Source organism: Mixophyes fleayi, chromosome 2, assembly GCF_038048845.1.
Source record: "Mixophyes fleayi isolate aMixFle1 chromosome 2, aMixFle1.hap1, whole genome shotgun sequence".
Taxonomy (NCBI): domain Eukaryota; kingdom Metazoa; phylum Chordata; class Amphibia; order Anura; family Limnodynastidae; genus Mixophyes; species Mixophyes fleayi.
Window position 1 is genome coordinate 321,633,532 of NC_134403.1, and position 243,793 is coordinate 321,877,324.

The window sequence follows — 243,793 nt, forward strand, 5'->3', positions numbered from 1 at the left end:
GAAACTGCATCATAAAAGACAGACTAAACTCTATCTGTACTACATAAGTAGAGTTTTCTGAAATGCCTCTATTCTTGTATAATATCATTCAAACCTCATAGATTGTTATTAGAACAGGAGCTTGCAGACTTTTGTCGGTTGTATTCAAGTTTTCATCTAACAGGCCTGTGTCGCCAAGATTCGACACGTGCACCATCACAAGAATATAAAATGTACAGTTTTTATATTTATATTTATTTATATATCAAACTGTGCTTATTGCCATATATGAATTGAATATTGTTATTTAATAATTTAATTATTTCATTAATTGTGATGTTTTTAGCCTTAATTTATTATCCTGCATAAGAGTTCAGCTTATCAATTAATTCACAGGCATTTTTAAAAATTAAATTATTAGGATATTTAATTTATTCACTTACATATTTATCAAAAAGTTAATTCATTATATTATATAGATTCTGTGACTCCTGGTAAAGTCATAGAGCCGTTAGCCTATATTTATATATTTATCTTTTTGGGGGTGTCTAAAAAAAAAAGTTTGGTTGCCTAAAAGTGAGTTAAAACAAAATCACATTCTTGGGCTCAATTGCTCTTCTGGAATCTGTTTGCATTTAAGTCTGTGTACTGCTTGGGGTATCTTTGCCTCTCTGTCAAGGTTTGGGCTTTTGCAGGGTTGGTGAGTCAAGTTTGAGCAAGGGAGAGGAAAACCGGAACAAGAACTCTAGACCCTCTGAGCCCACTCATCACCCCAGGGCATTACATTTGGTTACTTGATTAAGATCTTTAACATGAATATAACAGTACAGATACTTTGATTTGTCTTCCCTTCCCTCTTTTTTCCCTAATGGTGCTTAATGGATTTTATACAGCATAGCACAATAAATGTAAGAAAGCGATATATAGTGAATTACTTCCTTTATCATTTAAAAATATCTCATAAATACAAATAGTAAAAAAATCACCAACTAGGGTAAGATCATCTTTTCTACCAGAGTGAGTTAGATGTCATAAACAAGAGCAGATTCTTTTACCCCTGGTTCTCAGCTCACAAAGGCCCTGAGTCATTAAGGAGAGCAAAGCAAAAAAAAGGAGTACATTTGCTCCTTGGCAAAACCATGTTGCATTGGAGGGGGAAGTAAAATTACAATGAGGTGACGGGTAGATGCACTTTAAATTTCAGTGTAAAAATAAAGCTATCAAGTATTTGTGCTACATGAAAAAGCAGCCAGTATTTTTCTTACCTGCGACATTATAAACTAATTAGTACCCCTTGCATTGTAACATGGTTTGTCCAGGATCAAATGTACTCCTTTTTTTGCTTTGCTCCCTTTAATGCCAAAATGTTTAAATCCACTAGTGGGCAGAAGGTCATCACTGTAATCCTCCTCCAACTTGTTTTAACCGCCTTGCGGTTTTTCTCAAGGAAGTGGCGGGTGGCGATCACTTTCTCATATTTATACACCATAAAATTAGCATAAATACATATATAAAAATCGTTCTGAACATAACAAGACCTTAAGCGCTGTGATGAAACAAGATATTAATATCCCCTCAACCAGTCTGCATCTCGTCTCTCACACGTGGACTATAAAAACATATCCTTTTTCTAGCTCTGTGGTTCCCCATATTTGTCAGTCATATTTAAAGTTATATATATTGTATTTTTAAGTGGTAATATGTCTGGCTGCAGGCCAGGCGCTTCCATTAGGCAACCTTAGGCAGTTGCCTAGGGCACTGGGACCTGCAGAATGCCGCTGACTAGGTTTTCTAAACTAGTCAGCGGTTTGCGGCAGAAGTTCAGCGGCGGCGTGGCGCCTGTTGTTTTATAGTGCCTCGGTTCTTCCTCTTAAGATGCGCCCGGGTCGCCGCTGACTGTCAGTGATCATGTGATCTGACTATTCAGCGGCGCCTCCGTCCACCATTGTGCCAGCCCCCTGTTAGGAACAGCAGGTAACTGCTGTTTTCTTTTTGGCTGCTGCAGTGTTGTTTTCAGCTTGGGTGTCATCACTGAACTCCTCTCACCTGCAGCTCTTTCTGACACCTATGCTGATTGGTTACTACTGGTTTAAATACCTGTCAGCTTCACCCTGCCTTTGCCGTTCACATGCTTGTTTCTCCGTGCTCCTGGTTCTGTGAATAGTCTGCCTGTTTTTCCTGATTGATACCCGTAGGGATCTCTGCCTGGATACGAACCTTGCTTGTTTGCTCGTGACCCTGACCTCTGCCTGAATTATAACCTTGCTTGTTTGTTCGTGGCCCTGATCTCTGCCTGGATTCCGACTCTGCCTTTTCACCTGAGAGATCTCCTCCCTGCCACAGGATCGTGGTGTCAGCTATTTCGCTCTATCAGACTCACCTGTGTCAGCAGCGTTTCACAGTACAGATTTACTGCTCAATCTTGCTCCAGCATTTTCCCTGACACTCTGCTGCTCTCTAGCTCCATCTCACACAGGTCACAGCTGGTACTACACCATCCTCTACTCCACACTGCCAATCTGTTATACTGGTGGAGGTTGGTAGTGCATCCTGCTGCTAACTCAGTGTTCATGCTTTATCTGGTCCAGGAGTATCTCTGCTAGGCATCCCACTGTCAAGTCGTCTGTAGTCCCTACCTACCGGAATTGAGTTATCACTACTTGAGAATAAGGCCTTGGGACAACCGAGTACCGGCGAACATATCTGGTTCTATGGGAAAGGTGTTGCTATAGGTGAAGCTCTCGTCAACAACAGGTTCTGATAACTCAACTCGTAGAGTGTTTCGTGACACCCCCCCATGTTCTCACACTGTCTGTCAGTGATAGTGTGTATAAAGTTATTTCCCGACGCCCCCTCCCCTTCCAGCTTGCACCGCTCTGCTCCACCCCCCCTCCTCGCTGTGAAGAATCCGAGTAGCATTTGGGCAGCCATTGGAGAAGAGACAGGATGTTTGAAGAGCCCCCTGCATCTGCTAACTAGTTTTCAGGAGGAAAAAAGAGTGAGTAAATACAATATAATTATTAAAAATAAAAAAATAAGGGTGCCCAAAGCCCAATCAAAGGGAAGTGGGGAACTAAAAAATATGGGGGGGGGATTATTATTTGTCACCTCATGCTCTATATTTGACTGGCAAACTATGGGGGAGAAAAATAATTACTTTTTGCCACATCATGCTTTATATTTGACTGGCAAGCTAAGGGGAAGAAAAATGTCTATTTGCCACCTCAAGCTCTATATTTGATTTGCAAACTATGTGGGAGAAAATGACTATTATTTGTCACCTCATGCTCTATATTTGACTTGCCAAGTATGGGGGACAAAAAGAACTATTTTTTTGGCACCTCATGTTTTATATTTGACTGGCAAACTATGGGGGAGAAAAATTACTATTATTTGCCACCTCATGCTCTATATGACTGGCAAACTATGTGGGAGAAAAATGTATATTATGTCAGCAAGCAATAATAAATCAATTACTGCTGTTACTTCAGTTACTTGCCAAAGCGTAGAAGTGAAGCTTGGAAAGTGTTGAAAGCATCAGTGCATCTGGACTGCATCCTTGCCAGCCAGGAGAAGGTAAGGGTTGTTCTTTTTATTTTACACTCCATCTTGAACCAAAGTGATCACTGATTGGCTGTGGGCTGGGACCCTTACAAATCATAATATTGTATGTATGCTGTAAGGGGTTACTTACTGAGACACCTTGAGTGTGTGACAGCCTCTGAAAAAAAAGTAGACAACACTTATTTATATATTGTTTTGTTTTCACAGAAACTGTCTGAGTACACTTGTTGCTACATAGACTAGTGTCTTGGTCTGTTATGCACAAAATCTCCTATATATATATATATATGTGTATATATATATATATATATATATATATATATACAATATGTTGGCACATATTGATTGTTTTAGATCACCGGATTGTCTTCAGTTTTGATGTCATATATATTATAATGATTTTAAGGGCGTGAATGGCATGCATAGTAAATGTAATTATGTTTTGAAACTATAGAGTTTTTATGTTGTGGTATGTGATGTCATATGGTCCTTGTGGGGTGGCAGAGCGGTAACTTTGGTTCTCTTATTGAGGATTCTCATTTTGAATCCTCAATTACTTTTATTTATCTAAAAAATATAGAAACATAGAATTTGACGGCAGTTAAGAACCACTTAGCCCATCTAAGCTGTCCATTTTTTAAAGTATGGTAATTTCAAGCCCTAGTTGATCCTTAGTTCTTTGTAAGGATATCCTTATGTCTATCCCAAGCATGTTTAAATTGCTCTACTGTATTAGTCTATACCACCTCTGATGGGAGGCTATTCCACTTATCCACTACCCTTTCTGTGAAGTAATTTTTCCTCAAATTTCCTCTGAACCTACTTCAGTCCATGTATTGCCAAGTACCTGGTGTTGAATATTATTCCATTCTGATCCACTCTTCTGATAAGAGTCCTCGTGTTCTAGTACTTCTCTTCCTTTGAAGAATATTTCCCTCCTGCACCCTATTAAGACCCTTGATATATTTGAAGGTTTGTTTCATGTCCCCCTACCATGCACCATTGTATTTGCTCTTCTTTGTACAGTCTCTTATGTATTTATGTCCTTCTGGATATATGGCCTCCAGACCTGAACACAGTATTCTAGATGAGGCCGCACCAGTGACCAATATGCCCAGTGGCATTATTACTTTTCTTTCTTTCTTTCTTTCTGCTAATGATTCCTCTCCCTATGCAACCAAGCATCTAACTTGCCTTTTTTTATTACTTTGTTACTTTGCTTAACTGCCTTTAAGTCACCTGAAATAGTGACTCATAAAATAAGCTTCTGAAATAAAATATTTTCTATTATTCCAGTGGTAAGAGCCATTGTGGTCTCTCCAGAGATTTTTCACTAGCTTTACTAAAACATTAGCCCACTTTGGGTTAATACTTTGTTCATCCAGTATTGGTCTTCACCATATTCTCCTTGCAGCAAGAGCTGCCATTGCGCCAGCCTTGAGCATGCATGTTACCCCTTTTCCTGATAGCATCATTGCTGAAATACAGGACTATGATCTCTTATCATTGCTGACTCAGCTACCTTGTGCTTCCTCGCTTCTTTTCCATGTGGCCTATTCAGATGTATCCTTAGGTATACACATTGCAACCAAAAAAAAACATTTTTTTTTTAGTTGGATCTTCATTATGGCAGAGAAAAAAAAGAAAATGTCTGGATCATACTATCGTAAACGGAAGGTTGAAATGGAAAGGAACAAGCCAAGCAAGAAGGTTACTTTCTGAAGTATCTACAGAAACCAGATGATGAAGGTTGTTCAACCTCAAAGGATCAATCAGGGATTGAAGCAGAGTCAACATATTTGCCTGCAGTCTCACAAGTAGAAGCAGGATTAGAAGAATCTAATCCAGATTTAGAAGAGAAACCAAATGAAGATCACCAGGATCAAGATTTGAGTAAAAGTGAAAGTAGCACCAGTTTCAGCTACAGTGACCCTGCTACTTGGGTAAACTGTGATGATATTATGCGACAAATGTTGGTGGAACACGGGCCAGAACAGGTCCAGTGGTTCAAATTCCCTAAAGATGGCAATGGAAGAAGATTTGTAACAAATCATTACAAACGGAAACTTGCCAATGAAGAAATAATGCACCGCTGGTGGCTACAGTATTCCATATCAACAGACTCTGTGTTTTACTTTTGTTGCAAGCTGCTTAGTTGGAACACAAGCCCAACGTCATCTCTCTCCGATAAGGATACAAAAGACTGCAAAAAAACATCAATGCACTTCTATCAATGCACGAGAGAAGTAATGCTCATTTGGCCAATTTTCACACTTGGAAGGAGCTTGATTTAAAAGAAAAAAAACATTTGATGAAGAAAATGTGCGCCTCATTAAAGAAAAGGAAAAGTATTAGCAGCAAATCTTAGAACGACTGATTGCTTTAGTGAGAGTTCTTGGCCTTTCGAGGAACACATGAAAAACTACACACTGCTGGCAATGGGAATTTCCTGAAATTTATAAAATATCTTGCGTTGTTTGACCCAGTAATGGGTAAACATATTCGCAAAATAAGAGATAAGGATGAACTGATTCAGCTTTTATCCAACACTATAAAAGAAAACATTCTGAAATCAGCTCGTCTTGCCAAGTACTTTTCAATAATTATAGATTGTGCTCCAGATGTAAGCCAGGTTGAACAAATGAGCATGACCATTCGCTTTGTGGACAGAGCTTCAGGAACTGATGATTGTGAGTCTGTACACATCAGGGAACATTTCTGCCACTAAAGGAAGCAAGTGGTGCTGGTATGACGGACATTATCCTTCACCAGTTAGAAGAGATGTCATTGCCTATTGAAAACCTACGTGGTCAAGGCTATGATAATGGGAGTGATACGAAAGGTAAACAAAGAGGTGTGCAATAAAGAATTTTGGATGTTAACCCACAAGCGTTGTTTGTTCCTTGCAGTGCACATTCTTTGAATTTGGTTGTAAATGATGCTGCCAAGTGTTGTTTGGAGGTCACATCTTTCTTTCACCTATAACAACATGTGAATGTGTACTTCTCTGCATCAATACGTCGTTGGGAAGTTCTAATGTGCAATGTGTCTACTCTTACCGTGAAACTATTGAGTGACACAAGATGGGAAAGTCGAATTGATGCCTTGAAACCTCTTCGCTTTTACTTAGGTGATATATATGATGCCCTAATTGATCTCTGAGGACACTACCCTAACAGGAGTGTCTGGCAATACCTCATGAGTAGAGGCACAGGGTCTTTCAAAAGGCATTTATACTTTCAAGTTTGTGGTTTCTATTGTCCTTTGGTATAACATGTTGTATGAGGTCAATATGATTAGCAAACAGCTTCAGTCAAAGGAATTCAGATGAGTGGTAGGCAAAACAGAAATTTCACTATTTTGTTGGCTCCATGTTGGAGAGTACTGATGGGGCAGCACGGCAGCTTAGTGGTTAACACTTCTGCCTTACAGCACTGGGGTCATGAGTTCAATTCCCGACCATGGCCTTATCTGTGAGAAGTTTGTATGTTCTTCCTGTGTTTGCGTGGGTTTCCTCCGGGTACTCCGGTTTCCTCCCACACTCCAAAAATATACTGGTAGGTTAATTGGCTGCTAACAAATTTTGAATCCACTGTGCTACACTATGTTTATATTCTCTTTTATATATGTGTATACACAGATTGAGTGGATTTCCTGGAAAGACATAGGGGTATAGTTACTAAACTGTGGGTTTGAAAAAGTGGAGATGTTGCCTATAGCAACCAATACAATTCTAGATGTCATTTTGTAGAATGTACTAAATAAATGATAATTATAATCTGATTGGTTGCTATTGGCAACATCCCCACTTTTTTGAAACCCCCATACACTTAACGTCGCATTAAGAAATCATCCTCATCAGCAACATTTATTTATATAGCGCCAGCAAATTCCTTAGCGCTTTACAATTGGGAACAAACAGTAATAAAACAATACTGGGTAATGCAGACAGAGAGGTAAGAGATATTGGGACTGCACAAAAAATTTGGATTTCTATTTCATACCTTGATGATTTAACTGAAGAAAAGTGAGAACTTTTTATTAGACAATTGATATATTGTGTTTGTACCACCATATATGTATTCTTTATTGTTTGTATCTTGGTCTACGTTGAGGTGACACGGTTTGTTTATGTGAGGCAGCAATCATTTAGGATTTTTATATTTCTTTTTATTTTATTGCATATGCAGTGTTTAGTGCAGATCGGCTTAAAGTGCCAGCGGTTCATTGACCCATTTGTTTTATTGGGCACTTCATGTTACTAATCAAATACAAAGTGATGGACATGATTTTAAAGCACATCCATTATATAGATTCCTCATGTGGTATATGTATAACCTTGAAGGTTTCATGTATCATGGAGTTATGGTCATCAAAGCTTCATCTATCTAAGCTTCACAATTCCACCAAGTTTCTCTACCATTTCAAGTTTTCCATATAAAACCTAATCCTCTACATTTCATTAAGTGAGGAATATTTTGCTTAATATATTTTTGTGGCCCATATTTATCCTATTACAACTATCTATGTAAAGTTCCTGGGACTTATTTCTGGTCCTTATGTGTATGATATTTGGTTGATGTGGTCTCATTTTGTCATTTAAACTTTGGTACAGGTTTGATGTCTTTGTTCATAACTCTTTTATTCCGTATTTTTTTTATAAAATGTGTATTAATTATTTATAACTGCACTATTTTTTATATGGTTCTTTGATATACACTCAGCCTTTCTAATTCTGCTTTCTTATATAAGAGACAGTGTTTGATTTATGATGACAACAGTCAACTTGTTTTCTTAGAAATAAAAGCTCTCACTGCGGATGCACCAAGAAGAGATTCAGTCACAGGCGGGGGATCCAAGCAGTAAGGCAGATGAAAAATGATTCATCGATTTGTGAATGCTGTGGTTTTGTCATGCTGACTGGTCATACCAGCTCCTCAGTGCATGACTGATTTCAAAGTGTAGAGCAAAAATAAATTGAAACTTTCCAATCCCCACTAACATTCCTGTAATTTTGTTTCTTCAATTCAATTTTATTTATTTACCAACCGAGAGCCTGACAAATGAAGATACCCTTGTGCAGTGCAATACCTTGAAAAGAGCATTATTTTTAATACGTAGCATAAACAATGGGATGATGCATTCGTTTATGAAGCATAAAAGCAACAATGAACAGGCTAATTGAATGGCATGATTTAATAAAACAGACATGTATTTGTTTAGAAAGATAAAGAATGTTTGATTGGAGTAAGAACAAAACAAATCATAGCAAATGGTTTGACACCCATCCTTTCATGTCACAGTCCATTATGCAGTATAAACAAAAAGTACCCTAAGACTTGGATCTGAGGGAATTATCTGGGCGCTCAAATCTAACAATCACTTTATATTCATATACAAGTTAACTCGTGCATGATACTCATGCATTCTAGTCAAATCAAGCTACTTAAGGTGTTAAAAAGGTTCTTGTCATGCATTTGGGCCATAGCCCAGTCCTCAACCACCAACCACTCCCCACTGTCACCCCCGGCAACCACCAACCACTCCCAACTGTCACTTCTGCTTCAAGAAATATATATATATATTTTTTTAAATCTTTATAAACACTTTTAACAACTAACAAATTAAACTAACAAATTAAAAACATCTTAGTATACCAAATTTCAGGCCTTTCTGAATTTTTTCCCCCACACACACTAAGAATTTAGTAGGTCAGTGTATAACTCCGCCCAGCAGGTGGCGCTGCAGCTTGGTTTTATTTTTTCCACACACCGACAGACTAACACACGCCACTAGACATTTATATTATAGATTGAATCAATCAAAAACCCCTAAACTTCTTTTAACCATTTAAAAAATATATATATATATATATATATATATATATATATATATATATATCTTTAGTATCACATTCAATACCAATTCGCAATAGATAAAGAAAAAACGCAGCCCCTTTTTAGGATTGGTGTCTACTAAACCAATGCCAAGAAAAACAAAACAAAAAGAAAAAGAGGGGCGTATTTTCTATCTTATATTATTTACCACCATCCAGCTTATAATTAAAAGCATGTTTTTATTATTTTTATTCTAATATAAAATTAACAAAATGAATCATAAAAAATATAGCCCCATTTAAAAACCATATAAAAACATAAAAATATTTTATAATTCCACCTTGTTAAAGAAATAGTGTTTTCCTGCTTAGGAGTCAAAATCCGTACCATAGACGGATTATGGATAACAGCTGGTTTATCGTATTCATGTATCTTCCTGGATATGGGGGTTAATAATGTCATATTTGGTATCAGTTTATTGAATGGTGAATTTTGTGTCTGTGATGCATCAGAGAAATGATATGGCATGTATAGGGATGTTGGACTATATCAGAACAGACTGTTTCACACACCAGTATGAATTTCTTCCCCATAGTAGCACATACACTGCCCCACTAAGTGACCGACTAGAGGAACATGGTTAAAAAAAAACCTGTTTGCTATGGAAAACTGTCAGATGACTTAATTCAATTGAGAAGCTTATTATGAAAGTGTTATGTTTATGTACATTTAATCCTATTTTTTTCTGTTATTGTATTTATTTTGTATGCCATTTATTATATTTTTTTTATTGTTTTTAATGTCGCTTTTATATTAAATCTAAAATTTAATAAGCTCGGTCTGGTTACTCTAGCAAATCCTCTTAAGAATTAAATATTGCTTGGTTATATTACCTCTTTGATTGCCTTACTATGTTAACCCTTTGATTACTTGGCTATGTCAATCCTTTCATTGAATACTAGGGTATGAACTAGCAAAGAGAATAGTGTGCCTGAGTGTATATTTTTGTACTCTCTGTAAGTTTGAGGTCATATTGCCTTGATGCAATAGGTGGTGGTATTGATTAAGTGAGCATGGATTTGAGAGAACTGTTTAGGGGTGATACAGCTAGATCTATAAACGGTGTGATAGGTGAGTGTGAGACTGAGTGCTGAAATCCTGTTTAACCTCCTGTAACATCCAAATCACAGACGTGATGAGCCCTATTGCGACAAACATGTTTTTACATCTGCTTGTTTGCTACTGGAGCATTACCCTGGACAGAGCATCTTAATGCTGCTTGTCAGAAACAGATATCTTAAGGATCATTGATCCCTATGACAATCACTCTAGTTTATTCAGTGCAGTATGAGCAGGATCCAGAATAACAATCTAGCTGAAGTTTAATACAAAAAATGCATACATATATACTGAGCATTACAGAGATGCAGCCAATGTCCGTTTCCGTCAGAAGTGCTAACTTTCATGAGGGGCTTATATATATATGGGAATAAGTGTGCATAGGTGTGGGCTGTCAGAGGTGGGCAGCCATTGTAGGCCCTAACACCATTTGTGCACATGAAGCCCACCACTATATATATGTATAACATTATTTATATAGCACTACTAGGTACACAGCACTTTACAGATTGTCAAGAATACCGTACAAAGAGTAAGAAACAAAAAGGCAAATAAATATGGTTTTGACAAGGTGCAAGTGTACTCCTTTTTGTGCTTTTCTTTCCTTAATTAATCAGGCTTAGTGGGAGATTAATGCTAGTGGCTCACAATCTGTAAAAACCTTAGATAATAGAAGTAGGTTTTTGATTTGGAGCCAGCAGAGAGATTAGAGGTAAGGGCTGCCAAATATGGCATGAAGGATGAACTTTTAAATCATGAGGCTACATTAGACTTCAGTGCCTAGAGCTGAGGAGACCAGTAGGAAGATAGTTTTGGTAATTCAGTCAGGAAAGTATAAGTGTCTGAATGAGTAGTAAAGACACCTAGAACATATTGGGCTTCATTTAGAGTTACGAGTAAAGCCAACAAGAATGTGCAATTGTGCACGCTGGCAAAACCATGATGCACTGCAGGGGGGCAGGAAATTTAAATTCTGGGAAGGACCATTTCCTAGTTCCACTCTCAATTGCAGTGTTAAATTAAAGCTAACCACTATTTGTGTGCTACAGTAAAGCAGTCAGAATTTCCACTGCATGCAGAAATATATTGCATCTGCACCCCTTGCATAGCAACATGATTTCTCCAGCTGCAAATTTGCACTCTTTAACTGGATTTTTCCCTAACACTAAATGAGGCCCAAAGGACATGTCATGATTTTGCTGTTGTGTGTATGTGCAATAATAGCCCAAATAGTTTGTGGCATGTTTAATTTCAGACACATTTATACCATTCATACCGAAATAGGGGAGAGGCAGGACGATCCCTGTAATTGATCTGAGGGAGAAAGGGCTAGTATGGCAGGAACAGTTCTGTATCATTTGCTTAAAGATGATATTTTAACCGAAAATAAGTGCATAGTGTAGATGGAGAAGAGGAGAGCTCCTAAGGCAGAACCTCGTGGCATGTCCCCAAATAGACTAGCGGATAACGACAAAGAATTAGAAACAGAAACATTGAAGACACACTGGTAGAGATAAGATGGTGAACCAAGGGTGTCATTTCCCTCTGAGAATCTTTGCAGCCATCTCCTCTGTAGTTTGTAATGAGGTACTGAATTCTAAAATAATGGTCTTAACTCTGAGTGTTAAAGTTTACTATGTTTGCTATGCACACATAGCAAATCAAAACAGTAAGGACTCAATAGGCCAAATATTATAATCTCTAGTGCCTAACTACTTGTCATAGAGTCATATTCAATTTCCCACTGAGTGCCTCCGGATGGTCGCAAAGGCACTCCACGGCAATTTATTTTCACCCTCCAAGGAGGTGCAAGGGGAAAACCGCGATTTTGAGATATCGTAGTACCCGTAAATGGGTACAGCTGCAAACATCACGGCTAATTGAATATGCCCCATAGAGTCCTCTATGGATATTGTTTAAGGTGTTACATTGAAAAAATACTATTTATAGACGTTATGTTTAAATTCACAATTGTAAGGCGCTATGGAATTTGCTGATGCTATATAAATAAATGATGATGATGATAATGATGAATGAATTTAATTGGCATGAAATGCCTTCATCAGTGCTACAGTTACCACTGGGAGAACACGGTGAAGCGCAGGTTGCTGCTTAACTCCTGATTGTACAAGCCTCTATAGAATCTTGCTTTGTATAATATTGATATAAGTATGTTGCTTCAGTTTGCTCTGATATTAAAGTGAAACAACATATTTTAGCGACACCAAAATCTTTTTGTACTTTTATCGTCTTCCATATTTGTTCTAAGAATTAGCTGTGCCTGATAGAGATTCTACAACAGGAAACTGTTCCTTTCTTTCATTTTAACAGATTTAGTCATTTATGATTCTGCATAAGCACAAAATTTAAAATTCATATTAGCGGCGCATCTTGCAATTCACTTAAAAAAAACTGCAACTGCGTCTTTTTTTTTTTTGACAGCTACATGAACAATGCTCAGTGATCAATGTATATCATACATGTACCCTGCCTCTCGGCATATGTCTCCCATCTGCTTTATGAAAAGGGAGGGGGGAGTGAAAGTCCTTATAAAGCATCATCTAGAGCATCAAAGACAAAAGCCTGTGTACTTGCACATGAAAAGAATGCTGAGCTTCAAAGAACTACACAAATACAAATGCTACCTGCGCATACATTTACATATCAGATTTTACAGTATAAAATGTGATGCTTCTTTGTTTGCAGTGTGGACTCTTCTCATTCATAAAATTCTAAAGTGGTTTTGATGCAGGTCAAAGAGCCCTTTCATGTTGATTGGAGACATGTACAGAGCTGCTTCGATGTGGTATCACTCATTAGTATAATTATATCTCATTTTGCATTAGCAGTAATATATGCAAAAGTAGAATTAATGATTTATTTTACCCATTTAAATCTATATTTTAAAAATTAGACAATCAGGGCAGATTGTTTTCAGCATATATAGTACAATACCACCCACATTGTAAAGGTCACCATGGCAGCTTGCAATCAGCGAAGGCAGAGATTTTAGATCAGTATTTATTACACTGGTCAACACTCATTTTATTGCCAATCAATACAGTGATTTTTGGGGTGACTTTCTAGTGCTGATTCTGATAATGACATCGGTTTTGCTAGATTGGCTCTACATTTTTAGATAATTGGTAGCACATTGAAAAACATAAAAATGCAATAAATGTAATGGTCAGGCATAGTCTAAATACAGATCGCATTGAAATTGTCAGAAACCATACAAAAGTAAACACATGAAATCCATAATGGCATTTTATTCGGTGTAATAACAGATAAACATAGTAAGCTGATTGGGATAATTACAATTAAGGCATAGTAAAACGTTGTTTGTACGATTTTCTTTTATGTGAGTTATCAGGACAGTCACGTTGGAGGCTCCAGCAATAGTCAGCCATCCTGTGCCTGTCCTATCCGCCTAGATACCTTTCCTCCATCACCTTTATATCTTGATAAAACTTCTCCCCTTTTTACTCACAAAAATCACTAAGATTATCTAAAATCTGTGTAAGTGGCTATGGAGAATGTGTACCTTTATGCTAATATTAGTAGCCACATTTTTAAACTTTGTGAGCATGTTTTGCACCAGTTCTTCATAATTGTCTGCTTTGTGGTTACCCAAAACGTTCTTGACAACCGAGACGTAACTATACCAGACAGAAGCTTCAACACCATTCAGAAATTTGAATCCTTGATAAGTTTGAGGACCATAAAAGATTCCAGCTTTTAGTTTCTCCATACTTAGTCCAGGGACCAATCTACAAATGTATTAGAAGCAATCGGCATCTTTGTCCAAGGCCTTAACAAATTGTTTTCTCTTGAAGGCCATGTCACTTTCTTCCAATGATCTTGCTTCTCCCTACTATCCCATAAGCAGGAGATACTATCATATGAATCTATAATACTATCCCCCTACCAACTGTCAATTGACTGCTGGTTGGGTGACCGATGACTTATATGCTAGGCTGTGTTATTTATTTGTCAGTGCGAAAAAGTATCAGTTTCAAAACTATGCCAAGAGTTCTTGTAAGGTCTAGGGACATTCCCAGTATGATCAGCACTAGTAATATGTTCAGCCATATCACCAGTAATAGAAATATGAGCAGCAATATCCTCAGGAGCAGCAACACGGATATTATTACACCCATCATCAGAAATATGTACAGCAATATGTCTGTAAAAGTGATATGACCATCACCAGAAAGATGTCCAATGATATGCCTATCAGTAGAGTAATATACCTATCTGCAGTTTTATGTCCTGTTATATGCCCACCAGCAGTTTACTGCTTGGTAACATGCACAGATGCAGTTGTATGCCCAGTAATATGTCTATCAACAGTTTTTATGCTCATACTGCCACCACCTGCTCATCCATCTCTGCCTTGTATCTGCATACAACTCATCTTACCAGTTGTAGCACTTTCCTAGTGGCACTCAGTGTTCAATATTTTACAGGTGATAAAGGAGAAGCAAATCATTGTTTCCTATGAAAATGCACACAGCTCATGCATACAGGTTTTTCTTTTAAAACAAAGTTTTTATTGAAGAAGTTGAGACGTTTACAGAATGGAATTAACCCAAATGCGAATAAAAAGGGTTGCAAGTGATAAGATAATACATGTACCTCATTGTATTTCACAATTGTAAAGTTTTAAATGTGACAATGTTCAGTAACTCATTACGTTCTAAAGTTAGCAGTCGGAACCAACAATCATGAGTATTGTAAGTATAACATAATATGTAACACTTATGCGTGATTCATGTGATTCTTATGGGAGATATACAGCGCTGGATTATATCTTACTCATTTTATATATTAAAGATCAATTACAACCATCAATAGATACTTTTCCTAATAAAATAACTTAGTAGCTATCACCTTCAAAATAAATAATATGATGCCATATTATGCAATACTATGGAAAGCTATACAGATATCAATTTGTGAATGTTAAGTTTCAAATTTAGGCTTATTGGCCCTTAAAATTTGTCCGTCTCTTTTTATACCATCAACAAAAACAATATCTACAAAAATACAATAAAAATAAAATCCCAATTTTCCTCTGGAGATGTCTGTCATATGTAATTATTATAATGGCTTTGACATAGAGGTTTTTGAGCAATCAAGGAAAGAACATATTTACTGAGCATAATAAAGAGCTGAAAAGCAATGATTGCATATATCTGAGATCTGAATATACCATATCTTTTGTTAAACATTCAAGCCCCATTCTGAATATAAATATTTTGGATACAGCGCACAGTGGGAATCACTGCATAAAAAAATGATTTCCTAAACTTGCAATTACTGGAAAAAGCTAAGGAATTACGGGGGTTCATTGTGATTTTTTTTTTTATTATTACTTATTTTATGTCATTTTCCATTTGCTGAGAAATTGTGTGAGTTGTTCTGCTATTTATGTTGATTGCCTGTTCTGCACCAGGAGTTTGCAGTTTAAATATTTTGCTTGTATAAATAATATTGAAAACCTCTGCATTAAACTCCTCTCTCTCTGTGTTGCATACACTTTGAGTACTTATGCTTGAGAGGTAATAAACGAAACACAACGGAGAACAGGTGTAAAAATGCAGTTCTGCTAAAATTATGTTAAAGTTAATTTAAAGCTACGTAGCCCTTTTTATAAATTTGGCCCACAAAAATAAGACCAGATTGGGACTGATGGGAGGGGGGGTTAATAAAATACAGTTAGATTAGTAAAAAAAAATTAAGACTATTACAAATTTGATGTGGTCCTATGACTCACCTCTATTTTATGATCCACTTTCATATATGACCCCCCTACCCCCAAATATGTTAATTATGTGAGTTGTGTCCACTTCCCCAGGTAAAAAGAGACTAGTGTTCCCAACGCACATACATTAAAGTTGTTTTCTAACCTATCTACTTGTATGCAAATTTCATTTGACATGTATCAAGTTAATTTTTAAAGAAAACATTGTGAGTTCTCACACCCCCTTCCTTTCCCATACACTACCACAGAACCCTTTTGCTTTCTGTATGCATACTAAATATTAATATTTATCATTTATAGCTTTTGTTCTCATCTGGAGTTAGGTATATGTTTTACGGCACAATCCATTTGTTGTCACAACAGCTCAGTTTACTTAAAATGTATTTTATATGGGTATGGAATTGCCTGTTTATTGCATGTAGCCAATTGTATTGGTGAGATTACTAAATGTATGGAAAGCCACCTGCCACTCCACGGTGCTTCTGCTAATAGAGCAGTGATGTGGCGAGTGGCTTTCCATACATTTGCAAATGTGTTCAACTGAGACTTCTGCATTTTTATGTACAAGTAGAAATGGCAGCTCCTTTGCTGGCTATAGCAGTGTGCTGGGGGATTTTTCTCTGTGTTTGTTCCTTTCAGGATAACCCCACCCTTTCAAGCACCTGCTATGGACCTATAAATTGATTGAGCAACTTCCACTTCTGTATTTTTTGCTTGAGAGGCATGCTGGTATCATTAGCTGATGGGGAGTGCTGGTGCTGTATTGTCATTTTAAAAGGGACCACCCTATCAGCAGAAGCGCCATGGAATGGCGAGTAACTTTCCATACATTTGCAAATGTGTGCAACTGAGACTTCTGCATTTTTATGCACAAGTAAAAATGGCAGCTTCTTTGCTGGATATAACAGTGTGCTAGGGGATTTTCTCTGTAATAATAAAAGTATGTAATTTTTTTTATCATCACCATTATGAAGTCATAATACTGAGATTTCTTTATTTAGCCATAATTTTACACAAAAACAATTGCTAACAAATATTCACCTTAGCTCCCACTCACATTTGCCACACCAAAGATATACCAAGATGGCTCTGCGAGTGAAGTATGCAAGTAACTTCATGTAGGTAGCAACATTTTAATTAAGTATTTGACAAATCTATTTACAGGATTACAATTTTTATCATCCAAATCATTCACAAATCAAATTTTGGGCAATTTGTTCATCTATAACTGTAAACAGAATGCAAAGAAAACTGCATAGGAAACATGCATAATATTAGAGCCAACAGCCAATGGAGACATCCGCACCCAAGTAAATATAGTGACATTTATAAAGGGGAGTAAAGAAAATCTGGAGTGAAAGTGGTACTTGAGAATTTCATAATCATGGTTATTGGATTCTCAATTGACTCCACTTTGAATCCAGTTTTTCTTTACTCCACTTTCATAAATGTCCTCCAATCGATTACCACACTTGATTAGCATTAAACAAGCTTTATCTTGAGTTGGACTTTATGAGATTTTGCTCCACACTCATTAGGCCTTCCTTTGCTTACTTTGACCCTTACAGTCCATTACCATAGTTCTAGAAGTGTGTGTTTATTTCACACACCTACATATGTGTTTGCTGGATTGTTTTTATGCATTTTCTTCTTTCCAGAACTTGTATATCTTGTTTACAAATAAATACCATATACCCTATTCACTCCTTTCATCTAGCGCCAAGGATTTTCCTTTACTAAGCTTAAATAAGCCTTAAAATCTAGAACCATTGTTTTGCAGCACATTTTACTCAACCAAATAGATTGTCTATACATATTGGGAAGTATTTAATAAAAAAGTATAATGTAGCACATAGAAGCTCATTTAAATTTGATTGATTGGTTGGTTATGGCTTACTCAATATTTGCACTTTGTGAGTAAATATCCCCTGTGTCACGGGCACTAGGAGTCTTTGCCCAGGAAATCACCAGATGTTGGCTTACCAGAGTAATATAGATGGTAATAGGTACTCTGGTAGCAGGGTGACAACGGAACTGGAGGAACAGCAGATGGTGAGAGAATGCTTGAGGAAAGTTTATGACTAGCAGCACTGGTAGTGAGTATATAATTGAACACGAGGAACAGGATGGACAAGGAAACGTGAGGGTAGTCAGTGGTCTGCGTATAGCAAGTTGTACCACTGCTATAGTGAGGAGGAATGTCCAGAGGTAGCGAGGAGGTAGTGAGAGTCAGCGGTCTGCGTATAGCAAGTTGTACCGCTGTCTAGGTAAAGGAATGGAATCCAGGTGAAGGTAGATAACAGGGAAGTCAGTGGTCTGCGTATAGCAAGTTGTACCACTGCTATGTGAGAGGATACTAGAAACTGGTGTCACAGGGAACTGGAATCAGCGGTCTGCATATAGCAAGTTGTACCACTGCAATATATATGTGAGGAGGGCACGAGGAGATGAATGCTATGCAGAATATACACGGGCACACAGAACTTGATCCCACGATGATATCACAATACAATGATAACAGGGCAGCACTGCTAAAGTATACAAAGTCACAATAACAATCCAGGCAAATAGGAGACAAAGTCAATGGTAGCGATAGTCTCAGTGGATAGAGGACTCCGGAGGAGAACACAACTCAGTCCAGCTAGATATGCAATACACAAGCAAAGTCAATGAGAAGTATGCATACCGCGGTTCAGGAGAGCAGGCTGTCAGAGAGGCGTGCAGAGATACCTGAATGGCTGAAGGCCGGCAGGAGGAGAGATCACTGGAAGGTGGAAGCGGTAATCAAGTTGGTGCAGCGCACGGCAGGTAAACCATCATGAACGAGGCAATACTCTGGAAGCAGTAGTAAATGGAACTGGAACTTGAAGAACACGGGAGAGTTGAGGCGGTCTGAACTCCAGTAGCAGAGATGGAAGCAGCGGAGCGCTGACCCGATGAACACAGGAGAGTTGAGATGAGCTGGAACTCTGTAGAAGCAATGGAGGCAGCGGATAGGAATCAGCTGGCTGCAGACACGATGAACACCGGGGAGTTGAGGTGAGCAGGAACTCTGTAGAAGCAGCGGAGGCAGCGGATAGGAATCAGCTGGCTGCAGACACGATGAACACCGGGGAGTTGAGGTGAGCAGGAACTCTGTAGAAGCAACGGAGGCAGCGGATAGGAATCAGCTGGTGCAGACATGATGAACACAGGAGAGTTGAAGTGAGTAGGAACTCTGTAGAAACAACGGAAGCAGCGGATAGGAATCAGCTGGTGTAGACACGATGAACACAGGAGAGTTGAAGTGGTCTGGAAACCACAATAGAAATAACAGGAATCAGCAGGAGCTGAATACACGAGGAAACACAGGAACACCTTCAGAGGCTCATGGGAATGAGACTCCAAGATCAGGCAACGAGGTATTGACCACAGGTGCTTTAAATAGGGAGTGTTGCCTGATCAGCCAATTAATGAAAAGTAACAGATACTGAAGGCTTGAAAGGGCTGCACATGCGCAGACCCTCAGGATGGCGGATGGCCACGGTTCCTAAACACACGAGAAGTAGCACTCACAGTCCGGTGAGTGACACCCTGTGGGGAAACGAGGTAACTGCGGACTATAAAAAACATATAATTTTTCTAGCCCTTTGGTTCCCCATATTTGTCAGTCATATTTAAGCTTGTATATATTCTATTTTGAAAGTAGTTAAAATGTCTGCCAGCACGTATTGTCATCTTGCAGACTAGTCCATTGTTTCAGTCTAGGCAAAAGGATTATTGTCCACCAGTCCTGTATGAATATACATCACACTAGGAGGTCTCATGTATTAAGATAGGGAAAAGGCCCACAGACAGAGCTCTATGTTTAATTACAGATGACTGCATTGTGTATTTAAATGTAAATGTGTCTGGATTGTGATCTCTCCTGTTTAAACAAACTCTGCTGTATAGCCACAGAACAATACCTGTTCCTAATTAAATCAGGACCGACTCAACTGTTATCTCTTTGTCTGTATGTTTACCTGTGACAAGGTAAACACAGAAAAGAACCAATCAGGCAGGTCTTGAAATTGCTGATGAGGTCATTTTTGGGCTTAAAAGAGAGCTTCAGAGAAGCAAATTGGCATTCACTACCAGGTGATAGCTGAAGTCAGGCTGGCGCTGAGATATAGGTCTCTGCCCCTGAGAGGTATGGGGCATTTGGTCCCTTGAGTACTGCCGTTGCCCTGATCTATCTTGGGGAGCTGTGTGTCTGCCCGAAAGCTGAGTGACAGTGACTTAGGGCCGCTACATTTGCTGGTAGTCTTAAAGGAGAGAGGGGGATAAGCTTGGATTGATAGACAGCAGTCCCTGAAATGACAAGGATACTGTTGAGGTGTTTTCATTATTCCCTGTATGTTGTCTGTGCCAGACTGTAGTGTTATTTGTTGCAAGTTATAATTTAAATATGTTTATTGCAGTTTGGTTCTACCATTTTGTTAAATAAACTTAATTGTTTTATTTCGGATATTTGCCTGGGTGATTTTGAACCTTGGATAGGTACCGGGTAGCCCAGCTGTGTGGTGCAGAAGGTTACTTTAAACCCGGTATCCTCACATCCCCCATAGTTGTTTTTCTCTACTATATACTCAATTAGGATTTGTTTTAACAACAACTGATGACATGTTTTGTAATTTCATTGAAGGCACTAAAAATAGCTTTTCGAAATGAAATAATCTCTTGCAGATCTGCATTAGTCCGAATTATCTCTATAAATAATTCTAGAACAGAAAATAAAAATGTTCTAAAAATAATTTTGAAACATTTTCTTTTAGAGTCAGTAGTCGAAGAGCAAATGTAGAAGTGGCGGTATAAAAAATGTAGAAGTGGCGGTATAGAAATGTAAATGTGGCAGCATAGAAATGTAGAAGTGGCGGTTTGGAAAATGTAACGGGAATGTTAGTCAATAGTATTTGATTATTTTGCAATCAAAGTAGTAGGAGTATTAAGTGGTGCAATGACATACCACCACGAGCTGGAATAAGGCTCTGGGGGGCCCTGGACACTTAAGATAGGGGGTCATTATGATGTAACATGGTTATCATTTTAGTCAAATTTTAGACCAATACACAGGAAATACTGTGTGCACTACTGTTAAGTGCACGCAGCTCTGCCTTAACGAGCAGTGTAGTTTGAAGCTGGACATATCTCCCAACTGTCCTTGAAGTCGGACCAAACCCTGACTAAGCGAGACAGTCACGCAAATTCGGGACTGCCCCACCTGATTCAGCACAATTGACAGACTGTCCTATTCTCTCCTAACTGTTCTTGCCACTTTCACTCCCTGTGGCTGTTGGTGTCTTTAGTTACTGCTTGTCTAGATCCTGGAATGTTGGTGCCCTATTTGGAAAAAAATGGGTATATGAAATACAGAAAACTCCCTACAGTCCTGGCATTATACTTATTTCCCTTCGTCCAAAAAGTCCCTGCAATAAATATATAGCATTTACGTCTAATAAATTTAACCATTTCCCACAACCATCCCCAGCATTAAATAATTCATATTCACATTTAATAAATAGACCCCATTCTCCCCAAACAGCCCCACATTAAACTAATAGCTTTGAAATCATCACAGCATTAAATTAAAGGTCCCATCACCCCATCTTAAATCAATAGGCCCCTGTTTTAAATTAAATAGCTCCACTTAAAAATTAAATTGCCTCACCATCACCCCACAAATACTATATCACCCACTAAATAATTAGCCCCCTCATACACTCCCCTGTTAAATTAATAGCCTACCTCCCACTCCAATTAAATTAAAACCCCCACTTACTTCCATCACACATTATATTAAGACCCTACTGCCTTCACTAACATCTACCACACTGCCCCTTCCCCCCGTTAGCACTTGTCCGGGGTGGCCCATGATAGAGTAATAGAGGTGGGCCCCTGTGCCCACCCCCTTAATCCAGGCTCTGATACCACCCTATACACCCCCACTTTGAAAAGTGATTAGAGGAATATATAATAAGACAAATAGGTTATATCATTTCTTTAGAAATAGTCAAAACTGCTTTACAACAAATAAAGTCCAATTCATGCACCTAATGGGGATTTGGACAGGAATGTTTTTGTATTTTATTATGTATTAGTCCCAATTCTCATCTAAGCTGATTTCTGATAAGGTCCTGCATAGTATTGCAATTACAAATAAAGAATTGACGGTGTGGCAGGAAATCAATTCAAGCACTTAGGTTTAATTAAAGCACAATGACAGGCAGTATGAAAGAGCCAGAGGGAAGAAAACAATTGTAATTGACACAAAGCAGAATACCTGCATTGTTTTGCATTAGGCAGCTGTTGCATAATTAACATCAGTAATTTTCAATTGAAGTGTCAGGGTTTTCTAAATTTTGCTCTTATTAAACTTTGTATTCATACAATTCCACCTATAAACATTATTTGTGTCACATGTGCTGAGCCTCTGGATTGCTGCAAAATACTGCAATAGAAAAACTTCCATATTACCCAATATTAATATATAGATTCCTATGTAGCTTGCATAATAAATTTTGTTTTGCAGAAAATTACATTCTTTCATGAAAAGTGTCAAATATGAATAGTGAGGGGCTCATGTTGAGTTGAACGCAAATTGTGTTTTTGGTGTATAATACGCTTTTTTACTTTCGGGCAAGCGCACAAAGCATTAGTTCCAAAACTACAACAACTCAACATATGTCCCTAAATCTCCAGTTTGCAGATGACGATTACTAATAAATGTATGCGCTAAGATTTACGTTGAGTTGTTACATTGATAGTAGATCTTGTTTGTTAATCACACACATGAGACTTTGTTTTCAGATCTTTGTTAATGTCAGTTTAAGAAAGTGTAAAACACTTTTAGACAGCACAGCCATCGATTTCACTGACAATTTTGTGACATTGTCTGCCATAAGCCACTGAATTGTGATAGTCACATCAGCAGCAGACTATAAGTAAGGGGGAAAAGCATGTGTCTCAACAAAAGATCTTTCATAGTCTTAACAAAGACATTCTAAATCAGAACCGAAATAAGACTATAATTGTGCTTCCTCTGAGTTGCTTGCATGTACAATGCCCTCATCAGAAAGTAAAATCTCATTTGCATTTAGATAAAGACTTATTTGGAAAAGACAAGAACAAAGGAAGACACCAAAAGTCTTCAGCTATCACCCAGTTTTCTGAGCAGCCGCAGCAATTTACATTTCTTATCAAGACATTCGCCCGCTAAAACAAGGGTTGACAGCAGCCAATTAACCCTAATACTCAGAAAGCCACATGGGGCATCGTTTTCACCACCAGGAAATAATTTTTCCTGAGAGTCTATGACATTCATTTTCTGATCTTTGTTCATGCATATTTATGATGACAGAGAGCGGGGACTGAGAATATTTTCTTTTTTTTATACCACAATTTAATTATCTAGTTAAAAATTATCAGAAGCTTCACCTGACTAATAAATTAGGGCTATTATTTTTAAATAATGTGTAGTTTCTCCCGCTAGTCATGTTTTTAAGATACGCAGTTGCAAACTTTTGAATTCTATTCTTCTGCAATGAACAGTTCACGACACTGGGGGGCAGTGGTTAGCACTGTCGTTTCAGAGCACTGGAGCCAATGGTTGTTTTCCAACCAGGCTACTATCTGTGTAAACTCTACACTATACAGTAGAGTATGTATGTTCTCCCTGTGTTTGCATTGTCCATCTCTGGTTTCCTTCTCAGTCCAAAAACACAATAAAGGTTAATTGGCTTCTGATGAAATTAACCTAATGTATACGTATATATATATATATATATATATATATATATATATATATATATATATATATATATATATAATTGTGTGTTACAGCACATAAGCTGGGGCAGGCACTCGGTGCTTAGGCATTCTCTATCGCTGTATAACATATTGACACAATATAAATCAACAATGTTACTAATAATATTTCAGGCTTTGCACCCATTTTCAGAGGTACCACTTTTTTTCAGGTATAAGGCTAGATTTACTAAGCTGCGGGTTTGAAAAAGTGGGGATGTTGCCTCTAGCAACCAATCAGATTCTAGCTTTCTTTTTGTAGAAGGTACTAAATAAATGAAAGCCAGAATCTGATTGGTTGCTATAGGCAACATCCCCACTTTTTCAAACCCGCAGCTTAGTAAATCTAGCCCATAGTCTTTATATGTATTAAGACAACAGCATCCCTTCTACATTACAATTTCTTTCTTAGTTCTGTGGGCCATCAAGGCACCAGTAATGCATAGTCTGTGTAAATATGCATATTTAGTGAAAGTATGGCAAATGAAAATGAAAATATTTTTCACTTGAAATAAAGGCAGCCCAGATGTTCCCTTACTTTCTGTAGTTATATAAAACACACATGAAGGTCATACAAAAATGGATAAACAAATTGTAGGGGTGACATTTACACGTTTACAAGATATACAGTATATAGTTCAATTACACTGTTAAAACTACAATGATTGTGTCACTATTGTGGACACACATACCTCACAACTGTCCCTAATTAGATGGGACATCCTGATTAGTGGGCAGCAAAAAGTGTGGGGCTTAACAAAAACTGGATGGAGTTTTACCCAAATATGGTTATTTGTGGGCATTGTTTGTGTGGATCAGGGGCGAGCTTATTTTGTCTCACTTTCAGGATCCTAAGGGATAAATGCATGAAGCTCCGGTTTCTGCAAGTTGCCGAAAATCGGCCACTTTGCAGGGGAAATTTAAAGCAGCGATGGCTTGTAAAGGTTTGCCTTTACAAGCTATCAGAGAAATCGGAGCTTCATACATTTACCCCTAAGTGTTGGAAGATATGGACACAGATGCCTGGGAACCCATGTGTTTCTTTGTTTGTTTGTTAGTGTCATAAGGGACCCACCTTCTAAGCACAGAAGGTCACCTCCCGGGACTTAAGGAGCCCTAGGCCCTGTTCTTAAATGTAACCTCTAAGACTGCCTATTGCTACACTGGCACTAAGCCAGTTTTATTGGAAGACAAAGTGGACATTTTTCTTGAATTCCACAAGTAGGTTGTAAGGACCACGATTTTCCAAGGTTCCAGTACATCATTCTATTTATTATTTTTGCTGAGATATCTATTTCTCAATTATTTTACTTCGTGTTTAAGTGATAGGTTTTTTTTGAAAGGTGGCATTTTTGTTTAAGTGCTCCAGTTTTTTCCTGATTTGGGTTGTCTAATTTCAGAACCAGACCTACTGTATGCTTATTCAAATTGTCAGAATTATGACGTCCTGTTTTCCACAATATACAAATAAATGTTCTGAGGGTTAATTTATCTCAAAACGACAATGTTCTTGCTATGCAAATTATGTTATGACAAACAAAAGTCTAGACACTTTTTTTGTCAGCTTATATGCAAACATCATGGCATCTGAGCTGTAGGGCAAGTGGCAAAAGCTGCCTAGAATAAACGTACATTACTTTTTATTTGTATGAGATGACAAAAACACCTCATTAATCTATAAAAAAGCAAAAGTTGTTTTTACAAGCAGATGAAAAAGTAATAGTATTGTAGTGTATTTACATTCTGAAGCTGTTATATGTGGTTATTGATGGGTCGTGCTAATAGTTGTGCCACACCCTCTAATATAGAGCACCAGCATCGCAATTAGGTAATTTATACGGCGTGATCGCCTTGATAGTTGATTGTCAAATAGTTAAGTTAGTTACCTCATTTTACTAGAGGTATGGTGTAATAATGACTAGCAAAAAGACTTCAAGTGTACCCCTCGCCTACACTCAATGAGGGCCAGTGTTGAGACCTAGCACCCCTATATTGATGAATGCCCCAATGTGCAGTATAATGTCTCAATGGCACAAACGCAATGTGCAGTATAATAGCCCAGTCAGAGCATGAGCACTACACTATAAATTACAAATGTAAAAGACAATGAAAGAAAGTCAATATAAACCACATATATGTGTGAGGAGGATGTTAAACATGTGTTTTAAACACATTATATCTATTTAATCCATTTTATTATCTCTTCTTGTCACACTAAGTTTAGTATTAACTCTTTTTTCCTTGTTCCCTGACCTATATGGCCCTTCAGTAAAGGTATATGACAGCTTACAATACTTCTGTATTCAACAGGTGTCTGCCACAGCCATTATTAGGAAACGTCATAGAGACACTAATGTCATGTGATATACTAGAATTTCATGAACATGCTGAACAGAGAAACACTGTCAGCTATTATCCTCCATATTTATCAGATACAGGGACTAATGGTGGCCAAATATAGCAAGCACCATTTAGCGATTGCTTACCATGAGCACTAGTTGAAGTTTATTCAATTACCTCTAATTGTAACCCCTTTAATGACTCCAACGGCTCCTGTTTTGTCAACTCCAGAAGGAAAATGACACCCTCAGCTACACCAGATCATGCTTTAGTAGGGTAAAAATTAAGGAATCTTTGTATGTCCTAGGGCAATCTAGGTTCCAGGTATTAGCAATGATGACATACTGTATATCAACAATATAGTCTCAGGTATAGTCACCATATTCAGCAGAACTCCAATGCAAAAACTAGTATCTTCCCAACAGGAACTTTCAGAAGCTCACATCAGTTCATTGTAGGCATATACTATGTAGCTTGTCTCCAAATTGTAGTGTTATTACAGTATGTTAGTCTTCATCCCCAGGGGTAGAACACTACAGCACTGAGGATTGTAGCAAAATTTGGGGGGATAGGGCCTGGCAATGCTGGTCCATCCGCTAACTGCCCCGACTTTTACTTTCTGATAGAATATGGTAGTGGATGCAGGCAGTGGCAGAACTACCCATCTCAGGCAAAAACACCCATGAAAGTGTTTGTGAAGGAGCGTTTTGTCACACAATCTCCCATGCAATGACGTTAACGAAGGACATGGACTTTACAACCTGCAGCTATGCGAGAATCCCTTGGGACCCTGAGCATGGGTCCAGTATTCGGTGCAATGTGCAGGGTTGAACAGTCAGCATTTGGCCTCCACTGTGTGTGTGTCGATGTAAGTCACCACAAACACAATGGAGATAGATGGCCAAGAGTGATGACGTCTTCACACCTGGCCAAATAGCCCTTTGTTCACATGTGTGCAATGATGTCATCGCACACACATGGGCACTAGGAATGTACTAGGAACGTGCTAAAAAGATGCTAAGGGCAAGTGGGATTTATATCTCTCTTCAACCTGCAAAGTGGACAGCAATAGTATTTCTGTTTTCTTACATCCAACCTTCCCCTTACTCCTCTTTCATTTCCCTTCTTCCCCACAATGGCAATGTTAATCCTAAGGATACAATGGGGACACTAACGATACCATGAGTACAATAGGGATACTATAGGGGACATGGGGAGACCACTAAGTACACTATAGGGACAGTCATATAGGGGTCATGACGGGTGAAGCATATTGAGTACATGCAGAGACTATGCATAATATTTGAATTGAAGAATTTGTGATATAGTTATGATACTATGATGCTAATGTGATATACTATATTCTCATGAGATATACACAAAGGAGTCATTGACAGATACATATGGGATTTGTGATTGATACATATGGAGTAATGGTGTTTGCTGTGCATATATGGTTGTAATGGTGTTTATGATGCATACATGAGTCTATAGATGTTTTTTGCAATACATATAGATATATTTAGAGACTGTGATAAATACTATTGAGTTTGTGAGATACATACAGGCGCATATGAAGTTTGTAATTGATGCATTGTACTGGCACTGTGTGTTTGTATTTAGCGTAATTATAGTGGCACTGTGCATTTGTACATGGAGCATATAGTTTGTGTTGTGATGCATATGAAGCATGCAGTTTGTGATATATATGGATTATATGGAGTTTGCAGTTCTATGGAAGCATATGGGCTAATTACTACGATTAGTGTGGCAGAATAAAGTTGTAGTTACTACTGTGAATAATAAAGAGAGTTGTAGTACATGTTCATAATGAGAGTTGTAGTTTGTATTGTGTGTAAGAATAACAATTGTAGATTGTATTGTGTGTAAGAATGGCAGTTGTAGGTTGTATTGTGTGTAAGAATGGCAGTTGTAGATTGTATTGTGTGTAAGAATGGCAGTTGTAGATTGTATTGTGTATGAGAATGGCAGTTGTTCATACTGTGCATAGGAAGGGACGTAACAGAATCTGGGATGCACATACATGTATACATGTTTAGCCAGACAGGTAGGTGCACTTGGGCACATAAAGTAGCATTGTGTGCTCTCAGATTTTGCAGTTTGTAAATGAACTTTTTAATTTTGTTTTTGCATAGCACAAAATAGCTGCTCACGCTAAGGTTAATAAATGTAAATATGCTGAAACAAATATTTCTCTGTGTCAAATATATTTTTATTAGATGTCTGTAGACTTGTAACGTAATATGCTGAAACAAACACCATGTTCTCTTTACACATTCACATTATATTGATGCCTCGTGTATTTTTGTGTCTTCTTACTCTTCTTAGAACTAATTGTACAGGGAGTGTTCTTGAAACATTCTTAGTTCCCTCAGTATTCCATAGAGATTTACTTTATTTACTTATTGCAGCTAATACTGAGCTGATCTTGCCAGTTCTTTTCTCTGTACTTGTGGATCATTTCTTCACATGGGGGATTCTCGGTAAAAGGTTGCCTCTGAACAGAGCAGCTTGGATAGGGTATGTTAAATACCACATGTCTTCTAACTCTTGGATCAATCTCCACATACTCCCTTTTCATCAGCTTGACAAAGTGCCTGTACAGTGCCACATTCATCATGCATTATGCTAAACCACATTTTTATGGAATGTTAAAATTGCTAATGAGACTTGTCGCTTATAATTGCCCAAGAACCATGAATCTGTTAAAAAGCTTTTCTAGGCTTAATTTCTTTACTGACTTTATAGCCTTATTGGATTATCCCTCTTTTGTCTGCCTCCCACCTGGGTTTTCATGTTAATTGTACACAATGAAATACACCTTCCTTTTAGAAGACCCCGTTTTTTTTGTTTTTTTTTAAATAGTGTATAAGTATTAACCATCTCTCTGTCATAAAAAAATGTTATCACAATGAAAGCACTCGAGATCACACTCCATTGTTTTGGAAAAGTTTTCAAAGAATTCTTAATCGACTTAGCATTATGGAAGGTTGCTAGTTATAACAGAGTGCCTGATATGTAAAGAAGTTACATTCTTTATTTTGCAAAAAACAAGATTGTTTTAAACATGATGTTTATAACCATTAAAATGATGTAAAGCAGACAATGAAAATGAATGCCCTTACAGAGCCATTTAAAGGAGAACCATTACAAGATGAAATTTTAATATGTTTGTATTTTATTAATTGTTGTGCACAGGGTGTAACTATTGTGGGTGCAGGGCAGGCGCGGGCTGAGAGAGGGATGGCCGGGGGGCACACAGATGGCCGCATGTCATGAAACGGGATGCGGCCGCATCATTGATGACGCGGTCGCATCCCCTGTCATGCGATGCGGCCGCCTGTGCGCTGACGTGGCCGCCGGAGAAAATGTGCTACATTGCACCCGGGGGGCGGCCGGCCGGCCTACCCCCCGGCCCTAATAGCGGTCTGACCGAGCGGCCCGGGGGGGGCGCTGCCCCCCTGCCCAGCCCGCCCCTGGTGCAGGGGATGCTGCAACTGGGTCCGGAGACAAGGGGATCCCGGGAATGCCAGTTCATCCCTTCTTCCATGCCTCCGCTCTTCAATGACACCTCCACTCTCCATTGATGCCCCAACTATGCTCTGCAAGGAGCAGAGCAGAAGCCTCTGCTGTTAATCTGTCAGTTCAGCGCATGCACTGGACCATGCATGCTTAGAAGAGACTTCTGCTCAGTATTGAGAGAAAAGAGGTGGGCCTGGGAGTCTAAAGCAGCATCACCAGGCCGCTACTTAAATTTTGCTATTAGGCCTGGAGATGCTCTGTGTCGCCCCTGTCTTAATGTTACGAAGCCCCCATTCACCATCTGATAACTCCTATACAGAACCTATGGTTCAAAATGTTTTACACCATTAGCAGCCGCCTTTCCCAGAACCGCGCTGTTCACTGATCCTCAGATACTCTTTGGACTGGATCCCAGTAGTGTATAGGTGTTAACAGTTGTGAGTATGATAGAGTCAGAGAGACTTGCAGCTATGCAGAAACATGCAGACAAAACAAGACAAACACGATACAAAAAAAAAATAGTCAATAAACAGGCCAAGAGTTCAAGGGCAGGCAGAGATCCAATAGCAAGGTCCAGTGAACAAAGCCAAGGTCAAACACAGAAATCCAGCAGCAGATTATATACCAATCTATACAGGATAAAGACTAACCTAAGTAGACCTAACACCAGCAAGGCAATAATGGCAATGAGTATATTTATGTAGGTCCTGGCCAATCAGCTGCTAGATAGAAATCATGTGAGCAGAAAGTGCAACTGATCAGCTGCTGCGCAGCATTCATGTGCGCAGAGAGCGCTGATTGTTCAGCTGCTAGGTAGTGAGCAGTAATGAGCCTAGCAAGAGCTGGTAATCAGCTGCAATGTGAAATCCTCATTAGCAGCTCAGGAAGCAGGGTGAGTAAGGTTGCTCAGCAACAGACGCACAACAACCCTGGAATGGATTTTCGAGACAACAAAGGAGCAAAAAACACAGAGCAGCAAAACATAACACTTTGCACAATGTGACAATGTGCTGTTTCCCACATATTTTCCAATTGAAATAACCTGGGCTAAATTAATTACCCAGTCTTATCCTTTTCAGGATTTTCAAAATACATCACCATCCAGTCACAGACTTCACTGCTGCATAGCCTTTAAGTGTATTCACTCTGTCAAAAGGAGAAATACTCTCACTAGAATTTAATAAATTAATTTAAAATTAACTTATGGGGCAAAATTAACTCATCAAAAGTTAAGAGGGAAATATTATCTCATAATTAAATTAAAGGGGCAATATTACTTGATTACTATTGGGACAATAGTAATCTTTTTCTTTTTTATAGTGCAAAATGTATTATTTCCTGATGGGGACACCATTTAAAGTGCATACTTCTTGAACTACAAGTGCTAGCATGCACTTTTGCCCGTGTGCATGCTGCCACTTGTAGTGTCACATTTATCCTCCTTAATTGGTGTTCCCATCAGGAAATAAAAAGTGTTGCCACGTCATAAAAAATGTTATTGCCTCATTGGTAGTCAAATTGTATGCCCCAATAATATAATGAAAAAAAAATATTGCCTCTTAAATACATAAACTTTGAGCCCCTAATATATTAATAAAATAATTTTGCCCCCATAAGATAATTAATTATTATTTTTGTACATCAAATCAAGAAATAATGATTTCCTTCATAATTAATAATGGTATTGGGCCTCCTGTAATGTTATGAATGGCCAGATAGATCAAAACACAGGCAATTTTAGCTATCCCGCCCCTCAGAACCACCTCTTTGTTTCTAGCGATTTTGTGGGTGATTTACCATTGATTAGCAATACTGCTGCTTCATAGAGTTCATGTTTTGTATTATTATCATGGCTAAAAGTTGGAGCTGCAATTTGCAATGTGATGCTTTTGAAAATGGTTTTCTACCAATTTTCCCCTTTAACCTTAATTCATGCACTCATCATCTCCCGCATCGACTATTGTAATTCCCTCCTTACTGGTCTTCCCAAAATTAGACTTGAAGCCCTACAATCTATTTTGCATGCAGCAACTAGATTGATTTTCCTTGCAAATCGTTATTCCTCTGCTGAGTCACTCTGTCAGTCTTTGCATTGGTGTCACGAGCCGCGGTGGTTCCCCTAGCCACCATGACTGTCCCAGGCTGTCTGTGCCCTGGCCATCTCAATGACGACCAGAAGGGCACTTAAGGAAGTCGTCAAAGCAACGGCTGGGACGCCAAGCTGTCAAATCGCTGCGTCCCAGCAGTAGGGACAGCTGGGCGCGTGCGCAAAGGCAGTCAAGTTAATTATTACCTCCTGAGTCTGTGCCTTCCACTCTCTGATTGGTCCTGCCATGTATTTAAGACAGGGAGGGCTGAGCCTCCCTGCCAGTTATAGCGTTCAATTCCTGGTTGCTGACCTGCTCCTGTCCGGTTGTACTGATTCCTGGACTGTTTTCAATTCATGACCTTTGGCTTGTTTCCTGCACTTCTGATTGTTTGCATGTGACCCTGAACTTTGCTTGTGACTCGGATACCATTGTTTGCTGCCGGCACTGATCTTTGCCAAAACCTGACTACGCTGATTTCTTCTGCCCTTGGACCCTGGCTTGTTCCTGACCATCATTATCTTCTGTCATCACCTCCTATTTCCATGTTGCAGTGTTACTCATAAGCTTGCACAACATTGGGTTTAAGACCTGGGGGCATCTGAGTACCTGTGAGCATATCAAGCTCTACAGGAAAGGCTGCTGCTATAGGTGAATACCTCTGCTACTAGTTCTGTAAGATTATGATAATAGCTGGTAGTAGTGACATTATTACTGGCCAGTGAAGTTGTTAGAGAGAATTATTATGGATGACAGTGGAACAAATCCTTCTCCAGCCCACGTTTTGGTGGGACAGATCCAAAACTTGTCACAGATGGTTCAATGATTTTCACACTGGTTGTCTACACAAGTAGAAACCTCTACTACCTTGCAATCCCAGCAAGCTTCTTCAGGCCTCATAGCGGAGCCCATATTGAATTAATGAGGATCATTTCTCTGGTGATAGAGTCTTATTCCGCAACTTTATAGAGATTTGTAAGCTCTATTTTCGCTTAAGACCATGTTCTTCTGGTTCAGAGCAGCAAAGAGTTGGCAGCATAATCTCTCTTCTCCAAGGTGATCCTCAGTCCTGGGCATTCAGTCTACCTCCTACAAGCCCCTCTCTGCAGTAAGTTGACACATTCGTTAATGCCTTGGGGCTACTCTATGATGAACCGGACAGGGTAGCCTCAGCAGAGTCCCGTCTCAGGGCCCTAAAGCATGGCCGACGCACCATTGAAGAATATTGTGCGGAGTGATGTTCCACTGACAGTGAGTGGAATGACTTGGCACTTCGGAGTCAATTCCGTCTAGGCCTCTCTGAACAAATCAAAGATTCTTTGGTGCAGTACCCTATACCAACTTCCCTGGAGAACATGATGCAGTTGGTAATTAAGATTGATCGTAGGATCAAGGAAAGGAAAGCGGAGAAAAATACAACCATCTCCTCCAGCTCTCTACCAACCTCTTACTCTGAATCGTTAGACATTTCTGAGCCCATGCAGTTAGGCGCCTACCGTCTCTCTTCGGAAGAACACTCCAGACAACACTCACAAGGCCTTTGCATGTATTGTGGCAACCAGGGTTACCTGTTTCGAGCTTGTCCTAACAAGCCGGGAAAAGACCAGGCCTAGGTGTTTGTGAAGAGGTGCACCAGGTCACCAGATAGTCTCTTCAAAAAATTCTGTTTTGGTTCCAGCTCGGCTCACCCATGGTGCTCAGTCCTTTGATGTTTAAGCTTTTCTTGATAGCGGTGCACCTGGTAACTTCCTTGACCTTGAGTAGGTTCCGACATTTGGAATTCCATCCATTAATTTGGAGTCTAGCATTACTGTCTGTAGTTTGGATGATAACCCCTGGTCGGTGCAGAATTTTGGCCAGGACTCCACATTTACAATTGTTCTTGGGTATCCTCCATCATGAGGCCCTCTCATTTCATCTGATCTCGTGCCCTTTTGCTCCTTTGACTTTGGGGCATCCTTGGCTTCAAAGTCATAATCCTCTCATCGATTGGAAGAAAGGGAAGATCATTCGGTGGAGTCCTGAGTTTTCCTCCTCCTGCTTGACTTTGCCTCTCCAAGCTCTGTGGCCCACTCTGGAACTTCTTCCTGCTCCATATCAAGACTTTCATGATGTATTTTCTAAGAAAAGAGTGGACACTCCCCTTCATCTGGAATATGACTGTGCAATTGACCGTATTTCTGTGTCTGTTGTGTAAAGAATATCTATATGCCATTCCTGAGACTCAAGCATTGGAGCAGTATGTGGAAGAGAATCTCCTGAAGGGGTTCATATGACTGTCTAAATCCCCTGTAGGAGCTGGATGCTTCTTTGTAGCCAAGAAGGATGGCAGTTTGAGACCATGCATTGACTTTCGTGGTTTGAACAAAATTACGGTCAATAACACGTATCCACTTCCCGTTATCTCTGTACTTTTCGATCAACTCAGATCAGCCATTGTTTTCTCCAAAATTGATCTGCAGGGTGCCTATAATTTAACAGTCAGTTAAATACTGACTGTTTTTTCATGTGTAGGTGTGGATTTGGGTGCATGGGGAAAACATGAGGTAAGGTGAGGCTGAAGTAAAGGAGATTGTGGTCAAAGAGTGGGAATGCTAAGTTGGTAAAACTAGAGATAGCGCAGTAGTGGGAAAAGACAAGGTCAAGGGAGTGTCCATCACAGTGGGTGGGCGATGAGATCCAATGGGAGAGACCAAAGGAGGAAGTAAGTGAAACAAATTTAGTGGCACAAGAGACAGTGGGATTATCAATGGGAATGTTGAAATCTCCTAGTCTGAGAGTAAGCAGGTCAAAGGATAGGAAATAAGTAAACAAGGCTGCAATGTTGTCAATGAATTAGTAAACTGAACCTGGGGATGATAAATGACAATAACACGGAGGTGGAGAGGATAAAATAGACAGATAGTGTGGTCTTCAAAGGAAGAGAATGAGAGTGAGGGTTCAGCGTGTGTGACTTGGAAGGTGCAACTTGGAGAAAGTAGAATGACTACTCCAATACAATGTGTGTTTCTGGCTCTGGGGTTATGGCTGAGGGATAGTCCCCCATTGGAGACCACTGCAGGGGATGTAGTGTCAAAGGAGGTGAGCCAAGTGTCTGTAATGGTAAGGAGGTTGAGGGATTTATAAATGATTAGATCATGAATGGATGCAAGTTTGTTACAAACAGATCTGGGGGTAAATGTATCAAGCTGAGAGTTTTCTGCCGGGTTTGAAAAACCAATCAGATTCTAGCTATCATTTATTTAGTACATTCTACAAAATGACAGGTAGAATCTGATTGGTTGCTATAGGCAACATCTCCACTTTTCAAACCCGCCGGAAAACTCTCAGCTTGATACATTTACCCCCTGGTGTTCCATAATGCATAGGATAAGGAAAGAGAGGGTAGTGGAGATATGTGGATAAGGTTGGCGGGATTGAATGGAAAGGTTTGGGATGGAGCGAGAAGCATGAGCAGAGAACGGGGATTGTACAGGGATTCAGGGTTAGGTGAGATGTCACCAGCAAACATGAGAAGGAGCAGAGTTACATATTACAGCCTATGATTTTGGGGAGTGAACGAGACAGGGAAGGGGGTTTTGCCGTAAACAATGTACAGTAAGGACGTGCCACACTCAAGCACATGAACCAATGTCCAAATCAAGCGCTGGGCATCTCTCAGGTACTTGTTTTTCTGCCGCATCTCTTGTTCCAGTTACAAGGCTAGTCTAAGTCCTAAGTACTAGTACAGTCTTGTATGCATGCTAGAATATGTGTTTGCAATCAGAAGCAACTGTAAATATGTATTTTATGTTCAGTAGACATTAAGAACAGTGTCTTGCACAGCAGACCTACACCCAAATTAATCAGTGCACATATCTTTATATCCATTCTTTATTGATTTCAGAAGCACGCAGAGCTGATTTACGTACGTTTTTGAACAAACACACATTGCGCTCAGAATGCGTGCCTTGATGAATCAGACCCAATGTGTAGAAAGATCTGTGAACATGTCACAAAACTTGCAAACAGGCAAGTGGTCAAGGTAGATTACTTTCCAAGTGCCCATACTATTTACTTTTCATATTGTCATTGGTTTGGCTAAAGGCACCCCCTGCACAAAATTCCACCTAAACCCCCCTCACATCCCATTAGTTCCTTTTCTGCATCCCATTTTCTCCCGTCCTCCCATCTCTACCCTACCACCCCATTGTTTCTTGTCTATACTCTCTTGCCTGTACCATATTATCTACTCCTACCTACCTTTACCTTTTATTGCTTGAGCTCCCAGTTGCCTGCCACATGTTATTAGAAGTGTCTCTTCTCTGTACACCACTGGTTATCCACCCCATATTGCCTGTCTTCTTCATCTGACCACTTGTTGTTCATTCCCTGTCACCAAATATTTCTAGCCCCCAGCATATCCTCTTTACATCAATGTTCTAAAGCATGATGAAGTTCCACTCACCTATTGTCTTCATCTTTCCTTGAGAATGCAACCACACAAAATGAGCTTGTTAGGCTGTTATTAGATCACTGAATCCTTCCTAATTCAGGAAAGATATGCTATGATACCACTGCACAGAGCTCTTAAACAACAAAGGCTACTACAGATTGAGCACATTTTACTGAATCTTATCACGTGACTCTCGGAAGGCCTGCATTCTGCTCAGCTAGTTACAAGCTGTGTTTTTCCTAACATTTGCAATTTCTGCTTGCAACCAATTGGATTCTCTACAATATGTATCTTGGAGACAGAGAAAACAACACATTACTACTACTACTTTAGGATAAGGTCCTTAATATATTTATTTGAAGATTCTGCTTTAGCCTCATTTCTGTATTAAATAAATAATGAATGTGAGTGGACTATTACCAGGGCCGTCTTTCCCATTGGGCACAATGGGCAGGTGCCCGGGGGCCCTGCAGCCCAGGGGGGCCCGTCGGAGGCAGCAAAAAAAAAAAAAAAAAACCTGCAAAAAAAAAAGACAATACTTACCTTGCGATCAGCTGGCGATCCGGCTCCCTCCAATGTCTCCTCCTCTGTGCGGTGCTCGCAGTGCATGTCGGGCGTGACGTCATCACGCCTGCTCGACATCCATTGCGGAGTGCGACGGAGGAGGAGACCATGGAGGGAGCCGGACCGCCAGCTGATCGCAAGGTAAGTATTGTCTTTTTTTTCCAGGTTTTTTTTTTGTGCTGCCTCCGACGGGCCCCCCTGGGCTGCAGGGCCCATATATATAATCATTTATATATATATATATATATATATATATATATATATATGTATATATAGTGCCCCGGTGCACTGCTTTGCCCGGGGGCCCAAAATGTTGTAAAGATGGCCCTGACTATTACATTGGTCGAATTTGCCTAGAAATGCACTTTTAGAGCTGGAAGATTCAAAGGGCATCATAGTGTAATTATAGAGATAACACACAATTTTGGAAACTTAAGGTGATGCAGAATTCAAGTCTTTTTCAATTAAAAAATTGGCATGTGACCTCTCAAAGCAGGGAACCCCCCTGTAAATGCACCTTATCCACCTATTTAGCCCATTTAAATAATTCCATTCAACAAAATGAAATTTCCATCACTTAACTACAAAAGTAAGTGCAACTAAGTCCGTAATCTACAATTAATAGTGAACGTTTTTTATTTACCCCATGGCCTGGCACAGACATTTGCACCTATGCAGACACCATCATCTTGTCCTAGAATTAAAACACTTCTTCTGATCCAGCTATATCACACGACTATGTACTCCAATGTGTGGCCAGTTTTATGGGCTACTAAACAAAAAGAGGGGCCCTTACTGGATGCAAGTATATTTTAGAGTGAGATCCTTCCTAGTAACTGTAATACTGATAATTTACTTGTTTTTGCCCTCTACCCTACAGCATGATTATGAAGCTAGCATGCAAGAGGATTGAATATCTGCAGCCTGTATTCCATCCAATAAGTGGGGAAAATTAATACTTACATGGGGGTTTAAAGACATAGTTTTAATGCTAATACACACTATACAATGCATTTTCTCTGTCACCAAGTTTTAAAAGTAAAGCATTTTAAAGCACTATAGTGGCTTCTACACAAGTTAAAATAATAGGTGCTACTTTCTACTTATAAGGGAATATATAATCTCAAAATAATGAGCACTGTTTATTACAGCAATAAATACATTTCAAATGGTCTTCAATATTGATCCGAATATTACATTTTGTGTAGTGTCCTTATTTATTCATCTGTGTAGAGACTTTTCTCCTTCAAATTTCCAAATGGATCACCAATTAATGACATGAAAAGTAAAGAAAAACATATAATATAGTGTAGTATTTCTGAAAACCAATAGAATCACCACTTGTCGTTATTAGAGTTCCAAAACCGTAAAATCAATCATACACCTAAGATTAATCATACTACTAAATCCAACAAAAGAAAGTGCCCAATCAAATCAACTTCATTTCCAAGAAAAACGCGACTATCTCACATCTCACCTTATGGGGGGAATTCAATTCCCCCCGAAGTACCGCCACGTTAAACGTATTACTGTTATTACGGTAATATTAAATAACGGTATTTACGCGCACTATTACCGTTATTACGATAATAGTGCGCGACCAATTGAATTTCTTCTTGTATATGCATTTACATTATCACAATGATATTCACATGATCAAGATTTTCTCTCAATTCTTCATTGAATTAAATCCTTCTCTTCATGCATACATTCCATGGCTTTGTTACATGATTTGTCAAAGAGGAAAAACAAAGTAGCCAGTACAGGCATATTACTCTTAAACACAATAGTTTTAATTTTTCTAAATGTTGACTCATTTACTCACTGCCCATTCATTTACCACATTACATCTGGTTACATACTTGAATATACTATATGTGGTGAATCCCCATGTTAAAAGCATAAATATGAAGTTTTATGTCACTGACACCTGAGACACAGTTTGAACCAGGTAGGATTCTCTTTGAATGAAACTTCTGATACACAGTTTATTGAAATTGCTGCTACTTGGGCTTTACCTCTAAGCTTCCTAAGTAATTGTCCTGGATAAATAATATTGAAGACTTACACAGTCTATTTATGCACACTTGCACCTACTTTTAAAGGACAGATCATGCATATATACATGATTAAGCCAGGTCAAAGTCCACCCGTGTGATACTCTACTACAAAATATTTATTGAGCATGTAACCAGTCTGCTTCCTGAGGTGGACGTTGAATATTAACACAAAGGCAAAGTGGTTAGCATTGCTGCCTCTTAGAACTGGGGACATCTGTTTGATTCCAACAAGTGGTTGTCATATGGATAAACCAAATCAAAGTATATCTGCCATTTTAGTTATTAGTTGAAGGGAACTGCACCTTACATACCCATGCCCACACGTGTACTGTGAGCCAATCTATAAGCAGAATGTTGAAAAGCCTCATTCACTTGCAAACATGCATTCAGCAAGCTTTTCATGGGCAGAGCTCCGGGCCCTAATCAATGTAATAGACCATATTTTGGTAAACAACCGCTGCTCCTTGCGGACATTAGGAGGGACATTGCCATACCTAAGTCCACTATTACAAATAAATACATGTAGTTCACTATTACAAATAAACTACATATCTGACACATGTAATTTTATCCCACTGTAGATGAGAATTATTCTAGATAGTAATATGACTTGTAATAGCCTTCATAGTACAATGTACAAGACCTGCTATGTAATACTGATATGTCAGTATAATAGTTACATGTTTGATTACAGTCATTTTGGGATATGTCATTTCTTTAAAAACCTCCTAGGTCAAGTCCATCTGCAAGTGGTGTAGAGGTGTTTGTAATTGGGCAATGGTGGAGTAATTATCCATGTGTGGTGTTTAATAGTTATCTTGAAAAAAAATTATATCTATGTATCTATGTAAACATCTATCTAGGAGAGAGAGTTAATATTTATTAGGATTAATGTGTGCCATATTGTTTCACACAAAATGCGCCATTGCAGCTGCCAACAGGAGCAGAAGGAGGAGGCCCTGGAGGAACCCCGGAGGCCCAGCTGGGGAAGACAGAAGCCCATCCCAGGCCCCTTAAGCACAATGTAAATATCCTGATTTAATACAACAGTAGTATATTTTAATGTGTTGTTTCTGCAGAGAAGTATAAGCCTCAGAAATCATTTCTTTGCTAAATCTGTATTTGCCTAGGCAAAGATTGCTATTATACAGGTGTATGAGTGAATGGACCTAATAAGTGTCTACCCTTGAGTAAAGCAACCACCTACAATGCATCTGTGTGTGCCTTCAAAATGCAGTTATCTGGCTATTACTGTGTTAACATTAAGATGAATCTTTAGGATAATTTATATTAAGGTAGCACCTCTGAACTCAGCAAAGCTCGAAAAACATTGGACAAATTTACACTCATACAGCAAAGATATGTTTGTAACAGGTAATAATGTTGTGGTGTTTAAATATAGTAATTTTTTTATTTTTCTATCTTTTGCAGATGCAGCACCCCTTTATCCCCCGCCCATTTTTATTTAAAAAAAAAGCAAATTAAATTAATAAATATTTCAAGATGATCCAAATATACTATTTTTTACATTTGTTACATATTGCAAATTTTATTTTGCTTTATAAAAGTTATATGTTCTTCAAAAAATGTGTGTGTTTTATTTTTGAAATGCAGATGTACAATAATGAGATATATTTGATTGTAAAGGATGTGATAATGGGCTTATTGTTAGCATGAAATAGTGTAGGTTATTGAGGTAATGCAATGAAAGGGTTAATGTTACTTCATTTTCAAGAAACATCAGTATTTTAGAACTGATAAGGGCAATTAAGAAAAGGCACGCATGTGCATGCAAATGTGAATTAGGAGTAAATACATATGTAGGGAAAAAGGGCATTTGCTCCAAACACAATACCATAGAAAACTTGCTTACAGGCAATTTACATGTAGTAAGTGATTTGCTACAATATTCACATAAAAATGTATCATAGATAACATCTGAATATAGGTGCACATACACACAAGTTACGTGTTGTTTTTAAATACGCAACTTATGTACAAGTTATGTTAAATCAGGCCCTTAGTGTTTAATCTGCTTTTGAAAATGTGGTTTTTGAAGGTTTCCAAAAGTGCTGTTAATATCTGATTTAGCCAAACATGATGAAATGTCAGTAATTTAGTATGAATGGTTTTTTATATATATTTTTTTGTAATATATATTGTTGCATATCTGTGTTTTCAATTTCTATTTATTTATTGTTTGGCTTCTAATTTTCAGTAGCCCTATTTTTTGAGATCTGCAGATTTGCAAAGGCACCAATTTTTAGATAAAACATTTATCAATTCTTTATTATTCTTTATTATTAGTGCCTGTTTATACATATTTTTCTTTGATGCTGGCACTTTTAGTTATAATTGTATTGTATATTAATACGCCATACAGAGCAAACTTCATATTTTTTGCTCTAAACAACAAGAACATCTCCCCACATGCATTGGAATTGACATGAACACCACATTCCAAACACATTTTTTGTCTTGTGTTTCTCACCAATGAGTTTGAAAAAGGAACTAACTGGGTCCCAGTTACTCACCCACATTTTGAAATTATAGTTCACCTCTGATTATCCTAACAGTACAGATGTATTGGTAAAAACAAAAAATAATTGAAGTATCAACACAACAGTACACCAATAGGAAACCCCTTAACTAGCCAGTGTGCAGCCATTGAAGGATATAATTAGGGAAGGTATAAATTTGCTGTTCTGTCTTTTGAATTGGCTTCAGTACATGTATAAATAAATAAACTAGGAATGTCTTTAATTTTCTTAAGTATTCATAGAATACTCAAGTATTCTATGTCAATATACTGTATCGAAGTTGGAAAAGGGATTGTAAAGAGCTGTACGCTTCCTAATTTACCCCCTACAATGTACAAGACATAAGCTGGAGACCTCGGGTGTAAAGAGCTCAGGGGGTAGTAGTACACTCCCGTGAAATAAAGTAATCTTTGTACCAGCTGCTCAGTAAATGACTCTTCCAGAAGTATGCTCCAATGTGTTTCTGCTGAATCTCAACTTGCATTTCAGATATTGATGAGCCCAAGTCATAAATATAGAAAAACTGTAATTAAGAGACAACGCAATAAAGATAATTTCACCAAGCAGAAACATAAAAGCAGCAGCAACTGTGACTGAAGCACTTCTCTCACTACGCCTTCACATCAGCAATCAGGAGCTGCAAAGCTCACAACATGATTTGCAATTAAGTCACTTCACTAGGGATAACTAGCAACACTATGTAGAGCTGGAGACAACCCCCCACCTGTAGAAAACGCAAACATGACAAATTGATTTTAAAAACAAAATATTGTTTATCTTCATGTTGTGACACCACATGAAGTCTTAGACCTCTGACCTTATATCAAAAGAGTATGTCTGTCTACCACCCTGGTGTCGGTGCCTGGAGATCCTCATACCCAACACCCAGGACTAGCTCAGTCCTTTTTATACAAGGCACAGTGGGTAGTTCACCCAGCAAATGTATGTTTAATTGCAAACTAAGGTTGTGCAGATGTGGAGCTGACATAGGCATGGTAGCGTAGTACAATCACAGTTAGTTAAATGGGCCCCAGCCTCTGCTATATAAATAGGGTACTGGTATGTATGTTCTAGCTCTGAATAAAGAATTTAAACTGAAAAGTGGGATGTAGCAGTCACTCTTAAAGTATTAACACAAAGACAGAGTTTAGATCTAAGCATCTAGGGTGTATTAGCTAAAATGCAAAAGTTTTTTTATTTCCCCCCCCAAACAGAATAGGTGACATTTAAATGATTGCATTCCCCCTTCTATACACTAAACCACTAAGATTGGTGTTCCCATTTGTGCATCGAAAAGCGGCGTTACAAGTAAAAAAACAACACACATAACGCTAAAATAAGGTTTATTTGCCTCACAAACACCCCAAACCCTTATTCATCACTTCATTAAGTGTGAAAAAAAGTGTTCTTTTTACTTGATCCATCATAGTCCAAAATAAAAATAAAATATCTATTTCTGCCGTCTTCAAAAAACAACCCACCTTACACTTTGAGCATCTGACATGAAATAATCATAGCTGAAATTCCTGGGACTCTCCTTTCCTTCCAGCCAGAACCACCACATGTGCGTGGGTCAACACAAGAGAGTTTAGGATTGGTTGGATTGATAAGTGGAAGACTGCTCTCCTCTTCCCACTTGCCTCATACAAAGGCTTACTCCCACCCCTGCCCTCCCATCTCACAACTGCATCCCAACACCCTTTTTCCATCCTCGGGGTGCAGCCCATGAGGACATAATTGTTAAAACAAGAATCAGGCTTGAGGCTGTCTTCTAAGTATGTGCGTCAGTGCAGACTCACCCCCATAGCTATGCCCTGTGCACCATGTTTTCCTGCCACACGAGGTCCAAAACCCTAACCTGGTGTGACCATAATACCTCAGTGCAAAGCATTGTTGCATAAATCCAAGCTCATTGCTGACAAGTAGGCACAATGGCTCCTATAGTGTACGTTGAATACTGCACCTGCTGCAGGAGGCAGTGAGCTTGTTAATGGCCACAGTATCCCTCTTCCTTCCTTCCTTCCCTCTCAATGCCTGTTCTCCTGTTTGCATCCCCCACCTGAAACCCCCCGCCAACCCCCCCCCCTTCCCCGCTAAGCAAACGTAAGCAAAACAACAAAAAGTGGCACCATCTGTGTAACATGATACAGTTAGTGTATCCTCCTGTAGTGCTTGTAGTTAAAGGACCATCCACTGATGGTTGTATTCCTAGTAGGAAGGGTAGCACTGATGGTTTTAGCTGCTTGGGGAAGTGCGAGTGCTTGTGTGATACTGCCTATGCATTCATTGTTTTTGGTGTGAGCTATACAGTGGTTGGTGCTGGCTGCAAAACGTTCCTCCCCCTTCCCCCCCCCTCCACTCTCCATCCTGCTGGCAACGTTGTCTAGGAGGGAATTTATAGTCTACGGCAGGGCAGCAGGTGTGAAATGTGAGACAATAGGGGTGCCTGCATTATGTATGGAGCTGACCTTAAGCATGCCTAAAATCATGCAGGGTATGTGTGCTATTAAGTACCCATGGTACGTCTATGTGTCCATGTGGTTGATGATGCAAGGTAGTGAGAGATAGGAAGAATTTCGCAAACTGGATGTTCCTCAGGCGTGTACTGCAGTGATGGCTTGAGACAATGCTCTAATTTTCAAATTTCATTAACAAATTAGCTAAAGGATCCATTCATATATAGCTATCAACCTTAAAAAAAATCAATAATTTATACTTAGCAGCAATAACTTTATAATAAAGCAGCAATGAATTGCATATATTTATACCAAATCAGCAGCATAAGCTTATGTATGACTTATAATTATTAATTTTGCTTTCATCTTATTTTTACTGATTTTTAAGAGTAACAGTATTATGCTTATTTATATTTACATTTGTATCCCATACTATAAATTAACCATGGTTACCTTATATTTTTCTAGGCCTTGAAATTAAGGATACACAAAATTTATAATTAGGATTCAGCCAAATACTGAATTATGTTCTGCCAAAAACACTAACTTGCATGTACAAATTCTGCAGTAGGAAAATCAGGAAATGGATTTAGTTTTATGAATCCTAAGCATTTGGTTAAACTTGAATCTTCTTAACAACCCTTATGATTCAGCCAAATTCAGAATTTGGTGCATCCCTAATTGAACTGGAAGCATCTGTTTGCTGCATAATTTTTTGTGTATTTTCAGATGTTTTACATTATTTTACCATCTCAGGTAGTGTATGTTTCGATATTGCTTCAAAATCAGACACTATGCTTAAAAGTATATTCAGATATTTTTGTTTGAATTCAGCTCCTCCAATTCATCATAAGATGATTTCCAAACATATTTATTCATTTTCTGCTCTATTGTAATCTTGTATTTAAATGACTTGAACATACAATATCTCCCTTTTTCTTTAAGTTATCCACATCACAACATAAAGATAGTGGAGCATACTGTACATCATAAAAAGACTGCAAAGATCATAGCATTCTATATGTGCTGTGTAATATATCGGTGCTTTGTAAACAAAATGGATAATAATAATTGGTCTAATCTAATCAACTGCCATTTTGATCAAACCTGCTCTCCAAAATATTCACTTATATTTGCTTTTTCAAAGCCAAGAGTTGAAACCCCTGCCCTTTTTTTCATGGAATCCAAAGAACAACCCTTTAGAATTTAAAATGTAATCAATATATATGTTATATATGTTATGACACCAGATGAATCCCTAGAACCAAAACCGTAATAATAATGTCTTCACTTTTAGTAGCCATTTTTCTCGTAGAGTGCGCTATACTCACAGATACTTAGATGTCCCCTGGACTTAAACTCAGTGTAATAGGGACTTATTTGAATGGTGGCTAGCAACATGGTATGGAGACTCAGAATAGTTGAACTAACTAGGAAGGTAATAGCAGGAAAATCTGATGAAACAAACCAAAAAGGTTGGATGTCAGGACAAGCAGCGATCAAGGAGATTCAAAAACAAGCCAATGGTCGAAACATGCAAGGGACAGTGGAATCCAAACAACAGGCAAAGGGTCAGCAACAGGCAATCAAATAAAAAAAGGAGCTATACAGCAGCTACACAAAAAGGAACAGCTAATGCTATCACCGGCAGGGAGGCTAAGCACTCCCTGCCATTTAAACTACTAGTAGTCAAAGTGCTCCATTTGCAAGTTCCCATATAATTATTATTATTATTATCATTTATTTGTTAGGCGCCACAAGGTTTCCACAGCGCCGTACACAGTACAAACAGTAGACCATAGAGGGTGACATAGTACAGAACAATAAACACAAAGTACCAATACTTCAGAAACTCCAGGAAAATGTATGGAGTAGAGACAGAGCAGAAGAACAGGTATGGAGACAGGAGGGGAGAGGGGTCCTGCTCATACGAGCTTACATCCTAAGGGATGGTGAACAAAACAGGCACAAAAGGGAGCCATCGAAGTAAGGGGGGAAGAAAAGATGGGCCAGGGGAGAGAGGGGAGAATGAGCGGAGGAGGTTAGGGTTAAGTGGATGGTTGGTAGACTTTGAGGAGCAGGTGAGTTTTAAGTGCCCATTTGAAGGAGCACAGACTGAGAGAGAGACGTATGGAGCAAGGGAGGTCATTCCAGTGCAGGGGGGCTGCTCGGGAGAAGTCTTGGATTCTGGAGTGGGAAGAGATAATCAGAGTGGAGGAGAGGCGACGGTCATTGCCTGAGCGCAGGGAGCGGGCAGGAATGTGAATGGTGAGGAGGTTAGAGATATAGGGGGCAGTAGACTGGAAGAGAGCTGTGTAAGTGGTGGTAAGGAGTTTGAAAAGGATCCTGTAGGGGAAGGGGAGCCAGTGTAAGGCAAGACAGAGATGGGAGGCAGAGGAGGAGCGGCGTGAGAGAAAGATGAGTCAGGCAGCCGCGTTGAAAACAGAGCGGAGGGGAGCGAGGTGGAAGAGGGGGAGGCCAGTGAGGAGAAGGTTGCAGTAGTCGAGGCGGGAGATGATGAGTGCATGGATGATTCCCATAGCCTACTGGATTCCCATAGCCTACTGCTGCAATTGTAGTCATGTTACTGTCCATAACAGGAAGAAGCGTTCCGGGTGTCTTCTGGGATTGAACTATTCAGTGCAAGTAACAACATCAAATACAGAATTTAGCAAGTGGGATGGAGCCGTTGCAGTAAAATATTTTGTACACTTTCCTATAGATTTAATTTCTGGAATAGATGCGTATGCATAGAAATTGACTCCTTTGTGAATGATTGTGACTATTTTTTTTTTGGTGGTTCAAGGAGAAGTTCACTATTACAAGAAAAAAAACAGTAAAAAAAAGTAAGAAAGTAGACATAAAAGTTGAAGTTGTGAGAGTCAATAACATTCACAACATTAAACTCTTTTTCAAGTCCCAGAGAAACCTCATGCTTACATTAATACACAAGTGAAGCGAGTCCCCCCCGTCTGACATAGCAGATGGAAGATAATGGTACTGAGCGTTGTGAATTGCTATCACCATGCTTAAGTGCTTCTTTAAATGCTGGAGTTAACAAATGATTAAATGCCCAGCATATTTTGTCTTTAATAACAGTCATTGTGGTGTGGGGGTGGGGGGTTGTTATCTTGCTGCAAGGTAATTTGATCTTGGCTGCAAAATGTAGGGGAATAAAGAAAGTTATGACAGGAGGCAACTGAAAGATGTAGTTATGTGTATTCATCAAATCAGAATAAATCCTAAAGCAAGCATATTTTGTTGCATTCATTACAATATTTTGCTAATCTTCCAAAATATCTAACAAATATGCCTCCATTTTGTTTCTGTAAATCTGGAGAAAAAAATTACAGCAATTTTAGCACAGAGGCTGCTTACTTTTTGTTTTTTTGTTTTTATTGTTATTTAATTTTGAATTTATTATTTATATGTTTTTATTAATAAAAAAGATATCTCCATTCTTACTACTCTGTCACACAACTGTTCTGGTTTAAAGATCTCTGCATTCTCCTACAAGAACACCATATACCATATAGATCTCCAAACGGCAAAAGGTAACCTGAGATTTACAACCTGTCTGACTGCTTGTGTTCTCAGCAGATAGATCATATCCAGGCAGGTGCGGATCCAGAAAAGTATGACAGGGAGGCCACCATAATACAAATCTATTGCTACCAAAGGACCAATTACCAATACAGTATAATGATAATTATATCATTATATCAAAGAAGGATAGATAGGCTGCAATATTAGCTCAGCCCATAAAGTGGCTGCATTCAAAATATGTAGCTGATGGGTGCACTGTATTACAAGATCATTTGTATTGCCACTAAAGGTTATGATCACAGACTACAGTAGATATTAACATGTCATCATGATCTTAATTCAGCACCTTATTTTGTAAGAATAATTTAATTTTGTTAAAGAGGTACAATCTACAAAACTGTTCCTCTCCGTCATAACACTGCCCCTTCCTTCAACACACTGCTCCCCTCCTCCGTCACAATGCTCTCCCTTCTCCATCACACTGCTCTCCCTCCTCTGTTACACTGCTCCCCTCCTTCATCACACTGTTCCCCTTCTTCATCACACTGCTTCCTTTGTCATCAGCACAATGTGGCCCCTTCTCATCACACTGTGACCCCATCTTCTTCAACACACTGCTCCCCTCCTCCGTCACAATGCTCTCCCTCCTCCATCACACTGCTCTCCCTCCTCTGTTACACTGCTCCCCTCCTTCATCACACTGTTCCCCTTCTTCATCACACTGCTTCCTTTGTCATCAGCACAATGTGGCCCCTTCTCATCACACTGTGACCCCATTTTCTTCAACACACTGCTCCCCTCCTCCGTCACACTGCTCTCCCTCCTTCATCACACTGCTTCCTTTGTCATCAGCACAATGTGGCCCCTTCTCATCAGACTGTGACCCCATCTTCTTCACCACACTGCGCCCCTGTCACAATTTGCCTCAGGCTGCAGTTCAGTATCTCACCTCTAGATGTTGCACTGCCTTTGTCTGATCCTGCCCGCTAGGGATTAAGCCTTCATCATTACTCCTGAATCTTAATTACCTCTGCCTAGCCTTTAAGAGGCTGTTTTTCACAGCAATCTGGCCCAGTTAGTCAATTGTCCCTGCTGCTCGTCTCCATGTGCAGATACCTGTGATTTGATAATGACTTCCTCCCTGGTACTTGACTCCTGTTTGCTTCTACGTTTTGCGCCTCTTACAGTGGAACGCACGCCACCGCCGCGCTGGACAAGCTGCTCCCTCGTACACTGCTCACCACCACTGTCTCATCCCATTATCGGAATTATCAAAGAGGACTTCAGCATCTTATATCGCAAGTATATCAATGGACAGTGCGTCCAGCTCCTTGGATTTTATATTCATTTGTGACCTTTGCTGTTAATAGTGGAAATATCGCATTTGCACTTTTTGTAACCTAAGCTTATTGGTCAGTTGGAATATGTGTTAAGCACTTATTTTAAATTTGTACTTTAGAATAAATTGTGTTGTTCCCTTTCACTCTTTGTTTTAATAGGTATTATCAGGGCTGCCAAGAGGAATTCAGGGCCCGGGTACAACAAATTCATGGGGCCCCCCTCATAGTCGAGTAAGCGCCAAAAAATTCGGGGGTGTGGTCATACATTTAGGGGCGTGTCAATGCGCCGTTGGGGCGTGGCTAGCCTAACGACGGCGCAAAATTTTTCGGAGGTGTGTTCAAGCATTTGGGGGCGTGGTAAATGCGCCATTGGGGCGTGGCTAACATCAAAATCACTAGGCTCTCAATTCGCTGGAGCGTCACATATGTCCAAGCACTCCTGACTTTCAGGACATCTGGCACCACAGTGTAGTATACAAAGAATGCAGTGTGTACAGAAACAGTTCAGTCTTGGCCTGCACCTTACATTGGGCACAACACTCACCAAAAATTGGTATTGTCCCTACTAGAATCATAGCATTTCACACACTGTGCTGCTCTCTCCTACCTGTTCTTCTCACTTTCTCCACCTGTGGCTGCAGGTTTCTTTTGTTGCGGCTTGTCCGGATCCTGCAATGTTGAAGGGTCTATTTGGAAAAAAATGGCTACATTTAGAAAATTACAGCCAGCCCCGGCGTTAAATCAATAGCACCCACAATTGATAATTAGGCCTTCCTCCAGCCCCAACATTAAAATAATAGTATTCACATTTAATAAATAAACCTATTCCCCTTCCTGCAAACAGCCCCAGCAATACCTATTTCCCGCAAGCATCACTGCCATTAAATAATTCATAGTCACATTTAATAAATAGACCTCATTCTCCCCAAAATCACCCCAACATTCAATAGCCCCCAAACCTCCCCATCTTAAATTAATAGTCCCCACTATTAAATTGCCTCACCATCACCCTACAAACAAAATAGCACCTATTAATTAGCCACCACCTACCTCACACACACTACATTGCAAAAAGCCCCCCTGTGCCATTACACACACATTATTGTGCCCCTTCTTCACAACTACACTGTGCCCCCTTATGCTCACACTGCGCCCTCCATGCTGCTCTCCCCCCTTCTTTTTCCCTCTGCGCCTCTCTCCCCCTATTATTTTCCTCTGTGCCTCTCTTTCCCTTTTATTTTCCTTTGTGCCTCACTGCCCCTTTTATTTTCCTTTGTGCCTCTCTTCCCATTTTATTTTTCTCTGTGCCTCTCTTCCCATTTTATTTTCCTTTGTGCCTCTCTTCCCCTTTTATTTTCCTTTGTGCCTCTCTTCCCATTTTATTTTTCTCTGTGCCTCTCTTCCCATTTTATTTTTCTCTGTGCCTCTCTTCCCATTTTATTTTTCTCTGTGCCTCTCTTCCCATTTTATTTTCCTTTGTGCCTCTCTTCCCATTTTATTTTTCTCTGTGCCTCTCTTCCCATTTTATTTTTCTCTGTGCCTCTGTTCCCATTTTATTTTCCTTTGTGCCTCTCTTCCCATTTTATTTTTCTCTGTGCCTCTCTTCCCATTTTATTTTCCTTTGTGCCTCTCTTCCCCTTTTATTTTCCTTTGTGGCTCTCTTCCCATTTTATTTTCCTTTGTGCCTCTCTTCCCATTTTATTTTCCTCTGTGCCTCTCTTCCCCTTCTTTATAGTACTGTCCCTTTCTGTTCTTTCCTCCTCTTGCCTCTCCATTTCTTTGCTTACCTTTGTCAGCTTCTTTCTTTTCTTCTCTTCTCTTCTGTCTTCATGCTGGCTGCGGCGCTCCTCACTGACTGACGGGCGTGACTTGATGACATCACGCCCGACAGTCAGTGTGAATGGTGCAGAGAAGAACGAGGAGGGACGCGGCGCCGATCACGTGAGTATTAATTTTTTTTTGTTTGTTTTTTTTTGTCCCAGCTCCCCCCACCAACGATCTTGCCGGACCGACCCCCGCCCCCCCCCCCCCCTCCCCCTCCCCCTCCCCCTCCCGCGGAAAAAAAAAATTTAAAATGAAAAGACGGAAGATGAAAAAAAAACCCAACAAAAAAAACCAAACAAATTTGCATCTAAGGCCCGGCCCGGGCCCCCTGGCAAGCCCGGGCCCGGGTAAAATGTACCCGCTCCCCCCCCCTCTCGGCGGCCCTGGGTATTATTACCATAAATAAATGGTGATGATGATTATCATTAATTTGTTAGCATTGTCTTCATGCATATAGATATTATTTATTTGCTTGTTGCCACTTCTAATATGTTAATTTGCCCATTTTAGCCATTTAGGACATATCGTCATTCTCTTTTTTTCCCAACACTCTATGAGCCATCAATCTGTGTTTAGCGGTGTTTTTTCACTTTATTTATGTTATGTTATTTGGGCAGGTTAGAATCACCTTGCCATTTTACCTAGCTGCTTCATAGATACCAGTAATCGGTTAGTGCGCAGTTCTTTCTTGTTTTAAAATTCAGCGGCGGAGTGGCGCCTGTTGTTTTGCAGTGGCCGTTCTGTTCTTAATTCGATGCGCCCAGGCCACCAGCCTCACTCACACATGATCACTGACATCAGTGATCAGGTGCAGAAGGGGGTGCAGTGGTGTGATGAAGGAACATATGTCTGATTAAGGGACATGTTAGGGCCGTCCATTGCCTTTAACAAGTGCATAATTCATAGGCTTATTGTGTCAAGTTTTTGTTCCGAAATCTAACACCTGGATACCTCCCCTCTAGAAATCCTGTGTCTGCAGTGGAGTCTGGACAGCGTTCTGCATCAAACATCACTGCATCTGGACCGCTGGTGGAGGTAAGGTTTATCTTTTTATTTGGTGTGCTTGCAAGGGGGGGGCGGTATTTTGACATTTTGACTAGGGCGCTGAGAACCCTTGCATCGGCCCTGTGTAAATATATATATATAATATATAATCAATTGGGGCCTGTCGTAAGATCTGAAATTATCAGACTTCTATTTCTCAATCTGCATGGTCATTTCATAATTTAAACCAAATATGGTAGCTTCCCTGTGACTCATATTCCGCCACAGACACAAACATCTTAGTAAAACACTTTCTGAAAATAGATATAAACTGGAAACAAGAAAAAAAAATGCCCATCCTTGCAGTAGTGGACCCAATCTCACATGACATACACACTTATATTCACTTCCTCACTAAAGTGCATAAGCCTTTCTACAAGCAATCTGATGTAGGTAACTTTAGTATCAGGTGCAAAGCTTGCCTTGATCACAGTGCAATACTTCATTGCAACTCCAGAGAGAATGTCAAATGAATAGCGGAACTTTATACTCCAACACGCATATCTGTCCCAATCTGTTGAATTAAAATTTTTAAATTAAACTAGCCTCATTGTACCAGTTTTCATCTTAGCTTTTCTATAATAGTTCAGAGCCTGGCCAACTGTGAGTCTAATCCCTCAAACCCTAAAATGTAAACAGATGCACCAAACCAGACAAGTGCTGTTTTACCGAAGCAGACACAGGTTAGAGAACAGGTTTCCCAAATAACTAGAGCCACAACCCTAAACACTCCTAGTCATTTGTGTAAACACCCACCTGAGCTACCCATCTATGCCACTCCTTCCATACTGTACCCCATGGTGCCCATGTGCTGCCTGCCAGTGAGCATATTACCTCTGATTATTTTTCGCAAGACATCTGCCAGAGAAACCCCAAGTACTTACAGCCATGATCGTCTCCCTCTGGCACCAGCACATTGAATTTGTTCATTTGGAATTAATATAAAGCATCAAAGATCCCACTATTTGACCCTGCTACCCTGGAACATATTTTGCATAAAAGACCCTGGCAAATATTATTACAATAAAAGCGTACTTTTACTACATAGTTCCACTGCCAACACTTTTAGGAACAGTTCAAGCTGTGCTATTTACTTATTAATCCTGCATCATTTTATCCCTCTGGCGCTGTACCATTACACCATTTATTTTGAAAGTATGCCCGAATCCCACTGTTCCTGCTGCGTCCGGGAAAAGGTACAGTTCCCCGTTATAAACCATCTCTGTTTGCCTTATTGACCTCCCATTATAACTGCATATAAATTAGTCATATTTCCTCAAATCCTTTCCCATCTCCTCATTTATCCTAATAAAATTCTATGTATTTTTTGCCTTCTTGTGGTTAAAAATCTGTCCCACAAGTAAGATCCTGGTTGCAAAATTTACCATACCCAGAAATGGTGTAAGATAACCTTATGCACTGTAAGTATATTGTCAACCAAGGTCATAAAGGCCATTAATTTGTCCTGTTGCAGCCTATATTCCATTCTGTATTAACTCAAACCATGTTTGAATTACGGTGTTCGGTCTTATACTTATCCTAAAATCTCCACGTATTCATAGCACACATAATCTCCCTCTCTGAATCTGATAATTCCCCAGGTTTCTCTTCTGGGTCCCTAGTCCCCCACTTCCTGATATCCTGAAGCTCACTTATTTTTTCTCTTCGCCCAATCGCCCAGATCTTTCCACTGTGTCCCTACTTGGCCAATATCATGTCTCAACTGGGGCCGTTTGTGGCCTGACCTCACTTGGGATGGGCTATTTTCTGGCACTCAGATGTAGAATTTCCACTTGATTACCCTCTGAGATCTGCTTCACCACACACTCTCTGAACACACTTACTCACTATATGAGCATATATTCATTCTCCCTTGCACACATCATTCCTCTCTCACGTGTATAGGATAAATGCCCCCCTCAAATGCAACATGGTTTTGCCAAGGTGCAAAGTTACACCTTTTTTTGCTTTCCTTTACTGAATGAAGTCTTTTGTGAGCAACATGTTTTCTCCATATAGAACAGTGGAACTCAGCCTGTAGAAGTGTCCAGAACGGTAGTCTTCCAAAGCCAAAATGGTCAAGAGCCAAAAGGGTAGTAGTACACAGCCAAGGGTCAAAACTCAGGTTCCCAGAAGCTGGTTGACAGAGAGAAACTCAATAAACTGGAAATGTGTGGTTCTGAGGAAGCTGTTTATGTAGGCCTGAAACAAGCCTCAAGTGCTGGGAACTAATTACTAGTAGCAGATTATTAGGCCATTCACTGATACAGATGAAAAGGAAAAAGTGTGCTGTTTTTAACTGAGATTTTGGCTCACTGTGTCAAAGCTGTACTGCTGCAACCTGGAGTTCATGGTGCATGTCCTGTAGTATCAGATTCATCCTGTGCATTGATGGTTTCAGGTGGCATAAGAAACTTTGTGTCTGTGTCGCAATAAACTAACAATGGCATTTTGGCAAAATATTGTGACTTCAATCTGCAGCCCATGCATGCAGAGAAAGCAGCTTTGATGGCAGATAAGACATCTATTAAGAGCTTTGTGAAACCTTTAGAAAAGGACTGATTTAATAATGTCCCTGACACAATGACCTTCTAGCTGATTAAATATTTGGATACATTTCTGGAACTTAGTAAAACATGATAATAATGTGCTGAAGCCCTAGCTACCCCAAGCAAAACAATATAACATTAATATGTGAAAATGTCGAAAATGTCAAAATTGTGCCGATCATTGCAGCGCAACCCATCACCCCTGGCAATGAATTAGTAGCCAGACATTTAAAAAAAAATGTTGATTTACTTGCAATATTATTTTTATTATTTCTTAGTGAATGTTAAACTATTTTTTTATTATTTTATACATGTTTTCTGTGGTAGCATGTAGTTATAAATATCTTCTAATTTAATTTAAATAGAAAAATCATCTAATTTTAAACATTTAAGCCAACATTTACAAAGCTACTGAGTTATAGTTGCAGTAAGTTTCAAAGTTAGATAGGAAGAGGGAATGTATTAACACAAGTTGGACGTCTAGTACCATTTATGTCATTTGGAAGAATTTACAACATAATATTATTATTCTAGGAATGTTGTAAGGAGACTAACACCACGTTCACACTGCCACCCCAGCAATATCCCGGGTTTTTGAACCTGGGATATTGCTGTGTCACAGAGCATTCCAGCTCATCAGACCCCGTTCACACTGCACCTTGGACCCAGGAATTTCCCGGGTCGACCCCCTTCATACTGAACCCGGTTCTGCCTTGGCAATAAGCGTGACTCATTACAAGAGGAGCTTTGATTGGTTGAACCTCCCCGGGTTGAAAAAACGGGTCACACCTGTCACACAGGCGGCTACCTGGGATGGACCCGGGAATAACCCTGCAAAAGTTCCGGGTCGAATTACTGGTTCATCAGACCAGGATAGATGCAAGGTCCCCCGTTCACACTGAGCCACGACCTGGGTCTTATTGCCTCGCCTCTGCAATATCCCAGGTTTTTAGGTCAGTGTGAAAGTGGTATAAGCAGTAAGAATTTCTTAGGCTTATATTTATTGTACTTTGTTTTGCATTTATTTATTCCATTTTTAACTTTTTTAATTGTATTAAGGGGAGAAACAATGACAGACACCAATATAAATCCCATATTGCAGTCAGTCAGTTATGATTATGCAAGAAAAACTATGGTAATCCATGGAAAGAGTGGATTTCACATCTTTATATTGCTGTTAGGGCTCTTTGAGTCATCTATATTATGATTACAGTTTAACTATTAATATTCTTTTTTTCCCTTACCCCCTCACCCCTCACCCTCCCTGGAATAATTCACAGTTGGGTTTAAAGTAAATGTTTCATTACACCATTAAATAGGTGAGCGGAACAAACATATTGAAATATACACAGTGAAATATACAGTGAGTACTATTTCTGGCTCAAAATTTTGAACAGCTCATCAAACCTATTAAGAAATTTCAGTGATCTTTACAGCACAGTGCTCACTCTAAATCAGTGAGTGTAAAATTCTACACATTAAAAAACACTGAAACTTAATTTTTACAGTACACACTATATTAATTATTTATTTTAATGGAGCCCATCTGCGCCAGAGTGTTCAATCCTCAAGTTATCAGTTAGGATGCCACAATGCTACCAGACAACACTGCTATTGCCATTGCATTCTATAAATACTTTACAGTATTTAACCAACATTTAGAGGTCCTGTTTAAGCACACTAATACAACACCTCCCTCACAAAACTTTAATCACAAATTCACTTTTACTGCAGTATGTGAAGAGGAAGTTGAGCACAAGGTTACAACCAACTTGGTTTTGACCAGTTGGAGTCAAAGTTCCTATGCCTTAATGTCCTGGTCATTGCTAAACCTTTTACCTTAATTTTAAATTATATTTTGTTATTTGATCAAATTTCCAAGGAATGGGAAATGACTATAGTCAACCGAACTACAAAAGTGGTGACAGAAGAATTATTTCAAATTTATCTACTTGTTTCTCTGCTGCCTATATTGTCCAAATACATGGAATAATGTGTTAATTCCCAAATCTGCAACTTTTCAAAATAACAAATATCCTGAGTCCATTTTAATCTGGCTTACTACAATCATGTAACTATAAAACACACCATTGTACTATGCTATCAGATCTAGACTGGCTGTCACTGGAGTCTAGAAGTAGAGTTCACTTTGCCTGTGTGTCCTTCAAATACTTTATGGACAAGTTACCCAGTTACCACAGTAGACTTCTTACACCTCCTGTACCACAGCACTTACCACTTAAGATCTACCTCCAGAAGCCCAAGAATGGTTCCTAAACTTAATAAGGAATCAAGATGTTATGCCTTCTACTACCAGCCCCCAATCCCATTTTTGAAACAATCTACTTGAGTGACAATAAATATGCCACCTATCTCTCACATCCTCTGTTATTTGGTTCTACTGTATAAACATGTATGTAATTGTAATACTTAATGGCTTTTCTGTATAATTAGGTCACAACTGTATATGATGTATCGAGGACATACTTGAAAACGAGAGGTGATTCTCATGAATTCATTCTGGTAAAAAAAAAAAGTAAAATTCAATACATTTCAAATCCCGACCCCCGTTTAACAAATGCAATATATACAAATGCAAATAAATACAAAACTAAGTCAACTCCCCAAAGCCTAGTCTGAAATGTGAGGTCTGCAGGATACAGAGAGTAAAAGTGCTACAGTTTAGAAATGTAGCAGAGTACATTCAAAACAGTCACAACGGAAGCAAGGTCGAACCTGTGACTTCTATTGCCTTATGTTGTATTATAGTATAACAGTTTACAAGCTGCCAATTGGCAGAGGAGAACCTGATGGGTTAAGTGAGCATGATTGGGAATATGTGTATGGTGTGGCCTGTGTAATAAAGCAAACAGCAGTAATTAGAGTGTTATAACCCATGAATCATATATAAGAAAACAATTTTTAAATTATAGCTATAAAAAAAACAATAGAAATATAAAATATAATAAATAATATTAGAATAATTAAAATTAGCCAAGTAATCTACAGACCACCTATAATAACAAATTATAATTTAACATATGAAGCTTAAAGCAATTAATAGATACTTGGATCACTACTCATATAGCTGGAATCCAGAGACAAAAAGATCCCTTTTAAAAATGAAGTTGTGTGCAATAAAGTGCTTAAAATTGAAGAACACGACTTCTCTGTCCATCAGATTCCCAAAAAATATAAAAAGTAAATATGTTAATATATGGTAACAAAAGAACGAGAAATATAGATATGGATCCACCATTACAGAAAATCATACCATCTCCACCAGGATGACCCAGTGCTTCCTCAAATTTAACATTACAAAGTCAAAGCTTATCATCTTTCCCTTTGCTAAATTCACCTCCCCTTCCATATCTGCCTCACAGTCAACATTACTCTCTCCCCTTTTCCCCACATGTGCTGCCTTGATATCATCATTGATCTACTCGCTCCTTATTTCCCACCTTGACTACTGTAACCTTACCCCTCACTGGCCTCCTGCACACACGTCTTTGCCATCTTCAATACATCCCTAATGCTGCTGTAAGACTTATCTTCCTCTCCAGACACTCCTCATTCACTGCCCCTCTACCTTCAGTAGCTCTACATTACCTGAAGAATTAGGTTCAATCTGGTCACCCTTACCTACAAGGCCTTCACCAACACTTCCAGTCCATATATCTCTGCCCTCATCACGAGATACACCCCAGCATGTCCACTCCATTTTGTCTCTGACCTTGAACTCTCTCCCCCCCTCATTACTTCATCCCACTCTCATTTACAAGACTTCTCCCATGCTGCTCCCCACCTATGAAGCCCCTTGTCCAGTCCTAGCAGACTCTGCCCCAACTTTCAAATGATCCCTCAAAACTCACCTCTTAATGCTAACCTACACTATCCCCTAAACTCTCATGTCCACCCCTTCTGCCTCATTTGTTCATCATATTCACTCTTGCCACATTTGTACCTATTGTCTCTCATTACCCCCTCTGCCTAGAATGTAAGCTCTCACAGGCAAGGTCCTCTCCTACTTATGTCTCATGTCTGCCTCCCTCGTTTGATCTTGTTGTCATGTTTTAAAACTGAATACTCCAATACCTCATGCTGTTATTGCTATCTGATGACCATCTATGGAGGTGTTATAATGCTTAATTTTATGCTTCACTGTTATTATCTGAATTTGTCATTATATTTATTGTACTCATGACTGTCATATCTGTAAGATGACTGTCTGGCACTACGGAATGTGTGGCGCCTTATAAATAAACAACGATGATCATCTATTAAAAACTAAACAATATCAAATTCAGAAAGATGGTGTAAGTTTGCCTCTCCATGTTTTCTGGCATTTTATTTTGCTCTACTCACTTTTATACGATAAATATATATTTATATCTAGTAATTTTAAACATTACAATGATGACTTACAATGAATATATGCAGTATATAATCTTTAAATGTTAATGTTGGCACAAATTAATCAGCTGGCAAATCATGCATAATAAGCATTTGTAGCGATATTTGTCAATAAATCATATGTAAATGCCACAGGGATACCACATGGCAATAAGTGTTCAATAGATCAGTGTGTTATTTTTATTGTTCAAGGACCTAGAAATGTTTCTCACTTTTACTCTCTGCCTTCTGAGAACATGCATCATACACCTTCTTGCACGAACAGACCATGAACTATAGATGCCCAGATCAAATATCCTCTGTTCAGCAATCTGACATGTGCTTTCCTTTACTTACATATTGAACTTGGATTGAATAAGTGAACCTAAAAATATCAAATTGTGTTTTCATCCAAGTTGAACATGGAGGGGATTTCTGAAATGGTGATAGCAGCTCAGAAAGCATTAACACTGCAGTGAAGCAACCTACATCAAACCTAAATGTTCTACAAATTAATCATACGAAGATAGGAAAACTTAACACAAACCTATTATGTTATACTTTGTTCTTTATCAGTGAACCAGTTCATCTTTTTTATGTACTTCACAATTATCCTTTAGTTCCTGTGGGATTGTATTTGTTATAATAAAATAACAGCTTTGTTTTTTTATTTTTAGCACATAATGGCCCCCCAAAAAATAATAAATAAATAAATATATATATATATATATATATATATATATATATATATATCTAATATATAAATGCTTAGTGGCGTCTGTCTGTCTGTGTGTGAAAAAAAAACAACAAGTTGCAGCGCCACCTGCTGGGCAGAGTTATACACTGACCTACTAAATTCTTAGTGTGTGTGGGAAAAAAAATTCAAAAAGGGCTGAAATTTGGTAGGACTCAAACTCATTTTCGTGAGGTAATTTTACCTCATAAACACACATGTGTAGAGGCGTGCGTTAGTGTGTGTGTGTGTGTGTGTGGAAAAACTATTTTCTCAGAAAGGGCTCATCCAATTGACCTGAAATTTGGTATACTGACATTATTTGACAAAAAAATTAGAATAGTCAAGTCAGTTAACTTCCATCATCCCCCCTTCCCCCGTGGGAGGGGTAGTAAAGGTTAAATTTACAAGTTGAGGGGTCAAACTCATTTTCGTGAGGTAATTTTACCTTATGAACACACATTAAAAAGGGTGCTTGCATCGGGAAGTAACGATCTTCCCCTGAGGAGGCCTGGGCTAGGCCCAAATGCATGACAAGAACCTTTTTAACACCTTAAGTAGCTTGATTTGACTAGAATGCATGAGTATCATGCACGGGTTAACTTGTATATATATATATATATATATATATATATATATATACAGTATAAATTGCTAAAATACTCAAAATGTGAAACAGCTGCAATTTGAGAAATATGCCTTTAATGAAATTAAACCCTTTCTTATTGGTGGACACCTCCATGAAACCAGACAATAAGAGAAAAAGAGTCTAGAGCTCAATGTTTAATTAAAAAAGTTATTTTTGGTAGAAAAGCCTAAATAGAGAAATACACCTTAAATGTATAATCCATGTTTCGTCTCCATGGGGTTACACAAGTTAAATAAAAGAAAAACATTTAATGCTCTCTGCTTGTACAAATAGTATTACTGGGCAATGTTTAAATGAAGTACCACTCCCCTATTTTTATGCAAGATAAAACCCTTTAGATATATACTGTGAAATACCTAGTTGTCTATATTAGATAATTGGCATTTGTCATGAACATTGAGAACTTAGTTATTTATAAGGGTTAACCCATCACATAACTGTGGTGACTAAGGCTTAAATCATAACTGCAGTGTAAATATGGTATCTCATATGAATCAATTGATAAATTGAGCTACTAAAGTGTAAAATGTGAATTTAAAGAGTCTGTTGTGTGTGTATTCGGTGGCTCTGCATATCCCAGTGTTAGAAGATAGCAGTGTCACCTGTAGCAGCTTCAAAGGCCCCTGCGGTGAGCTATATCCTGGCCTGGGATGGAGTTTTGATACCTGAATAGACTTTTAGGAACCGCATGGTGTCTGGCTCAAGGAGACCATGTGCTGAATTGGCTATATTGTATATAGACAAGAATAATTCAGTTTTAAAATATGCCACTTAAAATCAAGTAGTGATCAACCACATATTCCTCAATAGCAAGATGAAGGGCAGATCATATGTCAAATTAAGAATTCTGCCACACAGAGCAGTTGAGGAAATGATTATAAACTCAACTGATACGGTGTACCTAGGCCTGTTTGGTATCAATAGATGGGTAAATTCACAGGGGATATATTAATAATAAAATTGTGTCTGTGTGACGCTCCACAGAAAAGCTATGTCACATAGTAGAATTGGGTAGTAAATTAGAAAACATGCAAATGGTGATTGAAAAAAGTGTCACAGACCACAAACCCTGGAGGTGGGGACAGTTGTGGAAGTGTCTTTAAAAAACTGGGACCAGTTACAACAAATTGTCAGTCTTTTGGGAAATTAATCATTCATTGATAAGCTGTCCATCTTCAAGCCAATTTCCCTTGGCTCAGAATATGCCACTTCGATGTAAGTTATACTCTGAATTTAATCTCTTTATTTTAAACTGTTTTGCTTGTGTATGTTATGTCAATTGTTTATTGGTTTTTTTATTAACCTATAAGCATTGTACTTTTTGTATATTAAATCTAAAAATGTAATAGTTCATGTCCTTATTGCTCTAAACGAATCCATTGCCTGTTTAGAAGAGAGAAATTGATTGGCTTGGGTTAACTCTTATAAACCAGAGGGTGAAATTTTAACTGTTTAGCTATCAGAGCACCGAATGTGCGCAGTTGTATAATTGAGTCATCGGTTTGCTACTGGCCTTATACGTAGCTGGTGGCAGTTGGCGGAGAGCTGTGGAAGCGGGTGTCTGTGTTGGGAGTAAATCTGTAGCCTTAGAGAAAGAGGTGAGTGCGAGATTTGGGCTGGAATCGGGTATGTTCCTTTACAGTAAGCTTCCAAGTCACGAGTAAGCATAGGGCGGTTTGTGACAGCACCTTGGGTGAGACAGAACAATAACACCCCCAAATCCATCTTAGTGAAAATGTCTGTACTGTAGAACTTCCCTCAATGGAAAGTGAAAGAACTGCTTCTTATTTCGTAGGAAATAGCAGTAATGTAAAGAATGGAAAGTGGAATTAGAGAGATTAGGGAGGTGTGCTACCACTTTTCACACTTTCACTTTTACAAATAGCTTAATGGGACATGATGAGGGATATATATATATATATATATATATATATATATATATATATATATATATAATTAGTTGTTAAACAAGCTGACAAAGGGGATGGAGTGGTGATATTGGATATAACTGATTATATAGAAGGAGCCTTAAGACTTCTTAATGATGTAAAATCCTACACGAAAGTATCTAAAGACCCCACAGTGGAATTTATTTCCACTTTAAGAACAACCCTTACTAAAGGCATACCCGACCACATCATTGCTAAAGATGAATATCAATGTCTTCTAATTTCATATCCGATTATTCCTATCTTTTACTACCTTCCAAAGATATATAAGATTTAGAAAAAATGCCAGGTAGACCCATTGTGGCGGGCATCGATTCCCTCACTTCACACATTTCTGAACATGTGGATGTATTCTTAAGGAAATATGTAATAGAACTAGAGTCCTATCTGAAGGACACAACAAGTGTTTTGAATATTTTTGATAATTTTGCATGGTGTCCAAATTGCATATGGCTAACTGATATGTTCAATCCCTGTATATGGCTATATAACATCAAACAGAGATTAATGCATGTTGATGCCTTTTAGATGCAGACCCCTCTCTTACCTCAGAGCATAAAGAATTCATTTGTGACTTGATTTTATTTATTTTAACTCATAACTATTTTAAATTTCTGGACACATTTTACCTTCAGGTCTGTGGGACAGCCATGGGGATTATTTTCACACCGAGTTTCGCGAATTTGGTTATGGAATGTTGGGAGAAAGAGTTTGTCCTAAACCCCAACCCTTACTCTAAACACACCAAGTTATATAAAAGATATATCGATGACATACTGATGGTATGAGAAGATGATGAGGAATCTATTACATTTTTTTTATTGTATATTGATTCTAATAATTATAATTTAAAATTTACAGTAAACCATAATGCCACCAGTATACAATACCTGGACTTAGTTCTTTCAGGCATAAATACTAGAGTCACAGTGCCGTTTTTATTCATATTATGTATGTACTGTATAGGACAGTTTAGTGGATTCTATTGTTATTGATATTAGGTCTTCCTTTTATATTCATTGTCATTTTTAACCTATATTTTATGCCTCAGATTTTGTTTGTATACATATATATTTATATATCCTTTTTTTTGTATATGCATTTCTATATTCAATGAGGTTACTAACATTTATATTTAATCATTTTCATACATTTTTGTTAATTATGAACAGATATGTGCATAATATTAGTTCATTGCTTGGTATATTATATTTATTGCTCTATATACAAAACACTTGCCCCTTTTAAAGATGGCCACTGCTGTCCTATTTGATATAGATTATTCATCCTGAGCTCTTAAGGAAAATGGCCAACGCTACTGAACTAAGTAACCAATATATAATGAGCTAGAAGCGAGTTATTTTCTTCTTACATGGTGCTGTTACCTAGCCGGAGTATGCTTTTTATGACTTCATTAAGAACATTGATATTTCCAACAAGAAGTGATAATCGAAAGCCGTGCATTTGTAGTAGATGCCGCAAATTGCACAGGCTCAAAATGGCAGCCGCCACCACTATACAAGATCTTACATTGGAACATAATATTTACCCTCCTGATGAAGTCTATATAACAAAAAGCGATAAGGATATATATGTAAGGTTTTTATCTCTGTGCTCTCCATATCAAGCATTTGGTGTACCTGTGTTTTGCTCCACAGACTACCATTGGAATTCAGCATTTTGAGATACCGATAAGCCTATTATTATTTAGATGACACGTGAGTGTGCATTTTAAATGTTTAATAAACTGCTGTTTTAAAATTTACTACACTATATGGAAATTCTCCCTTTTTTCCTTGGTTCTGGAATGAGCGTTTGAGTTACCAGGATGAATAGATACGGAATATGCAAAGAATTTGGTACAGATAAGCTGCTTTTTGTATTCTCTCTGGCACGCTGCTACACAGTGTTTTATATAGAATATTCACTGGTGTCATAACTACTACTCTATTCTTTGTTTCTTTCCCTCTGCCCTTATGTATACATATGGTTGGAGATGATGGAAGATATGTGGCATTGACACATCCAGCATTATGTGATGAGCTTTGATACTTCTTATATCTGGTACGCATATAATACACATTTGGGCTTTTGGGGATACTTCCCAGAAGAAACTACACCATTAGGCGTCCTCTTGTCCCTACTGCTTGCTATTTTCCATATATATATATATATATATATTTATATGCAAATCCTTGGTCCTGGCGAAGTGAATAAAGAACTTGATCTACAAGGCCAACATATTTAGCAGAATGACTTTCTTTTCATCTTCTCATTCAGCTTCTCCAGTTGCTATTCCAGTAGTTGGATTAAGGGTATGACTTGACTGGCAGTGTCTGACTGACATCAATTTATTACATTTTCATATGGTTTGAATAGCTTGCATAAAACAGAAATGATTCTTCAGTGAGTAAAATGTCCCACCACTCCATATTTCATGGCTTGATGTGTAGGTCTTGATGACATGTTTCTGTCCTCTAGTCGCTAAAGCATATAAAGTGTGCAATTCTTCCTTGTTACCTCTTGTTTCAGTTTGTGGCATGGCAGATGAAATGTTTTTGCAGCTGCTGCAATGTTTGAAATTGCCCAGAAAATTTACGGCCCACAGACAGCATCTCCTGCATTGTCCTTTCATTCTGCACCACCAAGTTTATTGTGTCTGAAAAACATGGTACATATTCAAATTTGCCCAGTTGTACAAAGTTTTCTCCGCTATCGGCAATGCGGAATATTAAGGAGAGTCTTAGCAAAGCGAACAATTTTGCCTTGACATTCATGAGTTTTTCCAACAGATTGACACTGGTATGTTTCTTAAGTGAAACCAGCAATACAGAGAGTGACTTGCCTTTGAATGACCTGACATTATGTGCTAGCACTGCTATGCTGAAAGGATGAGGAGAAGGATGATTAAGGCACCTGTGCTGCTACTGCTGATGGTGATACACCTACCCAGTGGGTTGTCAAAGTCATGCAGTCTTTTGTTTGACCAGTACCGCTTGTCTACATATACTTAGTTAAGTGAATAGTCAGTACAATGGCATTTTGTCGGGACTTTTTGTTTAGTCGGGACTTTTTGTTTAGCTTCCCAGTACAGCTAAGGAATTTCTATTAGAGAAATGGAATAGAGATGGAATTTAGTAGCATGGAAACATGACCTCAACTAATCTGCTAAAACCTGATGCATTGATGGTAGAAATTGGACGCACATCTGATGCTAACATCGCTGTCATGGCTTTAGTGATCTGCTGTGCAATAGGATGCTGGCTGTCATACTTGGTTCCTCTTGCAAACGCTATATTCACAACAATTGTTGCTTAATGATCTTCTTACTCTTCTTGCTCCCCTTCTGCATTGGAGTATCACCCCCAGCAGCAGCAGCTGTAGCATGGAAGATGCCTCTTGGGAATCATGGATTGCATTACGGGAGTCAGTTTGAATTTGAAAATTGTATGCTGGACTATGCACTTATAATGAGGAGGTTGACGATGAAGGTGTTGACGGTGAAGGTTGCATATGGTGTCTATTCATTTTGCTGATAGCTGATGCTGGGCTGCTTGTTACTATACACAATTTCCCACTACTTGAATGAACTTGCTGCAACTTACATAACAGGGAGGAGGTGATAGGTGATCTATGTCCCTACCTCTACTTATTGTGGTGTCACAAAGGTTACAGATGCCTTGACAAATGTTGTCTGAAAGGATGAGAAGAAGGATGTCTGGGTTGAGATAAAAATATTTCCGAACACAAGAGGTGCTTATTTGGACATAAAAGTCATGTGACCTCTTCCTAATTATCTTGTTCAAGTACAAAACATTCATCATTTTCCGATCAACAAGTATCCCCCTCATCCTGTTCTACATTAACAAAGTTCCAAAGTAGCACCCTCAATTTATATTTCTATTTCTAAATCATCATCATTAATACTCATCCTTACATTTACAAAGGATTGAGGCATTATAGAAGGAGGCTAATCTAAAAACATCAGACTCTCATGAAGCACTCATGGATACACTTAGACTCTCCTAAGTTGTTCTCTAGCCTTGTTTTTTTTTCTAGCGATACTTGTGCTCAGCTTTTGGAAAACCGAGCCCACTTGAACATCACAGATCGTGCGCCCTCAGAAACTGAAAACGAGGCAAAACCTCATTGTTCCGGCGCCATTTCTCAGAGAGACACAGAAGGGGAACCAGGGTTCTTGACAATCTCCAGTGCAGTTGGGCAGTGTGATTAATGAAAGAGAAAGATGAGGGCTGGCACTGTTCTTAAAAGTCTGCAATCACATTCTACTGTGCCGTAGCTCACCCAGAAACAGGTGAGCTGGCAGTGTTCAGTGAGGAAAGAGAAATAATAAGGCTGGCAGTGTTATTAAAAGTCTCCAGTCACATTGCTGTGAGCAGCTGGCACCAGTCATGATGATAGTAATCCCACTGCTAAATCCTATGTTAAAGTGCATAGTGTTTTTAAGTCAGGGAAACAAAAATGAAAAAAAAAAAAAAAACATTTTACCTTGGTAAAGAAAAACAGACCTGTAATCAAGCCAAAGTTAACTGCAGAAAAACATAAAATTGCCAACATGCCATTCTACACATGTAGAATGGCAAGGAAAGAATCAGGCCTTCATCTTTCTCTATGAGTGCTAGTTCTGCAACTGTCAGTGAGGCATCTTCTTGTAAGGTCAGTCATGACGATGCAAGACCTTGACATTCAGACTTAAAAAGTGGTTCCAAAATACTTTAAGTGTAAAAGCCGAGCTGGAAAAAAACTGTAAGAAAAAACTGTATGTTCAGATTCAGAATTGACACAAATCTCTGATACTGTAGTCATAAAGAAGTCTCCTTTCAGCATTTCTGCAGATGTGTGGATGCGCAGCCCAAGTGTAACCGGTGATACATAAATTGAGAATGCCACTTTGGAATTGGAACAGGATGAGGGACATATTTGTGTAGCTGACGATGGCGCTAATGAGGATGTTGATGACAATGATGCTGTTTGTGTAAGTCCTGTACCAATGGAAGCAGTTCTTGCCAGTGATAAGAAGAAGACCATTGTCATGACTGGGCATAAAACCAAAAAGTCAACCTCTTATGTGTGAAATTATTTTTACCCAAATCATAACAACAGTTGTCTAGCCATTTGTAACGTTTGTAAAGCCACAGTCAGTAGAGGTAGGAACCTTAACCATCTAGGAACCTCATCCATGTTATGCCATTTGAAGAGAGTTCATGGGAAGCTTTTGGGAAAATCTGAAACTTATGCTAAAAAAATAACAACAATAACAACAAGCAGTCCACCATCAGCTAGCTCCCTTCTCTCACCTAGATCCTGGCACCTGTAATCTACACCCACAACACCAAGTCCTGCATCCAAGTTGCTAAGGCGAAATGACTCCTCCACTATCCAGGATTCTTCAAAAGAATTCTTCAGTGTTAGTGCCCATGCTGTTGCTGCTGGGGGTGGACCTTCATTCCAGAAGCAGACAAAATAGACTAAATAGAAGACTACTAGTAGTTTACAACAATTGACTGTTCAACAATCCTTTTCAAGAGGAAGCAAGTATGAAAGTTGTCACCCAGTCGCAAAGCGGATCACAGATGCCATGATGACTATGCTAGTATTAGATCTGCGTCCAATATTCACTTTTAATGCAGCTGGTTTTAGACAATTAATTAAGGTCTTGTGTCCCCGTTACCAAATTCCATCACAACACCATTTTACTAGAAAAGCTATTCTTCACCTCTATCAGAAGGTTCATAAAAATTTAATTATTGGGCTACAAAATGCCAATCTACCCATTGTACACTTAACCATAGATATGTGGACAAGCGGAAGTGGACAAACTAAAGAATATATGACTGTGACAATCCACTTGGTTGGTGATTTGCCAAGAACAGCAGCAGCATGTACCCAATTACGTCAGATTTTTTAGAGGCAGGCTACTCTGTGTATCACCGGCTTCACTAAGAGGCATACAGCTAAGGGATGTCATTGCTACATGGCTTATCCCACTTGGACTCTCCTCGGGATATGTCATTTCTGATAACACCACCAATATTGTGAAAGCATTATAGCTGGGTGAATTCCATCACAGTCCCTATTTTGCTCAAACAATCGAGTTGGTGGTGCAAAGCTAATAATATTTTGGGACATTTTCGGCATTCAGCATGTAGGAGAATGTAGCAGCTGAAGCTAGAGGTGGTAAGAAGGTGGAATTCCACCCTTTATATGCTTCTGAAGATGGAGAAACAGCAAAAAGCCATCCATGCTTACTCCACAAGCTATGACATTGGGAAAGGAGGGGGAATGTATTTTTGTCCAGAGCAGTGGAAAATACTTTTGTGCAAGATGTTGAAACCATTCGAAGTAGTCACCTGTGAAGTGAGTTCAGACACTGCTAGCTTGAGCCAAGTGATTCCCTTAATTAGAGTTTTGGAAAAGCAGCTTGAGAAAGTTAAGGAGGAGATGAAACAAAGCAATTAAGCTAACTTTGGCGGACTTGTAAATTAAGTACTTTATTCACTTTGCCAGGATCCAAGAGTTAACAAAATCTTGAAATCGGATCACTAAATTTTGGCGACTGCGCTTGATCCTAGGTTTAAGAGATAGGTAGTCTCTTTGCTTCAAACTGATCTAGATCTCAAGAGATGCAAGGAGCTCCTGGTGAGCAAGTTGACAGCTCAAGTGGTATGTGGCACGACGACGTCTCCTTCAGTTTCTCAGTCACAGAGACACAGAGATGATGCAGATGACTCAGCATAACATTTTGACATCTGGTCTGGTGTAAAAGAATTGACCAAAAAACGTGACAACTCTGCCGTAACTCCTCCTGATCCTACTATTAACATCCAAAGAATGGTGGAGGATTCTTTTAATGACAGAATAGAAATAAACATTTCAGACAGTCCCATTACATACTGGGAGGAAAAAAGTGCAATTTGGAGACCCATATACCAACTCGCTTTGCAATACCTAAGCTGCCTACCCTCCAGTGTGTACTCAGAAAGATTCTTCAGCATAGCCGGGAACTTGTCAGTGATCAGCGTAGGAGGCTACTTCCTAAAAATGTGGAAAAGATAATGTTCATCAAAATGAACTACAAATTCCATGAGGAAGGCCTTTCATCAAAGTACAGAGACTTATGTAATGGTGGATTCCAGCAGGGATGAATTAATATTGTGTGAGGATGATGTACACACTGATGAGGGTGAAGATGAGGCTGAGGATGATGACACCAACGTCTTGCCACTGTAGAGTTCATTAACAGCACTGTTAGCTTAGGCGCCTTAAGCCCATTGTTAACTTGTTTTGTGGAGGCCCAAACAAACCAAGCACCTCAGCCACAAACGTGGCTACCCTTGTCGCTGAAGTGCTTGGTTTATTAAAATGTGCATGTCCTTTTTAAGATCTATTATAAGGGTGGATGGGAGGCACCAAGGACAATTCCATCTTGCACCACTTTTCTTTTCAGATACTGCTGTGTGCCAATGTTACTTACATGTGCTATAAAATGTCGCTTGCAGAAGTAATGTAAGCATGGATGTTTAAATAGACATGTATATGTATTACTCAAACCTTCCACTTTGCTGCTGTTTCATCAGTATTGCACAAAGTGTTTGTAATTTGCATTTTAGGTACCTAGCTATATTTTATTTTTGGGGAGATTGGGGCAATTCGAAGCTCAGTGATGACCTTGCTTTTTGCTGTAAATGTCAATGACTCTTTTTAGTGTACTGTCTGGAACAAGATCCGATATACTCATATCAGAGTGATCACAGCCAATTTTTGGACACCTGGCAGATTTACCCTTCTGAAGTTTGCTTTCAATCATCCTTTCAATTGCTTCTCTCTCGTACCTGTGACCACATACTTTGTTTTTCACTGGGTTCACCATCTCCAATTGTGTTATAGGACAAGTGAAATTTGCAGTGCTCTGGGTGACAGCGATCTTCTTGTCTTCATCTTCCAAAGCTTAGTCTGCAGGGGCCGGTGACGCACCCATTTGTTTTCTCCAGTCTCTTAGCTGTTCTTTAAACTGGACATATTTATCGTCCTGCCTCAGGGTCTCCTCTGTATTTGTCACATGCCGGACCCATAGACAAGTACATTGTTACCTTCTTTCTGGAAGCGGTGATCTAGGTTACTAAACTTCTTTTTCAAGGCATCATCTGTATTTGGTTCTGCGCATGTGCCGCCTGTTACCCTCTGGTTGAACTGCCGCTGTGCCAGTGATTCGTCTGCTAGCCTCTGAGTTATTATTTATGGATCAGCTACGTTCTACTCCACCACTGTTTTCATCTGAACTATAGCTGGATCAGTGATTCCTCAATGAGCATTCTAGTATGCTTAACAGCAGTAGCAGGACCACTATTAGCAAAAACTGAGCTTGGTCTGAGCCTTTTCTTGCTACTGAGGCTGGTGTATGTTAGGTATTTTCCTTATTTGGACATATCACCACATTCAGCAGAAACCTCTTCCTTAATCCTTACATCAAAAGCAGATGTTTTATTTGAGATTGGCAAACAGTGTTTGGATTTTGAGCACACTTTATTACACTTTCTTCCCACATGAACTTTTTTATTAGTATAGATTAAAAAAAAGTACTACTACTGCCAGTACCATCACAGAATTGCATTCAGATTGAAAACCTTTGGAATTTAAATGCAAGAAATATATATATATTTTCTTTGGAGGGGGGGCTGCTCACAGTCAAAGAGCACCCTGAGAGGGGCCCTTATGGTCTAAAAGTAAGGGCATAGTGTCATCATTCATGAAAAGAGAAAATTGTTATTGTTACCCTCATCTCTCTCATTGCCAACTCCATATCTCACTCATACCCGCTCCATATTTCATTCACTGCCCCCCCCCCCATACCTCTCCAATTGCCTCCTCCTTTCTCCCATTACTGTCCATTCCATATAGCTCACATTGCAGCCACCTCCACATAGCTCTGTCTCTTCAAATTTTACTTACTTTCAATGTTGAGACCCCTGGCGTTGTTCTTTAGCATCGCTGCACGCTCCTTGCTGCTCAGAGAGGAAGAGAATATAATTCCTCAATGAGCATTGTGGGGCTGCCCGGTGTCTCCGTGGAAAACTCAGACAGTGCTCCGAGAAGTCTGTGATCTCAGGTTAGCCTAATACAAGCAAATAACTATGTCTGGCAGTAGGTGCCAGGGAGGCCCTGGGAATGGGGGGCCTCGGGCATATGCCTCCTGTGCCTCCCTTAAACCGGCTTTGTCTGCAGCATTTTACAATTGGAAACCAACAGTTAATAAAACAGACAGGGCATTAACACATACACAAAGTGGTATGAGAGCCCTGTTCGCAAGTTTACAATCTGGATGGTGTTATATATCTAAGAGTGCCTCCATTATGTATTAATTATAAAGGTGATAACAATAGATAGATAGATAGATAGATAGATAGATAGATAGATAGATAGATAGATAGATAGATACTGTCTTATAATTGTGTACATGCATTGTTATTTGTTGATTGTATACTGACAAGATTTTGTCTTGAATATATTAATGCTTCTGTCACAAGGAAATTGGTCATAGTTGCTTGTCTCATCACAGTACAGTACATTTATAATCTTTCAGGTTATATTTAGCCCCTACTTTAATATTGATGCAGCTTTTTGGCACAAGGGAGGTAACACACGACACACACAGGCACGCAGTGCAGACCATAATAATGCCTTTGCTGGCGTGGTGGCAATTAAAGAGTTAATCTCCCTGACCTAAATGTAAGGAGCATTTTTAAAGAAGCTCAAAATTGCTTTTTAATCCTGGCTCCTAAGGATTTCCTTTGTTGCCATCTGCTCTGCACCCTGGGTATTCAATTCCAGAATTAGGTCTCTTTAAACATCAGGAACATTGGTTGTGTTTGTCCAGTGCACCATAAAATGTTACACATCTCATGCACTGTGGTATAGCCGCTATCATGTATGGTTATTTATACATATTTAACTTGGTTTATCAAATTGAAATAGCCTTATAATATATGAAACATACGGTCCCAAAAACTATTTAGCAATAATTTCTGAATTTAGAATTTAGAAAATAAAAATATAAAATAAGGGATTTATTTGTATGCTACAGCGGTCTGGATTGTAGTTTTAAGGCCTCTGGTTTGATTCTGACTCAGACTCCTAATTGTGTGGAGATTGTAGTGTGGAGTTTTCTCTAGATGTTCCAGTTTTCCACCCACAGTCCAAAGATATACTTTTATGTTATCCGACCTCTTGCTAAATTATAGTCAAATATAAAATATAATACAATTTAGAATATTCTAAAATATATCCCAAGATCTCTCCTGTTTATTTAGATTTGAATGTACATATTTTACTAAAATCTAGGGAGCTTTTTACATACATGTAGATTTCTTTTACACACCTGCTAACATTCCAATTCGCAAAATTGTAAGTTAATCCACACCCAGGGGTATATTTACTAAACTGCGGGTTTGAAAAAGTGGAGATGTTGCCTATAGCAACTAATCAGATTCTAACTATTATTTATTTAGTACATTCTACAAAATGACAGCTAGAATCTGATTGGTTGCTATAGGCAACATCTCCACTTTTTCAAACTCGCAGTTTAGTAAATATACCCCTGGGTGTGGATCAACTGTCACGATTTTGCAAATTATTAAGGGACATTCAGTGACATCGATATTTATAAATTTGCTTGTGAGCATCACTGCAGCAGAACCCCTTAAAAAACTTTATATTCCAAATTGTTTTCTATTTTTCAATACATGTCAAGTTGCAAAGGGTAATTCAGTGACATCTATATTAAGTTGGAAAAAAAGTGTGTTTGCTTGTGAGGGCCAGCCATTCCATATTCTAAACTTTTTTCTATTTCTTAATACTTGTGAAGTTGTTAAGGGTTATTCTGTGACAGCTATATTAAGTGAGAAAAAAGGGTGTTTGCGGGTGAGGGTCAGTAGCAGAACACTTTAAAAAAAACTCTATTTTATATTCTATTTTTTTTTTATTTTTTCAATACTTGTTAAGTTGTAAATCTATATTAATTCGGACAAAAAATGTGTTTGCCTGTGAGGATCAGCAGCAGATCCCGTCAGAAAAACTCTATTCTATATTCTAAACTTTTTTCTATTTTTCAATACTTGTCAATTTGTAAAAGGTCATTCTGTGACATCTATAATAAGTGGGAAAAAAGGGTGTTAGAGTGTCAACGTAGCTGCACATCCAAAAACAGTAAACAGGGTGTTCTTGTCTCAGAGTAGCACAATCCCCCAATAAAATATAAAATTTGCTTTTTAACAAATTTTCTAAATTAGAAGTAAATCGTCAAGCATTGTCATAAGAATTGTGAGATAACATATCCTCCTTTCCCTGTGTCATTGGGTGTTCTCCTGGTGTGGTGGCAGGCAGCTACAAATTGCTCCAACTTATTCAAGTAGCATTACTCCTCTTGGCAACCATGGGTCACTGTACAGTTCAAGAGAATCTCAGTACCAGTACTGGTACTAGTAGCAGTAGTACTTTTACTGTTATGACCTCTACTAGTAAAAAAAGGTAATACGAGAAGAAAGTTCATGAAGGTGTCCTCAAAATCCAAGCACTATTTGTCAAATTCACTCTCAAAGAAAACATCAGCTCTTGCTGTAAGATAGAAGTTTCTGATGAATGTGATGATTTGTCCAAAAAAGGAAAATAGCTAACACTCTTGATCCTTCTATTTTCGTCTCTTCACTTAAAACACTCCTCTCCCTTCTATCTACCCTGGCCTGCCTCAACCAAGTGGCCTCCCTCTACAACTACAGCCTCACCACCTTGACTCTTTTGCCCCGCTTCTTCTGCCCACCTTTGCCACTGTAAACCCCAACCATGGCACTCCAAATTTACCTGGTTCCTTCAAAAATATACACATACTGTCGAACGCCACTGGAAATATTGTTCCTTGGCAGACTTCCTTTATTTCAAGTTCATCCTCTCATCCTACAGTTCCCCCTCTCCCATGCTAAACAATCATTCTTCAAGTCTCTCATTTCTTCACAGTTCTCCAATCCCTGCCGCCTTTTTGCCACTTTCAACACACTCCTTTGGCCCCCTCCTCCCCTCCCATCCTCCATTACTGCTACTGAGTTTACTTCCTTTTCACTTCTAAAATTGAGGCTGTCAGACACAAAATCTCCTCCTCCCACTACTCTTCTACTACTCCTACCACGCCAACCTCCTCTCCCTCCAGCAACCACCACTAGTGCTCCTTCTGCCTCACTATGGGTGAAGAAGTCCAGTCTCTAATATTATCCTCTCCACCCTAAACCTGCCCCCTGGATCCCATCCCTTCTCACCTCCTTCACTCCTCCCCCCCCCCACAATGCCTGCTCCCATCTCGCACACCTCTTCAATCTGTCCCTCTCCAGTGGAATCTTTCCCTCATCCTTCCAACATGCTCTTGTTTCACCCATTCTTAAAAAACCTAATCTTGATGCCACCTCACTATCTAACTACCGCACTCATTTTTCTTCTCACTTTTGCCTCCAAAATACTTGAGCAGCTGTCTACAACCGTTTCAGCAGCTACCTCTCTGACAACTACATCCTTGATCTTCTCCAAACTGGCTTTTGCCCCTTCCACTCCACAGAAACTGCCTTAATAAAAGTCACCAATGATTTTCTCTCAACCAAATCCAGGGGCCATTTCTCTGTGCTTATTCTCCTGGACCTCTCTGCAGCCTTTGACACTGTGGATCACCCTCTCCTACTCCACACCCTTCACACCATTGATCTTTCTGACACAGTCCTTTCGTAGTTCAGCTCCTACATCGCCAACCTCTCCTTCCATGTTTCTAACTCTGATTCCACCTCCCCACATCCATCCTTCCCGTAGGAGTACCACAGGGTTTTGTGGTTTGCCCTTTGCTTTTTTCTCTGTACACCTCCTCCCTGTGTGAACTTATCATTTCCTTTGGTCTCCAGTACCACCTCTATGCAGACAACATCCAACTCTACCTCTCATCTTCTGATCTCTCTTGTTCCCTCCTTTCTCGGGTGTACAGTTGCCTCTCCATAATCTCCTCCTGAATGTCCTTATGCTTTCTCTACCTTAACAAGGCCAAAATTTAATTCATTGTCTTCCCTCCATCAAGAGTCTCCTCCCCTCCTGACCTCTCTATTACTGTCCCCCAACTCCACTGCCTGGGTGTCTTCTTGACTCCTACCTCTCCTTTGCACCTCACATTCAATCTGTCAGGCACCGTCCCCGCACTCCTCCTAGGTGCAGGGGACGGTCGTCTGTTCTCTCTGCCCAACGCGTCCCGTTGCCTAGCACATGGACACACTTACTGTTCCTCGTTGTGTGAGCATGCGTATAAGCGATCGCTTCCCGTTGCCTTATTTAAACTGCACTCTGGCACAATTAGGGTGCAAGCTGGTTCACTCCAGCTCCAGCACTTCTTATATGTATGCTCCATAGTGTTTTGCTGACTCCTGTTTTGTTCCTTGGCTCATTCTCCTGGATTCCGCTTTGGTACTGCACAGTCTGTTTGGCATTGACCTTCTGCTTTTTTCTGACGCTTCTTCTGGTTCTCCCTGTGTACTGCGCTACTGTTTGGTTTGACCCGGACCACCTGACTATTCCTGCCTATGTCCACCGCACTGGTAACCGTCTTTGAGAACCGTGACTTGCGCATCCCACGCAGCCAAGACCATACCTCCTTATGGGGGTCCCTGGTGAAGACCGGTGCTGCGCTAGACTCTGCGGCTCCCTGTTCAGTTGCATAAATACCAGCCCCTACGATGTCTTTAACCGTGACACAATCTCTTGCCAAATCCTGTCACTTCCAGCTCTGCAACATCGCCTGTATTAGACCCATACCACTAAAACTCTTATCCACTGACTGATCATCTCTCATCTCAATTACTGAAACCTTCTCCTTACTGGCCTTCCCCACTTCCATCTCACTCCTCTTCGATCTATACTTAATGCTGCAGCTAGACTTATCTTCCTCTCTCGCTGCTCTATATCTGGCTCTACTCACTGCCAAACCTTACACTGGTTTCCCTTCTCCTACAGAATCCTCTTCAAACTCCTCACCCTCAAGTACAAGACCCTCTCCAAATCCACTGCTTCCTACATCTCCAACCTTATCTTTATACATACTCCCTCCCACCCTCTCCGGTCAGTCAATGACCTTCCCTTCTGGTAACCACATCTCACTCTCTTATCCAAGATTTCTCCCGTACTGCCCCCCACCACTGAAACAGTCTCCCTTGTTCTATTAGACTATTCCCTAGCCTGTATAGCTTCAAATGGTCATTGAAAACCCACCTGTTTAGAAAAGTCTACCATTCTTCCACTTAACCATTTCACCATGTAGTATACCCTTACCCTCTTTCATCCTCTATCTCTCCCACTCTTGCTCTGTTTGTCTGCCCCTTTCCCTTTAGATTGTAAGCACTAGTGAGATGTGCCCTCTTCCCTCCTCATCTCATAACCTATAACTTCTGCTTACCAGTTAGATAGCACACCTCCTTTTTGGGCTCTCTGCCCAATGACTCCACTCCTCCATTGTCTTTGCACCTCTTTCAGCGGTTCTAAATCTGTTAGTTGTGCCCACTCTAATGGGTGAAGGTTTTAGCCTGTGCTAACTATACATCTCGCACCCCAGTAGCTGTGTTGAGAGTTGTAGAGTTGTTTGTTTACTGTATTGTACTGTTATACCATGTACTGTCTTGCTGTTTTCCCTCTGTACAGCACTGCGGACCTCATGTGGAACCCTATAAATAAAGATTAATAATAATAATAATAATAATATTAATTCCATACACCACCCGCAATGGCGTAACAAGGCTCAGACTATGCCCACTTTTTGCTAGTATGGGTCCTGCTGGTACTGGTATATGTACTAGAATTGCCATTCCAAAACAGAGTGCCCAACATAGTGTCACACGCTGGACCCGTGGTCCCGCTAGCCGAAGTCCTGCAGTCTTACCTGCTCCCCACCTTTTGTCCTTTTTTGGCGCTGAGCTCCGCAATTCACTGCTCCCGGCAGCCATCTTGGATTCAGGTCTATAATTTCTGCCTTCTGTTCATTGGCCTGTCAATCACCCTGACAGGATATTTAAAACACCTGTGGAAGCTCCCTGGTGCTTGTTCTTTGTGTCATTCTCCTGCTAGTATCAAGACGTGGCTCCATATGCTCTCCCAGTGCTACTCTGCTCTATTGTATCCTGCTTTATTGCCTACAGTGCTTTCTACCTGTCTGCAGAACATCGCAACTCACTTCCATTGTCCGCAGTGGTTACTATTTGTACGCAGCATACTGCTTAGGTGTGTTTGGTTCTACTCTCTGCTGTGGTTCCACCTGCCTGCAGACTATGAATATCTCATCCAGCTCCACTGCCCGTAGTGGTAACAGTCTCTATGCAGTCTTTCACAGCATATTAGTGGTTACTAGCCTATCCCCAGACCAACTTATACTGTATCCTGCCCTACAAGCTCTCCCGGACTATGTCATTCTTATATTCTGCTCCACTGTCCACAGTAGTTACTAACCCATCTCATTCCAGTGTCCTGCTTCACTGCTCACAGTGGTAACCATCTCTCTGCAGATTATCACAGTATTGTATCCAGCTCCCCTGTCTGCAGTGCTTACTGGTCTGTCAATAGATTGTCAAGTTACTGTCTCCTGTTTCACTGTTTGCAGTGGTTATTTATCTGTCCGCAGACTGTCTCATTGTTATATCCTGCTCCATTGCTCCTCTCAGTTTACTACCTGTCCACCTATCTACTGTCATCAGCTACCTACTCAGCTATTCTCCCAGCCTACCCTTGTAACACCCGGGTTCTCTCTCCGTAAGTTTCGCCTAGCACTATTTCAGGGGACCGCAACCTACGGGACAGAGGCACACAAACTTCATACCTCCTGGCGGGGGTCACTGGCGGATACCATCTGCCTCGTTAAACTCCACGCCCCAGGGTAGAGAGTGTAGTTCTGTCACTGTCACCTCCAAAACAGCCAAATCAGTGCCTCAAAATAACACTGAGGCTGAAGAAAAACTTGGACAGTCACAGAATCCTTAGGAGAGTCAAAGGAGGGTATCCATTAATGTTATATGTGAGACTGAGGTTTCAGATTCTGACACTGTTGTACCACTAGTATTGATGATGATTTACACCTAGAAATTGAGGAGGCTACTTTGGAAGCGGCAAATGTGCAGGAGGATGAGAGGAATAATTGTGGATCTGAAAATTAATGTGTTGTACTTGGACGACATAATGAGGAGGATGATAACATTGTGTTGAACTAAGGCAGCCTCCATGTTACCACCAGCTCATGCCCATGATAAGCACATTATCATGCCTGGACATAAGACAAAAAAAAAGCACCTCTTCTGTTTTAAAATAATTTTATCCAAACACAGACAACATTTGTATAGGCATCGGGAGCCTTTGTCAAGTCAAAATAAGTAGAGGTATGGACGTTGATCATCTAGGAACCTCCCTGTTATGTCACATGCAACAAGATCTTTCAAGTCATGATTCCAAGCATGGCATATTATGTATAGTAGCAAGCAGTTCAGCATCAGCTACCAGGAAATTGATAGACAGTTGCAATCCTTGCTGAAGTCAACACCTTCATCATCAACCTCCTCTTTACTGGTATGTGGTCCAGCAACCAATTATCAAAATCCAGTTAACTCCACTAATACGATTCAAAAGACACATCCGTGCACACTACAGCTGTTGCTGCTGCTGAGGGGGGTACATCTATACATAAGGGGAGCAAGATGATCAAGCATTTTACACAATTGTCTTTGAAGCAAGCGTTTGCAAGAGGAAACAAGTATGACAGTGTTACGATTTTGATGCCTGAGTCAGTATTAGCACAGGCTTACCTAGGGCGCGGAGTCTAACGGCCTTCCGGTCTTCACCAAGAACGGCCCCCAGATTAGCCGTTAATTCCAGGCGTTGTAGGTCTGGAACAGTAACCGGTAGATGCACGGAGGCAATGGGTGCGTGGCAGGATCCAGAGAATAGTTGGTAATACAGCCGGGTCGGTACACAGAAGGTATCAGGTATACGGTGCCAGAGGGAGATCCAGAGAATAGTTGGTAACACAGCCGAGTCGGTACACAGAAGGTATCAGGTATACGGTGCCAGAGGGAGATCCAGAGAATAGTTGGTAACACAGCCGAGTCGGTACACAGAAGGTATCAGGTATACGGTGCCAGAGGGAGATCCAGAGAATTGTTGGTAACACAGCCGAGTCGGTACACAGAAGATAGTCCAGTTGCGTAGTGCTAGGGATAAGCCAAAGAATAGTCAGGTCACAGCCAGGTAGGTACACAGGAGTAGGAGGAATAGAGGGGTTAACAGGGAGCAGGTTCACAGGAGTCAGGACACAGGAACTGTAGCCAGGAACAGGAAACACATTGCTCTGACACAGGCAGCGTGTCAGAGCAGGGGAGATATAGGAGTTTGAATTCCCCGCCCAGGAGTCACATGATCAGCAGCAGAGAGAACCCGGAAGTGCGGCAGCGCTAACAGAAGAAGCGCTGAAGAGATGGACACCGCTGTCAGCTCCCGCTGACAGCGCAGCGGAACGGGAACAAGGTAAGTTCCTAACAGTACCACCCCCTTTAGGGGTGGCCTCCGGATAACCTATAAGGCTTTAGAGGGAACTTGGTATGGAATTTCTTCAACAAACTCGGAGCATGAAGGTCTCGTGCAGGAATCCAAGAACGCTCTTCAGGACCGTAACCTTTCCAGTCAACCAGGAACTGCAAGGAACCTCTGGAAATCCGAGAATCTAGAATCTCCTTCACCTCAAATTCCTGATCTGGTGCAGAAATAGCAGCAGGAGGTCTTCTTGAAGAGAAGAATTTGTTAACAACAAGTGGTTTGAGAAGGGAAATGTGGAAGACATTGGGAATCCTCAAGGTAGGGGGTAATTTTAATCTAAAGGCCACCGGATTAATGACCTCAATGATCTTGAAGGGACCGATAAATCGGGGAGCGAATTTCCTAGAAGGAACCAACAAGCGAAGATTCTTTGTAGACAACCACACTTTGTCACCAGGAGTAAGTAGTGGAGACGATCTTCTTCTTTTGTCAAATGCTTTTTTACTGATGGCAGAGGTGTGAAGTAATTTGCGTTTGATAAGATCCCACCTAGACGAGAAGTCCGATAGAAGGGAATCCACTGCAGGAACCCCAGAAGCGGTTAACTCTTTGAAGGGTGGAACTTTAGGATGAAATCCCTGAAGAGCAAAAAAGGGAGAAATGGAGGTAGAGTCGTGTGAATTATTATTGTGGGCGAATTCTGCCCAAGGTAATAAATCAACCCAATCATCATGTTTAGCTGAAATGAAACATCTGAGGAATTTCTCCAATTCTTGATTCGTCCTTTCCGTGAGACCATTACTTTGCGGATGATATGCAGAAGAGAAATTTAACTTAATTCCACAAAGACGAGAAAAGGCCCTCCAAAATCTTGCCACGAACTGAGTTCCTCGATCAGAAACGATAATATCTGGACAGCCATGTAGGCGGAAAATTTCTTTAATGAAGAGTTGAGCCAGAATAGGAGCAGAAGGGAGACCTTTTAATGCCACAAAATGAGCGGCTTGGGAAAGGCGATCGGTGACCACCCACACTACTGAGAACCCTCTGGAGGAGGGTAAATCTGTGATAAAATCCATGGAGAGATGACCCCAAGGTCGATCCGGAATTGGCAGAGGCTGCAGCAGACCGTATGGAGCTTGACGAGGAACTTTATTTTGAGCGCAAGTGGAACACGCCGTCACAAACTGTCGAACGTCCGAACGGATAGCCGGCCACCAATAACTACGGGAGATAAATTCCAAGGTCTTCTTTATACCGGCATGACCAGAAAAACGGGAGGCATGAGCCCATTTAAGGAGTTTAGTTTGGAGATGTGGAGGAACCAAAGTCTTCCCGTGAGGAATGATCACCCGAGTAGGAGTAGTAGCCAAAATACATTCTGGATCTAGAATAGACCTAACACTCTCTTCTTCGGTATCCATACAATCAAAGGAACGAGAGAGAGCATCAGCCTTCTTGTTCTTGGACCCTGGTCTGAAGGTAATGATCATATTGAATCATGAAAAAAATAAAGACCATCTGGCCTGACGGGGATTGAGGCAGGATGCAGTTTGTAGATAAAGCAGGTTCTTGTGATCCGTAAAAATAGTAACAGGAAATCTGGCTCCCTCCAAATGATGTCTCCAGGCCTCCAAGGCCAATTTGATAGCAAGTAGTTCTCTGTCTCCAATGCCGTAGTTTTTTTCGGTGGATGAGAATTTACGAGAAAAGAAGCCACAGGGAGAAAACTTTCCAGTAGAATTCTTCTGAGACAAAATAGCTCCTACTCCAGTGGAGGATGCGTCAACTTCGAGAAAAAAGGGGAAGGAAGAATCTGGCTGTTGAAGAATAGGTGCCGATATGAAGGCTTCTTTAAGATACTTGAAGGCCTCTACCACCTCTGGTGGCCAGGTCTTAGCGTTGGCAGATTTCTTGGTCAGGGAAGTGATGGGTGCAATAACAGACGAAAACCCTTTGATAAAGTGGCGGTAATAATTAGAGAACCCAATAAAACGCTGGATGGCCTTAAGTCCAACCGGTTGGGGCCAATCAGAAATCGCCTTTAATTTCTCAGGGTCCATACGTAATCCGGAGCCAGAAACCACGTGACCAAGAAAAGGAAGATGCGTTTTTTCAAAGACACACTTGTCCACATTACAGTACAGATGATGCGACCGAAGGCGTTGAAGAATCAAGGAGACATGATGGCGATGAGTAATAATATCAGGTGAAAAAATAAGAATATCGTCTAGGTAGATGACAACAAATTGATACAGGAAATCCTGAAAAACTTCGTTAATGAAATTTTGAAAAACCGCAGGAGCATTACAAAGTCCAAATGGCATGACAAGATACTCAAAATGCCCATCGTGCGTATTGAACGCCGTCTTCCATTCATCCCCTTGTTTAATACGGATAAGGTTGTAGGCCCCTTTCAAATCCAGTTTAGAAAAAATTGAAGCTCCCTTGATCCTATCAAAGAGTTCAGAGATTAATGGTAAGGGGTACCTATTCTTTTTCGTTATGGCGTTGAGGCCACGGTAGTCTATGCAAGGACGCAATCCGCCGTCCTTCTTTTTTACGAAAAAGAAACCTGCTCCTGCTGGTGACGAGGATTTCCGGATAAAACCCCTGTTTAAATTCTCCTTAATATATAGGGACATGGCCTCTGATTCGGGTAGAGATAATGGAAATACCCGTCCTCTAGGTGGTATCTTATCCGGCAACAATTCAATGGAGCAATCCCAAGGTCTATGAGGGGGTAACTTGGAAGCCTCCTTTTCACAAAAGACATCAGAAAACGAATGATATTGAGGAGGAATACCGGAGGGTGTTGGAAGACAGCCCATAGCGGGTCTATGAATCCTGGGAAGACATCGGGAATGACACTCTGAACCCCATGCAAGAACTTCCGGTTTCTGCCAATCTAAAGTGGGGGAGTGAAGTCTGAGCCAAGGTAGGCCTAAGATCAACGGGTTGATAGCCTTTGGAATGACTAAGAAGGAGATTTCCTCAGTGTGTAAGGCTCCAATGCGTAGAGACATGTTGACAGTTCTGTTCTTAATGGATCCTCCAATGATACGACTGCCATCTATAGCTGTAATGGCAATAGGTGGATCTAAGGGTTGCCTAGGCAATGATAACCGCTCTACAATGTCAGCGCGTAAAAAGTTCCCCGCTGCACCGGAGTCAATAAGCGCTGGAAGAGACAATTGTTTATCAGTATATTGCAGAAGAACTTGGATAGAAAAACTAGAATCCATAGGAGAGAGAATGTTCATACCTAACTTAGTCTCTCCGTCATCAGTTAGGTCCGATCGTTTCCCGGGCGCTTCCCACATTGACTCAGGACATGACCGGGTTCCCCGCAATAAAGGCATAAACGATTCTTGAACCGCCCCTCTCTTTCCTCCTGGGATAAACGTGCTCTTCCCAACTGCATAGGCTCTTCCTCCGGTGTAATAGGACTTTGGAAGCGAGGAGCCAAACGGAAAGTAGATCGACAGGAACTCTCTCTCTCCTGAGTGCGTTCACGGAAACGTATATCAATCTGGTTACAGAGAGCGATCAAAGCATCCAGGGTAGTGGGTAACTCTCGGGCTGCTAGCTCGTCCTTAATACGATCGGACAAGCCTTGCCAAAATGTGGCCACTAAAGCTTCATTGTTCCAACGAAGTTCGGCCGCCATAGTGCGAAATTGAAGGGCATACTGGCCCAGAGTAAGGGTACCCTGGCGCAGACGGAGGAGTCCAGAAGCTGCACTGGAGACTCAACCAGGTTCATCAAAGATGCATCTGAAGGTTTCCAAGAAAGTGGCACAATTATGGAGAATGGGGTCATCATGTTCCCAGAGAGGAGAAGCCCAGGCAAGCGCTTGACCAGACAATAAAGAAATAATATAAGCGACTTTAGTTTTCTGTGTAGGAAAGTTTCCGGGCAAAAGTTCAAATTGAATAGCACACTGGTTCAAGAAGCCTCGGCATTCCTTAGGATCCCCATTGAACTTGGGTGGGTTAGGTATGCGGAGTTCAGAGGTGGTGGGAGCAGATACAGCTGAACCGCTTGGAGCGGGGGCAGGCTGTGGGGCCGGAGCAGGTGGAGGATTAGGAGCTGCCACCTGAGCTGCTTGGAGCGTATCCAACCTGTTAGACAGAGTCTGCAGAATCTATAATAACTGTTCTTGATTTTTCCCCTGTTCCTCAACCTGAGCCGCTAAGTTATCCAGTAGTACTCTCGCAGTGGGATTCCCTGTCGCTTCCATCAGTTAGATAAGGGTCAGAGCAAACTGTTACGATTTTGATGCCTGAGTCAGTATTAGCACAGGCTTACCTAGGGCGCGGAGTCTAACGGCCTTCCGGTCTTCACCAAGAACCACCGCAAGGTAGTGTGGGCTTAGCTGCCGAAGAACCGCAGTTCGCGGCCCCCAGATTAGCCGTTAATTCCAGGCGTTGTAGGTCTGGAACAGTAACCGGTAGATGCACGGAGGCAATGGGTGCGTGGCAGGATCCAGAGAATAGTTGGTAATACAGCCGGGTCGGTACACAGAAGGTATCAGGTATACGGTGCCAGAGGGAGATCCAGAGAATAGTTGGTAACACAGCCGAGTCGGTACACAGAAGGTATCAGGTATACGGTGCCAGAGGGAGATCCAGAGAATTGTTGGTAACACAGCCGAGTCGGTACACAGAAGATAGTCCAGTTGCGTAGTGCCAGGGATAAGCCAAAGAATAGTCAGGTCACAGCCAGGTAGGTACACAGGAGTAGGAGGAATAGAGGGGTTAACAGGGAGCAGGTTCACAGGAGTCAGGACACAGGAACTGTAGCCAGGAACAGGAAACACATTGCTCTGACACAGGCAGCGTGTCAGAGCAGGGGAGATATAAGAGTTTGAATTCCCCACCCAGGAGTCACATGATCAGCAGCAGAGAGAACCCGGAAGTGCGGCAGCGCTAACAGAAGAAGCGCTGAAGAGATGGACACCGCTGTCAGCTCCCGCTGACAGCGCAGCGGAACGGGAACAAGGTAAGTTCCTAACAGACAGTCAGCGTCCTGTTGCGCAGCAGATCACTAATGCAATGACAGCTATGTTAGCATTGGATGAGTGTCCAATTTACCCACTCAATGTATCAGGTTTTAAACAATTAGTTGGGGACATGTGTTCACACTATCAAGTTCCATCTCAATTCCATTTTTCCAGAACATCAATTCCTTTGCTGTACCAGGAGGTTAAACAAAAAGTCATTTAGTCCCTAGTAAATGCCATTGTACCAACAGTCCACTAAACTATGTGGACAAGTCGTCCTGGTCAAAAGAAATACTATATGACATTGACCATTGACAGCCCATTGGGTAGATGTATCGCCATCAGCAGCAGCAATGCTGGTAGCTTCACCATCCTTCTTCTCATCCTTTCTGTATAGTAGAGCTAGTACTCAATGCCAGGACATTCACAGGCCAGCTACTCTTTGTATCACTGGTTTCACAAAGAAGCTGTCAGACTCAGAGCTGTGGACTCAAGATGCACTGAAATCTACTAACTGATATTTACAACACTGAACTAGGAGGTGTGGAGTCTAACGTACCCCCGGTATTCAACAGGGACCCCCGCAAGGAGGTTTAAGCTTAGCTGCAAAAAGCTACGCAGGTCGCGGTCCTCCTAGACAGTTACCATTGTAGTGATAGAGAGCTGTCAGAATGGTCCTGGTCAAACCAATCAAGAGAAGGCGGTACCGAAGTGAGATCCACAGAGAAGTCAGATTGGCCAAGGTCACTATGATAAGACGGATATAGAAATCCAGGAGAATGGTCGACAAGCCAGGGTCACAACAGAAACGCGCCTTTGGCACCCTAAAGGTGCCAGGGGCGAGTTAAAATAGACGCAGCAAGGAGGTGATTGGGGGAAGGAAGTGGGTGCTCCGGTACGCTGACCGCCGAATCAATGAAAGCGTCCCATTGTCTAGCAACGGGACATGTTACTTCACATGCGCCTGGCGGAGCGAGGATGACCGGTCCCTGCTTCATGGAGGAACAGTGGGGACGGCGCCCGACACAAGCATACTGGTGCCAATCTGTTGAAAAATCTCTGGAATATCATAGCAAAATGGCTTACCCAGTGGAGACTCTCCTCAGGATTCCTCATTGCCGACAGCAGACTTTGTGCGTGCATTACAACTGGGTGAATTTCAACATGTACCATGTTTTGCACACACAATAAACTTGGTGGTGCAGAATGCATTTTAAGGCCTCTAAAATCTTTGGGCATTTTCAACTTCAGCAACTGCATGTAGAATATTGCAGTGGCTGCAAAGAAAATGTCATCTGCCATGCCACCAACTGAAGCAATAGGTAGTAACAAGGATGATAATGAGGGTGATGACATTGTCAACATAGAGGAAGATGACCACTATTAGCCAAATGACCAATTGGTAAGTTGTTAAAAAAAAAATGCTATCTATTCTGTCCAGTTCATCAACCAACAACCAAAATGTTCTCTTTTGTGGGGGCCCAAACAAATCAAGCACTTCAGTCACAAAAGTGGCAGGCCCTGCCGTTGAAGTGCTTGCTTTGTTTAATTACGCTCATGATAGGGAAAGAGAGAAGGACAGATAGTGGCAGGGTTAGAAATAATACCGTCTACGTTTGAATTGTCAACCCAATAAATACTGTCTACATTTCAACTGTCATCCTAATTAAACTGTCGAAGTCATTATATTGTCGATTTTACAACCCTGTCAATTAGGGTGTCCACCAATCACATTATGTTAATCCGGTAAGTGTTGAACACATGTATGTATCACACCCGCGTGGGTGGTCCAAAGTACAATGTCATCTTGCACCATTTAACATTGTGCCCTTATTCCTTCATCATCTGTTAAATAATGGCTACTGATGCCGATGCTATCCATCTAATGAGCTCTGTTGCTGCTGCTGCTGTCCCTCTCCAATGTATTGCTGCTGACCTTCTCCAATGTATTGGCTGCGGATCCTTCCCAATGTGTTGCTGCTGACCCTCTCCAATGTATGTCTGCTGCCCCTCTCCAATGTATTGCTGCTGACCCTTTCCAATGTGTCACACATGTTGCCTAATGGTTACCTACTTGGTGTATCTTCTTTTTTTAAATGGAATTGTAATTGATGTAGACATCTTTGATGATGATGATGATGATGATGAGGGTGATGATAACATTAATAGTTGTCACCATTGAGGAAGATGACCACTGTTATCCAAAGCTGGGTCTAGTTTTGTGAGCCAGTGCAAAATAAGATTTCAATTTGCATAGCAAGATTATAGAAATGAGGTAAATGGGTTTTTGCACCAGCTCAGACTTGGCAGAGATTGAGATTTATTTTATATTTTTAAGGGATTTATTTTGCACCCTCCAATTTCACTTCAGCTGAGATATTTGGTGAAAAGTGATGTCTGTGGAATATATTTGTACCACTGCTCTGTTACTTATTTTTTTCAACTGTCATCCTAATTAAACTGTCAAAGTCATTATATTGTCGATTTTATAATCATATTATGTTAATCCTGTAAGTGCTGAACACATGTATGTATCACACCCGGGTGGGTGGTCCAAAGTACAATGTCATCTTGCACCATTTAACATTGTGCCCTTATTCCCTCATCATCTATTAAATAATGGCTACTGATGCCGATGCTATCCATCTAATGAGCTCTGTTGCTGCTGCTGCTGCTGTCCCTCTCCAATGTATTGCTGCTGACCTTCTCCAATGTATTGGCTGCTGACCCTCCCCAATGTGTTGCTGCTGATCCTCTCCAATGTATTGCTGCTGACCCTCTCCAATGTATTGCTGCTGACCTTCTCCAATGTATTGGCTGCTGACCCTTCCTAATGTGTTGCTGCTGATCCTCTCCAATGTATTGCTGCTGACCCTCTCCAATGTATTGCTTTGTTACTAATTTTAGCCAACTAGATCGCTGCAGACTTTGGTTAAAATTGGTAAAAATTTGGACAGTTGTGAAGGGATCATTAGAAAATAGACTGGAAATAAATGGAAATTAATGTTAATGCTAGAACTAGTAATATAGGAGCAAAAACAGCTAAAAGAAAATCACATAATTTTACCTATCTTCCACAAATTTTTAATTAAATCCAAATCTAAGACCAAATCCTTTCATGATTTTGGGGAAAAACCTGTAACAAAACCAAAGCACAAAGACGTTTTAGAACCAAAACCACATCCAAATCCAAGGGGGTAAGCGCACAAGAGAGTTTACATTATGAATTTATGTATTCAAATATATTTATGTTTTCTTTAAAAAAGTTATATATAATACTTTATATATAATACTATTAATGTTTGTGATGATTCCTATACTACTTTATTTTTTATTGTAGTAATTAATCTGGGCTTTCAATCTCATTGTGCATCCGTCCACATCATCATCATCCCTCCCTTTTCCCCTCATAATTATTATTATAATTTCCTCTATCATCATCATCATCATTATCCCCTCCAACCTTTATCCCATATCCCCCCTTCCATCATTTAACCACTTCATCATCACCTACATCCATCATCAGGGGGTAAATGTATAAAACTGTGCATTTTGCAAGTAGCCAAATATTGGTGACTTTTGCCTTTAAACCCTTTGCTGCTTTAAATTTCCCCTGCAAAGTTGCCGATAGTCTACCTTGACTATTTACCTTACACCAATATCTTCATATCTCTCCTTTATCATGACCACTTTCATCATCATCCCCCCTTTAAACACTGTCCATGACCTCCCCATGACCATCTAGCATAGGCAGATCACCACAAAGAGGCACCGTGACATCTTGTCCGCTCTAAAGAGGATGTATTTAATGCAGATCAGAGCTGGGCTCTATGCTCAGAGGAGACTTATGACAACATTTTAATACACCCTATGACCACTTGTACTTGGCATACCAGAATGCTGGTAGTGCAAACATATCAGCATCAAAATATCATATGATATCAGCGCTATCAGAGAGCAGCTTCCCCTTCCCCATAGCACTGTCATATAGGGCTCGAAGAGAAAGGAGAGCACATTAACACACATGCAGAACTGATTCTCCCCTTAAGTATTACTTCAAGAGTTCTACAAATACTCCAGAGCACCACTTAAATAATCAGTTTTGCGCATGTGTAGAGCTTATTAAGTACCGGTGGTGCTTTACTTAACACCTTAACTAACACTCAACTGATACTTAGGGCTAGATTTACTAAGCTGTGAGTTTGAAAAAGTGGGGATGTTGCCTATAGCAACCAATCAGATTCTAGCTTTCATTAATTTAGTACCTTCTACAAAATGACAGCTAGAATCTGATTGGTTGCTATAGGCAACATCCCCACTTTTTCAAACCCGCAGCTTAGTAAATCTAGCCCTTAAAGTAAGATGTTATGTAGGGCAGCAAATTTGCATAGAGCATATAACTTACCTCGGTTTTCTTTAATATCTCGTACTTAGTTAAGTTAGGTTGTTTAAAGGAATTTCGAGCAGCTGGGCCGATGTACTCTCAAGACTACTTTGAGAAACTAAAAAAAATACCCTACAATATGACAATTTTCTAAAGTAAACTTTACTGGTGTATTTTGATTTTCTAGAGAGGAGCCACTGATTTATTGACAGTTCTGTCTAGTATTTACATGAAAAGGACTAAATATGTCATTACTACACCGCTACATACCAAATACTAGTAATAATACCAAATAATAGTAATTATGCCATACAGGTCTATAGAGGTTGTTAGGGAAAGTGGAGGCAACAAAAAGCATTGGAAGGCTGCATCCACTACATTGGCTGATTACATTTACATCGTACTAACCTACTTTTTTTTTATTTCTTATCCAGGATATAACAGAGGGGAGGTGAAGTACAAGTGAGGAGGGGGCGGGGCACTGCAAATCATGTAATGGAGGCCCCACCCTATTACACAATGCCGCGAACATGACATTTGTCCTGGGGGTGGGCCAAACTGATTGAATTCACATCACTAAGAAGTGGGCAGGATCTGGGAGAATGGCCTGTTCTCCCTGGAGTCCGGGAGACCTACCCGGAATTCAGAAGTCTCCCGGACATTCTAGGAGAGCGGGCAAGAATAATTTATATATAAAATACATTGGTCATTAACAACTCTGTCAATAAGAATGCACACATAATATTAGTTCATTCTGCTCATATAGTTCTTACATAAATTAGAACTAACTGAAATGGATCCATATAATCACAAAGAAAAGCAGAACAAGACATGGTATACCATGCTCATTTATATGACATATTGTGGATAAAAGGGGCTACATTAGATAAATAAGAGTATAAAGAATATAAAGAAGAAATTCATGATGATTTTATAAACTGTAGTTAATTATTATTTCTAAATGACCAGCACCTTAAAAACTATTGCTGCCACGAATTGCAACAGCAAAAAGAAATGTATAGAAACTACCTTCCTTGTACCTAATGTCACATCAGCTCTGCAATCTCTATTTATCTGAAGAGTGTTCCTTGTAAGCATGAAATGTTCTCTCTATTATGTCACTGAAGGGAGAGCTGTGAGCTATTTTCAGAGGAGCTTTATTAACCGTATATAATTTACAGATCCTCAAAGCAACGTCTAAACTTCCCTCCCAACTGGAACGGTCTGTACCCAATCTCAGGACAATGACACCAAAGCAACACATATGATTCAGACATACGAATGAGCGGTGCAAGACAGAGAACAACAGAGAAATGATCCAAAAATAACTTGAACACCATAATCACTAGTTACAACAGCACAATTTCTGATTAGTTTCCTCTAGAAACTCCCTACAGTGGCTCAATGGTGCTGCTACACTTTATTTTTATTCACAACACAACAGTATTTTGTAGGATAATGAAGTGCCTATATAATTGTTGTCATGGCTTGCTCTTGTTTAACCTATTACTATTTCACTCTCTAAACTGGTGCACAGTAAAAATGGTGATTTAAGAACTGGGGCCCTTGGTGTGAGGAAACAAGAGGTTAAATTGACACTCCCATTGCTGCTCGTCATTTCTCACAAATGGCCTGATTCATGTTGTATGTATGTCCATCTTGTGTAAAATAGCTCTGTATAATCAAAAATAGTCCTTACACCAATAAACGCAATTGCTGCTAGAAACCCCTCTAGCCGGTACAGCACAACCCGGAGTCTGCTCTGCCAGTCAGGTGTTCACTGGAGCCCCTAGTGGTGGGGACAGACTTGGCCGCAGACTAGCAGAGGGTCGTGAAGTGCGTACCGACTAGGGAGAACCCAGGAAAGCGGAGTGAAGTCCAGGCAAGGGTCAAAGGGCGGCAGCAGACAGCAGATCCAGTAAACAGGCCGAGGTCAAGGGTCACTAGCAAACGGGAAGATTAGTAAACAAGCCAGAGGTCACGGTCACGAGAAACACGGGCAAGGTCCAAATCCAGGCAAGGGGTCATACACAAGCAATCCAACACGATATTCAAAGGACAGAACAAGAGACAGAGCAGGTCAGCACAATGGCAACAGAAGCTATAACCGGCAGTGAGGCTGCAGACCTCACTGCCTTAAATACACCAGTGGACCAATCAGAGCCTAGCTCTGAAAACACACCCAGGGGCTGCCTGATTATCATAAATGCTTAATAGCCATTAGGCTATTGCAGATCTCCGCGCACGTGCCCGGCTGTCCCCTTGTTGCCGGGACGCGGCGCTGCCTTGCAAAGCGTTCGGCCGCTGCCAAGGCAACGGCCGGGGGTTAGGAGGAAGTGACGTCCCGGTCGTCATGGTGACGGCCGGGGCACACAGGAAGCAAGCCGCGGCGGCCGTGAGTACCGCCGCGGCTCGTGACAATTGCATGAAATTCATGTCCGAACACAAATGACAATTACTACTGCTTACAACGGAACATAGGAGGGAAGGGGAGGACTAACGTACTCAATTTACAGTAAGGGCGTTCCGACGCAGATGCAGCCGATGCAAGTCCTGGGTTTCTCATAAGTATACACTTGGTTTCAGCTGCCTCATTTTCTCCTCATGGGGCACAGAATGGAGACAGAACAGAATACAACTTCCATGATTCATGCCCATAAAGATGCTTAGAGATTAACTCCTCTATAGGGATAATAGTTCAGCTTCTGATGAAGTATTTGTATGGGTATAGAAATATAAGGCATTCTGTTTTGTCTCTTATAACAGAGGGGTCCATATCAGAATCTAAGGATAGTTGAAGCAGGATACATATGTATACACACTGATAACCCCATTTGTTATTTATAACAGACACTTCCCTCTCCCCACTTCCCCTTGTCACACACTATGACCCACACCATCCGCTGTCACACAACTTGCCCCAACACTCACTCCCCTTGCTACATATCCCACCAAATCTACCCTCATCACATATGGCCTCCTCCCTCCTTCACCTAGTCACATATCCCACCCACTATAACCTTGTCCCATATGCCCTCACCCTCTATCCCCTTGTCACATATCCCAACTAGTCTACATTTTTCATATATACCCCTTCTCTTGTCATGTCTACAACCACCCTCAAACTTTGTCACATGTGTTCTCCAACCTCCCCTTTTCATGCTTCTCACTCTCAAATTGTCACTTATGGCTCCCCACCATTCTCCTCTTGTGACTTATGCCCCCAATCCTCTCTGCCTCCTTCCCCCAACACACTTCCATATCTCCATAATCCATGGTCTCTCGTGGAGGAGGGTCCAAGTCTTCCTCACATTGCTGCTGCTCCATGTAGAAAAGAACCCCCCTATTATAAGCCACCTATATCCAGTGCCTTTCTTTACCTTTCTGCTCTACTAGGCAACTAAGTAGCTTTTCAGGCCACTCCCTATCAAGATCAGATCTTCAAGGCTCCAAACTGCTCCTAGTCTCATCTGTATAAAATAAATACGTAATTAAACAAATAAGTAACTGCCAGTACCAGAAGTACCAGTAATTAAAGACCATTGTTCTTTTTGCATACACAACTACAAAATGTGCAAAATGTTGAAACAATACGGCATTTACGGCATTTACAGAAATCCTGAACTGTCTGTATCTTTAGATGCCAGTCCATTTCAATCACTACTGTACAGCGCTATGATTTAGAATACCAAATGTTCGCATGATACTTCAACCACCATGCTTCACAGAAGGGATGGTGATATGTGGAGCAAAGGTAGTATGGTAGTATACTTTTATCAACATAATTCCAAACCACTATATACACCTAGAAAATCTAACATTTACTTAAGATTAAAGTAGATCTGTCACCTTGTCGTCTTACTCTATATCTTTCCTTTAATACATAGTGCCTGTGTCAATATCTAGTAAGAAAAAACAGGGTTCCCCTTGGAACTCTGTTCTCCCAGGAGAGGACTTTATTTAGAATGCTATGCTTTCTCTCTCTGGCAGACTTCCTCCAGTCCACACAACAGAACTATAAAATGTAGAGGAAGCTATCCTGGGAAGTGACATTCTAGGCGGACAGGCTGGCTCAGCTTCCATGTCAAGCTATCAGACTGCACTATGCTTGCTCCTGGGCTGGCTTCCTCTACATATCACAGCTCTACTCCGGCATGGACTACAGGAAGCCTGATCAAACATGTCGAATAAAATGATCTCTTCTGGGTGAACCCCTTTTTTTGTTAGTTCACATTACACAAAGCACTATGTGGTAAAGTAATAACAATAGCACTACAGGACGTGGTGACAGGTCCACTTTAAGATTTACAAAGATACTGATGCTTCCCCTGTTATATATACAGGTTAGAGCTGATAAGAAAAATGGGAGTTGTCGACAGAATCATGAAGGGCTCTATGTACTGAGGCCTAGTGATGCGATTTTTGAACAGACTTGAGTCATATGCAATATTTAGTTAATACAAATAGGGCAGCTCAGCTCAAAACCAGAGGCGAGCTAATCTTTCTGAGGTTTTGGAGGATTTTGGGAGGGGAGGTGGTGGAACGGTGCAACAAATAGCATGGTAACTATTAATATCATTGCCATGTGTGCATGTAATTATTAATATCATTGCCCTGTCCTAACAGCTCTTCTGGCCAAGCTCAACATCCAGCCACACACAGAGGCCATCAAAAGTGGGAATGTGTCGCTCTTTCTTCCACATTTGCCTTGATTCACAGTCCTCAAAAGGTTTAAAGTTTAGATGGAGATTATTTCTTGAGAATAGATTGGGATCACCTACAGGTTGTCATCAAGAGGGTACGTTGAAAATTTAGATTTAATTATACACTGTACGCTGTTGTCTGAAAAGTATTCCCGTGTTATTCGACACAGGTTCAGTTAAAAGCAGCTCATCGGAATGGCTCAGCTTGAAAATGCAGGGCAGATACGGGTCCAGTGTGAAAGCCGACGAACTGGGTTATACTGGGGACAAGTGCGGTGTGAAGGGTTGCAACACAGATTGAAACCGGGTTCACAGTGTTCAGCATCGACTCATTTTGTGCCTTTGACCCTTTCTCAAACTGAACAACAAAAAAACAAACTTGAAACACTCTAACAGAAGGTGGCAGCAGGGGTGTGAGTTAATATATCTCGTGATATGATGTGCACCAATCAACTGTTCCAAAAAATGTATTCTGGTGTGATCAACGCTACTTCTTTTACATATATGGGCAACGCCTACAGAGGTGTAAGCGTATGAAATCTGTCAATCCACTCAACCTATAGACAATGGTTGCAGCGATCATTGCTGTTTCATTTAGATATGAAATGTCCCTGTTATGTCCGTTACTATCTCACCAATAAATTGTCCGATGCGATTTATGTGGTTCCAATGCACAAAGATATTTAATAGAAAAATATAGCAGAATTACAGCAAACTATGATGAAGTATAAGAAAGTATCAAAATTCATAAGTATAAACCGATACATTACACAGAGCATCCTGGATCATCAGTCCTGAAGTCTGTGTTGGCAAAGAGGCTGGGGCTGCTTCAGTTGCTTTGTTTTATACAGTTTAGATTACAAAAAAACAGTGATGATGTCATAATGTACACAAAGATAAACTAAGGTCTTTATCATTGGCTCAGGGTTTAAGATAGTTCAGTACAATGCAAATCATAGGTCGGTTCAAAGGATTCTTCTCCAATGGTGGGGGCAAAAGCTGAGCACATGTCTTTCCTGAGGGAACTGACTCAAACTGATTTGAACTAACCCTTTTTACAAAGTATTTTTGAGTATGAATCTTATACTAATCATAACTAGCGATTGCTATGTGCCATCGCTTCTCCGAAGGTGTCAGATTCCTACTGGTAAAAGGTAGATTAATAGAAGACCAAACACCATACATTTCTTAAGATTTGAACCATAAATACCTTTAATATAAATTTATCTTTGTATAAATAACCTGTAACTAGTACTAATAAAATCACGTGAGTTGGAACTTTATTAAAAGTAAACTATTTACAAATGTACATGTGAATCTAAGTGTATGTGCTGTGTTTTCCTATGTGATTGCGCATTTAACATTTGTACGCCGGTGCGTAAAATTCGCAATCGCACAGGATTTTATAATAAGTGATATTTATTAATTTAAAATAAGTTCATCCAATTATTCAACTTCAACACTCCACACACAAAGAATAGTGTATTGTTACATATAGAGAAAACTAATAAATACATCTGCTATTATTGCACAGATACACAAATTATGCAAGATATATAAGGTTTAACTTAGGCTAAATACAACTTTCCACAACATAAGATATAAAGTCCAAGTGACAATGGTTCTAATTCAGAGCGATACGTACACCCGTTTGCATAGCATATCTGTGCATTTTTTCACACTGCGCATGCTCGGAAAGTAAATGTATGCAACTGTGGCTATACAGACCTGCACATTTTTGGCACATACGACTCCTTACACCTGAAGAGGTGTGACGGAGGAGGGAAGGGGTGTTCTAATGTAGGCAATGTACAGTAAGGGATGTTCAAGCAATTGCATCTGGATTCAGAATGGGAGTCACAGATACGCCTGAAAAGAGTTTTATTTGCGGGTGTTCAGGTGTATGTAGTGGATGATGATGATGATGATGACAAACACCCAAACTAGCAAACTGCTTGCAATTAAAGGGCTAAAGTAGTTGCTCGTCCATAGATTAAGATTTGACAAATGTATTTGTAGGGAAGATAAAAATAAATAAATATTTGTTTGTATGCATGTCAGGAAGTTATTCCTGCTGTATTAGCTAGTTAATTTAAGTTTACATGAAGCTTCATAGCAATTATATTCCAAACATATAAAATAAAAGGTTTCTTTTGCAAGTTAGACACGTGTCTGAGGGGTGTGTTTGCTAATCATTCCGACCTAAACGCAATTTTAAAATATACATTCACTTATGTGCAACTCTTTGTAGCACAAATTACACTTAAACTTGCATTCTACTCTGAATCAGGCCAATGTGTCTATAAAAAAGTCCAATAGGCAAAATCCATAATCCCCATATTTTGTTTTCATATTCTGGACCTGCTAGTTGCACAACAAAGGTAAGGTAAAACTCACTGCTCTCTACTACTGACTTTGACAAAATTGTGTTGGAGGGTGACAGGGATTCCTATATATTAGGATTACTGCTTTCATTTTCTTATTTCAGATGCTGAAGCTGGGAAGTGGTGTTAAGTATTGTGTAAAACACACAGTATTAAATAGTGACCTGCATATATGAAAATGACTAAGGGGGGGTGAAGATTTTTATAGCTACTATATTAGCCCCAGGCTAGTGCTAAGGGTTCTAAGCACCATGTTGCTGCTATCTGGCACGTGGTTATGCTGATAACATGTTTAATCAATATATGCAGGTGTTTTGGGACATCTGGAATTGGCAAGGAAAGAAGGATATATTTAGGGTTTCGTGGGACAGGTATATTGGTGATGATGGATATTAAGGTAATAATATCAGTCTAGAGTGGCTGTTGTTTGCATCAGATGTACAGAAATGACCATTTGCCCGCTATTTCTTTAGTATGCTTTCAATTTTTTGGAGCCTGGTTGGGACATAGTACCAATAGGATTGTAATTTATTGGCCTTTTGCCTTTTCTTTGATACGGATGTGTATGGAAGATATGGAGACCCCTTCACAAATATCAGATCACTCATCTGGATCCAGCACATTGCTGAAGTCTGTCACCCATTTAGCTTTGTGAAGTGTTTGAGCCAGGCAGGAGTGCGATGTAAAGCATCATGATAAGACCACTGGAGGAGTGATATGGAGGCAAAATGTTCAAAGAGTAGAGACATCTGCTAAACAGATTATAGTCATTAGATAAAAGTTTCTTATCTGTAGGTGCTGGTGGCACTGTCCAATAAAGACCAATGACTGTCCAATGTGCCTCATTCAGGTCGGAGAACTGCAGAAAAACACCCAGTTGTGGGAGGTCATTTAGAAATATGATGCCCGTCAGACCATAATAGAGACATTTGAGGGGACCCAGAAGAGGCCAAGAGAGAATGTCAGAATGTCCCATAGAAGAGCGAGATGGGGTTAAATTACTAGGCCTGCAGCAAGTAGATCAAAAAGATAAGGATAGCCAAATGATTTAGTGGGAGACTCTGAGCCCGAGACAACAAGAGCAAGGCATTAATGGGTAACATACCCAAAATGCAAAGTGTTACTTTATTTTGCATAAAGATACAAAAAACAGACATAAGACATTACATTCAGGTGTACTGTGTCCCATCGCAGATGAAAGCACAATACACCGTAAAACATAATCAGACATACTTCTAGTACAATACAAGACATATGGCACAAGATCCTACACTACACATTAAGTACTGCACTATTCATGCATCACTTTAACAAGACAGCAGTTTCAACAAGTAGTGGATGTGAGGGGGGGATAGGTGAAGGGGATCAGAGGGGGGGGGGAATCACATGACTGAAGCTTTATTGATAAACAGACACATATAAGGGGAAGGGGCATAAAGAAAAGACAGTCAACAAAACTTCAAACAGTGTGCTAGGATAATGGGATGGAGGGAGTAAGGGAGGGGAAGTCATAGAAGCAAAGCTTCATTGAAAAAAACATACACATATAGGGAAAATAAAAAGAAGTAGAAGAATGAAGTACTCTTCTTCCTCAGGGTTGTCCATTGTGTTGTAGTCGCTTGGTAAGCTGTGGATCAGCTGGTGACAGTCCTTGATGGGCAGCCTCTCTCTTTTCAAAATGAGGCGATTTCTGGCAAGCCATAAACAGTTCATAAGGCACCAGTCGTCCTGGATTGCCCCATAAGTGTGGGTCCCAGGAAGTAATCCATATAATGCTGAATGGTATGAAACTGAAGACCTGGGCAACCTGCCTCTGAGTTCATCTTCCAGGGCATCCAACAGTGTCTGTGCATAGGGGCAGTCCCAAAATATATGCTGATTTTTTTCCTGTTGATAATGCACCAGGGGAAAATAACATATCTGCACAGTTCCAGGAGTGCATGAATGTCCTGAGAGGCAACCCTCCCTGGATAGCCATCCATGCCAATTCTTTAGGTCTATTATTTAGCCTCTTAGAGGCCACATTCTCCCCAACATGTTTTGCAGTTGCTGCAGGGAGCCCTGAAACAGAATCCATCACATCTTAAGCTCTGATGTGCTTGTGGATAGGTTTGGGCTTGTACAAGTACATTCAGGTAGAACCAGGTAGTGGTTCAGTAAGGGAAGGAGCTGTCCCACTTGTCCCATCCAAGGCCCCTCCATTAACCCTTGTTCTTTTTATAGAGAGGAGGATGTCTAAGGCTATTCTGACAGTTATTGTTAATGTAAAAATAAGGGACAAGAAGGTGCCATTTTGGATGGGGAAAGATGTACAGATGCACCCATTCACCTAGACAGGAGTGGATGTATCATTATTGTATAATGCTTACATAAAAGTGAGAAACTTCTCCTGAATAAAATAGAAAGCAAGAGCCTTCATTCATCATAAGGTCCAGCAAATGCTGTCAAATGCCTTGTTGGCATCTATAGATAGAAATAAAGATTGGCTCATTAACATGGTCAATCAAATCTATGATACGCCTGGTGCTGTCCATGGTGTGGCGGGCAGGGATAAAGCCCACTTGATCCGGGTGAATCAGAGATAGTAGTGTTACGTCTATCGGCTAAGATTTTAGTGAAAATCTTCAGATTGCCATTTAATTAGGTGTTAGGTTGGTAACTACCGCAGTGGGAAGGATCTCTGCCTTCTTTAGGAATAACCATAATCTTAGCCCTTATAGAAGCAGGTCATAGGTCCCGCCCTCTAAAACGGAGTTGAATAATAATGATCATTTCAGTGCCAGTATAGTACAGTAAAGGAAAGTCATCTAGATTTGGGGAGGGGGGTGATTAGCCACTTTCATGGAACGGAGAATATCATCTGTGTCTTTATAGATTTTATAATTTAGGAAAGTGACATCCTCAACGGAGAGCTTGGGCAGATAACCCATAGAGGGAGAAAAATGCTGTGAAGGTGTCAGTTAGTACTGTGCAATCAGAGGGGTTAAGAAGTTGCCAGGTGGACTCCTTTCTAGGCACGCTAGACAGATCCAGCTGTATAGAGACACTGGAATGGTGGGTCTAGGCGAATGGATGTACATCACCCCTACTTACTTTAATGGTGAGTTTGGTATAAAATCAATACAAACATTAATATAAAATACATCAATGTATCAGTGAATCTCTGTGAGAGTGAGAGTAATACATATATAAATTAACTGTCGATCCATTGAGTATTCGCCAAGAGTCCAACAAAGAGTATTCCTAAAAGAAAATAGTAAATATCTTTATCGATTTCATTGATTGGCCCGACGAGGGAGAGGGGGGGATAGTGTGATCTGTCTAGACCAGTGTTTTTCAAACCCAGTCCTCAGGACCCTGAATACTGCATGTTTTCAGGTGACAAGGGAAATAATTATACCACCTGTGGATCTGTCACAATGTGTCAGTCAGTATTGAATATACCTGTGCTACAGCAAGGCGATATGGAAAACATGCACTGTTAGGGGTCCTAAGGACCAGGTGTAAGAAACACTGGTCATGACCAAGATCCAGAAGCATGCTAAAATTCCCCTGGGCACGCATGTCAATCTGTTAAAAAAGGGATCTGCACTGTGTTTGGAACATAGCAGCAAACAAGGGAACTAACGCTCTAATCTAAAATTCCAACAACTATGATGAACCTAAATAGACAAAATAGATCCGATCAGACTTCAAATGGTATCATCTCCTTTGTCAAGCAGTCAGCTAATTTCCTTTGTAGCACCCTCTGACACTCTCACTTCATTTGACCCCACAAATGAAGAGGAAGTTTTTACTCTCTTCTCATCTTCCTATTCTACCTCCTGTTCTCTTGATCCCATTCCCTCACAAATTGGTAGGTCCCTGTCTCCTGTGCTCATTCCACCTCTAACTAACATCTGTAATCTATCTCTCTCTAATGGTATCTTTCCATCACTATTCAAGCACGCAGTGATTACTCCTATTTTTAAAAAACAAAATTCTGACCCAAACTCTCTCTCAAATTAGCGCCCCATCTCACAGCTCCCATGATCCTCCATGCTTCTCGGGACAATAGCCTACACTCATCTCACACGCTTTCTTACAGCAAACAACATACTGAATTCTCTTCAGTCAGGCTTTCGCTCTCAACACTATACAGAGACTGCACTGACCAAGGTTGTCAATGATTTGATCACAGCAAAAACTCTCTTCTAATTCTCCTGAATCTCTCTGCTGCATTTGACACTGTTGACCACTCTCTCCTCATACAAACGCTACAATCCCTTGGTCTTGAAGGCACTGTCCTATCCTGGTTCTCGTCTTCCTCCTACCTATCTAATCTAAAGATGTTCACTGACCCCCGTGTTCTGGTGTTGGTTTTGGATTTGGATTATCTTTGTGTTTTGGTTTTGGCAAAACTGCCCTTGCGTGTTTTGGATCCCGATTTTTCTCGAAAATCTCTATTTATTTATTTTTTGCTAAAATCACATATTTTTGCTTCCCCCCCCCCCCCCCTACATTATTATTAACTTCAATAACACTAATTTCAAGTCATTTGCAGTCTATTTTGACCACCTCACAATTCACAATATTATTTTCATACACTTTCAAACAAAGACTGCAGCGACCTGGCTGGATGCTAAGCGACAAAGCAATGACACAAACACACGGCAGATCATAGCACATCTAGGAAACATTGCCACACAGCAGTGTCAGTAAAGAAAAGTGGTGCAAGATGAAATTGTCCTTGGATCATGAAATCAGTTATGGTTCATTTGATCGCTCCACCCATTCCGTGGATAACTGTGGTAATTCTACAGCTAAAACATGGCGACGAACGCTGACCTCCCACACCCCCCCCGGGATGCGTGCTTTTATGAGACCCAGACCAATCCAGGGTGCCAGACAATGCACTGAAAAGAGTCATTGTAATTCACAGCAAAAAGCAAGTTCATCACTGAGCATCGAATCAGCCCCAATTCTCAAAAAATTACAATATAGTTAGGTACCTTTGACGTAAAGTGCAGATTACAAACACTTTGTGCAATACTGATGAAATAGCAGCAATGGAAGGTAATACATATACACGTCTATTTAGACATCCATGCTTACATTACTTCTGCAAGCAACATTGTTTTTTGTTAATAAAACTGTTGTCTTTATACCGTTCAAAAAAATTTAAATAATCCTTCATCATTCTTTGGATGTTGATAGTAGGATCAGGTAGAGTTACAGCAGATGTGTCACTAATTCTGGTCAATTCTTTTACAGTAGACAAGACCAGATGTCAAAATGTTGTGCTGAGTCATCTGCATCATACCCATTGATGATGCAGATGACTATTATTTGTATTTCAGCAATGACAATTAGCAATGGAGCTCTCCTCTTTGTGTTTTTCCTATATAACACAGTACAATATGACTGCAGATATAGAAGACCAAGTCTGCCAGACCTATTATTTGTATTTCAGCAATGACAATTACCAATGGAGCAATGGCGCTCTCCCTTTGTATGTTACCTATATAACACAGTACAATGGGACTGCAGATATAGAAGACCAAGCCTGCCAGACCTATTATTTGTATTTCAGCAATGACAATTAGCAATAGAGCTCTCCTCTTTGTGTTTTTCCTATATAACACTGTACAATGTGACTGCAGATATAGAAGACCAAGCCTGCCAGACCTATTATTTGTATTTCAGCAATGACAATTACCAATGGAGCAATGGCACTCTCCCTTTGTATGTTACCTATATAACACAGTACAATGGGACTGCAGATATAGAAGACCAAGCCTGCCAGACCTATTATTTGTATTTCAGCAATGACAATTAGCAATAGAGCTCTCCTCTTTTTTTTTTCCTATATAACACTGTACAATGTGACTGCAGATATAGAAGACCAAGCCTGCCAGACCTATTATTTGTATTTCAGCAATGACAATTACCAATGGAGCAATGGCACTCTCCCTTTGTATGTTACCTATATAACACAGAACAATGTGACTGCAGATTTAGAAGACCAAGCCTGCCAGAGCCAGACCTATTATTACTATTTCAGCAATGAAGCTCTCCTGAATGTCACTGGAGACTTGAATAACACTGCTACCCCATCTCTTTCTTTTCTACCTATGACACTGCCAAGCTGCACTAGAGACTGACAAGAATTGTGCTAGCCCTTCTTTGTCCCTATGTAAAAGGGCGCTGGATCGCCGTGGAGGGCAATACTTATAGAATATAAAGCTTGCGAGATCCGACGACGTAACAATGACGTTTTGCCTCGTTTTCAATTCTGCTAAGATCGGGTGTGTTCAGTTCTTGGGGAACTGAGCCTGAGCATCTATAATCTAATCACTCTTTCAATGTTAATTTCTCTGGATCCACCTCTGCTCTACTTCTTTTATGAGTTGGAGTACCACAAGGCTCAGTCCTAGCTCCTCTGCTATTCTCTATATACACCACATCTCTTGGAAAACTAATAAGCTCCTTTGGATTTCAATATCATCTCTATGCGGATGATACACAAATCTATCTATCCTCTCCTGATATCTCACCATCTGTGTTGTCTCGCGTTACTAACTGTCTTTCTGCCATTGCATCTTGGATGTCTTCGCTCCAACTCAAACTCAATCTTTCAAAAACTGAATTAATAATATTCCCACCCAAAAACAGAAGCTTCCTGTCTGACATTTCTATTGATAACATGACATAAATCACACCCAGCAAGCTCACTGCCTAGGTGTATTCCTTGACTCAAAACTATCCTTTGTTCCCCACATTGACTCTATATCTAAATCATGTTACATACATCTAAAGAACATTTCCAGAATACGCACATATCTCACACAAGACACTGCAAAAACCTTAATTCATGCACTCATCATCTCCCACATTGACCATTGCAATTCTTTCCTTACTGGTCTTCCCAAAATCAGATTTGAACCCCTACAATCTATTTTGCATGCAGCGGCTAGATTGATTTTCCTTGCAAACCGTTCTTCCTCTGCTGAGCCACTCTGTCAGTCTCTATATTGGTTGCCTGTTTTTCGAATCCAATATAAAATTCTTCTACTAACAAACAAGGCCGTCAACAAAATTGCACAGACATACATCTCCTCACTTGTCTCAAAATATCTCCCAACTTGGCAACTCCGTTCTGCACAAGATCTGCGTCTCTCTTTCACTCTCATCACATTCTCCCATTCCCGGTTACAGGATTTCATTGGGGCTGCCCCAACTTTGTGGAATTCCCTCCCTCACACAGAAAGACTTTCCTCTAGTCTTCAAACCTTCAAGTTTTCTCTGAAAACCCACCTCTTCAGACAAGCTTATGATATTCCTCAACCAGCATCTTAATCTCCCTAGGTTACCCTATTTATCACGATCTACACAGCTAACACAAGATAACAACCCTCTGACCATCATTGCTGTGTGGCTGAACACACAGCCACTCAATAGTTTTTACCTTTGCATTCTAGCTGGTCCAATGTGCAATATGATGTAGCATGTGCCCTTGTGTTTCAAACTCCCATTGTCCCATAGATTGTAAGCTTGCGAGCAGGGCCCTCTTACCTTTCTGTCTGTATGTCTTACCCAGTATTGTTTTATTAATGTTTGTTCCCAATTGTAAAGTGCTGCGGAATCTGCTGGCGCTATATAATTAAGTGTTGATGATGATGAACCTATCCTCTGGATTTGCAAAGGTGCGTTGGCCAGTGAATGGGACATTGTTTGGCCCGGCCATATTTTCTATGTTTTTGACCAAAAAAATATACAAACAGTAATATATTTGGTTTTATTTCTTGTTTATACATCTTTTACCTTTCCATGTTTTCAAGTGTATTAGATCATTATTAACGTTTATTTATAGGGCGCCACATGAGGTCCGCAGCGCCGTACAGAGGTCAATCAAGACAGTACATGGTATAACAGTACAATATAGTAAACAAATAACACTACACCTCTCAACACAGCTACTGGAGTGCAAGGCTGAAACCTGTGCCCATTAGGATTACTCCTTATTTACATAACACCAATATATTCTACACAGCTTCCTAATACTGGTTACAAATTGAACAAACCATAATACATCTATGGAAATAGACTACATGAAAATAACACAAAATATATTACACAAACAAGAATATAAACTGCAATACAGCCACCAGGGTATTTTACCCTTGAACATAAATTTTACTTGCAACCTTACAAAACTTTAGTGATGACCACTTTTAAATAATATGCTAATATGAAAATGTGGTTTAACATAAAATAAGGACAAATAGGGACAAATGGGATGAGACTTTGCTTACTTTCTTCCTCACACCACAATACAATGTTCCATGTTTGTGTTAATTTTGACAAATATCATTTTATTTGTTTTTTACTGATTGCTATTAAATATACTGACACTTGCTTATCATACATTTCCTCAATTGTTTGCTTGTTGCAAAAATCCACTGCTACTTATACTCCTAAAACATAAAAGCTTCTTAAGCTTTCTTACAAGTAAAGATTAATATTACGTCTGAAAATAAGTCAGATGTAAGTTTTCTGCAATAAAAAGACTGAATGATGTCATAAGGTTGAAGAAATGACTTAATCACCAGCAGTCTGTGTCAGTAGGTCAGGTCTGAGTCGCTGCTCATGGTAGTGCTGTGTGACTGAGTTAATGTAATTTGATTTATGGTTTTCCCTCTAATATGAAATTTCAGACTGCTCATAACCCTCTGCTGCGGTGGGTAATCCAAGGGCGCCTTTCCCCTGTTGAGAAAGTCACAGAACATGACAGCAGTGATGAATGAATCCTGCAAGACAGCAGCCCGCAATGCTGTGACTCCCCAGCAGGGGGTGTCTCTGTGCCAGTCCTTGTCTGAGTAGCTTGTGTCTATTTAGCTGCTGTGGCACTACAATACTCAGCTTGCCCTGCTAGACGGAGGGGGCAAGGCATGCTGGGAGTTGTAGTTCTACAGCAGCTATTGTTTTACCTTACTGCCTGCCACTTGCCTTTCAATAGCATTAGGCACCTGCATTTCTCTGTGCCTTATCGCATAGATTGCTAGCTCTCAGGGTATGTACCAGCCTTCTGCATTATTCCATCACTCTACACTCATTGTATTTGTAAAACTCCTCTGTATGTATATTGTTATTTGTTATTTTCTGGTGGCACTATAGGATCTTATATCTAATTGTCCATTAGCTCAGACAAGCCAGCATACACCAGTCTGAACTGCAGCGTCCTGGCAGCTACCTCGCAGAGAGGAAGAGTTAACTGATTTACCTCTTCCACACAGGTCAAGGAGGGCATGTCTAGGGCAGCAGGCGTCAGGTAACTATTGGCTGCGACACACATCAATCACCAGGAATCTCCCGACAAGTCCCTCCCCTCTGCTCCTATTCGCTGAGTTCTTATCTCCTCCTTTCTTTCGTTCCGACAGCGATTCCCGCCTGCTTGTACCCATTTCTGACAGCATTGGTTGGCCGTCAATGAGTCGGCGCTTGTGATTGGCCCTCGCATCTGTCAGACAGACGCGGCGTCAGGTGGCTTGGCTGCCCGCGTCTCGCTGCCTCTGCTTAGGTTGGCAGGCTGTGACTGGTCGGACTGTGGTGCCTCGGAGCCCCGTGGATTGTTCACCCCCGACCTGCGTTGTCTCCCTCCTCCAGCTCTTCTCCGCCGCGGCCGTGGAGCTGTCACTTGTCAGAGATATTCCAGCCAGAGCCGCCATCCCGGAGGAGAGCAGCCAGGATACCTCTGTGACTGTCATAACGATGGTCTGGCCGGTGTAGCTGTGTCTGCTGGTATCCTGCCAGTCCCCACGCACTGCTCTCCTGTGCCCTCACCTTACCCCCGAGCCCTCTCTGTGCTACCTCCCTCTTGTCAGTCTTAGGACCGGACGCCTGGCCTGGGCAGCTGTCAAAACATCCCCCCCCCCTCCTTCCCCTCCTACTGCCACCCTTCTGTCCTCGCCTCCCATTCTCACTGACTTTATCAGAGAGCCCTCTATGACAGATATTATCCACCAGCTCCATGCTGATGTGCCTCTCTGTTAGCAAGCTTGTTTCTCCTGGTTCCCTGTGTATATGTATTTACTGGGAGGGTGGCCAGTAGTTGCCCCCTGGTCGGTGAGTGTCTCTCTTCCAGGTTAAAGGAGGATGTGGGATGGAAGGGCCAGGTTGTCATTTGCTTTTTAAATCCTGTGGTGTGTGGCATCCTGCAACAGAAGGCTGGGGGGAGAAGTTGGTGTACTCTTGGAACCTCCAAATTTAAAAAGAAAAAATATGGAGTTTTAGTATTTATTAAAAAGTAGCGGTCTTTGGGGGGTGGGTGGGTTGGGTGTTTTGTATACCTTTTACAGAACTTCAGCTCTGAAGTGTGATAGCTATTTGGTGAGTTTGACTTTATGGTGTGGGGATTTGGTGTAGGATGTCATTTGTTTCTAAGTTGTCATAGTCCTGGTGATCTACTCTTTATGGCCCAGTGACGGGTTGACCTGTCAGTAAGATACATTGGAGGGCATTTCTGTGAATGTCTCTTTGTGGTACGCCTGCCAATGCAAAAATGATGGCGGCGTACAATGGGGGTACGTCAGCAGCGGCTGGGGGTCACCACCACCATCACCACCACCATCTGGCCCACTTGCCCCCTCCTCACTTGCACCATCACCACCATCTTCATCCCCAGCATCACCTGCATCCAGGCTCGGCTGCTGCTGTGCATCCTGTACAGCAGCATGTTGGCTCTTCCTCTGCCTCCTCATCCTCAGCTGCTGCAGCAGCTGCTGCCGCAGCAGCAGCGGCGGCCATGCTCAATCCAGGCCAGGCCCAGCCATACTTTCCATCTCCTGCTCCAGGGCAAGCCCCAGGCCCAGCAGCGGCAGTGGCTCCTGCCCAGGTGCAGGCAGCATCAGTGAAGCATCACCATCAGCATGTTCATCATGCCCAACAACTGGATATCGAACCTGATCGACCCATTGGCTATGGAGCTTTCGGTGTTGTCTGGTAAGTGTCTGAAACGCTACAAACTTTTCCACAACTTCATGCACTGGTAGCAAGAGATGTGGTAGTTGTATACCAAACATTAAATGGTTTTGTTGTTCATTTGTTTGACATCAGATCAAACCATTTTGTTTTCTTACTGGTCAACAATTCCCTGCTGTTTAGTCTTTGCACACAAGTTTCAACAAGTGTTGGTTAAAGCTGCGCTACCTCCTAAAGTGGGGACCAGCTTTGTTTACCACCTTAAAATGACTGCGGAATAGTATGTATTAGGACAAATGAGAAGTCCCTATGTCCACTATTGTGGCTTCTCATTTATCCCACACTCACATCTCCCTAGATAATGTAACACAGCCTTGGTAATGGAGTCTGGGGGGGGAGGGGGAGGGAATGGCGGCACAAAGCAGCCCCTCTGCTCTTGGGGGGGGTTGACGCTATAATGCTCTGTACCCTCCCTAAGTAGTAGTGCAGCTTTCAATTCAAGAAGTTCCCATTAAAGTATTTGAATAATGTTATGGGAGGTTTGAAGTAGGATTTCTTTTCTTAATGTATTGGTATCAATGCTTGTCGTCTTTCATTGCCAGACATGACCCCACATCTTTGTTAGACTGTAACATATGTAGTCTGGAAGAGTAAAGGTGTAGATGAAATGTGCTTCACTTCTTTGGGATCAAATGCTCATCCAGTTTGAGAAAGTGATGAATTATTTGTGGAATCTGGCATCCCAGTGGTGTTGACCTTTTCCCTCGGCATCTACATACTTGGTGACAAATGGAAGAGGGAATCCGTTTCATAGCTGACAACAAGCAAAGCTTCTTAATTTGTAGCCAATCAATAACAATTATCAAATTGTTCAAAATGGAGATTATATCAAAACGTCCTGTTTCATTGTCTTCAAGTTAATAGAAGTTAAGATAGATGCACTCTAGACATTTGTGGAATTTGCTGAAGGCAATGTTCAACATTAACCTGGGAATGGAATTGGTTTTAGTCGGTGAAGTGACAATATGTTCCTACTCGTGAAACACAGCATCATGGTCTACACAAAATGAAATACGTGATCACCATCTGCAGTCTGTCTTAATTTAAAACAAGCTGCTCAGAACTGAAAACTAGAACATCTGAAATATTTACTTTTTTTTTTTTTTTTTAACCTCCAACATGATAAGCTGTTTCCCAGTCTATTCTCATAAAGAAGAAAGCTGCAATTTATTAAGAGTTGTCAGTTGTGTTATTTCTTTACTACATGATAAATGACATACTATAGTTTGCCCATTGGAAGATTGCTGTTAAGTGAAGGATGTCAGCTCCCAGATGCCCTTTCTTATGCGTTTCTATGTCTCTTTCCATGGCTTAAATGTCCTTATCTGTGAAATCTTTATAAACTGCACACTGCAGCATTTTCAGGCTGTGACGGATGACTACTCAGTTATGTTCCTTTTTTAACTAGCTTTCATTTTATTGATAGTCTTTTAAAATGTAGCTTGAACTGTGATCAAACATTTCAACTAGAATTTGCCGTTGTCCTCACAAATACCCCACTGATTGACTGTAGAAAATGCGACATGGTCTTCAATTCTTGTTCTTTTTGTATATAATTGAATGACATCTGGTATTTGTGGTTAATTGCAATTACAGTTAGTGTTCTCTTAAATCATGTACTCTAGCTAATGTTTAAGAAATGAATGTTCTTATCTGGACGGAAGGTTTTTGACTGGAGGTTGGCATAATTGTGGCCAGAGGGAATACGCTGACACTGATATTCTCAGATCATATATATAGGTGTGTATATGCCGCACTTTCGTTTGATCAAAGATTTAAGTATAGAATGTTATTTTGTTCTCTTTTGAGCCTTCAAAGGTGTAAAATGGGACAGGCATGTCATATTCATATGAAAGAATAAGTGGTTTATTTGGAGCAGTGTGACCAAATAAATTTAATTGGTGTGCATCATTTTTATTTATTTTTTTGAAGGCTACTTTGCTAATAGTCTATTAATAAAGAGTGACAGTCAGTTCCCTGCTCCTTGCAATGTCAGTATTACAGATTTTTAAGGATCACCTTTACACAATAATACTGTATCTTCACTGTAAGTGACAATTCAAAAGTCTTGCTTCCTGAAGTCAAGATCGCAGTATGGAATGTCTGAGATATGTTTATGTTTCAATCTTTTCTCTTGACTTCTCTTTATCAGCACTGGAAGTCTGCATTTGTCAAGTGCATCTATTTCAGAAAATGAGGTCAGTCCTAGTTGATCTATACATATGCAAACAGCTCATAAAAAAAAAAAAGCACCACAATGTTTCATTGGTCTGTTGAGGTTTGTTACCATGTTTTAACGGGAATTGCTCCTTAAATCATTTCTTCTTGGTTTTTTTATGGCATAGATTTGCAAGCTAGTAGTTTGATCTATAACCAGATGTAATTTTGTGGGTGTATATTTATGTCACATGGAAATAGTAATGTTTTGCTTCTGTGTGTGCAGCTTTAACTTTGCATTTTCTCTAGAAAAGTTTGCATTGTCTATAGAACTACATAGTTTAGCAGGTCACTCACCTTCCATCTAAAGTGACAGACAGTAAATACTTCTGTAGGTTTGGCATGTCCAATGTAGGATAGCTGCTAGCAGGTATTATTTTCTATGCAATGTGAAATATATATATCTCTATCTCTATATCAAAATTGGAAGTTAAGTGCCCCTTAAGTACTAAGTTTGTTCAATGCCTAAAATTTTGATTATTCTACTGTTGGCTGAGATTTGAAATTAAAATATACTTAAAAAGTGAAAAATAAAAACACACAATTGGAGATTTAATTAAAGACCTGCCAGAGTTTCCAGGGGTGATTTTTGTGTCATTCTCTCTTGCTTGATCTTTTTTTGATAAATGTTACTTATTTTTGGTCAACAGACTGTTAGTGGCCATTCTGCTTTATATTGGTTTATTGTAAGCCATGTGCCATTTGGTGAGCCATCCTGTGCCATAGTGCAGAATACATTTTTGATTACTATTGTTTGTTTGAAAGATGAAGTTTAACCATTTAACAAATCCAAGCACCTATTCCATTTTAAAGCAGAAATCCCTTATAGAAGATTTATTTATTTTGTCTTTAAATGGCAAATAGGCATGTGTTTTACTGAGCTAACCTAGGAATCATTCTCTCTATTGCAAAAGCTTTCTAGTTGGCAAAAAATGGCTGCCAGACAGTCAGTCTCTTACACACACAGGCTCTCAGCATGTCTTGTGATGTCAGAGCTAAGGAGCGTTCCAAAGCCCTCTGCTCACTACATCATTTACCATGTGACTGGTTGCCATTGTAGTCCAGAATCATAAATCATTAATAGCAACGTTCTTCATGTGAAATACATAACATTGATTATCGTGTTACAATGGCACCTGTCAAGGGGTGGTATATATGAGGCAGCAAGTGAAGTCAGTTCTTGAAGTTGATGTGTTGGAAGCGTAAGGATCTGAGCGACTACGACAAGGCCAAATTGTGGTGGCTAGACAACTGGGTCAGAGCATCTCTAACATGGCAGGTCTAGTGTGGGGTTCCCAGTAGGCAGTGTTTGGTACCTATCAAAAGTAGTCCAAGGAAGAACAACCAGTGACTGTGTCATGGGTGCCCAAGGCTCATTGATGCCCGTGGGGAGGGAAGGCTAGCCTGCCTGCTCCAATCCCACAGAAGAGCTGCTGTAGCTCAAATTGCTGAAACAGTTAACGCTGGTTATGATAGAAAGGAAAACAGAAATGAAAGTTGCTCAGTCAGGTGCTTGAAAGAGTGGGGTTATCCAAAAAGGAAAGAGAAAAAAAATCCCCCAGCACACTGCTATGAACTAGTAAAAGAGCTGCTATTCTACTTGCACATAAAAAATGCAAAATTCTCAGTTACACACATTTGTAAATGCATGGTAAGCCACCCACCCAATAGCAGTGGGCATAGCAGTTACTGCTATTGCTGCATAGCCGCAGACCAATCAAGATGGCCATGCTGACCCCTGTCCACCTCCGAAAGTGTCTAAACTGTGCATGTGAGTGCCAGGACTGGACCATGGAGCAATGGAAGAAGGTGGCCTGGTCTGATCAAGTTTTCTTTTACATCAGGTGGACGGCTGGGTTCGTGTGAGTCGTTGGTCAGGGGAAGACATGGCACCAGGATGAAGGCAAGTCGAAGGGGCCAGTGTGATGCTCTAGGCAATGTTCTGCTGGAAACATTGTATCCTGGCATTCATGTGGATGTTACTTTGAGATGTACCACTTGCCTAAACATTGTTGCAGACCAAGTACACACCTTCATGGTAACGGTATTCCCTGATGGCAGTGACTTCTTTCAGCAGGACAATAAGCCTTGCCACACTACAAAAATTGTTTAGAAATAGTTTGAGGAACATGACAGCGTTCATGGTGTTGACATTGCCTCCAAATTTCCCAAATCTCAATTTGATTGAGCATCTCTGAGATGAGCTGGATAAAACAAGTCCGAGCCATGGAGGCCTCACTTTGCAACATACAGGACTTCAAAGATCTGCTGCCAGATACCACAGGACACCTTCAGAGGTCTTGTGGAGTCTATGCCTCAACAAGTCAGCCGTCGTAATTTTTTGTTGTTTTTTTTCCAAACAGAGTAATAACTAGAGCATCTTGGTTAGATGTGATATTCATGTGGATTTTTATGTGGGACTGTTAATATTTTGCTTAATAGAGCAATTGGTAGCATGCTGAAGTGAGGACACTCTTAATGCTTTTATCCTTTGTGTGGCAGAAAAACTTACAAATGGTTTTATATAGATTGTGTATGTTGTGTTTTTGAAGAATGGCAAATCTTGCACTGTCAGTTTTTATGAAAAATAGCTTTGTATTAAACTTATAATAATAATTAATAATGTAAAATTCTAAAGTGTTTAAAAAAAAAAGGTCATTTACTAACTACGCATTTGTGAATGGACACAATAATTTACTGCATGTGTCCTTCTGCCTTTTTTTAGAAATCCTCATTGCTTAAGAAAGTGGCAGTAAAACCATATTGGACATCTTAAACATCTACCCCCTCATGTAGAAAAGAGGAACAGTAAAAGGGTTTGATAAAGTAAGAGTAATATACAAAGAGTATGTGAAGGGGAGTTTTGACTTGTGTAATATGCACAAAACAAACAAAAAAAAGATGCAATCTGTGAATGGTACATACAGCACCGACTGTCTGTTCTGCCTGCTTCTCCTTTGGGTATCCTATCCTGAAAGTTCATTTTTGTGTTGTACCGCACCACTATATCTTCTTAAATAATGTGTTTACACTACAGTAGGCTGTTATAATGTACAGACGTTCAGGCAGCACACGTAGAGGTGTGACAGTAGTAGACCTTGGTGTTCATCCCAGAAAATTTAGCCAGCCTGGTGGCATTAAGAAGTAGCTGGGTGGGGGCAGTGTAATACTTTGCAACAATATTGTAAAATGTTTGCGGTTATTGCCCACACCTGCCAGGGCTGGTCAGACTGGTGGTCAGTGGTCTAACACTGTAGTGCTCACATAGTGCCTGTTCTAATAGGAGAAACAATGGTTTATTATATTATAATAGGATGCTGTTTGGCTCCAAGAGCCAGGTGACAAGTAAAAACAGCAGGTGGAACACCTGGGAATAGGTGCTGGGGAGAACACTGGACATGAGAAGCTGAAAGGCTGTAGATAGAATTAGCACAATCGTCCATGAAAACAAACTACAGCCTTTGGAAAGGAGATTTCATATTCGCAATGCCAGTATTTGGTTTCTTGATCATTCTTTGCTTACATAAACACGTCTCGACTCTTTAACGGCTGGAAGTGTTATTTGAGGAGAGAGATAATACCCTAGGGATTCCTTTTAAAAAGTCCCTTTTGATGCACCCTATCAAATATAGATTTGAATGGTCACATGTTGGTACCATGTCAGTGTACTGAGACTAGTGCTTTAATCAGAGGAGGGTTATCTACAAGGTCAGTGTTTAAGAGGCTTTGAAGTTATCAGTCTAAATAGACTCTCTGTTCTTTAAAGGATGCGTTTTTGCAAGTTGAGTAGAGGATATACTCCCATCAATAGTTCAAACCACAAAGTAATAAACTCCACATTCATCAATATTTAGTGATGTAAACTAGGTCTAATGTTGTAATTTTCTTTAAATCTGCTTTCTCATGAGAGGAAACGTCCAAACTTCACAGTAACAAAAAACAGTAAAAATTTGCAGTTTTACGAACACTATATTTTGCTATTTTTGTATTATCTGTCAAATGTACACAGTCTGTTGTATTTAAGCAAGTTTACATATGTCAGTACGTTTTTTTAATATGATTATTATCTTTTATTTATAACGTACCAACCTAGCACTGCACATGGAGGAGACAATAATACAACCAGAAGGTAAAGATGGTCTTGACCAAATGAGATTACAGTTTAAGAGGTTTGTGTAAAAATTGATACATAAGGGGCATCAGGGTAAGAATTGCAGATGTGGTACGAGTGGGTGACTACTGTAAGACAGAAGCATTTTCAGCCCCTATAATAAAGCGGCAATTAACATCTGCAGCTACCTGTGGTGAATTATGCTTGAAATAAGATGAGCGTGAAAGGTGGAGAAGTAGTTAAAAAGTACATTTTAATTACTACTATTGCATATCTTGTAAAACAGATCTTAAATGACAATATCTGAAATTGAATACCTTGAATGTACACACATCGGATTGCCTTAACTTCATTGTTCTCCAACGACCATTATTATGTACCCCTAAATAAGAAACAATTTGATTATATATATATATATATATATATATATATATATATATATATATATAATATACATTTTTTTTTTTTTTTTTTTTTGAGATACAAGTCTACCTATGTAGTTACAAAACTAAAGCCATTTTTTGTGATTATTATGAATGCCTTCTGTGTGTATTGTACATCCGGTGATTAAAACTCTTTCAAGACCTTATTCATCACTAGGGCCAGCTTCACTGCTATCTTTCCATTATTATGGTACATCAACTACGAGAAAAAGCAGTTGATTCTGAATTCACCAGTCACAGGATCAATTCAGTTTGTTTAATTTGTTTTACCAAATGGTTTTTTTTCTCCCCTTCTAATAATTTGGTAGACAGATTCCTTTTTAAAGTCTGTCTCTCGTATTGTGAATAAGCTTGTCCTACCATGTTGGTGACATATTAAAGTTTGAACTGAACTATAGATTGAGTCCTAATACAGAGGTCACATGGTAGGGCATAAGAACTGAGGGCAAAATGGCCCCTCCTGTCTTTTCTTCATTGAAAAATGGGGCAATGCTGGATAGCTGGTATAACCCTTAGGATCTTTCAGAAATATGCAAATGTAAACTTTTTTTGTTTTGTTATTGCCCAGTACTAAAAAAAATTGTATCATTGTGTTTTGTTTTTTTTCCTCTGTATACTGTCTATATCCAGCTTATAACAGTTTGACAGTTGTGTGTATACAAGTCGTTTATTGAAAATATCTTTCAGCTGAAATGTATTGTGTTCGGTTACCATTAGTTTTTGTTGACTTACCCAATTTGTTTATTTCCTCCCAATCCATTCCGAAGTCTTCTAAGTTAATTGCATGTAATGTTGTTTAGTGTTTTCTGTAGGTACAGATTGTCGCAGCATCATTAGACAAGCGGCTATAAATAGCAACTTGTCCTATGCTAAATTTAGAAGTCATGTATCCATTCAGTGTGAATAATTTATAACAACGAGGCAAAATATTTTATACTTGCATAGTTTTAGCAGTGTCAATATGATTTACTTAAGCCAAATGATTTTTTTTTTCTCTTTTAACATAAATATTCTTTGAAAAGAGAGCAATCTAGGTTATTGTGCCCTGTTGCTTTTCTTCTGGGGTTTGTTCTGCACGATTTCTTTCTAAACTTGCTGTTGTAACATTTACTAATCTTGAAGGATTATTCTGTTGATGGGGGCTTACTCACTACCAGCAGCACTTGAGCCTTTGCCCTTCCCTGCTAAATTGAATAATGAAAGTTTCTACCTCCTGGATGTCAAGCTAAACGTATCCAGAACAAGCAATGAGCATAGTTAGAGCTTAACTAGTGAAATTTCTTGTTACGCTGGGGAAAGGTGTTTTGATTTTCATTTTGTTCTCTGCTGGTTCTTTGTTCCTTTCATATTGCAAACAGTTTGTATTACTAGCAGCTGCAGTGAGCAGGAAGTTGCTTGTTAATATACATCTTCCTTCTGTCACTTCTAATTTGTTGCATAACTTGGCAAATGTAAAGCCCCATTCACCTTAAACGAAACATGCACCAGCAACTGAACCAGCTAGAAAATGGTAAGCTATTTTTTTTCCCCACTGGTGATGTAAACTTGCTCTTTGGTTTTGTGAAAGCTAAATATTTACGTATTATTTCTCAATGTCTATCAAGGGCCAAAGCTAAAATAACTGCAAAATGAAAAATAAATAAATATTCTATTGATCATGTAACGCCCTTAGGTGTGTAGTACAATATTCTATTTAGTAATTGTTTATTCTACATAATTGATCAACATGTCCGGTATCCACTTCCAAAACCTTTTGAATGATGGCCCTTTTCCGATGGCTATAACTTCTCCCCATGACTGTTCCAGAACAGCTTGTCCGAGTGACCTATTTATTTATTTTTCCCCATAACACAAGGCCTTTACAATATCCACTTTATTTTTATTTTTTTTAAAAAAACCTTGCATACAGCTCTGCTGTGTACATCACACAATGGTATCAACAGGCAATTTGTGGGGTATCCAAGGCCAACTGAAATAGAATCTCAGCCTGGATTATGTATTTGGGTAAAAATGCATAAAGAAACACACTCTTTAATGTGCATACATTCTGTTGGTCCCAACTACTACCTATCGAGAAAAAACAAACAAACACCCAAGTAATCCCTTGTTTACAGTTCCTTTGAAGTGCTAACATGTGGTCATAGGGGCACCTATTACATTTCCATCTGCAGGACTTTGTTTGGAGAACAGTAGTGTAAAAATTCCTCTGCATGAGAAATGTGAGCTTCATTTGGATTACAAGCCTGTGTTATAAATAAAGGCAGACCTATAACTTTTCTAGGAGTTATATGGAGATGATCTCATCTGCACAGACAGCTCTTCTGTGAGGATGGATGCTGAATTCACGATGAAGTTGAGCGATCACTGAAATACTTAATAAAGCAAGTATCTTATCGTGGTCTGGTTTATAATAATGTTTGTTTGAGTGACACAGTATGAGGTAGTTTAGTCTGCTTCAAAATGTGCGCGGTGCAAAGTCCTGTTAGAAGTCACTGGTTGATATACCGACTTTAAGCCTTCTCTGTGTTAATTTTCTGTGTAATGAATTCCAGGCCTTTCAGCAGGTCAGCATAATGCTGCAGTTGCATGTCAGCAGTCCAGACCCCTTGGCACTTAGCTTGTTCTTTTACAAAGAGACGTAAGGATGGTGTCTAGTACAGTTAAGTAGGTTGACATGTGCGAGTCACCCGATACTCTTGCTTGCAACTATGGCATCTCCTCTGTGCTTACTGCAAAGTCCTGAGACAGGATGCTTTATGGAAACATGGATCTGTTGCTGTCCTAGGGAACTGGGAGGTCTTTACTGCTTCCCACTGGCTTCAGTCAACTATTTTGTGTTTGATGTCGGTAACCGGGTATATCCTAATTCATGAAATTGAGTCCTTAGGCCAAATGAATCACCCAGCAACTGTTTAGCAACTGAAATCTGTAAATAACGATGTACTGTCTATTGTAGGCCTGCTGTCAATTGGACATTGTGCTTACTGCTATTGCCTTCATAAACTGTGGTCTATTGTATGTTCCCATGTCTTGAGGACTTGCTGGTTGCTACCTCACTGTGAATTTGTTATCCTTTTCTTAAAATTCAAACAATGCAAATACACAGATGTTAATGAGTCCAAATACAGATTCTTCTTGAGTCATGTGGATTAGTTAAACTGCATTTTGAAAATCTACATTTAACTTCAGATAGAAGTGGAACATACATAGACCTCAATCCTTTAGCGGTGTCTGTGACAGTTGTTGGAGAAAGATGGCAATTAAAGCAATTGCAGCACTAAGCTCTATTTTTCTTACAGATTATAACTATCTAGGTGTAGTTTCCTACTATAAGAATGTGACAGGACTTAACTAATCAAAATCCTATAATAAGATCATATAATTAGTGGTAATTTCTATTAGGTTTTCTTTGCCATGTTCTGTAGTAACACTTCTGGTTTTAATTGGATCACAGCGCCATGACTTACCTGTTCTTCAGGTATTGCAGTAATATTTCAAATATGGTAACCTAGTAGTTTTGTTATTATAAAATGCTTTGAATATATGAATAAATATCTCTTGTAATGTTGAACAAATCCACAAATGTAAATTCTGGAGAATAGCTTTGAATTATGTAGAAATATAATCATGGTCTTATATGAATAGTGCGTCACGTGGCTTAGTGGTTAGCACGTCTGCCTCACAGCACTGAGATCGATTTCTCCTCCCCGTGTTTGTTTGGATTTCCTCCGGGTTCCCCAGTTTCCTCCCACACACCAAACACATACTAGTAGGTTAAATGGCTGCTATTAAATGGACCCTAGTCTCTCTCGGTTTGTCTGTGTGTGTATATTAGGGAATGTAGACTGTAAGCTCCAATGGGGCAGGGACTGATGTGAGTGAATTCTCTGTACAGCGCTGCATAATTAGAGGCACTATAAATAAATTGATAATTAATATGAAATTAAAGCCCCACTATCCTGAGACTCCTGAAAATTCTGTATTTTTAGTATGTGATTTATTAGGACATAAAAAGGCCATCTCCCCCATTAAAAGCTGTCATACAATACAAAAGCAATACACAATGCACAGTCTTTCCTGTTTAGCTTCAATATCAGAAGGACTATTCTATTGTGGTGGATGAGAATTTTAAGGTTCTGGAAGAAGATGCTACTGTGCTGGTGACATGTGTCCTAGAGATGGCATTTCTGTCTTCTCTTAGGCTAAGTAAGGCTAATGGTGAGCATTGCTTGGGGGAGGTGTGTAAAGTTGGTAGTAATTTAAAGGTAAAACAGGACGTCTGTTAATGACATTGGCATCTATTCTGGCCATATGGTGAAATATCGCAGCCAATATCTGGCCCGTTATTGTAGTGTTCAGCCTGAAAACGATCTTTGTCTGATAATGATGGAATCGATTTTGATCAGATTATCAGGTATAATGTGTCTTGGCCAAATTGGGCATAGGTCCTGTCACTCAGAACACATTGCAAGATTGCAAAATATGGAAAAATGATTCCTGCTTAAGGCGGTTTAAAAAGTGACATGGGTAATTGATGTTTAAGAACTTGCTCGAGGTGGAAGGTTAATTGGAGATGGTACTATAGGAGGCGTGGGGTGGTTGTAATAGGGAACTTAATTGAGGTTCATTGTGGTTAGTAGTGCATCTAGATCGACGAGTACCTGAGAATACTGTTACAACAGAAATGGTAGTGTGGGTATTTGGAAAGGGATTTGCAAGTAGTGCTTATTGAAGTTATTGGTTTCCGTACCTGGGATTTTTAATTGACCGATCGAGTTGTCTATATTTCTGATAGTGGGAATATGTTGAGGGTTACCTGCTGGAGAAGCAGTCTCATGCAGAATTGAAGAGGTTTGTCTGACTTACAATGTACGGAGCTAGAAGAGATTTTTGATCTTGACAGCCTTTTAAATAAAGTGTAACTGATCCACTTTTTTGCCTCCTACTCTTTGCAGGTACCCCCAACTTTAAAGAGTTACCTGACTCAATAAATCAAAGTCCGAAAATGAAACCGGCTACAGATACAAAAATGTACTTTTGTGTACTTTTTTTTTTTTTTTCTTCTTCTTCTCTCTTGCAAAAGTAATGAATATGCAACAGCTTTTGTTGTGCTCACTGTAATTTGTTACATTTGGAACTGTTTTTTTTTTTTATAGTGATGTTTGTAAACTGTTCAACTTACATGTAACAGTGTCCATTGTGTAACAAAGGAGATCATTAGTCTATTGAGTCTGTATGCTCTTTCTTTGACTTTCCTGATGCATTTACCTTTAAATATGAAGCATAACAAAGCATATTAATATGCAAAACTGTGTTCACAAGTTCTAATGAGAGACTAAAGTAAAGGAAATGTCATCTTTAAGTTTAGAGTTTGCGTTGTGTATGATAGAAAGAATAAGTATATGCATTTTCTTCTATTTTCTTTTAACTTCACTCCAAAACTATGTGTTATATTGTTGCAGCAGAAGTTGCTCTACGCATGCTGCCGAGTACTGGCTTATTTCTGTGAAAGCCAATCCCAGGTCGTTAAGGGCTACACAAGTTAGGTGTTTATGCCAAACAGAGGAACCCTACATTTCTTATAAACAACTTGTCAAATTTGTCTACACACAAGGCTGGCCAAATTGAACAGTTTGCCAGTTCTGGTGAATAGCTGGATCGTGCGATGACCAAAAACTGCGTTTTAATTCGGAAGTTATGGATTTCAATTGTAACCGTTTTGGCAGTCTAATTTCTGATCATTTGATTTGGGCTATAATCGATGAAGAGACAGGCCTATTAACTCTTGGTTCATCAACTGCTGCTGAGACTAGCTATCCCTTGGCTATGGAACCTACAGGGTTGAAGGTTACCAGAATTCTTAGTTTAAATAAAGGCATTTGTGTAAGAACTTTCACATTTTGCCAAGTAAAATAAATGTAATTTTTTGATAGGTTCTGGCAAAACCATTTAGACATCAGTGTAATGTTTGTCATTGTCCACAACAAAAAATGTAAACATTTGTGAGCAATGACCTTGAGTCTTAATAAGGAATATAAATTGTGATCATTTACAGTTTATGTTCATAAAATAAACAAACTTTGGTCATAGTGTAAGAAAAATAATGTAAGTAAAGCATGCAGTTTTGTGCAGAGGAATTTCTGGTATGCAGAATCTCGAGGGCAATATGATGATGGTGTTCTCCCAGTGCAAACATTATGCCATTGGCTGTGCACAAAGACAGATGAATGCTTGAAGTTCTAAGTTCTAATATTAATATTTGCATGCAACATGCAATATTGATAGAGATTACCAGTTTTTGCTTTAGTGCCAGTCTAGAGTCTTTGTTTACTGAATTTAAATTTAATGAACAAAATTAAATATTCATGTAGGAAGCATTCAGGTAAAATGCTGTGTTCACCCTTATTCTGGCTTTCCAGTGCAGTGCGTTTATGATGAAATTTGTGAGCTTGTTTTTAAAAAGTGTTTCCAAGCGCATATGACTTCCTCGCATATTGTCTTCTGCAATGTGCTGCTGCTGGCTACACACACAGCAATAACAATCATTTAGCCTGATATCACAATGTGTGGCTCCAAAACTGACTGACTGCCACAATTACAATAGAATCATTATCGGGTATGTTGGTAAATCTGATTGGAACTCATGGTCACTAGTGATGACAAACAGTCTTCTGTGAATGATCAAGTCAATTGAGCCAAGCGCTAAACAGCTGGATCTCATGCATTTGCGCTGGTGACGTGTACGGCTAAATTGGACAGTGGTCTTGTCGCTTACCCCAAACAGGATTGTAGTGTGTGCGTCCAGCTTCAAAATACATTTTTTATTAGGGAGTTGCCAGCCAGCCATGGTCTTTTCCCCATACACTACACCAGGTGTAGACAACCTGTGCCTGTCCCGGTGCTGTTAGTCTACAAGCCTCCGCATGCTTTAGCAGGTGGTAGCCAGACGATAACTGGTAGACTATTCTGGGACTTGTAGTTTCGCAACAGCTGGAGAGCCACAGGCTGTCCAGGGTGGTACTACACCTCTTCCAGCCTTGGTTTATTTCCAAAGATTTGATACACAGTAGGTCATACATTGGGCTGGATACTACTATTGACCATAGCCAGATTCTACTACACCCAACAGAGAACACTCGGCAGGCAATCTGATAGGTTAAAAGAAATATTGCCACTGTTGCTGTACATGGAAATGTTGTTACCAAGTTTTGGGGTGTTTGTTGTTTTTTGTCATCTGTTTTAATTGGATAAATGAGGATTGCTGTCCCCGTTGTATGTTTACAATCCAAGAGGACCTCTTAGGGGTTCCTCGGATGATGTAACCGCTTACTTCAGGCTTTTAAATTTAGCTTAACTATTATCTCATCATGTAGCCTCTTGTGTATATTAAAGCTAAAGCTCCCCCACCCTGCATGTGTGGTCCAAATGGACCACACATGCTGCATTGTCGTCCAAATTGCCTGAATTCTGCGGCAGTTTAGTTGTATGTGTGGCCAGCATTAGAAGACCATAAACTAGGCGATTGGTGTGGATTTATGTGGGAATGACAAGTCCAATTTAGAGCCTGCCTCTTGCAGTATTTGGTTAGTAGCCCAGACTAGTGGATGCACTTTTATTCTTGAATTTCAACTCTATAGTAGTAAAAAGGGTTACCACAAGCCGAGGTTGTGTCTTCTCATCCCTTAAGCTATGAAAAAGGAAATTAATACAGCATAAATATTTTTATTAGAACCACAATGTTTATATACGAAGGTCTGAAGAAATTGATTCTCAGGGTCAGCTAACCCTTAGACTACACTGGCTGCATCACATAATATTGCACTACTATAGAGGGTTGTCAGAAAATCACAATCCTTGAAACTCTCTGTTGTGGTATGTACTCACAGGCAATTCAACATTAGCCTGTATTGTGTTGCCATGAGCTGCATTAGCCTTTTGGCTAAGTAATGATCAATTATTGAACAGTATGATCAGCACTCTAATTATATTCATAGTTCTTTTTATGGATGCAGTGTGTTGCGTCCATAATCAATTCAGTGTTCCTAAAAATTGGCATTAGTATAGTTACTGTTCCTAGTTACCAATAAATAACTATTTTGTCAAGCACTGACATGTTCACTAGAACCACGCATAATTTCAACATAATTTCTGCTCTGTTTACACAATACTGATATTTATCTGCTCACATAATTGCATTACTGACGCATGGTGAATGGGTTACTTAATAAGAAGATAAAATATCATTGTTTACCATATGTGAAGTGGCTAAGTTTTTGACAGACTTTGCTACTCTGTCTCAGGGACCTGTTAGTAAATTCGATTGCAATTAATGTATTCTGACCCTTGTTCTCAGGTGGAGACTTAATGTTTATCAAAGGAAACAGAGTATTGTTTTATTCCTCTAACCAGAATACCGTCGCTTCAGAGATGTTTTGATTAAAATGTACTTTGGAATCTGCTAGTGAGCGATGTTTAGGTCTACATTCTGCTCTCTCCTGCAGTCATTAAGGAACCACATTTAGACTGCCTGCATATGTTGGGTTTCCTCTGTTTTCCTTAGATAATTTTAAGAAAACAAGCACTTCTCTGAAGTACTAATGAAGACCTTTTTCCCAGAGATCTGTGTCGTCCTGCTATTTGTTGTCAGAATAATCTTGTACTGTGGGGGATTTAAGGCCCTGACACATTCTGCAAAGCTCAACAGAACTGATCATCTTATTAGCAGAGCATCCTGATCCCTGGTTATGGTGACCGCTTGCCCTGTGTGAAGCATTTTAAGCTTTGATACAGGCTCTTATGGAGAAAATTACTATTCACAACATAAATAATTGTACCATTTATGATAACTACAAGATGGAGAACATGCCACTGTGGTTTAAAGAAAATAGTCCATTTTGATAGGAATTAACTCGCATTCATATCTTACATATTTTTTATCTAATGTGTGGTTATTTGTAAGATTAAATGATTGCATATGGAGTGTTTTTTTTTTTTTCTGTTTTCGTTTAGCAGAAGGTAACATGGTGTGCATATTATTGCAAATTTAATTGATATAACAGAAAACGCATTAGACGTGAGATATTGGTGATCTGTGAAAAGAACTGTAGAGGATGGTGCTACTTGCATTTTTATTTTTAATTTTACAGCCGTTGCAATAATATCATTTAATTTATGGAGCACCACAACATTTTGCAGCTCCATAAAGCGCAGCGGTAGAACAAAGGGAACTTTACACAAGGTGTATAACATAAGATGGGTAAATATATCATTGTATAACACAAGTGACAGAGTCCAGGGTGACATAGTACCAGTAACATTACAAAAGGCAATATATAATGATACATGGGCAGCAGTGTGGTATGGACGTGGTGGAGGACATTGATGATGCATAATAAAGTATTGCTGGATGACCAGATAAAGGACTAAAAAATACCTGAAGGATAAAGCAGGATAATGTGCTCAAGAAGGTGCGGGGGAGGTAAAACTTGTAAGCAAGACATGGAGGGGGAAATAAGCAAGGAAGGGGTGCAGGTGTGTGAGGGGTTTAGAGCGTGAGATGTGGGTACCAGAGGGCATGTGGTGGCCATTGGTTGAACAGAGGGGAGAGTGTTGGCAGATAAAGTTGAAGATGGGGAGAGGAAAGGGCAAGGACTTTGTAGGTCAGGATGGGTAATTTGAATTTGATTCTATAAGGAACCAGTTTAAAGATTGGCAGATGGCGGAGGCATAAGCAGAACGGTGAGAGAGGAAGATCAGTTTTTGCCATGTGTTCAAGGAGAGATAGAAGATAAGATGCGTGGGAGACCAGACAGGTGGAGGATGCAATAGTTAAGATTAGAGTGGAAAAGTGTTTTGGTGGCATCCGGGTAGAGGACGAGAGAATAGTGACTGTTGGGGCCTCCTGCTTATGGCATTACAGTTTAGGGCGTACTTTTTTCTCAGATTTGTCTAATATGTTTGAGGAGATCATGAACCTCATCAGGCATGATGTGGCTGCTTTCATGATTACCTTACAATGGATGTGGGTCTTCATTAAAAAATCCATTGGCTTGTGTGATGCATCAGGTGCGAAGCTGTGGGGAGTCTCTACTGAGCCACTGAACCATACAGTCCTGCTAGTTGAAGGGTGGAGGCTTTATTGGTACAAAAAAAACTTGGTCCTAGATTTACTCCTAAGCTGAGAGAGTATATAGTATGAGCTGTTAATGAGTGGTAGATCAGAGCAAAAGGGGAAAAAACTGAAATAGAGGCTGCAAGGACTGAAGAATTATTCTAAATGCAATATTTTTCCATATTGAGTCTTCAGTTCGCAGGAAACGATGGACATGCTTTGTTTAATCAATTTTAAATCATTTTACTAATTTAAGAGGGAAATTCCACTTTTGGTTTGATGAAAAATATAATTCAAACAAAATTGCAAAAGGGATTGAGGTTTCTGCCTGGTAACATAATCTATGGTTGGAAAGTCATTTGAGGGGTGATTAAGAGACGACGTTTAAGAATATGTTCTAAAAAATATCTACTAAGCCAGCATAGATTTAGAGAAGGGATCATGTCAAACAAATCTACTTGTGTTTTATGAAAAAGTGAGTAGGAAATAATACACAGGGTTGATGGTTGGTTTAGTATGTAGTGAATGTAGTAATATTTAGATTTTTTTTTTTTATTTTTTTTTAAATCATCTTACAATGGCCTTCACTTGCACTTAATATATAATAAAAGGCTATTGGTCCATAAAGTGGATAGAAAATATTGTCTGTCTAGAATAGTGTACAGAAAAGCTTTCAATGTTTGATACTGTAACTCACATAAATGGTGTATACCAGGGCTCCCTGTTAACAATGCTGTTTGGAAGGATATGTATTGTTATGCAACTTACATCTTAATTTGAGCACTTTGTTTTATATAGTTTATTTTAGATGATGGACTTGACACTAGCATGCAATGCCAATCTACTGCATCCTGTGCCAGAAGATTATATATGTTGTCCTTTCAGAAGACACTGTTGAGGTCTCGCCTTGACTATGCAGTTTATTGTTTGGTACCAATTAACAAAAGTTGTCATGGAACTGCAGAGAAGGGCAACTCAGTTAATAGGGATATGGAAGATTTCCATTAATGAATAAAGACTGTCGTAATTTATTTACAAATTTTATTGTAAAGATTTTTATTTGTTTTGCATAATGTTTAAGATCCCTACATAAAACACAAGAGAACCCCTTGTGGCTGAAAGCAATATTATCTAGGTATGAAAAGGATTCTTTACTGTAAGGGCCGTGCAACTTTGGAATGAACTCCCACAAGAACTGGTATTGGCAGACACTGTAGAAAGAAATCAATCCTAATACCTGTTCAGCGCTGTCAGCCATGTAAGTGCTGTATTTTTGCTCTATCTATATGGAAGTTTTTAGGAGGTTTTGTAATTCTTCCCCATATGTCACCAAGGCTGCGGTCCTCTACAGTAGTGAGATCCCAACCTGTACATTGTTAGTACATAATTGTGTTTTCTCAAGCGTGACATCTCTGGAGTATTTAAAATGGTTTTGGTAACATTTAACACTATACTTTGTTATATCATCGGGTGGCTAAAATGTATAAATAACAATATGACTCTGGCTTACAGGGTTGTATTGCGCTCTGACAGGATACCCTAGAAGAATGTATCCTATCTTATCTTGGGTTTCCTTATGTAGCTCTGTCAATCAGATGAAGAATTACTAGTTATATTGGGACATAGCTTGTTTTTCCTGGTGATGCCAATGTTTTGTCTCCTAGGTCAATTTCCCTACATGTAATTGTGACTAGACTGATCCTTGTAAAGAGTAAATGCATTGTTTGGTTTGCACTGATGTCAGGGTATTAAAATAGACTTGTCATTGACTCATTAAATCTCATAATTATTTTTAATGTGTATGTGGAGGGGAAACCTTTTGTAATTTGTAAATGTCTCTTTTCTAAAGCTACAGTGACAGGCGACATAATTTTTTAAAATAGTAGAAGCCCTCTAAATCGGTCTACTCCCTTTTTAATTGTAGTACCAGCACTAGGATGTCAATATAGATAACATGACTCTCTGGAAGAAGGATCATAGTATATAGTTAGCTTGTGACACACTACTGCATACGAAAAGGTTTAAAAGGGCACTAAACCCCAAACTTTAAATTAATTTTTAGCTCAAGACCTTTCACGCAGCTTCCTATAATAAAGTGCAGTACAATTTATTATTATTTTTTTCCTCAAACACAAATAGACTGAGCTTAATGATATAATTTACCTTTTTTGCCTATATTAAAATGTGTCCTGAAATTTACTATAAGATACATATATATTTGCATATATCAGTGGAATGTCTTATTTCTCTGTGTATATACGTACTTGCCAAACTGTAATTGGTAATGGTCAGCATTGCGTTACCTTGACAGCCTCCTATGGAACAGAGAGATGCTCTGCACACGTGCTAAGGCTGGATCTGTTTCCACACACTGAGCGAGATCTCTAATGAGATATATCTGACATGACATAGTGGGGAGATGAAATACAATGGCAGTTGGTAGAACTAGATAGCTATAGTCCTCCTGGAGTTATGCCAAACATAACCTATGTATGAAATCAGCTGAAAGATAATGGCCTTCTATGTAGTTGGTGGTTAAAAGCACATACACGGGTTTATTTACTTTTCATTGAAATAGCAAATGTAAGTACCTATCTTTCCCCCCCCCCCCACGCTATCTTACAAATGTCTTTTTTAAATCTCTCTGGATGGTGCATAATCACACACAGGCTTTCGGTCTATAGTGTCATGGCAGAGGGAGGAAAAAGCTGAGGCGGATTTTACAGTACACAGAGCAGACAGATCAGAGGGGTGTCCCAAAGCTTCTCTGCTCACTACATGCTGTACCATATGACTGTGGTTGCCATGGTAGTCCATGACACTGTTATAAATCATTAATAGACTGAAAAAACAAATCGGGGAAATAAATGGTAAATACCAAGGTTCTTATAGTGTGCCACAGTTGTGTATATATTTTAAAAAACAAAATACACACACACAGAAATGGATTACTAGCCTCATAAAACCTTATGTAAAAAACAATCCATTACTGACTAGCTTGTGAGTATTATTAATCATTGGTTTATAAATGATCACTATATGGCCAAAGAATGTCACAATGCTTCCTATTCCTTTTATGCTTCATCTGATTAGATTCATCTCGTATTGTTTGCTACTTTGACTGCTGTTAAAGTATAGCCTTTTCTTGGGGGTCTGTGGGTTGTTGGTTTTTTTGTGGGGTGGGGATATTGTTGGTTATAGTTTGTTTTATTTTTTTTTTATTGTACCTGAATTAAAATAAATTGTATGGGGAATGTTAAGCTGAAGAAAATAGTAATTTTATTTTGTTGTCGTGAGTTTCAGAAACAAAGTCTTGATTTAAAGTAAAGACCCAGTATAGCCCCTATTTGAAATGAATGTATATCACAATCTGTGTGTTATGGAGTTGAATGTACATCTCCAATGACAGCAGTCTCAGCCTTTTCTCCTTTTTGATAGTATGAGCTTCCAGCAGGACACTGTGTACTGAACATGTAGTGGAGCTGTGGCCGGCTGTACCAGTGGGAATGTAACAGAGCTGCAGTGGAAAGTCAACTTCACAGTGTATTTTATTCCATTCTTCTTATCCTTTTCTCATCTCTGAATATTAAATTTTTGATTTTATCCGTCCTTTAAACACTTATGTGTCTCACTGTAAATACAGAGGTGACATCGTGGCTTCCTCTGTTCCATTTTGATATACAAATGTACTCTGTTGGGTAGAATTACTGTAACTGCACATTGGCTCCCGGAAGTGTGTATTTAAATCTGAGTATGGTCCTTGCTTTTGTTTGTAGCATGCGCATAGACAGAGATAAATATCTAAAATGTATTTATATAGCGCCAGCAAATTCCATAGTGCTTTACTATTGGGATATCTATACATTTCCTTATATACTTATTTATAATTATAATTTGAAATGATTATATTTTTGTTTATAGTTCTTAGTATGCTTTTTAAAGACGGTTTGTAAAGTTGCATTAAAATTCCAACCTCTGTTTTCCATGAGACATTACTTGTCAGGGAGTGTAACCTTTGTTTGCATTTTAGAGTCTTCAAAGCATAATTAGAACAAATATACAAAGCTTCCTACATCGTGTGGGCGTTTTTTAATTATTGTGCCTGCGTGATGTACTAGTTTTTATTTGGCAGGACAGGTTCCCCAAATGTGCACCTGTATTGGCTGCCCAACCCTGGTAAAGAGAAACTCATTTGCCGGAAGGACCTGATTCAATGCGAGTTTTAGTTCATGGAATTGATTCAAACTTTTAGCTGTTTTTCATTAGCCTAATTATGATGGAATTAAACAGTATCTTTTTGTTTTATGAGCTGTAGAGCCATTTCACCCAAGCTCCCCCCAGGCAGGGATTAAAGTCCGTTTAACTAAGCCTCAGCGTTGATAATTACACACCCGCTTTTTCAATGATTCCTAAACCTAGCAGCTGACCTTTTTATTTCTGAGGTGTTTTTTTTTCCCTTTTTTTTTTTTTTTTTTTTTTTCTTCCATATGAGCTGTAGTTGATCATTTTAAAATACTATAATTACTGTAAGACTTGGACAATTGTTTCACCACCTTTTTTATTCATTACAATCTGTCAGTACTTGTGGGAGATTTTTATTATTATTATTATTATTATTATTATTATTATTATTATTATGGCTTATGTCCCATTTCTGACCAGTTTGGGGTTTGCCACCTTATCTATAGCCATATGTAAGTTGTGAGAGTTGTTTTGCTTAACCTGTTTTAGTCCATTTTTAAGGGACCATTAGACACCAAAGACAAATTGTGTTCTATAAAACGGTCTAATAACACTGATTAGAATTTAAGATGTTGTGATATGTCTACTTTATTTACATTTATTATACAGCCATGTACAAGTTTTTATTTTCTATTCCCACATTGAGTCCATGTAGCATTGTTCAAAAGGGTTATAGGCGGGGTGTCTTAATATTTTTACTTAGTATATGTGTGTGTGTGTATGTAATAAATATATATATATATGTGTATGTGTGTATATATGTGTATATGTGTATATATGTATATGTGTATATATATATATATATATATATATATATATATATATATATATATATATATATATATATATATATAATTAGTGTGTGTATATATGCATGCGCACGCATACAGTGGGTGAAATAAGTATTGAACACCAACATTTTTCTCAGTAAATATATATTTAATGTTGCTGTTGTGATGAAATTTACACCAAGTGTCAGCAACAACCCTTGCAATCCACACATGCAAGGAAATCAAACCATACGTGTCCACAATTTAAGTTTTGTGTAATAATGTGAAATGACACAGGGAAAAAGGGAGGGGCAAAAAGGCATGGAAAGCTAAGACACCAGCTTAAATCTATAAGTAATTAGAAAACAATCCTGCCAACTTGTTCAGCCACACCTGATGGCCTATAAAAAGGTGTCTCACTACGAAGGTGTCACACAAGAAACATCTCATGATGGGTAAAAGCAAAGAGCTCTCAAGACCTTCGCTACCTTAATGTTGCAAAACATACCGATGGCATTGGTTACAGAAGGATCTCTAAACTGTTCAATGTTCCAGTGAGCACTGTTGGGGCCAAAATCCAGAAGTGGAAAGAACCTAATTTCACCATAAACTGGCCATGACCAGGTGCACCTCGCAAGATTGCTGACAGAGGAGTGAAAAAAATTATCAGAAGAGTTGTCCAAGAACCAAGGACCACTTCTGGAGAGCTTCAGAAAGACCTGGAATTAGCAGGTACAATTGTTTCAAAGAAAACAATAAGTAATACACTCAACCGCCATGGCCTGTATGCACGCTCACCATGCAATACTCCTTTGCTGAAGAAAAAACATTTTGAAGTTCGTTTAAAGTTTGCTGCACAGCATTTGGACAAGCATGTTAAATACTGGGAGAATATAGTGTGGTCAGATGAGTGCAAAATTGAACTCTTTGGATGTCCTATAATACACACCATGTTTGGAGGAGACATGGCGCTGCACATCACCCCAAAAACACCATACCAACAGTGGAGTTTGGAGGCGGGAACATCATGGTGTTGGGCTGTTTTTCTGCACACGGTACTGGCATACTGCATGTAATTGAAGGTTGAATGAAAAAATGTACTAAGACATTCTTGATAAAAATTTGCTGCCATCTACCATGATGCTTAAAATGAAACGATGGTGGACATTTCAGCAAGACAATGATCCCAAACACACAGCCAAGCCTCTGGCTCAGCCATTCTAGCAGCTTTATTTTCTCTCTCTGAAACCAATCACCTGACTTGAATCCAATTGAAAATCTATGGAAAGAACTAAAGATCAGAGTTTATCAAAGAAGCCCACCGAACCTTCAAGATTTGAAGACTATTTGCGTTGAAGAATGGGGCAAAATCACACCTGAGCAATGCTTGCGACTCGTTTCTCCATATAGGAGGTGTCTTAAAGCTGTACAAAAGCCTTTGTTGGTAACGACAATGTATTAAATAAATTTCAGGAAGCTTGTTCAATACTTTTTCCCTGTGTCCTTTCACATAATTACACAAAACTTAAATTGTGGACACCTATGGGTTGATTTTTTTTTTGCATGTGTGGATCACAAGGGTTGTTGCTGACATTTGTTGTAAATTTCATTACAATAGCCACATTTAAATATAAATTTACTGAGAAAAATGTTGATGTGTTAAATACTTGTGTGTCATGTAGAGTTTCTGCTGTATTTACTTTTTTTTTCTCTTTCTTTTGGTACCTCTTCTACATAATAAAATGAAAAAAACTCCACTCCTGGTCATACAAAGTAGCTGACAATAGAGCACTATTTACATTTTTAGATCCCGTTTCCCCTTCTCTTCTCCTCTGATATCATTCTTTGCACTCTTTTAATTGTTTGTTGATGTTCCCACAAGATAGATTCCCAAACTTTAAAAGATCTTCCAAACCTACTTTCTCCTTGTTCACCTCAGCTCCCACCTCTCCCCACCCCCTCCCACATACTTGAAACCAAATGAATCTCATTGATGGCAGAGTAATGTTTATATGGCAGCCTCCAAATAACCTGTGACTATTTTATAAATATAAATGTGTGGGCTACTATTTGCCACCTGGGACACGCTCTTCCCATCTCTATATGGATAGCCTTAACTAACGCTGGTTTTCTGCTTGTGTTATTCATTGCACAAATTGTTGACTTTGTTGATCCAATAGTTTTTGTTTTTTTATCCGGTCTTTCGCAGGAAGGCTGGACACAGGATTCCCTACACACAGTCACTTTATAAGGGGTTCACAATGCTTTCTCAGTCTAAGAAAACCACTGCCTCATACATTTTTTCCTCTCTCCGGAGTCCAGAGATGAGCAGCCCCTGACAACTCCTATGGGCTAAGATTGCTTGATGGCTGCATTCTATGATTGCAATTGCTAATTGGCAAGACTTGTTTCTGCTGGCGCGGGTTTATGTAGGGGTGGTGGAGATGGTGGATCAGACTGTAATTTCCACCAGTTTAAATTTCCCATCAAAATGTACATGGTGTTTGTGTGTGTGTGTGTGCCATCATAAGCCATTTAACAATACTACTTTTTTTTTTTTATCCAATTTGAATAATCTTACAGTGGTTGACTTAAGAAAAAAAAAATAAAATGGTAAAATATGTAACATTTTTTTTATGATTCGGCCATTGTATAAAACTGAAAGCAAGTAGAGAAAACTACAGAAGAGTAGACAATTGTATTAGTGTTAGACTCTGCATTAGTATGTGATTGTGGGACACTATGTGTAACCAAAGGGCTGACTATGTAGCTTGGGGGCCTTGTTATTCAGAATCTGACTTTGTTATATTGACGCTTATTTTGATTATATTTAAATCAATATTTATGCACATACTTTAAATACAATGTAATTGGGCTATAACTCGTCATTTAAAAATATTTATATCTGCAAATAAGTTTTATACTGCAACAACTGTCACTTTAATAGTAACAAATAAAAACAGATTTATGATCGTTTTTGTTTTTTTTTTCTTTAAAGTTGATTTTGGAAGAATAGAATACAATTTACAAAGTTGCATAGGTCATCTGATATTTGAATATGACACATGACACTTGTTTCTTGTTTTATTACTTTTGGTGTGGTTTTTTTTTTTTCGTTTTTTTTTTTTCAGACTTGGAAATCTTTCCATAAACTATTTGCCTTGTTCCACATTTGGAAGTTTTGCGGCAGTGTGCCATTGAATTTTCCTGGTCCTACTCCGAACTCAACACATCGCATTGTAAATTATCTTTTTTTTTTTTTTTTTCTGGTTCTGAAATGCAAATTTACAAGTACATGGCATTCTGCGGAACACTCATTGTTTCAACGGAACTTCGCACCTCTGCAAAATGGTCCGCTGTGCTGCAAAACTCTGTGCTCATTGCTCCCCTAGTTCCAATTTATGTTTTGGTAGTCTGTGTGGTGTGAGACTAGATGCTCATTATACATAGCAACATGCTAAAAACGAGGAGCGTCAGAACAAGCATATAATGTTATCCATTCTGAGTTTTCTCACACATATATATATATATATATATATATATATATATATATATATATATATATATATATATATATATATATATATATATATATATAAATTTTAACTTTAAGATAGTAAATAGTTGTTTCTTCTGAGAGAGTTCTAATCAGGAGATATATATTGCATTAGCAATGGTGAGCCCTGCACAGTAAAAAGATCAGTTGAACAACACCTCCATGACGGAGGAGAAAGGTGTTTAAGATCAAGCCTGATAAAGAGCAATAAGAAGGTAGGAGGTTCACCAAGTCACACCTACCTTTTATTTAGATGTGAAAGATTGTATCACACATGCTTTTGCTAATCATTTCATACAGAGTTTTGGTAGCATAAGTATATGTGATCAAGAGTTTAAGTGCTTGACTAAAAATATATATATTTTTTTTTTTATAAACTTTGGGGGCTGCACTGCAAAATTTTGGGGTGCTGACTAAATTCTAGTATTGCTTTTTATGTTCTATGCTAGGTATGGAGTGTAAAATGATGCATTAACCACATTTAAAAATGAACAGAAATTAAAATTGTGTGAAGAGTTGATTTGGCATGATATAACTATGGACATTATAACCTTAGGTAAATGATCAATTCCACAGCTTGATGACGATTTGTGTATTTTTGTGTTCAACGTAAGTATTTGTTTAGTATCGTAAGTGATAGATGGTACATCCAGAACTGACAAGTCCGTCTGAAAAGTTCTGTCCTGGAGAACAAAAAAGTGTGTTAAGCTACTTGAAGTCAATAAAAGTGTTATCTTCAATTTCATTTATATGAAAAGATTAAGGAACTCTTATTGTTTACAAATCACTTGCTAACTTTCCTGAATATAGATGTCTTTTGAGAAGATTTATATCTACGTTGTTCACTTTGGACTACCTACAATTATGAATGCTAATAGGGAATCCGTGTATAAATCAGTATATAAATGATGATGAGGATAATATGCAGACTTTATTTTCCAGCTTTGATTTTGGAAAATTAAAAGGAAAAAATCCTATAATTGTAGTGTTTTTAATAAACTCCTCATACTGTGTACGTACTACCCAATTTGCGAGGAAACTGTGAATTTACTTGCTCTTCACAAATAATGAATAGCTATGTTTGGGTTCTTCAGTCTAGTACAATGGCTACAGACACGCATGGTAGAAGCTAGTCTCTTTCTATTTGAACGAAGACCAATTCATTTTTGTGTGGTAGCTCCTCTTGAACCTATAGTTGATGACCATTATTAAATGTCTGCTTTGAAAGTGGCGATCATCTGACAGCGCTGCCGGTTGAATAAACTGACTTAAAGTGGTACATTAAATATTATTCCCTCTGTGTTGAGATTGTTGTATTTGAATCATTGCAGGGTGCTGTGACAGTGATTACTATTATTATTATTGTGACCAAGTTGTCATGATTACATGCATAATTGCCCCTTAGTCTCAAATAATAGATGAAGTCTCATTAGCATTATAATGTAAATTGGTCTTATCTGTGATTCACAGGTGGGCCCATTTTATCCTGCACTGGTAATGCCTTAAAGAAATTATCTCCAGTAATCAGTTAAAATGTTGGTATTTCTTTGTTTCCTTGGTTTAACTATCGGCGATTTGCCCGTCCAACAGTTTTTATACGTTTGAATTTATCGCCCAGTGTCTCTCGTTCAAGCGGCAGCTGCAGACTTTACAGTCCTCATTGTAATTCCTGCCCTCTTTCTTGCATATTCATGACCTGTTTGGCAGACAAATCTCTTTTCTGTCATAAGCAGCTGCTGAAGAGTCTGCTCTGATGACAGTCTGTTACTCTGGAGCTGCCAGTTATCACTCACTCATAGTGACATTTGGTTACATTTATCACGCCATTCACTATTTATTAATAACCTTGTGCTATTAATTTGGGAATATACTTCTGTCCAGGACTATATAAGATATTGTATAAAATATAGGAATATTATCCTTGTAGTGTATAATTATTTGTGGCAAAGGTGAAGAGTAGGTCTCCCTGTATACATGGGATTTAAATGTACCCTATGGGCTGTAAAGCAGCATCACTTGGCTGTAAATTGGTTGCTGCAAAGCCCGAAGTGTTGTATAGTGCTGGCACCAGACTGTAAAGCCCGATTACACTCGCACCTATGTTGGTTTTTGTTTTTTCCCACACCACACTTCTTATTCTTCACCCTGGATTCCTGAACATTTTTAACTGCAATATTTTTTTAAATGTCCTTATGGGCAGAATGGTCCAAAGGGTATATTTTACAGAGATAACCCCTATCTAGACACCAGATTACCATGTAAAATACAGCCGGGCACATGGGTGTCTCTTCTGTCTTGGGTGCAGGCACTACATACCCAGGCCGGATCTCACTGGATGGCGGAGTCTTTGGTGAGACAGTCTGTTAGCAAATCAGAATGAATCCAATGCACTCTGACTGTCACTCACTCACTCACAGTACTTCCTAGCTCATCTTACGAGAGAGACATGATCAAAGTCTCATCTTGTGAGACTAAACTGAACACCGCAGCACCATAGGTGTCACCAACAGGCAGCATAGGTGTATAACTTTGTATTTTTTTTAGAAATAACTGGCGCTTAAGTCTTGCCCCCGGCTCCTAACTGTTGTAAAATTGTGTTGAGCCCTGCCTTATCCTCTACTTAACTGTTCGTTAGATGTTCTCTAGCAGACTGTGTATAATACTTCTGCTGATTTGTATCTTTCGGGATCTGTGCGTCCTCTGTCAATGATGGGCAACAGGCACCCCTCCCAGTCCTTGCCTGCAGCCCTCTTGTATCACTTGTTTAAAGTGTCCGCTGATATGTTATTACAGATAGTTGACTCTTTCTTTGATTAAATGTATTGCTTTAACTTATTACAGAGATTAAGGGTAATGTCCGGCCTATTTGATGGTTATAGGGTTGCCCACGCAGCCTGTGAAGTGTATTAGGTTGTCTATCACTGCTACATACACCTGGCCCTCACTGCTCCATTACTTAATTGGATTTTAACTTGACGAATTGCACTAGTTCCAAACCAACGATCAGGAGTTTCTGGTGCAGCTAGTGGGAGTCACCATGCTTATGCCGAAAATTGCATGCCTTGGCACAGTGTGAAATGCTGAAAAGGGCAAAATAAAGATCTTCTGCAACCAGAGACATTCATTTTGAGGCAAAGGGAGGAAAAAATGAGGGCTTGCTGCAATATTGTTTTCAAGGTTAATTGATAATTTTGTCAGAAAAGAAATGTCTGTGCTGATCTGTTTCTGCAATTGTGACAAGTTGTTAGACCTGTATACACAATTAGATTTGCCTGAAATAGCCTTTATATGAAACATAGAAAGATACTGTACGTAATGGTGGTTAAATTTTAATCTACATCCAAAATATGCCAAACGCTTCTCACTTGGTGTGGCCGATGAGCGGATTCTGTCTCTAATTGCTCAGAGCATGTGATGAGTTGAAGGTGACAGCATAGTTGTGTTGTCCTAAGATTAAGTCTCCTGTCACACCCATACAGCTCGCCTCTTTAATCTGCTTTGAAAGCCTGTTCTTCAAGCCATTAAAACATTTTACTGGCTGGATCGCTTGGTGGGGAGATTTTCAATATAGGTTTCTATCTGACCCTGTCTTTCCCAATTAAAAACACTTCATTTTTATTCTGCTTCAATTTGCCAATTAGAAGTTATGATTATTTATTTGATTTAACCATGGTTTTTTTGTTTTTATTTTAATTTTTAAGTACTTAAAGTTGGTAATACTATATAATTTTACACTTTTTTTTTTTTTTTTTAACTCCAATATCTTCTGTTGTAACCTGTGATTTAGTTTTCTCTACACTACAGCTTCTCTGTTTATTGCTTCTGAGATTTCTTATCCATCTGTTCACTAATACCCAGATCCTAGTTCATAATCTGATGTGCCCTATGTGACCCCTGTCTGTACCATTTACTATTGAAGGGATGGCATCTAAGCTCTTTGGGAGAGGATTGTACCAGCGGATTCTAAATTCGGTTAATAGTGCAGTTTTCCTCTTATATTAGTATGGAAAGTGTAAATGTATACCATGGGGGTTTTGGTTTGTTACCCTCCTTCCTGGCGTTATAGAAAAAGGTGCTACACTGCTGACTGCCTATACAGATACAATCCAAGGTGCAATCTTAAAGTATTAATATTATAAAGCACAGGGGCAGTATATCTAGAAAAATAACTTTAATTGATTTATAGGGTCAAAAGTCCAAGAAAAGAAGAATTATAAGTGAATGTTTGTATGTATGCATGCTTATAAATCTCCAGGTCCAGATGCCTTTCATTGAGTTATAAAATATAACAAAATATAGCGCTCCCGCTTTACTAGAATTATACCAAACCATTTACCATTCTCTGTCTCCCTGGCCAAATTTCAATGTGGCCTATCAGAATCTGGCATAGATCCAAAATTTGTAGCTTGATGTTACCCATTCACTTCTCAGTTTTGAATTCAAAATTCACAATGATAACCACAAGGCTCCAGTCTATTATTCCTGCACTGATTAGAGAACCTCAATTGTGCTTTGAAAATGGGGATTCACACACTTTAAATATACCAACAGTGATAGGAGCTGTAAAGGCTTCGTCCTTACACGTAATGTATGCCAACATGCTTTTAACCTTGGACACAAGCAAAGCCTTCAATGTATCGGAGCAGCTAGAGTTGATTTTATAAACCCTGATAAATGTTTGCAATACTGCCACTATTTTTCTGTTGGTCAATGGACCATTACTTTGTTTTAAACCTGGACTCCATGCTCGGTGTTGAGCAGCACTGGTCTGCGTTTGAGGGTATCCAGATTGGAAACAAGTTGATAATTATATTCTATTTATCTCCAACCCAAAATAGTTACTTTGCTCTATTTAATGGTGAGGATTGAGGCATTCTGTTAATTCTCAGGCTTTTCCATCAACTTTGATAAGTCTGTTTATAATGTTCCTGAAACAGGGATGCATGAGTCCTTCCGGGCCAAAAACATTGCACTTGAATGGGTGGGTAACATGACCTATTTAGGTATCCTTTACCCAAAAACCACAAAGGCTCTCAAGCTATAACCGAAGAACTTGGGGATTAGAGTAGTTTGAAGTTGTCCTGTACAGCAGGGTAAATCTCTTAATATGAGTCTGACCAGTCTTCTTTAAACTCCTTTTATGTATTTTTTATTTTTTGGTAAAACCACTTTATATGGAAGGGCAGGAGGCCCCAGATAAGTTTTGATTCTAACACTGAACCTGGATTAATCTTCCTGATGTAACCCTATACAGTCGAGCAGCCCAATTGAGGTACTTGAGCGATTTGGTCTCATGCAATACATCCTTAGAGAGGACTTTCCTCAGAAAGCCTAGTCGCATCCCTCCTCTTATATGACCAAGAGCTTTTCACCACGTATCCTAGATAAGTCTTCTAATAACCACATGAAAAATATGCCACACACTAGATTACAAGTAAAAAGTTAATGTTCCTAAATCTTTGCATCTGCTCTTACGAATTCATCCAGAGTTATGGCATGGCCTGGCTGACTACCCTTTTACGATATGGGACAAAGGGGCTCAAATCTATTAATGTTGTATTAGGTCTGGGAGGAAAAAAAATTCTTATGTACAAGCCATTAAGAGAGTTATTTAACAGTTGAATCTGCCCTTCCTTCTAGCCCAGCAGTATGCCAGCGTTGTGGGAACGGTGCTCTCTGACTCTGATTAGGGCAATCCCTTAGTTTTCCATTTCCCTAGTTTCCAACATTCACCCAAACCATAAAGCAATTTCTCTGCATTATTATACAACAATCAAATATGGTCGTGTACTGTAGAGCTTTCAAAATGCCTTTGGTGCAACGTGTATTCTCTCAGATATAATCCTATCTAAAGTATATAACTTAAGTTGATCACTCACGGGTTTTATTCATAATTGTAATAGAATGCTATAATTACAACCTTTTATTAGTAGAAAAAAACACCAGCAGGTCTTATTTCAAGAACTTGCAATCTAAAATGTAATAACCTAAACAGTCCTCAGTCTTTCACACTCACTCGTCAGTGGTATTAGATAAATGTTTAGTATACCAGTGCACTGTGCTTGTTGCTTTTGTTCCTATGGTTTAGAATGCTTGAGTATTCATGGAGTTACTGTGATTAACTTCTCCCCTCCTTGTTTACGCACTCTGCTGTCTCTATTTAGAGTCCTTGTTGTCCAGAAAAACTTTGCAGTCCTTCATGCTTGCGGTGGTCTTCTGAGATGTGCGAGGGACCACTTCCTGGTTCCTGCAATAGGTGGCTAAGTTAGTTGAAATGCATCATATGTTCCAAAAGCCGAAGTTACGGTTTAGCTCAGCTTGTGGAAGGCATACAGCGTCCCTGCGTTCCACTGCAAGCTGAAGGTACTCTGGCTGCATATACATAGGAGAAATTGTTAAATAGGTCGGGATGGTATATTGCTTTTCTTTTCTACAGGTTTCACCATTTCTGGCTTCCTCACGGATTGAGATTTCCTCATATTCCGGTCATTTAAATAATGATCCATTCATAACCAGTCCGCTTGGAGCTTAAACACGCACCCTATTTTTCATTCAATCAATTACAAGCCAATGTATATAACATGTTTTAAGGTTATACATCCATTTCAATATAACTTCTGTTAACTTATATTTCTTATTATTTTTAATACTAAATGGTACTCTCATAGTAATCTTATTAATATCCTTTTGGGCAAATTCTTTCATTGTACACTGGGTTCTATCCATACAATTCATTCATTGTTCCTTATAATATTATATTATTATGGCCCTTCAGATAGAATAGCACCTCTATTTATTATTAAGCCTGTTGAAATGCATTTAGCTTGTGCCTTCATTTAATGTGCCTTTTCTCACATTTAAGTTTCCATTATAAATCAGTGTAACCTGATATTATTAGCATATTTTATTTTTAATACACCCAACTTCCTTTCTCCCATTTTTTTTTTTTTTTTTTTTAAGATCGTTTCCTTATCAGTAGTGATTAATTCATCATCAGCTATTTATACAGCGCCACTAATTCCACAGCGCTGCACAGAGAACTCACTCACATCAGCCCCTGCCCCATTGGGGCTTACAGTCTAAATTCCGTCACATACATACATACAGACATACAGTAAGAGACTAAGGTCAATTTAATAACAGCCAATTAATCTATTAGTTTGCCTTTGGAGTGTGGGAGGAAACTGGAGCACCCGGAGGAAACCCAACCAAAAACGGGGAGAAAATACAATCTACACACAGATAAGGCCATGGTCGGGAATTGAACTCATGACCACCGTGCTGCCACAATTGAAGTCTTATGCTGTTAATGGTCTTTTATTCTTATATCGGTTTTTAACTAGGAAGCTTCCTAGATCAAAATCCAAATTTAGTCCCTTAGGGTTAAAGTGGAAAGCTTGAAGATCCATTTTGCCTCTTCTCTCTATATCTTAGTAAGATTTTTTTTTTTTTAATTCTTTTCATGCCTACAAATTTTAGGCTTGAGGGGTCAAGCATTGTGCAATTCATGTGGTGGGTACTTGTGGCTAGTGTGATTATTACAGGCTACTTTTTTTTAAAAAACATTTGTTTGTAGCTTGCCATTTTTCACAAATATCTCTAAATTCAGAATTTCAGCTTTTTCATTGCTTATACTGGCAGTGAATTATAAGTTTAATTGATTAGTGTTTTATACATTGTACAAATGCTTCCAGTTCGTTTAGATCTCCTGACCAAATGCATATCATGTCATCTACATAACTTTTTCATTCAGATATAAAGTGTATGGAAACAGTACCACGTGTCTGTCTGTAGTAATTTCCCTTGAACCAGAAGTAATTATGTTCCAATATGAACAGAATTGCTTCTGCAATGAGTTTGGGTGTCCGATGTGGACACTTCGCATAATGCTTTTTCTATAAAATCCCAGCCTTTTTTGTGATTGATGTACAGTGTATAAAGATGTGACATCACAGGTCATGAGTAAAGTTCCTCTTTTCCAATCGGTGCTTTAAAGTCCTGTTTAGAACCTGGGTCGTATCTTTGAGATAACTTGTAACAGCTTGGCCGTTACGGGCACAATTCCCGATACAAACGGTCTGCTAGGTAGATTGGTCAGTCTTGTGGATTTTTAGCAAGAAGTAAAAGACGGGAAGTCTAGGTGTTTTTATAACTAGATACTCCTTTTTGGTTCAGAATACCAGTTGTCCAATATTTTCTTTAGCTCATTTTTGTACTTCCCTATGGGGTCTGTCTTCAGGATGTTAATACGATTTATCAATCACGACTGTTTCCCCTCCTTTGTTGGCTGGTTTTATGACTAGCTCTACATTCTCTCTCAATTGACGTAAACCTTCCCATCCTGTCTTGCTTAACTCTAGGCTTTTCTTTTTTTTTTTTCTTTTGCGAAATGTCGTGTACTGTGGCTGAACCAATTTCCCTGTTTTGTTTTTAGATGGTGCAATAGCACCTGTCAGAATCCATTACACTTCTCCCAGTTACCAGAGAGTTTTCGAAGTCTATACCATATGGCTTATCACCATATAGAAGGTTTCTAATTGGATTATCCGATAACCATTACGTTTCAAAATGCCTTTGGAGCTGTCCTAAAATTAAACTGCTCTGCATCTGGGTTTGGAGATTTGCCTCTTGGTTAATTATCTACACTTACCCAATATAATCCATTCATAGGATTATATTGCCAAATAGAATTACATTTCAAAAGGCAGCAAAAATGTGCTATTAGCTGTTTCGGCAGCTGCAGGAAAAAGCATCCTCCAACTGTGCATCCAGAGCTATCTGCCCCATATATATAAAAATTTCCCCCCATCGTGCTAATTTCTGCTACCTACTAAGTGTGCTGACCCTTCTATACACTGTTTATATAATATTTCAACAAACTATGTCCCCCTGTTTTCTTGTATAGTAGTGCAATATTGAACAACTTATGTCTTGTCCTGTATTTAGAGTATATGCTTCAATAAAATAAAGTAATTAAAAAAAATGAAGATGTATAGGAGAGGAGATTTAGAATTCTGATACAATTTTTGGGTGAAATGATACCTTCTGCTGCCATTTGACATAAGTGATCAGCCTGATCATTGTGATATGCGATTTAAGCACTGCTATTAACACTTCTTTTTATGATCAGGTCTATATATAGGGGCTAGTTCTTGTTCTGTATAACAAGTTTTAAAGAGCTGGTTTACTTTAAATGTGATAAACCTTCTAACCTTCACTACCCCTGCTCCCTTCCAGAACAAAACCCGCAGGGAGTCTTGGCATTTCACAGACAAATCTATTCTGAATTCACCACAGGGGACTCGTTAATCTTGAAGAGGGGGCTAAATGTAATTTGTACATTTCAAATAATACAGATGTATGTAACAATACAGATGTGCCTTACTGGTGATGAACATGTTTTGTGAGCTGAAAAAGGTGGTTCTTTTGGCAGTGGTCAGTGCTAATAAGAGCTTTACATTAAACAAGTGACTTATTACATGTTTTGGGATTTATTTTTTTCCTGAGAAAGCTTTACATCTTATGCCTGTCTTGGAAACATATATTATAACATCCCAAGCCAGCATACCCCTAACCTGTAAAGTGAATGTGTGTGGGGGGGGGGGGGTGTTACGAAAAAAACACAAACCATATTTACCTGGATTTCTCCTATAAACACAAACTTTGAGAATGTGTCACATTTTATTAATATAACACAAAAACAAGGATATAAATGTAGTCTTTAGTAATCCTGCTGCTCCTCTGCAGCCAGGAGAGTGGAAGTAGTGTCCATTCATTAATCACCAGTAGTAGTACTACCCAATAGTAGTGTCCAGTAATGGCCATTAGTAAGCCACCATTAGTAGTAGTGCTCAATAAAATGGCAGCAGTAATCGCCAATAATAGGACTGCAATCATCATCATCATCATTATATAGCGCCACGGACTCTGCAGTGCTGTACAGAGAACTCCTTTACATCAGTCCCTGTCCCTGGAGCTTAGTCTAAATTCACACACACACACACACACACACACGTCAATATTGATAGCAGCCGATCAACCTACTAGTATGTTTCTGCAGTGCAATAAGTACTAATGCCCAATAAAACTATCCGGAAGTGTAATGTCCATTAATTTTCCACTATCGGTAGTAATGACCAATGAAAAGGTGGGATACGTTTTTCCGAAGAAGACCATTCCGATCGTAATGATAGACACTAATATGCCAATGACTAGAATCCCGGCATGGAACAATTACAGACTTGCCATAAAAGCAACTCTCAACATTGTAGACACAGCGCATATAAGTAGGACCCGCCTGTTCAATGTTCTTTACAAAGCCCAGTACATTGTACATGCGGCTCCTCCTTAAATTACCAGTTTACCTGCAGGAATCATAGTGTGGCCCTTCAAAGTGACGTCAGCGCACCCTGCAGGGATCTTCATTCGTTGAGTGTTTCAGGTGTGTGTTTCAAGCTGTCACTATTAGAACTGTCAAGGATTACACCATTGCGGTATCTGTTGAAAGGGTTTCCATCGCCATTATGACTACCACGGCATCAAACAATAGTTTCCCAAGTTTGGTATGGAAAAACCTGACTGGCCTGAACAGAGCCCTGACCTTGACTCCACAAACAGCTTTGGAATGAACTGAAACCTCTGAGCCAGGCCGTAGGCCCAACATCAGTGCGTGATCTCACTAATGCTCTTGTGGCTGAATGGCTCCAACTCCATATTAATGCCCATGGTTTTGGAATGCAAGATGTGATGTTTTGGTGTCCGCATAGTTTTAGTCATATAGTGTATATGAAAAGTATTCAAATCATTAAATAGAGCTTAATCTGTTATCTTGTTAGACTGAGAAATAAATCATGTAGTCTTTGCATAGATAATACATTTGGTGTATACATACTTCCGACCAAAAGAAAATCTAAAGTCAGAAAACCAGCAAGTCTCAAAGCAGCTATTCACTTGGAGTTGTCACTAGATTGCAGAATAACTGGATTACTCATTAGGCAAAAAAATTGATTAACCTGAGAAAACTCCTATTAAAGCCAGCAGGAGTCCTGGGCTTAATAAATAAACTCCTATATGGTGCTATGCTGTGTTTTCATTGTGTCTTCATTTCATGTTAAAAGCAGCCCAGCTTAATATTGCGTCAAATAAATAGCATTGGCTCTCCAACTCTTATCTGTAGGCTGTCTCCCAGTAATACAAAGGTCATTGCAACCAACTGTAGCAGATGGTTCTTCTCTCATGCAAGTAAAAGTATTCATGCATATCTGGCTTTTTTGTTTCCTTTTTGTTTTTATAACCTTACACTAGTTTAGACCTGAATAGAGTATTTACACTTTGTATTCTGATTAAAATCTGCTATGCATTATCCACCTTCAAATGACTATCATCTTAGACCATTATGTTGAAGTACATTCTTTAAAGCCAAATATATTTTGCTGTATACAATATTGTTTATTTATTTTTATTTTTTTTTAAAATGTGGACTATCTCAATAGCTGCCTCAAATCATGGGTTAGTGAAGTGCCAGGCTCCCCCTGCACATGTTTGTTCCTGTTCAAAACAGTTTGTGTACAAGTCAGAGGTCGGTATATGATTTTAACTCCCTCCTTTTCATATGTCCGGATAACTCTCTTTATTCCCTACATTGTGGATTTTATGGTCTGAATATGCAGCAAAATTCTCAAGTGCAAACTATGTGTTTGAGATTACACATTGCTTCTAAATGGAAGTGATGGTCCTGAAGACCATTGTATACATAGGATGTGTTTTATGAAATAATTGCTTTCCAAACATATCCTAATCCAAACCTGCATTGGTTGTGTAGGTAAAAGCACAATGTCTCAAAAGCACATTAATAAATGTGTTGTAATATGCATACTTTTTATATTTTATTTTATGACGAGTATTTTGATTAAGCTGAACTTATATTAACTAGGGATGTGCACCGGCCACTTTTGGTGTCTCGTGTTTTGTGTTTTGGATTCGGATTTGCTTGAGGGTTTGGATTTGTTTCGCAAAACACCTGACGAAAGGTTTTGGATTCGGATTTATTTTGAAAAAAGCATAAAAAGTGTTAAAATCAAGTTTTTTTGGTTTATTTTCACTCCTACGCTATTATTAACCTCAATAACATTCAATAACAATCATTTCCACTAATTCCCAGTCTATTCTGCAGAATCAGTGAACTTTGTAATATTGCAGTACCAATGGACTTATACTGCAGGATTGTTTTTGGATATTTATTTTTTTTATAACTTTTTTAAAATTTTTTGGGCTGGGCTGTGTCCTCCTAAGGGCATTGTTATTTGCACAGCACAGCACAGCACAGCACGAGATATAGCAGGACAGAGGACCAACTAACACAACCTCCCTCTACTCTGATCAATGCCCCAGTGAAGATGGCGGCGGCTAGCGGGGAATTTATAGGATCCGAGTATCGCGAGATCCGACAGCGGGATTATGACTCGGAGCCTCGGTTTCAGTTTTGCAATTGGCGGGAATACCCGGATCTGTCTCGGATCCGGCTCGGATCGGCAACGTTCGAGTGGGCTCGGATTTCAGATATCCGAGCCCGCTCATCTCTAATAACTTAAAGCCTTTTTTCTACCTAATTCAGGCTGTCCTCGAGATTGATATCAGATAAATAATTTCAAGTTTGATAACCAAACATTTCAGCATGACCAGACTGTAAACAGACAAGTAAAATATCTACCTGGCTTTTCAGCAGCAGGAAAAGTGACAAGAAAATGACATTTTGGGAAGCATAATTATCCTGACCAGGCTGTAATCATGACAGATATGCCAGTCCCGCCAGAACCAGAGGTGGTTACCCATCTATGAACAGACAAAGTGGAAATCCCTAGTGATGACACAGATGTCACTAGGATTTCCTGTGGCAATGTGTAAACGCTTTGTTCTTGCGTTGTACAAATACTGCTCAGTTTGTGAACACGGTTTGTGTACTATTGGTTAGAAACCTAATAAAATGCTTCCTTTCTCATCACTGCATCTGCCAGTGGTTCCTGCAAACATGCATGTACTTCAGAGCACGATCTCCCCCGTATCCATCATAATGTTTAAAAAGTAAATGTGTAATATGTTACTGTATTTCTAAATTTCATTTTGCTTGGAGGGTTTAGAAAAAAATGTAAAGTATTTTGTGGAAGTTACTGGAATGCCTAGGCATGAACGAAAAGCTTATTCTGTCTCAACTACTTTACAGTGAAATACATAGGGGCATATTCAATTGGCAAAAAACGCCAAAAATCTCGCGGCGCGCGTACTATTACCGTTATTACGGTAATAGTGCGTGTAAATACAGTTGTTTTTCTCGTTTGATTTCAGCTCGCAGCTCCATGAGCCGCGAGCTGAAATCCAGCTTACTATTACCGTAATAACTGTAATAGTTTTAACGTCGCTGGATATTCAAACAATTGAATATGCCCCTAAATCTGTTTTTGCTGCTTTGGGAGGGAGTGGTCTAAACCACTAGACCACCACCTCTCACACAAAGTGTTAGGTTCTTCCCCTCCCACCCCGTTATAAGCACTGTTTTTATCTTGCCTATTGTATATTTGTACACTTCTCTGATATTGGTGTAAAATTCAACAGAATGTCCTTCTGATGTGGAGCACAGCGCCATTTTGAACTCTAATTGTCTGCGTAGCATTGGAAGTTTTGCCCTTACTTGTCACTCTAAACCTCCCAAGAAAAATCCCAGTGTAACATGCAACACTGATAGCCACTTCTGGCACAAGGCTTTTTCACTTACCAGGCTTCAGACACCTAGTCGCACTCGGGAACTTCTAGCGCTGATAGCCTCCACAGTCAGCAGCTGCACTCTCTGGACTACAAGAAGGGTTGTGCAGGAAGACGCTCTCAGTATTGCATATTGTGATTGGTTCTTGGGATGTTCAAACACGCACCCTTGTATTTAAAATACTAGTAAACTCTTGCAGATGCTGCATTTAGAGAGTGTTATGTTTACTTACAAATGTTGGAACACCTCTTACGATTGTCACTGTGCTATGCAGACACATATAATCTGCTACGGTTCTAGTGAAGCAATGCATGAAACAGAAGGTGCACTAATATGTTTAGATACCCTTTCAAACTATCTACTTGACCTTAAATCACACACACATCTCATTGCACACTACCATATGTTGTGCACAAGGTTATGGCCCTGCTTAATTGAGTAGCCCATAGAGAAGACTTACCAATGTGTACCTTAAGTTTGCACAGTTAATACACATTGCTCTTTTTTTATTTTTTTCTCCCACCTCTTTTGACCTTCAATCAACGACCTGCAACTGAGCAATAAAAGAGAAATCAATGCTAAATGCCACAGTGTATTAAAAATATCTTTGTTTGATGTGCTGCAGTTGCTATGTTTATGACCTCAAACCAGAATGGTCCTGATGTGTCATCAAGTGAAGCCATGTTTTTATCTGCCAATATCATAGCTTTGGCTTTGGCTTGCAGTCATTTCCTCAAGGGGGTTTTCATGACATCAAATATCAATTCCACTCTGTATAATAAACATATACAGACTGCATCAAACCAATCCTCAACTTTCTGGGCTATATTATTCCATTTATTATCTGTTATTCCATGCATAATGAACAATATACCTCTGTAAATTAAACAATGTTTTTATATAAATGTTTGCGTACCTTCTATATAAATGGTGACCCGTTAGAAACATAGAATTTGATGGCAGATAAGAACCACTTGGCCCATCTAGTCTGCCCATTTTTTAACCTCAATCCCTATTTGATCCTTAGTTAATTGTATGGATATCCTTATGTCTATCCCAAACATGTTTAAATTGCTGTACTGTATTAGACACTACCACCTCTGATGGGAGGTTATTCCACTTATCCACTACCCTTTCTGTGAAGTCATTTTTCCTCCTATTTCCTTTGAATCTACTTCCCTCTGGTTTCAGTGCATGTCCTCATGTTCTAATACTTCTCTTTATTTGTAGAATGTTTCCCTCTTGCACCTTGTTAAAACCCTTGATATACTTATTCTATAATGCGCCCCCCCCCCCCCTCATTCTTTCAACAATGTGCACTACAATCCTGCTTAGGTTCTGTTCTATATAAATAGGTAACAACATTCAAATTCTGTAAAAAGATTCCAAGTGAAATTATTTTAATGCAGTGGTCTGCATGTGGATATTAAATATGTGGGTAATTTACATCAAAACTTGGCATCTGTACCTTGTTTCCTGGAACATGTTACTTAGTCTGTGTGCTGTGAGGTATGTGGAATATTTTACTGCATCTTTAAAGTTTGATTTAACAGTTTTATTATACGCATTTAAAATATTTGTTTGGTTTACATGTAGGACTATAACAATCATCCTAGGTTAATCGTGCTGCTAGTACCGCTTGAGCTGCTGTGTTTTTTAATATCTCGCCATCGTCACAAAATTCAAGCTGTGGTGTCCCTTTTGTGACCTCTAGGAGAGGCAGGAAGAGGGGGGGGGGACATTGTCGCTGCCTTTACATTGTATTTGTAGGATCAGCATGTTATTAAAGATCACATTGTACACTGCCTGAAGCAGATGCAAAAATATAGACATCAGCCAACTTCAACATTCAAGAGGTTATTACAAATAATATATTTTCTCTGTGCCGTCTCGCTGTTATTGCCTCTCCACTCCCTGCCTAAAAACCAAATAATGGCTTTCAAGCTGCCTGTGCAAGAAAAGGGTAGAGTTTATTAGTGAGTGCTTAACAATAAATCATGCACAGTCAACTTTTAAAGTTTGGATTGCGCCCAGCTCCGTTGCCTTGAGCTTTTTACCCCGCTCATTTCCATTGATCTCCGGGGCCACTGTGATCTGCCAGTGTGACTCGCATTTTCTGTGACTGAAAATGGGCCGTAGAAACCCAATAACATACAGCTTGTCACAAGCCTGTGTAAATCCGACACTGCCTCTGAAAGGAATATAGGTGTACTGGTAATGAAATAGAATACATTGTGATTGTGAATAGCCCCAGTAACACTTCCAGATAGACTCATTGGTATCAGTATGTGTACTAGGTAACTAGTTGCCCAGCAGCAGTCATCCTGCTTAAGTATTTAAGATTTAGAAGCACAATTTATATCCATAAGTCACTGCATTAATCATAATACCTCTTGTCTGAATTGAGTACTCTCCAAATATGAAATGTTACAACATTTTTTTTTAAAGTTGAGAATAATCTCCCTAGTTTGACACAACAAGCAATTCCTACCAGCATTATACCTTCTAATACAGGCCTGTCCAACCTGCGGCCTGCCAGGTGTTGTGAAACTACAAGTCCCAGCATGCCCTTCCAGCTATCAACTGGTTGTCTACTGGCAAAGCATGCTGGGGCTTGTAGTTTCACAACACCTGGAGGGCCACAGGTTGGACAGGCCTGTTCTAATACTTTTCATGAATCCACCAATATAGTAGAACGCAAACTGTATGATTTCTACATAGTGATGTGTGGATGGGTATATTTGGTGTGGTTTGTTTGGTTTTTCTTGTTTTTATTACTTTTTATGTACCAGAGAGTATTCATTATAATGCAATTATTAATGTATCCATAGGAGAGCTTGTGTTTTGCTGATGACTTTCCTCTCTAACCTCTGGTTTTGGGTTTTCAGATAAGAATATTGAAAGTGTTAATACGCCTGCATATATTAAGCTTATCTTGCTTTTTGGAATGATGTAGAACTGAACTGTTAACATTCAGTAAACTCGTTAATATTTTAGCATGTTCACTGGATACAATTAACTTATCAAATTTACCTCTTGTCTGCTAATGTGGCTATTAGTAGACACTGGTGTTATGCATGGGTGAGGTACTTGCAAAGTCTTGTATTACATTGATTGGGGGTTATTCTTGTAGTTTGCAGCGCAGTGTGTGGATAGAGCTCTGGTTTGAGATGACTATTGCTATTCACCTGTTTGAGAGAGTGAGGAAAGCAGTAAGAACATCACTCGTAGCTATTGATTAATTGCCATCACTGCACATATGCTCCTCTTTAATACACTGTGTTTGGGGGGTAACCAGAGAAGCAGTGTGTTGGTATTTTCTGCTACCTTTGTGCATTTACCAGCTGTTTCAGACTTAATTTTCTCTGCTGTCTTGCTTTACAGTATCGATGTGTACATTATATTTAATTCACAGTAGTGACCCTGTCCTATGCCATAACACCCTGGGAAATGGATAGCTCTAGACCCCAATTGTAGACTTTCCACCTTTCTCAACCCTGTGTTTATCCCAAAGATCTCCTGTTGTGAACATGTCACTTACTGTATTGGTCTTAGGGGATTAATGTATTCAAAATTGAAACTTAGAAGGCACCAATTGGTAAGAAGCATCGGACTGGGTGAGGCCACATACCTACCCATTGGCAATTTGAGTGTTTTTCTAACTCTAGTAAAAACGAGTTTATATAGGGTTAAAAAAAATCACTGTAGGCATTTCTGATTGTGAAATAGAATATAGCTTTCTGAAGAACACTACCACAGCCGGGGAGTATAAACCCTTATTGCATGTTCAACAATAACATTGCTAGAAGGCCCTGACAAACACCACAGGACACAGTAAAGTAGCAGTATGCCTTTGGTTAGATAAATGTAACTTCTCCTAATTAAACCATCTGCCTATCCCTCTTACTTTTTCCTGATGTGCACTCCAGCTTTAGCTCTACTTATGCAAACATACGTTTTTATAACTTGAAATATATTCAATACTGCTCATATTGAATGTTGACAGGATGCATTTCTCATTAGCAGTATCAGAAGCAAGGAATTAAACACCGGAAAGGTGATCTGACACATTGTTACCTTCACTGAATATATGAGTTGCTCTTTCTCAAGTTGGATTAACTCGGTTGTTCCAGACAACCTGCGTCTGGGTGGTGTGTGCCAGATATTTCAGGGATGATTGACACTATCTCCTAACTGTGCTGTAAACTCCCTCCTTAGCATTAATCTGCTGTCTTCAGGCTCATATTTCTTCCAACCAACATTATCTCCCCACAGTGAAAGGATATTAGCAGGACACTCAGGCAGTCAAAGCTAATACATGTTCATTGCAGAAGTCTTTTCTCTTTGTTTGTTTTTATACCTTGTTTTTTTGTGCTTCTTACTAAAATGCATATAAGGAAATTGGTTGACAGACAGACAACAGTTTACAGAAATGCTCAAACATTGTGTTTTATGGTAATTAATAAAAATAACTGACACATTTCCTATTAGACAGTATTTGCCCCTCCTGGCTTTTGAAGATCAGACAGCTGTCTGACCGATTGTCTTTTTGCACTTTTGGTTATTTTCAAATATTAATTATTTCTTCTGGCTAATGTAAGTAAACTGGCTAAAAGTTGGAAATATGTAGTGGTGTTCTTTTAATACATGTTTCTATCATAGTTTCAGTTATCAAACTTATGACTAGAGATGTTGACGAACCCATGTGTTTTGGGTCTGGATTAACTTCGTGTTTTGGTTGTGGGAAAACCGCCCTCTAGTGTTTTTGTTTTGGATCCCGATTTTTTTATTTTTTATTTAATGTATTTTTTTTTTTTATTTTTTTTTTAATCCCTACATTATTATTAGCCTCCAACATTAATTTGCAATCATTTCCAGTCAATTTTTGTCAAGTGACAAGAACACTGTTACCCCTGTTTCTGTGAGCAATGGCACTGAGCAATGTCACTGGAGAATGGAGAGTGACAAGAACACTGCCACTCCTGTTTCTGTGTGAGTAATGGCACTGAGCAATGTCATTGGAGAATGGAGAGTGACAAGAACACTGCCACCCCTGTTTCTGTGTGAGTAATGGCACTGAGCAATGTCACTGGAGAATGGAGAGTGACAAGAACACTGCCACCCCTGTTTCTGTGTGAGTAATGGCACTGAGCAATGTCACTGGAGAATGGAGAGTGACAAGAACACTGCCACTCCTGTTTCTGTGTGAGTAATGGCGCTGGATCTCCTGGGGAGGGAGGTCCTTATGGAATCCAAAACCCGCGAGATCCGACAACGCAAAAATGATGTTTTGCCTCGATTTCAGATCTGAGGATGTGCAAAAGTAACAAGCCGGCTCACAAGCATACTCTGATCCCCTAAGCTCGGGGTGGGTAGGTGCTGGGGAGTTCAGAAAACCGAGCCTGAGCATCTCTACTTGTGACCTGAAGCTTTGAAAATGTTTCCAACTGATAATATTAATCTATTTGTACAAAAGTAAACTTTTTGTTATTGTTAATATTGGTGGTAATAATAAAAATATTTATTAATATTTAATCCTTTACCTATTTTTATTAAGAGGATAATCTGTTGGATGTGCTGTGTGTATGCAGCTATAAGACCCTGGATACATGAATGAATCTGCATTGTGCTTACTATATTTATACAGTATGTGTGTATAGGTATGTATAATATATATTGCTCATAATTATCTGTGCAAATGTCCTTGCTCAGTTACCTTATATGAGAAAGTCCTTTCTTTCATATACATTTCATGAATTATAATAAAATGGGGTTTTCCACCATCTTTTAGAATGTTTGTTTTTGGCGTGTGCGTTGTATTTAGTTTTATGGTTACCCACTGGCACTGCCAGGGACATTGTTCTTGACCTGAAATCTGTTTTGACATGCAATGCACTGCCTCTATCTAGTAAATTAGAGAAGGCAGTTTTCAAAAAATCCACACCACCTCTGCTCCGACCACTGGTCATTAGGTTTTCATTACCATACCTGTTTATCTGTTTATAGGCTTTAGTAGAAACCTGATTATTGGTGCAATTAGGTAAGGATCTAATAGTTCCTTGTCATGTTCAGGCTTTGAGGATGCATACGTATATATGTATAGTAGCTGGTTGCACACCTACTATAGGTAAAAGGTGTCTGTTTGAACAGATTTGGGTAACTGACGTCCTCCTCCTACATAATTATGTCAGACCATGGATGGATAAAAACATTGCATGCTAGGTCTATGGTTACTTACTGTGAGCGCAGGCGTGTTTAGTGGATCTATTCTCCATGTGGATCAATCATCACTTTTGCTTTCCTTCGTTCCTGTTGTGAGTGGAGCATCTGCCAAATGTGCCACGGACATACTACATTTATTGTATTAAACCCTCCACACACAACATCCTCATTTTATTTACACTAAACAAAGGAGAGAGAAAACAGTTTAACATTTATAATTTAAAGGTATAGACCAATGGCTGTTGCACTGAATTATTGTACAGACTATATGGTGTAACCTATGACCTGACATTCAACTAGATGGTAAACCCAATATGATCTGTGCACGCAGGCACTTTAAAACCACACTAGTTTAAATGCAGAAGAAAACACTTTAATTTGTCCTTGCATTCACAGTGCTTTAATAATGAGCTCCTCTCATAGATTCTCTGCAGTGTTCAGTGTGGTTAAATGTAGGTAACATGTCTAGATAAGCGCCTGACCAATGCTAAATGATCCAATTGGCGCCTATTTGTTTAACTCATTTATCTTTTCTGACATCGAAATTGACGCAGACTTGTCGGAAAGTGTGTGAAAATCAGAGTGCATGATAATTGCTTTAAAATAACGGACATATGTGTGCAACGGCTAAGGAAAATATTTGCCAGGGATTTTTTTTTTTTTTTTTTTTTTTTTTTAAATTAGGGTTTTATTTACACCTAACCCTTTTTGTCTTGCGTACATTTAGACTTCCTGACCAAATGTTGTCAGAGGTCCATTTGTTTTAAAACAAAATAAAAAGAAATGTATAGGCTGCTATTCAGCAAGAACAGAGGCTTTATTTAAGACTATTTGACTATAGATTGAAGTGTCACTTTCTTTGCTTGCTGCATACCAAGGAGGTCTCAGGCTTCCCTTAATTACAGAATGTTAACTTTGGAATAAAAGTCTGACTTACTGATTCAGGAATAATTCTAGCTAGATAGTAGCTGCTCTTATATGTAGATCATGCTGTAAGACACAGGTCATTCTTGTAGGCTCCACTCAAAATTCTGGGAGACAGCAAAAAAATGAAGGTCCAAGTATGAAGCAGCTGCTGCTCCTAGTTAAATGAGAACAGGCTGGCGATGGTGTGAAATGACTCTCCCACCATTCACATTCAATAATGTTAGATTGTTACAAGCTACAGGCATGACTGCCCTGCTGCATTAATTAAGAAATAGATAGCTGGTTGGTAAATGTAGATAAACCTCTGTAGATCTGTTACTTTATGTATGAAGCAAGGAAAAGATTTCTGCTGTTCCCTGGCCTTTTATGTTCATCTAGTGTTTGATATTGACGTTTACATGCGGAGCTTTAAACGGCGACATCCAGGTTATGTTGATTGTCATCTTTCATAGTTTAATCATGAAAAATACTGTGATGATGATGGGGATAAAGGATGGTGTTTGTGGAGGTGCAGTATAGCCGGTGTTTGGCCTTTTTAGAAGATATTCTTATGTACATGTTTCTTTGTAGCTTGAGGCTTTACAAGAGAGGCTGATGTCACATTGGCAGAGAACATAATTGTCTAGGTTTCTCAAACCCTTGTGAAACGCAGCAGAGAATGGAAAATAAAGTATCCATGTCCTAGTACTTCAGCTGTCTAAGCGCTGTAAGCTGGCTGGAAAATGCAGTACTCTTAATTGCCTGGGTGACTGAAGTTAAAGGGTACTCCCATCTCTGGCTGGTGCTTATGTTTACATTGTAATGGTTGCCGCCAAGCAATAGTTCTGCTGTATATCATGTCTTTTCATTTCTCTAACTAGACCAGGCCTGTTCAACCTGCGGCCTTCCAGATGTTGTGAAACTACAAGTCACAGCATGCCCTTCCAGCTATCAACTGGTTGTCTACTGGCAAAGCATGCTGGCGCTTGTAGTTTCACAACATCTGGAGGGCCGCAGGTTGGACAGGCCTGAACTAGACTATCATTAAGAAATGGATTGATAAGCAGGCATGGAGAGAGTCTACAAAACATTGTGCTGACCTGAAGAGATACAACGCTATTCATAGAAATGTAATTCTATAGAGTGAAGAATTATAAAATATCTGTGTGTTCCCCAGAAAGTTTTGCCAGCCGGGTGGCATTAAGAAGTAGCCGTGTGGGGGCAGTGTAATACTTTGCAATGATGTTGAAAAATGTTGGAGGTTATTGCCCCACACCTGCCAGGACTGGTCAGACTGGTGGTCAGTGGTCTAACACACACCGCTGGCTGTAGTGATCACATAGTGCCTGTTCTAATAGGAGAAACAATGGTTTATTATATTATAATAGGACGCTGTTAGGCTCCAAGAGCCGGGTGACAAGTAAAGACAGCCAGGTGGAGCACCCGTGACATAGGTGCTGGGGAGAACACTGAATATTTTCTTCTGGATTCAGGAACCATATGTAATAGCTTGTCAGTGCTAGCCTTGAGAAAGTTGCTGGTTAGTGGACATCACTTTTGGTAGCTGTGTATGTAAAATATAGATATATATGTGGGTGTCTATATAATATATTATGCCTGTTTTATATTTTTGGGAGGAGTAGATCAGGTAGTATTCAGTGGGGTACAGGGGTTCCGGTGAAGCTGTTGGGGATGTTATATAATGTAGCTGCAATGCTTTCCATGCGGTAGGTAGACCATATACTATGGGATGTGGACGTTGGTGGGGGTGGATCTATTTTACCAACTTTTACGATCAAAAATTGGATAAAATAAAGTATTTGGAAAAAGCAGAAAAAAAAAAGTCGGGTTTACTTTTTGGGCTTTATTACTGTAAATGCCTCAGTGGGTCTTAAGTTCTTTAAATATAGTAAATTAATGTTGATATGTGTTTATTGTAATTACTTTTTCAAAGGATTAGAAAATATCCAAAGCCATTGAAATCACATCTATAATCACACTATACTACCACCTGTAAATACACCTTCAGATCTCTATTTCTAATTATGTGTTTCTGAGCATATTCCTCTATCTTTAAGGATCAATTGTTTACATATTATTTTATAGTTTGAAGTACATTACTATTTGTTGTTCAGAGTTTAGCTTCTATTCTATCACAAGCCATTGTTCAGCCTTTCCATGTCTTTATGTGGTGACAGCAGTTGCTTCTTTCATGTTCTCCGTGCTTCCTTTTAGGTTGCATAATTGTATGCACTTGAAAAAAAATAGGCTCAGCTGCAGCATTTGTCAACACAACTGGGGCTCTCCAGTAGACATGAAGCAACAATACAAGGTTGATTGAAAAATAAGGACCTTTTTGGAAGCAACTAAACCTATATTCTGTGGTTTTGATATAGAGGTCTTCAACTGGGTTCCTTCCGCTACAACAGGATGGCTTGTACTCTGAGATAAAAGTTAAGAGCAAATAAAATGAAACCTATAGCTGGGGAGGGATTACTACGGTTATATTTTTGTAGCTGAATCTGTTTGTCATCAGCCTTATTTGTTTCATTAGTAGCAATTGTTATGGCGAGAAGTTGTTTTGTTTTTTTCTTTATGTCAAATATAAAAATCTGGGACCGCTCGGCACAATATTGATTAGCTCAATCTTGGATTTGGATCCTTGTTGGGGATTATTCGTATCCTGACCATATGGGATAGAATTATTTTTTTCTAGGTAATCAGACTTAAGTGTTGATGATATTGATTAATGAATTTAGGTTCTGATGACACAATCTTACTGCAATATACAAATTTTATTTATAGCATGGTTTAAAATGAATGTTATTGAGAAGGCATATATAACTACTCAAGAGTATAATCGACAATTCAAAGTTATATTCAGAAATAATAAATAGTTGTCATTTATGCTAGAATATGTAGTCAAAAACAATATTATATCTTCAGAAAATAATTGATATCCTCAAATCAAAACCAGCAATGTTCAAATCCTGTGATTGCAAAAATCAGTTATTTTTTTAAAAGTAAATTGTGATATTTGAAAAATCCAGTTTAATAACAAATTATCTTAAATATAATATACGAAATCTAGTGCCTGCAATTCATGATTATAAAAAAATAGTTATAAACAGTGTCCAAATTAATCCAGAAGTTAATCATTGTGCCCCCATAATAAAGAACTATAAATCTAATGCATTAAAATAATGTTCATGATTAGTGAGCCGTAAAACCAATATTATTTACAAACAAGTGAGGATAATCCTAGACCAGTGATGTTGTTATGTATCCTAACCACCTGTTCCCGCATTATACTGTGTCATATTCAGAGTTGCCATTCAAGCATTGCTCACTGCACTGTAGAGGTTCTGGGTCACATGACCACAGTTCTCATTATGGGGGCTCATGGGATAACCATTACATTTTACAAAATTCAGTTTTAAATAGTATGGAATAAAAATATACATTTTACTTCAGCATCAATGGGTTTAATGAATCTTAAGTAAACCATCATATCTTGCTTGAAATCAATCACATTACACCTACTGTTTACATATGAACACTATCAGACTATAAATGTCTCATAAATAATCAATATCGGATATTCTGATTATTAAAACAAATCGGAACTAACCTTAATGACTCATTTAATATAATTAAAGCTGTCCTATATCCATAATTGCCCATATCTCAAATAGCCACATTATTATTATTTAATGAAATGTATTATATTTAGGTAAACACTATCAATAATTACTGTATAATTCACTATAAAGGAACACTAGAAATGTATATCCTACAATTTATACACAGCTCCATTTTTCTGCTCCACTATCATTTTAAAAAGAATTTCCTCCTCTGGTGGCGCCTTATTAACAATGGCGCTAAAAAAAAGTCCACCAGCGCCCTCAGTCGGTATAACAAATCCTAGATAGCAACAGAGCAAATGTTTTAGAGATGTAATTGGAAATACATATTGTCCTTACTAAGGGGACATAATATTGATGTGCACTTATGGGCAGACATCGAAGTATACAATACATCTATTTTTTTTTTTAAATAAAACTAATCTATGCACTGATTCCTGTGTTCATAGGAAATTATATTCGTAAGCTGTGCTACTGTCAACTGTGTGCGGTTTCCCTATTTAAGTCCTAATCTTTAGAAGCATGTAAATGGTAGGGATGTGCACCGGCGACTTTTGAGGTCTCGTGTTTTGTGTTTTGGATCCGGATTTTCGTTATTTTTGAGGTTCGGATTTGTCTCGCAAAACACTTGACGAAAGGTCTCGGTTCGGATTTAAGGTATTGGATTCGGATTTTTTTTGAAAAAAACATAAAAAGTTTAAAAATCAAGTTTTTGGGCTTATTTTCACTCCTAGGCTATTATTAACCTCAATAACATTCAATAACAAGCATTTCCACTAATTTACAGTGTATTCTGAACACCTCACAATATAGTTATTAGTCCAAAACGTTGCAACAAGGTATCTTTCTGGACTGCGTAGAGGAGTGGGTCACCACAATATCTTAAAAACCCTGAACTTTTATGATTCGCACCAATAATTGTACCTGGACTGCGTAGAGGAGTGGGTCACCACAATATCTATTAAAAACCCTGAACTTTTATGATTCGCACCAATAAATGTACCTGGACTGCGTAGAGGAGTGGGTCACCACAATATATATTAAAAACCCTGAACTTTTATGAATCGCACCAATAAATGTACCTGGACTGCGTAGAGGAGTAGGTCACCACAATATATATTAAAAACCCTGAACTTTTATGAATCGCACCAATAAATGTACCTGGACTGCGTAGAGGAGTGGGTCACCACAATATATATTAAAAACCCTGAACTTTTATGATTCGCACCAATAAATGTACCTGGACTGCGTAGAGGAGTGGGTCACCACAATATCTATTAAAAACCCTGAACTTTTATGATTCGCACCAATAAATGTACCTGGAGTGCGTAGAGGAGTGGGTCACCACAATATATATTAAAAACCCTGAACTTTTATGAATCGCACCAATAAATGTACCTGGACTGCGTAGAGGAGTGGGTCACCACAATATATATTAAAAACCCTGAACTTTTATGAATCGCACCAATAAATGTACCTGGACTGCGTAGAGGAGTGGGCACTGGGCACCACAATAAAATATATAAAAAACCTTCAACAGATCTGCATTACACTACACATACGGCTGCTCCTCCATCCTCTCCATCATATACATGTTGGAGTTTTAGCGTGTGACAACCTCTTGTTTTTGATAATGTCAGTGCATTTGGAATATTTTTCAATTTGCCCCACACCACTGAATGTACTTTATCTATGATACGCAATACGCATCTATCTATCTTGACTGCGTAGTGTGGTGGCCCCGGTACACAATTTGGTACCGGGGCCACAATACCTCCTCCAAACATGCTCCAGACAATTCGTCATTGACAGACCCCAGACAGACAGGGTCGTAGTGTTATTGTTTGACTTTGTAAACCCAAAAAAATGTCCCTGTTGCACATAGTCGTGCAATGAAGACTGACTTTTTCATTTAAAGGCACGATCTTTAAAGTGTCAGAAAGAGAGAGAAGACACAGGACAGGAGAGTTGTAGCTGGGGACCTGGGGTGGAAGCTCCCAGGCTCCCCCAGCATTGCCTGGAAGTCTGAGCGTGGTGACTGAGCCAGGGCAAGGAATGTGTGCCCTGGATGAGGGGGAGAACTCCATGCCACTATAGTGAACCCAAGAGAGAGGGGGACACTGCACATGGAAGAGGCCCTGGAGTGAGGGCTGCTACAAGAGGCATGGTAGCTGTAGTGTCAGATCCTGAGGCTGAGAGTACACAGAGTGACGTGTCAGAGCACAGGAGACATTATCCCCGCAGAGGAGGGATGAGCTGCAGTTGAGAGGTCTGCTGTTGAAATAGGACATGCACACTTTAACAAACCAATCATTTCAGCGACAGGGCCTACCAAACAACTTTGGCTGAAATGATTGGTTTGTTTGGGCCCCCACACCAAAAAAGCTATTCATCTCTCCCTGTACAGACTAAACAGGCTCTACTGAGGCAAGATGTCGTCCTCATCCTCAACCTCTGATTCCTCTCCCCCTACAGTGTGTACTTCCTCCTCATCACACATTATCAATTCGTCCCCGCTGGACTCCACAACCACAGGTCCCTCTGTAGTATCTGGAGGGCAGTGCTGTACTTCATTGAGGAATTGATTATTCATTTTTATAAACATCATTTTTTCAACGTTGTGAGGAAGCAACCTCCTTCGCCGCTCACTGACCAGGTTCCCCGCTGCACTAAAAACTCTTTCCGAGTACACACTGGAGGGGGGACAACTCAGGTAAAATAGAGCCAGTTTGTACAGGGGCTTCCAAACTGCCTTTTTTTCCTGCCAGTAACAATATGGACTGTCTGACATGTCTACTTGGATGGTGTCAGCAAAGTAATCATCCACAATTTTTTCTATTGTCACAGCATCCAATGCAGCGAGAGTAGACATGTCTGCAATGGTTGGCAGGTCCTTCAGTCCGGACCAGATGTTATCAGCATCCCCGCCAGTGCCTCTTTTGGGAAAACTGAGCTTTTTCCTCGCAGCCATAGATGTGGAAGAAAATGAGGGTGGAGCTGTTGGCATGTCACGGTCCTCTTCAGAGGACAATCTCCTGACCAGCAGGTCTTTGCACCGCTGTAGATTTGTGTCCGCCGGAAACAGAGACACAACATACGCTTTAAACCGAGGATCGAGCACGGTGGCCAGAATGTATTCCTCTGACTTTAAAAGAGTGACCACCCTCGGATCCTGGCAAAGCGTACGAAGGGCTACATCCACAAGAGCTACATGCTTGCTGTAATCGCAATGGCTTACCAGCTCCTCCCTCACTTTCTCCAGCTGCTTCTGCAACAGCCTGATCAGGGGAATGACCTGACTCAAGCTGGCAGTGTCGGAACTGACTTCTCGTGTGGCAAGTTCAAATGGCTGCAGAACCTTGCACAACACGGAAATCAGTCTCCACTGCGCTTGACTCAGGCGCATCCCCACTCCTTTGCCTATGTCATAGGTGGCTGTGTAGGCCTGAATGGCCTTTTGCTGCTCCTCCATCCTCTGCAGCATATAGAGGGTGGAGTTCCAGCGTGTCACAACCTCTTGTTTGAGGTGATGGCAGGGCAGGTTCAAGCTTTTTTGATGTGCCTCTAGTCTGCGGTAGGCACTGGCTGAATGCCGAAAGTGTCCAGCAATTTTGCGGGCCACCGCAAGCATCTCCTGCACACCCCTGTCACTCTTGAGGTAATGCTGCACCACCAAATTAATGGTGTGGGCAAAACATGGGACGTGCTGGAAATTGCCCATATTTAATGCCCGCACAATGTTACTGGCATTGTCTGACACCACAAATCCCCATGAGAGTCTAAGTGGGGTAAGCCACTGGGAGATAATTTCCCTCATTTTCTCTAATATGTTGTCAGCGTTGTGCCTCTTATTAAAGCCTGTAATGCACAATGTTGCCTGCCTTTGCATGAGCAGCCATTTTGTAGATGCTGCTACTGATGCAGCTGTTGCTGTTGCTGCGGAAGGGGATGCATCTACCCAGTGGGCTGTCACAGTCATATAGTCCTTCGTTTGCCCAGAACCACTTGTCCACATGTCCGTGGTTAAGTGGACAGTGGGTACAACCGCATTTTTAAGAGCACTGAGGACACTTGATCGTACTTCTCTGTACATTTTTGGTATCGCCTGCCTAGTGAAGTGGAATCTCGAGGGGATTTGGTACCGGGGACACAATACCTCCATCAACCCTCTAAATCCCACTCCACTGATGGCGGACACCGGGCGCACGTCTAACACCAACATTGCAGTTACAGCCGCAGTTATACGCTTTGCAATAGGGTGACTACTATCGTATTTGGTGGTCATGGCAAACGACTGTTGGACGGTCAATTGTTTGGTGAAAGACTTAGCGGTCTTACGACTTCCCCTCTGGGAAGATGACCGACTAACAGCAGCAACAGCAGCAGTGGCAGTAGTAGGCGTACCGCTGCAGGATTCCTCGGATGAATCCCGTATTGAGGAGGACTCAGTCTGGCTGCTGACTTGGGCTGCAGGACTGAATCTGATGGAGATTGTGGAGGAAGTTGACGAGGAGGGTGTTGCTGGTGTGTATCCAACTGGACCACGGGATTTAGGTGTCCCTGTACCGATGAGGGTCCTAGCCCCAGTTCCTGAACTAACCACTGAACTATGAAGGTTATTCAGGTGACGTATAAGGGAGGATGTTCCTAGGTGGGCAAGATCCTTACCCCTGCTTATTTGAGCTTTACATAAGCTACATATTGCCATACATTGGTTGTCTGGATTTGGATAAAAATAACTCCAGACCGAAGAGGTGCATTTTTTGGTCTTCTGACCAGGCATGACGATGGGCTTTTTCATCCCATGGACATCAGCTGTTTCCCCCCCTGGTGCCTCATTTACAATAACCACATCACCATCCTCATCATCAAGTTCCTCCACAGCACCAGCTACATCATCAATAGCCTCCTCCCGAGCCACCTCTTCCCGTACAGTGATGGGAAGGTCAGGCTTGACAACCACCAACACCCTTGGACTCGCCTTGGGGATTTGTGATAATTTCTCTTTAGAAGGCAGAGTTGTTTGCTGTTTTGTTGCTGACAGCATAACTCTCCAATTTTTTGTAGGGGGGGGAGGAGGAGGAGGGCTAAGATCCGTGGGTGAAGCTGAACCACTAGTCATGAACACGGGCCAGGGCCTAAGCCGTTCCTTGCCACTCCGTGTCGTAAATGGCATATTGGCAACTTTACGTTTCTCCTCAGATGATTTTAAGTTTCTCTTTTTGCTACTTTTTCTTAACTTGGGCTTTTTGGATTTTACATGCCCGGTACTAGGAGATTGGGCATCGGGCTTGGAAGACGACGTTGATGGCATTTCATCGTCTATGTCATGACTAGTGGCAGCAGCTTCAGCATTAGGAGGAAGTGGGTCTTGATCTTTCCCTACTTTATCCTCCAAATTTTTGGTCTCCATTATATGTAGCACAAGATACTGCAGAATGTGTGAACTTGGTAATATTGCAGTACCAATGGACTTATAATGCTGGATTGGTTTTGCAAATTTGGTTATAATTATTATATATTTTTTTTTTTTTTAATTTTTTATTTTTTTTTTACTTTTTTTTTATTTTTAAAAAACTTGGGAATAATGGGGAAATAACTATGCCCTTAGAAGCACAGAGCACAGGACACAGCACCACTGGACTGAACAGGACACGGCACAGGACCCAGCAGCACTACGGAACTCAGCAGGACAGAGCACAGGACACAGCACCACTGGACTGATACTGCAGAATGTGTAAACTTTGTAATATTGCAGTACCACTGGACTTTTACTGCTGAATGTGTGAACTTGGTAATATTGCAGTACCAATGGGCTTATACTGCAGGATTGGTTGTGAAAATTTTGTGGTAATTAAAAAATATTAAAGTAGTTTTTGGTATTTTTTAAAAAAACTTTTTTTTATTTTTTTAAACACAGGGGAATATTGGGGAAATAACTATGCCCTTAGAAGCACAGAGCACAGGACACAGCACCACTGGACTGAACAGGACACAGCACAGGACCCAGCAGCACCACTGACCTCAGAAGGACAGAGCACAGCACACAGCACCACTGGACTGATACTGCAGAACACAGCACAGCACAGCACTAAACAGCACAGCACAGCACAGAACTAAACAGCACAGAACTAAACAGCACAGAGGACCACCTAACACACCCTCCCTCTACCCTGATCAATGCCCGAGTGAAGATGGCGGCGACTAGCGGGGAATTTATAGGATCCGAGTATCGCGAGATCCGACAACGGGATTATGAGTCAGAGCCTCAGTTTCACTTTTGAATTTGGCGCCAATACCCGGATCTGTCTCGGATCCGACTCGGATCCGCAACGTTCGGGTGGGCTCGGATTTCAGAAATCCGAGTGCGCTCATCCCTAGTAAATGGTTCAACCAGTAATCTTATTTATGTAAGGCTCCCCTCCTCTGTTTGGTGCCTATACAGCTGAATCCTAATTTTTCGTGGACGTAAAGATATCCTTTAACTTTGTCTCCCAGAAACACCCTCTAACTTAGAAGTAATTATACTGTTGATTCAATATTGTTCTGCTGTAAGTGATTCAGAATGGATAAGTTCCCCCCCCCCCCCCCCTTTGTTATATGGACATTAGTAATGTCCTAATCAAGGTGGCAACATCATCCCAGCAATAAGCTATTTTGGGGCAAGACCACCAGATATAAAAGAAGGACCCCTGCTCTCCCCAACCTCCGACACAAATCAGAAGTAGATCCATATATTTTTCTCAGCCTGGTAATAGCTAAATCCGTTTTTATTTATTTTGTATTAAATGTTAGGTAAAACATGTCTGTGTTTTGATATGCATTTGTTACTAGTATTTTAATAGCATTTGGAGCTCATTATAAGCTTCTCCAATGTGTTGCGTTGTAAACACAATAAATAGAACAAGATGCGAGAACCAGAACTGTATAGAGAGAGCCTGTGGACATGGTGATACAGAAACCATTATCGTATCGGACACCGTACATGCATTTTTACTAGTTAAAAAGCTAGCAAGAGACCTACAGAGAAACAAACCCCTCCAGTTAAGGCAGAGTTACAGGTGACAGGGGGATGGCAGAGTTACAGGTGACAGGGGGATGGCAGAGTTACAGGTGACAGGGGGATGGCAGAGTTACAGGTGACAGGGGGATGGCAGAGTTACAGGTGACAGGGGGATGGCAGAGGAAAGAAGCAAAGTATTAGTTTTCAAACAACACAGCCTAGCGTCTGTCAAACACTGAAAAGATTGTGTATATGTATATATGTGTGTGTATATATGTATGTGTATGTGTGTATATATATATATATATATGACACACACACACTGCGGTACATTTGTACAAACTTGTTGTTTTTTTTGTTTTTTGTTTTTTTTACAATGCTCTGTACATATTGTATGCATTATACACAAATATATTTTCAATTGTGTTTATATGCATTTTGTTGTGATCCTACGTTAAGAATATCTCCAAATATGAGTTATTTTCACTGAACCGTATGATGTTTGGCGGTTTAGATGTTACTTGAAGTGTTTAGTGATTTGGGGTATTGGCCCAATTCTGGTGTATATACCAGTGTCTCCAGCAAGTCTGTTTTTGGTAATACAGTCAGTTATTTATAAACATTGTTAATCACATCTTGGCAACCAATCTGCTTTCATCTCTAGTCCGGTGATGCATGTGGCCCTGTGAACTTTCACCTGCGGCCCCCAGCTCCTTCCTGCTTTATTTTCAGGTTGGTTTGTTATAGCTTTTAGCACTTGTTTAAAATAGCGTCATTTTATTTGAACAAATGTATTGTTTTAACTTATTAAGGGTAATGTGTGGCCCTTTTGAAGGTAACAGGGCTGCATCATGCGCCCCTCGTAGTCTATCGGGTTGCCCATCACCGCTTTAGTAAATGATCTCCAATAGAAGGAAATTGTTGCTGCTTGGTAGATTTGAACACTGGTAAAAAAAACAAAAAACCTTTTGTTCTCTTAGCCAATAACTTTTCTTTCCCATGGTCTTCAACCTTCTCCAACCACTCTTAGCACTCTGATCCTGAGGGGGTGTGTATATGTATGTATGTATATACAGTATATGTGCGTGCTTGTATAAATCGGGTTGTTATGAACTAGACCTAGTTGCTATGCTGCTAAAGGTCAGAAATTGTACAGTTTCAGCATTGAATGTATATAAATTCTGCAAGGTACGTCATATGCTGGGTGTGTCGCCTTCCAGGATTGATTGCACGACAGTAAATTGTCACACGGCCATATGAAATGAATCAGCAGCATGCAATCTGCACTACAGGCACAAACATCAAGTTCTTGGAATAGTCTCTTAATCTACCAACATGCTGCAACTTTTTTATAATGTAAATTGCTTGTTTAGGGACAGTTAATAATGATGGTACTGGTATGTGGGGTATTCATCTGGAAACCAGTTATCTAGAGTGGTCCTTAAAACAGGAAGAATGAAAGTAAATAATTACTGCCATTCAGTGCTTTTTATGCACGCAGACATGATATCTGTGCCGTCTCCTGCAGTCATTGTGAAGGAGCCCTGGTAATGTAATCAGGAGGGGAATGTTAATGGCAGTGTGGAGAGAGGCATGAATTTTTAATTAGTTTATTTTGCTCCAAATTATGGATAGAAATGCTATCTGTAAATTAATACAGTACATTTAATTCATGCCACCATGTTTCTGCCACTACCTTTCTTACAATTGGTAATGATTACTTAAATATGGCTGTAATGTACTGTATGCCGTTACCAAGTTATGCACTTGTGCTCCTTGGTTCCCTGAATGCAGTCCCCAGTGCCACTGTAAGGGCGGCTTCACATTTTGCAAAGCGGATATTGAAAGTCTTTGTGTGTGTGTACATGTAACAGTGCTGACAGTTATTGTGCATCTGTGATCCATCCAGGTTTCCCTGAAAACTTTTGTATACTGTTGCTTTGTTCATATTCGTACTGCGACGTAATGTGCATTCACGGAACTGAGATCATAGCGGTCAGGGATCGTGCCGCCGTGTGTGGGCCTGGAGATGTGAGAGCAATTAGCTTGATGGGTGCTGGATTAAACTTGCATTTTATGTAGATATTTATTTTCTGCAGTCTGGACCAGTGATACATTTTGTGTAAACGGTGTTCCCCAACTGGAGAGCCCAACATAGTCTTCACTTTCATAAGATGTAACCTTTCCTATATAGAGACATGGCAACAAAACACACATGCATTCAGAGAGCAGGACCGCCTGGGAATGTAACATGTCCTATTGTCTTGTGTTCATGGTCCATCTAGCATTCGTTCTTTTGTGTGTACTGTCTGTGTGCTCCTCATAGGGTTGAATGATCCCTATGTTATGTTGTATTCACCAATCAAGAAAACAATGTGCAATGGACACAAGATCCTCTATGTATGAGCCCTGATAGTGTAATGTGCATTAAGTCTTTGGTTGGAGTACCACTGGTGGCTCCTTTCTTCTCTTTGGTTGTAGACTGCTGCATACTCTTGGTGGCTAAATTGGTTACTTTTGTCCGAAGCAATTAAACAGCGCTTGGGAACAGCTTTACTAGCCATTGCTGTTTGTAGGTGGCAGGTACACAAACGTCTAGTATGTGTTCCCGTTTTCTTGAAGCCTTGACTGTATCACGTGTAATGTACTCTAAATGATCCCTATAGGCATTGATCCAACAGTTGGGCACAGTCATTATGTCGCTGATGCTACTTGTTTTCTGGAATTTATCTGTTAGAGAAATACAATGTATTACTAACATTACCCCGTTCTATATACGTCTTTTTTTGTTTGTTTGTTTTTTTTAATTTTTGTTATGTAAGCTGCAAAAATAGTTTTCTTTTTACTGATGGCAAAAAAAATGCTTTGCCTTTTCTTTTAAGCGCTGCCTGTGTTTATTCTGCATCAAGGTTTCCCACGTCCGTCTTTTAATCCATTGAGCTAAACACGAGGGCAATCCTTCCCCAGCAGGCATCTGTCTGCAAGCACTGGCTCAGATTCTAGAACATTTTAAAGTGTTTTAGTGGTTCATGTGTGTAGGTCTCAAGACAGTGGAGATCATCTCTAGGGCACCTCTTGTTTGTTTAACAAGAGAAGTTAGGAAAGAATAAACAGAAGGATGAGTGGGTATTTTGTCTAAGCAAATGCCATTGGGTGTGGGGGATGGAGAAGGAATGCCAACATACTTAAGATGTTTGCCAGTAAAGCAATTAAAATATAACTTTTAACCTGCTTTTTAGAAGTTTGTGCAGCAGTTACATAACTCTTGTTTCAGTAAGATGTAACTAGTAAATTTCACATGCATGTGATTGTCTGCTGAAAGAATTGCATTAATGTGGACCTGTCATCTGTGCACATGAAGGGCATTTATACAACTTGATGCTCCCCTTTCTGATGTTACCAGAGGTCATGTTTCTGCTGGAAGGATAAAAATGGGTGGATAGGGTGATTCATTTTTTTTTCTTTAAAATCTGAGTTGTGAATCCATATTATCGTAAAAAATAAAAATAATAATTTCCAATTTTAAAGCATCAGTCCCACACAGAAGATGGTTTTCTTTTAAATAGCAAGTTAAGTACCTTTTTAAGCATGTATCTAATTTTTTTTTTCCCCACAAATCATTGTATTTTTAAAAATATCTCCGTTAAAAATAAATGGCTGCCTGGTAGACACCGGCTCATACTCTCCATGTCATGTTATGGCAGGGGAGTGAGAAGGAGGATGTTGCAGTGCAGATAAAGCTCAGAGGGGCGTTCCAAAGCCTGTCTGCTCATTACATCATGTGACTGGTTGCCATGGTAGACACATGACATTGTGCTGAATCCTAAATCATTAAAAGTAGCCTGAAGGGGGGAAAAAAGGGACAATGGTAAACACCATCATTCTTCTTATAGCCTGCCACAGGGATTTATGTTAAAAGAACACCTGTTTTTTGTTTTAGTTGGATTGCTATTTTTAGGCCTTCACTTCCAGGGATAGAGTATTAGCTTTACTACATTTCAGATGCTGATTATGGGCCCTAAAGATACAAGTTCCATGTAAATGGATGAAAAGTTTCTTATATTTTAATCATATGGGCACCCGGTCATTTCTGTTCAAAGATCAACACATTAGTGATGCATATGTTGCATGTGATGTTAACGTTTATACTGAAGTTGGCAAGATGCCCTTTCTGTGACAGTTTGTTCAAAATGCTTGAATATACCAAACATTCAGGTATCGCGCAGTAGTATTTGGTTCCTAGAGGCAGTGTTCCATTAAGGTATCTGGCTCCTATTACACAAGCAGCATTGCTATTCTCCCCACGGTTGTAAATCACGAGAAACGAAAGCTGCCTCTCACTCTGTGAAAAATATATAATCTGTAAAAATTGCATTACTGACCCTTCTAGACTATAAATTGTATGCTCCGAATCAGAAGTTTGTGTTTAAAGTAAGGTTGTAAATCCAATATTTCCAGTTGCTGATCCCCTTGTTCTCTAGATCCTCCAGCTTTAATTTCTCCATATGTTTGCCAGTGTGAGAACACCTATTGTATTCCTTCAAAACAGCTCTTACAGAAGATGCACATGTGGGCAGGGCTAGAGCAACATGCAGCCACTCACAGTAATGTCTGCAGCAGCACAGAATTCCTGTATTTTAGTTCAGCCACCTGCCGAGTGTCCCAAAAGAAAGTTTGAAGTGATGGGGTATAGGTCAGCATTTATCAAATCGGAGCATCTAAACATATACTTGTATTGATGTGAAGCATACTTGCCGACCTTGGTTCCCTCCAGGAGGGGTGGTGAAATGCGAACATCACAAAATGAAATTGCATGATTACGACAAACTAACACAAGTTGCTGTGATCTGATCAAGGAGTCCCCCATGCTGACCACGTCATGTCTGCTTTGCAACATGACGTGTTATCCTGTTGAGCCATTAGAAGAAGATGGTAAGCACAGTGGCAGAAATGCTATTCACTGCCACACATCACTGTTGTCATGAGCTTGATTCCCGACCATGGCCTTATCTGTTTGGAGTTTGTATGTTCTCTCCATGATTGTGTGGGTTTCCTCTGGGTGCTCTGAATTCCTCCTACACTCAAAAAACATAAAAAACATACTGGTAGGTTAATTGGCTTCTATGACTTAATTAGCCATAGTGTGTCTGTCTGTGTGTAGGGAATTTAGACCATAAGCTCCAATGGGGCAGGGACTGATGTGAATAACCAATATTCTCTGTACAGCGCTGCGTAAATGGTGGTGCCATATAAATAAATGATGGGTAGACTGTCCATGAAAGGGATGCACATGGTCAGCAACAACTCAGGTGCGCTGTAGCATTTAAACAATGCTCAGTTGGTATAAAGGGCCTATTGTGTGCCAAGAAAACATTCCCAGCACCATTGACACAGGATAGATCCATGAATTCATGTTTACGCCAAATGTCAAAACAGAAATGGATTCATCAGGCAACATTTTTCCAGACTTAAACTGTCCAGTTTTGGTGAGCCTGTGCCCACTTTATCCCCCATTTCCTGTTTGATGACAGGAGGAGAACATTGTGTAGCATTCTGCTGTTATAAGCCATCCACTTCATGGTTCTATGTCCGGTGTAGTCAGAGATGCTCTTCTGCATACCACTGTGGTAACACATGGTTATTTGAATTACGGTCTCCTTCCTGTCAGCTTGAACCAGTCTGATCATTCTCCTCTGATCTCTCTCATTAACAAGGAGTTTTCACAGAACTGCTGCCCACCGGATGCTTTTTTGTTGAGATCAGCAGTTTCTGACATGCTCAAACCACCCTGCCTGGCACCAGCAACCGTACCACAGTCAAAGTCACTTAGATCCCTTTTCTTCCATATTCTGGTGTTTGTCTGAACAACAGCTGTACCTCTTGACCATGCCTGCATTATCATGTGTACCCAATAAAATGGCCACTGAATATATATTCCCTGTGTTTGGAATATGTCCTCAGATGAAATGCTGATAGTAGGAAACCAAGGCAATAGGTGCAGCTTGTGACAGTCTAAAATAGTAGAGATTTGAACAAAAGTCTTAAATACCTCAATATTCATTTTTAACTGACCTTGCTCTGCCTGCTGACCACCATGAATTGCATTGCTCTGTGAGGAGACCCGTTCAAGGAAGAGAGTGATTTGTCTCTGGTGGTCAAGATCTCAGTTTCTGAGAAAGCTCCAGGGCTGGTGTTGCATACAGTGTTCTGAAACATGTAAATGTCACTTCTGAATGAACGACTGTAAAATATATGCGGCTACGGAGTTTCTTCCCCAGAATTGACGTCTGTTTGTATTAAATGTGCAGTTCATTATGTGATTCATCCAGAGATGATGATGGGTCCTGTACACCAGTAGTTTTAGATGGCATTTATTTCTAATCTTATTCCTAACCCTTGAAAAATTGTCACCAACAGGAAAGTATCGAAATGACTATTAATGTGCTACCCTATGTAATCATGAAGCAATATAGCATGACCTAAATTGGTAATTGTGTGTTCTTTTTATTATGGCATGTACATACTGCACAATGTTTTGAAACTGCATTATGTTCCTGAATATATAACCCTTTATATAATTACTTTCATCTCCATTCTTATTTTATAGGTCTGTAACAGATCCACGGGATGGAAAGAGAGTAGCTCTCAAAAAGATGCCCAACGTCTTCCAAAATCTAGTCTCTTGCAAAAGGGTCTTCCGAGAACTGAAGATGTTGTGTTTTTTTAAGCACGACAATGTAAGTATGGAGTTTACTCTAAATTATTTTTAATTTCTTGTATTTAGTTTTCAGTTGGCAGAGATTACATGGAGTAAGATGTATGTATGTCTGTATGTCTCCAGGAAGAAGAGCAACAAGAGCGTGAACAGATATACCATAGCTAAGCTGTTCATTGCCGTGGAGCACTTATATGTCCTGTAGATGGGTGTGATGTAGAGCAGGAGCTGGGGTCCATCTGGTTATTATAGGGTGTTGATTACAGTGCTGATTGGCTTAATTTAAAGTTGGAGTTATAAGTAGGTAGGGGCAAAAGGAGGGGGGAGAGACAGTAGAAAAATATTCTGGAGAGTTTGATGTAAGACATAAAGCTCATGAGAGAGGGGGTAAATGGATGGGTTGGTAGGTTTGGAAGGTGTTGTAGGGCTTATAGTAGTTTAATAAATAGGTTGGAAATACGGTCACGTCAAGGGGATTATTGGAGGCATGCAAGTGGAAATATAAATAAAAGAACAAGAAATGGATTGAAATAATGCCATGAGTGCAAATGAATGGTAGAGTAAATGGATGTGGGTCAGGAATTATGGGAAATAAGGGAGAGCGAGTAGTTACTGGTTGGTGTGTAGGTCAGATAGGTGTTAACGTTTGAGGGTTAAGAGTTGGTAGTTGGCAGACAGCTATGCAAAGATGCAGCTACTCAGTAGAGTAGCTGTAGTAGTGAAGAGACTGATATCTGAAATACACTTCAAAGCACCCTTCAGATTTCCCCACATGCCACTCAAACTCTCTCATAATGCCCATTCAGCAAAAACATCTCCATTATGCCCTTAAGATTGCCTCTCATTTCTTCCACGCCCTAAAACAACCCTCGGCCTCCCACTAACTTATTTAGAAAGAGCTGGGGCCGCAGGTAAAGTCTTGTCGGGCCATTTGTTGCCAATCACTGCTCTAAGTTGTGTCTTATTCATTTTGTTACTCTGGCCTTGAAAACCTGGCACAGCACCAAGACCTCACCAATTTTTGCTCATTATTTTCAGTTAATTTAAGTTTGATTCATTCTCTTTCTTGTTTTCCCATCTACAAGAATCTGAAGCTTTATAATGCTTTTGTTTTTTTTAGATTTTTATATTGATGACTTATGTTTTTTCCAACATTGTAATATTACTTGAACCACTTAGTAAAGCCAGATCGTACAGGGCCAGTCCTTGCCCCCCTCTTATCCTATTCTTCTATGGTAAACTGTATTGAAACCTTTGTTTTTAGTTGAACACTAATCAAATACATGTGGATGTCACTTGAGTACATGCAGGCCGTGTGCTTTCATTGTGCTCCATTTGCTGCTCTCATTTCATTGTAGTGAATGCTTTAATAAGGTGTAACTAGATGCAACAACAGTTTATGTGGTAGCTGCTGTTAGAGCAAATAAATGGAAACCTATCAGACTTTTCACCTACTCAATAGGATCTCATCAGGTTAAATGTAGGCATGTAGTTATGGTTTTTTTTGTACTCTGATAATGTGATCATTCACATCAGTACCTGCACCACTGCAGCTTAAAGTCTAATTTTATTACCACACTCTAAGGGCCTGGCCTGAGTCATTAAGGCACATATCTGCCAATTTTGAGCGTATCATGCGCAAAATAACTCTGCTCATGCCCAGAACTGGGACATATGGCCGTGAATGGATCCTTGGCTGCTGCGTATGCGGACGCAATGGCTGTTTACTGCAGCCTATGATTTCGAGAAGTGACCGGGGCAGAGAAGGGGCGTTTGGCCGTTGTTAATTTAGAGTGAGGGCATGTCAAGATCTAGCTCATGCAGCAACGTCGTAATCAATCACTGGCCATCTCAGTTACTTGTTTTTTTCTGCTGTATCTCTTGCACCAGCTATAGGGCTAGTCCTAGTCCTGAGTCCTATTGATGTCAGTAGCGTATGTATACAATAACATGTCTGCAAATGGCGCAACTGTAAAAATGTCCATTATGCACAATAGACATTAAGGACAGCCTAATAAATGTGTTTCCAGCGGGGAATTTTATATATATATATATATATATTATAATTTTTTCAATTTATAATCATAAAGAACTATATATTATTGACAGGTAACATTAATTGCTTAATATCTTTTTTTTTTTTTTTTTTTAATTTTCCTGTGCATTCTTTGGAGATTTTATATTCCACGTAGGTATTGTACATATCCTGCAATGTCTGGTTTAGTAGAGGACAGTAAAACTACACCTGTAGTCATCACCACACGTATCTTTTAGATTCGTTCCTTGTTGACTTCGGGAGTAGGGAGAGTATGTTTTTGGACTGTGGGAGGAAATCGGAGCACATGGCGGAAACTTATGCAAACATATATAAAACTGCTGCTAGTTGGAATCAAATCCTTGGCTCCAGCGCTGGGATGCAGCAGTGCCTCTCATTTTCTATCCCTTTCTTTCTTTTTTTTTTCTTTCACTTTCACGCTCTTTCGTTTTGGCGCTCTTATATTTGGAAACGTAATGTTCAGTTCCACTGCTGCTCCTCCTAGGACAGTGTTTCTCAACTCCAGTCCTCAAGACCCACTAACAGTGCAGGATTGCCAGGTGACCAGTGAAATAATTATACCACCTGCTACACTGTCAGTCAGTAATGAATACACCTGTGCTCCAGCAAGGAGATATGGAAAACATGTACTGCTAGGGGGTCCTGAGGACTGGAGTTAAGAAACACTGTTCTAGGAAGGAAAGTCCACAGATGGATTCATTGATGAATTTGTAATACTGCTCTGAAGCTAGTGTGATCTACAGCATTATTGTTAGAAGTCTTTACCAAATACACATACTTAAAGTACCCATAAAATAACATTAATTGCATAAGTAAGAGTTACTAATAACATTCACAAATGTATATGTGAAAGTTTTCAGACAGTTGCACACAGCAGACTTCCTGCCACTATATAGTGATACTGCAGTTAGCCACCATTGGCCAAAAGCAGACGCACAATGAGTGTAAGTTTCCCTCTGTCAGAGTATGTTTACATGTATGTGTGAACGTTATTACTAGTGATATATTAGCGTGCCTGCTATAAATTAAAGGGTAAGAGGTATTTTTTATTCTAGTGATAACATGAAGGAAACATTTGCTGCCTAGTGAAAGGCTGTTGAGTTATTATGTTAAATATTATATACACAAAATAGCTTGTGTGTGTACTCTTTATAATGCTTAGATTTAAGCGTACAGATAACTTATACATTGTTAATATTTCCTGGACCCCTTCTTCCCACTGCCCAATATAGCCGTTTTAAATATATTTTCTATACCTAACCACCAGCTACACTCCGCTACCCTCCCCCTTTATTTAAGGCCCCAGAAAAGCCTGTTTTGTGAATACCATTTTCATCCATATTTTCTGCTCCTTGTGTTGACATCTGCTATCTAATCCCAGTGGCAAAAGGAAGACGGACATGTATGTCAGATTCTTAGGAACGTTAAAGCATGTTACCCTACTCGCAAGTAAACTACTTGCCCATTTCTGTCACAGATTGTAATCCTGGGAATGACTTGTGCTATAGGAGAGAACTAAAGTTATAAAATGGGAATTATAAAATAAACTTGTAAATAAAATTTGGGTAGATCACTGTTGTGAATCATCAGTTTATAGTGAGCACATCTGGTTATAAAACTATCCCAAGCCATGACACATGACTGTCTGTAGTCAGGGCCAATGTTAGGAACTAACAATTTTGTCATGTAAAATGTGACTCATTCCCAGTCAATGGCTATGAATATCTACAGGAATGGCTGTAACGATACATCTACTGCACACCATACTGAATAACATAACACTTGACCAGGAATAATTATACAGTTTGTTATAATGTAATTTTGTCTGTATAATACATAACTATCAATGCTGTCCTCCCAAGCCCTTAAAGAACCAGCCCTGTGCCACGCATGACTTCCAGAAGGGATATAGCGGTGCTTTGGTGGATATAATAGCCAGCTTTCATCTGAAGTTGAGATCAGAATATAAAACAGTGATGGCTAACCTGTGACGCTCCAGGTGTTGTGAAACTACAAGTTCCAGCATGCTCTGCCAGCTATCAGCTAGTTATCTACTGGCAAAGCATGCTGGGGCTTGTAGTTCCACAACACCTGGAGTGTCACCGGTTGGCCATCACTGATATACAAGGTATCTGATGCTCCCATAGCTAGGGTTCGTTCCTTAGTCAGCCTGGATGCCTAATGGTGAGAATTTATTCATCTCATTGTTAACCCTACTGCTGGAAAAAAAGCTCTAAAATTGGATGGAGCATCTTGACTCTTGTCCCTGTGCTGCTTATGCAGCAGTTCCGATCACCGTGTACCACTGAGCAGGCCTTGCGGTTCCCCCAGCTGTGTTCTGTGCCAGTAGACAGTTCTCCAGAAGTAGTGTTTCTGTTGGAATGAGGCAGAAGAACAGCAGGAGTAATTAACTGTTTCAGTTGTACCTGCCAGTGTTTCTTTAAGCAGAACGGCTTTTAAGAAAAATCTATTTTTCGATTTAATTACCTGAAATGGTAGAAGCCAACATCAGTCTCTAATGAGCAGCTCCGCTAACAATTTAGGTTTTAAGGGCAGCCCAATTTATTAATTGAATGGCCTTTATGTCTGTCCTCCATGACTGGGCATGTGCATTCTTAGACAAACGTGGGATGGGGGTCAGGTTTTACTCATTAGTAATAACTCTGCTTTTGAAGAATTGGTAAAGACAAAAAATCAATATGTTAATATTAGATTTATGTAAGTGTAATGTCTTGTGTTTGTCTTTACCTGTTTATCGATCTATGTAGTTGGCAAGTTGCTTTGTGTAGTATAATCGTGTGAAACTCTTTGTGCTTCTTAATAGCACACCTATTTTATAGTGACAACGCCTATACTGTCCACAAATTATTATTATAAAATAATAATAATAATAATAAATATTATTTTTTATTATTAATAGTGAGCATGGGTGTAAATGCATACTACACCTTAGCCTGTATTGCGAAGTTGCACAATGATCCCGTCACTCTACTCTTAGGCCAAATAACTAGATTGATCTGTCAGGGGCTGACCTTCATCTATCCCCCAGACCTGTCCCATAGTGGGCTGCCTTTGGCTGGGTCACTGGGCTGCCTGCATTCTTTTGACTTTACTATGTCCTAATAGGCTGAGCAGTGTCCCACCCCTGGGCTAAAATGTGCCAGTCAGCCCCTGCTAAACTGAATGCTGATCAGCCCATGCGTGCTAAAAGCTCTAAATAGGTATTATAGTTGCAGTCACCTGGAGGTTGCATTACGCTTCAATGATGCAGCCTCCGAGTTGGGGAAAAAAACTCTCAAAAGAAAATTTTCAGGGCAGACATATAAACTGTTTTGTTTCCTCCATCCTTTTTGTATTTTTTTCAGTGTTTGCAGTATCCACTGACCAGTGATTTGATAGAATCCCAGACATTTTAAAATACTAATCCTCTATATGCTTTTCGTTTTGCTACTAGCGGATGTTTTAATTAACTGTTCTAATATAATTATGTTGATAGAACACTTTTCCCCTAAGTGACTCATGAGGTCAACTATTGGGAATTTGTACATTTTCTAGACTTATCTTACACAGTAGTCCATTTTATATTGCTGCCTACACACAGCAGTGTTTAAGTTCTGAGAATGATATCCTGTCATTACGGGATCACCAGTGCTGTTGTCACTTTATGGTACACCTCATTGCTGCTGACTGTGTCCCACTTCCATATTTAAGGAATCCTGTACAAGCAGGGATGTGCCTATCTATCTTGTTCTCCATGATGACGACTGATTTTAAGCCCCTCTTATTCTTTATACACACCGGCATAAAACTGTGTAATGTACACCATATAAAGCATAAAATCCAGTTGCTGTAACAATTATTGCATCTGCCACCTGTTACAGGGATTTGTTTTTACATTATTTAGCACTTGTGTTAGTGCTGATGTTTTATTTAAAATTTTAGTTGAGTGTAGATAATTGCACTCTCCCAAATTCCAAATGCTGTTTTAAAAATCTGTATAATAAGACCAAACTAGGATAAAAGCTGTGATTTTTTTTTTTTGATTTTTTTTTTTTGAGTTTAGACATCAGCACATTCATTCCATGTCCTTTTAACATGTATTAACTGAGGTGGCCTCAGGATCACTAAGCCCTACAAGGAATGCAGTAGTGCATGGTGCTAGGTTGAGGGCATAAATAATGTCAGGGCCTAAATTTTTAAACTGACAAATAGGAAGGTACATGACTTCCCCTCAGATAAGATTGTTTTGTTTTTTTTTAAAAAAACCACATTTATTCAGCTCTTGGGGTCGCAATCTAATTGAAGGACTGTCCATCTCATTCTGTGTCCCGCCACAGGCATACAGATTATGCGTAAATTTATTCTCTGTAATTTCATTCCATTTGGTTTTTATAACGCTATTGCATTTATTATTTGTATGTCTTTTGTTATATATTTTTTTTTTATTATACTAAAATGCCCTGTACCTTTTTTGTATATTAAATCTAAAATCTATATACTCTTAACGAATCTATTAGCCTTTTATGAAGAGTATTGTTTGGCCATGTTAACCCTTTGAATGCTGGTGTCTGAATTGTTAATCCATTTGTCTAACAAGTCTAGAGTGTGCAAGCGTGGAGATTTGGGTAATGGTTTTGCTGTCTTAACTCTTTGATTGCTGGTGTGTGCATTGCTAAACTGTGTATCACGGAGCATTGTGTGACAGTATAATTGGGGTCCTATTGCTTCTTTCAATAGGTGGTGGCAGAGCTTAGGTGTGTATGGGTGTGAGTGTTTGGGGGCAATTCGGCAAATCTATAACCTGTGAGAGATGGAGTGCTGGAATCGTGTGTGACCCCATACAGTAAACGGGGACGCTGGGAGCGTGTTTGTGACACACAGAATGATCATGGTTAAGCCTGGATGCAGCATGTCGTAGTTCTTCAGCGTGTGACATATGTACACATTTATATGGGGCATGTGTTCCTCCTAGATTAATGATCACCAGTACAGGTTTTTCAGTTCATATGGAAATGTTCATGAATCTAGTGTCTGTGTACAAGCCACGTAGGCGCTTGTAGAATGTCGTTATTTGCATTGGATTGTGTGCGACAAAGGATGTATGTGGCTCTGACGGAGACCTACCTTACTCATTTCTGTACCAATTGAGATTGCTTGGTCTTCTCTAGTCTGGAGACCCTGAGTGAGTCAAAGAAGACCAGCGATCAAACACTTAGATTTGCTGTACTGACATGACCTTCAAATTCTTATTTATCACTGTCATGCGTAAATCTAGATCTTATGTCAGATATTTAAATGTGTTCTACAGTAATTAGATGGATCTCTTTTTATTTACATGTAATTATTTTCCAAACCTGTCAGACCTGTCATGGATTGTCTTTGTACTACAGAAGACATTTCACCTCCAAATCCAACAATGTTCTACATAGCATATTCTGCCAGTTGTCTATATAATGTTTGTTACAATGTGCCAGGGTGAATATTCTTCTGTATTGCTTTATTCTCACTGTCTGCAAACAAATAACAATGTACTAATGCAGTGCACAACGTCTGTCCTAACCACCACTACAGTAATCTGGTTTGTACAGGACTCTGTTGCATAAGCATTGAATTGAAGTTCCTGTATGAGCCAATACAGCTGGGCTTCTGTGTGTGTTTTTACATTAAACTTTATGGCTATTTAATAAGATTAACGTGAACTAATGTGGCGCCTCCTTGATGGAAAAAAAAAGTACAATCTCCTAACGGTGTATTTTGTACATCGCTGTTACATTGGTCTCAAAACCTGTTGCTAAACATGCAGTAGCCCATGTTTTATGCAATCTTTATATTTTATATTATTGATTTGTCTCGTGAAAAGTTGCCCAGAAAATCCCTCTTTATACATACAATCAATGTTCTGCCAATACACGCCCTGTGTCCTACAGATAATGTAGCAATATGGCATTGTGGTGACTTTCTTTCTCATTCTTTGCAGGTACTCTCAGCACTTGACATTCTCCAGCCGCCTCACATTGATTACTTTGAAGAAATGTATCCTCTCTGTTTTGGTGTGGGGTATGTGTAGCAGAAATGTACATGGTCAGTAGAACTAATGAACTTTCCCTAAGGCTGGGCTCACACCTGTGTTTTGGAAGCTGTCCGTAAAAGGCAGCAGATTTCTGTGAGTAATTTGTATCCCTAGATGTATACTGCTTCTTTATGTGACCTGATAATCATATGTTTTCAATGCATCATATAGAACAGGTAGAATTTTATAAGGGTTTTTTTCTCTGTACTGTATGTTGTGTGCAGCAGCAGATCACTGGAAGGAGAGAAGTTCACACCAAGATCCATGTTCAGTAGATCTTTGCCCGGCTGTTGCTTCATAATGTATTTAGATTAGAAGCTATTGCCTATTTGGGAATTCACTTGTATTCCCCTGTTACTGATGTTTGTTGGTAATATATTTTTTCCCACCTTCAGATGTCTTTGGGATGAGGTGTAAAACACCCAATATTTTATCTTCCTGGCTTGCTTCTGTGCTGTGTAGATATAAATCTATATCAATCTTGATATAGATATTGTGTAATATGTGGGAAGTTATGGTTTTATTATTTACTCATTCATTTTCTTTCTTTTTTTTGGTCTGGTAAGTATTTTTTGGTTCTATGCACAGTAGGTAAGGTAACATACCCCACACATTCACCCATCCCCCACCGCAATGTTAATATGCGCAAAGCTTATCACAGCTACTTAAACTGAATTAGGTCACCTGTCCTCCCTCCTGATGTGTAATATTTGTGAGGCCCTCTGCTGGTCAGTTCTGGTCCAACGCCTAGCCAGACAGGCCGGCTGCCTCCAGATTGGAATGCCATGGCAGCCGTCTCCTCTGGAATTGACTGACGTTTCTAGCAGTGTGTTGGATGCCTCCCTTCCTCGTACGTTATAACAGAAGCCGACCAGCAGAGCTTCCCACCGAAGTGCTAATGTGGAGAGTCAGAGGTGTATCATACACAAGGTCAAAAGGCCGTTTAAGATATTGGAGATGGTGTGCAATATGATTAGCTGGCTGAGTACAAATGATTGTGCCTTGTAGTGTTTATTTTTAATGGCCTCACTGCAGTTTAAATGCTAGGAATTATTTTCTAGATCTCCGGACTTATTTTTCTGCAGAAAGAAATGGTTTGCAAATCCCTCTTGATTGTGATATAGGATTAAGCTGTGAAATTAATGTGCAAGTATTCTGATTTTCATTGTCTGCCTAATGCATATGAAGTTTCATTTGTCATTCACAGAATGTTGGAAAGCATATTCTTACTTTACTGTTTTTCCCCAATATGTGTGTGCAGGAAAACAGATTACCTGCACATGTTTTGGATTTTACCATCGCATGCTGTAAGAATTGGGAATTGCTTCTATTCCTTCCTGCTCAGGAGGGTAGACTGAAAGGGGGTTTCTTGGTTACCATAAGATAATATGCTCTAGGTATTAACTGTTGCAAGGCAAACATGATAGGGTTTTAATTACTTTTCTGTCTTTAAAAAAATGTAATCAGAAAATGTTAGCTCTGACACGATAGAGGCTTATTATTTAATTCCCTAATAACTTTCATGCACGTCAAGAACGTTAATCCTGTCTCCCAATGATCGTGTCAGCCGGAAGGATCAGCCCTGGTGTGGCCGCCTTAATAGCGCCATGTGAAACAGGGTTATCGCAGGCAGCGTTTACATTGTCCCCTACAAAAGGTTATTAAACCTTCTGCCATTAAATGATCAGTTGCTCAGGAAAAAACACACAGAGAAAAAGAAAATATGGCATAACCCATAAACATATTGAGTGTATTTTAGTGGCCAGTTTGTATCCAAGTATATGAATGTAGATGTAGGTGCGGAAACCTTGTGGCGCCTTATAAATCAAAGACCATAATCACAATTTTAACTGCAAGCTGTGAATGCCTGAACCGAGAGGTGCTGGTTTCTTTTTATACTTTTTCTTTATCTACTGCATTTGACTTTGTTCTCTCTATTGCACAGAGGTTCAAGATAAATTTGAGCAATATAAGTGGTGAGTACTTTCCTCGACTACAAAGTGAATGGTGTTTTAATAAAGGAACTTTCCCCCTTTTCACATGGTTTATTCTGTTTTAATACAGCAGGGTCTGTACAGTGAGATCTTCATCAATGAATTAATGGAACATGAAACTAACACCATTATAATGCCATTTACTTTCTAAGTGCATCATAGAATCTTTTCAGTTGCTAATACAGCCGGCCTTGCTCTACACTACTTCACTGCACTTTTAGCATTTGCATCTGAGGATGATTAGTGTGGATCTCAGGCTGTGTCTATCCTTGTGCATTTGCCTACATCTGGGCAGCAACCAGCCCATGAAGTGTGCACAGCTGTGCAAATGTGATGATGTACATGTATCCCAGTCTACCCAATATAATGCCTTGTTGCTATAGGATACATGGAAAGATTCCTAATTTATTTCTTCAAGATTGCATCTCTGGCTTTCTTTAAACATCGCTATCTGCTCACACAACTGTCAGTGATTGATACCATTCATTTCTGTTTTCTCCAGTACAGTGTAAATACACAGACAGGCACATTTACAAGTGGCATGTACACCTACAATTGCACCTGAGTGCAAGCGGCTTGCCTTGTGCGCAGACTTAATCAGACTCTTCCAATGCACTTAGATTTTGCATAAAACACTGAAAGTTCAATTTTCTTGCAAGGAAAGCAGGGGATAGTTGAATTTTTACCCTTTAGGTACGAAATGGAGACTAACCAGATGTCTTAGTTTCACGCTTATACAAGCACTTCTTTAGAGGTATATAGAAAACATCTGTAATATGTATTTTTATTCCTGCTAGAGCCTTTGTTGCTCCCAATCAGTATATCCAGAATGAATAGGTTCCCTTTCTGTGACTGTAGCAGGCACTGTATTACAGTTTGATCACTTAGTAACTAATTGACGCATCACAGTAATCTGTTAAGAGAGATTACACGTATGTGTCTATTATGGTACGGTATTAGCTGACTGTGCTCAAAGTAAGGATTGTGATCTCCTATATGCCTGCTTACAAATCCCCATAAGCCTCTTGAACCTGGTTGTCCCATAAGTTAGTGTATACATTTGTCTGGGAAAATGGTGGTACACAAATATAAGCCATAGGTACCATACATCAAATGAAATACTGATTCGAGTACACGTTTCTATTTTGTGGATTGGTCTGTACTGTGATTCTGAAGGCTATTTTGCAAAAGCCGTGAATGTGGAGAGTGTGGCATTGACTTGTCATTAGTGATTTCTTAGGCTCTAAAAAGTGGTGTTGTGTAACATTCCATGGGTGGAGGGGGGTTTCTCCCCCTTTGGTCCTATATTTAACTTTAGCACCAGTCATAATTCACTTGTGAAATGTTTATTATGCAAAATGTATGAACTTAACTACTTTGCCAATGGTTCCGATGCAATTTAAGAATGACACGAATTATAAGAATAGTATAATACTTTTGAATCATCCACTCGGTCCAGCATATTCTCATTCATTTTGCATCCTCTTTGTGATGGTAGTATACATTTAGTGACCTGCAAATGTCCTCATTTACTTATCCTGTACTATTCAGCATTGGTTTGTGAAATACTGGGCATCTCCTTAAACCAATTATTTAAAAAAAAACTGTTAAAGTACCAAAATGTAATAAGAATACATCCTTACTTTGTCACACATGACTTCATGTGGTCTTAATGTTTGAATAAATAAAGACTTAAAGTAAAATCTGTTACAGGCTTTCCTATGAGTTTAGATTAATTGCCTCACAGCGCTGGGGTCATGAGTTTAATTCCCGATTATGACCTTATCTGTGAGGAGTTTGTATGTTCTCCCTGTGTGCGCGTGGGTTTCCTCCGGGTGCTCCGGTTTCCTCCCACACTCCAAAAACATACTGGTAGGTTAATTGGCTGTTATCAAAATTGACCATAGTCTCTGTCTGTGTGTGCATGTTAGGAAATTTAGATTATAAGCCCTAATGCGGCAGGGACTGATGTGAGTGAGTCTGTACAGTGCTGCGGAATCAGTGGCGCTATATAAATAAATGATGATGATTAATTACATTGTAAATTATGCACTGATGTGTGCAATCACAGATATGGAAGATGCTGTACATGTTGTCATGATTGTATGTATATAATTTTCTCTTATTTGAAGATGAAAACTTCAAGAGCCTAAAACTTAATGCTCTGCTCTATAGGACATTTTGTGACCAATCTGCCTGATTACATGTTCTGCATTAACAACCACATCCTCTGCACCATTATCCTTGAGGCCAGTCCTTAAAGTCTATTAACCTAGGCGTTTAGGGCTCATTCACCCCGATCTCATATTAATGCGCTTTTTCAGCCACTAACTTCTGAAAACCACATTAAGCATAGAATGAATGGTTTCTTGCGGGCCATCACCGTTGCATTCTAATATTTTGAGGCTGCATTTTCATTTTTAGAAAGGGACACAGCCAGTTTCTCATGTGTTAAAATACTACCAGTAAGATGGATTGTTTTGGTAAAAATGCATGGGATATGTGTTAAAACGCACAATAACACACTTTACACAAGCATTTTCAACTCTTTTTGAAGGTTGTTCTCGTGCAAGCTCTTCAGGAGTTGTTCTTTAGGTATTCAATATTGATGCAAGGGGATATATATATAGATAGATAGATAGATATATATATATATATATATATATATATATATATATATATATATATAGATATAGATATAGATATAGATATAGATATAGATATAGATATATATATATATATATAGATATAGATATATAGATATAGATATAGATATATAGATATAGATATAGATATAGATATATAGATATAGATATATATATATATATAGATATATATATAGATATATATAGATATATAATTTTTTTTTGTTTCTTTTATGATGTATTTGTACATCATTAGCCCTTTACACTAATTAAAGGGGTAGCAGCTATAGATACAGATAAATAGAATTGAGTGCACTGTAGCACTTATGTGTGGAATACAGAACTTTCCATGCTTCTAACCACGCGTGGTGGTTTTATTGAGGAGTTTGACTGCTATAATCCCAAATAACCACAGTAGGGATTTAAATCACATGTAACCATATTGGACACTGGTCAGATTGTTCAGTGACCAGGCAAAACAACAAAATCTATCAGTTTGGCCACATTCCCTTTGCTCCTGTAATGAAATGCAACCTTTTTGTTAATAAAGTTGGCTCTCTAGCCTTTGTTGAATTCGTTCCATTGCTCTCTCTGTGCCACTGCAGCATTTACAGCGATTAACTAGCTACTTGTCCCTCTTGATTACTGGGCTACAATTGTAATGTTAAGTAGGAGTAAAAGAGAACGTCACATTTATAATGGAGCTAAGCAGGAAGATCAATATGAGCTTTAAATAGCACGTGTTAATGTTAAATAGTGCATAACAGTATACTGAATGAATTGAATAAATATTTGCTGAACATTTCTCTCAATATAGCACACATAAAAGTGCAGGTATCTGACTGAATTGAGGAGCTGCCATGTGTTGTTTTTTTTTTTTTGTTTTTTTTTTTATGTATGTGGAAACCCTGTGTATAATCTACACTAGAGCCATTGGCCAGTTGCAGTGGCCCCCACCTTCCCTGACCACCTTAATAGACTCTCACTATCGGTTTTACGGTACTTGGCCCATGTGCACATAAAACATAAATTAGGCCCTTTTTTTTGTATATGTGGACAGCAGTGATCTATACTAACATTTTTTTTTTTTTATAATTTATTGTGGGAGATCGGTATTACAAACCTCCCAACATTAAGGCCTTCTTACAATTCAGCACAGAGTGGGCATGCATGAAAAGGGGTCATGTCAGGTCATATTGGGGCCATATGAAGTGCTGTGGCCATCGCACCCCCCCTTCCCCTCTCCTAAAAACACCCTTTCAGTGCCACATGCACTAGTTGCTTGTATTAATCATCATTCATTGTTGTAGATCTCCTAACTGCTCCCAAATTAGGAAAAAGGCCTGATAATCAGGATGTTGGAGTGAATGAACCACATACAATATCAACTGTCCCAACTGTTAACGTATCTTTTTCACTCAAGAGAATTATATGTTGCACAGGTATCTAAATCCGCTTTTGGAAGTTAATTACAAATAAGGTAAAGAAATAAACTGACAATAACAAGTTATTGTCAATGATGCCGCAGTAATTTTCTATTTTTACTGCAGTACAAAACAATTAAGATTATTTGCATTGTGATACAATGCTCATTTTGTGCAAAAAATGGGGACTATTCAAGTATGGCTTTGAAATAATATGTTGTAAAATGATAAATGGTGAATAAGTTAGGAGTAATCCCATTGCTCATGTACAGTATTTTTAAGTTGGCGACACATGGTGAACCCAGGCTCGTTTTGGTGGTAGATGTGGCGATATAGGGCCAATTAGCTGACATTACTGTGGTCCCAAAACCAAGCCCTGTGCTTAATGTGATTTCGTCTGTATCATCATCTGGCATGTTGGTAAATACTGTCTAAAGATGAACGCTATTGGCATCTGTGCAAGGTCATTCTCTGACAACACGAACATGCCCAGTGTGATATGATCTACCAGATCGTGTCTGCTTTACAAGCTGTATTTGTGGTTTAATTGGAAAGCTCTAATGCAGCGTAAGACCATGTATGGTCAGCAATGAACGTGTGCACTATGTATGTCGGTGATCTCCCCAGAAAAGTTTTCCAGCCCAGTGGCATTAAGAAGTACCTGGGTGGAGGCCGTGTAATAGTTCGCAATAATTATCTATATGTTCTATAAGTGCTATAGAATACATTTTGCATCACTCGCCAAGCTTCATGGTGGATTAGTTTAAAGAAAGAGAATATTATAAATATAACTACATTTTTAATTATCATTTATTTCAGTGTCTATCGTGATGTGTCCCTCTAAACTTTCACCTGCGGCCCCCAGTTCCTTCCTCCCTTGTTGTTAGATTTGGTTGTTATATCTTGCAGCACTTGTTTAAAATGCCTGCTGATATATTAATACAGATGTGTCTTTCTTTGATTAAATGTAGTGTTGTAACTTATTACTGAGATTAAGGGTAATGTGCCGCCCTTTTGAAGGTTAGAGGACCGCCCATGTGGAAGTGCATCAGGTTGCCCATCACTGCTATAGGCTTAAAGCCCTCTTTTCTCTTGACTGCTGTTCTAGGTCAAAAAGCTCACATAACAAAGCATGGCATGTTAAGCTGTGACATCACTGTTTGTGTTTCAGTCTGCCACTCTGCACCAGTGTACAGCTAATATATATTACCTAGGAGACTGCAAGCCAACCACTTCATAGCACACCGAACAGATTAGGCATGAATAAACATAATTCTAGGGGGGGAATTCAATTGGCCACATTACTGCCGAAAGTTACGGTAATAGTGCCCGTAATTACCGGTAATACTGTAATTTTGACCGCCAACTTTTTGCAGAACGCAGGGTTAAAATTACCGTATTAATGGTAATAGGTTTAGTGCGGCGATTCTCTGGGGGGAATTGAATTTCTCCGTAAGTGTCTGTCTTGTTTGGTATAGAAACACAGGCTTTATTTGGACTTATTGATCAGATTCCAATAATAGGTTTACTTGGTCTTTAAAATATACGATTTAGTACATAGTTGATTGTATAAACATTGAGTCAATCTACATCCATATAGGCAGGTTGAGTGGGGAGCCAAATTTTTTCCCATTATGCCAATATCGTATAATATGTGCAGCCTCAAAATACATGAAAAACAACTGTAGGCATTTTGTGTATGGAATATTTGGACGTGATATCAATGTTATCTTTTTACAAGTTTATGATTTCAAAACATTTTTTTCCCAAAATATATTTCTACTTTCATAGCAAAAAGCAGTGTATTACTGTTAATGGCTGTACACTTGATTTCACACTATGTGGCACTGTAAGGCTTTTAGATTTATTTATTTTTAGGAAATTCCTTGTAATATGCCTGTTTTTTTTTTTGCCAACTGATGGACTAAAATGGGTTTTCACCCATGTGATGAGGAATTGTTAAATAGGTCAAAATATGCTGCAAATATGACCTCCTTTGCACTCCTGTATTCTAATAATTATCCAAATGTCCCATATAATATGTACATTTTTACCAAGCAATAAGTAGTTCTGAATGTTTTATTGTTTCGTAGCAAATGAAATTATTTTTGAAACGTACTGCTGGCTGGGAAACCCTGCTGTATCATATCAACGGTTTGTTTTCTATGTGTAGAAATAGGTGGTCTGCTGCCCTCTCCATGAAACAAGTGGGACTGCTTTATAAGAATTACTGAAATGCACTGAACAGATCTAACAATAAAACTGTAGGATATGACTAATATGTGGGTAAAGAAATGTTCTCAGGCTAATTTTGAAGTTGTGAACGTAGATGGTTTATTTTCACTCATCACCTGTTATTCTAGCTATAAAATAAATAGAAGTATATGTGAATGAAATCTGCTCCTATAATGATGCCAGTTTTCCTGTCTGTTCCTCACATTTGTGGGCTTGAACGGAAGCGCTAACCCTCTTGGGCACCATCTGTTTGAGAGGCTGTCACATCTAGAGGAAACAGGAACATCAAACACGATCATCACTCACTCCTATTCTGATGCCCTTATTAAATTACTGAGAGACAATAATCAGATGGCTTCTTTTTATGTTAATGGCCCCTTAGAGTCCCTTTCAAGTGAGCTCCACTTAATGCATATCAGCCCGGGACTGGTGCAGGTGCTGTTTTGGCCCTCCGTTCATTTTTCCCTGCTTTGGTTGGCCTGGCAGCAAATGGAGGCATTCTGGAGCCTCATGAAATAGATACAGATTTGGGAGGGATGTCTGAATGGTGAAAAGGAAAGCTTGTCGTAATCAAATTACACGGTGTTATGTCTTTTCAATTTTCATGCCCTCATTATTTAGGCATAAAATTGAAAAATGGAATTAAAAGCTAGCAGATTAAATGAAATAAATTGTAAAGGTTGGGTTGTATTTCTAATGCTGCTGAACAATGTCCTTTCGACAGGAAGAGATCTCAGTTAGCATTTATTTTCTAGAACTCATATCTGACCTACTAAACACACATTGTGTGTGTGTACATATATACACGTGTGTGTGTGTGTGTATAAAATGAAGTATATATAAATGTAATATTATATGAGAGTATGTAATAAAACATAACAAGATTTGACACTTGGGGTTAAATTAATCAAGGTGCGAGTTTCTGACGGGTTTGAAAAGTGGAGATGTTGCCTATAGCAACCTATCAGATTCTAGTTAGTATTTATTTAGTACATTCTACAAATTGATAGCTAGAATCTGGTTGCTATAGGCAACATCTCCACTTTAGCTTGATAAATGTACCCCTTAGATTTTGATAGGACCTAATTAGGGATAGGAGGGATAAGGTAGAGCTACAGACTAATACAGCCTTGGCCAAAAGTTTTGAGAATGACACAAGTATTGGTTTTCACAAAGTTTGCTACTTCAGTGTTTTTAGACCGTTTTTGTCAGATGTTGCTATAGTATACTGAAGTAAAATTACAAGTATTTCATAAGTGTCAAATGCTTTTATTGACAATTGCATTAAGTGTATGCAAAGTTTCAATATTTGCAGTGTTGACCCTTCTTTTTGTAGACCTCTGCAATTCGCCCTGGGATGCTGTCATTTGACTTCTGGGTCACATACTGACTGATGGCCACCCATTCTTGCCTAATCAGTGCTTGGAGTTTGTCAGAATTTGTGGGTTTGTCCACCCGCCTCTTGAGGATTGACCACAAGTTCTCAATGAGATTAAGGTCCGGGGAGTTTCCTGGCCATGGACCGAAAATTTCGATGTTTTGCTCCTGAGCCACTTGGTTATCACTTTTGCCTTATGGCAAGGTGCTCCATTATGCTGGAAAAGGCATTGTTCATTACCAAACTGTTCTTGGATGGTTGGGAGAAGTTGCTTTTGGAGGATGTTTTGATACCATTCTTCATGGCTGTGTTCTTAGGCAAAATTGTGAGTGAGCCCACTCCCTTGGCTGAGAAGCAACCCCACACATGAATGGTCTCAGGATGCTTTACTGTTGGTATGACACAGGACTGATGGTAGGGCTCACCTTTCCTTCTCCGGACAAGCGTTTTTACAGATGCCCCAAACAATCTGAAAGGGGATTCATCAGAGAAAAAGACTTTACCCCAGTCCTCAGCAGTCCAATCACTGTACCTTTTGCAGAATATCAGTTTGTCCCTGATGTTTTTCCTGTACAGAAGTGGCTTCTTTGCTGACTTTCTTGACACCAGGCCATCCTCCAAAAGTCTTCGCCTCCCTGTGCGTGCAGATGCACTCACACCTGCCTGCTGCCATTCCTGAGCAAGCTCTGCATTGGTGGTGCCCCGATCTCGCGGGTGAATCAACTTTAGGAGACCTGGCGCTTGATGGACGTTCTGAGGCAGCAGACTTTGAAAAATATTTGTCTTTCTCAAAACTTTTGGCCATGACTAGTCTTTCAAATGTAGTAAACTATCTAATATTACCGAATCATGCCTTAGATTTACTTTTAGGTTATATTGTTTTGTTTAACTCTTTTATATACGATTGAATTTTCATTTTAATATGGTGATCCCTCCTTATCTGTGTTTTTAGTACCTGAGAAGTGACACATGAGTGGGATAAATGATTGTACGTTTCTTTTTTGGCCTTTCCTATCATCATTTTTGCAATAGACTACACATGATGGGAGCTGCCTTTTTGTGGACTGAACCAAAGATTATCAGAGGGTAGTTTATCAATTTACTAGAAATCGCTGAGTTATCTGAGGCTTGGCAAAGCAAGGACCGAGCAGGCGCTAATCTGCAAACCTTGCCTGACTCATACCTCCCGACATGCAAATCTCTGACAGTGGCCGTGGTCATGCCCCACAGAGGGCTGTCTAGCACTATAAAGAGCTAGGCTGATCATTTGCCATCTCCCTTTCCCACTATTACCACCTGTGAGACAAAGCCCTAAATTTGGGACTGTCCCACTGAAATCGGGACAGTGGAAGGTTTGCCTGACAGTGAACAAACCATGTCAGGGCCTGGTCTCACTTTCACCTGGTAAATCCATCTTTGTGGGCTTATTTGCAATGTTAATTGTGACGAAATCTGTACCCTGTCCTTTATCTAACCATTAGTTAAATACACAAACGCTAACTGAGAGTATATGCCCTGCCCTAAAATCAACCTCACTACAAAGGTAGACTTACCTTGTCGGCACAGTGTGGGTATTTACCATATGTAAACCAGTTTAGCAGTTCAGTGGGATATCGGGATCTTCTTGTGGCTGCTGGTAAAATATTTAGGGGCCTATTTATCAAACCTTATTTTGCCTTACATCTTAAGGCAATTTTTAGTACTGTGGCTATATAACAGTATAACAAGGAAATTGTAAATACGTCACATCCTATTTAGCTGAAAGCACGCTCCGTTATCGCCCAATCTAAACGTAAAGCCGCTATGTAGCATCCTATAGTTTGGTATGCATGTGAAATATTATTTCTACACCATTCTTTTCCTGTCTGATATCAAAACCTCCTGATACACACACACATTCCTGGATCAAATGGGAAGCATAATAATGAAGTAAAAAAAACAAAAACCATATATATATATTTATTTTCTAGTCTGCATCTTAAAATACAAATGTGTGGTTTCGGGTGCACATTTAAACATGCCTCTTGCTGTTCTAGGCACGCTAGTTCTGTAACCACAACAGTGTCACAGCCTACTGATTGTGTCCTCTGTACTGCATTACATGAGAGTGTTTGTTTTGTCGTTTGTGTTTTTAATTTGTGCATGCTCTATACAACAAAAAAATCACATCTTGGACGTTTGGTACATAAAATTATGAGCACACTAAATAGAAGACATTACATAATTTATGTGGTCACCAGGTACTTATGCAAGTCACTAATTGCAAAAACAAAATCTAGAGGAAGTCAAAAAAGTGTAGTCCAGCTCGCCTTCAGTGGGATAAAAATCTTACTTCTGTAAAAAAAAAAAAATCATGCTGGCAATCGAACAAATGCCGTTATTAACCTACTATAGTTTTTATTAATGCCTGTTTGATCTCTATGTTCTGTTTTGCTAAGATGTTTAGTCATTTCTTGACTCTATCATAGTCTGCCAATACCAATTCTTGTGGGGGAACATCCTATAATTTCATGGCTCTGATGGTAAAGATCCCTTTTGCTCAGCTGGATAATAATTCTCTTCTAACTGCAAGGGATGACCTTGTCCTTTGCGTAGGGCCCGTACACACAGGTGTTGAAAAACAATGACTGTTAAAAGCGTGAACAAAACCTTCCAAATTGTGTGTCTCCCTCTGCAGCGTACTAGCTACTTATGGAGGGCTCCCATATAACTTCATATTTAAGCATTGAACTTGCATTTAAATTGCCACAAAATATCTGTATTTATCTGCTCACTTAATTAATTTTTTGACTATGTTCACTAGGCTCTAAGAATTTAATCCTTTGTATTCCAACTCTTATACTGATCAGGTTTAAAGAGAAATACATCAGGATTGTGACAAATATATATTATAAATTAAAACTTGTGCACACACAGAAAGGTGGAACATTATGTCAAGTAATGAAGATTCTAGCTCTGTTTAAGCACAACTGAAATGCTGTGAATTATATAAGCTTTCATTTCTATCTGTTTTTATAATTCTATTGCAGTTCTTCATGTAGCTGTATAAAATGCTGGATTATAACACTTCATGTGTTGTGGTGACACTGTTAAGTGGTCATGGGCAAAATTATATTTAAGATTTAATTACAAATATACAATTTTAAAGGTGCGATCACCTCCTTTTCTTGCCTGCTCATCAAAGCACCACAACCTAAGCAACAGGTTAAAGCATGATTGAGTGACATTGAGTAAAGGGGCGAGGAGACACCAGGGCCATCTTAACAACATTATGGGCCCCCGGGCAAAACAGTACACCGGGGCCCCTAGATATAGATATATAGATGTATACGGATACAGATATAGATATATAGAGATAGATAGATGTACTTGCTCAGTGACCCTTGTAGGTTTTTTTTTGCAGGTTTTTTCTTTTGCAGGATTATTTATTCTCATTAAGAGCCGTGCCTATGGGGCCCCCTTGCCCGTGGGACTCCCCGGGCAGCTGCCCATCATGCCCAATGGAAAAGATGGCCCTGGGAGACACCAGTATAGAACAGGCTGTATTAATGCACAGTGCTGGTTTGTTGTCAAAAGGCAAAACTACAATTGAGCAGGACCCTGATTGAATAGACATGCTATAAACTGTGTGCGATATTTTACTCTAAAAGATTTTAGAAATAAATGGCTGTGTATGTAGTGTGGTATGATAATATGCAATATATTAAGACTTAAGTTGCTAAAAATTCAATTCTGCCATGTTCTTATTTTGCTTTTCAGTTATTGAACTTTTTCTTTTTTTTTTGTGTGTTCCATGCAGATATTTTTTAACTAGTAGGTTCTGGTATCAACTAAATTTAGCTGTGTGTGTAGAGATAATAAGTTTGTCAGGTGTGGAAAAAATGCTGCAAAGTAAGAATTCTTTCAAAAGTAAGTGTTAATAGTTTGCATCTTGTTAATTGTTAGTAACAAAGTAAATGAACAGAACTAAATCAAATCCATATTTGGTGTGACCACCCTTTGCCTTCAAAACAGCATCAATCCATCAATTCTTCTAGGTACACTTGCACACAGTTTTTGAAGGAACTCGGCAGGGAGGTTTTTCCAAACATCTTTAAGAACTAACCACAGCTCTTCTGTGGATGTAGGCTTGGTCAAATCCTTCTGTCTCTTCATGTAATCCCCAACAGTCTCTATGTTGAGATCAGGGCTCTGTGAGGGCCATATCATCACTTCCAGGACTCCTTGTTCTTCTCTGCGATGAAGGTAGTTCTTAATGACATTGGCTGTATGTTTGGGGTCGTTGTCCTGTTGCAGAATAAATTTGGAGCCAATCAGATGCCTGCATGATGAATTAGTAACCTGACTGTATTTCTCAGTATTGAGGACACCATTAATCCTGACCAAGTCCCCAACTCCATTTGCTGAAATGCAGCCCCAAACTTGCAAGGAACATCCACTATGCTTCACTGTTGCCTGCAGACAATCATTAGATTATATTGTATCATATATATTATGCTATTCAGTATGTCTGTTATCATTATAATAATCCCAAATCTGTTCTCCTTCACTGTAAATAAATCTTGTCCTGTGTTTACCTTAACTGGTTTCTCAGATATGTCGTCACAGAGTTAATGCAGAGTGACCTCCATAAGATCATTGTCTCTCCTCAGCCTCTCAGTTCAGATCACGTCAAAGTTTTTTTGTATCAGATTTTAAGAGGTAAGTGTTTTTTTGTTTTTTGTTTTATTTCTTATTTTATGATCTTTTGTGTGGTTTTTGTTTTTCTGTAAGGTGAGTTTGACTAGGATATTAGAAAATAACCAAAAAAAAAAGGTGCTGTGTATGTGAATCCAGTTTTAAACTGTAAAGGGATAAAGCAACCTGTAGCCAATTAGGGGATCAGAATGCTCACAGCAGCACATTGTATTTCAGGGCTGAATGTACTGATCTTGTTGGAGGCAGTGACCTGACCTCTCATGTAATTAGTGAGAACAGGGCTTCACATGACGGGGGTAATACATCCATTTATTTTTATTTCCCTATGGAAAAACAATTTAATACCATAAAGAAGGTATTTTTATCATTGCTTTAAAGAGTGAGGCCTGTCCGTATAACCTTACCTACTGGGTTACAGCTGTACAATATTTTTTGTTTTTAATCTTCTAAGCAGATAGATAGTGTAGTGAGAGTGAACATGTACAACTGGAGCAAACTAGCAGATGAATCTGTATGAAGTCTACCAGCTTTCAACACATTGGCTCTGAATGATCCCATTTTATATTTGTGTTTCAGGATCTTCAGGCCGCACCAATGTGCGCTACGTATGTATATTAATAACTTTACACTGGAATTTCTCGTAGGGCCTAATTTAACACTAGGAGCACCTGGACAAACCATGTAGCACACACATACTGGTGCAGCTTTATTGTACATGGGATTTTAGAGTTGAACAGAGAAGTGTCCCCAATCCTAACTCTAAATCTGTCCGCACATGTTAAATGTGCCCCTCCTGCTGCACGATGGCTTTACCAAGGCCCTCTATGTCCTTAGCCACTGGTGTCTTTTGCGTGTTTTAACGCATGTTAACGGGTCAGTAACTAGAAGTCACTGTCTCTATTTTTACCGTACACACTGACGTTTTTACTTGCGTTGTATTTGTGTTTTTCGGGCAAAACAGCCAAACGAATTAAGAATGTCTCTGGTGATCTTTTTTAATGCCAGTATAAATACATGTGCAAAAAAAAAAATTCAAGTAAAGCGGCATTGGGTATGTGGCCTGACTCGGTTGTACTGTTAATGTTACATTTTATTTATGAATGATTGGTAGTAAATTACTTAATTTTCGTGGATAAAATTTTTTTTTTAAATGTGTTAATACTGTAAATGTGCCTGCATGGTGGAGCTGCAACCCTACCACCCATACCACTCTGCTGCAGACAGTGAGTCAAACTGAAACATGAATCTAACCTTCCACAGACTGCAGAGTGTAACAATCTACACAGATGGATGGATAATTCCTCCAGCACTGTGAGGAATGTTTTCCTGGGTACAAGTACTGATGATATTGGAGGGTTGTTTTATCACTTGCTAGCAGAGGCATTACAAAGTTATAGATAAAAGCGATAATAAATTAGCAGAGATATCATCATGTGAGACCAACTACTGAGTAAGGTTTTTCTAAGGACACCATAAGTCTGCACACACAGGAGAAGATTTACAAACCACACCTGATGCCACCCACAAAACTCCTTTTGGTTTTGCATCTTTACGGTCTGCTCAGCACACATGCCTACTTCTCACGTCATACGCCAACCTCGTACCCCTCTAATACCACTACTTTTCAGACTAATGCTCGTTTTAACCTCCACCGTGTGGTCATATGAGTACTGTGGTGGGGAGATTTTCAGGGGTGTGTAAGTGTTTCTCTGTCGAAGTGCAACACTAAACGCACAAGACTAGACGAGATCTCTGCTGTCTCTGAGCTGGTGCGACATTTCAACACTTCTGCTGAGTGGAAATGGCTGTGTTTCCCTCAGCATGACTACAAAGCCCATGACGGTGTTTAACTTCCACCTTTTATCTCATTTCAATAATCTGGTTCCTGCACTGCTCTCCAAAACGGAGCGCAGCAGTGCGCCTGCTTCATCCTTGGCTCGTAACACATTCACTCCCCACTGCCTGGGCAAACATCTGCTCCTCTGCAAATGTGCCTGTTGTACGCCATAAACTTTAAGCTCCATGGCGGAATTCTAGAGGCACAGGCACAATTCACAAATATTAAAATACAAACAAAGTGCTGAATATCGGTCCAATGCCAACGGTAATTTATTTTTAAAATATTATTTTTTTTTTACCAGAACTAATGAGAATCATTTTTGCAAGAGTGAGTTGTTCAAATTGGACATCCAATTAGTTTTTGTTTATAATGATATACTTTCATTATTTACATATTTCAGGGATATAGAAGAAACCTAAATGCCAGTATGGTCCTGGACTTTGACTACTTTGACTATTGGTCAGGCAATGTGGAGTTTTGTATGTTTGGAGCCATGGAAACTCTTGCGCTCTTTTCCCCCACATACAGGCAACATCCAGAGCATATTTGCTGTCACGTGACAGGACCCCATGGCTTGCGCTGCTTGGTCACATGCATGTTACAGAATCTCTCCCCCCCCCCCCCCCCCCCCCCCCCCCCCCATCCCATATCCATTTTGAAATTTCTATGGATATTTCCTGTAACAATTACTCAGAAAATCTTAGCGAATATTTGAAGTATATAACTTTGAAGGTGTTCGTCGTAAAAGTGCTTCTTACCCCATCTAACACTAGGTTTACCCTATCGGCCTCATTACTGCGACAGTCTTATCCATTCCTAATTTATCATAATAAAGAAATACCCAGACAGCTGCTGTGAGATTAATTAGAAACTACTGGTTTTTTTGTCTGTTTATTTTAAATATAAACTTATTTCATCTGGACTTGTTACCATGATTATCTAGTTTTATTAATGTGCAAGAAAATATCCACAACATATTAATGGGCACAAAACAAATCATAAAATTAGTTCATTTAAACTAAAAAGTGACAATACAGGCCTTCAAATTAAAATAGAATGGTCTATGTCAACCAGATACATACATGGTGGTATCAGAAGACCTATTAATTAATAACATGCTTAGTACAAACAATAAATAGATATAAAGGCTACATAAATCATACTGTTTGATGGGACATAATTTAAATGCCCTAATTATAGAAGTGAAACTGACACTTTGATAAATGATTGGGGGCCCTTATATGTACATAAACATAGTGAGAGAAAACAGTGCAGTTTGAGTCACCATAGTGCACAAATATGATCTGAAAAAGGAAATGTCTGAAGTTTAGTCACAAGTGAAAGAAAAAGGTAATTTAGGGAACAAAACGTTGGTCTTGTTTGCTGTCAACCTCATACACTTTTTAGGGGTTGCACGGCCTGTAACCTTCAAAAGGACCACATATATTACTCTTTGAGTAATAAGTTAAAACAATACATTTAATCAAAGAAAGGAACACCTCTCTTTCATAACATATCGGCAGTAATTTTAAGCAAGTGTTACAAGCTATAACCTATCATTCTGACAGTTATACAGGAAGGAGCAGGTGCTGTAAGCGATGGCCCTAGGGACGCCTGTTAACAGTAGTATAAGAACACTTGATCACAGTGAATAACTGTTAAAATTACACAATAACCTGGTTATTCACAAGCAAAAAGCAGCTGTAAAAGCACTGGGGTTGCAGCAGATGTTCTGGGAACAGAGATCATCACCCTGGTCACATACCAGACACAAGTTTCACATTCTGACTGGATACTTATGTAGAGCCCTTTCGTTGGGATTTTTCAAGCTCCAGTTTGATATAAGAACAATCAGCTAAATATTTTATAGTAGGTTATTCTTTCTACCTGTAACTTGAAATTTATAGCAGTTAACATGGAAAGGGGTAGGTAGTTTAATTAGTAAAAATGTTAGGGGGTCTTTTACACTTTAAAATAAAAAGTGGAGGTAGCTTTAAGTGTTGAGTACATTTTGATACTCTTCTATTGTAGTGCTGACGAGAAAATGGCCATTTGCCTGTTTATTATTATTTATTATTTTTTATTTTTAAGGCGCCACAAGGTTTCCGCACCGCAGTACAGAATCAAACCGTTTACCATACAGGGTAAAACAGTACACAGCAATAAATGAGTGAAACCAAAACCCCATCACAGGTCTGGCCAACCCATGGCTCACCAGGGGTTGTGAAACTACAATTCCCAGCATACCTTGCCAGCTATCAGTGAGCTATCTGCCGACAAAGCATGCTGGGACTTTTAGTTTCGCAACACCTGGATAGCCACAGGTTGGCCAGGCCTGCCCCAACAGTTCTAAGCATAGCTAGTACTGTACAGTGAAGTTGGAGACAACATGGTAGAGAGACATGAGGTAAGGGCCCTGCTGGTAAGCGCTTACATACCAAAGGGAGGGCGAACAGACACAAGGGGAGTCAGGTAATGGGATCACGCGGAGGAGGAGGAGCACTTGCAGGGACAGGTGAGAGAGAAAGGACATCAAGCATTGAGAGATGGTTAGGTAGGCTGTGAGGAACAGATGAGTTTTGAGAGCCCGTTTGAAGGAGCACAGATTAGGGGACAGTCGGATAGAGCGTGGTTTGACGTTCCAGTGAAGAGGGGCAGCCCAGGAGAACTCTGAATCCTGGCATGGGATGTGGTGAGAGTGGAGGAGAGGCAACTGTCATTGGCCAATCGCAGGCAACAAAATAGTGTAAATGGAAAGAAGGTTGGAGATATGTGGGGCAGTGGAGAGGGCTTTGTAAGCAGAGTCAAACCAGAAGTGAATAGCACATTCATAAAGTGTTCATATAAAGTTAGTTCATTCATATAATAGAAATATAAAAGTTAACACGGTAGCACAAAAATTGGCAGTAGAGAGAAGGTACATTACAGCTTAGTGCAATTCAAGATATAAAACTTGACCATCAGCATTTTAGTAATCTAATGCTTCTTAAAGATGACGTGGTAATCTGCCACCATTTATAATTTCCTGGCAATTACTTGGTTTACTGCAAAATTAACAACAAAACCATACCTGCTTTTTCCAGTCTTTTAGCACAAATTGTAGTCTTGGGTACAACTGACATAAAATGTTTATCCATGGTGATATACTGGTAGGTTAATTGGCTGCTATCTAAATTGACCCTAGTCTTTCCCTCTCTGTCTCTGTGTCTCCCTCTCTCTCTGTCTATCTGTCTCTGCGTCTCCCTCTCTCTCTGTCTATCTGTCTCTGCGTCTCCCTCTCTCTCTGTCTATCTGTCTCTGCGTCTCCCTCTCTCTCTGTCTATCTGTCTCTGCGTCTCCCTCTCTCTCTGTCTATCTGTCTCTGCGTCTCCCTCTCTCTCTGTCTATCTGTCTCTGCGTCTCCCTCTCTGTCTGTCTATCTGTCTCTGCGTCTCCCTCTCTGTCTGTCTATCTGTCTCTGCGTCTCCCTCTCTGTCTGTCTATCTGTCTCTGCGTCTCCCTCTCTGTCTGTCTATCTGTCTCTGCGTCTCCCTCTCTGTCTGTCTGTCTCTGCGTCTCCCTCTCTGTCTGTCTGTCTCTGCGTCTCCCTCTCTGTCTGTCTGTCTCTGCGTCTCCCTCTCTGTCTGTCTGTCTCTGTCTCTCTCTCCCTCTCTGTCTGTCTGTCTCTGTCTCTCTCTCCCTCTCTCTGTCTGTCTCTGTCTCTCCCTCTCTCTCCCTCTCTCTGTCTGTCTGTCTCTCCCTCTCTCTCCCTCCCTCCCTCTCTGTCTGTCTCTGCGTCTCTCTCTCCCTCCCTCCCTCTCTCTGTCTGTCTCTGCGTCTCTCTCTCCCTCCCTCCCTCCCTCTCTCTGTCTGTCTCTGCGTCTCTCTCTCCCTCCCTCCCTCCCTCTCTCTGTCTGTCTCTGCGTCTCTCTCTCCTTCCCTCCCTCCCTCTCTCTGTCTGTCTCTGCGTCTCTCTCTCCCTCCCTCCCTCCCTCTCTCTGTCTGTCTCTGCGTCTCTCTCTCCCTCCCTCCCTCCCTCTCTCTGTCTGTCTCTGCGTCTCTCTCTCCCTCCCTCCCTCCCTCTCTCTGTCTGTCTCTCTCTCTCTCTCTCTCTCTCTCTCTGTCTCTGTCTCTGTCTCTGTCTCTGTCTCTCTCTCTCTCTCTGTCTCTGTCTCTGTCTCTGTCTCTCTCTCTCTCTCTGTCTCTGTCTCTGTCTCTGTCTCTGTCTCTGTCTCTGTCTCTGTCTCTGTCTCTGTCTCTGTCTCTGTCTCTGTCTCTGTCTCTCTCTCTCTGTCTCTCTCTCTGTCTCTCTCTCTGTCTCTCTCTCTGTCTCTGTCTCTGTCTCTGTCTCTGCGTCTTTCTCTCCCTGTCTGTCTGTCTCTCTCTCTGAATTTCCCAATGCAGAGACAGACAGAGAGAGACAGACTGTAAGCCCCAATGGGGCAGGGACTGATGTGAGTGAGTTCTCTGTACAGTGCTGCGGAATTAGTGGTGCTATATAAATAAATGATGATGATGATAGGAAACATTAAATCCACCAAATCTGCAGCTCATAGACTGGACAGAAGGTGTGATCTGTTACCTTAAGCATCAGCATGTTGTAACTTTCATTGACAATAGGAAAATCTTATCTTAAAAATCGTGCAACTATTGTGTGTACTTTTTTTTTTTTTTGTTGGTGTATTCCTCATTGGTATATAGATGTTAGAACAAATGTACATCTGACAATAAAAATAGAAAACAATATATGTTCTAACCTAACATGTTGCTGTATCTTAAAAATGAGTTGTGGGAACTTTATAGTTACAGAATAGGACAAATCAAGTGCTTGTTTCTTCTGATATGTATGCTTAACCACATTAATGAGAACACAGACTTGTATCGCTGTGACTTCTGTTAAGCTTTTTTTCTTTTCTTTTTTGTTTCTTTTCTCCCTCCTCTCCCCCACCCTAATTAATATTAAGGTCTGAAGTATTTACATTCAGCTGGCATTTTGCATCGAGACATTAAACCAGGGAATCTCCTTGTGAACAGCAACTGCGTGCTCAAGGTAGTTATTCTTTAAAAACAATAAGTATATAGTATGTGTGTAAAGTATATATTAAGTAGTTCCTCAGCACAAAGGCTCTTATAAGATGTATGGTTGACAGATATCAGCATGTGTGTAAAACTCATGTCTAAACAGTTTACAAACTCTCAACAATTTTGATTATTAGTTTTCAGGTCCTTAAAAAAATAAAAATAAAGCATACAATCCCCCTCTCACTAATTTTGGTTATTTGCAATGAAAATGACATTATCCGGGTAAATTGTCTTCCAAAAATTGCAGTATTTATTTTGACACCGTCTTTCTGTTGACCTAACCTGTAGTGATTTCTCAGAAAATATCAGCGGCAAAAAATAAAATCTATAAATTTGAAAGTGTCAGATTGGTAAGGACCACAGTACAGCTGACACTTGCTTTACCATATTGACCTCATTACTGCAATGAAGTCTTATCTTTTTGTAATTTTATTTTATTATTTTTTTTAAACTTTTTGACACACATGGGTATGTTTATGAATAGGTGTGTAGATAAAAAAAAAATGCTAATCCCAACAGCAAACCATAAGATTTGATTTTGATTTTCGCAACTGTACCCGAAAGTCACGTCTTTGCTAGTGGTCGGTATTTTAGGGAAGTATAATGTTTGTAGGATATGTGAGAAGGGATTTTTCAACCTTGTGAGTTCCAGTTCAGCTCTTAATTCACTATTTTCTACAACAAGAAATCTACTCCTTATGCAGTTGCTTATTCAGTGTAATTAAGTTTACGATGTGTTACTTTCTCTTTGTGTGCAGTACCAGTGATTAGAAATAGAACAGGGAAAAGAAGCATTAGTTAGCAGCTATGGTTTGCTGGACATAGCGGAGCAGCAGTGTGAGGTTCGGTTGCACTTCTCTGTAGCTGAGTAGAAGCGAATGCTCTTAGGCGGATGACTATATATTGCAGCCGGATAGACAGAACCTGCCCCTCATTGGGTTACATGTCTCAGCTGAATTAAAGGGAAACCCCTGTCCTTCCTTGGTATTTGGATATTCTGTATATCACACCTAGACAGGAGTGCGCCCCCCCCCCCCCCCATTTGGCTCCATATGAAGAGCAGTCCCTTCTCGTCTACTACATATCTCAGCTGATCGTAAAGCTGTTGCTGCCCTTGTATTTGGTCACACAGTTGAGAAATTCTCTAGTTCATACAGGAGTGGATTGCCATGCTCTGTCTTCTGACAGCAGATCGGAGAGAGCGGGGACTTGGCTATGGTTAATGCCAGGGTCTTTCCCCTCCCCCAACACCCCACATGTGCTCCCTATTAAGCCCCTGAGCATATACAATATTTTGCTAATTAACTCCATGCATTCAAAATGGATGCTCTACACCACCTTATTACATAGGTTGGGCTCATACAAGATCGAAAGCTTGTGAAACAATGCCAACAAGAGAGATTACATTTCATCTCCTTTATTATTTTTGTAAATTGTGTACTACCTGTATTTTGACATAAAATTGTTTGCTGCAGGTGAATCCTGTTTCCTGACGTAAAAACACGTGTAATGTTTCTTTTATTTTGTTTTATTTTACCAGATTTGTGATTTTGGTTTGGCAAGGGTGGAAGAACTTGACGAATCTCGTCATATGACTCAGGAAGTTGTCACTCAGTATTACCGGGCTCCTGAAATCCTAATGGGGAGCCGTCATTACACTAATGCTATAGACATCTGGTCTGTAGGATGCATCTTTGCAGAGCTGCTTGGGCGAAGAATACTATTTCAGGCACAAAGTCCAATACAACAGGTAATTGTTGTACATTATAAATTTGCATTACATGAAATGTGTACCCTATTTTCACTTTCAGTTATCACCGTGCCTTTTTATTTTGTAATCATTTGGCTTACATTACCAATCATAACACATTTAAATGGTTTGACCTTTTATTACTGTGCATTAATGTCCTATTTTGAGCAAGTTTTCTTGGTAAGTGAACTTTGAAACAGGCTACAGGAAAAGGTTGCTGTTCTTACAACTGAACATTATTCCGAATACTAAGAAGTGTGAGAACACAGCTGCTGTGGGTGATCCTGTCCTGTGTCTACTTTGCAGTTCACACTTCTCTCCTCCTGCGAAGTGCACAAACTAGTCTGTGTTCTAACCACAGAACATTGTGTCTCTGAGAACATGAACGCAGCATTTATCTTCGTCTACTGAAGAAAGGAGTGATGGCAAAGAAAATATTACAAAATGAAATATGTGCAGTTGAGAATAGATGGTAAAAACTGGTGTCCTGAGAGAGAGAGAACCACGTTTTTAAATAGTGACACACAAGGGCTTATTTTAGAACATACAACATACACTGCAACATGTGCTGTATGTAACCCATAGCAACAAGCACAATCTGATAGATTAAGTTGAATTATGACTGTAGATTGCACAGTAAAGCTGTATTTTTAAAACACTAGAGGTTGTGTTATGTTGGGGTTCCATTTTTATCTGTATACTGTGCAGTGCATTTTCTGTGTAGCAGCTAAAGTGTGTTGCAAAATTGTGTAGCGATTCTGACAACTGTGAGGAGGATGTCTGCTCATTTCCAAGATACTATAGAAATTGTACATGTGTTGTGCTTATCCAGAGTTTAGGAACTCTAACATTTGTGAATGTTGTAATAGAAGCTGTAGTAGTGATTTATATAGCACCAACATGCACTTCGGTACACGCCCCAATTTTAGTTCACCAATAACCCTACTAGTATGTCTGTCTGTGGACTGCAAACTAGACTACCCAGAGAAAAACAAGGGAACGTGCAAACTAGAGATGGGATCCAACACCTTTTACTAGCGGAATTTGTTTTTTAGTGTTCCTATTCCTACTTCTGTAGACAGACTATAACTGTTGTCTACAGCAAATTAGTTGCTAGGTAAACCAGCTAAAATCAATCACGCAAAGTCTCTATTTGTATGATTGTATTGAAGTGTAAGAACTGTATACCTAGTGTGTCAAGTATTAACAAAATCAAAATTCAATTTCCATAACCTGCTCATTAGTGCTGCATCCACTGTGTACTTTCCTGCACCTAACATTTCAAAGTAGTGAAGTATTTGTTCCGGCTGGGATTCCTCTCGCATTTGTTTGGATATATAGAAGCTTTGAAACAAGATCAAAGATTTCAGACAACATTTGTACAATTCCTCAAGTACTTTTGATCTCTAACTTATTAGTCTGCTTAGAAACATTTTAGAAAGAGAGGAAGGAATTAGCAAATGAATTCATCAGAATGAATCAGTAGATTCAGACTACATCTGTCCTCAGACTACATCGGTGTCTGCAGATGAGCTGTAAGCTGGTGTCATGCAAACATCTACAGCCAGACAAGGTTGTAAACATGCAATCCTTAGTGCATGCTTCTGTTATCACATAAGTTAAAGGCTTTTTCCATATTCAGATGACTTTATTTGGTTGGTTAGTCTGTGCGTTCATGCAACTTTTATGAATTATATCGGGATCAAAAGCAGGATTTCTAGAGCGGGGTTTTCACGTCACGCCTCCAGAGTAGGTGTGTCCAGCTTTCAAGTGGTGTGGCTATAATTTTAGACCGTGCTAAGCTTTTCTCTAAACTCTTCACATCCCTTTCAAATAGTCAAGCAATACTGCATGCATTACTATTAGGTACACGCAGCTTTCCCCTTCATGAGCAGAGCAGTGTGGAGCTCGATAGATCTTCCAACTGTCCCTGCGTCGGTACAATGTCCTAATTGAGCAGGACAGTAGCCCAAAATCCGGACTGCCCTACCAGAACAAGTATAGTTGGCAGACTTCTGCTCTTGTGACTTTCACCACCTGCTGTTATTGTACATGTCTTAAGCTCTGTTTTTCTGGATCCTGGAATCTTGGAGCCCTGTTTAGGTACATGAAATATGGGAAGTCTAGCAATGAGTGACCCTGGTGAGCCTCCTTCACCCTAAACAGCACCATCATTAGATTAATAGGATTCACATTTAATAAATACACGTATTTCCTCCCAACCTGCCCGACATTAAATTATTAGTATCCACATTTAATAAACAATTTCCTTCCAAACATCCCAGCATTCAATTAATTAGTATTAATGTTTAATCACTGTTCCTTCTTTTCTCAAAACTCACCCTCCTCTTCACTTAATAACCCCCAAATCATTCCAGCATTGAATATTAGTCTCATTGCCCCACTTAATGTCTAAATTAAGTAATCACCACCATTAAATAGCCTCCGCCAAGAAATGAATAGCTCTCTCCCACCGTTGCATGATTAGCCACTACCTTTACCCTACCATTACCAGCACTACATTGAAAGTCTTTCCCACTGACCCTTACCTTCTGCCCTGCGAGGCTGTAGCTTTCTGCCATCGCTGAATCTTGCTTTCTTCCCACATGCGGGCAGCGACGAGAGATAGGCGGATGCACACACAGCAGTGGCGAAAGTAGACACAGGATTAATACAATCATCGGCTGGTATAAGGTGTCTCCTCTGGGGAGGAGGGACCACCACAAGGTAGTGTAAAGTTCCCTGACTTGGGTCCTTAAGAATTATATTCCCAGGCCTTGAAGGTGGGGGGGTGGGGGGGGGGGAGATCCGGTCCGAGGAACTAGAATTATCCCCCCCCCCCCCATAAGTGTCTGTATATTTCTTAATCTTTTTGATTTCCCTCTGGTCAGCTAATGTGTGTCACTTTTTAGATTGTTTGTTTGATGGAACACCGCTTGGAAATTACCAGTACAATTGTACGACGGAGTCGGTAGGCAGCTCAAGAAAAATATAAACGCACAAAAAAAAGACAACCGTTTCCCTGCTCTTCTAGAGCAGACTGATTTAGACTATATAGTAATGACAGGACTCGCTGATACAGGGTTCTAGGATTGCATGTATTGCAGGACACAAAGCTGCTCTAGAACTGCCAGGTGAACGGAGTTTGGCTAATAGATTTGTCCAGTAATCTGAGTTTTGCAGAGTTGATCTGAGATTATTGTTCAGTTTGGACCTACCCAAAAAAATGGTCTAGTGTCTTTACAGGTAAAACCAAGTGACAATCTAAATTATCCTGTAAAACACCTGCCCACAGGCCTATATCTGACGACCTGCAGCAATTATAGACCTTTGTGTATATGTGACATCTATTAACTAGAAAGTGCCCAATCTTAAAAAAAACCTCCTTTTTCATGGAGGATTAAGGCACTTCTACTTCACAAATGTTATTAATTTTCTGTAGTCCTTCAAAAGAACATGATACCCAGGTGCCTTTTTTTCCTAAGCAACTTCGCACCGAGCCGTTTTGTAGCAATTACAGTTCTCAAGGGAGAATTTGTTCTGATTACTACTTCAGCTACAGCCTTCACAACAATCCTTTTGGCAAGCTCTGAGGACCAGGTGCACAAACCCCTACTGATAAAGGTTGAATTATACCCTTTTCTTTGCCTGACAGGTATATTTGCCTACGGATTGATTTTAACTCTTTCGCCCGTGTGGTGACTCATCTTACACGCCTGCAACCTAGTAACACGCTGCCTGAGATCTTTTTATAGAGAAGCTCTTTGTTTTATAGAGCCATTTTTGGAACCTTTTAACCTTTCAGAAGTTATAAAACAGGCTGACGCAATGTTTCTCATGTTCTTGAATCCTGAGTAACTTAGTGTATCCATCATGTATATACTAGAAGCAGTCATTGTGAGGTGCATGCCGATGTAAGGCCTTGCAACACACTAGGAAAGTGTTGGCTAACCTGTGACACTCCAGATGTTGTGAAACTGCAAGTCCCAGCATACCCTTCCAGCAACAAGCTGCTATATATTGGCAAAGCATGTTGGGGCTTGTAGTTTCACAACACCTGGAGTGTCACAGGTTAGCCAACACTGCACTAGGACCTAGTGCCATCACCTTGTTAGAAGTCCCATATGCTGCAGTGGTGTCATGAGCGCCTTGGGAATGGCTTGTAAGAATATTCCACAAAGTTGCTGCCCCCTTGGTGTATAGGTGATGGGGACACTTTACACAAACTTTTGTACTGAAATATAACTCCTTGTACCAGCAATGATTTGCAGTGACTGTTTTCTCGAATAAAACAAGATTAGCAATTCCTGGTCATTGTGGAGAACAAAGCAGTAAAGTGGCAAAGGACATAACTATACTTGTCTGCTGACAAAGCCTTGTGGGGTTGGGGACGTCTGTCAATAGAAATTTAAAGCGGCAATGTCGGGTTAAGTATTTAAACACTTAACCTTAGGGGACCCCACATTGCCGCTTTAAATTTCTATTGACAGACGTTGCGATGACGTCGGCCTGCAGTGCCGAACACTTGTTCAATCGGAATCGCTTGCTGTCGGCATGGTGCTTTCATCGGAGATGTCCAATGTCTGGCTGAAGCAAGTCGGTTTAGTTTTTAATCGGTTTTTCATAATTTCGGATTTTCTTTGTAGGGCTTCTCCATGTCGGAATACTGGTAATAGTAATAACGATTACCACCGACCTTGTGATAGGCTTAGAATGGCATATAGATTTCTTAATAAAGTTGAGGCTTTGTACAACATTGCCACTGGTGTTATTAGGGATTTTTGTGCCCCCCTCATCTCCCCCATAAACACAGGTATTCATTTCAAAGGCTGCACAACATGCTATGGCGCATAAAAAAGACTACTTGCGTAGTCCAAACTTTTTTTTCATTGCATAGGATTGACTACAGTAATGTGAGCAAGTAAACACTAATCCTATGTAGTACTGTGGACATCCATAATGTTCTATGTATACTATAGTATGGTGAGAGAGTAAACCATTAGTACACACTATTACTGTTACAAGAGCTGCAATATGTTCAGGATATCTTTCCTTGACTGTAACAATATATGGCTATAATTGAAATGTTTAGTGTCTTTGTCACTGTAACCAATTTCGATAATGGTAGAAATTGTTGCTAGTATTGCTATGTATTAGTAAGTATCAAAGTAATGGATGAGATTGAAACAATCTAATATAGAAAAGATTAAAACTTTAAAAATAAAATTAAAACCAAAACTTCAAAAATAAAATTGAAAGCACACAATGTTACTGGTGTAATGCTTGATCTTAAAGGAGCAGTTGATTGGAGAAGTCATAGTGAGTGCTGGATTTCTAAATCTACAACATCCACATTCATACTTCTAGGAAAGAATAGCTAATTAGTTCATACCTTTCACAACACTGTCATGTCCTGGATTACAAGAGTCTTGATGTGACAGCATCCTGTATAGTCAAGGGATGTTCATTAGGTAACCAGTCTCTTTTAAAAAGTTCAATATCTTTATATCCAAAAGGTGCATAAGTGTCCACGTTTCACTTTACTTAATTTCATCTTATTCTGTGTTCAGATATTAGATGTCTTTTATTTGTAGAGTTATGTAGTTGGTTCAAATGAAAATAAAGTTAGTTATATCCTTGATTTATGAGTCACTGGCATCAGATGAAGTTTGTGATTCTTGTGAGATGGATGAGGGTCTTGAAATATCCCTCAATGGAAATATCATGTGTTGGTTGCTTATAATTTGTTTATAGTATGAAATAAATGGATTGTACTAACATCTATATGTAGCTTCTGGAGTAGGGATCTTTCACATTGGTAGAGGATGGCAGGTTGTATTTAGACTCGGGTGTAGGGACAAGGGGGGGTGGTAATATACAGTTAACCTGGTTAATAGATGACATCAAAATCAAACTACTTCAAAAATACCTTTTTTATTTAAAGGATATAAATCGCATAGCAAGAAGTAAAAAAAAATACAAAGCACCGTACATACAATCTATATCGACAATCTATATCGACAATCTAAAATATCAAAACCGTAGATGATGGGCTTAAACAAATCCATACGCTTGGTAATGAGCACATCCAGTAGAAATTTAGTAACAATGGCAGGTATTGGTTTACTTTAGCACAATAATGATATATACCCATATATGTTAGATGATAATAAGCCCCACATATAAACGTAGTACCTGTTAAGTGTCTCATCTCTTCTTCCTCTCTGCCTGAACCCACTGGATCCTGCCTGTGTGCAGAGGAAATGGCTTCTCTGTATGTTTACAAATGCAAACACCAAGAAGAATTACCATACTGTTTACCACATTAGATCTAAAAATACATTTAAAGCAAGAGTGTACAGAAACCAGAAAGAAAAAGGTAAATTATTGCTGTCCAGTGATTCACACACACACAAACTAGGTCACCAAACTGACGCTTGATACAGCGTGAGGATAGACAATGGTGCCTTTTAAGTGTAGTTTAGTGTAGTCTAAACATAGCGCTTCAAGTGACTTTGACCCTTACTAGGAAAACATGAACATTCCACATAATCTATTTTATACTTGTATTTTGATGGTGAATTGGTACTTCCCTAAATGCTTTAACCGTAAATGTCTCATTAAATTCAGATAGGAACCGCATAGGTATGAGTGAACCATAGCACATGTGCTTCATATGTGTTAGTTGTAGATGTACAATCTTAAATTCGCTGTCTAGGTAACCTGCTTTTTTAATTGTTCATTGCTTCTTTCCTGGGTGGGTGCATTAGATGTATGTAGTTAACTTATAGTAGAGCTTATCCTGCACTTTAAGGAGTATCTGGTAATGGAAAAACTTGGCAAATTGTTTCTGGAGGCTCCATACATCTGTCCCTGATTTTATATTTTTGTTTACATTGCATGAAACATACTATATATCCTATATAAACTGGCCTTCCTTCTGCTTGTATCCATTGTTACACCGTAAGTTGTGGCCCCTCATCTGATCTCATCTGATCCCATCTGACAGATATCTGGTACGTTGGGTTATAAAATCTCTTGTGAATGTTCCCTTTATCTGTCTGCAGATGTATTCCCAGCCAGGTCCATGACTTGGGTTAAAAGTTCATAAACTATTATTCAGAACGATCCAGAAAATTGAGTAATGATTGCTGTAATGTTTGATCTTTCAGTTGGATTTGATCACAGATTTGTTGGGAACACCGTCACTTGAAGCAATGAGGACGGCTTGTGAAGGCGCCAAGGCACATATACTCAGGGGTCCTCATAAACAGGTAATACAACTTGTATTTACGCACTGCAAGTCGAAAACTACTGAATTCTATTATATAAAGAAGGAAAGTTAACACACCTGCCCAGGGTTTTTTTTTTTACCAAATAAGTTATCTTTTAGTATAAAGTGCAATTATACACACACACCTACAGAATGAACCATTGTTGGTGTATTAATGAAAGTGATGCCTAGGTAAAACATTACATAAAAAGTGACTGCAGCTTCATAATTTAAAAAAGCAATGCTCTAACATTTCTAATAACGGCCAGTCAGGCCCTGGAACAGACACCTCGGATTGGCATCAAATACTTTATCAATATCAACACACCTTGTTATAGTATCTTCCAAGTCGTTATAGCCATCTCATGCCTTAAATATTCTGTTTTATTGGTTTGTAAGTGATCATTAGGTTTTTATGCATTCAAAGAGAATTACTAAAAAAAAATCACTTCAATGATTAGATTTAGAAACCGCATACTATGTGTTTTATTGGTCAGCAGTAAATGTAATCTGAACAAGCTTGTAGCTCACTATATAATATCTAAATATTAACAAGTGCCATTTGTCATGAAGAATGCACACATTCCCTTATGTAGAAGAGATTTTCCTGTGCACAGAAAACATTTTTAAATCTGAGGATAGACCTAAAAGTGCCAGCCGGGATGATTCTATTGTTAAATGTCTATCCCCCGCCCCCCCCCACCCTCTCTCCTTACCCTGGAATAGGTATATGAAAGTATAAGTGATCACATTGATGATCAATTTCCAGAGGTCATATTCCTCTTCTGAGACAGTGTGTAATTGTTCATGGCTTTCTCTCACCACTGGAGTTTTGTTGTCTTCAATCCACTCCTGGGAGACATAGATGGTGACAGCTGTTTGTTTTTTCCATCCACTTCCCATTTGATATCAGCAGACTTCAACAAATGACCCCAAATCTTTGAAGACCAAAAATGTTGATAAATCATTAACCCTGCGATTTATATGCAGTGTCCTTAATGTAATTCTTGCTCTGAATCATCAACTCTAATACTGTACATTTTCCTGTGAATTTAAGATTATCTGCACTAAATCCAGTTTTTATTTTTTACTTTTTCATATGTGAATGCATTAAAGCACTCTGATATGGTCAAATACATTAAACAATTTCAGTGATATAGTTTACAGTCCTAATACATTGATATAGGCAATTATTTTTTATTTTTTAAATAAGTGATGCTTTACATTCCAATACTCTAGGTATCAGCGATCCTTATGACGTGAGCTGTTCACACAGACAGCAATGAAATAAAACACATAGACCTAAAAACATGATGTAACTATAGGAAATTACATGTATTTTTGCGCACACCTTTTATAATCATGATCTGGTTGCTTTTTACCACTACTATGCTTACTTTGTATCAGCAGCTGTCAGTGCAAAAGGGTTCATGATGGGGACAGTCCAGTCACGGGTACCAACAAGTCCTTTTATTTACCACATATTGTACCATAAGTGTATCTCATTTCTGTCATGGCCTTATATGATTATGCACATATACTGTTTATATCCTAAACTATCCAATAGATATAAATATTTATATCCCGCTGCCACATTCCTCTTTGCCGTTCCTTTGATACATTTTATTGCTGCTGTTGAAGTGTCTGATAAAAGGAAAGTTTTAAAACATATATTTGTTTATATATATATATATATATAGGCTGATACTGAATAATGTTGACATTATTAAATACACTGCTAATACACGTTCCTTGTTGTTTCCGTCTCACTGTGATCATCTTCCGCGGGAATATTATGAAGTTTATTTTATTTGGACTTTGTGTGCTTTACACAAAAAGATTAAACATTGATTAGAACATTATGGTGTTTAAAAAAGTTAGTGCTTGTTGTACCAGTAATTTTCTGATAATATCGCCTTGAGGGTTTCTTATAAGTGTGTTCCCAACATTGTGTTCTAAAAAATGTTACATTTTAGAACGCATTTCTCATAAATTAATGCACATTACCAGTGCAGTAGTTTGATAAGAGCAATGTATATAAAGTCTTTGTTAAACTCATCACTAAAGTGCATTGGTTGTCAACACAAGCGCCCCCTGCTTGTGTGTGAACGAGCTCTTAAAATACAATCGGGATGATCTAGGGTTGCCTGGATACAACTAATAAAATTTGCATCTCTTAGATTAATCATAATATAGATGTTCATGCTTTAGCGCCTCATTGTATGATCTATGCTGCAATCCATGTTTTGTTTTTTTTGTTTAAGTTTTTTTTTTTAATATATGTAATTAAATTGGGCAATAAACGTGTGTTAAAAAGCAGGTTATTCAATGGCAGAGCCGGAGACGTCTATTTACATGCCAAGCAGGCTAATGACTCCTATTAGGTTCTCTTCCAACATTCAAGCTTTTAGAGGCATTTTCACTCAACCACTTCAAAAGCACTTTCATCCCGATTCCCATATTTGCTATTATTTAGTTCAGAAGAATTACTGATTCCATACACCTTGGATCTGGTCTGAAAAATGTTAGTTTGCTTGACCCAAGAGGGTTTTTGCTGCTAAGATTAGAAGAGCCAGTGCTTACGGTCAGGATTTGAAGATGGGTAACTACATTTTCTTGTTAATGAAAACCTAGATTCAGAGAGACTGTGGCTGTGTGTATATTGGGGGGGGGGGAGGTGTAATGTTGTTGGTTTTGTTTTTTAGCTGACCTAGATGTGCCTCTCTGTGGAATGCACCGTGCTGTCACTTTCGTTTATAGTGATCTGATTCCATTAATACTCAGACAGGACAGATAATGCAGGACATCAATTTGGCTCTTTGCCCAAACGACACTATCTCTTCTCCTGTAACCAGAAGCCTTGTCACAGACCGAACACGGGTCACTCTGCTAACAAAAACATGGTTACGGGGGGAGAGAAATCCATTTCCCAGCAGGCAAAGTAAATCTGAGTATTACTAACCCTTAAGCCACAGATGCCATCTGTTAGTGCTGCTGAGCTCTGAATACAGGACAAACCTTTAGTAAGGAGTAAGTTCACAGAAGCCATTAGAGCAGGAAACATGATGTCCAGGAGAGCGATGCCTACAATTTAATCAGTAAGTACAAGGAAGTAGGAATTCAATAAAGCTGTTACTTTCACTGGGACGCAGGAATGGTCTGTTACTTTAGCAGATTATTGAAGCCAATGAAAAGAACAAAGTCTATTATACTTTCAGATTGAGCTGCTGGTATATCACGGCTGTGTAGAGCCATTACAAAGACATAAAACCTGGAGAAGGAGCAAAGGGCAGTGTGGTTGAGCAGAATCCGATAAGAATATAAAAATAATTATGGTGCTCTAGAACAGGGTTTATTAACCTGTTAAACATAGGTTTATTCAGGTATAATACGTGGACGTCTCCGCCAGTTATATGTAAGGGTATACCGTTAAAAAAGAATAATGGCGTGTCCAGTCATAAGCTGTTGCTACCTGAGATATCACAGGAACAATCATCATCACCATTTATTTATATAGCGCCACTAATTCCGCAGCGCTGTACAGAGAACACACTCACATCAGTCCCTGCCCCATTGGAGCTTACAGTCTAAATTCCCTAACACACACACACACACACACACACACACACACACACACACTAGGGTCAATTTTGATAGCAGCCAATTAACCTACCAGTAAGTTTTTGGAGTGTGGGAGGAAACCAGAGCACCCGCAGGAAACCCACGCAAACACAATGAAATATTGCAGTTTTATACTTCACTTGGAATGATTGTAATCGCGTAATAAAAATACTAATGAATCTAACGCATTTCATTGTAGATTGTATCTCTCAGTTGGCAGCCAAGGCACATGCGCAGGTCAGCCGGCATTAAAGTAGAACCATCTGGTTTTTGTGGCGGCGGATGACCATAGGAAAGTGCCCGGGTTCCAGTTCTTCTCTGCAGTTTGAGCGTGTGCCCACTGCTGAATGTGTATACAATTCCTGCTGTTTGGTAGAGACAGTACACATTTTCTCTGTGTACCAGACAGTGTCTCCCCTTGAAGAGCCCCTGTGATTTGCTACTATAATTATTTCATATCCAAACACTTCACATGCACTGTATACTAACCTTGTACGTTGTGTAAAGAAAACAGTACTGTTGTGTATGACTGCATAGTGATTAACACCCTTCCAGCAAGTTTTATGGAAATACAAATAAAATTTTAAATAAAAATAGGAACATCAGTACCTGTAAAAGTAAGTACGGTGTAAGGACATGAAGTAACATGTCACTACTTCTCACACACCATCACTACTCGCACCCTTATCACCCTGACAATTGATGATGTCATAAAATGTACACTGTACTTCAAAACCAAACTGAGTAACACTGATGCCCTGACGGCTAAAACCTTTGGTTCCATTGCTGGTTATATGAAACGTCAGTGACCGTTTTAGTTGTACACACTGATCAGGTATTCCATGTATGTGTATGTGTTCCACATGTAGCATTCTACATACTCACCACAGGAGACCTAAATGTCCTGGAACCACTATTTCAGAATAGTGACTAGCGTGCGCTGCCGTAAGCTTTCTGTGCAGGGTTCTCATTACTGTTGTATAAATGATAATATGTATGCTCCTTTTATTATATCCTATATGTATAACACAATGGGATATGTTGACATGTTATAAATCAATAAAAATAATATTGGTGATTTTGTGTCATTGGCAACATAGGACATACTCATTAAGTTCCCATATGTGTATCATGTTTGTCCTGTGACTTGCCTCCTATATCTTACTATGACCATACAAGCCAGAAGAGTAGTTACCTGGCCTGCTGTGGAAGCCATGGCCACAATTCAGCACTAAGCATTTCTACAGGCTTAGTGTGATAGGTGCAGCTACATAAATAGTGCCTAAGGAGCAGCAGTTCTTTTCAAGGGCAGTTTTCTTTTACAATAAGATTCTCACTGTGATACTATGCTGACTTGACACTAAATTGAGAAGACAGAACTGCAGTGCTGGCTGACTCTATGCATCTATCACCCAAATTGGTAATTTCAGTCTGCTTGCATAACATGAGATCTGAGGCAATTCAGCACTTTTACTGCATAACTCAGGCATGTTTCATCCCTGGTGGGTTTCTGTTTTTTCTTGCAGCCATCTCTTCCTGTCCTGTACACACTGTCCAGCCAGGCTACTCATGAAGCTGTTCATCTGCTTTGCAGAATGTTGGTCTTTGATCCAGTAAGTATTTTCTGGGTTTTTTTCTACCTCCTTTTTTGTGCCAGATGTATAAGCTGTTCTAGTCTTAGGAAAGATTTGTTTTATTGATTATCTGCATTCAGAGCCTCTTTTTCTCAGAAGCCTTCAGCACTCCAGCTATCTGTGAGACCCAACTGAAACTGTACTTGTGCAGCCTATCCTGTCGGTTCACTAGGTGCCTCAGCGATTCCATAGGCTGATAATTAGTTCTGCCCACAAAATGCCTGCAGCCACTGTGTGTAGATAGGTACTTTTTAAAGTACCTCTAAAGTACTCCCAATTTTCATTTTCTGTAACGGTTGGAGTTATTCGCAGATTGTCTTTATTTTTTTGTTATTTTTATTTTTTTTATGTATACAAAAAAAATCTAAAAAAACATAATGTATGATCAGCAGTTTTTTTTCATTAATGTTCCCTCCAAAGCTGTATGCACTCAAAGGAAAGGGAAGTTTACGCTGCATTACTCTGCTGCTCAGTGTAACCCTTCACAATTTGCTTTTAGTTAGCATGCAAATGGTCCCATGAAGTCCTATAATTATACAGTTTAGTCTTTTTTTTTCTTTTTTTCTTTTTTTTTTCTTTCTTGCGTGTCTTTTTAAGTGATTATCAATGTGCAACCTGGTGAATACTACTATTGTGACATAATTCACTCAGGATAGTTTTATAGAAGGACTGTGATTATCTTATGATGCTTATAAAACAAAACTGAGGCTAGTAATGTTGACTTTTTTTCTTTTTCTATGAAGTGTCAATCTGTCTGGTCTAATGCAATTACTTTATAGAGATAGATTTGTGTGCATTTAGCTCCCCCTTGTGGTGTGTACAGGTATTTAACATTAGAAGCTGTTCCAACAAGCAAAGATGTATCACAAACTGCATAATATGAGATTGATCATGTGAATTGAAAAGTAGATTAACACTTTGGATCAAAAGAGCTAGCACTATGTCATGTTGTTAACAGCAGGAATACATCAGGTCATTGTGTTTTCCTATACTGCAGTCCAAACGGATATCTGCTAAAGATGCCTTGGCTCATCCTTACCTGGATGAAGGTCGCCTGCGATACCACACCTGCATGTGCAAATGCTGTTTTTCCACATCTACGGGCAGGGTCTACACCAGTGATTTTGAGCCCATCACAAATCCAAAATTTGATGACACTTTTGAAAAGAACCTTAGTTCTGTACGGCAGGTGAAAGGTGAGTGGTGCCTCCTGGACTATAGGACATAAAGCTAGTTGTTAGTGTGCGCTGTAATGGCAATTACTGTACACAAATCTTCTAATCTGGGAGGTGTGAAGTGAAGATTTTAACGCCAAATGTCTCTCAGGAACCTCACCAGTAATTGAATCCGTATTCCCACTTTACTGGGGAGATTCAAGTGAAAACATCAGCATTTGTGTCTGTTTACCACCAGAGAATGACTGAGCTTTATACTTTGCCTGGCAATACACAGATATAGATTATACAGAACATGTATATATTTTGCGTACATACATAATATCCTGTATTACGAGTTGAAACCATTTCTTGCTTGTGTCTGACACTACAGACCATGTTTGCAATAATTCTATGTGGCTACTTCAAAATGAGCATATGTTTTTCATGGAAATAAATCATTGCTTTTTCTCCTGTATTAGAAATCATCCATCAGTTCATTTTGGAACAGCAGAAAGGAAACAGAGTGCCCCTCTGCATCAACCCTCAATCTGCTGCCTTTAAAAGCTTTATAAGGTATGTGTATGTGGTCTAGATCAGGTAATAGTCACCTGTCTTAACCTGAAAGTCAACACTGCAACTCATGGTTCAGTTCTGAATAAGGTTTTCTCCTTAATTAACTAATTAGTTTACTGTCATATACATATTTTCTGTTATGCTCTCCTCTCTGCCATACTATGTCTTTTGACCTTACCTCTCCATCTAATTAGTGCCCTGTCTTCCTCTTTTCCTTTTGCCTCCACACTTCTTGAACAGGTTGCTTACAACAGTCTCACCTGCTTCCTCTCCTCTTCTCTCCTTGACCCGCTTCAATCAGGATATTGCTCCCTCCACTCAACTGAAACTGCCCTCACTAAAGTCACTAATGACCTTCTTTCTACTAAACCTAAGGGACATCTCTCCCTCCTCAACCTCTCTGATGCCAATGACCACCTTTTCCTTTTGCAAACTCTCAAATCTATAAATCTCCATAACACTGTCCTCTCCTGGTTTCCCTCTTACCTCACCAACTTCTCGTTTTCGGTCTCCACACCTGACTCCACCACCTCCCTCCTTTTACCTGTCTGAGTTCCCCAAGGTTCCGTTCTTAGCACCTGCTCTTCTCCCTCTCGTCCCCTGACCTCATCTCTTGTGTCACCTGCTGTCTCGGCCATCTCATTTTGGATGCCCCTGTGGTTTCTTAAACTTAATATGTCAGACTGAAATCATTGCCCCCCCCCCCCCCTCCAGGGCTCTCACCTCTTTCTGTTGATAACACTACCCTCTTCTCTGACTGCTGCCTAGGGTTCATCACTGACACCTCTCTCTCATTCAAACCTTGCACTCAGTGCCTTCTCAAAAACTCCTCTACCTCTGGAAAATATCCAAGATCCATCCCTTTCTTGCCATGGAAGCTACCAAATCTCTTATTCACTATCTTATAACCTCTCACATTGATTACTGTAACTTCCTCCTCTCTGGCCTGGCCAAGTTCCCATTTTGCCTCTCTCCTGTCTATACTCAATGCCACGGTCCTCATTTTTCTTTCCTGCCACTCTGCTGTTTCTCTCCACCAGTCACTACATTGGCTCCCTGTGTCTTACAGAATTTAAAATTTTAAACCCCCCTCCCCCCACATTTCCATCCTCCCACTCTACCCGCTCTCCATCACACTCTCCCAACAACCTCCGCTTACCTATCATGCTGATCACCTCTTCCCACTCCTTCCCCCAGGACTTTTTCAGGCTCCTCCTCTCCTGTGGAATGATCTCCCACACCCTATCGAACTAGCCTCTTCTCTCCAATGCTTCAAGCATTGAAGCATGCCCTTAAAACTAATTTCTTTATTCAAGATTATCGGCCCTCCTTCTAACTACTTTGCCTTTTAGTTCACTTCCACTACCCAACAATGGCATCGCCCTATTTGTGTGTGTTTTTCACTACCCTTTCCAGATGTAAGCTTTCACGTCTAGCGCGCTATTTTTGCCATGTTTTCGCCTCCTCCTATTTTCGCTTTACCTCTAGGCCTGCTTCCCTAGCCCTGTTTTCTTGAACCCAGGCCACGTTGGACTCACCTCGCTCTTACTCGCTGTCCTGTAAATAACTTGATCTACATTACCAAGTTATCTGTGTAGTTTAACTAGTATAAATATAGTATTTGTATATTTAGTCTATTATGTAATGTTCTATGGATCGTTGCTGTCTGTGTATTGTATACTACTGTAAATTTCATGTACGCCTTAATAAAAGATTAATAATATTTGGATCTGGTTATATGTAATAGAGAATCACTATACATGCAGTGGTAAGTTTAATTTGTGGTTTAAAGGAGACCGGAGAGTGATAATCTTTTTTGAAATCCTTATAAACAAGTTTCAGTTAAATGGGTTTTCCACTTTAAATTTTAGGGAACTCCCTCCCTTCCTTATAAGATTACTTTGGGGGTAGCTTCCCTGGGTCCCCACTGTTTGATATATTTAGCAGGGTCTCGGCAATGACACGTCTCTGGAGAAATTTGCTACAGTGGTTGTAAATGAAAGCTGTCGGCTTATAGGGAATAGATGGGGATTGCCAAAGTACAAATTTAAAGTGGAAAAGCTCATACAAAAAAAATCTATGGGAGATGAAGTCAAATGATCTGTCTTCAAATATGCCGTTTTCATTTTCACTTTGTCCAATGCACCAGTGGTTATGGCTTTTTGATTAGCAGCAGTATTGTTGGAAAAAAGAAAGACCCAAGAAAGATCTCTAATCCCCTTGCTTTTGACCCTATAGTGCATAAACTAATGAAGGGCAATGGCAAGCTAATACAACTGTCTCCAGCTAGAATTAGCGCACTGTTACAAGTGATCTATAATCAGTCCACTGCAGCGCTGTTAAAGTATTGCCTCCACGTTTCATTACGGACAGAGGAAGCTTCTGCCCCCAAATGTAAGCGTGTCCTGATGGGATCTGATGCAGGTCAAAAAACTGAGACTCAATTCTTGAGTTTCTCTGACATCACTGGGCGGGACCCTGGGTTCACCAATCCAATCATTGCATATCTGCAAAGCCTGTCGGCCACTGTGTGCCTCCCCTCCCTAACCTGACATCTTGCAGTGGTGCAAAAAAAAAAAAAGAAAGCATAAGACCTATTTAGTTAACAATAACCCATAGTTATTTATCAGCTCCGTAATTCACAGCCTTTGCGATATATTAATGTCAAATACTGCTGCCTCTGATCATTAAGGGGCTCATGTTAAGTTGAACACAAATTGCGTTGCTGGCTTATGATACGCCTTTTTACAGCGGGACATGTGCACGAACCACTCGTTACGGAACTAGTGATAAAATATTATATGCCAGAAACGCAATTTGCATTCAACGTAACATAGGCCTGTAAATTGATGGTAATCTGACAGTCTTATACCTCAGCCAGTATCCTTTTATCTTTTGCTTCCTCTTACACATTCTACATGTCCTGATGGGGAGCACATAACGTATGTTCTATCTGTTCACTCGCCACTGATGTGCAGTTTTGATCTCCCAATGTCCTTCTGAGTGGCTTATTTGTTGCATCCATATGCACTGAACACAGCCTCACTCTCTCATACTTATGTTAATTGCCGTCCAAAAACTGCATTCAATGGGTGTATTGGATAGAAATCCTGAAAATTGTTAAGATTGTTATATCCGTTTTAATTCTACGATCCCCTTCTACTGACACGGCCAGGGCCACCAAGAGGAATTTGGGGCCCTGATACAGCAAATTTTTGCACCTCCCCCCACACACATACAGGCAATCACCACCAAAGGTTCGTGGCCACAGAACAGGCTCGTGATCAACATAGACATGGCTGCGGTTCTTTAGACGTGACATTTTGGGGGAGATTCAATTACCGGCTATGTGACATGCAGACAGCGCACATTGCAGACATTTACGGTAGAAATCTCCACTCTTTTTCCCTCGCTCCCCATAGAGATGCAAAGAAAAATGGGAGGAAATTTCTGTCAAATCTCCGCCGCAAAGTGTCTCCTTGCGGACGTTCTGGAGACACTTTGCAGCTAATTGAATTCCCCCCATTATGTATTAAATTGGTGTTACTCTAACCCACCTGTTACTGCAGCCTTCACAACCTGCTACTGGACTCTTACATGGATCCTGGAATGTTGGAAAATGTAATTACGGAAAACTGAGCAATAAATGAACACTGTACGTAACAGATCACGCAGTATATAATACATACATCATAAAGTATTTAATTTATCACACTCCCTGCCGCATCAGACATATTATAACTTTCTCCCCCCAGCCCATTGTACTTCCTGCAGAGTCGGGAAGCTCTCAGTCTTGCAAGATTTTGTAAAACAAGATTTTGAGCTCCTTGCGTGCTCTGTATTCTGCCCGACATATATACTGTCATTACACACTGCGCACCGCAGGCACAGAAAAAGCACCTTTCCCAGCCTCTCGGCACCCCTGGTCACAGCAACCAATAAGGATTCACTCATCCAAGTACCTAGAGAAAGTGAAAGCCTGTATAGAACACGTAAATATATGTATAATGTAAACGTTTTTGACATTTTTAATGTTTTTACTGTTCAATATTCTTAACGTTCTATTTTTCCACCTGCAGTTCCACTGTTGCTCAGCCATCTGAGATGCCACCGTCTCCACTGGTTTGGGAATAGTTTGGAAGACTTACTACTGAAGGTGTCCTGTAGCTTTCCACTGGAGTCTGGGAATTGCAATTCTGAAATTTGATCATGCTTGTACTGTCATTTTCTTAATTAAGATTTAACTTATCAACCACTAAATGTAAAATCTATATTATATTTAAGACAAAATGGTGTACTAGTGACTTTCAGTCCAATAAGTCAGTGGTTGTATTTTGAACTAATTTAACCAAGAATTGCTTATTTTTATGAATTCTAAGAAGTTTTAAGGCTCAGAACAAATTGACGATTGCACCAAATTTTGCGTAATAAATGATATTTTTTGTTTTTTTAGTAGAGGTCGGTTTTAAGTTTTTAAATATTTTATTTATTCTTAGAGAGAGATGTGCAAAGCATTTTTTATACTGAGCCATTCCTAAAACCTTATTTTTTTTGTGTTGATACAAGCAAATTAGGAGGAATACAAACAATGTCTGGAGGCCAATCATGAAGTACTTCCTAAGAAGAGGAACAGGCCACATGATGGTGATGTCATCTAGTGATCAGTCTGGGACACTTGATGGCATCGTACAGGCACTGTGCTAGAGAAGCACGTTGCCATGATGCTATAGTAAAGACAGAAGGTTTGTGGTTAGGATGAGTGCATCTGTGACTAGAGGGAATGGAACTTTTTGTTTTCCTTCCCAATATAAATATATAAAAATATATATTTAATCTATTTTTCTTAGACTTCCTTTCTTTCTTACCTTGTCAGTCTTGGGCATGCTTCGTTATTCATCTATGTAAATAATTCCATTGATGGGCTCATTTGTAAAGGTTCTTTTCATGTCCTGCTGTACAAAGGTGCGCTTACTGGCACATTTTAGTTCTGAATAATTGTTTTTTGTGACACTTTGGGTTTTTTTTTTTTCCCCCCTTGTTTTGCACTGGACAATTCAAACATGAGTAAAGACAAAACTAAAGCAGATTAAAGCTGAAAGTAGGAATACCTTTTAACTGTATCTGTGTATTTAGGAGAGAACATCTGTGAAAGTGTTGAAATGTCACAGTAGAATATTTTATTGTTTTTTTGTTTTTGTTTTTACTTTTTTTTTTTTCTTTAAGAACACTGAATATTCTGTGCATATGTATATACAAACTGATGGCCTCTACCTCCTGGAGTTTACAGCTCAGCTTGTTTCACTCCAAATTATTATTTTTAGGTTCAGTGTGCAGACTTTAAAACTTGAATGTCCCTTCCAACTTTTATATGTAAACATTACAATACAATAAAACTGAAGATTGCTTTTCACCTATATCAAGGCATTTTAATGGATTAACCTTGTGCGTATCCGAGAATCATCGTTTTGTGGAAAGACAAAGGTATTTGTAATGAACTTTTAATTGTTTTAAAGTAATTTATCTTTTAGAATAATATTTTTATCCTGAGTGAGCTGAATTGTAATAGGAGAAGACTAAAACATTTTTTTAAGCTTATGGGAAGTTTAACTTCAATGAAGTAACTTTTTTTGCTGTGAAAGACTGTGTATATTGGAATTCCAAATTTAGGAGATGGTATGGTATCTTTTTCTACTTTTTGGTTTTCTTTTCTAAAGTGGCTCCTGAATAAAATACCAACAGAAGCATTTCAACAAGGGTGTCTCGAGGAAGCCCAAGTTTTCCGTCAAACAAAACGTACTAAAGATAGAGCCGGAGATCTGAAAGGCTTGTATCTTAAGACATTGGTCATATGAGGCACTTGATGGTCACTTTGTAAAATGTAGATTTGAAGTAAAGTGGTGAAAACATTAAATGTGACAATAAAAAAAAGTTTGTTTTTCTTTATTTTTTATTTTTTTAAAAAAAAAATTTTTTTTACAGGATATACTTTTCTACCAAGGTATTCTTACTTTATATACGAAACAAACATATTTATTCAATAACACAAGAGAGTTATAACACACAGCAGCCAATAACTTATTTTGAAAATGCCAGAGACAGTGGTAACCAGCTCAGGGGGACACAAGTAAGATGAGCAGACACTGTCCAATAACATGCTGCACCGTGAACGCGTCTAACCGCAAGTGGGTATGTGTCAAAGAAATAAATACTAGTAAAAGCGTGATTTTGGATGCCTGGGTAAGGCGTTTATCAAGACAAATATCTGAATGATGCCCAATTCTCCTAGTTTATATTAGTCTTAGGGGGGTGTTCAATTGTTAGCGAGATCGCTGAAATACTCGCGCTCCAAAAATATTACCGTCAATACGGTAATATCTCGCTGAATTTCAGCTCGCAGCTCAGTGAAATCCAGCGAGTAAATTACCGTATTAACGGTATTTACGCGCAATATTACCGTATTAACGGTAATATTTTTGGAGCGCGAGTATTTCAGCGATCTCGCTAACAATTGAATACTCCCCTTAAAGTATTGTCTTCAGAATATATTTTTGTGTGTAAAATTTAAATATGATGCCATTTATATAGGAAAAAAAGTTTTGTTTTGTAAACTTGAGGCTTTCAGATGACAGAAAGTTGCTGTTCTCAGTAAAGCCTTTTGCTTTCTAATATTCATGTTGACCAGAACTCTAAGCTTGACATCTGGTCTAGAGGTGGAGCTAGAATCAGGGTGGGAGTGGGCTCTAAAGCTTGGAGCCAGAGCAGTGATGCTAGAATCCGGTTGGAAATGTGCATTGAGACTGAGCAGGAAGTGTAGCTGGAGTACAGGAGGCAAAACGGAACTAGAATCGGGATAGACGTGAGCTTGGACGTTTGAAGCCAGAGATTTGGAGTTAGTCAGAATGGAAGGGCTGGCTCAAACATAACGGTGGGATCTTACAGTTGTCCTGGATGAAGGAGGGGTGCTAATACTTGCTGCTGGACAGACCGAAATGGGTTCTGAAGCTCCAGTTGCAGAGGTAATACTAGAATAAAGATTGCAGCAGGATCTTTTGGGTTTTCAGCTGTTCAACTCTCTGCTACTTTAAACCACAAATAAAATTGACGAATTAAAATGAAACACAAAAAGTAAATATTTCTTTTTAAAGCTCCCAAGTTAATGCAATCTACTCACTTACATTAAAACACACAAAAGATGCAATGTGGATACTTCTACTAATTAGTGGATATGGACTTCTCAAGGCCAGTATCTAACAATGCTCAAATCTCCCTACTGAACCTGCTATTGATCTAATAGGTTTGTGTTAAGTAATATATTCAATCTTCAAACTATGAAATAAAATGCATATGAAAAACAGACGGTGACTGCTACACACTTGATGACTGGTTAACACCTGTGCATGTAAGACAGTGGATCCCAAACTTTCTCAGTTTGTGGTACCCTTAGGCAAGGCTGCCAAGAGGAATCCAGGGCCCCGGTACAACAAATTCATGGGGCCTTCCTTATAGTCAAGTATGCTAAAAAAATAAAATCAGAGGTGTGGTCATGCATTTGGGGGCGTGGCTAACATCAAAATCACTAGGCTCTGAATTCGCTGGAGCGTCACATATGTTCAAGCACTCCTGACTTTCAGGACATCTAGCACCACAGTGTAGTATAGAAAGAATGCATTGTGTACACAAAGAGTTTAGTCTTGGCCTGCACCTTACATTGGGCAGAACACTCACCAAAAATTGGCATTATCCCTACTAGAATCACAACATTTCACATACTGTCCTGCTCTCTCCTACCTGTTCTTCTCACTTTCGCCACAGGTTTCTTTAGTTGCGGTTTGTCTGGATCCTGGAACGTGGGGGGCCCTATTTGAGGGAAAAAAATCGCTACATTTAGATAATTCCAAACAACCCTGGCGTTAAATCAATACCACCCACGATTAATAATTAGGCCTTTCTCCAGCTCCAATATTACAATAATGTGCCCCTTCATCGCCATGCCTTATGATCACACTGCGCCCTCCATGCTTTTGCCCCCTTCACCTGGCTCCCCTTCATCACACTATACTATGCTGCTCCCCCCCCCCCTTTTTAACCCCACTGTGCCATGCCTCCCTCCCTTTTTAACCCCACTGTGCCATGCCTCCCCCATTTTTTAACCCCTGTGCCATGCTGCCCCCATTTTTTTTAACCCCACTGTGCTATGCTGTCCTGACTGAACATCTCTATGTCTGGGATTGGCTGACTTTTGTTTACAAGGATCTTGATAACCAGGGCAAAAATTAAGAGGGAGAGAAGCAACATTGTTACATGCAGTTCTAGTGAATGGAAGCTATTCGATATTACTGATGCAGATGGGTTGTGGTATAATGAAGTAACCCAATTTAAAAATTTCCTTGTAAAGCCCATATTAGAAAGCATTATCTATATAGCGCCACTAATTCCGCAGCGCTGTACAGAGATCGCATTCACATTAGTCCCTGCCCCATTGGAGCTTACAATCCAAATCCCCTAACATACACAGACCGAGAGAGACTACGGGCAATTTAATAGCAGCCAATTAACCTACCAGTATGTTGTTAAACAACAAAAAGCTAATTAGCCCAATTAAATTGCTGCAAAGTATAGACTCCAATGTTACTACAGTAAAGTTTCATATCTCCAGATACTGTAGAACTACAAGTGCTTTGATAGCTATTTTTTTATGAATTATGTTTTTATGTTGCTGCTGTGAAGTAACAAACAGCTGAGGCTATAACCTTGCTGTAAAGACCAAAGGCCTGACCCAGCCCAATATGTCCATCTCTATCGGGCTTGGTGCTTACTGCTGACAGTCTCACTTGAAATACGTTGAGGAATATTTGCTTAAACGTGCCAATGCGATATGGCGCTCATGTAGTAAGAATATGCTGCATGTAAGAATGTGCTGTAACCCTGCGGCTCCCAAACTGTGGTGCTGCGGCAATCACACAGGGGTGCCGCAGCCAGAGGGGTAGGTAAAGCAGGGGGGGCACCAAGCACTACCCCCCATTTGTCCACCAGTTGGGCAAAAAAAACCTTACATTTATGGTGTCCAGGTGTCCTCTTCCCTGCTCCGTTCTCATGGAATGTTGAGCGTGACGTCATTACGGCCATCAATATCAGTGAAGAGAGAGGCAGTGAGGAGCCTGAAGAAATAAGGGTAAGTAAAAGGTAAGACAATGGGCACCGTGTGATGGTGAAGGGACCTAAATACTACTTACGTTATTTTGACCCAACTACTTAAAAAATGGGACTACCCAGTAATTATAATGGCTTAGGGGTGCCTTGGAAAAATTATGGAGACTGTAAGGGTGCCTCGAAATGAGAAAGTTTGGGAACCACTGCTGTAACCTATAATCCCCCAACCAGATGTTTGTTTTCATTTTCTGTGCTACACTAAAATGACATGTAGAATACTACAAGTTATATCTATGTTATAAGACTATGCACATGAAATCATGTTATTAAATGTCCCAATCTCAAACTGGATTAATCAAAGCTAATCTTGGATTGGTTTCTTCGCATTTCCGAACACTTACATTTTGTTAGTAAATAATACCTATTGTGTTTGCTGTTACAACTCTGCCTGTTATTTGTATGTGGCAGCAGTACCTTAAATCCTAAACAACAAAGAAAACTATATTGCACCAGGATGATCCTATGTTCTCCGGGAGATTGTGATAAAAGATATTTAAATATATTTGTTTAGAGTCATCCACCCAAAAAAAGGTGCACTCACACCAGATATCAAACATTCGAACTAACAAAGAACAGACTTGTTTTTGTGGGGCACTCAAAAGGATAAGGAAAAAATAAAACTTAATTTTATTAAGTATTAATTTTTAATTAAAAGTTTTATTTTTTCCTTATCCTTTTGAGTGCCCCACAAAAACAAGCCTGTTCTTTGTTAGTACGAAAGTACCTCAAATCCACCAGAGGTGCTGTTCTGTTCCTGAACTCTTCTACATGCCTGAAGGAGTTAATCTTGCATTAAGCCTAATTAGAACTGCACCTGTCGCACTGCTTTAAACTAGGGATGTGCACCGGCCACTTTTGGTGTCTCGTGTTTTGGGTTCGGATTTGTTTCGCAAAACACCTGACGAAAGATTTTGGTTCGGATTTAAGGTTTTGGATTCGGATTTATTTTGAAAAAAACATAAAAAGTGCTAAAAACCAGTTTTGTGGGGTTTTTTTTCATTCCTACGCTATTATTAACCTCAATACCAATCATTTCCACTAATTTCCAGTCTATTCTGAACACCTCACAATATTGTTTTTAGGCCAAAAGGTTGCACCGAGGTAGCTTGAGCACACAATGCCAAAAAAAAGAGGTACAAGATGGAATTGTTCTGGGCCCTCGCGAGATTCGACGCGAGACTTGGACGACAGAGCCTCGTTTTCAATTTTTTGCCCGCCGGAAATATCCGAACAGTGCTCGGATCCCGTTCGGATCCGCACTGTTCGGGTGGGCTCGGATTAGCGGAATCCGAGCCCGCTCATCTCTACTTTAAACACCTGCCTCTAGCTGTGCTCTGTGCAGTTCATCTGTTTGTTCCTGGCTGCTGCTAACCTGCTCCTGTGCTGTTTGGTATATACATTCTGGATTGAACTTCTGTGTATGACCCCTGTCTGTACCTTGGACCTTGCCTGCTTGCCTGTGACCCTGATTCGTTTGCCTGTACCTTAGACCACGCTCTTTTGCCTGTTGCCCTGACCTTTTGGCCTGACTTCTGGACCTCGCCTGTTCGCTTGATCTCTGCTTGGCTATTTGGATTTGTTTGTCTGATATCTGCTTGATCTCTGGACTCTGTCTGCTTTCCTGGACATCATCAGCATTTATTTATATAGCGCCAACATAATCCGTAGCGCTTTACAATTGGGGACAGACATAATAAACTAATAAACAAACTGGGTAAAACAGACATAGAGGTTAGAAGGCCCTGCTCGCAAGCTTACAATCTTTTGGACAATGGGAGTTGACACAAGAGGTTAAGTCTACATTTTGCATTTTGGTCCAGCCAGGCTGCAAAGGTAAAAGTGACTTGTAGGCTAAATGATCCTGTCACACAACAATGTTGGACAGGGGGTAGTTGTCTTGTGTGAAATTGTGTAATAGGCTAAGGTAGTGCGGTTAAGAGGGTGGTTGAGGAATATCATAAGCTTGTCTGAAGAGGTAGGTTTTCAGAGAACGCTTGAAAGTTTGTAGACCAGAGGAGAGTCTTATTGTGCGAGGGAGAGCATTCCATAGAGTGGGTGCAGCCCAAAAAAAGTCCTGTAACCGGGAATGGGAGGATGTAATGAGGGTGGATGAGAGACGCAGATCTTGTGTAGAACGGAGTTGCCGAGTTGGGAGATATTTGAGACAAGAGATGTATGTTGGTGCAGCTTTGTTGATGGCCTTGTAGGTTAGTAAATGTATTTTATATTGGATTCGGTAGAAAACAGGCAGCCAGTGTAGAGACATACAGAGTGATTCAACAGAGGAATAACGATTTGCAAGGAAAATCAGTCTTGCTGCAGCGTGCAAAATAGATTGTAGGGGTTTGAGTCTGTTTTTGGGAAGACCAGTAAGGAGGGAATTGCAATAGTCAATGCGGGAGATAAGTGCATGACTTAAGGTTTTTGCAGTGTTTTGCGTGAGATATGTGTGAATTCTGGAAATGTTCTTTAGATGTATGTAGCATGATTTAGATATAGAGTCAATGTGGGGAACAAAGGATAGGTGCGAGTCAAGGATTACACCTAGGCAGCAAGCTTGTGGGGTGGGATTTATGGTCTTATCAACAGAGATAGAAATGTCAGGTATGCTCTTGTTGGTGGGTGGGAATATTATTAACTCTGTTTTAGAAAGATTCAGTTTGAGTTGGCGAGAGGTCATCCAAGATGATATGGCAGAAAGACAGTCAGTTACACGGGACAACCCAGATGTCGAGATATCAGGAGAGGATAGATAGATTTGGGTATCATCCGCATAGAGCTGATACTGAAAGCCAAAGGAACTTATTAGATTTCCAAGAGAAGCTGTATAGATAGAGAACAGCAGAGGACCTAGCACTGAGCCTTGTGGTACTCCAACTGATAGAGGAAGCGGAGCAGAGGTTGCTCCAGAGAAATTAACAGTGAAAGAGCGATTATAGAGGTAGGATGAGAACCAGGATAGAACAGTGTCTTGAAGATCTAGGGATTGCAGCGTTTGTATGAGAAGAGAGTGGTCAACGGTGTCAAATGCGGCCGAGAGATCCAGGAGAATTAGAAGAGAGTAGTGGCATTTAGTTTTAGCAGTGATCAGATCATTAACAACCTTAGTCAACGCAGTCTCTGTGGAGTGTTGAGAACGTAAGCCAGACTGAAGAGGATCCAACAGGTTGTTTGCGGAAAGAAAGTGTGTGAGGCGAGTGTAGGCAAGTCTCTCTAGAAGCTTGGAGGGGCACGGGAGCTGAGAGATGGGACGGTAATTTAAGAGAGAGTTTGGGTCGGAATTTTGTTTTTTTTAGAATAGGAGTAATCACTGCATGCTTGTATAGTGATGAAAGATGCCAGTAGAGAGTGAGAGATTACAGATTTGAGTTAGAGGTGAAATGAGCACAGGAGACAGGGATCTACCAATTTGCGAGGGAATAGGATCAAGAGGACAGGATGTAGAGTAGGAAGATAAGAGAGTAGAAATTTCCTCTTCATTTGTGGGGTCAAATGAAGAGAGGGTGTCAGAGGGTAGTGAGAAGGAATTGAGCCGATTGCTTGTCAAGGAAGAGGATACCATTTCTAATCTGATCTTATCAATCTTGTCCTTGAAGTAGGAAGCAAGATCCTGAGCACTGATAGTAGATGGAGGGTTCAGTGTGGGAGGATTGAGAAGAGATTTAAATGTATTGAAAAGGCGTTTGGGGTTAGAAGCCTGAGCATAGATAAGAGATTGGAAGTATGTTTGTTTTGCAGTGTCCAGAGCATTTCGATAGGAGTGGTAGACAGAAGTATATGTGAAGAAGTCATTAGAGGTGCGAGATTTACGCCAGTGACGTTCTGCTTTACGGGACAGTTTTTGAAGATTTCGTGTTGCTTAAGTGTGCCACGGTTGACATCGAAGTCGATGTGTAGTATGTAGTGTCGCTGAAACCACTTGATCAAGGGCCGTTGCTAAGGTTTGGTGAAAATGAGGTACTGCCATCTCAGGGGATGAGAATTTAGAGATAGGGGAGAGAAGGTGTTGGAGAGAGGTGGAAAATTGTTGAAGATTAATGGAATTAAGATTTCTGTGGGTATGAGGAGGCTTGGTAGAGTTAGGCAGTAGAGAGGTTAGAGCAGTGGGGGAGATTGTGTAGCTGATAAGGTGATGATCCGAGAGGGGGAAGGATGTGTTAAGAAAATGAGAAACTGAGCATAGTCTAGAGAAAACAAGATCAAGACAGTGGCCATCCTGATGAGTAGATGATTCAATCCACTGGGAAAGGTCAAGTGAGGATGTTAGAGAGAGTAGTTTGGAAGCTACTTTGGAAGGTGGGTTATCAATTGGGATGTTGAAATCACCCATGATGATGGTGGTGATGTCTGAAGATAAGAAGTGAGGGAGCCATGCAGAGAAATCCTCAATAAATTGTTGGTGTGTTACAGGGGGACGATAGATCACCGCAACACGTAGAGAGAATGGATTAAAAATGCGAAAAGCATGTACTGCAAAAGATGTGAACGTGAGTGATGGGACATTTGGTAGAACTGTAAACGTGCACTGTGGGGAGAGAAGTAGTCCAACCCCACTTCCTTGTCTGCCTTCAAGTCTGGAGGTGTGGGTGAGATGGCGGCCACCATGTGAAAGTGCTGCAGGTGAGGCAGTGTCTTCAGTTATTGCCAGAAGGTTGAGGTTTTTTGAGAGGAAGAGATCATGAATGGAGGTAAGTTTGTTACAAACAGAGCGTGCATTCCAAAGGGCACATTTAAAGGACTTTGGAAGAGAGGGGAGGCAGGTGATGTGTTTGAGGTTTGCTATAGAGCGGTAGTGCTCTGATCTGTGTGTGTGTGAGGAGTGTGGGGGACCTGGATTAGGTGATATATCACCAGCTAATAGAAGCAGAGAGAGAGAAAGATAGGTAAGGGGATTGTAAGATGTGTGACCTTTTATTTTCTGGCGACAGGTGGAGGCTGTACTTGTTAGAGATAATAAATAGGACAACAGTTCATGGGTGTTAACTAGAGGTGAGTTGAATAATGAAGCTGCAATGTGAAAAAATATTTGTGTTGGTGGAGGGGTGAAAGATGACACAGTCCTAAAGATAATTCCATGAAAAGAGACCAAGAAAAGCAATTTGTTAAACATTGTTCTAAAGGCATAAAAGCAAAAAGTTAGGGGATTTTTAAAGAATTGCCTATTTCCAGTGTTCCATATAGATAGACAAGTAATGCAGAAATAGGCTGTGTCAGATGTAGCCTATTGCTGGAAGCAAAATCAAGTCAAAAGTTGTCCAATGTTTGTCCAACTGTGTTGTCTAACTGCATTTTCTAACACTTTGTGAGAAAAACACACTTAGGGCTAGATTTACTAAGCTGCGGGTTTAAAAAATTGGGGATGTTACCTATAGCAACCAATCAGATTCTAGCTGTCCTTTATTTAGTACCGTCTACAAAATGACAGCTAGAATCTGATTGGTTGCTAGAGGCAACATCCCCACTTTTTTAAACCCGCAGCTTAGTAAATCTAGCCCTTAGTGTTAAAAACACATACGTCTCACCCCACATACGTCACCCCTTAGACTGGACAGCCTTGTGCCTTCTGGACTGGGGTAAAACTTATAATACCTGTTCCTGCCATTCATGTTATGAATCCCAGAGCAACGGAAGTGTAAAGCAAAGTGTATTCAGGTAAATACACAAACAAAGATAACTCAGATCCACGGATTAGAACAAGTTCCTAAGGAGACTGTATAGTAAAAATAGGCAGGAACAGGTATAGGCAAGGTCCAGAGGTTAGCAGCAGCCACGAACAAACGGATGAACTGCACAGAGCACAGCTAGAGGTGTTTAAAGCAGTGCGACAGGTGCAGTTCTAATTAGGCATAATGCAAGATTAACTCCTTCAGGCATGTAGAAGAGTTCAGGAACAGAACATCAGCACCTCTGGTGGATTTGAGGTACTGCTACCACATACAAATAACAGGCAGAGTTGTAACATTTGCCTGGTAAAAAATAGGCAGGGAGGCAGTAATGTTTGAAAGGTAATTAGTTTTCATAGTAAGTCAGGAATAATATATTCTGTTTGTTCCTGTACAGTAAGCCATTGCTGGAGGGCAGTATCCCAGAATATTCTTGTCTATGCAGTGTTCTGTGGGCACATGGAGCTCTAGAACTAGCTGCTCCTTCTCATTACTAAAATGACCAGACAATTTCATATTTTTCATGACCAGCCCACAGACCTAGAACTTATTTTAGTTTTACGTTTACACTACCTCCCTGCTCTACAATGCTTTATGGCAGGGTTTTCCCAAACCTAGTCCTCAGGACTCCCTAACAGTGCAGGTTTTCCGGATCACATGTGACATATTTAGGACCACCTGTGGATCTATTACAATGTGTCAGTCAGTAATGAATACACCTGTGCTCCAGCAAGGAGATATGGAAAACCTGCACTGTTAGGGAGCCCTGAGGACTGGGTTTGGGAAACCCTGCTTTATTGGATTTTTTTGCTGGAACCAACTAGTCATTACTGATTACTACTCCTGGCTTCAGTTTGCGAAACCAATCACTAACCAGCTGTGTCAACTTCATTTGTAGGCTGGTAACCACTCCTGCAACTCATCTTTGTTGGTTGGTCTGGAAAAATCCATCCTGATCACTTATTTTGGATCAGGACTGCTGGGTAGCTGCAGGTGCGCTGGCTCGATGCAGGGCAGGCCGTGCCATGGATTAAAGGGTGCACTTTTAATCAGTTGGTCACAGAAACAGCAGGAACTAACATATCAAGGAACACAATCTCGGTAGTAATGCTGGCTGTCGGCTAATTTACCTTGCATGAGGGCTGTAACTTTAAGTGTATACACACCACTAGAAGATAGTGATTCATTAATGATCCATTTTCCATTGGCTATTATCTACTATTACACTTTACATAGGGATGGGACTGCTTAAACCAACCTCCAGCACATTTTTACTATTTCAGGCTGATCTGTGCACAAGGATTAGCCTGGACATTTTACATTTGCATAGTGTGGGGAGGGGGCCTGGCTCTCCCCTAGCCCCATCTGTGCGCTGGTGCATAGTAGTCTGCTCCCTGATCCCCATCTGTGCGCTGGTGCATAGCCGTCGGCTCCCCGAGCCCCAACTGCGCTGGTGCATAGCAGTCGGCTCCCCGAGCCCCATCTGTGTGCTGGTGCATGGCAGTCGGCTCTGCTAGCCCCATCTGTGCGCTGGTGCATAGTAGTCGGCTCCCCTAGCCCCATATGTGCGCTGGTGCATAGCAGTCGGTTCCCCGAGCCCCATCTGTGCGCTGGTGCATAGCAGTCGGCTCCCCGAGCCCCATCTGTGTGCTGGTGCATGGTAGTCGGCTCAGCTAGCCCCATCTGTGCGCTGGTGCATAGTAGTCGGCTCCCCTAGCCCCATCTGTGCACTGGTGCATAGCAGTTGGCTCCCAGAGCCCCATCTGTGCGCTGGTGCATAGTAGTCGACCCCCCCCGAGCCCCATCTGCGCTGGTGCATAGTAGTCGACCCCCCCCGAGCCCCATCTGTGCGCTGGTGCACAGTAGTCAGCCCCCCCTAGCCCCATCTGTGTGCTGGTGCACAGTAGTCAGCCCCCCTAGCCCCATCTGTGCGCTGGTTCACGGTTGTCGACTCCCCTAGCCCCATCTGTGCGCCAGTGCATGGTAGTCAGCCCCCCTAGCCCCATCTGTGCGCTGGTGCATAGTAGTCTGTGCAGGGAGATATCATTTTTAGACATTCTCCCATCTACACTTACAAAACTTTATCACCAAGGGCTAGCGCTCGTTCCAAAGTAAATTGAGCTCCAGGGTAGCATTAGGCCATTGTATTGCAGCATCCAGAGCTCACTGAGGTCCACTACAGAGCTTGGCCTGATGAGACTAACAGAAGAGATCACAAGATGCTGTAGTGCACCAAAATACAGTTACTGTTTCCCCATGTAGATGTGCGTCTGGCAGTGAAGTGGAGAGACAGCCACACTTCTCCCTCCTCCACTGATCATGGGGATGACCTGTCCCTATAATCTGGCTCCTGGTTCTACAGTCTCTGGGGGTCAGAATTCTGAAATGTTAGTCCACATTGCCATCATCCATTTTTCCTTTAAGATGTGTTCTATCACAAGGTTTCCCTGCGCGTGTTCTAATTAAACAACTAAAAGGAGGATGACATGGGGTTCCAGATGTTAATAAGTATTATTTAGCGTTGTACATCTTGGTTTGTGCACTGAGGCACTAGTACTAGTCTATTTACACAGTAGTAGTCAGGCCGCAGTTTTCCCCATTAATCATTATGCCTTCACAAAGTGTCCACAAGGGGCCTTATTTAGTTTTTTAATATCAATCAACCTTCCATTAATTAAAATAGGAAGAGGAGATCTTAACCATGAATCAAGTGGGAATCAATTAGAGAGACTGTCTAAGATCCATCTGTGTTAACATATAAAAGAACGCCTATAAAATCTTGCAGGGGGCATGCTATAGGAACGAATACTCCTTCAAATCTTTCCCTTATTAGGGGGTGCACAAACAGCCTCTTGTGATTTTACTGATTTTGGAGCTGAATCCTCTCTCTCCATAGTTAATCATTAAAGAGAGGATGCAAAGGTCTGGATGAGGGGGTTATAGAGTATGAGCCAACAAGTGCACCGGTCTTCTGTCCCCTCCAGCTAAAATTCTCATTTTCAATTTGGTTTTGATTAATTATAAGCAACTGTGTCTTCATTGTCAGTTGTTCTCTATTTATGTTTCCTGGACTTTGTGAATAATTGCATGTACCCTTTTCCCGTTAACCCCCCCCCCCCCCCCTTAATGTTCCGTACCCCTTCCCCTCCACTTTCAATTTGACATTGAAAACCTCAAACGCTCATAAAAAAAAAAAAGGAGTTCCAAATGGAAGTATCAGAACAAGTCTATATATTATATGTATGTTATATTCTTTCATTTCGGCATCTTGACTTTAGTATATAACGCCGTGACATTACAAGTATCTAGCCCAGCATCCTGTCCTAGGATTATTCCATGTATCATGGTAAAGATGATACATGTTTATGTAGATGCTTGTCCACAAAATAACTCACTTTCTCGGTTACCAATGAAAATCTTTCTTCCTGGTGGTGTAGTTTAATATTTAGGAAATATCTTCTGGGGGATTTTTTGTTTTTTTAAGAGTTTCATATATGTCATTTATAAATGTACATTGAGTCTTGACTGGAGAACTGTCTGCTTAAGCAAAATGTTCAACCCTTTAATTGTTTTTAGCGTACACTATAATAGTAGTAGTTTTAAAAAATGAAACAAGTGGTAACAATATGAAAAATTAGCAGTTTACAATCCATCACATTCTAAAACCATTTATGTGCTGTGTATAGCGTAGTAGTGTGTGAGATGCGTAACATATCTTTGTTTTTATGGAACAGAAATACTTTCATTTTTATTAACTTTCAGAAAACATACTAACATTTGGCCATCTATGTAGATGCACCTATTCAACACTAAGGTGTCCATGTAAGTGTTTATGGAAATTGCTGCCTTAAGTTCAATGCTGACCTGTTGTACTATCTGCATGGAGTGTGTATGTTCTCTCTTACTTGAAAGGGTTCCCTCCAGATACTCATATTTGCTTCACAGTCCAAAGACATAAGTAGGTCAATTGGTTTTTGACTTGTGATTGTGTGTGTGCTTATGGTAGGGAAAATAGATTGTAAGCTCCACTGAACCAGGAACTGATGTGCCTAAATAAGCGGTATAAACATAGTTGCCAACATTGGCAACTTGTGTCCCGGGAGGCAGGTGGGTGTGTGGGGGTGGGGCTTGAAGAATCACGGCATCAGCCCCACCTCCAAAGCCGTCATCACTTTTTTCAGCCAATAAAAATAGGGGGTGGGCCACAATGATGCGTACACAGTGACACTAAGCCCCACCCCTCTGTTTGATTTGCAGAGCCTGCCGGGAATCGGGAGAATTGCCTGCTCTCCCGGGAGTCTGGTGGACCGACCCGGATTTCGGAAGTCTCCCGGACATTCCGGGAGAGTTGGCAAGTAGGAGTATAAAATGCAACAAAATTCCATAAGTTTCCTGTATCATTACTGAGTTTGTTATGGCTGACTCCTTGCATTCCTACTGCACATAAATATTGATATATAGTTACTATGTTATATGAGAACTGTTATAGTGCTGCAGTATGACCATGCAAGTACTGCACAGTTATCAACTTTCCTGAACATTCTGCAAATGCTAATGGTATTGAATGCAAAATAGTGTTATTTTAATGAAGGCAATATGATATATTGCTGTTGTGAAGCCAAAGTTCAACCTCTGACCATGGACTGTACACACAGCCTTTCAACATTATCTCTAGCCTGTGGTATAATAAATGATTACCAGACCTTGAAATGTTTGTATGTTAGGTAATTGACGTACGTGTTAAAAATTAACCATACTCCATGTATAATTGGATATAATTATGCATTCACTTTATCTTCTGAAAAATGATCAGTATAATAAAAGCTTTTTTAAAAAAAAAAAAAATTGTTATATTACCTCCAGAATGTTAGTTATGCACACACATAACTATGTTTATTAATAATGTACCCAAGAGAAGCAGGAACAAAATGATGGTCTGAGGGAGTGAAAACTCTGGATTCCAAAAGTGGTAGAATATTAATATTACTTTCCAAGAATTAGGGCTCTCGGTAGTTCTAAAAATAGAAACTGCGTGGATATCGTACTGCGTACATTGCCGGAAAGTAAAGTAGGAATCTCCGCTCATTTTAGGTGCGAGGGAAAAATGAGTGGAGATTCCAACAATAACATCGATATGAGGTGTCTCCACATATCTCCCCTTAGGAGTTCCAAAGTTGGGAGAGAAGATATTTTAAGAAAATAAATGTGTGTCTAATGTTTTTGCTATGGGTTAAAGCAGTTCCCGGCTCTCCACACAATTCTAGCTTTCATAAATGTTCTCCATAATATTAATCAGTAGAATGGTTATATAAAACAACTGACAGACAAGGATTCACAATGAGTGACAGCTGTCAAAATCTCTATATTGGTAATTTTCATACTCCGAAGCCCTTCATTGAAATACCTGTCTGAAACGCCTGTGTTTAATGCTGCACATGTAATAGCGTGGCATATCCTTTTAGGGGGGGGGGGCGGTTTATAGATTAATCCTGAACCCTCCCCCTCTCCAGACCTGACTGCTAAAAGCCCTGTGCCCTACAACACTGTGTTTTCATAAATCAATGTATTTTAGGATACAAGTCGATCCGGTTTGTTTTTTGCTTTATTTAAAGTCCATACTTGCCAACATTTTGGCGTTGGCTTCCGGGAGCCTCCCCGAGGGAGGTGGGCGTGTGGGGGCGGAGCTCTGAAATCACGCCATTTTGGGCCCGCCCCCCATGACGTAATGACGCAAACGCATCATTTTACAGCGGGGAGGTGGGGCCAATTTCCGGAGAATCGCAGCATTTTGGCATTAATTCTGACCACTTCACTAGGAAGTGGGCAGATGCGGGAGATTGCCATACTCTCATGGGAGTCCGTGAGACTCACCCGAAATGCGGGAGTCTCCCAGACATTCCAGGAGAGTTGGCAAGTATGTTTAAAGTAAACCACTCTATAGCTATAAAATCACAATAAGAGTAACAAATAACAGATACGCATGTCTCATCATCACATTGCTGCCCCCATTTTCATCACACTGTGCCATCTTAATCGCACTGCTCGCATCAGCACCAGGGTTATTTTTCCTGTGTACCATAAGTGGGTATATGGAATTATTGTATACGGAATATCACTTTGTATTATACAGGGTCACACACTTTCTCCATTATGGATAACATTATATCACTGTAGTTGTATTATGTTCATTATTGACTGGGAAAGAAAAATCTATATTCCAAGAAAATTATTTTGATATTGTTTTCCAATGGGGTTATCCCTCTGCGGGAGAACGAAATTGGTATATGTATAGCTGAAGCACTCAGTAAAATGTATTGTTTATTGTTAGCAACCATAGAGCTTATATTTATAAGATATTTTAATTTTTTTCCACTGCTACTATATTGATGAATTTAACCTATGTATTTCAATATCCGTATATAAGGAAAAGAATTAGGACAAAGGAAAAGGTAATATCTTTTGGCCAGACATAGTACCTATATAATAATTCCCCTCTTTCTTTCTTGTTAGAAGGGTTTCCTTTACAATAAAGAAATTGAATAGTATCCTCTGGCCACTTCCATTATCATACTGATAACTAGTGTTGTTATTTTGTAACTTTAATTGTTCATCAACATCATTTATTTATATAGCGCCAGCAAATTCTGTAGTGCTTTACAATTGGGAACAAACAGTAATGAAACAATACTGGGTAATACAGACAGACAGAGAGGTAAGAGGGCCCTGCTCGCAAGCTTACAGTCTAGGGGACAATGGGAGTTTGATACACAAGGGTAAGTGCTGCATCATATGTGTGTGTACCAGGCAGGGAGCTGTTCTGTGTGGGCATCCGGCAGGTTGATGCAATGTATGTGCACTAGGCCCTGCCTAGTGTGTGGGCACCAAGCAGGGAGCTGTTCATCTAATATTCCTTCAGCATGTTGTAGGAGGTTGTATTGTATATTATTGTGCTCCTGCAAAATCAATTCCTTCCTATATTGTCTGCTATACTATAGTGTGTCACTTCACAGATGTAATATAAAGCTGAAAAACTGACCTCTATTACATGTATAGAAGGGTTTCAGAATGACATCACTTCCGGATTGCGTCACTTCCGGTTCACGGGTCCGTTCCCTTACATATCACTTTGCTGACTGATGTGACTGAATCCGCCCCTGGCCCACAACAGATATGTAGGGTTGGCTGCGATATGACTGGCTGGCTGGAGCTAGAGGAGGAGATCGCCGTCTGGTGTGAGCTGAGAGTAGTCTGCTTCCTAGTAGTCACTCTGTGCTCCTGTCTGCCATGGCTTCACTAACACGGCTCCTGGAATGGATCTTCTTCTTTTACTTCTTCTCCCACATTCCCATCACGCTGCTTGTGGACCTGCAGGCTGTACTGCCCGCCAGCTGGTATCCGCAGCAGGTCAGTATATGCTACCGGTGCTGCTTCCTCCTCTGTGTGCAATAGAAAAAGGCCCAGCTAAGTGTAGCTAAATATATTCTTAATATACATATCGCTACGTATGTATTAGACACGTACCCGCTGAGCCATCATCTATTCTGTATTACATTTCTCTATATAATAGACAGGAATCCTTCTGTATGGATGTACTGTTTCAGGTTGATACTTTATTTATATATCGCACATCATTAGTAATGACTATAGTGGTGATTAAAGATCAGCCCTTGCACGATGATTTAATCTCTAATAAAAAACTATATGATCATTGCATTGTTATTTATATTGTATTATCATACATGATTCCAACACCCTGGACAGCACAGATGCAGAGAATAGTATATACCAAAAAAATACTAATACACTGTCCATGGTCTTGGAATAGTTTAACTATAAACTCTGTGATTACTCACAAATCTTAAAGCTGCATTACCACCTAGGTAAAATATCTTACTAATATGCCCCCTCCACCTAGCCCCCCTCTCCCTAGAATGGGAGGAGGTGGGATGGCATCTTCCATTCTTGGGGTACGGTGCTGAACTGTGACATCAAATATATAGAAGCAGTAGCTTCACAGGTAAGAAGTGACTCCATGTCAGTGTCCAGTGTGTGGTGACAGTCAAGACAGCGAATGAGTGACGTTAGGATTGCAGCTTGTGATTGGTCCTCCTACTCCCCCAATTTTTGATGGGGGCTGTGAGAAAAACAGTGGAGCTCCAGCAGAAACTGCTGCCCTGACTAGGGGCAGAGTGGGCACATTAATAAAATATTTTCCAAGATGTTTGTGCTGCTTTAAATCTGTGAATTGCATGAGAATATGTTTAGAGATGCCCATCTGTTACCATATACAGTGTAAAATGTCCTAGCATGGTTACCAACAGTCAGTAAATTCACTAACTGCAAAAACAAAAAGGTGTCTGTTTAAAAACCGTCATTAATGCATTTGGCATTCTCTGATAGTATTCACACTCCTTTCATTACACCAGTTGTTTTGGGCATGAATAGGGTTATGAGCCTTTTGGTTTCAGTCCATGGATTCCTCATTCCTCCAGGTACTACTATTTTCACCAATGCTTAAAAAAAAAAAATTAATAATGTTGGCCATCAGCACATTTTGAATTGTTAGTAAAAAAAACATTTTAAAAAAATTGGAAATTCTCACATACAAATGTAGGTTACTGCAGATTCAACAGGTCCTCACTGTTTTCAATTAATCTAGCTGTGACCATTCTCATAAGCAGTACAGACAGCTTTTACACAGTGGGGACATTCTCCAAAGTGGCAGAATGAAAAGAAGTCATGTTGTATTGACATTAATGACCACTGTACTGAACATATGTTTATGTATATTTTTTTCTTTCTTTGCTACAATTTATAGATACAAATTACCAGTTACACACAAATCAAATGAAAATCCTTATAAACTGAAGGATATAATGTGAACATCAGAATTTGTTGAGTCAGTGCAGAACAACTACAGTTCTTTCAATTAAGTTATTATAAGGTTTCTTAAAAGAACAAGAACTACTTTGAGTATTTTGCCCTTGGTTTGTATTCTCGTACATTAACACTGTATGCCACTTGTTCTGGTCTTCAGCTGCTGGATTTGATGAATTGGTACACTGTCAATTTTAAGGACCATCTTATGAAGGACCCTCCTCCCTGGTTTATGAGTTTTGTATATTGTGAAGCCATTGTTCAACTTCCATTCTTTCCAGTGGCTGCATACGCTTTCTTTAAAGGTGGGTATTGATTACACTGCTAAGAATTTTTATTATAATTATTAAGATTTTTGTAAGATTTTTTTTTCCCTTTAAATATTCAGATTTCTTTCATGTGTGCGTACATTCATTCACACCACTTTATTCCAACCTAACAAATTCATAATAAACTGTTTACTAAAAATATCTTGATTTGTGGTTAGAAAATACTGTCACTATCCCTAGTTAATGTCACGTAACATCTTTCTGGTCCTGGCTCCATGGACTCGCTACTTTCTGTCATTTTAACCTGTAGCATTTTTCATAACAAGCTAAGAATCAACTATTTTTAGTCATTGCAAAATTTGGCCAACACTCTGTTTTCCATGATTAGTAGAGGTAGCACTGACAGGTATGCCACAATTGTGGGTTCTGTTTGCTAGAAGCTTTGCACTGTATGTGTGTAGACTATAGACCTTATATTGGCAATGACATGGATTTGCTTTGTGTCATATTTTACTTTTTTATTCGGGTCAGTGATATTTTTTGTACATTGAACTGCTGTAATTACTAGCTGATGGTAATCCTTGTTTGACTTTGAACTAATAAAGGCTATAATAATCTTGATCAGCAGTGAAGATTAATCTTTTGTATGCTCTTTCTTCTGCCTCTTGTGTGTAGGTGGCTGCCGGTGGATTAGAATTCCTGCCATTGTCTACTCATCTCATGTAGCTACCACAGTGCTGCCCATCCTGGCACAACTTCTTTATGGTGATTTTCCGAAAACAAGCCAATTGGGGACTCCAAACCAGCAGGAGCGTCTGACTCTAGTATCCATCTATGCCCCATACCTGGTGATTCCATTACTTATCCTAGTCACCATGTTGTTTAACCCTCGGTACTGTAAAGAAGAAAAGCGAAAGAAGAAGTAATAACATGGGCTTGAAGAACATGGATTCGAAAATGAGCTCAAACAGAAGCCTGTCTACAACTTAATTTTAGAGAATTAGGAGCAGTGACTGTAAAAAAAACAAATGGCAATTAATATTTTTTAAGAGTTTTCTAAAATGTTTTATTTTTTTATTCATTTTTTTAATTTCAGGACCAACTTGTGTCCTTCACAAAACTACACAATTATGTAACGCTTACAATGATCTTTCAAAAACAGGAGAATTAATAAAGATATACTATTGGAAATAATGATGGCATCATTAATGGGCTGGGGAGGCATAGAGGAAATGTTGTGTGCAGCGCTTTTGCACATCGTACGTTGTAGCCAAAGGGGGTGGTACCACAAAGTAAAATACATAATACATTCACACTTATTTATGGACCTTATACTGTTATAGTGGCAGATTGTACTGCTTGGCTGTGTTGTTGTAATGGGAAACAGCCTTGTGTTCCGGTCTCAGGAACAGGCTTTGGGGCCATGCAGCCCTTCCAGTAAAGGGTAAGAGTGGACATGTGGTTTTGGTAAGGGGCGTTCATAATTTCCATCTCATCTTCATTTTGAACAGAAGGTAGAATCTCAAAAGCCATTGTTCTTTATGGAGAGAGGGTGGTGGTCTTCTTTCGGTAAGGAACCATGGGAAAAAGTAGAATATGCACTTTTCCTTTGTATAGATGGTTGTTTGCATTGCAGCAGTGTCTCCATAGAGATGAATGATTTCCGCGTGAGATTCATTTAATCTCTGTTAAACATGGATTTTATACCTGAGTCCACAGACCATGATGCCATATGTAGACCTCTAAAGATGGATACATATGATTTATGCCACAACTGGATCTGGCCGCTCACATAACTTGTACATTTACATAAATCTGGTAAATTGATAGGAAGGTCGAATAACTTGATGGACATGAGCCATTGCCAGCACATATAGAACGATCCAGTCACCTGCTGACAAGTTTTTACATGCTGCTTGATTAGAGCGGACCAGGAATCCTTTCTGTGCCCACGCACACAAGAGTTTTTAAATAGCCAAATTGAGCAAGAAAGTCATGTGTGGCTATCTATACTATCTTACATAAAATAATGTAACATTCATAATCCTGATTTAACAGATTCTATTTCTATGAATGTGCACAGCTGGAGTTGCTTAACTATGTTTGCTATATTAGCAAGTGTGACAAACTTTCTTGTGTAACAAAAAATGACCTTTGCAAGCAGTCGTCAATAACACAATCTAGTCACAGTTTACCTACAACAGTATGTATGTTTGTGTAATCTTGATAATTTGTAGAACAATTAGAAAATACATAGCCAGAGTGGTGCTTATTTAATAACAATGTGCAATGTCCATTTCAATTATATCTGTAATTTAACGAACAGGTTGAAAAAAAAATTTAAGCCAACACTTGTTTGTCATGTATTACAGAATATTTGCATGCCGCACCACACTAATAAGGTGTGTGTGTATATATGTGTATATATATATATATATATATATATATATGTATATATATATATATATATATATATATATAATATAATATAATATACACATACACACACTGTGAAAGTCAATAGTTGGATGAAGTAAATCAAATTGATATTGTTTTACTGTGCGATTGCGATCAGTACACCACATGTTATGACACGGTCGCACGGATAAATAAGGCACACATACATTTACACTCACACATTCATTATGTAAATAGTTCACCTTAATAAAGTTCCAACACACAGTCATTTATAATCGAATGTAAAAGATTTCATTGTTTAATATAATAATGTTAAAAGCACTTTATTGATATCCAAGGTTCAGGAAACATATCATGTTTAGTGTCATTCCAATCCACATAATCAGACATACGCTACTATCGGCTAAGCGATCAGACCTTGCGTATGCAAGTTACGGATGATAGAGGAAATAATGGACAAAATGATATTGTGTGTGAGATGCTAATAGACCAGTTTGAACCAGCTTCGGAGGGAAGACACATAGGCAGCTGTTGGAGAGTTGACCCCCACCCTTGGAGGGCATTGTTTGAACCAACCTAGGACCTGCATTACACTGGACTGTCCTGAATCCTGAACCTATGAAACGTGTCAAGACATTGCTACTGTTTTCTTATGTATCCCAAACTGTATATAAACCAGGCTCTGGGTCCACTATACAGTCTACTTGACCACAGACTTTTGAATGACTCTGTGCTGGATCCAGAGCACTTGCGTATGTATCGACTACTTTATTTTATTGAATTGTTATTTGTTGCATCTTGCTATTAAATCTCATTGTACGTTGGAACCACACAAATCACAGCAGATGTTTTATTGGTAAGCGATGGATTGACTTTAACAAAACACACACACACTACAGCTGGAATAGCCACAGACCAAGGTTCTGTATGCATGAAATATTCTCTGTTTATTGATGCAAGATTTTATAGCCTTCTGAATATATGAATCCTAAGTCATAAGCATACAATAGTCTATGG

The 243,793-nt window shown here is 39.7% G+C and overlaps 2 protein-coding genes and 1 long non-coding RNA gene across 3 annotated transcripts; 2 read left to right on the forward strand and 1 right to left on the reverse strand.

The window, feature by feature from the left end:
* The first annotated feature begins 105,705 nt into the window (after positions 1-105,705).
* On the forward strand, positions 105,706-222,281 carry NLK (nemo like kinase). The gene is made up of 11 exons (XM_075196753.1): positions 105,706-107,195; positions 170,823-170,952; positions 178,964-179,019; positions 193,327-193,433; positions 200,214-200,299; positions 201,872-202,081; positions 209,254-209,355; positions 214,502-214,588; positions 215,607-215,805; positions 216,246-216,339; positions 220,419-222,281. The coding sequence occupies exons 1-11, from the start codon at positions 106,723-106,725 to the stop codon at positions 220,471-220,473; spliced, it is 1,599 nt and encodes a 532-aa protein (XP_075052854.1). The 5' UTR covers positions 105,706-106,722; the 3' UTR covers positions 220,474-222,281.
* Positions 222,282-222,383: 102 nt separating this feature from the next.
* Positions 222,384-238,324, reverse strand: LOC142139280 (uncharacterized). Its single transcript, XR_012688184.1, has 3 exons — positions 238,249-238,324; positions 225,393-225,497; positions 222,384-223,361 (listed from the first exon to the last, which is right to left on the reverse strand). It is a non-coding gene; the product is annotated as an uncharacterized LOC142139280 (long non-coding RNA).
* A 2-nt stretch (positions 238,325-238,326) lies between these two features.
* TMEM97 (transmembrane protein 97) lies at positions 238,327-241,552 on the forward strand. The gene is made up of 3 exons (XM_075196754.1): positions 238,327-238,616; positions 240,250-240,394; positions 241,034-241,552. The coding sequence occupies exons 1-3, from the start codon at positions 238,497-238,499 to the stop codon at positions 241,282-241,284; spliced, it is 516 nt and encodes a 171-aa protein (XP_075052855.1). The 5' UTR covers positions 238,327-238,496; the 3' UTR covers positions 241,285-241,552.
* The last annotated feature ends 2,241 nt before the right edge of the window (positions 241,553-243,793 follow it).

Bases quoted from the DNA above. Each gene is read 5' to 3' on its own strand.
- NLK (XM_075196753.1), top strand. From the start codon at position 106,723: ATGTCTCTTTGTGGTACGCCTGCCAATGCAAAAATGATGGCGGCGTAC. The intron at 107,196-170,822 runs GTAAGTGTCTGA...CTTATTTTATAG, and splicing joins GGAGCTTTCGGTGTTGTCTG to GTCTGTAACAGATCCACGGG. The intron at 200,300-201,871 runs GTAGTTATTCTT...TTATTTTACCAG, and splicing joins ACAGCAACTGCGTGCTCAAG to ATTTGTGATTTTGGTTTGGC.
- TMEM97 (XM_075196754.1), top strand. From the start codon at position 238,497: ATGGCTTCACTAACACGGCTCCTGGAATGGATCTTCTTCTTTTACTTC. The intron at 238,617-240,249 runs GTCAGTATATGC...TCTGGTCTTCAG, and splicing joins CCAGCTGGTATCCGCAGCAG to CTGCTGGATTTGATGAATTG. The intron at 240,395-241,033 runs GTGGGTATTGAT...TCTTGTGTGTAG, and splicing joins TGCATACGCTTTCTTTAAAG to GTGGCTGCCGGTGGATTAGA.